Source organism: Gopherus flavomarginatus, chromosome 8 (genome assembly GCF_025201925.1).
Source record: "Gopherus flavomarginatus isolate rGopFla2 chromosome 8, rGopFla2.mat.asm, whole genome shotgun sequence".
Taxonomy (NCBI): Eukaryota; Metazoa; Chordata; order Testudines; family Testudinidae; genus Gopherus; species Gopherus flavomarginatus.
The window spans coordinates 89510950-89756240 of NC_066624.1; the positions used below are offsets into that span (position 1 = coordinate 89510950).

Consider the following 245291-nt stretch of genomic DNA (forward strand, 5'->3'; position numbering starts at 1 on the left):
GGACACAAAGCCCAAGTCCAGTCTTTTCTCCATCTTCACAAGATGGAAACGACAACAACAGTTGGGCTCTTTTTCTTTGCCTTCAGGGTGTACTTGGATTATGTTGTCAGGTATTTTTCTGCAGCCATGAGGGCTAGAAACTTCCTTTTTTAAAATAGAAGCTGAGATTCACACACAGTCAGCTGCTTCCAAGAGCAGGGCTCTAACAGAAACAAGTCTAATGAGACCTACTACAAACTAATAAGAGCTAGTGACACTACTCCAGGGCACCAAGCACTGTAGTATTCAGGCACAAAGTACATTCTTAAGGTAAGCATAAAAAACCTCCAGACAGATTTTGATTTTGTCATTCAAAGGTCCAATCATTTGCACTTGCACTTTTCTCCCTTTCCTCATTGTTACAGGTAACTGTGTAAAAAGTAAAAAGTGGCCCCAGTGCTATAAACTGGCAGACTAAAGCCATGTCTATACTAGAAAGTTTCATTGGTAGCAATTTATCAGCATACCACTGCTGACATTGTAATGTCACTAAAATGTGGCTGCATGTCCTCACTCCTAGAGGTGCTAGAGGAAAATGACACACTGCACTTTGGGTAGACAACCCAGCGTTCCCTATGTCACTATCATCAACATTGCCTTGTGAGGTATTTTAAAAGTCCACTGTGGGATGCCAATACTCCTCTTCAGGAATAGTGAGGGTTTGAGGTCAACTCCCCATAATTCCTTCAACTCCATCCCACAATTTCTGTAGTGTTTTTTAAAATCCCCACAGTTCACTCATAAGGATAATTCAAATCTTTGCCAGGAGGGTGTCCCACAGGCTAGGACCCAACATCAAGAAAGCCTCACTTCTGGCTCCCATAATTGTCACACTATATTGGGACACGGAGACTAGAAATAAGTAAAGCTGTCTTGGTGGGTCACAAATGGACAGTAGTTAATGGATTACTCTTAGATTAGCCTAGTTTTCCCTCTACTGTATGTGATCAGTTAAATCGAATAGACAAATAAACTAGGGTTGGGCTGTTACCTGAACAGCATTCACGCTTCTGAACTACATTTTATCTCTCTGCTTTGCAAGAATATACATCAGTACAACAAATTTCATAACCAGTCAGTTTAGATAGAACAATCATGGGCACAATATTACCCCTACATCTGCTTTTCTTGGATCTAGCAGATAATTTCCAATACACAAAGTTTTCCTTCATCAGCTAGATGACGTTTAGACAGAAATAACTTGATGTGCTGTATATCAGAATGTACTTTAAATTATTATAAAAACAACAAGGAGTCTAGTGGCACCTTTAAAACTAACAGATTTATTTGGGCATAAGCTTTCATGGGTAAAGAAAACACTTCTTCAGATCCAAATAAATCTGTTAGTCTTTAAGGTGCCACCGTCGGACTCCTTGTTGCTTTTGTGGATACAGACTAACACAGCTACCCCTCTGATACTTTAAATTACTATGGCATTGAGTCCACCAGATGGCAACTAAGGTTTCAATTCCAAATCAGCAAAATCAGAATGTTGGTTAAATACAGATGTTAGATTTCTTAGATTACAGATTTCTTAGATTTCAGCAGGTAGCAGAGTAATTATTTTTTTAGAAACATACAGTGGATTGGCAAAATAAATCTGAATTACAAAAAAGTAATTACCATTTCTTTACACAAATAGGAATAAATTATTTAAAAATCAGGAATATTTTCTCATCACAGCTACTTGGACTTGATTCTCCTCCCTTGAATTATAAATCCTACAAATGCAGAATAAGGCTGCAGGTGTATTTTGAAAGGCTAATTGATCTCTCTCACTCTCTCTCTCTCTCTCTCTCTCTCTCTCTGTGTTCTCACATACACTCACTCTTGTACAGCAGAGAGATTTGTGCTTCTCCAACATTTGAGGAATGCTTCATGACCCCCAACTTTTCCATTCCCCAGATGGTCTCTCACAAAAAATAACAAAAGGATACTGAGCCCTATTGAAACACCCAAACTCACTAGTCGCTTTTGAAAATGTAGGCATATTACACCCACTGAGCTGTCCAAATACTGCATATGTCTTCTTTTCTACCATAAACTGCTTTTACTTAGGCCCAAGCCTTCAAGTACATTCACATACATTTTCTTGTATTCTCCAAGCTCTCTAAACCGTGCTCTGCACTCACAACAGTTCTAAAACCTCCTAGCTCCAGGAAACTTTCTGTTTATGTATATATTTTATCTCTTAGCCAAAGAGGCAGCAACCTCCGGCAGAAATGTAGACATCTTCTGTGGAACTTGGCCCTGAATATGCATTCCTGGGGCAAAAAAATCACCTATTATATTTAGTCTTATTTTATTCTGCTTTTAAAATATAATATCAACAAAATATTGAAGGTTAACCTTACTAGCACCAGAGGTTATGGATAGAGATGAGAAGTGATTTGACTTTCAGCCTCTCAGCAAGCAGATGGATTTATTAGCTCCAACTCAGAAATAAAAGCTGGGTCGTCTTCTGCAAGACCTTAGCTACTCACAAACTTGCACTAGTTTAAACAAACTGATTTAGTTCAACTGGTGCGATCCCCTACGTGGACACTCTTATTTTGGTTTCAGAAATGTTTACATATCTCTTTATCTTAAATTTGTTTCTAACTGACTTAAACTAAACTGAAATAAAATGGAGTTAACCTGAAATAAGAGAGTCCACCCAACCTTTTCATTAATTTAAGATCACACCTTAAGTAAAATGGTTACAGCTCTGCACATAGACAAGCCCTGAGGCAGAGGGAACTAGGGGGAGGACAGAGGAAGATCCTACCTTATGAACCGCCCAATTCAGGCAAAATTTCAGATGGAGGTTTACATTAGTAAGTGAGAGCATGTGTGTGTGTATATATGTAAGAAATCTACCTGTTTACACTAATGTTTAAATTAACATACTAGTAAAATATCATTAGTACATATCCTTAAGTGCCTGTTTTGGGAACTGACACCAGAACTGCTCTAACTCTTTTTTAATTTTTGTTCTTTTCTTTTTTCTTTTTTTTTCTGAGCACTGACTTCCATTAGCAATTTTAGACACATCCTTATCCAGTCTTGTAACCTGCCTTTTTCCTGACTGAAAGTTTTAAATGGTGGTGACTGGAACAATTTTTGAAGTCAAAATATTCCATCAGGTAAAGCAGGCAATTACAAGTGTCACCAACTGTCAAGAACAGTTTAAAAGAAATTCAAACCCCCAGATGAAGCAGAAATTCTCTCATTCTTTTCTCTCCAGAGGATTTTGGCTTGTTGCTTATTAATTCAGGTATGTCCTTTGAATAGTGATATTTGAATCTATTTTGCAACAATTACTCATCTAAAATACTAAATTAGATTTGTACATTCCATTTAAAAGGTCTATACATTGTGATGATAATTGCAATGTGTCTTTTTACATAGAGATATAGATATGGGGCAAATTCAGTAGTCTATTTAATTTCAAAATATTCTCTAAGATGAGATGATTTTTTATTCTGTTAGCTATTTCTGAACTAGAAGCCCTCAAAGTTCAAATGCTGCCAAATGCCAAGGGATGTTTTCTTCTAGATGAATACTAATTAAATTAGTAATGTATGTAATTATGCTGATTTTAATGCTGTATGTAGTATGTGAGGCTAAAACAGAGACAGAATTTGCATGCACTGTCAAATATGACTACATCTTTATCATTTAGCACTGAAATATTAACACAGATCTGTTAAGAGTGACACGTTGGCAAATTAATGCTCTATAGTGCATAACTTGTTAATGACTCTTTCTGTAGCATTAGCCAGCTACTTTGCTTTTGGAACATTAAATGCAAAATTCAGACCAGTTTCTAGTGCCTCTATGGGAGACTGTTGGCCAAATCCTGCACCAATGTATTGTACATTCTTTGCATCCCCACTGGGACCAATGAGATTGCAGGCTGTATAAATCAGCGCAGGATGTGGCACTCTGTGTGTGTGTGTGTTCTAAAGAAACGTAAGTGAATTTAATGCTCATTAATGGCACGTCTTTGAGACTGATCCCTATTTATAAATAGAGCAGGTATAGCATGAGCAGCAGCTGTGCAGGCTTCCATGACCCCCACCCCATACCAATGTGCTCATTTCAAATATGCTACTGAACAGCCATCATATGGTAACAACACTCAGTCACTGCTTAGCTGGGCTGGATTTGAAGCAATGAGGAGTGAACATTTCCATTTGTTTTCATCAAGTTCCTGGGCCAACATGGTAATTCAAACCTCCTCACTGTTTGTATTGAGCTGATTATCAATCAGGTGCACCCCTTCAATTTTGTGCATTAAAACTAGTTGCCTCACAAATTCCTGGCCTATATTTTAGTTGACCTCTTAACTCCTGTAGTGTAGTTATTGCAGTGAACTGGTTCATTCACTACTGCTGCTGCCTCCTGTTGCACCTCATTGATTTCAATGGGACTACTCCCAAAGCATAAAGTTAAGCATTTGCATAAGACTTTAAAAGATCAGAGCTTTGGTCTGTTAACTCCATACCCCAAAATGGAGACAGCAAGATGAGGTTTGCCTTGCAAAAGAACTGAGTGTGAAGTGTTGGACTTTAGAATCTCATTTGAGCTGTCTTTAACCCTCTGGAGAGTACTGCAGAAAAGTCACTTACATACAACTTCAGTCTAAGTGCCGTCACCAGCATCTGCCATCTCCTCTTTAGTTAATTTATTATCTACAGAATATTTTAAAATGCATCTTAATGTTATATGTGGGGAAAGCTGCTGTTAAAATGAAAAATTTGGAAAACTATCTCCCAGCTAGTAAATAATAGATTAGAAAAAAGCTATGTTCAGAATTTTTGAATAACTTTTGCAAATACTGTAGGAGGGCTCATCTTTTAAACATGACTTTTTGAATATTCTACAGCAAATTAGTTATTTTCCCCTCTTTTGGCTGGAGAGAGCAGCTCTCTAGTCATATATCTGGGTATGTACATTGTCCTTATGGCAACAGTTTCTGAGCACAGTGCAACATTATAGAAGTAACAAAACCCAACAGGGGTTACAGGACTCTCTTTAGTTCTCCTTCTGTCTCTCCTCAGAATGTCTTCATTTTCTTGGTCGTTGCTATGATCACGCTCTTCCTATTAGATAGCTCTGCTGTGTTCTAAAATGGCACTTAATGTGAAAATAGATTTGTTCATGGTGAAATTGTGGCTCTTATAATATCTTTTTTCCATATTGGATACCTCTGAACATATATTATATTAACTATCAACTTTAAATACTGAAAAACTCCAACTCAAAAATACAACTAGTCTATTGTCTGAATCTTTAATTTTAGAACTATCAGCCAAATTCCAAGATGCATCTAATTTCAAAGGCATAGGGTGCCCAGATGTCCCATTGTTACAGGGACAGTCCCATTTTTGGGGACTTTTTCTTAGATAGGTGCCTAATACCCTCCACCCTCATCCCGTTTTTTCACAGTTGCTATCTGGTAACTCTATAAAGGTATCAAAGGGAATCTGTTGTTGTAATTTATTTAACTTACACCTTTTTCCAGCTCCCTTAGTTCAACTTTAAATTTTCCAGCAATTCATTAAATCACTTTAGTTCCAAGACACAAATGAAGGAAGTTTAGAACACATATGCATTTTATACATATGATGTCATTTCTGTAATGTTAAAGTCACTGATATGCAAACCACATGGAAATACATAGAGGACAAGAACTGAAGCCCCATGAAATCAGTGAGTGTCTTTCTATGACTTCAGATACAGGTTTGCACCAGTGGATTATATATTGTTCTACTGAGATCTGTTTAAAATAATATTTTAAACCAAAAATAAAGTCAGTCTTCTCCCAATAAGAACAAAACTTAATGTAAATTAAGTACATCAAACACATTTCATGTTTTATATATTTGAGGTTTTCATATCAGAGTAATTTCATTATCTATCTTCACAGAGAGAAGGCTGGTTCAGTATACACCAGGCACAAAGGAAACAGCATAACTCTGGTGTACAACCTGAGTACAGTACAGCTCATCATGGGGAGCTTTGTATCTCAGGGAAGCACAATCCACTCCAGAGTGGCCTGGAATATGGAGGGACTGTTCCACGAGGCATGACTGCCTTGTTGTATGGGCCAGCATAGACTAGAGGATACAGGAACATTAAGAGCTTCACCAGAGCAAATATTCCTACCAATTGCAGCTCTCAAATAAATGAAAACAAATGATCTCATCAGACGTGAGTCATTTTTAAACAGTGCACCGTGAACTGCATTTACTCAAATTTAGCAAGATAATATTAGCAAATTCCTGGTATTGTATTTATCCCAGTTTAAAAGGCTTAAGATATTATAGTCTCATCTCCTTGTATAAACCAATTCAAGTTACATAACGCATGTGGATTTGCTACCGACTGTATTCTAGATGGTAATATACTACTAAGCCAAAGCTATGCAATAGCAATTTGGCAGAAAACAGGTCATTACTTTATTATATGTCAAACCTCTCAAACTGGTCTGAACATTTCAAATTAAAAACGCAAATAGAAAATAATCTCTGTGTTGGGTAGGTTTTATTGAATTACTTCACTCGTGAATTTATAGCATGATTATTTTACCAATTCTTTTGCTATTTTCCGTCACCTCTAGGTGGGTTTCCATGTCTTTATGTCAATGTAGGGGCATATTGTGACTAGCAATGTATGAGTGCACAAAGGCTGGGCAGGGGGGCAAAAGGAGCCCTCCCCAAAACATAAAGGACACAGAGACAAGACACAGAATGGCTCCATCCTAGCACTAGTCCCAAGAATTTGTAATTCATAAGCACAGAAAATGGTGCAACAGAACTAAGGGTAACGGGAAGCTTTTCAAAAGCAGCCTGCTGCACGCAAGAAGAATGCAAGAAAAATCCTGGGACCACCCCTTCACATGGATTTTGTCACATTTTACCGTGAGAAGATCTGAATACCTTTGTGACACAAGAGATATGTTTTTGCTACTAATGAGCTGGGGGTCGGGGATAGGGGGTGATTGCATGGGCCTCTTGTTACTAAAGCCAGCTCCATAAAGGAGAATCTTAATTTCAACCAGCCAAAGAAAGTCTGTTTATTTTTTCCCTTTTCCCTGCCAAGACAGCCTTGAAATATAAACTGATGTGAATAAGACATTGTAAACTGATAGGTTGGACTGAGAGGAGCTGGGCAGCCTCTCTGCAGCAGGAAGCCAAGTGGCATATAATTAACCCCCTTCTCATACACACACTTTTTCTGTACAGTGCAGTAATCAAGTTTCGGGGTGCATCCGAAAGAATCATCTGTATACCCCTTCCCAAAGTCCTCATGCCAGGCCTGTGCAGCATGGCAGAGAGGAATCACTTATACCTGGTAGGAAGGGGGAACTGTTTTCAGGCCCATTTAAAACTGCTAATGCCAGGACATTCCCTAAGGAAATGCTGGAAATAAAGATACATAAAATGAAAGCTTTAGAAACATTTAATTAAAATCATGCTTCTGTACACTGTGTTCTGATGGCTTCTCTCTTAACTGTGGTCCTGAATACCACAGAGTATAGATTTTCACATCGATCTGTATGTAAAATACATAATAAAGGGCCCAAATTCATTAACAAACTCCAGCACACAGCAAAGTTTATGAGATAGTGAATTGTTCTCAAATGAGCAGTGTAACGAGAAATGCAAAGGGCCTAATTCACCACTGTGTATTGCTCCAGTTTTATGCTGGTGTAACGCCACGGAAATCTTTAAGATACTGTCGGCAGTCATTCGGATGAATAACCCAGGATTCAGAGTGGTATCCGAGTTGGATGCTGAGCCTTCAGTATTTACTCTGTATCATCCACAGTGTAGATCCTCTGTAGTAGTCACCCCGTTATACATAATACAATTCAAAACTACTGCACAATGAGGGTCCTGCCTCTCTCTCTTCTCCCAGAAAGAGTGGCAGAAGGGTGGTAGGAGGGAGTAGTCCCTGAAGGGCAAGGATTGATATGGTGATCTGTTCCTACATGGGAGGAATACGGCCCAATCTGTCCCTAAGATGTTTTTGTTCAGTATTTCCAACAAAGCCTGCACTGTACAATGGGCCAGGTTCATCAGTGCTGTAACTACACAGCAGGGCTTTGGGGTGGAGCCCAAAGCAGGAGCGTGGAGCAGCTCCAGAGCAGCAGAGCTGCAGGTTTTTGCCTGGAGCTGGAGCAGAGCTGGAGCACAGCTCCAAGGCCCTGCTACACAGAAATCAACAGAGCCTGTATGTGTTACCCTCAAACTCACCAAAAATATCAAAAGTATTAAAGGCCAAATAATCCTTCCATTAACACTAGTGCAAAGCCACTGACTGCACTGGGGCTGTGTGAATGGCTCTCAATCTCTTTTGGCATTACTACCTCCCAGATTTCTCTCTCTCATTACATTATCACTAATACTGACTTGTTTTTCCCCCAGAGAAATTGCCTTGATTTTTCCAGTTTCAATCTCATTTATCTATTTCGCGTCCCAGGTTTATAATTTCTTTACATCTCTTGGTATGATTTCTCTGTTCTAACATGCTCTGTGAATTTCATTAGCCAGCTGTTAACCCCCGCTTCCAGATCATTGGAGGAGGAGATGTCAGAACCAGTGCCAGTCACTCCAGCTCCCCAGAGTAAACTATTAACATATAGTACAAAGGGGATAGATGAGCAGTGTTAATCTTTTACATTAATCAGTATGTTTGGTGCTTTTTCTGTGTTATATTCGGGGAAACAGTTCCATAAAATGACTGGGGATCTAAAGCTCTTAGAATACCTTTAATCCAACTATATATTTCTAAACCTTTCATCTCTACTACAGCATGTAAAATATTTAAGTCCACAGAAATACAGCTACTAATTTCATTATTTTGGGAACTACTTCAAAATTATTAATGGTTTAAATAGATAGGCAATGGGAGCAGGTCTTCCCTGAGGTAACTCTACTGATTTCAGTCTATCATGCTGCAAAGTATTATGATAATTAAGTATGAGTCTGAGTTTACATGCCAGCTTCCTTGGATAAAACTAATTATCTCATTGCCCTTAGTCACATCAAAAAGGTTGCAGCAACAGCTATCACTGTCAAATTAAACAAGGAAAAGAAATGTGGCGGGGTCATATGCAGAAGGAAGGTCCACGATGTGGCTATTTTACATTCCATGGCTTGAATTAAAATACCCCCTGTATTATTGCCTCAGTAAACAGTATCTTAAGCACAACTAATCGGATACAGTAATGGACATTTCATATACACGGTAGATGGTCCAGAATAAAGATTCTTTACTTTCCTATTAAATCTGTTTCACAACTTTTTTTATTGAATCACACTTAACATCCTACTGTCTTGAGTGCCCCATTCTCACATTTTTTGGCTCTGTCTTCTATACATTGCTTTTCTCACTGGACTATTCTCTGACAGTTACATTCCCTTGGACTTCCTTACGCTCTGAGCTGGTCTGTGCTACACATAATTTTGAAGAATTGAGCTAACTGATGCGATGCTGACCACAGCTTTCTGGTTAGTGTAGACAAAGACAATCATGAAAGCTAATAAGGATTAAACTTCAGGCCCCCGAAGCTTAATCCTAACTATTTGACATCATACTGAGCTCAATTTGTCCTGTGCTGCACTGATTGCAAAACTATGGGCAGCATAATTCCAGCTCATTCAGTTTTCCACAGCCATGTTGAAAAAAACTCAGTGGGCCAAAAATTCAAGAGCGATGTGCAGGAAGTAGATGAGCAGGGTGGGTATGTTAACCAGTCAAACAGACAGTAGTGGTCACATGCTCCTCCTATCCAGTGAAGCCCAGGGAGGGAAGGATTATACCTCTTGAGGTACAACCACCCAGAGCTTTCTGCAGGCAGTGCATCTCTCCATCATCTCCAACTCACACCAGTGGCCAAATGCCACGGTCTGAGTTTAAGTAACTATAAAGAACTCTAAATCAGTCATAAGGGCATATAGAGGAAGTGTAAACTGATGCAATGAACCACAGGCTCAGACTTTTGTTTTTGCTAGTGTGTGCTCCTCTCCATCCCTTCCCCCATGTGTGAGTGGCAGGTGGGGCCTCCGGGGGCAGGAAGAGGAAGAGTAGGTGTGGGGTCTCGAGGCAGAGCACGAGAGCAGGGCTACAGTCTGGGCGCTGGGTTCCACAAAAGATTAATCTGACCCCCTTTATTTGTTGGTGGGTGCTTGAGACCTGGAGCACCCCCAAAGTCAATGCTTACATAATGAACACATCACAGGGTTACAAGGAGATGTATATTAGACTTAGAGAAGAGTCACCACTCAGTGTCTCCTGCTATTGCTTATTATTCTAATGCATTTGTTGTTCTGCCCGTCTAATTCCATGACAGAAAACAGTAAAAAGGACAAAAAGCTAAAGCAATCTAACTCCCGAATGGATTAATTGAAAAGGAAATACAGTGCAACACAACAGATTGCCATAGACTATTAAAGCAATTGTCAGCTCAATCTTTACGATCCCACTGAACTTCAAAATGGCACTGCCGCTGTTTAAGTTCTGTGGATGACAAACTTCACACGCTAAAATATGCTAAAGGCATCAGAACTGAAATCAAAAGTAGCTGCTTGGGTGCAACTGATAAGCAATCAACCCTCAAGACCCATTCCCTTTTGTATAAACAGACTTCACTGCCTTCACTGCTCCATGGCCTAGACACACACACCAAAGGAGAAAGAGTGACCGCTGGGCAAAGGTTATAAAAATAATCTCTTGGGCAAGGTGTTTCATTTAAGAGGCTCAGTGAAGACCTGAAAATTCCTCTAATATCTCATAAGGCAAGGAAGGGAGATGATGGTCCAGTTGATTGACTGCAGCTTAAATATTATGTTTACATCTATTCCCACTGCAGAGAAAAGGAGCAAGAACTTGGGAACCAGGAAGAGGTTGATCTCAATCTCTCTCTCTACCTAATTAGTATTGATACTGCCAGGCATGAAAGGTCAGCACACCAGGAGGAAGAGGAAGAAAAAGCACACAGCTAGGCAATGTAGGCAAAAGAAAAAAATCTTACGTTAGCAAGGTAAATATTTGTAGTAGATGCATCAACAAGGATCTGAACAGATATGTTAGCTGGGTAAAATTATGCAAAAGTGAAGCAGAAAGTTGTTCAATGGAGGCCATTAAAGCCACTAAAACTTCCTGGATAACAGTAAATCTAACTTAGAAAATAGATCTCCATTCCAAAAACAGGATAAATATTGTGCTAAAATTCTATATAGCTAGAATATGGCACATTATTTGTGCAACCATTCTTATGTGAGCTAATTCATTTTGTTATAGCAATCTGTTGGTGCACGTGTAACCCACACATCTTCTGGGTGTGGTGTTCTGTCCCATCTAGTGGCACCAAGACCACAGAAAGAGAGAGAGAGAGAGAAAATGAGTCTGCACAAGGAATTGCTATGGAATTGCATCCCATGGCACCAGACTTTTGGTGAGACAGGGTATAGAATTTTGTCTGATTTGAGGAATGCTCACACTCAAGTAGTGATCTACATGGAGATGAATGGAGGACAACTTTTTAAATTTTATTTTTGCATTAGTTAGGCACTATTGCCACAAATCAATGTCCCAAAACTCCAAGTTGTGGTGTAAACAATATCTGTGTTTTTGAACTGGACGTAGGTCTGTACTGCTTTTATGAGCAATGCTATTAGCTCCACTGCAAAGATATCTATGGTCAGACTACTTTCATCGCCAGACCAGCGTGAGGGGTGAATGCATGGCTACATTTTCAGTGCAGCACCCCAAGTAAGTACCTGGGCAAATAAGTGTGGAAACAGCAAAAAGATTCCTTCCCACAGCCTGTAAAGAGTTTTGTGCAGCAGTCCAATGCAATTGCCTCTACATCCTTTTACCAGTCCTTCCACCAGCCCTCCTGAGGATAATGAGAAAAACTGCAAATCCTCCAGCCCCACTTCAATTCCACATGTGCCATGGTCACATCAATGACCTTCGTGGTGCACATAGGAACGCTGCACAGAATTGTGTGCTGTGCTCCATGGGGCGGACACACCCACTGTGCAGCCACCTCCTTTTTACACAGTCTAATTACAATAGCCATGCTCCTGGGGGGACCTCTGCAGCCTCCTATGAGATGGCTAATTTGTTAAGTGCTTAAAGTGCATAAGTGCTGCACTGTTTGTGTCACAAATACATGTTAGAGAATAGTTGTTGTTTTAGTCTGAATAAATCTTGTATTCCCCTGCTACTATATCTCAAAGTTTGTGGAACAAAATACATGAAACATGAAGGCAAATGCTGGGGAAGTGAAATATTCCCTGTAATTTAATAATGCAGTGAAATGTGGTGCAGGCAACCACTCAAGGGATTAACTAAAATCAATTAACAGAGCTGATCTTCTGATAAAGGTGGACTACAGCTATACTCAGTATTTCTGGGACTGTCTCTTAAGACACAAGAATGCCTAATACAGACAGTCTCTTGTACAAATTCCACTGTACTTAGCTCACACAACCTCTTCTTTTAAAAAAAGAAGAGAAGGTGCCTGGCACAGCATAAATCCTACCACTATAATGCCAATTTAATCATAGAAGGTTAGAGAGATGATAGCCCAGATCATCTGCTCCACCTGCCACAGACCTATGCAATGTTCTCTTAACAAAAAGCAGCTTCCTTTCCTCATTCTACTACTCCAGAAACATTCACAGAATTGAGTAGCTATTTAAGACTCAAGAAGTGGTGCAGTTGCTTTTAAAGTAAAATGATCAATAAACATAGTTTCAGCCTCCAAATACCTTTCCTTTCAGCTGAGCAAGGATCCTTTTATAGTTTTCCTAAGGCTGACCTTTCACTCTCCAGGTCACCTGATTCAAACATACTCTATATTGCAAACAAAAGACAAAAAAAAAAAAAACCTCTCTCTTTTCTTTCATCAGTAACGCTCATTTCCAAGTACAGACACTCTAGACATTTGTTTTAAAAATAAGTTACTGGGTTTTTTGGGAAAAGTTCAAGTGTTCACCCTAGCTCCACCTCCATGCCTTAACTGCTGCCAGTCTCATACTATAAAAGCAGTGGCGGAGAGAGTTGCTTTTTTTAAGTGTCAATTCTTGTTTACAAGATAAGTTAGACTTATGCTGACTTGTTTAAATTTATTCCACAGAAGCTTATGCCCCAAAGCATATTTTACATACATCCCTCAGTTTCTCTGTTCAAGCTCTTGGAAAGTTAAAAGAATATTTGAACCTGATTTAAAGAGAAAAGGGGCAAAAAGACACAAAGGTCTGAGCCAGCTCCAAATAGGTATCGCCAAACAAAGGCACATTGCCTTTATAGGGGCACTCAGTGACAAAACACATTCAGGTTTCACATATAACCCAGCTTACTTTAACTCAGTGATCTTTAAAAGGTTTAGAACTTTCAGGTGATGTACATGCTGCCTTTACAGCAGTGGTGGGCAACCTGTGGCCAGGCCACACACAGCCTATCAAGGTAATCTGCTAGCAGGCTGCCAGACAGTTTGTTTACATTTGCAGGGCTGCCCACAGCTCCCAATGGCTGCAGTTCACTATTCCTGTCCAATGGGAGCTGTGGGAAGTGGTGTGGGCAATTCCCTTATTCCTTGGTTTTGTACTCAAGACATTACTCACTTTTGAATCTGCCATGTGGTTCTTCCAAACTCGATAGAATATGTCTTCTGGCAAAAGAACAGGCAACAGCTAAGTAAGCAAAATCAGGTAGAAATAATACAGGGTGCATTGTGTTGTTTTTTTTTAAAAAAAAAACCTCTGGATCATGAAGATATAACTGTCACAGCAATACACAGCTTACATGGGTTCGTACAGAAGTAAATAGGAACAAATTTGGAGAGAAACTGCTAAAATCCATAAACAAAGTTGTTAAAATTAAAGGCTCATTAATTGTTTTGAAATGAACAAGACTGAAAAATAATGATTCCTTATGCGCAACTAACATATCTCTTTAAATATGTGCAAATAACAGCATTTAACTAAACCTAACCCAATCTTTTCACTATGCTATGAGCCGGCCAGGTATCTGAGCACTAAACTGAAGTAAATTTGCTCTATGGAAGGGGGCTGGGTTTGCTGGCAGGGCAGGCTGGGTGTGATCTCCCGGATCTGATTATGAAATGCTGTCTTCCAATGACCTTAGGGGGGGTTTATGTCTCTAGTTGGCAGTCTGTTATTGTTGCTGTTTGATACTACTACACCCTGCCATGATGCTGTCACAGCTAAAATTGAAGTTGCCAGATCTCATGATATTTCGTGTTTTTTAAAGCCCCAGCTCCTGGAGTCATGAGAATTTTTGCATTCATTACTTTAAAAAAGATAAGTTTCTAGCCCTCATGATTGCAGAGAAAAGCTGAAAAACATGTACTGAGGATAACCCTACAGGGATTTAACCCCAAGGCTAAATCTTGGAGTTGGCAATACTGCTGTTTGGAATACCCAGCATGGGCTCCCTTCCACTACATATGCTAGCTCCAGCAGGAGCCATCCAAGTACATGACATGTCCCTTCCTCCATAGCCCAGCAATGGGGATGGGTTACATGCACAAACTTTAATAGGTTATAAAGGCTACTTGGACTGAAAAAAGATATTATTTTGCTCCATTGATACAAAATTATATGGCTGACTAAAACCGCACAGCTGATGTCCACAACATCACACTTACTCTGGAATCATTTACTATCAACAGGTGTCCAGGGAACCTGCACCAATAGTGGTGCTGTCTGCACACTAGTTTTTTGCCTATTTTCAAATTAGCCAAATTATCTGGAAGCCTGGCATCTGAGTCCCCCCCTCAAGCTAATCACAAAGGAGCTTCCCTTTTCAGGAACACTAGTTTCTTCACAAAGTCAGTGCTATTCAACTTTTCCGCTTGATTGGACTAAAAAATTAAATCCAACTGGTGGGGAGGGGGAAGTGTGCATAAATTAAAGACCTAATCTTGAAAATACATTTTGAGCACTTCAATGAAACCAGCACTGGATGTTGTGAACTCCTCATTAGGTTGAGTTAACAGAAAATTAGACACCTCTGTCATGTTGAGATATAAAACTTATTGCAACTTACTCCAAGACAAATGAGATTTTGTTTTATTTTTTAAAAGAGCAGAATGTGAAGCAAAAAGTTATTTTGTCAGATTTTTTTTTTTACAATAAAAAACAAAATCCAGTAAGGCACAAATCCCCCTTCTCCCCCAAACACACACACCAAGCAGAGTAGTTGGGCTTGGGGCAAGGGAGTTCCGCTGGAGTTTGGATGGAAGAATCTTCCACCCATTAGGGAGCAGCAGTGAAGCTGCTCTGATGGTCAACGGCTAGCAAACGGACTGAACCTGTCTTCCGTCCTTCCCCAGCCTTCTTCCATGCTGCACTGCAAGGACATGATGGAAACCTCATAAAACTGGGCTCTGTGGCATGCTGGAAGTATGGGCCTTAACTGCATTCCACAAATCTTCCAAACTCGTGAAGTACAACTGCGTCAGTCCTGAGGCTTCTGGGACCCTCTGCAATCACTGAGGATTTTTAATTAGCTAATTCCTTTGCATATTTGATACACAGTACTGGTTAAAACCACCAAAAGTAACATCCTATTACTGAATACTGACTGATTACTCAAAGAGAATGTAGGACTCTGCAAAACATAGTGAATGCTTTGGCATACGAGTCCGCTTCTCAAAAAGCAATATTAGATATGCAGGAAAAGGTATGTCAAATTTTGACAGCATAATAAATTGGCCAGGGCAAGCAGCAACATATGCTTGGATTGGCATTAAGAAATACCATACGGCCAGGGTTGTGTCACAAGATAAACAACACATTAAAGATTCAATAAAGAGTTTTTATCTCAGACACAATAGTCCTCTCAAGATGTTTGCCAGCCGAAGAGAAATACAGCCAGGGAATTTATTAATCTAATGGCATTATGCTAAAATTACATGAGTTACTGAATAATATTTTACAGTTCAATAGTCCTTTTCATGGCAAAGCATTCCAAAACAACTCCCACACAGTACCACTGAATCACACCCATCTCTGCAGTGGCAGGGTGGCAGACAAGGGAGAAAACAGCACATAGAAAGTGGAGGTGAAATTTGGCAAGATGTTGACACTAGGACAAACCATGCAATTTCACTGATTCTAGTTTTTGAAAAATGGAGCTCCGAAAGCTGCCCCTCCAAAGAAAATACAGTATTTGTCTTCTATACAGATTAGGGCCCTTCCCACTGAAGTCAAAGGAGCTATGCCAATTTATAACAGTTAAGGATCTGCTCACCTTGTTTCCATAACTAAGCTTTCCAAGCTCCCTTCACATTTGTGTTTTCTTCCTCCTTACCTAAAGAAGACTTTATGCAAGGACCCCACATTGGTTCAACCCTCATGCACCATGAAGTAGCTGGGCCAGAGGCAGGAGAACTGACAAGGCTTCTCAGACCCGCACGGAGAAGCCAGTGTGATTTAGAACAGCCTGAGATTGTATTAACATAGGTTACATCCCTACCTCCACTGTGGGGAGGAAAGATGCCACAGAGAGCGGGCACCTGCATTCAGGGGAGCCCCCTGAAGCCACACTTCGGCCCTCAGAATCTTTGGCATCTTTTCATGGAGCAAGAATACACAATATTAAGAATAAACAGAACAAAGCAGTGACAGCAAAATCACTGTTTTTCATTAGGCTGCTCTGTTCAGAGACCCTCAGAGTATTCAATATCCAGTTCACATTTTATTTGCTATTCTTTTCAATAGGGCGGTTGGCTATTATTAGTACTATTTATTATTTATATGGTGGTAGCATCCAGAAGTTTCAAAGAGAATTGGAGCCCCACTGTGCTAACACAGGAAGATGCAGTTCTGGCCGCAAAGAACTTCAATATAAGGCCAGAATCTTGTCTTCAGTTACTTCAGTGGGGCTCAACCCTATTGGTCTCTGCAGTAAAATCAGTGGCCCGGCTCCACAGTAGCACAGCAGTCTGCCTGCATAGCTCAGAATACAAGATCAGAGCCTGGTGTAAGACAAGATGCAGTAAATAAACATGTCAAACAACAGGAGAGAAGGGAGGATGAAAGATGTCAGTAAGAAGTTCATATAGTTACATCAGAATTAAAGTCCATGTTGCCAGTGAGCTAGAATCTTGACATTTCCACCAGAAGTCACTTAAGAATGATCATCATTTTTTCTTGTTGCATTTCAAATGTTCAAATGCCCTTTTCAGCTAGAATTTTTAATTAGATTCCTTATGGGCTTGGTTATACTGTGGGGGGGAGAGAAGGGAGGCATGGGGACAGCCTCAAATTTGAACTTTGACCTTTGCATCAGAGGTCACCCCCAGACAAGTTAGTCTAACAATTTACAGTCATTGTATTAATTTCTTCAGTGACTTTGGGCATAAGGCCTCTAATCTGGAGACAATAAGGTAACCTGAGGTCATAGTTTCTGTTTAGGAGATTTTAGTCACAAACAACTGAAGATGAAGATTTCTCAGAAGACATGGACTGTGATAGTCACATATATGCAAAAGGTCAGTGGCTGGCACCTAAAATATAGTCCTGGGGCTCTACGCTTAGATTTTGGTTTGTGAATTGACTTAGTACTGGAGGACATTCTTAGCTATTATCCATCCTTACATTTCTGTCTTTCATCTCTGAGCAAGCAACAAATTAACAATAGTTTAATTATTAAGCTTAATGGAAGGTGTATTTGTAGGACATTGAATCCCATTTCTCATAAGTGGAAGTATCGAGAGATTCACATTAAAACTATGAATAGATTCTGTAAATATCATACACCTGCTTCTGCTGTCAAACTGATTCTATTCTACTGCCAATTATTTCCCAGTGTTGCCTTTGAGTATATGTGAATCTCATTTGTATACAAAAAAGAAGCAGATGGGTTTGACAGCATCAGCAGATTATTTCACCACAATGGCAGGAAAGTAATAATTGTATCAATGTTTGACTATGTCGGTTTAAAAATAATTTAGTTCTCTTTTTTATGATTATGGTTGACATGCCTTGAGACCTGCTGCAGATTTCTTAACTAACTTTTCCTGACTAGATGGGAACAATTTATAAACAACAGGGAACTTTCAATGCATAAACAATATTATTCATGGTACACGAGCCAAAATCCTTAATATGGCAAATCTTGCCAACTGACATACAGCAAAACACATCAGTCTCAAAAGATATCATTCATCCAGATCACATGCCACTAATGGAGTGATTGCCAAAAGGAATATGTTCTCTTCCAGATGTTTTAGTCTCCCGTGTTCATATATTGTAGTACCTCCAATCATCCAATGTGCATGACATTTTTAAAAAAAGACTATTTACAAGTGCTGAACTCGTATGTGCTAGAGGGCTTTTTAATATGCTACTGAGGTACCTGTGGTTATATATACTGGCAGTAAAAGAAAGCAGAGAAGTTATTGGGGGGCTACCTTGCTACTCCTTAAGCATCTGATTGTAATGTGTGAAAAAAAAATTGTGTTTTTATGGGCACTTCAATTTGGGAGATGTACGCTGGAGGGTCCACGCACAGTAGCAAGATATCATTAGATACCTAAAAATAATAGATAAGTTTGTAACACAAAATGTATTCCAACCAGCACATGGTAACTATTTTGGAGCTCATGGATAAACATAAATTAATCACTGGACTGGAAGTTGGTGGTTGCCTAGGGACCAGTGATTATGGCCCGATTACATTCAATAAGGGCAAACAAAGGACAGTCCCAACCACATACATATACATAACTGGTGCTTCAAAAGGGCTAATTTCCAAGAGACGAAGGAAATCATGAGCAAAATGACTATGAGAGAAAATTTAGACATAAAAATGTCTATGAAAATTTGCAATTTGTTAAGAAGAGTTTATTAGGTAACTAAAAAGCCATTATGCCAACAATCAAGAAACAGGACAACTTTGGCTAAAAGACCATCCTGGTTCAGTGGCAAAGTGAAGGCAGACATTAGAAAGAAAAAAGCTATATAACAAGTTAAAATGGGGACACAGATAACATCTAATTTATATTGATGGCTAAGTATAGAAAGTAGATAAGAGAAGCAAAAGACATCAGGGAAAATTTATGTCTGGTAGGACTAAGGATAATAGAGAGTTTTGTGAGTATATTAGAAACAAAAAAAGTAATGGTATTGACCCTTGACTGGAAGAAGTTGGTAAAATTTATATTAATGATGCAGAAAAGAAAGATGTGTGAGGCAAACTCAGAGCCAACCCAGGGCTGCTTGCTCAGATGCACTGTCTTAACTTTCCAACTCACATCCCATGTTTGCACATGGTAGAGAAGAATTAAGTTAGCTAATAAAATGTGGTCATTGTGGGCCAGGATAAATTTCGTTTGGCATCGGGTAAGATAATGTGATTTTCACAACTGCGTTCAGACATGGTCAAAACTGTAAGAGTGTCCACCGGCAATCAACTGTACAGGACAAAACTACAATAAAAAAAGTTTAAAAAATTAAAATCTCATTTTATCACCAACATACTAAATACTTGTATTCTGGCTCTAAGTTTTTCCATGAACAGCACAACATTTCTAAGAAGCCAGAACCCATTTTTTTATGTGTGGGGATTGTCAAAGCAATGATGCCATTTTGTGTCCTACCCCAAGTTCAACCCACAAACTCACTTCCAGCTAAGTTCCATGAAAATCTCAGCACAAACATAATGTCTGCTATTTGTGCTTAGAGCTCCTATTCAGTGTTTGCAGTTAATTTGTCTCCATGCAGCTTTTGAATATGTATGAGGGGAGGTGATTTATATGCGAAGGATGTGAAGCTAAGCAGATGGATTTGACAGCAATAGCATATTATTTCACAAAAATATGGCAGCATTACAAATAGAGATCTTGTAAAGCGGGGCGACTGTTAACATAACTGCTTGTTTACCAATATTTCATGGCATGTCAGACTTATTGGCAGTATCAGAGCTTTACTTGTCAAAAGCTGAACGTATTGTCAACTACTTTCTCCTGGACTTACGAAATCAACACAGACTTTGGGCAGGTTAGTTATTCATCTATTTTTAATATTTTAAGAGCCCAGATCAATATTTGGAGTCAAACAGATGAAGACAAGTGATCCAGGGTAGAATGGGCAAGGTGAGAGAATCTTTGAAGAGAATGAACAAGTTTCTTTAATTATCTTGAGAGAGAAAAGTATCAGCCTATTAAGTCTGTGACTTATTATCTATAGGAGGCAAGATTTTGATTAAAATAATCCAGTAGCCTCTAGTTCTCAAAACAGGAGCACATACTAGTTTTCAAAGACCCAATAAGCTGTAATCACTGGTAGGCATGATGTTAAAATGGGTTCTTCTTGACCTGCGCTGTATCTATTTTTAAGGGAACTAAGTTCAAGATATTCTAAAAATAACTTTTCAAAAGGCCTCAGAACATCCTCCACCTGGTCTTTTACTGGCCGGGTGTGTCCAAGCATAGTTTCTTTCAGATCATTCAGTTCTCCTCGAGCCTAGACTAGTCCATATCAGCTCTTTTGTGGCACTATTAGGTAAGAAAATCAAAGCCTTGCTCATTCCCTGGGCTGACCACTCAAGCTCTACACACACAGACATACATACAATGCACACATAATGCATATGTAAAAAAAATAAATTGCTTAAGTATTATAATGAAGTGGAGCCCTTGCTACAAAAATAAGTCAATTGCTTTTACTCTATTCAAAGACTGTGGACTACGGAAGAGATACACTGTCATATAGAAATTTGCACAGCTGATCTTGTGTTTAATGCTTTGTAATGCACGCTACCACTTGGCACACCATGTTTCAATTTCAGCTTAAAGAATGGTTCACATCCAGAGGAAACCATAAATGCTTTAATGGATTTACACAGTGAGTAATCCTGCTTAGTTCAATGTAATGTGATAAAAATATTGAGCTGTACTTTCTCTTATTATTTTTTTTTTACTATTTGCATACCAGCCTGTTGTACCACTTTCACAATAGAGATCTGCTGCCATAAACCAATGTGGGTCTTAAACAGAGAGATTCCTGAAGCAAAACTCCATCTCCCAACAGCCTTGCAATGTAGGAAAGTTCAGACGAGCTCTCTCATACTTTTCCATCACTACTTGTAAACAATTGGTGTTTCCTGTAACCACTTGAAAGGTGAAGTGCTTTCACAAAAGTGGTTAACTACACTAAAGCTCTATTCCTATTACTTTAGCAAACGCTGCATACAGATATAGAGCAAAACCCCTTCTTGCGACCAAAAAAAATACAGTGGAACTGTGACTGATTTGGAGCTGCCTGTAATAATTTATCACTACTGTATCGTGTCTGAGTTATTATGATGTTTATTACATGCAATATATTCAGTTAATTCAATAGCAGGACTGTCAGGAAATGCAACCAGGAAGGGGAGGTAGAACCAGTCACACTTCCCAGCAAACACTTAAGGGATAAAGCAAGAACCATACATTCTGATGCCCTAGCTTGGCCCCCTGCAAGACCTGCCAGGCTGACTTCCCCAGGAGGGACTTGGTCCCTGGGCTGGGGGGAAGAAAACAAAGGATCCACGAGTGTCAAAAGAGACACAGTCCCTCAAGGGAGAAGACAGGTCTGTGGAGACTGAGAACCCAGACCTGCTGTGTGGGGGTCAGGGTGAAATTAGATATACCCAGGTCTTCATCAGGAGGGTACTTAGCCTATAGGTAAGAGAGACCTGTGTACACCCTTTGTTATTTAAAAATCCTTTTTTTCCAGATGTCATGCTTTGTTCCAACTATTAAGATTAAACAATACTTTGGTTTGAGAAGGCTGTTTTGGATCACTGTAATTCAGTGGTCATAAGTTCCAGAAGGGAAGTACAGCAGGTGGGTTATTGTGTGTTGTCTTTGCTGGGACCATCAGTGGTGGAGGTCTAGACTCCCAGTGTTTCTCTTTGCTCGGTATCAATGGTGAAGCAGTAGCAGCTGGTACTGGAAATCTTTCATGCCTGAGAGTATTGTCGGTCCTTGGGAATCTGTGACCAGAGCGTGGTTATTCAGCTGACTTAGAGGGAGTCGGGGAGGGAGTCTTCCTCTTACAGGGGAACATGGAGAAAGACTTCTCTCTAGACTTTAGAAAGCACTTTCCCTGAGTAGAGGAATCCTTAATTCTACTCCTACTGCCCTGTATAGGAAGTTATGGTGCTACAAGGTGCACTTCTCAATGCTTCTGACTGCTATATTTGGGGAGGGAGGGGGTCTGCCTGGCCTGGGTCAGACTGAGGTCTCATTGCCTGCACCATAAGATGAGGGCACCCTAACTATGGTAACCAGATAATAGAGTTTAAGGGTGTAAGGTAAGTTATTTAACACGTATATTGTAGCAGTGCCCTGAGACCCCAATTAGGATGGTACTCCAGGGAGTAAGGCATTTTTCCAAATTCTTCAGGCACAGCTAGTACCCCAAAGAGCTTACAGTCCCAAAGATCACATTTTACATGTCAAGAGGGCAACAACAATGCATCCATTACTTCAAAATAGACCCAGTGAAGGCAAGATCCTGATCTCAGATTACCAGTATAGAGAAGGAATAACTCCATTGAAACAAATGAAATTACTACCAGTGTAAAACCTTAGGCCCAGAATTGGGTTGAACCTACTTCTGCAAGATACTACAGAGACATTCCGTACATTTGACATCAGGAACGAATTCTCTTTTCCCACTGCCCAGAGTTATCCTTCCTTTCAAAGTAGGACAAATACTAGAACATGTATCGTACAGAACTCTGGATCCTAAAGTGACATTTGGCAAGATAAGAAGTTGTTAATTTCTCCTTCAGCAAAAATAATTTTCTGAAATCAAAACTGGCTAAGAAAAGCCCAGCAAGATTAGTTCTAGGATTAGGAAATATTGTTAATTAATGCCGGAGTCTTCATTTTATGCAAATATTATGCAGAACTTAATTCTCAATTGTAAGAAAAATAAATGGGAGGGGAGTTAATTTAGCTGCTATTTATTTAAATTAATTGAAAACAGAGAGTGCACACACCCTCACCTCCGGGCAGACTGTGAATAATACAATCTAATTATAAAATGATTGGGAGGACACAAATTAATGGCATAGTCCCAAGATAAAATAAATACTAGGTCATTAATTACCTCCTCCCTTATTCAGCCTGCATCACTTCAAATTTAAGGACCCAATGTATGGCAAAGCATAAAAAAACAGAAACTTGAAGCATGTCTTTAAATCAAGTTGTTATCTCCAAAGTTATCAATACTTCTCTTTCAGCAAGTGCTAATTAGTAAGGTTCAAATTCTATTCTGTTACCCTGGTGTGCATTTGGAGTAAATATATTAACTTCAGTGGAGTTACTCCAGATTTACACTTGTCATAAACAGAGTGTTAAGGGTTAATGTCTCTTATACCTGTAAAGGGTTACAAGCAGGAAACTAGACACCTGACCAGAAGACCAATCAGAAGACGAGATACTTTTAAATTCGGGTGGAGGGAAGTTTGGGTGTGAGTTCTTTGTTCTTCTCTCGGGGGGTCTGAGAGAGACCAGACATTACTACAGGCTCTCTAAGTTTTTTTTTCATATAGTAAGTAAAACAGGCGGTTTAGGCTTTTTAATTGTTTTATTCTATTTGCATTTGTGGATCTGGCTGGTTAACTTTTATATGTGTAGTTGCTGGGAGTATTTTTGATTTGTATTGGTACTGGGGGGAAGGTCTCTTTCTGGTGTCTGTAAGCTATAGGACCCTGTAATAGTTACATCTTGAAGTTACAGAGATAATTCTTTACTTTTTCCTTTCTTTTATTAAAAGATTTCTTTTTAGAGAACCTGATTGATTGTTTTTTCTCTGTTTCCCTTGTTTTATCCCAGGGGATTGGGATAACTCACCAGGACGGGTGGGGAGACGGGAGGGGGAGAGATAAAATCTCTCTCTGTTTTCCTTGAATCTGTTTGCCTCTTTGTGGAAGGGAAGGGAGATGCTTCTCTGTATGGTGATTTAAGAGGTTAGATCAGTATCTCAGGATAGCCCAGGGAGGGAAGTTCTGAGAGGGGGAAGGTGGGGGAATGGTTTATTTCTCTTTGTTTTAAGAACCCAAGGGATCTGGGTTCTTGGGGTCCCTGGGGAAGGTTGGGGAGGTCAGAGTGCCCCAAAACACTATATTTTTGGGTGGTGGCAGCCTATCAGATCTAAACTGGTAATTAAGCTTAGGGAAATTCATGCTAGTATCTCATTCCTGGACTCTAAGGTTCAGATTTGAGAAAGAATGCTATGACAACACTGGTTTCAGGGAACATGATTTGACAGTTGGTATTCAATAGACCCTGATCCTGCTGAGCTCTGTCTGGCACAGGGATCCACTTGTGTGGAGCAGATTGTGGGATCAGGGCCTTAGTGTTTATCAAAAAAAAAATTATCAAAAGCACTAAAAATAAAAATCAAAGTAGCATGAATTACAGACATGCTGTGGTGTTTGTTTATTATACTTTCCTAGCATATCTTCTGCAGAATACCTCCGCTAAAGTTAATGGAATCGCTCTAGATGTATATTCACGTAACTGACACAGAATTTGGCTGTAAGTGACTGTAAGCAGGGAGCTTGTATATTGATCACCTTAAAAACATGTTTCCTTAGAAATGTTTCTTTTTTATTATTGTCCCCTAATGTGGGATCACACTAATACTGGTACAAAGATTTATTCAGAATCCAGCAGACTTAAGTTAACCTACCTACTAATGCCATAGTAGAATGCTGCACAAGACTCAAGAAAAACTAGTTTCAAGGACACAACCATTATTGTATTAAGACAAACTAAGTCTTTCCTGTTCAATACCTGGTCTCCAGTAGTGGCCAATGCAAGACACTTCATACAACTGTATAAAATCCCAGTAACATAAGAATATGCTCAATACTATTCCAATGGGGGAAATGTCTTCCTGAAGTCTTTTGGGGTGTCATGTTTAAAATGGCCACATATCCTGAACTCCCCATGCCATGATTAGACTTTACAGTTGGCATTTCCATTTTCAGTATAGTGAAATACTCCAAATATCACCATAAGAGCTAAAACTGAGGTTTATAGTGCTTTTTAATAGTACCCTGACTTGCATCCCATGCACCCATAAAACAAGACAGAATTTGGCTCTGTATGCAAGGCTTTAATAAAACAACTTTAAAAATTCAGCTACATGATCCAAAAGCTCAAATTTCCTGTAACATCACTTTCAGAGTTTCCCCATAGCCCATGTTTGCCTTTCATATAAGGTGCATGCAAATAAGCAAACTGAGGGATTAGCCAAAAGAAACCATTACGTGTAACTGCTACTTGCAGAAGAGATCTGGGGAGTTGATTCAAACAACTATAGAGAAGGAGATAGCTAGGTTCGAATTCTGAAAAATCATCCTTCTTTCCAGATTCTGGGACTGTTGGTTCTGGTTCAGACCTATCGCTAACATTCTGATATGCTTTATGGAGTATCAAAATATTATAATGTTTCCTTGTTTGGTTCTATACTGCAAACATGTTACTGGACATATAGTGATGACTTTATATATTGATTATTATGGTCCTGACTCTGCAAACAATTTGCACATGCTTAGTGGGACAACTCATTGGTATAAAGTTAAACATGTGCATAAGTGTTTGCAGGATCAGAAACTGAATGAGTCCCAGAGAACATGTATGTCTGCGTTCCATATTTGTGCTCAAAGTGTGGTGTGTTGGTGGAGTGGAAGACTACTACAGGAATAATAATAATTCATACAATGTCTGTATCTAGTGCTCTGAACTGTGCTGATTATATGACACTGCAGGTTTCTGTAGCTGTATGTAGACCTGACATATTTATATTCCTACTCTACTGTACAACAATTAACATATATAGCTTTTCGTAGTTGGTAATGTTGTCATGTAAACGAGTGTTACAGAATATTGGAAATGGGTCAATTTGAATGGAGTTTCATAATCTAATAATTTGCAATTTTGCTGTTTCCATATTTTTGCAAATCATAGGGGAAAGGTGAATGTTAAGTACAGAAAGTAAATTGGATGTATGATTGTGAGTACTGCTGAAGGATTATATAACAATCGTTAACTAGTATATCCTTTAATCATTAATTTCAAGATGTAGTCCTGAAGACAGTACGTAACTGTTTTTCTGTGGTACATGGACTGCGCTGAAATATCCTTCTATATTAACTCTTTAGCTAAGTTTCTTGTTTAGAACTAAATCTAAACAGGATGTTTTTCATGAGGCCATTAACAGATGAGTGGAGCTTCTTCGCAGTGGCCATGCAAAAATCCCTTTAATAGCATATTTTAACAGGAATGGTAGAATATACCCCTAAGTATAGTCATTTAACTACTGTTACTGCTTTCCAAGAAAAAGAGATTTGGTTATCAGGTTCATCCCTTCCACCCATTCAAAGCAGAACATAGACACTTGGCACTATCTCTATAATGGGAAACCATATTGAACATTCAGCTTCACACCAGAAATCTATGACTTAGGATCATCTCTATTTTTTATGCTGGATCTGGCCTGCAGTATCTTCTGTTCAGTCCACGGCCACACTAGATATCAAATTCATAGTACTAAGAAGAAGTTTAAATTTTAACCAGTTTGAAAAGTGGAAAACACTCTACTTGTTCCACTAAGTCACTGACTGTTCTTGTTTCTTATTCGTGTCTGCATCAACAAATCCTATTTAATTGTTCCTTCCAATTCTTGCATATCTGAGCGGATCTGTAATCAATATAATTATTTTGCTTCATTGTCTCATACATACCCAATAAGGGTCCTGGATTTTTTTCCCCACCATTTATATAATAACTGCATTAAAATGTTACCAAAACAAACATGATGAGCCAAGTTCAATTACCTAGTGAAGACAAGGGAGTTAGACCCAGAATGAAATTGACCCAATACACTTCCGGGGAATTCTCATTCCTAAAGTTATTTTGTCTTGTTTTGTATAAATGGAATCTTTTGTTGCTCTTCTGCAGCTTAATCTCACTTAAGATTAGAATTGCAAGTTAATAAATAAAATACCTTTGAGAATAACATTTTAGGATATAAAATACATTTCTGACTAAGAGGATTTATAGTCACACCCAAAAAAACCTATTTTCAGTCACAACTGCTGTTACCTGCCAGTGTATATTAAAATTTCTAGCAATGTTGTTTTTCCATAATATTACATGTACATGTTACACATAAATCCACATGAGGATAGAGAATGGACAAAATCAATGAGAGATTTGGATGAGAGGGTTGGTGTCAGATCACTTATTGAGGATGGTGGTGGAGGCAGGGACCAAATGGAGCTCCTGAGTGCCACAAAGTTCTCTGCTCCTTCTCACCATGCAGTGCTCATTGGCTTCACTGGTGCCAGGACAGTGGAATTAGAGCTCTCAGAGATCTCTTACTCCCAGCTTTGCAATGCATGCCATGAAGATTTCGAATCTTTTTGAAATTCCTAGGCAAAAATATTACTGAAAATGGAATTAAGACTGAATGTACGTATCAGTAAATTAAGGGTGAAAAATCCTGCAAGGTTGTTGTACTTATCAAAAAACCACTGGAAAAGTCAAAGATCAGAGTAAATTTAAAAGAAGCCCAAACATTTGAAAGTAGGGAATGTGATATACCTCTCAGAAACCCAGAGCCACAAATCAAAGCAAGACTTTCTGCATCCACTTAAATCACTATACAAAAATTCACATGAGCTTTGCCAGTTTCCTGCATAGTATAAAAGCATCCCACTTTAAAACCTCTTTTCACTGGATGAAATTCTACCCATCGCATGTCCAGAGATTTTCATCCATAAAGCAGGAACAATTAACTGCACTAGATACTTTTATTGGACCAACTTCTGTTAGTGAGAGAGAAAGATATTACCCAACCCACTTTGTCTCTCTCCTATCCTGGGACCAACAGGGCTACAACTACCCTGCATGCGCTAGGTATTGTGATATTTGGATTGAATGATTCTTCATTATGCCCAATAGTCCATCATAAAATACCAATTCCATATCTTTAAAAACTTGGTAATGGTCAGCAAAGAGATCAGTATTCCAAACACCATTTCCTTATGTTAAATGCCTGTTGGAAATAGTAACCAAGAAACTTGGATTTAAAGGTGGAGGTATAGAAAATATAGCAAACATTTTATAGAAAATAAAATATGTAAAGACCTCTGCAAAACATTTCTAAAAGTTGTTTTAAATGGCACTCATTTGGGATGGCCGACATAACTCATTCATTCTTTCAATGTTCATAATGCTAAATTTACACAATAAATCCTTTAATCCACACCATCATGCATTTTATGTCTGTATCTACAGATATCAGTACTACACATAAACACACGGTGCTTTGCATTCCTACCTGGAATTAGTTCATTGTTCCCTGTTTTAAACTGAATATGTACTAGTATTCTCTGTAATAGTTCTGTATTATTATTATTATTACTATTAAATAATAATACACGTGTGCCTTTCTTGGTTAATATTAAACTAAAACTATAAAAATAAAATTTACTTTTCCAGAAGAACATGTGGATTGCCTCTTTTTGGAAGTGCATTTTTATCACAGTACATTTTTCTACGTCCAGATTGTAGAATTTGAAATATCAGTAAAGATTGAAGAATTTGAAATATCAATAAAGAATATAAGTATAATATTTTATATTTGTTGCTAAAATCAGTGACTGCACCCTGTGCAATAAATAATCCAGTTGCAGTTGGAGACATTTTTGCTAACTACAATGAGACTATGAAGTATTGAAAGTAATATTACTCACTTATAGTTTTATTTTTATTACCTGTGCTCCACATATTCTAAAATAGATTGGTAATACCGTGCTCAAATTATGTGCTTTTTCATATAGTTAAAACGGTGTACTTTAGGCCTACTAACATGGCATGTGAACTGCTAGTCTTCATTGCCTATTCCATGCTTTGAGTTTAGCCAGGAGGCAACAAATGTATCCATAAAATGAGAAAAGGCCAAAACACCCTTCTGCATTCCTAACACATCTTTGTTTTAAATATCCTTTGCAAGACATAACAGAATGCCAGAGATCCTTAACAGAGAACACATTACATTGTTTATTCCAGCACTATTTTTGTCTACTTACATTTAGGAAGAGAAATAGCTGGACAGGGAATTTGGGGGGGGAAAGTCCACCTTTCAATTGCCATTAGTGGTACAGTCAACAGAACTCCAGTCTCCTTATCAAAGGGAGACACGAATCTCGGCAATAAGCGTATTTTCTTTCAAGACAGAAAGATCTTTAACAGAATAACATCTTTCTTTGTTTTTGTTTACTGCTGCTAGATGTCTGAGCCTCTGAAAGGTATGAATGAAATAACCAACAGACACAGTATAAGCCAAATCATCTTCAGTCCACTGGCTTCCCATTCTCATAAAGGTCACATATTCTTCTGTACAACTGATAAATATTGTCTTTTTCAAATCATACAGAATCTTAACAACTCAGTCAAGTTTCCTACTGTACTTTGTCTTTCATGAGATTCATTTATAGTTCCTTCCGTGGTGCTTGGCAAAAGAAACTTTGACCTTGATCCTGCAATGGATTGTGAAGTGGAACCACAAGAACAGTACCTGACCTTATTATTATTATTATTAATTATTATTATTAATAACTGTATTGCAGTATAATGAAGCAGCCCCAATCAGAGAGAAGAGCCCTACTGTACTAAGTACTATACGCACATATGATCCCTGCCCAAAAGAGCGTACATGTAATGTTACAGTCTCTGATTCAGCAAAGCCCTTAAGTATGTGGTCCCCTTTAAGAAGATGTTTAAGACCAGTGTACTTCAGTGGAATTTAAGAATGTGCTTAGCTGGTTCCTAAAAAACAAATTAGATGATGCTGCCCTTACAAGGGTCAAAGTATACAGTAAGAAAAAAATGGTATCTTTCCTGTAATGTACATTTGAATTGTAGTCTGTTTAAAATGTTTACATTCCATCTAAAACAATGCTGAGCTTGTTAAAACACATTGGTGACATTTAAAGAAATTCAGTATGTTTTTCCAGTTGAAATACTCAATTGGAAATGAACTGAGTGAATGAATAGGAATGACTATTGTGTTAAATTGTTTTAACAAATGAACCTCTGAACTGCATGTATGGTGTGTCCCACACAAATCCAGAAGAAAACTGACAAAAAGTTTTAATGAATGGGTTGTGTTCAGCAGGTGTTTGGATTTTTTTATTAATATCACTTTGTCAATTTTTATCTCTTTTATACATGCCCAATATAGTAAGTGATCTTGGCTCTTTGTAATTATTTCATTCCTACTGCTGCTATTCTGTATCATGTTATATTACTTTCACGTTTGATTTACTCTGATTTTCCAGCAATGTCTGCAGCATAAATCACAAATTCAAAATAAGTGGCATAGAATACAATTAAAATTGAAAGTCTCTGTCACATAAAACCTTCCCACCCAGGTGTGGTGGTGCTTTAAACTCAAACCAGCTGGCCTAGATGAAGGCGCATCTTAAAGTTTGGATGCTGCTTTTGCTTGGGCTGGTAACACACCCCCTTTGCAGTGCAGAGGCCAGCTAAATCACTCAAGTGCTTGGAGCCCTCCACTTCCTTGGTGTGCCCAGACAAGTTCACCCACAATTCCTTAGGAAAGAATCATAGAGCAGCTCAGCTTACTGCAGCCCAGAAAACCACAGGGTTTAGCGACACACATGGGGGAGTGCAGCACCAGGAGGACACACCATAACTCAGGTAGGGCTTTGCAGGTGGCTGCTCACACCCCAGCTAGGCCAACCCAGCTACTCAGACCAGCATGCTGATCACCTAATGTTAACTCTGAACTGAAGACATGCCCTTGGTTTTTAAAACTCCCCCTGCCCATCCCCAGGGGGAGAGAGAAAGAGTGCCTGTGCATGTGAGTATGCATGTGTGTGCACTTGTGTAAGGTGATTTTGGGCATGTATGTGCACACATGTAAGGTGGTTTTCTGCACCTCTCGCTCCAGAAACCAGCTGAGATCAGGTGGCAGAGATTTGTACAGTGTTGCCCAATACATGGAACTTTCAACTTCCCTCCAAAGCTAAACATTCTAGTCAATTAATGCTGTGCCCCCCTCCAGTTCCAGCCCCCAAGACCCCAATTCATTATCCACTCTCCAGCCCCCACATCTGTTCTCTCCCACCTCTGTCTCTGGCCCCTCAGCCTACCTCTGCTCCTCCTGCAGCTCCAGGGGCTCTTCCTCTGCTCCTGGGCCTGGGCAGGCTGCAGGAAGGCCCTCTTCTCCTTCCCAGGCCTAAGGCTGAGGGTAGCCCCACAGGCTCTTTACTGCCCCTCCTCAGGCCTGGCATTGCAGCAGGGAATAGGATGCAGGTGCAAAGTGGGGCAGGAGCACAGAGCAGGCTGGCCCATTTGTCACAGGAGAGGGGGAATGAGGCAGGTGCTGTGCTGGGTTCTTGCTCTCCGTTTCCCTCTTATGTGAATGCCATAAGTTGCTCTCTCCTACTCACACTCCCTTATCTCCTGACAGGGGGGTGACCAGATAGCCCGCGCCACCTGGAGCAGCGAACCACGGCCAGTGGGAGCCGCGATCGGCTGAACCTGCGGACGCGGCAGGTAAACAAACCGGCCCGGCCTGCCAGGGGCTCTCCATAAACAGGCAGCGTCCCAAGTTTGGGAAACACTGCCTTAGGTCCTTGCTATTTAAAAGGTCATCATTCAGAACCATTATGCATAAGGCTGAGCAATGGGGAAATCATCACTTATGCAAATAGATTATACAATGGAAAGGGAATGGAAGTTTAATCTGAGATTTCAAGCATCTTTGTCTGACACTTACAGAAAGGCTCCCAATCCTGCAACGCATTTATCCACGTTTAACTTTTAAGCACGGAAGTAGTCAAACTGACTTCTGTTAGACTAGACACATACTTAAAGTTCAACACCTGGTTAAGTGACTAGGGACCGAATGGCTAGGAAGCAGTTCTGCAGAAAAGGACTTAGGGGTTACAGTGGACGAGAAGCTGATATGAGTCAACAGTGTGCCCTTGTTGCCAAGAAGGGTAATGGCATTTTGGGTTGTATAAGTAGGGACATTGCCAGCAGATCGAGGGACATGATCATTCCCCTTATTCGACATTGGCGAGACCTCATCTGGAGTACTGGGTCCAGTTGTGGGCCGCCCAGAGGGGGGGGCAAGAGGGGCAATTTACCCCAGGCCTCGGGCCCCACAGGGGCCCTCATGAGTTTTTTGGAGTCCTGGAGCAGGGGTCCTTCACTCGCTGCAGGGGGCCTGGAAAACTCTTGCGGGGCCCAGGCCCCCGGAGCTTCTTCAGCTCCGAGCGGAAGGACCCCCCGCTGGTGAATTACCACCGAAGCGGGACCCACGGCCAAAGTGCAGCCGGGTCTTTGGCGGTAATTTGGCTGCGGGGGGAGGGGGCCTTTCTGTTCCGGGACCTGCCGCGGAAGTGCCCCGAAGACCCACGGCGGGGGCCCCCCGCCACTGAACTACTGCCGAAGACCCAGCTGCATTTCGGCGGCGGGTCCCACTTCGGTGGCAATTCGGCGGCAGGGGGTCCCGCCGCAGGTCTTCAGGGCACTTCCGTGGCAGGTCCCGGAATGGAAGGGCCCCCCGCCACCGAATTACAGCTGAAGCAGGGACCCCCCGCCAAAGACCCCAGGCCCTGCCCCACACTACAAGAAGGATGTGGAAAAATTGGAGAGAGTCCAGCGGAGGGCAACAATAAATGATTAGGGGGCTGGAGCACATGACTTATGAGGAGAGGCTGAGGGAACTGGGATTGTTCAGTCTGCAGAAGAGAAGAATGAGGGGGGATTTGATAGCTGCTTTTAGCTACCTGAAAGGGGGTTCCAAAGAAGATGGATCTAGACTGTTCTCAGTGGTAGCAGATGACAGAACAAGGAGTAATGGTCTCAAGTTTCAGTGGGAGGAGGTTTAGGTTGGATATTAGGAAAAACTTTTTCACTAGGAGGGTGGTGAAGCACTGGAATGAGTTACCTAGGGAGGTGGTAGAATCTCCTTCTTTAGAGGTTTTTAAGGTCAGGCTTGACGAAGCCTTAGCTGGGATGATTTAGTTGGGGATTGGTCCTGCTTTGAGCAGAGGGTTGGACTAGATGACCTCCTGAGGTCCCTTCCAACCCTGATATTCTATGATTCACAGGATCATGATCTATGTCAATGAAAAGTTTGAACTAGCAGAAAATGAGAATACAGGAAGGCCTTTGGAAATGCCCTTTACCTCCATTATCCACAAACATAACAACTTCATTAAGGGCCCAACCTTGCTAAACATTGAGGACCTCCTTCCAGAGGCTTAGCTCCCTCACTTCCTCCCAAATTAAAATGAATCAGATGGGACTCAGCCATCGGCAGAAGGACTGAGCCTAACAAAGGGGGATGTTTGTCATAATAATAAAATATTGAATTGGTTTCAGACACTCTAATAATTAATACTGTTTTCTTATCATGTATAGTATTTACTCTTATTATAGACCTATTCTTCCAAAATTTGTAGGGGAAAGGCACTATTCACTAAAGGGTCTGATCTGGGATTTTGGTTCAGACCCCGCTCTAATGCTAAGTATGTAAAGACTTGCTTCCATTCTTAAAAATGCCTTGAGGAAGTAACAAACATCTGTATCAAGGCCCTTTAGGATAGCTGGCTGTGCGGTATTGTACATTCAGGTAAGCTGAGGTGTGTCAGGCCATGGGGCTTGCAAATCCTGTTCGGGGAGGATAGCTTTGTCACGGATTTGTAGTTCTATGAATGTACTTCACTTTCAAGCAGCAAGTCTATTTCAATCCATTTCTGAAAGCACCATCTTTCCAGACTGAAGGCTTTCCTGACCTAAAAACCTCTCTCGCAGGGCACTGCTTGGTCAACTAGACCTAAAACAGTCTTTCTTGTCAGCTCCCTCCTCCCAGACTGCATAACACCAAACATTATTCAAGAACAGGAATTTATGATAGTGGATGTGTGTACTGCTTCCCTCCTCACCTGCCCTACATATTGTGACAAGACCTTTGAAGGCACAAAGCATTTAAGGGCAAAAAGCATTCAGACACTTATGGATTCTGGCACACAGAACTATTTTGTCATCAAAATGGAGGCTCTGTAACAGAGTTTCATTGCATCTCTCAGTGAGATTCCACGTAAACAGAAAAAACACTGAGCCAAGGAGCTCAGCCTGAGTCTACACTGCATATATCTTACCAGTAGGCATTCATTTCATTACCCAAATTGAGCTGCAATTACCACACGTTCACATAACTGAAGGACAGTTTCCCCATAAGTCTCTCCTCCCTGTATGTCCCCTGAATGAGTTAGGATCAGAAAGAGTTTTCAGGTCCTACTAATGAGGACAGGAAATAGTTTTGTGAGTGTTTGTGACACGTAATGCCAAAGGATACCCAATATGGCAGAGCAGCACACCATTTGTTCACCCTATCACTCGGTCAATGGTCACTTCAATAGTCAATATTGTTGCTTAAGCCACACAGTTAGTGTAACTTGAAAGCTGAAACTATTTCTCAGGAGGCACCAAGTCAGATTCTGCCACCTTTACTTATGCTGAGTAATACCTTGCTCGGCAAGCAGCCCAAAGGAAATTGTTGGGCCTGCTAATAGTATCAGGGTTAGCATCTATTGGTAGACTAGAGATGGGCAAAAGGCTTAGAGTTTTGATCTCTTCCCCAAAGTTAGGAAGTTTGGATCAATCAATCCAAAATGGATCTCTCTTACTAGGCCCAATCTCTGGATCTGGATCCAGGGGCTTCAGATCCCAGTGTATGATTTCAACTCCATTAGTGAAAGCATTCCATAGATAGAAAGAAGCCTGTTAACATTTCCCTTTATCTAAGTGAGCATGACTAAAGAACAATTCTGCAGTTAGAATAGCTGATTCGAAGTCACATATATCAATCACTTGGCTAGTGCAAGATTCCTGCCCTTGCTGCATTTGTAAAGACTGAAAGCGACTGTTAAGAACAAAACGAACAATAAAAAGGTGTCGATACATTGTATAATCACAGCAACATGTGTTTTTAATGCAAAAACAATGACAAAGAAAAACAAGTGACCTACTTAATCTCACAAAATAAACATTTTTTTTTCCCCAAGCAGTTGGCATAATTATGTACTATTCGGGGGCTTCCTGTTTTTCATTCACATATTTTGCACAAGTTCCAGAGTCGTCATATTCATGAATGCTTTGAAATAGCATATTTGTTCCCTAGGAACTCAGCACTGAAGTGAGACAATGTACATGAAGCTGCGTTATGCATTCACGCATTTATCTAGAGTGAGGGATCTGGACAAAATGTAAAACAACATCAGAATGAGCAGGCAGCAATATTGGTGCTTGGTGCATTAAAATCCTGCATTCATTGCAATCAGTGTTCTATAATCCTAGTTCACATTTTTGGACAATGCCTTGCATACATTCAAGAGGTTCTTCAACACAAACACTGTCTAGCTCCAATGGGAATGGCAGTAAAATACTGTCAGAGGAGAAAGAATAGGTCTCGAGGTGGTAGTGCAGAGCCTGAAGCCAAAGGGCAACATGTGCCATTGTTGTTTTTTCGCACTGAAGCACTTTAATGCTGCTACTCCCCCACCCCCAAAAGCCAGTCAATATTTGTTTTACATTCCTTGATTTTTTACTCTTTCCTCCCCCCACTCCCCAATTCCCCAGCTACCAGTATCTTCCTTCCCTTGCTTCTCTAGCTCCTTGCTTCCCTCTCCGTTCTCCTGCTTCTCTGGCTCCCTGTCCATTCACTCCTTTCATCCTTTTTTGGCCACCTATGGCCTGGGTGCAGGCCTGATCCAAGACCCACTGATTTTAATGGGTTTGGCTCAAGCCCTCAGAGGGGGTCCACAGTGCTCTGCTGTCCTGACAGCCTGATAGCTGAAAGAGTCATGACCTGAAGCAGCACGAGCGCACTCACCTTGCAATTGCAGCAGCCTGGTACCTTTGGGCTGGGGAACTAGCAGTATATGTACACTGCACAGTGAGCTAGATCCTACCCCAGGCAGACAGACTCATGCTAGCAGGGCTCGAGTTAGCATGCTAAATATAGCAGGGTGGCGGTTGTGGTTTGGGCAGCAACCCAGGCTCTCAAGCCCACCCAGCCCTAGGTCTGAGCTCAGATGGGTACCCTGAGTCTTCTTCACCAGAGCCGCAACCTCCACACTGCTATTTTTAGTGTACAAGCTCAAGCCCTGCTAGCACAACCCCGTCTACCCAGGCAGGGAGGCATGCTCCACCTGCAGTATAGATGTACCTTAAAAGCACTGGACAGGTGGACTGGAGGGGTCCCAATACTGTCACTGAACACAGCGATTTAGCAGCAGCTAATAGAGCTGGAGACTATATTCAACATGATTCCAGCCATATAGTTACTATTCCTGTGTGTGTGTTTTGATTTGATTTGCTCTAGCTGAGGGATACAGCACAAAATATTTTTGTCATGTTACTGGTTAAAAAAATAAACCAGGAGATCCAAAAAAAAATAGATCTATTAAAAATACACACTGTATCAGCTAACATTCAAAATCTACAAACGGGCATTTTGATGCAAAAAAGTAGGGACATTCCATTGAAAAATATTGGATTAGGAGAACCTTCTATAGGAAGAGAATAGACAAATGGTAAATATGGCACTGTCATTGCTAACTAGTAGTTATAGAAATACTCAGTAAATATGACTTCCTATCAGAATCATTTAGCAACACTGGATGCTTTTTTCCCTTTTAGAAAACAGAATGTTCTGACTTGTAAATTACTAGTTAGAAGTATGACCACCACCTGAAATAAGGTGTTTTTTCCATTAGAAGGGTTTATTGCAAATGCACAACAGGACAAATGTCTGCAGTCACTGACTGCCACAAGTTCAATAGTAATTGCATTTGCATTTGCTGTACCATCACTAAATATGCACCAGGTGCATAAAAATCTATTTTAATGATGTCTCCATGAATAATAATATCCTGTATTACAAAAGAAAAGAAATAAAAGGTCTATTACATATCATGAAAAATGTGTTCACATTGTCAGCAAATTATACCTTTAAACCCAAAATAAAGCTATCTTGCTCCCTTCAGGGAAGTTTTGTGTATTTTTGTAATTAACTCACTTCATTTTCAACATAATGCAGAAAAAGCCCTTTTCTCAAAACCATGTGGTGACGGAAGCCAAACTACTTAACCTGCTATGTATGCAGTACCACTATACTGACAATCAAAAATTTAGCATATAATTACAAACATAGAAAACATCTCTGCTACTGTATTCAAGTTACATATACAGGCAATATCAAAAATACATAACAAAATATTTGGAAAGCAAGATTTTCTTCCACTTGTTTAATGCTCATTTCAGGATGAGAGCAGGGTGAACAGGAATGCTGAAAGAAGTCTATGTATCAGAACATTCCTTTTCACCACACTCCCATCCAGAAACAAGCACTCAACAAGAGGAAGAAAAAGTTACCATACTATTTCATTTAAAGAGCGGAAGACGATCTACAAGTTACTTGCAAATTTGAATGAATCCCAATGCTGCAAATCTGTAGTTCATGTATGGAAAGGCTTAAAATCAACATTAACAAATGTAAATACAATTAAGATAGAAAACAGCTTTATGAATGAAGTATCTAATCCTGAAAACACTTATTATTGGTCATAGTGATTCCCACCGTCAATAGTCCCATTGACTACTGATGGCAGAAAGCATTATACTAAATAGCATTTCCAAGATGGGGTCCAAAAAGGTAGCCTCCTAAAATTCTCTCTGCAAGCAGCTAAAAGGTCTAGGAAAAAAAGCAATATATTTATTGCATTAATTGCTGAGCTCTGCTGATGTGCACAGATGTGCAGAACTCTATTGTTAAAATTTACATGCGTTACAAATACAGGACACTGTGAAAGTTCAGATCCGTTGCATGCAAATAATTCACTTTGTCATTTATGAATAAAAATACATACATCCATAAGAAAGGATCAAAGAATCTATTTACATAATCTTTGAGAGGAAACGGCACATTAAATCAAGACTGAAACATTAGCTTAAAATTGCATTTCTAAATAATTTAAAAGTCAAGGACTATACTTCTTGCTAAAAATCCTTCATTCACTGAAATAGTTTGTAAACACTGAACATATACATGTATAGAATTTACAGTCTCAGAAGGAAATAAATTTCTGGTTTATCATCACTACTTGGCTTCATCTGCAAAATGGAATCATCTGTACAAAACTGGTCATTGCATCCATAACGCAAAGCAGTACATGCGCCCTCTGGTACACCCCGACCTTCCGGATCCTCTCCACTGAAGTCATTCAGGTATCTTGCTATGTAAGAGCCAGTGGAATGCCTGTTGATAACGTGAGCTGATACTGATGGTTTGTTTCTTAGAACTACCCCTGCTATGCTGCTAGCATTAGAAAGTTTTTGCTTGTTGGCTTCTTGTCTTTCCTTGGCACGACTAGCAATGTTGCGTACTCTGCTTTGACTTCTGGATGACAGTTTTCTGACCAATGCCTTGGGGCAATCATCCTCATTCTGCTTAGAATACAAAGTTTGACAGTTGTCTTCCTGGTCAAAGGACACCAGTTTTCGCAATTGTTCTGTCAGAGTGTCTGTAGATTGTGGTCTCTTAGTTTTCATAGCTGCAACTTTCTTGTCTCTCATGCCAGATGTAATAAAGCTTCTACTTATGTATTTGTACTTGCTTTCAAAATTGCAGGCGATATCCTCTGATGTCAAGTCTCCCAGGCTCTTGGATTTGCAAGGACTAGGTTGTTTGACGGCTGCAGTAGGAGGGTAGGGCAAAGTGTTCTTGGGTGTAGGTGAATGCATATTAAGTCTGGATCTTTGGGAGACGTACAACAAATCATTTTGTGTATCTAAAGTTTGCAGATAATTATTATGCAAAAAGCCAACACTCTGAAATGCTGGGTAAGGAAAACTTTGATTTCTTGCAGTCCTAAAGTTATCTGAATTCTCCAGGGCAGCATTGTGAAGGTCCTCATTAATTAAATTATTCCCAGAGATTCTCTCACAGTAGCGTACTGAGTCCTGATTATGCTTCAGTTTCAGAGAAGCAGCAAGTTGGCTCATATCTTCTCTCTTGAATTCATATGCAGTTATCAGGAGGTCTTGGGAATCCCCATCAACCTCCATAAGACTGCTGCCTGCTGAGGTTATACAAGCAGGAGGGTCAACTATTGTATCCTCCAAAGTGTAGGAACTACAATCCTCAAGCGTTTCCCAATTTGTTCCACACTTCGTTTTGGGATTTGCTGTTAGCAAGCGGAGAGGGGAAGTGCAAGGAATGCTATTTTCCACACAGTCTGACTTCTTGCAAGCTCGTTCATCTCTTGGTTTACAGTCAGAGGCTGGTGAAAGAGATGCCTCATGGATAATTGTGTACACAGAATACTCTGTCGTCTCAGGGCTGGAAAACATAGCGGTATCTGGTGTTGAGAATAATGGTGATTCAACAGATTTTACATTAGTAAAGTTTTGTTTAAGGGGTGTACTTAGATCAACAGTAAACATGTGTGGACGTGCCGACACCACACTGAAGGTTTGGTTGCTGGTGCCAGGAAGACTTGAAACAACAGTCAGATTAGTTTGGTCATCTGTAACATCAAACTGTCCAATCAGTGCTGAGACAGAACTACTCATCTCGCTCTCGTTTGTTAAAGAAACCTCATCTATGAGACGAGAAACATCACTATCTTGCAGAGCTGCAGTCGAGTGTAAATCGTAGATGTCAGAACAGATGGTGGAAGATATATCAGTCAGTGAAAAAGTGGTTACAGTACTGCTCATAATGACATATTTATTATTGTCAAACTCCTGTTCCTTTGCAGAAACACAACTTTCTGCCAGTATTTTTTTCTCCTCTTTACACTCTCCAGTCTCTTCTTCTCTTTTTTCATCTGTGTAATTTGTATCTTGTATTTTTTCTGTACCAAGATCAAAAACTGAAACCTGCCTTATCTGAACAGGTTCATTGGAAAGGTGACTTTTCTGATATTCTGTGGAGTGATTTGTTTCAGCTATGCCACTTACAAAGTCAAAGCTTTCTGCATGTTCATGTACAGGTGATTCTGTAGAACTGCCAATTCTGGCGTCACTCTGGGAAGTAGCTTTTTTATGCAGAGATGCAGAATTTGAAGAAGGTGCAGCTTGCTCAGGGGATGAAAAGATATGTTCTTTCAAGTTTGTTTGGTTCACACTTGTACCATTGTTGCTATCTGCTAAATCAAATAGAAAGCACATTAGTTATACATGTTTTGTTTACTATCTGCTAACTACTATTTTGCCTTTAGACAGACAAATGGAGAATGTAAAATTAGTTACAATTGTGATAAGACTTAATTATGGAGTTGTGCAGGTTTAGTAAAAATTATTTGTGTGATATGAATAAATGGGAAAATATAGTTGTAGGCACTTCATTGAAGCTTCCTTTGAATGTCTATTACATCAGACATGTGATGTAATATTTGTCGTAAATAATGTCAATGAGGTACTGTATTTTGCACATGTGGCATTACCTTCAGTTGTGTTCCTATTCAGATTTGTACTATAAAGAAGCATGGCAATAAAGACAGAACAAAACAGCTCTGTTAAACAACATAATATATCTGGAAACAAGAGGCATGTTTATAAGAACTCTGAGTAAAACATCAGATAGTTGGACCCCATGCAGAATGTTTTTGGGAACAGTTTATGTACAATTTAAGATTTAATTTGTGAGCCTCTAGTAACTGTGCAACAGTTCCACTAGGTCTGAGAACCACAACCTTCTTAGCAAATTGAAGGTGATTAAAAAGGGAGAAGGGCCACAGTCATTCCAACCTTCTAAATCACTCTTCCTAGTACTGGAAGAAGGAGAAAGCGGAGAGAAGCTGGTTCAGTCATTTGTGTGCCAGAGAGTTTATTCTCAGTGACATTTAGTCTGGTTCCCTGGTGAAGAATAACCTCACCTTTGTGTTCTGGCTGAATGTGAATAGGTCTCTTCCGAGGTGGCCTAGCTCCCTGGACCATTCTGGGGCTATCTATCTGCTGATAACTTAGCTTACTCACTTTTGCGATGTGGCCCATTTATGAGGATCACACCAGATCACTGTGTCTCTAGCACGTGGTTGCCAGTAAGGCCTTCAGAACACTGAAGAAGCTTTGAAGTCCCTTCTAAGGGTATCTTCTATCTTGCTGCCTGCAGAGTCTTCAGGAATTACCACATCCTCTACCAGGGATGCCCATGTTGCAACAGCCTTCTGGCAGATGAAGATAGAACCTTTGAATTCTAGACCCCTGCAGAATCTCTAATGACTTATTTGAAGAAGGAATACAGGGCGATGGGGAACTTTGTTTTCATTTTGCTCACTGCTCCCCCAAAATCAGCTTTTAAAAGCTAGGGACCAGATTCTGTTTCTTCCAAGAATACAGAGAAGTAGGGCAAAGATGGCTTACAGCTATAGACTTTCCCCTGACACGGGCCTGGCTAAGCTTGCTCTAATTTAAGAGTGGCTGCAATAGCTCTGTAGGGTGCCAGTCCATAGCCAAAAATAACCAGAATACAGACACACGCTGGCCATGCCTCCTGCCACCGACATGTTCCCGGCATGCTTCCTGTATCAAGAATTGAAAAGGGGACAGTGGTAGAGCATTTCGGGCAGCTCTGCACTATCTAAGGAAACCCCTTATTCCCTGAGGGGCCATTTTTACTAGGTGAACAGCCCTTTTATATTACTGGAACAGCATGAAGGGGCCAATCTGACTTTCAGATTGCAGTGGGTAAAACAGGAGTGCTGAATTGCTGCTCTGCACTGCCAAAAGTACAGAACCTGGAGCAAGGGTGCTCCAGGTATGGCCAAGCTCTGCAGCCATGGAGATGTCTGAATGGAGTATTTGCAGAAAGAAAAGTGCCGCTCAGATGTTTCAGGGAGCTCTGGATCAGGAATGAAAATGTCTCAGACACCAATGCCACAAAATTACAGACTTTTTGGAACTATTCAGATACTCCTATGTGTCACCTGTTTGGCGCACTGAGCTGGGTCTGCATTTCATTTGCCCAGGTCTTACACCAAAGTCCACTGGATTCACCCCAGTGTATCAGATATCAAGCTCAGGCCCAGTGGATCTAAAATATTTTTGTTCTGAGTAACTTCAAGAATCAAAACATACTACATGTGAGCGTTTACATTTTAATCTAGGAATATAAAAAATAACTAAGATTCCAGCTTCACCCACCATTTTCCCCATATAATCCAGGTTTATAATGTTGTAAAGTTCCTTTTAAAGGACAATGTCAAGGTTCTTAGATTCAAAATTTGACCTACTTTTCCCCTTTTACATCTGTTTGCAAAGTCCATGTTTTTCTTTATATACATTGTTTCCAAAACAAATGCTTCCTGCTTTTTTTCCCTTGAAAAAAAACATTAAAAATACACAATGCTCATAGCTGTCATGCGTAACCTCACATTAACAAACCCAGAGCTTGAAAATGATTGAGGAAATAATTTTTGCAAGGATGTGGATTTCATCTTCAGGCTTCTAAAGGATACTTAAAAAATCAACTGCTAATAAACTAATGTTTTTAATTATGAAAAGAAACTTTACAAGTGTTCTATAAGAAAATCTGTGGAAAATACTCTAATCCATTTGCCTAGTCTGGGGAGAGGCAACTTTTCTTGGGTTTCAGAAAGAAGTTTAAAAATGCAAGTGACACTTTTATTGTGTATCACTTTAATAAGCGTAACAATCATTTTACATCCTATGGGGCTTGATCCTGCAGTCCTTATTCACGTGAGTTCAATGGAATTACTCACATGAGGATTGCAGCACGGAGCTTAATAATATGGTTTTAAAGCTACTGCACTAAAAGTCACTTTGGAAGCATCTTACCAGAGGTATTTTCATCTCTTTTGGTGTCTTTCATGGTTTCACATTCTGGTGAAGACAATCCCATCAGAAGGAATTTGTCAACTGGCATAGAAGCAGGACGTGCTTGCAAACTCCTCGTTGTACGCCTTATAACTCCTTCTGTGTCTTTCATATCTGTTGGCTCAGAGGTACCGTCTTTAATTTCTGTAGCTTCCTGAAAGCCCATTTTGCTCTTCTTCCTGCCTTTTGCCGGAGCACTTGCTGTGCGTCGGAGAATTCGATCACCAATTGATCGTTTCCGCACGTAATGCCCATTGTTTTCAGCAGAATTGTGTTTGGGATTCTTGTTAAACAACCCTTTGAGTCCTATCAGCTGCCTATTCTGAAAACAAGAAAACAACCACAGTCTTTAAGTTCAGCCTGTGTTTTAAACTGCTATTGAATACAGATTTGTGAATCATGAATGCAATATCACAAAACAAAACAAAAATTCACACCAAGTAATTCACACATATTCAGACCAGGAAACAATCAGCATAGGTCACCATGAGTTCGTGCATGTATGAATTCCCCCTCATTAGGAAGGCAGCCTGCCATAATTACTGTGGATCTTTACTAGAAGTTTCCTAATCAGAGCTGACAAGACTGTAAGAAATGCTCTGCAGTGACAGGCTGCCTATTAACTTAGAGTTTTATGACATGGGCCTCATCAAAGCAACATTTAAATATTTCAGAATCTTAATGAGGAATGAAGCGATATGGTAGTTATGGTACATAATGCGACTGGGAACTGTTTGATAAATCTGTGCCCAGCAAGTGAAAAGTGCATGCTAATGAAGACTACCTTAGTGGCTCCTAGAAAGTGCAATATAGTATAACTGGGATTGAGGATTAAAGGACTCCACTGAAAGGAAAACAAATGCAAACATATTTGGCTAACATTTTCAAGGTTGTGACACAAGCAAACAAGATAGTTGGTGTAAGTAATTCTCTATAGTTATTTAAAAGAGATTATTAATCTTACACCGATCTCAATCAGATAGACACTTCACTAGGCATTCTCAGTTATACAGGGTATGGAAAGTACCTCCAGGTTTTAAATATATCTTGTAAAAAAAACAACACAGTACATCATTAAAGTAAGCATTTGGTGGTGGGGCAAAATTTTATACAGAAGAGGTCAAGTCTCACAGGGTGTTTTTTAAATCCTCTCTTAGTGCTATCATTCAGTCCAATTATACTATGAAATTACATAGAAATTCAATGTTTTCCTGAACTCTGTCCTCTCTGAAGAGTATGCAAGCCAAATAGCAATCCCTGTTGAATGTCAATGACATGGGATTTCATTTCTATTCACTTGTGCTTCTGGATACCTACAGATCCTGGGAGCCCCTATACATTTTCTTTAGTCCTTTTAATTTTCTTTTAAGATGGATTTAGTGTTGGTGAAAGATGCCAGATTGAACACTTAGGAGACTGAAGATCTCTGTGTTTCCACAGAACAGATACAGACCAAGTGGTGTCAATGCAAGTTGCTCTGCAATGGCCTCCACCTTTTGTTGAAGGGACCACTTCCGGAGGTAAAAGCAAGTAATTCAGTTCCCAGGTGCATTCAGTCCCACTTACATGCTGAGACCAGGGTGCCAATTGTGGGGTAAACACCTGTACACATGAACCTGGACTGACATCCCCAACTCATTTAACATAGAACAGGATGTTCATGAAATGGTCACAAATTCAGTCACCGTTGAGCTGAACGGTGTTAAAACTGGTGACCTAGGCTCCATTTACACTGGCCTTCTCCCCTCAAATGTTTCCGCTGATACAGATCTACTCATTGGAGCAACTGTAGGTGCTTTAGAGCAGACAAAGTGTTGGTGATGTTGGTTTTAGATCCTGTTGTTTAGATCTGCTTTGAGCAGAGAGAAAGACTCTGAGCTACCTGATTCCTCTTTTCACACTCCTTAAAAAATAAATCTAAACATAGTCATTCAAATGAAAGTCCTTTTTATTCTTGGTACCCCTCTCTGTTTTAATTAACTTATCTATGCTGTTGACTTCTGGTAATCCTTTTAACCCCCTATTTATAGTAACTTGTACACCTCTTGTAAACTATTGAACAGAGGCAGTTAATGCTGAAATAATGAGTAATGCACTGAGCTTTCGCTTTCATTTTAAAACTTGAAGTTTAAAAATTTTTCAACTTTTGAAATATGGCAGAAAAGCAACAACACTTCACATGCTACAACTTAAATGGTTAAGAACTAAAATCGGAGTTTAAAATGTCTTCTCAAATACCCAGAAGTAATGGTGTGACTACAGCTCTTGACAATTACTTTTTAAAAATAAAGTAACTTAAAATGAGTCGATGGAGGTGTACTTACTGTACCTAGGTGAGGAATGAATATTAGGTGACAAAGAAAAGAGCATTCACAGTTATGCATGCTAGGATTATGGCAATGATATTGCTTTGAGGTTAAAGTGATTTTCTGCAAGGGTCAGGGGGAAAATTTTATATTATGGGCCTTATTCTCCATCCCCTTGTGCTTTGTGCAGTCATTTATATAAGGGCTAAGGGAGTGAAACTGCACTGGTGTAAATGACGACACAAGGTGCAGAGCACTGGAGAAGGTGACGACACAAGGTGCAGAGCCCTATGTCTCTTGTTGTTATTGCCGTTGTTCTGTATATTTTGCTTTTCTCTGAAGCGTTAGCTGTTAGCCCCTGCCGGACACAGAACTCTAGATTTGATACACCACTCGTCTGATCCAATATGAAAAATGCCATGTTCCAAAATTGTAGGAATCAGTCAAAGCCCCCATTCGTTCTGCGAGGTTATAGTGATGCATCTTAACCCATTGTTGCCAGCAGTATGACACAGAAACATTTGTAAAGTATTTATGTTCCTATGTATACCTACTTTTCCATACATTTCATTGATTGTTATATGGACAAATATGGATGCTTCAGTTAGTCCCTCTAAGTACACATGACGATAGCCTAATAAAATGAGAAAACAAAGTAACAAAGAATCAGCACTATGCATTTTATGTGCAGTTAGCAAGGCTGTCCATACAATGTCTTTTGCAATTATACATTTCATATACAGTAACTCTGAGCAATTGTTTATTAGTAATAATACAGTCCCCTTCCATAACATCTTCCGTCTGAGAACCTCAAACGGTCTCACAAACATTAATGAGTTTAGTCTTGCAACCCTCTAGTGAGGTAAATAAGTATTTCTCTCCATTTTACAGGTGAGGAGACAGATACAGAGGCTGAGACTTTCAAAAGCCCATGGAACTGGGCATCTAAATCCCTGAGGTAGCTTTGAGGATTCCCCGTCATAGCTATTAAGAAATTTCCCTAATGTCACCCAGGAGGTCTGTGGAAGAGCTGGGCACAGAACCCAGCTGTTCTGACTCTCCATTCTATGCTTCAACTACAAAACTATCCTTCCTCCTATTTTCAACTAAATATCAAAGTCAAGTCAATGAGTGGAACTAACCAGGCACAAGACTGCTGAAGGCCACAGTTCGTTGTCCAACAAAATCTCGACCAATGGGATCATGGTCCCAAACAAGAAATCGAACCAAAGCTATTTCAGGCATGTGGATGGTAAAAGTGAGAGTTTCCTCCCAAACAGGGTTAAATCCTATGGGACAAACAGAATAGAAAGTCAGGAAAATGCAGCAGCAGCAGCCAACATTGACATTATTATCTGTGAAACACCAGAGGTAAGGAATGCAGTCACCCAAACAGACCTGATGCACAAGTGACTGTATATTATTTCCCATGAACTATATATATATATATGTGTATATATATATATATAGAGAGAGAGAGAGAGATGAACTATATATATATATATATATATATATATATATGGAGATATACCTATCTCATAGAACTGGAAGGGACCCCAAAAGGTCATTGAGTCCAGCCCCCTGCCTTCACTAGCAGGACCAAGTACTGATTTTACCCCAGATCCCTAAGTGGCCCTCTCAAGGATTAAACTCATAACCCTCAGTTTAGCAGGCCAATGCTCAAACAACTAAGCTATCCCTCACAGTCACTAGCAGACAAATAAATGAAGACGCTGCAGCATAGCCATTTCCTTTCCCTAAGTGGGGCCTTTGCTTTCTGGCTGCTACCATAGGCTCCGACTCTGTGGGTGCTCCGGGGCTGGAGCACCCATGGGGAAAACTTGGTAGGTGCTCTGCACCCACTAGCAGCTCCCCGCCCCCCACCTCACCTCCGCTCTGCCTCCACCTCCTCCCCTGAGCGTGCCGCCAAGTCATGCTTCTCCCTCCCTCCCTCCCAACACTTGCACAGCGAAACAGCTGTTTCGTTCGGCAAGAAGTGGGTGGAGGGGGAGGAATGCGGCGCACTTGGGGAAGAGGCAGGGCTGGGGCGGGGATTTGGGGAGGGGTCCAATGGGGCAGGGAGGGGGTGGAGTTGGGGTGGAGGCGAGCACCCACCGGAGCCAAGGAAAGTTGGCACCCCTGGCTGCTACATGGGAGTTGAGCTGTATGTGTGGCAAGCCAAGAGGATGGAATGAAGAGAATAGCCACTAATGCAGTCTGTGTAAAGTACAATGCAAAATGCAGCACTATGATGTGCCTATGCAGCTGTCTGAAGAGATCCATATGCAGAAAAATTAGTGCTATCTCTCTGGCAGCTTTTATGAACAACAGAAAGGGTATGGATTGAGCATCTGGCAGAGAGTCTGCATGTGGCGGCATGGCAGGGCAGACTGCTGTGCTACTTGTCTGATAGGTCAAGCTCAGATAGGCCAAGATGCCCAGGAAGTATCCCTGTGTTTCTCCACGGGTCACTGCCATTCATGAGAACTGCATGAGAACATGCCACATCTCCCTGGCTGTTCCATTCTGTTGCTAGCCTAGTATCCCACAGGGGTTGATGTGGCAGAGAGGTTGTCTGTGGCATTGTTTGTTTTCATTTTGTTTCTCATTACTTATATATACCATGCATGCTGTATGATAGGTACTAGGGACTTCTACGTAAAGGAGACATATGCAGAGTCAAGGAAAAAGAGAGGGAGTGTGAGGAAGGCATTCTCCCTTCTCAACCTCTCCATTATCTTATTTATCCTACTCCTGCAATTTTGGCTAGCAAACAGAGTTTTAAAGCTCAAGATCCAAGGATATATCATTCATCAAAAGACACTCACTTTGATCAAGCTTTGCAGTCCAATACCGATGCAAAAAAAAATTAATACAGTATCTGACTGATATAGTTGACTGCAGACACAAGATTTTTCTTAACCATTTTGTTTTTCTTGATTCTGGTGTTGGTCATCATCTTACCTGCAGACAGCTTTTGTCATGTTGCTGTTTCCATGATTCTACCGTGAGAAGTTCAATTATTACTCAGACCTGCCCTCTTCCCAGGACTCTTGTTAAAAATTGAAGGGTTAGCCTTGTTTTCTTCTCTTCTCACTAGCTAGAGGATTCCAGCCCATTCTTTACTCTAGAGGGACTGCGGCTTGAGTATGTCAGAACTATGTTAACTGCCTAATTAAGGATCAGATCCTGTCACCCCTTTCACATGCTATGTAATAACTTACCCTGCAAATTGTCTCATCGTAATCACTATGGATACCTTCACCAGCGTTAGTGTTCATTGGGACTACCAGCATAGCAAGGTATTACTATAGTATTACATAACATGAGGTAAGGATGGTGGAATCTGTCCCTAAGAGTATAATTCAATAACCATTGGAGAGAGAATTACACATAGATGTAGCAGATAAGAATAGATCCCAAAAGATTAAAACATTCAGGGCCTGACTCTCATGTATGCCCTGTTGCCTTTATATAGCTTTGGTGGGGTAAAAGGGCCATAAAGGGGGAGAAAACAGCCTCAGGAAATGTCCTCTACACAAGGAGGTCCTCTGACAAGAGCAGAACTGGCAGAGTAGCTCTGCGCTAGCCTCCTCCATGTCCCCAGGTGCATGCCGGGAACAATTCAACAACAATTTATAGTCAAATACTCTCAAAAACTGCAGGCCCAGCTAAAAATCAGCAAGGAAACTTCACCCTCGTCACTCACTAGAAGGTAATTCTCAAACTCATCAGGGACATAGTAACATGGAGAAGAACCAGAATGTCACACAAGGACATTTGGACAATTTTGAAAACTGGAGTTATAGAAATGGGATGAAATTGAATGGTGAAAAGTGTAAGGTCATGCACGTAGGGACTAGTGACAAGAATTTTTGCTACAAACTTGGGATTTATTGGTTGGAAGTGACAGACGATGAGAAAGACCGGAGTATACTGGTCAACCATAGGAAGAGTATGAGCCGCCAGCGTGATGTGGCCATGAAAAAGGCAAATGCAATCCTAGGATGCATCAGGGAAAGTATTTCCAGTAGAGACAGGGAAGTGTTATTACCACTGTACAAGGCCCTGGTGAGACCTCATCTGGAAACTACATGCAGTTTTGGTCTCCCATATTTAAGAAAGTTTAATTAAAATAGGAACAGATGCAGAGAAAGGCTACTAGGACCAGAGGAATGGAGAACCTGCCTGACAAGAGGAGACTTGAGGAGCTTGACTTGTTTAGTCTAACAAAAGGAAGTCTATGGGAAGATATGATTGCTCTCTATGAATACATCAGAGGGGCAAACACCAGGGAGGGGGAGGAATTATTTAACTTAAGGACAAATGAATATAAACTGGCCTTCAACAAGTTTAGGCTTGAAATTAAACAAAGGTTTCTAATTATCAGAGGAGTTAAGTAACTGGGTCCCATAACACAATTGTTATTGGAATGTGGAAAATTCTGAGTCTAACCAGTTCTTACCTTGGTTTGGCTGGCCAATATGAACATGGCAAACCATGCCTGAATAACTGCATTATGTAGCAGCCTAGATTACAGAATAGTATGACCCTATTTGCATTGGTTGACCAAACCATATTAGCATGTCTAAGCATGGACATTTTTTACCCTTTTAAGAAATTTGGCCTAAACACAGTTTCTAACACTCTTTTGTCCAAACCATATCAGCAACGGCCAGCTGAAAGTGATTCTGCTGGAACTGATGTTAAACGCAATTTCTCAAAATGATGAAAAACCTTGTTTAGGTGGGGCTTAATGCAAATGAGAAAAAAGTCCATGCAACCCCTGAAGGATTATTAGTTCAGCAGTTGTCACCACAGCATTCCACAGCTATCCTCTGCATTGATCTAGCAATATGTTGTTTATTATTTGAAAATATGGTTGTACTTCATATTAAGGATACATTTATAAATAACTTATAAAAGGCTAATAAATGATTAATAGAAGTTATAAGCATATTATAGACATGAGGAATATGTTTTATTGATGGTTCTAAATACATCAGTAAAGGTTTTATAGATAGTTATATGCCCTTATTTTAAACAACTTTTTGACCTGTTTATTAACTATTTATAAACTATTGATAAATATTCTTTTAATATAAAGTGTGACCAAAAAATACTATGTTCATCACTCTTTGCATCTCTGGTAAATTATTCCAGTCATTCACAATTATTCAATAATTTACTATAGAAAAGAGAAAGTAGGGTATGTTATCTTACCATTGTCATCAACTACTCTGGTCTGGTCTTTACAGCAATCTACAGGTAACCCAATAATTTCCACCTCGACAAAAGGATCTATTATCTATTTTAAAAAACAAAAATTTAAAAGCAACTCGTTACATACAAAGGATAATTTTCCATTAAGCTCTCACATAAATGCACATTTGAATGCTAAAGCCACTGCTCAGTGTGATTTTGCTAGTCATGTGATTATGGGAAATGCCACAGTAGACTACAGGATGATGTAGGTTTCATCACTGCTGTTTTGTGACATTGGGACATGTGGCCAGGTGGAACAAACTTTCAGATCAGTGCTAACAGCTGAAGAAATACTAACCAGCAGAATATATAGAATGCAGGGATTGTGGGGAAAATCCAGATCTAATGTGCAAATCTTGAACATCTGAAAATTACTGGCATATTTTAATTTAGGAGAAAAGCTCTCATTAGGACAAATGCTGCCATGTCACTCCCAGGCATTCTATGACAGTTATAGTGAAAAAAAGTATTTAGTATCACTCAGACTACTTTACCTCCCCTCTGTCTCCTAATACTGAATCTGGAGGCTTGGGTAGTTGCTGTCCACTGATGACTTTGAGAATAAGATGCTTTTTAGGGTTGGCAGGAAGTGGATCACTGGAATAAGGGTTGAATGTACCTAGAGGTTTGCAGAGAATGAGAAAAAATAAAACCCTTAATATTAGAAATCCTATACAGGAGAAAAAAAAAAGAACTTCTACCCTCCCGAATGCATAGAATAAATAACATCATATAATCACATGCTTGACTGGGCCTCCTGTCTATATCTTAATTTCTACAAATGACATTCGCCCTGATACAGAAGGCTCATTCAAGGATCTCTAACTACATAGGCTCAGGCCCATTTTACGAGAATGATCCTACCAGTTCCAGTGTTAAACTGGTTCAAAGAACTAAGGTGATTTTAAAATGATGGTGGCAAAACCAAAACCCTAAAAAAATAGAAATGTGCTCACTGTATGAGCATGTGGATCACTGACTCCTGTTCCAGAAATACTAGGATGTCCATTGATTTCAGTGACAGATCAGGCTGCAAAAGCTGACTGCTATGGGGTGTTAAGCAACTTCACCTCCCAAGTTGCTCAGGCTGGTCTACACTTTGTAGGAGAGACCCAGAATATCACAAGACGGGGTGCTAATAACTTACCTAGATTAACTCTGAGAGATCATATCATGGTAATTGCATATTCAGAAAGCTTGCAGTCATTTTGTTAAGGTTTATAGCAAACACTGCAAATGTGCCTTTCATTAATCATTTAAAAAGTCAGATGCAAACCAAGCTAATTATTTTATATACGTGTCAAAAAGCTCCCACGCAAGTTCTTGTTTTAATTCCTTGTTTTATTCTAGATATTTAGCTCTAAATGCAAAATAATGGAAAACTGACTGCAAAAGTCATTTTCTAAAATAACTGCTATAATAATAATAATAATAATAATAATAATAATAATAAACGTGTGGTATGACATTACCTTTGCACATCTGCTGAGGTTTGAGGACATACCCACAGTTGCCATTCATCCTGAACTTTGCTTGATTAACCTGCATCATGCGCCCATCAGACTGGTAGTTTAATGCCACTGTTGAATTAAGAGATTTAGGAATCATTGATAAGTGTAACTGTAACTTGCATTTAATATAAAGCCCATGTGAAAACATTACATACATAAAACACCTACCCAGTTGGCAACCAGCATTCCAGTATGGTAAGGGGTTGAAATTGCTGGAGTCAATCCGATATGCAGATGGATAGATTCTGGTGAGCTGTTTCTGGTTGTAAAGTATAAATTGCTCAGACTTCTGCTGCACTATCTGGTGGGCCCTTGTTTCACTGAATGATAACACATTTCCCATAGTCCCTATGTGTTTTTAGTTAAAAAAAAAGAAAAGAAAAAGAAAACCAAGAATAACAACTGTGAGATAAATTGCTATATTTACAGGTCAATTACACTGGTGTATATCTAGAATAATTTGGACTCACATTAGTGGAGTTAGTCTAGATTCACAGACCATCATATCATGCTTGCTTTACTCTTACAGCTGGAGATCAAGTGGAAGAAATATACAATGTAATTGCTAATTCCCATTAGGCAATAGTCCTAAACTGTGTTGAGTTCAATAAAGCTGTTATATAATGAACTCTTTCCATACCTATGATTAGGTTCTCCCTCATCCTACCTCCATATACCCAGGACATCTTTCAGCTACCTCTTGACAGCCTGCAAATCCCCTTGGGCTTTGACAATCCTCTTCCACACTACCCTGGAAGGATAGATCACATAGACCTCAGAATAGCACTGCCTTGCTGTTATGCTCTTTCTGTAACCTTGCCCTACCTCACCTGCAAGTGTGTGCCACTACGTCTTTCCTCTATAGGGATTGGGGCAAGGGCTGGAATGGGACAGAATGGACCAACGCATCAACTTCCATTTGCAGGACTGTCCCTTGCTCGGCCTCCTGCTTTCCAGGCTTATGTGGAAAACCAGGCAGGAATCAATGCAAATTGAAAATGCATCGAATCCTGGAAAGCCTCAGCCAGAACTGTTGCTGAGAAGCTACAGGGGACTCAGACAATGACAGCATAGCTAAAATCTAGCTGAAGCCTTGTAGCAAGGGGGAGAGAGTAATCAGTTCAGCCCCACAGAAAGTCACCTCCTTCCTCTATGGGTCTCAGGATACCCTTCCCCGTGGATCCCCAAGATCCACGGGAGGAGAACTCCTGTGCAATCCACAGTCTCCTCCATTCATTCCACTAGAGGAAATATTTGCATGAAAGCTTGGGTTCTCATTTGGGGCCTAAAACATTACCCTGAGTCTCACTTTTCCCTAAGTCAGTAGGCATTGTCCTGCACTCTTATATAGCTTGTCTTTATGGCTGAAGTGCTTTTAAATGTAGGTTCATAATTCTCTGCACAGTACTTTTTTAAGCAGAAATAACCCTTGCACTTGAATTTGTTTTTTCTATCTTCCATATAGAGACAGCAGCGAAGAGTCCTGTGGCACCTTACAGACTACCAGACGTATTGGAGCATGAGCTTTCGTGGGTGAATACATGCATCCGACGAAGTGGGTATTCACCCACGAAAGCTCATGCTCCAATACGTCTATTAGTCTATAAGGTGCCACAGGACTCTCTGCTGCTTTTACAGATCCAGACTAACACGGCTACCCCTCTGATACTTGACAGATAGAGACAAATACTCTAATTAAACAGAGCCCCTGAGGAGTATCTTTCACTTTCAGATATTTAAAGCTGCTCCTTGGCATAATTAGTCTTTGCTTATATTACTATTCTGGGAGAGTTGAAAAAGGCAGTAAAAATTCCTACAGAAATCAAGAAATGTTTGCAGCTAATAGAAAAGCATTTATATTTTTTAAAAGAACAAGTGTTCACTTTCAGCACTTAGGAACTGAGGAACTGATCTGTAAAACTAGATCTGTGATCCACAGCTAGACCTCTGACAATGGCCAGTATCAGATACGTCAGAAGAAGGTGCCAAAAGCCTGTAGTAGCAATTGTTGGAATAATCTAGTCACAAGACAAGTTTCTTCCAAGCCCTATTAGTTAGTTGTTGTCTTGTGCCCTAAATCATGAAGGTTTAGTTCCCCTATAAAAATGTATAGCCTATTGTTGAAACTGTGCATGTTCTTATTACTCATATAAACATCTAATCCTAGTAAAAATGCTATTAAGCTCTTGGCCTCAATGACATCTTGCGGCAATGAGTTCCTCTAGTTTATTAGGCAATGTGTGAAGTATTTTCTTTAATCAGTCTTGTATCTATTGTCCTTCAGTTTCACCATATGTACTCAAGTCCTTGTTTTGTGTGAAAGGGTAAATTGCAGCACCCAGTCTCCCACCTCTATATCAATCACACCTCTGCTTATTCATCTTCTCTCTAAAGAGATCCAGTCTTTTCAATCTTTTTTTAATGTAGAAATCTTTCCTCTGAGCATTTTTGTCTTTTTCTGAGCTATAGTGACCAAGACTAAGCACAATATCCTAGGTGGAGATGCCCAACATGAGAAACTCTAAAGGGGCCTGATTTTCAGAAAACACTGAGCATTCAGCATCTGAATATCAGACCCAAAATTCACCCAAAACTACTAGTCACTTTTAGATTTCTGGGCCTGAGCTTCTCTGCGATGCCTTTATCCTCCTTAATTACTCCATTTACTCACTGGTAGTCCAAAAGCCCATATATTCCCATACAAGCTGACATAGAATTTCTTCTTTGTTTTTACATCTTTGGCTATCCGCTCTTCTAATTCCATCTTAGCCCTGTCAATTTCTATTTTTACCTTGTCTAGTAAAACAACAGTAAGCTCTTTGGGCCAGAGACCATGTGTACCTCTATACAGCACCTAGCATAATGACATCTTGATTCCAACTGGACCTCTGGGCATTACATAATATTAATATTAAATAATAGTAGCATACTGTTATGATAAAAGCTAAGATAAATTTCATAATACAGTAAGACCATACAAGCTTCTCCTGGAAGAGTCTGCCTTCCCAGAATCACACAGAGGGAGTATTACTAAATTATGAAACTCACAAGGAAACTGAAGAAATGTAGGAGGGCGCATTTCCCTGGGGAAGAAAAGGATGGTGTCATACCAGTGGTGCGTAACCTATAGTCTGTGGCCCATCAGGTAATCCACTGGTGGGCCGCAAGGCAGTTTGTTTACATTGATGGTCCGCAGACACGGCCACTCGAGGGTCTCAGTGGCCGTGGTTCACCGTTCCCGGCCAATGGGAGCTGTGGGAAGTGGCGTGGGCCACAGGGACGTGCTGGCCGCGGCTTATCACAGCTCCTATTGGCTGGAAAAGGTGAACCCCGGCCACTGGGAGCTGCAGGCGGCTGTGCCTGTGGATGGTCAATATAAACAAACTGTCTTGCAGCCCACCATCAGATTACCCTGATGGACTTCAGGTTGCACACCACTGTGTTATACTATCTTTCTTCATGGATTAAGATAGGTGATAACTGATGAGCGACCTGGTCAACTTTTATAAGTTCTCTGAAAATAGAGGAAACTTAAGACCACAGCTATGTGTCCCACCCAAATATATAATCAAGTGAAATAACACTTATATAAGTAAAATCTACATTCACAGTCTCACCATCATCTACTATATCTTGCGCTGCCACAGAGTTTGTGTACACCACTAAATCAGAAAGAGCACGGCACAGCTTCATGGTTTTTCTCCGGCGGCCCAACCTGTTGAGTAACATTATATATTAAAAACAAATCAGATTTTTATTTTTAAGGTTTACCAGTTCTTTAAATCTCTCCTCTGTAATTCTGTCCTTTTCAAAAAATTAATTCACAGCTGAGCACTGTTATATCCATTTATACTATATAACTATAGCTGTTTCCTAACTGAAAGACAAGTTTAAATAGCAAGAAATAAAGGAAAAACAACAGGCTTACTAAACAGGATTTGGGGCAATCTCTAAGATTATGGTTCATTCCAAACCCGTTTCTCTCTCTCTCTCTCTCTCTCTCTCTCTGTGTGTCTTTCTCTCACACAAACATATACATTCTAGATATTCTCTTATACTAACAAAAACAAGATGGGCAGCCAGCTTTAGAAAAAATATCAGCAAAAGAGACATTTTAAATGCAATAAATGCATACTTGAAAATGCATTTATTCCATTCTCAGCTGTAATGAACTGGGAGAGGCTGAGATGTGCTTTTATTCAGTCTATTTTCATGCAAAATTGATTCTGGCTTTTTTTCACTAGCAAGTATTGCTGCACCATTTCTATTCATTTTGAGAGTAATTATTATTTGTATTTCACTGAAACGCCATGTAACTCAGTGTTGGGATTTTAAGCAAATACATTTCAACAATGCAGGCGACACAACGGATTTGCTATTGAGAACTGAGATGGCATAAAGCACAATATGGACATTTAATGGCAAAATCTCTCTCTTTTTCAACGACGCCAAAAATTGTTGGGATTTCTGACCTGTACAACTGCCCAGTTTCTTTTCCAGAAGAATTTTGTTGACTTTCTTCATCATCAGATGTGCTATGAGATTTGGACCTTGATTTGACAGCTTTCTGTTGGGGAAATCAATGAATCCATCTGCCATGTAAATTCACAACACTTTACTGACATTAAATGGAGTTTAAGGTGCCTCAAAGGTGCACAAGGTGACCTGACTGGTATTTTATATATCTCATTTCTATGATTAAAAAAAATAACCGATCTGGGTTTGATTCACAATAGGCAAAGGCCATCGTCTTACTGTCTCAGTGTAATGTATCAGAGCACATGGTGCTACATTCTTGCTGGCAACTCTGCAAATACAGGATAAAAGATGGCCAAGGTGGGATCTGTGGGGTCAGCAATTGTGCCTTGATTTTTACTCTCAAAAAATCTAAGGTCTTCACGCCCCACAGGCGCTCCATGGATGAAACAGCAGTGCGGCAATCTGGGACAGGGTTTATAGACATCATCCACGTGAATCCCACCTCACCTTTGGACCCACTATCACGCTACACTCCTCCTTCACTTGCACGATACTTTTGGTACAAATAACCTGCACATGTGCTTTTTGCAAAGCCTAATGAGCGGACAGATTATAGGTGGGAGATAAAAATGAGGAGAGCCAACATTTGGCCTGTAATAAAACCAAAATCATAACTGCTGTTTCCACTAAACTTGTATTGGTCATATTGGATTTCTAATGTACCATAGTATACTTAATAACAGCAAAAGATCTTTAACAGACAGTAACACAAATACAAAATGAATTGCTTCCAGCTATGACTGTGCCATTTATAAGAGAAGATTAACAAATACATTCCCAAAGAATTGAACAAACAGTCTCTAAGCAAAATTTTCAAACATCTTAAAGTTTGTTTCTGTTTTATGAGCCATACAGTAGATGACAGGATCAAAAGATTCTAATTCCATACAACACACAGTACAATTTCTATCTACAATAAAAAGGCTAACATTTCAAAAGAATTCTCTTTTCATAAGCATCTCTCTTTTAAATAGCAATAATGATTGCCAACTGTAGATTTTGTGATGCCAACAAGTAGCCAGTTTACTGAAAATATCTTTTCTACAGTGTAGGCTCTCCAACCTTTGATTTCAACATTCTTACATATTCAGGGACATTATGACTGCAGTTCAAAGAGCTCTTTAATTTCCCCTCTCAGTATTAAGAGGCGGCTACTGCGAAGTGAGAAGTCCTTTTCCTTTCTCTCGCAGATTAATCCTACTACATTCCATCTGAACTTCACATATTTTATTTCATTTAATACGGTATACTAATAGAGACCATAACTGAGTTGATCCTGCTGTCCTCAGTGCTGAAATAGAATAATCAACCCTTTTGGAGATTATCTATGCTGTTTAGTTTTACATCGAGGGGCCTGGGAGTCTGGACTCCTGAATTCCACTTACAGTTCTGTCAATGACTCACTGAGTGAACCTGATGTAGTTACTTCACTCTGATTTCCAAAGTTCCAAAATTTCAAAGCATTTACATTTAATACACTTGAATAAGTATCCTGGTTTTCACAGGGGCTATGCACACACTGCTTCCAATTAGGCCATTTATTTAGGAGCCTAAATTTAGATTTAGGTGAGTAATTTTAGGTACTAATATTTAAAAATATTGACCTCAACCCCCTGTGCCTCAGTTTACCCTCTTTCACAGAGTATCCACTTAAAGTTATCCAGCATACTGTTTTGTTGTGAGAATTCATTAATGTCTGCTTAGCATTTTGAGAGTCTCATTTGGAGGTATCTGTATGTGTGAAGAATATTACTACTATATATCATACTAAGCATCCTTTTGGCTGCCAGCCTGGAAAATGACAGTGTTCTAAGGGTTAAGTTATTCTAAGTCTGTCTTGGTCTGTCTGCAATAGTCATTAAAAATATAATACTCTGTCTTATTATTTCAGCAAAAATTTGAAGTAAATGGGGCATCCAACTGGCTATATCCAATTAGAATAATTAGTTAAAGTGATTAAATTATTAAAATATTTTCCACTCAGTGTAGCCAGTAATTTCAGTTTTTTAGCAACTGATTTCTTTATCTGGCATCCCAGTACAGAGCATTTATTATCTCATTGGTGTATATGGGATTCCAATGCGTTAATGCCCATTTGTGTGTATGTTACTTGCAGAAATCACCTGTGTATTGAATGGATAGAATTTCTTATTGCTTACCTTTTAGATCCCTGAAAGACAAAGACTGTGAACATGTGCACTTAGCTAAAGCAACAACAACAAAAACCTACTAGTTTTAAACCAGTGCAGTTTGATGATCTAATTACAAATAGGAGGCTTGATTCTCTTCTCCATTATACCTCTTCCACACTAGCGTAACTTCACTGATTTCATTTGAATTAAACCAGCATGATTAAATGGAGTTATGCTGACATAAAACTGGTATAACAGATTAAAGAATCAGATCATGCAACTCCACAAAAATTCAGATATTATCTGAAATGCAATTAAAAGTCAGGAAAAATTACACTTTTACAAAACGGAAGTATAGGGCCTGGTTCTGCCAAGGTCTTGAGTAACCTTTTTTATTAACCCTTAGACAGACACAGATTTGAGACACTGCAGTTCCACCTACCTTGTATTTCCCAAAATTGCCCATTAATGAGCGGCTATGGGATTTCTTCCCACTTTCTTTTGTGTCTCGGTTCTGTACAAAGAAAAATGCACAATGAACATATTTTCAAGCCACCTTAGGAAGTGTCTTTCTTTTGTTATTTTTTTAAGTTTGCTACAATCTTTAAAAAGATTAGTTAAAAATTAGTTATTTTTCACACTAATATGCATTCTTGAATGTGACACTGCTATTAAGATAATATAATAATTATACAGGGGGAATAAGAGCGAAAGTGAGGCTGTTGAAGTCTAAACCCAAAATACTTAGCTTTGGATGTAAATTCAAATCTGCATCTGTAATACAGGATTTTTTTTGCTTCTTTATACTATTAATGACTTGGCAATGCGTGATGGTAGCGAAAATATTCAAGTAGTAACGCAGCAGCATTTTAAACCTAACTGAAGACCAGAAAACAAGAATAGAAGGAGAGTCTCTTTCCCATAAATGTATTTTGATAATGTGAAATCAGCAACATCATCTTTATTCAGGCTAGCTGAAGAAAAAAACGGTTACTCACCTTTTAGTAACTGTTGTTCTTCGAGAGGAGACCAGGAGCCCCTTCATCCTTTCTGCCACTGTGATGAAGAGCTGGGTTGAGCATCTGAATGGCTTGGTACGGTCTGTGTAAAAAGCCAAAGCCCTCCGGACATCCAGGGAGTGTAGCCTCCGCTCTTCACTGGAGGCATGTGGTTTCAGATAAAACACCGGGAGAAAGATATCTTGGCCCATGTGGAACTGTGAAACGACCTTGGGTAGGAAAGCCGGATGAGGTCTAAGTTGGACCTTGTCCTTGTAGAAGACTGTATACAGGGGCTCAGATGTTAACGCTCGAAGCTCCGACACCCGTCGGCCAAGGTTATCACCACTAGGAAGGCAGTCTTGTACGACAGGTACAGCAGGGAGCACAAAGCCAGAGGCTCGAAGGGAGACCCCGATAGGACGGAGAGGACCAGATTCAGGTCCCAAGCAGGGGTCAGCTGACGCACATGCGGGAAAAGCCTGTCCATACCCTTGAGGAAACGCCCAACCAGCGGGTTCGCAAACACTGAGGCACTGCCCTCTCCCGGATGAAAAGCGGATATGGCTGCCAAGTGAACACGAAAGGAGGAAAGGGAGAGGCCCAGTTGTCTTAGGTGAAGCAAATAGTCAAGGACAACTGGAATTGGTACCCCCAGCGGGTCGAGACCCCGCTGATCCGACCATATGAAGAAGCGCCTCCATTTAGCCAGGTAGGTGGCCCTAGTTGACAGCACACCACATCCCATCGGAGGGACCACTCATGACCCTGGAACGAGCGGCTGAGGGTGTCCGCCAAACCGTTCTGCTCCCTCGGAAGACAGAATGCCGTCAGGTGAGTGGCATTATGAACGCAGAAATCCCACAGTACGAGGGCTTCCCTGCAGAGGGGAGAGGAGCGTGCACCCCCCTGTTTGTTGATATAAAAGACTGCCGCCGTGTTGTCCGAAAGGACTGAAACACACCTGCCGGCCAGGTGAGACTGGAAGGTCAAACATGCCAGGTGGACTGCTCTCAGCTCCCTGACATTGATATGCAATTCGAGGTCCTCCAGCAACCACAAGCCCTGCATCCTGAGGCATCCCAGGTGCGCTCCCCAACCTCGATCCGAGGCGTCTGTCACCAGGGAGAGGGAGGGCTGCGGGGCAGCAAAGGGGACACCTATGCAGACTTCCCGTGGGTTGAGCCACCACCGTAGTGAGCTCAGCACCAAGTGGGGAACGGACACCACTGAGTCCAGAGGGTCCCTGCCCGGGCGATAAACTGTCGCCAACCAGGACTGCAGCAGGCGAAGCCGGAGTCTGGCATGGACCACCACATAGGTGCATGCCGCCATGTGGCCCAGCAGCCGGAGGCAAACTCGTGCCGAGGTGACCGGGGCATGGTGCAGTCCGAGGATGAGCTCGGAAATTGCATGGAACCTGGACTCTGGCAGATATGCTTTGGCGTGTGTGGAGTCCAGAACCACTCCTATGAATTCTATTCCTTGCGTCGGAGACAGGGTGGATTTGGCTTTGTTCAAGAGGAGGCCAAGATCGAGAAAGGTCCACCTGATGAAGCACACCTGGGTCTCTACCTGCTCCTTGGAGTGGCCCTTTATGAGCCAGTCGTCCAGGTAGGGGAATACCTGGATGCCGTGCCTCCGCAGGAAGGCCGCCACGACCGCCATGCACTTCGTGAAGACCCTGGGAGCAGCTGACAGGCCGAACAGGAGCACTGTGAACTGCAGATGGATGTCGGCCACGATGAACCTGAGATACCGACTGTGCCGTGGAATTATGGCATTGTGGAAATAGGCGTCCTTTAAGTCGAGGGCAGCATACCAAGCTCCTGGATCCAAGGAGGGGATAATCGAGGACAGGGAGACCATGCGGAACTTGAGTTTCCTCACAAACTTGTTCAGCCGACGCAAGTCTAGGATGGGTCTCAGGTCCCCTTTTGCCTTCGGTATGAGAAAATACTGGGAGTGGAAGCCTTTGTCCCTGAGCTCCCGAGGGACTTCCTCTACTGTCCCTGCCTCTGTGAGGGACTTTAATTCTTGAATTAGAAGTTGCTCGTGAGAAGGGCCCCTGAAGAGGGATGGGGAGGGAGGCTGGTGGGGTGGAAGGGAGGAGAACTGGATAGAATATCCCCTCTCTACCATGCGGAGCACCCATTTGTCCGACGTAATTCGGGACCAGGCATGGTAGAAGTGGGACAGACGTGACCCAAAGGTAGGGGTGGAAGGATCCAGAGTCTCGACTGATAGGTCACCTTCGACTGTACCAGATGGTCTAGGCCCAGATGGTGGTCTCGATTGGCCAGACGCCTGGCCGGAGGGGTGGCGCTTGTGACACCTCCTGCCATTTCTGCCCCGCCTGCGCCCCAGCTCCTGGCGAGTCTGTGGCTGGTATGGGCAACGGGCCGCCTGCGGCCTAAACTGTCTGTGCTGGGTCACGAGGGTATGCAAGCCCAGCGAGCGAAGCGTGGCCCTCGAGTCCTTTAAGCTATGGAGACATTTGTCCGTTTTCTCCGAAAACAGCGTCTGCCCTTCAAAGGAGAGGTCCTGAATCATCTGCTGGACCTCGTAGGGCAGGCCCAAGACCTGAAGCCAGGCTCCCCCTTTGGGGGGAGGGATAGCTCAGTGGTTTGAGCATTGGCCTGTTAAACCTAGGGTTGTGAGTTCAATCCTTGAGGGGGCCATTTAGGGATCGGGGCAAAAATCTGTTTGGGGATTGGCCCTGCTTTGAGCAGGGAGTTGGACTAGATGACCTCCTGAGGTCCCTTCCAGTGCTGATATTCTATGATTCTATGACCAGGCCTGTGGCCAGGGTGCGCGAGGCTGAGTCCGCCACATCTAAGGCAGCCTGGAGGGAGGCTCGAGAGATCACTTTGCCCTCCTCCACTAGAGCCAAAAACTTTGATCTCGAGTCCTGGGGAAGGAGCTCCGCAAACTTCAACATGGCCAAACACATGTTGTGGCCATATCGGCTTACTATTGCCTGTTGATTGGCAATGCGGACTTGGAGTCCCCCCGTGGAGTATACCTTTCTACCAAGGAGCTCAAGCCTTTTTGTGTCCCTGCTCTTCGGTGTTGACCCCTGAAACTCTTGACGCTCCCACTGGTTAGCCGCATCTACTACCAGGGAGTCCGGGGAAGGGTGGGTGTACAGGTGTTCATGCCCTTTAGAGGGGACGAAGTAGCGCCACTCCGTCCTCTTGGCGGTAGGGGCCAATGAGGCTTGTGTTTGCCATAGGGTGTGGGACGTATCAGCTATAGTCTTTATCAGCGGGAGGGCCACCCTTGGATGGCCCTGAGAGGGCCAGAATGTCCACTACAGGGTCCGCATCCACTTCAATCTCCTCCGCTTGGATTGTGAGGCTTTGAGCTGCTCACCGAAGCAACTGCTGGAGGATTCAAGTGTCCTCTAGGGCCAGTCCCGCAGCCGTGCTCGAGACCGCCTCGTCCAGGGAGGAGGATGAGGAGATTACATGGAGCAGCCCTTCCTTCGGTGCATGAGCCCCTCAGGGTCCTGCGGCACACGGTATTGAGGTTGCGGTGCCAGTTCCGAGTCTAAATGCGGCACCGCAGCTGGTACCGGGTTTGCCAGTGAGCAACTTGGTGTATCATGCGGTGCCGGCGGAGCCCGAACGAAAGCCGTTGCCGGTGCCGCTGCCTGGTTAGGGGGTGCTGAACTTGACGATGGCACAGCCCTGCCCGGCGATGGTGCCGGTGGGGGAGACAGCTGCGCTGGGGCCACCGATGTCGAGGACACCGAAGCCGACCGTGATCGAGGGCCAAACGCCTGGCCTACCGACTGATGGTAGGCCCAGGGAGTCCAAAACAGCCACTGCGCAGGCGGCTGCCATTGTCACTGCCACTGCAGGTAACGTTGGTGGCTCACCCCCGACACCAATCTCCTGCTCCGCGACCATCTGGAGCGATAGGAGTCTGCCTCTGAGTCTGAGGTCTCTGAGTATGAGGACCTGGGGGAAGCAGCACCCGGTGCCGAAGGAGAGCAGTGCCAAGGCGGCGGGGAGCCTCTCATCTAGTCCTGTGCCGCCTTCACAGCGCAGTGCTGGGAGGGAGGTGACAGCATGGCCAGCTTGCCTCTAGATTGCACTGGTGGACAGGCCACAGTAGGCAACTCCCTATGATGTGGGGAGGCTGGTGCCAGGAGACCCATTAGGCCTGAGGCCGCCTCGAACGCCTCCGGCGTTGACGGGGGGCGTATGTCTCCGCTGAGGTCCAGGGAATTAGGCTGGTCCAGACTCGACCGCCCTCTCTGCAGTGTGGGAGTCGACGGAACCGCCGAGGGCTGCAGCCCAGCCTGTCCGCTTACACCTGCGGACGGCGTCGGCCTCGGATCCTGGTGGGGTGACCGATCCCTCACCGGCTTCCTTCTCTTGGCGGGCACCGGTGAAGGTGAGCGGTGCCGCACTGAGGCTGACTTCCTATGACCCGACTCTGTCCGGTGCCAGGTTTTCGACGACTTGGGCTGGGCCCTAAGTCCTGATGCCGGTGCCTGGGCCCTTCGCACCGAGGGCGACGTGCTGGGCCCTGCCTCGGCCGGTTCTGGATCCGAGGGTGGTTGTAGGGCTGCCTCCATCAGGAGCACTCTAAGTCTTTCAGCCCTGCCCTTAAGAGCTTGCAGGCGGAAGCCTCTACAGATAGAGCACAGGTCCTTTTGGTGGCTCTCTCCGAGGCACCTCAAACACGCAGAGTGCGCGTCACTCTTGGGCATGAATTTCCCACAGTTCTCGCAGAGTTTGAACCTGAGGGACCCGGGCATGCCCCAGCGAGCGACGAAGACTCTGGGGGGGGGAACCCCCCAACTACGAAAACTATATACAAAGATCTATCTAACTAACTAAAAAAATAACTGAATAAACGGACTAAACGGTAATGGTAGGACACTGCCAAAATGCTACGCAAGAGAGGTTCCAGCTAGCCGTCACCGGTGGTAAGAAGGAACTGAGGGGTGGAGGATCGATGGGCCCCTTTATAGGGCGCCGTGGTGGCGCCACTCCAGGGGGCGCCCAGGCCGACCCTACGGACGCTGCTAGGGGAAAATCTTCCGACTGGCGTGTACGCGGCGCGCGCACACCTACTTTGAATGGACATGAACAACCACTCGAAGAAGAACCTCTTTTTACAGACTGAACGTGATAAACGCCATTTTAATGATTAAAATAGAAGAGATTCTAAATTTCTCTCTGCTTTTCTTTTAACAGACAAAAATATGCCTCTGTCCTCCACCTAATGCCATTTTCCTAATTATTGCTATCACTTCATCATCAATTGCTTGCTGTGAATAGATGAAGAATCACATAGAATTAGTGGATTCAGAAGGACACCATACAAATAGATGCTCCGAGTACAGAAGGCCACAGCATGATCTATAACAGTAGCAGGTCTTGGACCAAGAGAGACACTGACTTGCAAATCTTACAGTGATCGCTGAGATGAGTTTTACCCAAACAGCGTAGACAGTCCGTGTGCAGATCACTCACTGGCTTCGCGTGCCTACAAGTGTCGCACAACTTAAAACTCGGGGCGCAGGAAACGCCCTGGCCTGGGCACACTAGCTAAACTAAACTAAAACTAATCGAGTACTAACTACTGATCACATACACTGAATGAACACGAGTTCTGGGGACAAGCTACAGCAAAACTGAAGCAAAGCAGTTCTGAAGCACCTTCACTGGCAGCAAGAAGGAATTGAGGGTGGGGGGAGCGCACAGCACCCCTTATACTGCACCATGGAGGCACCACTCCAGGAATCACTAGGGCACTGCCCTACAGGTACTGCTTGGGGAAAAACTTCTGACACTGGTGTATGTGGTGAGCACACACACCTATTGTGGAATACACATGAGCAATCACTCGAAGAAGAAAATTAACTTGGTTGTCTCTGCTTTAGGGTTTCGCTACACTTGCAGCTGTACAGCGCTGGGAGGTAAAGCTGTCTTCGTACAGTTGTGTAGGAAAAGCGCTGCAGTGTGGCCACACTGACAGCTACCAGCGCTGCAGTGTGGCCACATTTGCAGCATTTGCAGCGGTGTTGGGAGTGGTGCATTATGGGCAGCTATCCCAGCATTCAAGTGGCTGCAATGTGCTTTTCAAAAGAGGGGGGTGGGGTGGGGTGTGACAGGGAGCGTGGGGGAGACAGAGAGAGTGGATTTTTGGAGCTGACACTGTGTCAGCTCCCTGCCTTGCAGGTTCCGACCCCTTCCCCCACCCCTCTCTCATTCACTAAATGCAAATAGCCTTCTTTGTTTTTTTCCTAACAGAGCAGATAAGCAGCTGCTCCGAAACGAACCCCCACTCCCCGCCCACGGTGCTGCTTCTCTCCTCAAGCAAACACTAGCTGTGGACATTCCAAAGGGATCCCCCTGCCTGCCTCTGCTCAAGCAAACAGTAGCTGTGTTTGTTTTTTAAATAAACAGCTCCTGGAGCCCGGAGTGCACAACAAAACAAAGAGAGGCATCACAACAAAACAAAGAGTGTTATCTTTACTTAAAAGCATTATGGGAAGGTTCTGGAGGTCGGTTACAGCGTAATAAGATTAATCACTGTTTACACTGGCACCCCGTGCTCTTCTCTTTATTCCTCTCATCGAGGTGGAGTACATGCAGTGCTGTAGCCAGGGAGATACAGCGCTGTATGTGCCTTGCCAGTGTGGACGGGGAGTAAGTTACAGCGCTGTAAAGCCACCACCAGTGCTGTAACTCTCAAGTGTAGCCAAGCCCTCAGCAGCTTGCGTCACCATATACACTTCTGCAAAGTGAACGAAAAGTGGGTTTAAAATCTTACCACCAGAGTAAGTGAGTGCATAATTCTGATATGGTACAATTTTACAGCCACAGTGCATGCACTTTGCACAGGTGTGCATGAAGATACAAGCTGCAAAGCACTGCAGAAATAGGTCCTATAAAGGAGATTAAAATCTGTCCTAACAGATTTTTAGATTTTTTGAGTTTTCCTAAATCACAAAGAATGTTCTTGATTTAGCAACTCCATAGTTATCAGTAAATTCAGAGGATTCTGACTGGTTAGGTAATTCATTACATAGTTAATTTTACTCAGGCTAACATGCTTGTGGACTGTCTTGTTTCTCAAGCAGCCTCTGAAACAATTATTACCCAGGTGAGCAGGCAACACATATGTTACATTATCTAGAGGCTAATGCTTTTTGAAGACCCCAGTAATGGGGCCATTTGCAAGCAATAGTTTCATGTTTTAATGAGGTAACAGCAGGGTTGTGGGGTCCCTTTAGCAAAAGGAAGAGATGAATCAGCAAGATGACTCAGGAGTCGAATTGGAATCATAAGGAATGGAATCCAGGTGGACCAAAAAAAAAAATCCTGCAGCATTTAAAAGTGTAGGTAAAGGACATATTAAAAGCTGAAAAAAAGGGACAGATGCAGTTTGTTAGGCCACCTGAGTTTCACTTGTATAGAAATATCCTCTGGGACATCAATTTGATGATCACTGGCAGTATTCAGTTTTGTGGTTGGAAAAACACATCCCTTCATCTGTCTGAAGAGCTGAAGAGAAACCTAAAGGTATTGAAAAATATTCCCCCAACATTTCACAATGTGAATCCAGATAGTTTCACCCACGAAAGCTCATGCTCCAATACGTCTATTAGTCTATTAGGTGCCACAGGACTCTTTACTGCTTTTACAGATCCAGGCTAACATGGCTACCCTTCTGATACAAATAGTTTCAGTTATTCAATCTGCAGTTACAGGTCGGGACATATTTTTAATTACCAAAATATTAGGGGCATCTGATATTTTTCTTGGCTCCAGGCAAAGTTGCTAATTGTATGCATCATTTTCATACATTTATTTCTAGCGTAAGTTGCAAGGCGTATGTAGAAGAAACTCTTAGCTGAGTTATTTTAGATAACAGTATAGCAGTGGACAGTGTCAAATCTGCAAAGTCAAAACTAGTAGTAGACCTAGTGTCAAAAGTCTTAGAGCTTCTGCTGATCTTCTCAATACTTTTTCCTCATTGTTAGTTGTCGATTCCATTTCCTAGCAGAAGTCATTACACTTATTGCCAGGTAACTGACATCTGTACAAATACACACATTATTTATGAGTTTTCTTTCCATTATTTTGTTTGAATGTGGCACTTTTAGAATTAAGGAACTAGTAGGACTGGCTAGATCCAGATAATAGTACGGGAGAGGGCTCTCAGGACAGCTTGGCCAATGCACTTCAGTCCTGCTGTGCAACACATAGGAATGTATGAAATGCCACAGTGGAACAGGTTTGTGGTCCACCTAGTCCAATATATGGTTTCCAGCAATGGCCAGTACCAGATATTTCAGAGGAAGGTATAAAACTCCTGAGACAGAAAACTGTGCACATACTTTTCTAACCACAGCAGTTAGTAGTTTCCATGATTGTTTACATATATCTTCTTTTTATACTATCCATGTCCTGAAACATGATTGTTTATATATCCCTTATTTTCACACTATCCAATGTACTTGTGGATGTTCTTGTTATTCAAATAAAGACTCATTTCTAATAATTTTGTTTTGTTTTTTGACTTCTACTAGTAGCCTTGTTTTCCAGTCCAAGGCCTTTCCTGAACAAGGACAAGCAAATGTTAAGGGCTTCTCTGATGCAAACAAATGTCCACTTGGGATCCTGGTGATCGTTTTCATTTGTGGCCTGAACAGGATTTGAACTCATATCTCCAAAACTAAAAGGATAGTGCGCAAAGCCACGGGGGGGGGGGGGGGGGGACCATGACAGTAAGCACAAGGAATCAGTGGTACTAGAAGGTAAGGACCACTTTTGTTGAAATCTTTCTGCTTTTATAGTTATGTTGTGGTTCCTATGCCAAAAATACAAATTCTGGAGTTTATACAGACTCAGTACAGCTAGTACTTTCCATTACAGTGGTTAGCCTTCATAAGTGACCAGCTGCCTCAGACTGCAATTAGACACACAGTTCAGTGTGTTCTTTCTTTCCAGTAAATTAACAGATTATGGCAACTCAAGGAAAAGTTTACAGAAAGTTGTGCCAGGCCAAAAAGAAAAGGTCAAAAGACCTCAGCTATTTTTCCTCTGGACAGACTATTTTTCATGTTCTAAGTCTATTTATACATAGTTTTTGAAGTAGATACAGATTCAACATAGGTTATTAATAACAATCCCTCATAATTCTGAAGCAAGTTGCAGCTAAGGATCTGCAAGAACTTTGCAAACATTAATGGATTAAGACTCATAAATCCCTTGTAGAATAAGGGGATGTTATTAAACACATTTTATAGACATGGAAATTTAACTTTTTAAAAATCTCACTTGACAGCATTTGATCTCTAAAGGACCTTTGACATAGCAGAGGGAAGATGAAAAAACAACAAAATGTAAGAAAACATGGTTGGAAAACCTCAAAAACTGAACTCAGAGACAAAAGCAATTTCTTGAACTGCTTTCAATTCATTTCTTAAAAAGTGACTAGACTTCAGGTTGATAGTATTTCTTTTAGTGGTTTGACTAACATTACACCATAAGGCCCTGTGTCTGACCTGCACCCCTTGAAAGGTGCAGCCTAGGAATGGCAGAGCAAAGGTGGCTGTCTGCCTGCCACCATTGTACCTCTGGCCTTCTGTGCTGAGCTGGGCATACCTGGACCCTGGCCTAAATTAGAGCACCTCAGAGGCTGCTCTAATTTATGACGGCTTTGAACAGCTCCCTGTGGGTCATCTACCATGCCAAAATTGTAGTGCATAAGTACAGTGGACGCCAGTCAGACCCCCTCTCTTTCCTGCCCTGTTCCTTTCTGCCTCATGCATGCCCCTACACTGTGTCCTGCAAGGTGGCAGGTGGTGCAGGACCATTACACTGGCTCTATGCCTCCCAAGAAATGCCTCTTTCCCATCACACCACTGTATTATTCCCTAAGGAGAGTTACACGAGTTTTGAGGTCCATTTTTCATATCTGACCACAGAATCAGGGCTTATGTTTTGTGGACTATCTAGGAATAGAATGTAGATTTCCTGACTGCTAGTTCTGTTATCTAACCATTACACCATGCTCCTCTTCTATTATGTGATATTAACTCGAGGACAAGGCATAAACTTGTGATGTAATGTACTCTGTTTTTGAAAACATGGTAATGCTATGGGGAAATGAGTGACACTTGGATAGCTGCAATTAAGGGGAATGAGATTTGTATAATAAAACAAAAGCAAATGGAAAAATCTTCTCAGTAGATACCTTTCAGGTACGACAATCAGATGAAAATGATTAGAAATTAGCTTTATAATGACAAACCCTTAAGTATAATGGAGCTAGCTAAAGAGTTACTGAATTACCAAAACATAAAAGTTTAATTCTTGTTTACAATTGTTTCTCTCCTATGCAGGTCAACATTTGATATCAGTTAAACCTCCAGATATTTTAGCTTGTTATTGCATTGCTGAGCTCTGAGCTGACAAAAGGACCAAAAATCACTCCTAAAAGCCATAGTCAAGCACCGCAAGGCTTCAGACAGGAATGGTAAGAGACAAATGGGTATCATTAGTGGCCACTTAAATTGTATCAGTTTAATGAATCAGCAAAAGTCTAGCCTCAGGGCTGGTCTACATTAAAGTTGTCAGTCGACCTATGTTCGTAAGTTACATAACTGAAGTCGACATAACTTAGGTCAACTTTCAGTGGTGTCTACACCACACTGTGTTGACGGGAGATGTTTTCCTGCCAATTTACCTTATGCTTCTCGGGGACGTGGGGTACAGACATTGACGGGAAAGCACTCTGCCATTGACTTAGCTTGTCTTCACCAGACTCGCTAAATTGACTGCAGCAATGCCGATTTACCCATAAGCATACACAAGCCTTCAAATTTGATACTGCTAGTTGACAGCATCACACCCAATGTCTGGACATAGCTACAATCATTGATATCTGCAACACACTCATCTTCACCAATTTTCTTGGCTCATATTTGTTAAATGTAACTGCTAAGCTCAGATGTCATTAATTTCTCCAAGGTGAAAGCCTCATGCCCAACATGACTCCCTCCTGGAGGAAATTACTCATTTTTGTAAATAATCAAAGTGATGACCTTTTGGTGACTTACGTGTTTGACTTCCTAATTTCAGATTTGGTTATTTTCCCTTGCAATCAGCAATTCGGTGTGTACCAAATAATGTACTAAGTGACAGGATTCTAGCTCAAAAGGGAACCTGCATGGTTGAAAACTAATCATAATTACTAATCCCATGAGAAAGACTGATGACTTCTGGTGACCTCTTGTAGAAAGACCAATGTTAAAATTTGTGAGAAGAGGGAGGGATCAGAGGGGAAGTCTTTAGCAGTCAAAGACATGACAAGGTGGGGCTTTGGTCTCACCAGTAAATTCACTTTCAACAAAAGAGACTATCAATCTGGAAATGGGCTCCTCCTCCTCATGGCCTCAGTTCAGGAGGCTCTGCCCCCTAGATTCTGCTACCCTCCCTCCTCCAATCAAAGCTTCCTTCCTTCTCAGAGAAGTAAGCAGGCTGGGCAGTATAAACCTGCCAGAATGATGCTCAGCTTTAGGCAGGCACTCCTTATCCAGTCTCCTGGTAGCAGAGGTCTGGGGAAAGATAATGGGATGCAGAGAGGGAGAGTCTGTGCTCAGCCTAAAGGATCTAGGGGGAAATCAATGGGCTGTGCAGGAGATAGCCAATTGGAGAGGACTATGAAGAGCAACCAAACAGGGTCCCTATAAGAAGAGCCGCAGGACAGAGGTCAGTCATTCCCTAGAGCTTGAGGAGAGTGGTAGACTGGCTGCCTTGCAGGCTCTAGGCAGCAAGCACCCTGGACATAGCAGTGCTGTAGGCTGGTGCTGCAGGCTGAGGCCCTGAAGTTAGGGCAAAGAGAGTGCTGGGGCTGAGGGGTAGTGGCCCGGAGAGATCCACAGAGGAGTCGGAGGGGATGCAGTAAGTGGCTGCTATTTATAGGGTCCCTGGGCCAGAACCTGGAGTAGCGGGCGGGCCCAGGTCTGTCCCCGCTGCTGCTCGCCACTGGGGCAGTAGCTAAACAGTAGACTGCACTTGGCACTGAAGGAAATGGCTGGACAGCAGACTGCAGTTCTCCTGGAAGGGGGGAGCACGGAGTGTGGCACATCCAGAGGGCAGTGTCATGAAAAGGATGCTGCGGTCCTGGGAGTGACATGGGTCCAGGAACAAAGATGACAGTGGGCGAGACACCACCAGCAGAGGGCGCAGCACTAATTCCCCGCAGTGGTGAGTCGCACCCCCATCATGTATGCTTGAACATTCAGACAATGCTTAAAATTCAGCGCAGAAATACATGGCATAACATTTACATGATCAAGTTCTCTTGATTCTGCTCCCATTGATTTCAGTGATTCAGAATTAAACCCTTTGAAATGTTTTTTACAATCTGCCCTACAGTACTAGAGGGAACATGGCTAAATGAAATGGAAGTAAGGACTCCAGAGATCTATTTCTCACCTCTGCCACTGACTTTCTGTCACTTTTAGCAACTCATCTAACCTCCCTGTTTTTCAGTTTACCTATGTATAAAATGGTTAGCTACTTACTTCACCTTGAGGTTTAATCAATTATTGTGGGTGAAGTACATTGAGATCTTCAGACTGAAGGAGCTATGGAAGTGGAAAGTGTTAGCATCATTTACTATAAGTTTCAAGCTACACTAAGCAAATAAAGACACAACCGTAAAACTACATTAATTTTGTAACTGTTTCTGTTTTATTTAGTTTATGAGCTCCCACTCTCTTATATTCCCAAAGTTTGGAAGAAAAAACTGATTAGACCAGTTACGCCTATGGTAATCCAGAATGCTGCCACTCACTTAAACAGAGTTACTCCAGATTTATACCCATGTAATCGGGATGAGAATCTTCTCTCAATGTGACACATACTAGTAAGAGCACATCTAAAGCTCCTGCTTCGCTCACATTCTGTCACCAGGCTTCACTTACCCTTATCTTTTCCCATACAGGACACAATTTATGCCAAAGGCCCTGATGATGTGATGGGACCCATTAGCATGGACTTTTTGACCCATGTGCAGTCTCAGTGACTAGTGAACTTTATCTAAGTATGAGTCCATGCTGACAAATCCCTTCCAGTGCCTATAGTTGCTGCAGTGTCTTTACTAATATTAATATATACCCTTCACATCTGACAGGTCCAGAATCCTCTCTTAACATTTTTTAAATAACTGTTCCAAGCTCTTATTTTAGATAAAATAATGTTTAAAGGGTTGTTTATAAAATATTACCATGAGCTTTTATTACATGCTGAATCTGCAATGAATATTGCTATTAATATTACTGCATTTGTCATAACACAAGGAAGGAAAAAGGATGCTCATACCTGTTTCAGGTTTACATTTAAGCCCTCATGTGTCGCCTTTAACAGCGCTTTCACAGTGAAACTGTCAGGGTCTTCTTTGTCCCGGATTTGAGATTCTTTTATCAGTGATTCAAGTTTCTTTCTTATAAAAGATTCCATCTGGTGTTCAGTTGTACCATTATTCTGAAATGAATAAACAAATCCTGTTAAAATACATTCAGACACGCCAATCCTATTTGAGTAACCCAAATAGAGCAGTAGGGATGCTTCCATCCAAGCAAACTGTTGAGGTTCTAAACATTTCCTCCTACCCTTTCCAAGTACAAGTAGGATGATGGAAAAAGCTTTAGTATGCATCTTCCTATTGGCTTCTTTCCCTGCCATGTTTTTCCCTTTAGTCCTTTGATGTGTAAGTTATGTTGACTTAGGTCACCATTTAGATCACCTCAGAATTTTGCACCTCTGCGTCAGTTTCCTCATATGGAAACAATCGTATCACTTACCTACCCTTTCTGAGATGCAGTGAGGACTATACAGCTGATGTGTTGCCACCGCCCTTTGAAAATGTAAAACTCTAAGTGCAATATTATAACTCTTTCTTGATGGAACACAGAGGAGGCATTTTTATTATTACTAATAGTCATTTGTATTGTGATAGCACCTATGGGCCTGATTGTGCTAGATACTTTACAAAAACAGAACAAAAAATGTTTAGCAGAACTTCTGATGTAACTAATAAGGGCCTCACATAGAGTGGAATTCACTCTTCATTCCTCTGCTGAGGGGGAGGGAGATTTCATCCCCATGGAAGAAAGTGAGGGCCTACCACCAACTCCTGCAGATGCTCCAGTTGTGTGGCAGACACAGGGCCACCCACAAGGAAGCCCTGTGCCTCCCTGTTGGGTCTAAGGGCACCCATTCCCTAGCAGTGCTGCTCTTGCCTCTAGTGTCTCCCTTTAAGATAATTCTATATGATGGAGGGGGGTACCCAGGGTAAGCTAGTATAGCCTCTGCCAGTCACTGAGAATGTTTCTGTTTGATGGTGTAGGTGCATGAATGGGGAGTTTAAGTGGTGGTCACCATTGGGTATCTAACCTTTGTGACGGGTTGGATCACAGAAACCCCCTTGGGAGCTGCCACCCAATGTGCCAAGACTACCTCTGCTCCTGCTTTCCCTGCCAGCTTGGGGCCCCAGCACCCTGTCTTGCTGAGCCAGATACTTCCGTCTGCCCCAACACAGACCTAGGGTCTGAATTACTTGCCCCAAAGCTGCAGGTTTACCTGAAAGCAGCTAACAGAAGTGTTCCTATCTTTAACACTCAGATGCCCAACTCCCAATGAGGTCTAAACCCAAATAAATCCGTTTTACCCTGTACAAAGCTTATACAGGGTAAACTCATAAATTGTTCGCTCTCTATAACACTGATATATGCACAGTTGTTTGCTCCCCCAAGTACTAATACATACTCTGAGTTAATTAATAAATAAAAAGTTATTTTATTAAATACAGAAAGTAGGATTTAAGTGGTTCCAAGTAGTAACAGACAGAACAAAGTAAGTCACCAAGCAAAATAAAATAAAATGTGCAAATCTATGTCTAATCAAACTGAATACAGATAATCTCAGCTTCAGAAATGCTTTAGTAAGTTTTTTCCTCAGACTGGACCCCTTCCATGCTTGGGCACAATTCTTTCCCCTGGTACAGCTCTTGTTCCAGCTCAGGTGGTAGCTAGGCGATTCTTCATGATGGTTCCTCTCCAACCTTTGTTCTGTTCCACCCCTTTCTATATCTTTTGCATAAGGCGGGAATCCTTTGTTCTTCTCTGGGTTCCCACCCCCTCCTTTTCAATGGAAAGACATGATGTTAAAGATGGATTCCAGTTCAGGTGACATGATCACATGTCACTGCAAGACTTCATTGCCCACTTGTCAGCACACACGTATACCGGAAGACTAACAGGTAAAACACATCCATCTGCAGACAATTGTCCTGGTTAATGGGACTCATCAAGATTCCAAACCACCATTAATGACCCACACTTTGCATAAGTACAATAGGCCCTCAGAGTTATATTTCATATTTTTAGTTTCAGATACAAATAGGATGATCACACTCAGTAGATTATAAGCTTTGTAATGAGACCTTACAAGAGACCTTTTGCATGAAGCAAGGTCCAGTTACATTATATTCACTCATTAGCATATTTTTATAAAATTATATAGACTGCAACATCACATGGTTATCTAACCTTACCTTGGGGTTATATTTATAGTTGTGTTCAATGGCATCTCTTTACTTCAACCCGATCCTGCAAAGATTTAGACAGGTGCTTAAAATTAAGCACAGCCTAAAGGCTTTGAGAATCGGGGGACCTAAATTGCATTTAGCAGCCTTCACTGTAGCTTAGTTTTTTGTTACTAAATATAAAAAAGTTCAAATCTGCAAGAAATACGGAGGGAATATAACTTCTTGGGTCACTGAACGAGTGGTCTTTGCCTCTTGCTTCATGGATCCAAATCAAAATTTATTTCTACATGAGGTTGTTTTGTAGACCATATGGCTCAAATAGCATCACATTACATTCTGACCACAAAGTAATTGGAAAGCCTAAGGCTTTGTAAAAATGAAATGAATCATATCTTCTCTCTCAATATTAAGTGTCACTGCATTTATCTGTCTTATGCAATGTACATGAATCCTAGAGAAGACTTTGCTGATTACTTGACATGTAGGTGGTGCCTGTACATAGAATTAAAGAAAAGAAGTGGCATGAACATCTGCTTTCTCTAATCTAGTTCAGAAGGGAATCTATAGTACCTCAATCTGCAAAGTGATTCCCAAGTCAGTCTGAGAAATGTTTAACTCCCAACAGCAGATGTAAATGATAAAGAAAAACAAAACAAAATCTGTTTAGAAAGCTATTGCAAAATATTTAATATAACTGAGAACTACATGGGGATGTGTGTCTGCATGAAAACATTAAATATGAATGAAAACTGTGTGTGTGTAATTAAAACAGTCAGTATAAATTAAAATGATAAGAGAGTCAGTGGGGATGTAATAAAAAATCAAGCTCACTGGGCCAAATTCAAACTTGAGATCAATGGAGTTACATCTGCTGATGCTACAACTGAATTTGGCCCCTTCTATTTGTACCATACTGTACAATATCTTCTTTCTTGTTCAAAGTTTTAAATTAGTGAACTGCGGTTGCTGCTGGGCTGAACACCTGTTGCATAGCATGCATCAGCACTGCACAACTATTTGTTAGGTAGCAACAAATATGGAAATGGCTCAAAATAAAATTAAAAGAAAATAGACTAGGGTTAAATATTTAAAAAGAGAGCAAGTAAAGAGTCCAGGGTTAAAGGCAACAAAAAAAGAAGAGAAAACAGACAAAAGGCTAAGAAATAATAAAAGAATGCTTTAGAACTATGAAATTCAGACCGCTTTGGTGCTTACATATGGATTCAGGTGTGTGACTTTAGGCATCCAAATTCAAAAATTTTAATCTATAAGTAATAATATTAAATGGGAGTCTGGGGTGTGCAAGGAACACAGGATTGGGAAAGCAAATTGTGCCATATAATTGTTATACACTTACATAACATAGCTTTAACTTGCAGTCATCTTCAATTTCATCAGCACTGTCTTCATCAGAAACCTCCCCTTCTTCAGCATCAGCTCCAAGGTTATATGGTAGCTTCTTTCCCTAAAAATTACCACAAAAATATGTATAATATATGTAGAAGTTGCTAGTGTTAGTTACTGGGGAGAAGGCAGGCTAAAATTCTTGTTCATGTTCCTAGTTCCAAATAAGGTCTGATGGGCAAATACATTATTTCAAATTGTGATCGTGAACATTTGGTTTCAGGATTTTTCATTTAGGCTTTGACAGATACTGCCCAGGGAACCAGTTTATCCTAAAGAAAATGACTGCTGGTTAATGGGACAGTATAAGCAAAGTATCTGCTTAATGGGATACAGTCAGACAATGCCAAAAGCATTTGCTCAGAGCAGGTCTAGATAGCATGGTACTTAAGATACTGGCAGCTTCCAGCACCATGTCTACACCAGAGCTGTCACTACTGATATCACAGGTGGAGGTGAAGTGGTAGGACATTTTAGAGAAATAACTCTAGTGTGGACAAGGCCTCAGAACCTTGCTAATAATAACAAACACAACGTTCAAACACAATTGTAGGCAGTGTGGTTCTGATCTCAGTTTGGACAGGTTCTTCATAATCATTGCCCTTCACAAGGGCCAGATCCTAAGCCCACTGAACTTAATAGGAGTCTTGCTATGGACATCAATGGATTTAGACTATGCCATGAGTCTAGACCAGTCTCTCCGTGCAACGGTAACAGGTACTAATTATATTGGGTGGGATTTTCAAAGCACCTAATGGAACTAGGTGCCAACTCCCCTTGAATTTTGAAAATCCTACCTATTTAATGTTTTGATGTTTCCTATTACCTTTCATTACACCATGCAGTTGCCAACTTGGATGCTATCATTGGAGTGATGTAAAAGAAATCTTTTAAAGTTAAGTCCCCCAGTACTGAATTGCTTAGCTGTAGGTTGTCTGTGATCTCTGGAGTCTTGGTAACATCACATCTCTATTCTTAAAGAAGTCTGAAATGCTAAAAAAATAAAAAGAATCCTTCCTAGCAGTAAGTTCAAATGAAAAAAGTGCTGCCATTTGTAATATGCAACATTTAAGATTTCCTCTTCAAGTAACTTGAGCAGCTCTACAGGCAAATCTGCCTCTTGTCTGCTTTTGACAGATGTACAATGAATATTGCTGCAACTCTTTTAAATGAATACCTTTAATCATTTAGACACTGAAGCATCATTATACTGCCAGTTAGCATAAATGTTGTGCAATGTGCTGGTCCAAACTCTAGCAGTAAAATGACTTTATGTAAGACAGTACATGTCCCATGAGTACTTTTAGATTCAGTTTATTGTTCAGTTATCATGTATTAAAAATAGTAGAGCCCAAACGTGTATTGTGCATTACTCAATTTTCTATTCTCCACTGATCAAGAGTAGTAATACTTGGCTCCATAGTTTACATGCTTAACTCTTAGAATGCAATATTTTCCAGCCATCAGAATACTTAGGATGAAATGAGCATGTAGACAGATAGCTATATGAGGCATCCAAAGGGCATAATTATAAAGATGCTGTGTTCTTAACCTCTAAGGCCCTCAGCTTTCTTAAGTTCAGTATGTCACGCTCAATTTCTGCAACAAGAGGTAATTGCCTCAAAGGTAGGGTTAACAAAACCCTCTGGAAAGTCTAATTTTTGACTGGCAGAATTCACTGTCAGCTGCAGGATTCAAAGAACTTTCTATATTGAAGTTTTCAAAAAAAACCTGGCCATTCTCCCATCTCTAGAGCAGCCTTTTTGTCAGAATGTCTTTGTATAACTAGACTCAGCTGTTTCATGCTCACCTGCAGCAGGCTGTTCTCTTATAAAAGCAGACACTAAGGCTGATGCTCTGCATCAGAAGCAGGGGAACTGCAGACACAAGGGAACTTGATTGCATTTGGCAGTTAGCGTGAGGGAAGCAGGAATGCCTATAGAAATATTGCATGTACAGTTCGGATCGTAGTCAGCAGGCTGAAATTAGTGGCTAATCCATTGCTGCAAGGCAACTTGCGTCAGGAAGGAATTTTCCCCAAGTTCATGTCTAGCTTTGAAGAGCTGGCTAGTGTGGTGGAATACGGATGCAGCATTCGTTGGCTACTTCTGGTGACAGGATACAAGGCTTGAAGGATCAATGGTAAACAGAACAATAAATCTTCCTGAATTTTCCTACGTGATCACTCACATTGCAAGTGCAGATCTGTAGATACCTAGCAGTATATTAATAGAAGGTCTGATGAGGAATGAAAATCAAGATGCCAGTTAATATCTAGGAAATTAAACTTGTATGCTGTGATGTGTGCTTATCTTCACCACTGATTAGGCTCTCTATATTTGTCAATGCCACATACCACCATAAATTAGATTGTTCTCCATGAGATTTATACCGCAAGATAAACAGGACATCGACACTGCATTTTTTTGAATGGATAGTACTATTCTGCAAGCCAGGGGGTCCAATTCACCTCTGACGTACACCTTTATAACTCCACTAAGAGTGGAGCCACTCCTGATTTACACTGACCTAAGGGCTTGTCTACTTGGACACTGTTTCAAAATGGGGTAGATCAAAGTGCACTTCAGAACTGTTAGTTCGCAACAGCAGGGTACATTGGATACTTAGCATGCAGCAGGCCAGCATGGGATAACTTTATATCCCAGCGTGCCACAAACTAGGTGTTTGTGTGGATACGCCCTAAGTGAAGGGAGAAGCAGGCTCAGTGTCTGAACAATCCAGTAACAGTACATGTTGTTCAGGGAGAAAGGATGAACAAATGCATAAATGGAGTACAAATAATGGCAGGGAGGTGTGGAACTGGCTTCTTACTTTCCCAAAGGCTGCTGATTCATAAGTAACAAAAGTTTGTGTTTTTTCAAGTGGCTGGCTGACATGAGTGATAGATGGGATAGCAGATACAGTATTTTGTGAAATCAGACAACAGTCTACAATGATGGTGAAAACAGCCTTTGTCACTTTGCAATGCTGGCCACTTCAACTCCATGCCTAGACAGCTAATTCTGTGCTTACAGAGAATGAAGTGTCCTCACCATGCTAAATTAAATTAAAAAGAGGCAGTCTGATAAGGTAAATACAGATTAATCATCCTCTCAAAGTACTATCGAGCTTTTTCATCTTTACGTCATTTTCATCTAGTTCCCTGAAATTCCTTCCAGAAAGGATCTGTTTATACTGAAAAGTTCAAATTATTCATCTCATACACAACACTGGCACTTTTCCCCTGTTGTTCTTTAGCTCTTCTCTGAAGCATTCTTCTCACTTACATAGCCACAACTGACGAACCATGAAAAAACGCTTTCATCTGATGAACCGTTGCTCTTAGCAGCAGGAAGGTGAGAAGAGAAGGGAAAGAATGTTTTTCTTCTCATAAATTTGAAATGATTTCTCACTCTTTTCTATATTGTGCCCAAATACACTGTAAGGAGAGAATGTGGACTGGTGCTTAGCACCACTGCAAAGACACCTTAGAAAAACCACAGATCAAATAGATTAGATAGAGGTTAGATCAGGAGAATGGGAATCAGGGATCTTGGATTCTATTCTTGACTTTGCCATTGATTCCTTGTTTGATCCTGGGTGCCTCATATTCCCAAGCTATAAATATGGGTATCATAAAATTGCTCCTACCTCATAGGGCTACTGTAAGGGTAAGTAATAAAAAGATGTAAAATGCTTTGAGATCTTCAGATGAGATAATACATAAGTACAAATTATTTATGTATTTTATAATAATAATAATAATAATAATAATAATAATAATAATAATTAATAATATTTAATATAGCCTGATAATATCACTTTACAAAAAGTATCTCAGGATACTTGCTAAGTCTGAAATAAAACCCGTTTTAATGTCTGTGTGAAAAGGAACACAAGATAAAAACCATGCTAATTATATGTGTTCTGATTCTTGTGTCATTGGTAATTGGGTTCTTAGGGCCTGAGGGGACAAGAGCTAAGATGATAAGTATAATATACTGACTATTACATTTTCTACATAATACTGGTAGCAAATTACCTTCACTAGGATTTTGCCTTTCAAACTTTGAGGGCTAGGAAGCTGCTTGGAATCTCCAGCGATTACAGACGACAAGTCCAGTTTGTCACTGAATATTTCCTTGAGGTACTGAGCAATCTTCTTTTGCTGCTGGATACTACAGTGATTCTCAATAGACAATATCACCGGAAACCTAAAACAAAAGCAAAACCCCTAGATGATATCATAAGAGCTTTACAAGATATATGACCAGACAGTCATAATGCAACTTAGAAAGTAGGTTGTTTTACATTCATCTTGCTCTTCCAGTCCCTGTAGCAGCCATTTTGTTTTTAAAATGGTGTTTTTCATCATATTATTACAATCATATCTCCTTGAAGAAAGCATGAAAACTGACTGATTGTGATGAGGTGTACAAACCTCACACTGGGCCCAATGGGGTTGAAAGGCAATACTGGGCCCAAGTAACTCTGCCCCTTCGGGACTGCAGGAGCAAGTTAAAAGGAGCTCAGAAGGCCAGGCAAATGATGGTGGATAGGCTGCAGGAGAGAGTTCTTCTCCAATAAGCCAGATGGAGGGTTGAGTCTGAGATAGGATCACAGAGTGGGTAAGGCCCTCAGGCAGAGCGTTTTCTAACCACCACATCCTCCAAGGCTCTGCTCCTTTGGACTCCGCTGTTAAAGGAGTGACTGTCTGGACTATAGGGGCCATACTTCAAACTGAAGGGACACATAGATAAGAAGTAGCCCAGAGCATTAGACTTGCTGCAGGGAGGATCCTGCCAGTGTTGCTTCCCACAGTGCCCTGTTCTGGGACCTCCTATTTCACCCTCCCCACTTCAGGGCCAAGCCCCAGGTGTGGGTAGAAAGCCGAAAATTCCTGGCTTAGGATCAGGAGCAGGCACCTCTACTGCTTTGACAAAGGGACAAGGGGCTGGAAGTTGGGTATGCTAACCACTCAGCTGCCCAGCTCTCTGAGCACCCTACCACACTAATGCAATAGTTTTCAGACTGTGCTCCGCAGACCCGTGGGGGTCCACAGACTATGTCTAACATTTCCAAAAGGGTCTACACCTCCATTCAAAAATGTTTAGGGGTCTGCAAATGAAAAAAGGTTTAAACTAATAAATAAACTCAGAGGAACACATAGTTTGGTTGAGCCCTACACTACCTGGACCAAATTCTGCATCTGGGTACAGTGATGCAAATCCAAAGTCATTCCACTGAAGTTAACAGTCACTCTGGATTTATACTGGTGTAACTGCAGGTAGAAAGTTGCCCTATATTTTTATCTCATTAATAAAGACAAAAAGAGCCAAATTCTGCCCTGACACACACCCTTTGCACCATGATTGAAGTCAACTGGGGTCTTAAGAGCTATAAGGCCAGGCCCTAATTTCTAAAAACAGCTCAGTGTAGATCCATGTTGTTTGTTTGTGGGTCAAGGTGCTCTAAAGAGTAAGAATCCCATGATACTCTTTGTAAGACCATGTGTGGGTGAAAATTTCCGCTCTCCCATTGTTTTTCAATGTGCATCAGTTATTTGATTGGCTTTAGCCTTCTGCCCTACAGACAGATGCACACACACAGTTCTCTGTGTGTATAGCTAGTTACCTTCCCTTCCTGAGTAAAACAGGTATGAAAGGAAAACCCATGTGGAAAACACTACCAACTTTCCAGCTCCATTTGTTGTGAGGGTAAAAATCAATATGATAGAATCATAAAAGATGAGGGTTGGAAGGGACCTTAAGAGGTAATCTAGTCCAACCCATGCTCAAAGGACTAATCCCCAAACAGATTTTTACTCCAGTTCCCAAAGTGCCCTGCTCAAAGATTGAACTCAAAACCCTGGGGTTTAGCAGGCCAATGCTCAAACCACTGAGCTATCCCTCCCCCCAGAATAGACATGGGAAGGTCTATAAAGCCAAGATCCACAGGAATACAGGCACAGATCTCAGACCCAATAGTCTGCCATCTCCTCTCTGAGGCCATTACACAGGCTCCCTGTTCTGTGTGGAGGAGGAGTTAGGAGATCAAGTGATCTACAGACCACATTCCCCTCTTAGGGCTCTGAAACTTAGCATGCAAAGCAATACTGTTGCCATGAACAGCCTAACTTCCCCTCTGCAGCTTTCAGAGCCCTCACAAGGGAAATAGGAGTCTGTGGTGGAGCAGGGATATGAACCTGGTTCTTCCAAGTTCTCAGCTAGTGCTGTAATCACTGGACCGGTCTTCTCTAATGGTCCTTCTCTAGTGCCCCGATCACTGGAGCAGCCTCTCACCGAGTATTTAAGGGAAGTATTTAAAAGCTCTATAGGTTCATCCCATGGAGTTCTCAATCTTCTCTGCCCCTCTTCCAAAGTTTTTATCTTGGTGGAAGGAATGATCTAACCTTCATTCTCAATGTATCATGTTGTGTTTACAGTAGGTGTGGTAGTATCATGGTTGATTTTAATAATATTGTATATTCCATAATCCTGAGGCACAATGGGATAAATAATGAGCAGAATGTTACCATCTTTACCCTGGAACTTTCTGGATTTTTTTACTACAAAGATTTTAGAAAAATTTGTCCTTTTTCAGGCAAATGTGTCACTGAAATTGAGGACACTTGTCCCCGAAAGCAATGTTATGCCACTAATTTTTAAGCAGAATTCCCCACTGGAAATCAGTGAAAAATTCTTCTTAAAAGTGGATCAAAACAACTCTGAAATTGTATAGTTATGACTATATCCATATACCAAACAAAAAAACTATTGAGTTGGTGATTTATAAAAGATCCTCTGTAGCCTGGGTATTGATTAATGGGAAGATAAAATGTTCACACTGTTAAGAGATAAATCAAAGTTAACAATAGGGAAAATAATCAGATTCGCTATGTGTCTGAAGGAAGAAATTTACATTGAGATACAATATTTTCATATAAGATTTACTACACAAGAGAAGTATATTGCTCTACGCTCAGAACCTGCATTGCACTTACTCATTTTTGACAAAGGCATTTTTATTGATAGCTTCTACCACATCTCTGAAGAGTATTTTGGAAGTAAAGGTATAACCATGGTGCACTACTGGCTCTCCATCTGGACCATCCCAGCAGTCAACTGTCAAGACAAAAAAACTATCCATGAAAAAATATCCAGTGTCTTATACATTTTTTAAATTTTCTTCTGAAGGGGAGAGGAATGTTTTATCTGCTCATGTAAATCAGACATGAATCCTGAGTAATAAACTAATACTTTCATATTGTATTTTGTACTAACTATACAAAACACAATGGCAAACAACTGAAGACTGATCTCTATTATACCAACACTGTGATAAATTAATATTCCCTTCAAGTATAATTACAAGGATCTGCTGCCATCAGAACCAGAATAAAGCCTGCGTAAGAATATTCAGCCATAAGGGCCTGACCCTGCAAAAGCTAATTCACATCAATAGTCCTTATTTATGTGAGAAGTCCAGTGTACTCCTGCCAGTAAATTCCACTTAGCTCAATAGGACCACTGATGTGAATTAAGGCTGGGGAGAAAGGCTTTCTATATGCTATCAAAGATGGTTATTTTCTCAGTTATCTGCTCTCAGAATATGATTATTTTATTTGTGGGGAAATACAAATCAATTTTCACTCTGTTACTCCATATCATCTCCATACTGTATATGAATATGTGAAACATTTCTGACTACCAAAACATTCTGATTACCAAAGTGATGCTCAATCTACTATCACTCATGAATCACATTTCATTCATGAAAAGTATTTTAGATTAATTTATTTCAGAAATGAGACTAGAAAATGTAATAGCAAATCATACCCAAATTAGAAATAAGAAAATCGTAAGTAATTACTTAACTTAAGTTGCAAAAAGTTAATACAGTTACCATATACAGTACATGAGTGGGCAGGAAAACCAGTTTCATCATAAATGTATTTATAGATTGGTTTACCGATCCAGTCATGTGTAGAACAGCTCTATTAGGTCTTTGCAAATACAGCTTCACAACTGCAACTTACCAGATCTGTTCATGGGTCTCAATTATAATACACATTTTACAGGGCGGGGAGGTTGGTTTTTTTAATTCTGAGTATTAGCCTCATTATAATACAGAAAGATAAGCTTTTTGCCGAAAAGTTTGCCCAGCCTTGCATTAAAGGCTACTAAAGCTCTTAAAGGCAGTACTTCTTTATCTTAAAATATAGGGTGAGAATTGCTATTGTCGCACATATCCCAGTATCTTATACTTCCAAGTGCACATTATCAACTGCAGAGGTCAGGGAGGATTCATTACCTATCTGTACAGTGTTGCACAATTGTTTGTTTTTTTTCCCCACCTTCACAGGTCACTTCTGGAATTACAGTGCTCTGCATTAGCTGGACAAATGGTCTAATCAACTATTGCAGAGCCTATGTTCTCCCAGTGTTTGTTCTTAACACGTTCTAGTCTATCTGAGAATGTGTTACTAACTGATGAGTAAATCTGAACACCGAGTTTCTAGAATGACTGAGATTCTTATAATTAAACTCAGACGGCCAAATTTATCCCCGGAGTAACTCCAGTGATTTTGATGTTATTAATTTGAGTTTGACTTCAAACTCCACCAACTTAGTCTCAGAGATGTTTCATACAGAAACACCAGGTCATTGGGCTATGACAGATATTACTAAAAGCAACGGGAAGAAAGAGAACAATGGGGAAGACATGGAAAATGTTATTAGAGCCAATGTTAAGGTGAGCCATTTAATACAGGACCCCAGAGGAGAAACCAGCAGTGGCTATGCTGTGTCAGTATGAGACACTCATCTCAATGGCAAACATTACTTGTTAAGATTGCTAACAAATAAGACATACCAAAGCGGTGAAGAAGACAGTGAAGTAAAATATGAGCAAATTAATTTGCACATTCAGTGCCAAACTTAAAACTTAAGAGAAATGTCTGTCAGACTTTACAGAGCTTCACACCCACACAAATAACATTAAAAATACCTTCAATACATCGACAACCATCCTGCAACACCCGGGCATACATCTCCATTTTGGACTGAGATAGAAGTTGGTCTCCTGTCAGGTATGTATTGTGAGATGAAGCAATATAGTAGTTACAAAGGGGCTGATCCATATCCTGGTGAACTTCAGAATGCAACGGGTTAAATATATCACAAGCAGAACTGCGCATGAAGCTAGTGAAACCTTTGAACAAAAAGAAACAGTTTTTCAAGAGTGCAGTGTACCTGAACAGATTAACCTTACTAGAATACACAGGTTGATAAAATAGATACTATTTATGCTACAGACTATCAGTGTTAATCTGCCATCCAAGAACAGCTGTGTCATGTGAGATGACTCCACCATCCTGAGTATCTGAACTACCATCTTTGGTTTGTCTATTTCTTTTGCAAGCTCCTTTGGGCAAGGGCATAGACCAAATTCATTGCTAGCTCCAACAGGAGTTACACCTGCTAAAGCCAATGGCGCTCTGACCATTTATGCCAGACAAGTCCATCATTTTCTCCTAGTCTCTACAGTGTCACATGCACTGTTGATTCTCAAAAAATATTAAACAAATTACAAAACAGAACAATGTAGTAATTGGTTTACAAATCCATGCCTACCAAAACCAGCAGCATTTGGACAGCAATGGCACTGAGCTAAAGGATTCATAAGAAATCTATTAACAAAGAATAGCAGGGGCAGAAATTTGGATTCAAGTGGTAAAATATGAAAGCTTAAATAATGAATGGCAGCAACATGGCAAGACCGAGAAAAGCATAGATCTGCAATCCGATTATCAAGTCTGTGTGTTCACATCATATGTTTCCTTCATGCCCTTAAGGAGCATATGATGGAAATCTGTGTGTAAACATTCTTTGAAATCCTGGCGAGTTTCCCTGGGCCAAATCTGATACACACACTTAGGCAAGTGCTGCATGCTAACACTGTCTCTTGCAGTTCAAACAAAAACATTCCAATAATAAAAAGAACAAAACAGCTTATCATTGTTTCCATTAGAATTTACAAAACTTCCTTTCTTCAAATTATTTGATAAGATTAAAAATTATTTATCTTAATCTAAATACCACTGCAAACAATCAGGTACTTTGTACCCAAACAATGACTCGCTGTCATTAAAAACTGCCCTGGACAGATGTGACCCTCAGCAAGCTGATATTTCCTGACTCCTTGGGATCTGTTGTGCAGTGGGGGAAGGGATGTCAGTTGCCTCTGCAGCCACATCCCTCTTTCCAAAGACCCAGGAGAGTATTCTTGCAGGTGAGGGATCCGTTTGGAGGAATAGGGAAATGACCGGCTTGGTGTAAGGGAGGGAACGGGAGCCTCGTGTTGGGGGTGTGAGGCATCGAGCGGATGCACATTGTCTTTCTACTGGCCCAAGATTATAGACCAAGAGTGATATATCCTGGGTGTCATAGGAAGGTCATCGCCTGGAAATGAAACCAATCCAGCGCACCTTGTGCCCAAACAAGTGTTCCCACTTAGGGTAATTAAGAGCCATGGCAGCACCTGGGCCATGTAAATAGGAAGACAGCTGGTGAGTCAGGCCTGCTTGAGTGCACAGACTTGAGGAGCAAAAGACAGGGGTGAGACAGGCATGAGAGCTGCTTGACAGAGACAGTCTGCAGGGAGTGGAAAACTTTGCAGGCCCTCACTGGGCAGAGAGGCTAGTGCACTGACGGTCCTGAGCTCGAAAGGCTGAAAGGGCTGAGAGTTAGGAAGCCAGCGGAGGGGCTAGCTGCTGGCCCTTGCTGAACCACAGAGCCATAGCTGGAGAGGGCTGAAGGCTAAGAGCAGGAGGGGGTGATGCCGGCTGGCTCTCTGAGCCAGAAAGCTGAAGCTTGAGAGGCTGAGGCCTGGGAGTGTGGTGAGAGATGTCAAAGTTGCACTGGAGAGCTGGAGCACAGTGAGAGATCCCATGATGAGAGATGGTGAAGCCGTGCTTGGTGTGTAGCATGTACCGTCCGGACTATGCTGGGGAATTTGGGACTGTGCTTACGGGATTTGTTTTATAGTTTATTTGCACAGCATTTTCTATTACGATAAATTAAACTGCTACGGCTATTTTTATTTGGAAAGACTATTTGGGCTAGTCCTGGGGACTCTAAAGGAGAAAATGAGGCAGTGTGCCTGTTGTGCTGTAGCCTGCCACAGGAGGGCGCTCCAGGCAGGCAGGCAGCCCTATGATACTGGGATAACACTACCTCTTCCATGGAGCCTTCTTCACCAGTGGGATCCCTCTTTAAGTGAGATGTTGGGACAGCTGGAGCCACAGTAAATTCCTGGCAGCCGTTGGGAAAGAGGTATGGAGGCACTGGGCCTGCAAGGGGATAGGCCTGACCTCCTGGAGATCCCCCAGAATTTTGTATTGGTAATCATTTCCTTGTTGGAACCCACACTAAATGCAACACTGCGGAAATGTTCTAACAGGTCACAATAATGTGAAAATGACCTAAATCCAGTCCTAGCGTAAGTGGACACAACTCCCGTTTAAATTAATAAGAGAGCTATCACTTATGCCAGGGATGAATTTGGCTCCTAGGTCTCTACCATATCCTGACAAGGAATAAGAGGGCTTGATTCTGATATCAGACCACTGTGACTCCACTACATCAGTGGAGTTCCTGATTTACACCAGCGTAACTGAGATCATAATTGGGACTAGAGTTTAAATAGTGAACTTTATAATATGGAATTTAAAATATTTTAAAGGGACAGAGAAAACTATTAAGACCCTGAATGTAATTAAATGTGAGGAGAGTGTTACTAAACCTAATAGGAACAGAAGTGTTTTCAAATATTTAAAATACCACAGCTTGTTGCTCTGTTTTGTTTTCTTAATTCTAGCCTAAGTGAATTGCCCAGAGTAACAGAATTTATGGCAGAACTATGAGGGTAAATCCAGGTCTCCTGTTTCCTTGCTCTGCTTTAGCAAGAAGATGATTCTTGTCCCTACAGAATCCAACAAGCAAATTAATCTGCTCATGGATGTTACCTTCTGGACTAATTAACCGACCATAGCACTTAAATTATTTCAATCTAATTCTGAAAGATTTATTGATACATGCAGATCTGAATATGGTATTAAGTTGGTTTCAGAATTAATATACCACCTGCAGCCTTATTTTTGCAAATGAAAGGAGCAAGTTTCTAAATCTTGTAAGAAAATACTCTGGGCCTCACTGCGTTCCCTGCTGTTACTTACATGAGTGTAAATTAATGGACCACTGTAGAGTGGTTTTTCACTAGTGTAACAGCACAACTGGCCCATTTTTCTACATCAATAAAAACAGGTTATCTTATAAACAAACACAAATAAATAATTAGCAATAAGAACCCATACAAATTTGTATGCACTCTTGTTTTAAGATGATATTGGAATCACTTGCAGTACAATTGTGGCTGGTGGTACAATACTAGTCAGGTATTTCAACCTGTTGTTCTCCTATCTTTCAATCCATAGCTTATTAAAATACCCCCCAAACAATCATGTGGTTGAGCCTTCATATTAATCTGTTGTAGTCATCAGACATTAATAGCCACATCAAGGAAAATGTTGTTAGAACTCTTCCACTCTACTGCAATGGAAATAAATTGGGAATCAGATACTTTACCTTCTATCCCCAGAACATTTTGCTCTTTGTTTTCTTCTGAAACTTCAAACTTCCTTATGATGTCAAGGCAATATTCTGTGGTCACATTATTCATCTGCACAAAAATGACAGCATTGGTGTACATATTTTTTCTAGTATGTGACCAACATGTCAAAATATACTTCAGACCCCTGTGTCTGGCTGAAAATCTTGTGATCAAACACTGAACTCAGTCAACCATGAATAAGACTATCAGTAACACTATTCTAAAATGACCTTTTTTTTTTTCAGGGGGGAAGAGACGGTTGGTAACTCTCCACAAGCCTCATGCTCTTTATCTTTTAACTTTCAGGATGAACATGGTAGAGAATTGATAATCACAACTACACTGGTTGGTTTAAGAGCTGAAAATTTGCACGAGAAGAGTCTTTAACAGTTTGAGTTCCAATATTATACTAGTAAGTACAGAGAAAGGATTGATACTGACATTTAAATGCATTTTACTTTAAAAAAAATCTGACTTTTTCCTCACACCTGTTTTCTACAATTAACTTCATTGCTTTCAACAGTTATTTGTGATACACAGGAGATGTGACAGAAGAATCAGGTCCAAAGATAAAAGTCTGGCCCCACTGAAGTAAATGGACCCACTGAAGTCAGTGGGAGTTTTGTCAGGATTTTTTCCTAGTTATCTCTTTTCTATAATGACAAATAGCTTTTACCCTACACTTAACAGAAGGGAAGTGAAAAAATGGTTAGGTTAGTCATCTTTTTTTCACAAAGATGATACTATAATATTTCCATAAAGCTTCTCATTCTTCACCAAATTTGGTTCAAACACTGGCTTTGCACAACTTCAAATTAAGACATCACTCATACTTCAAGCGAAAAAATCCAGGAAGACTGATGTTTTCTTTCTCAAATTGTACCTAGTCTGTATTAAATATTATTGCTTCAGGCAAAGGCAACAAGGCGGATTGCTCAGTATTGTAGGTTACTTGCTATTCACAGTTCAGAGTCAAAGAAATGTTCCCTCGGTGGCTTGTTGCTCTTCCTTCTCAATGGCTGGAGGAATTTACTTTCTTTTGGCTGGCATTTCCAGTGACTTTACTACTTCTATAGCCTTGATTTGCTTTTCATCCTCCCTAACACTGTCTGTAGGTAAGAAGGCCCAAGTACCAACATTCACCTTTGTGTAGATCTTTTGAGGAAGGTTGAGATCCTTTAAGGGCCTAATTCTGCCAAGTGCTGAGCATCTCCCAAGAGATGGTGAAGGCCCTGACTCCCACTGACCACTTCTCTAGAAGCACTCAGCACCATACAGCATAGGACCAAAATGTGAAAGAAAGTGGAGTGGGGGAAAATCTTTATGTGCAAACAGTGCATCATAATGGGAGGAAAATAGACAGTGATATTAGTAGATATAAGATCGGCCATACTGGATCAAACCAAAGGACCATCTAGCCCAGTATCCTGTCTTCTGACAGTGGCCACTGCCAGGTGTCCCAGAGAGAAGGAACAGAACAGATAATCATCAAGTGATCCATTCCCTGTCTCCCATTCCCAGCTTCTGGCAAACAGAGGTTAGGGACACCAACTCAATATGGACAGAAGTGAATTATCCTAGCTAGTGAGAAGTTCAAAAATGTCACCAACTGAAGGAAGGTACAGAGTCTCATCTACTATCCCCAGACCTATGCGCACTATTTAAAATTAGCAGTAACTTGGGAAACATTCATGTCTGTAGCAGTAATGGAATCTGAAATATTGCTGGGCTGCACATGCAAAGGGGCAGGTCTGATATTCCATCCAGTAGAGGATTCCATCCAGTTAAGTATTGTAATGGTGACTTAACATTCTCATACATTAGAACAGTCCCAGGCCCTAATCCTGGAAAGACTTATTCATATGCTTAACTCTATGCACTGTGAGCAGTCCCCGTCAAGGAGTTACTCACAGTGCATAAACTTAAGCATGTGCATAAGTGTTTACAGGATCAGGACCAGAGAGAAGCCACATCTGATGTTTCTGCTGTCAGTTATAACAACTTTATGCTAGGAAAATCCATTAACTGCCATAAAGTTACTCAGTGACTGAAGTGAGAGCAGAATCACTGTCAATATTTGCCACTTCATCAATGACTGTAATACTAAAGTTCTTTCTGTTCAGAGTCAGGAAGGCCCTGCAGTTACAGCAGGTACCTAAGGATGTTGAGATTCTAGTGATACACAGAAAGAGATATTAATCCTGATGTTTGCTTTGACACTGTTTCTTTGGATCTCATTTGAAAAGAACCTTGGCTATTGAAATGCAAATTATCAACCAAAATGAGATGCCATTATCCGCGGGCCTGTCTCTCAGAGGTTTACATGTGTTCACTCAACCACAAAAAGTAGTTCTCTAATGAGGTTTTCTGGCAACTTTTTAATGCACACAAATGCAACTGCACAAAAGTTTTCCTGGCAGAATTTGATCTTTACTCTGCACCATGAATCATTTCATCTTACACTGCTATTTGTTGTTGTTTTTTTAAGTCCAAATAACAATGGGACAATGAGGTCTCCCATACAACACTGTCCATAAAGCCAAAAGGATCTGATATCATTCCAGCATGAGGACGTTGGAAAAGTTTGGCAAACTGGTCATCCAGATCTTCTCAGATGTCTTCATAAACCAGGATAGTTGGCTTTATCAAGAGCTTCTGCCGGGTTGATACAATCTATGTAAACATCTACACATTGTCCCTCGGTCTTCCCTGCAATTTTGGAGTAGACAAGGTCATGTTAATAGTGCCCTATTGTGATTGAAACCTACTTTGTGATTTTTTGAGTGTAGATGGTCTATGCCAGTGGTGGGCAACCCGCAGCCTCCGGGAGGCTGCATGCAACCCATCAGGGCAATCCACTGGCAGGCCGTGAGACAGTTTGTTTACACTGACTGTCCACAGGCACAGCTGCTTGCAGCTCCCAGTGGCTGTGGTTCACCGTTCCCGACCAATGGGACCTGACAGGCCGCATGCAGTCCATGGGCCGCAGGTTGCCCACCACTGGTCTATGCTCTGTGTATGTATCTATAACACTGAAGAGATACCACAGTCACTTTGAGCTCTTCTCCTCAGATACTAATGATATTGGTCTCTCTTTTAGCTATTATGATACTACTTCTGACTCCCAGGTATTGCACAGAAATTAGAGGGTGAGTCAGTGTATCACATCCCCACTTATAAAGGTCAGCAAATGTTCCTGGGCCTCCTGGATTTTTACAGATTTCATGGCTGCGATGGTTTTGCAAACATTTCCAAAAGCAGAAGTTATCCAGGGTCATTCTGCGCCATCCACTGTCTCACATGATACGTGATAAACCTGTGCTAAAAATTGATGGTAAAATGTTCACACCATTAATGCACGATGCATACCTTTGTCAATAAGGCTATAAGACACTTCTTCTAAGGACCACAAGCATTTGTGGCAAGCTGTACTGAGCCTAAAAGCACAGCTAGACCATCCAGAGTACCGCATGTCACTAGTAATGTCCCTATTTGCCAGTATTGGCTCCAATTCAAGAAAGCACTTAAGAATGTGCTTAAGTCCATACGCAAGACAATGCTTAAGCATACACTTGAGTTCTATTGATTGCTATGGGATTTAAGCCTATGATTTTGTGTTATGTGAATAACATATTTTCCTTAACGGGGACCATTGTTTGGGACTGCTAGATGCTACCGTAATACAATCAGAAATGTGGCACCATTGTGCCAGGTGCTGTTCAAACCAGTGTAAAAGACAGTCCATGCCCTGAAGAGTTTACAGTCTAAATGGACAAGAGAGACAGACAAAATGGACAGACCCAAACTAATATCAAGCAAAATATATGTAAAAACTGAAGCAGAAAACACAATTAGAATGTCAAATTATTAAAGTGAGGGAGACTTCTGCTGAAATTCTCTTTCTCGACCATCATCATCGTCAATTGAGTAGATGAGAAATTTATCAGCTTGCGCAGAAGACTGAGGCTGTCTGACCATGTATCTAAAGTCTATTCAGTCTCCCTTTGCACAGAGGTGCTTTCTACACCATTAGCAGGGTTTCAACATTCCTGTGTCTTTTCCTTTGCCTCTGCCAGTTTTGGGTGAGCACGCAGTACCCTAGAGGAAGCAGGCACATTTACCTTTGCTTTACTGGGGTGCGTAATGCAAGTTGTACAGCTAGATCAGTTACAAAATGAATCCAACTAGCAAATGTTTATCCAAATCTAAAAATTCCAAATACATGCTTGTTATTCAGCATTCATCTCTCCTTTGGTATTACACTTTTCTTTATTTTTTGGTTTGGTTCTTACCATAGAAAATCTTTTAATCTATTATATTTGATTTTTGTCCTTTAACAGAGCCTTTATAAATCAGCTCCACTGTAATATGATTACTTTATTAGCACCCTGCTTCACACATCACATCCATGAAGAACATTTAAATTTTAAAAAGCCAGGATGAGCTGATTGTCAAGCATGTTAAAAACTGGGGTTGTAGTAGAGGTGTCTAGAGGTTTTTTTTCTTCATCTTTTAATAAGCAGAGATGGAAACAATTATATTATCAACTGATTAAATTCTATACTGAGAGATGCATAAACTTTAATCTGCTATCTCTCTTGCTGTTTTTTTCGTAGTTATGTGACTAGAATAATTTCAGAATCGCTACATATCAAAGATTGTGTTTCTATAGTGCTGCATTTTTAATATATTGGATTAGCTCTAAGTACTATAACACAAGAAGAGTAAGATTTTGATGGCTATTCTCAAGGCACTTGTCTTGTTAAATATTTTAAAATTACCCTAAATGCACTGATGGTTCAACCTATAAAGAGTCTTACACGTAAAATACAAAAACTGAAATGTCTGAGATAGTAGGCATGATGACACAAAGGTTAATCCTGAGGTTAAAGGTGACACAAAGGTTAAATTGGTCCAACCTTGCACTGTAGTTATAATCTCTGTTCTGAGTTAATGAGATTCGTTTTGATGCTAGTGTCTATTTTTTCTCAGGGTCTTAAAAATATAATTTGCCAAACCTCAATACAAATACCGAACATTGCTAGTATACTGAAATAACTATACACTGTAGTCAAAGGACAGAAATGTCTGTCAGCTCATACCTCCAAATGTTAGAGAGAGCGCAGGGGATAGCTCAGTTTGCTTCTTAGAAAATTTTATTTATAACTTTAAGCTAAACCTGTACCATAAGAAGCCTACTAGAATTACACAGGATAATAGAAATGAGAACACTTTGCTGGAGAAAATAACTGATTATCCAAGCTCAAGTAGAGGTTGCTCTTTGATTGTAAAGGCTATTCCTAGCAGAGCCTTCTTCATCACAAGCTGTTGAGAATTACCTTTTTCATCATTTCCACTGGCTCCTTGATGTCTGTGTGGCAGTTGTTTGTGTGTGTAGTAGGAATGAAAATGTCTAATCTAGGCAAAGGCTACAGCTGTTAAGGGACAGGAGTCCCTTCACTTGTGCTATTTTAACTTTAACTTGAGAGAGATGACACAGACTCTCAATTCTAATTAAAATTTACTTTCATTAAATTGTAAAATGCCTTCTACATGAATGGTAATTTTTGAATATAGGCATATATGGATACATCAGTTACTGAATATGGCTAATTAATACTGGAACTTAAATCTTTTGAATGTAGGGATTTATACGCTGCTGATGAAAGACTGATTTTGATGCAGACATTTTTCCTTCAAAAACCAACCCTCTACAGGTTCAGCAAGATGTTGTTTTTGAGTGTGTGAACAAGTCATCTGTTGGCCTAAAATAAAATGTCACAAACTGGTGACACTATCACCTGGCTTGCAGAGGAGAGAGTGGAAGGAGGATGTCACAGTTCCTCTGTGAAGGATGTTAGAAAACTCCACTATCCAACAATCAGATGTTGGCAAAGCAGCAGTAGAGTGATAAGTAAGGCTCCATGTTTGTCACGGAGGTCACGGATTCTGTGACCTTCCATGACTACTGCAGCAGCCCATGCGGCTGGCCCGGGAGCCACCTGAGCAGCTCGGGCAGCCCGTGGGCCAGTCGCATCTGCTGTTACTGGGGCAGTCTCAGACCCACCAACCCCCCCAGCTGCAGGAGTTTGGTTAGGGGGGGAACTCAGGGCTGGGGATTGGGGTGCAAGGCAGTGCTTACTGGGTGGGGGACCTCCCTGGAAGGGCAATAGGAACTCCCCTCCCTCAGCTCCTAGCTCCACTTGCTGCCTCCACCCGCAGCTCCCATTGGCCATGCTTCCCAGGGTACGTCTACACTACCCACCCGATTGGGAAGTAGTGATCAATCAATCGAGGATTGATTTATCGCGTCTAGTGTAGATGCGATAAAATCAATCCCCGATCACTCTGCCATCGACTCCGGAACTCCACCGTGGTGAGAGGTGGAAGCGGAGTCGATGGGGGAGTGGCAGCGGTTGACTCGCCGCCATCCTTACGGCCAGGTAAATCGACCTAAGATACGCCAACTTCAGCTACACTATTCGCGTAGCTGAAGTTGCCGTATCTTAGGTCAACCCGCCCCCAGTGTAGACCTAGCCCCAATCAATGGGACCTGCAGAACTGAGGCTTGGGGAGGAGTGGAGGCAGCACGTAGAATTAGGAGCTGGAGGTCGCTGCTTCCCAGGAGCTGGGTAGGTAACCTGCCTCAGCCCCACCAACCCCTCCCTCCCCAGCACCCATGGCGTACACACTTCCGCCACCTGCAGCACCCCCAGGGCTGCCCTCAAGTTTTAGTCAGGACAGGTCACGGGCCGGGAATTTTTGTTTAGTGCCCATGACCTGTCCATGACTTTTACTAAAAATACCCTGGACTAAAACGTAGCCTTAGTGATGAGATGTAGGATGACCGAAAAGGGCCATGTGGAAATCAGGAAGAGCTCTCGCATGTAACATTCCCATCACTCATCAATAAGCCCCTCATAGGGAAGAGGGAATAAGATAACAGGAAGGGCAGTAGAGGAGCAAAGAAGTTGGGGAAAGGAATGCAACACCAAGAGTGTCCATCCTGCTGGTGGATATCAGCTGGTGGGTTTGTTACAAAAGAGCAATGATGAGGTAGGCTTTGCTTTCTCTCAAGAACTAATTCTCAGAATGCAGAATCGAAACACTAGATTAAATCAAGCAAAAGATATACCTTACAATTAAGCAACACAAATAATCACTACAAAATGTCAAGTAAACAGAGGACACATACTTATCCCAGGTGGGGATTTTTTTTTTAAATGAAGTCTGTTCTGCTACCCACCCCCAAGAATCTCTACAGTTGCGTAATAGTGAGACAGAGGCCCAGCATGTTATAACTGAAAATCAAACTAACTGGGCATTAAAAAATAATGACAAAGCGAAGCAGTCAGTGTACAATCACTGGTATTACAGTGAATAAAGCATAGCCACAACAGCAGTCACACCCAGCATGATTGGCCTCTGTCAGCAGCAGCATATCTGCGCAGCCTATGGCAAGTTATGAAAGTCACAAATTGGGCACTACAGCTGTAAATGGATATAAAGACCATAAACACATGCTATTTAGTAACAAAGAGACAACTAACTTCAACCATCACTGCTGCATAAGTCATATTAAAGCCACTCAAAATTCTTCATCAAAATATTACTTGGCAAAAAAAAATGGCTGTAGCTAAAATATAAAAATATTTTATTGAAACTTTCCAGTTTTGAGAGACAAAAGTTTTCAGCAGAAATGTTTGATATTTTTCAATAATTTTTTTATGTTTAATGGCTTGTTCATTCCCTTGGAAAAAACAAAAACAATTTCTGGGAAATTTAGAACACACACACACAAAAATGTAAACTTCCTGATAAAATACAGATATTACTACCTGTGATTATGTTGCCCTCTAGTTCTAGGCTACAAAGGACATTATTATTATTTATTTGTATTCTGGCATTGCCCACAACATGCTAGGGTGCTGTCCGCACACTAACGATAACTTTCATCCACAAACATCTTAATTTATTATATGTATGAGTGTAGCCCTTAGGACTCCTAGCCGTGGATTAGGACCTCACTGTGCTAGATGCTGTGCAAACAAAGAACCAAAAGACAGCCTTTGTCCCAGAGAGCTTACAATCTATCCATATTTAAACATGTAAGTAAAAGTAACCTGATTTTCAGAGGTGCTGAGCACCTGCAGCTCTTAAAGTCTTCACTCTGAGTTGCTGGTACTCAGCAACTCTGACAATCAAGCCGCCTTTTAACTAAATGCCTAAATGTGGATTTCGGTGCCTACATTCAAGCAATTCTGTGATAGTCTCTGACCTGAAGAGCTCAAATACAGAGATTTGTACATGTTTTATAGCTTATCTCTAATAATTTTTTTAATGAAAAGATACTAGTGCCCTACCTGGTAAAGGCAATGAAAACATAGCCTGTTACAAGAAGAGAACTGCTGAGTACTAAACCAAAATTTACACTCAAAGAAAAGCCTTGTAAGTACCAAACCAAATCAAATTTCTCAAAACTGTGGATATCTCTTCAAAAATCTTTTAAAAAAAGAAGCCTTGTACAAAGAACATGGATTTATAACAGAAAAAGTTGATAAAGATTTATATTTCTAGGCACACTGCCTAACCCCACTTTCACATAGTCAAGTCAGAATTCAGAATAGGAGATTGTCATAATATTAATATTGATATATTGCTCATCACTTCACTTTAGGGATGAACAAAAGATTATATTTAAACCGCAATAAACACTAATCAATTGTCAGTAGTGATAGCTTGAAGTGAGTCCACTTTATTAAAATCTCCTGTACAAGTAGCTTGAACATTGTAATTTTGTTATTAATATGTCAATACTTAAGTCCTGCTTTTTAAAGAAATAGTAGATATTATTTATGTTTTTAAAGTGACCTAGAGGCTCCTAGGTTGAGGATAAAATTAAAGAAACATATGGAATTTAAGTTTAAATGAAAAAATGTTGCATCAAAAACTAATTTTAACACAAATTATTGAACTAAATCTAGACAGGCAAATCAAATGTGGAAAGTCATAGACTTCAGCTTTTTCTTCATCCTACTTTATTTTGTTAAAAACCAAGTAATTGTTTCTACTTTAAAATGTAATTTGTATTGTCCTCACTCACTTTCTAACATGCTTTTCAAACCTTTTATTTATTAAAGGTCATATTCTGCCACCCTTACTCATATTGCACACTTCTTTCAATATAAACAAACTTCTTAAAGGCAAGAAAAGTTATAAGATACAACATTACAGCACTAAAATACATTGCTTGTTGGATTACTAACATTAAATGTAAACTTGTTATCTGGAAGTCAGTATAAGCCAGTGTGGATATTTACCTAATATGCCACATTTTCCCCCTAGAGGATCAAAAAGATCCTGCTTTCCAGAAGCATTTGGTTGTACTACAGTATTTAATCAGATTCATTTTGTCTCAGCATCTCCATTACAAATCCTTCATTTTCAGCATTCACTAGTGTTTACAGCCTGGACAAAGTAGGAGCTAACGTTGGTCGCACACTTTTGTTGTGTGTTAAAAAAAGACCATCAGCTACATTTATTATTCTCATACCTTTTGTTCCATCTTCAGAAACTGAGCAAATTCTTCAACGGTGAGATGATCTTTCTTATCGCTGTAGCTCAAAAGCAACAAGTAGAGATCACGTCGTAATGACATCATCTTGTAAAACACAGAGAATTCTTCAAATGTTAGGGTTCCCTGATTCTCATCTGTGTCAGCTTCCTGAGGAGCAAGAAGATGCAAGTAAGTGTGCTGGGTAGTTGTATAATGAATTCAGGGAATGAAGCAGAATAGAACATACATATAAGATACACTTTCAATGCACTTCAAGCCACATGACTCCACTCATCCTCAACAACACTAGCAAGCACTTTCTAATGTTACAACAAAATTAAAAGGATTCTTACTGGATTTCTTGGCAGAAATTCAATTGTTAAAGTAAAATGACAAAATCTCAGTGAAAAGGCAAATTCTGTCTTTAGATTTCATTGTATTAAGTTATTTCATGAGAAGGACTCACATTGGGGCAGATTTTGATCTCAGTTACTCTGGTGTACATCTAGAGTGATATATTGATTCAGTGGAGTCACACTGGATAGCATCAGAATCTCACCCACTGACTTCATCGAAAGGTAGAATCTGACATTTATAAATGTTCTGTATAATATTACAATGCTAAATGGATGTCAACATGCTAAATTGCAACAATCATTTAATCCCATTGCCAGCACAGCGTACGCGAACAGGATTAAGTCTGCAATAACAGCAGCGTTCCACACAGAAAAATATCTCCACAGTCTTGATTGCTGTTTTAGTTTGTCCTCAGAGCTATTGTTAGAGAAGAAAACAGTACTTACTGTATGTTATTACTGCTTTTTACTTTGAGCATCTGCCTAAAAGGATTTGCTTTGGATTTACAAAACATTTGACAGCAGTTTTATCATTTATTTAGTCTTTGATGTAGGTCTCTATAGTAACTCAAACTCAAGAGAGACTTTTCTCTGCTGAGTTTTAGATTGTAAGCAGCACAAGAAAGAAAAAGTGAAAGGAAGTTTTAACATTATAGGTGGTTCGGTGTCCTATGTATATCCATGAATAACACCTCTCATTCACAGCAGTGCATACTGTTTTTCTTTATGCACTTTCTTTACATTTCAGTTAATCAAGACCTTATGCCCTGATCCTGCATCAAGATCTACAAATGAAGATGCCTGCAGCCAGGCAGAGTCCTATTAAAGAAAGTGCCTCCTTAACTTCTCTGGACAGGGCTCTCCTTTCTGTAAAGAGCTCTTCTTAATGTTGATTTGCCCTTAATTCCCTCAGAGTGGGTTTCTCTGTCCAACAGTTTACCCAATAAAATGTGAACACAAATTCTCACTACAGCCTGCATCTCACCGAGGGTTGCCAATTCTGGCTGGATATATTCCTGGAGGTTTCATCACATGACATAATATTTAATTGAATATTAATCTTTAATTCCTGGAAACTCCAGGACAATCCTGGAGGTTGGCAATCCTAATCTCATTGCCGATTCTTTTTATTCTGAGGTTAGCTTTTCCTTCCTCCACCCACTCTCATACTTGCCAGAGTGAAGCTGCTGATCAGCCAGCCTGGAACTACAGAGAACAGCATCCCCAGTCATCCATTTTGGAACTACACCTTCCATTTTCACTTTCCCTTTGAACAAAGCATTCAATTTACCACTTGTTTTAAACACATTTCTAGGATATGAATATCATTGTACTCTATATAAGTAAATACCAACATTAAAAATACAGCCTCATAATTCCATGGCTCTACACCACTCTTTCCGTACAGACCAGTTGTCTCTTGGATGCTCTTGCTCTGCAATATATAATCCTCCATATTCAGTGGTGCTGGGAAAAGGAAACTGTACTAGGGTTAACTTTCCCAGACCCATGTCTGATGGCAAATTTGAAATCTTCTAGTCAGGATATTAGTCAATTCCCTGTAGTCAGCTTCTGGTGTCCTCACTCATGACTGCCTTGTGGCAAGATTTACCTGGATCACATACATCTAATATTTCCTGGATTCTGGATAGCAGTTATCTATCTGGCATAGCTTTATTATTTAAGCCTACATAATCAAAACAAAGGTGCACATCTTCAGGGTGCAAGTGAAAACTGGGAACAGGTGGCACAGAGCCCAACTCTGTCAAGAGGAATCATTTAGGACAGATTTCTAGCTGCTTTGTATCACTTGAGCAGCACAAAGCTGCCTGATCCAGGACTGAGAATTTGGCACAGTGTCTATCCTTTATCATGCATAAATCTGGTGATACTGGAAGTCCACTGGCCCCCTTGTATGAGTAAGGATGATTCGAGAAATAAGGGCTATACACCTGGTCCCCAAGCCAGTCTAACAACAGGATAATCTTTCAAAACTTCATTCTTTCTTCAACAGTAAAGGAGTCTAACCATTTCTGCAAGGTCTATGATATGAACCCAGATATAGGCTGCCAGCAACAAAGGAAAAAAATTCAACCTGTTTTTGTCAAATCATAATGATAGATGGCTCTGGATTATAAAAAGGTTGCCTGTTAATGAGTTCATGTTACATCCCTAGATATTTCTTTTCCATTTGAAAGTGAACTAAAAGGCTTTTGCCTGTCAATACGTGACTTCACTATTCTCTCTTTCTCTTGCAGCTGCAGCATTAGTGATACCTAAGGAATCACAGGGAGCTGCATTCATTACACCAGTGGTTCTCAAACTGTGGGTCAGGACTCCAAAGTGGGTCACAACCCCATTTTAATGGCATTGCCAGGGTTGGCTGAGGGTTTGGCTACACTTGCAGCTGTACAGCGCTGGGAGGTAAAGCTGTCTTCGTACAGCTGTGTAGGGAAAGCGCTGCAGTGTGGCCACATTTGCAGCATTTGCAGCGGTGTTGGAAGTGGTGCATTATGGGCAGCTATCCCAGCGTTCAAGTGGCTGCAACGTGCTTTTCAAAAGAGCAGGGTGGGGTGGAGTGTGACAGGAAGCGTGGGGGAGACAGAGAGAGTGGATTTTTGGAGCTGACACTGTCAAGTGCTAAGGACTTGAAGATACACAGCACCAACCTTCAATCATTTTAAAAGTTTCGACCCCTTTTCCCATCGCACTCTCATTCACTAAATGCAAATAGCCTTCAGACCAGATAAGCAGCTGCTCCAAAATGGACCCCCCTCCCCCACTCCGGGCTGCTTCTCTCCTCAAGCAAACACTAGCTGTGGACATTCATCCCCCTTCCTGCCTCTGCTCGAGCAAACAGTAGCTGTGTTTGTTTTTTAGATAAGCAGCTCTGGCAGCCCTTAGTTCACAACAAAACAAAGAGAGGCATCACAACAAAACAAAGAGTGTTATCTTTACTTTAAAAGCATTATGGGAAGGTTCTGGAGGTCAGTTACAATGTAGTAAGATTAATCACTGTTTACACTGGCACCCCAGCACTGCAAGAGCAGCCCTGTTCTCTTTATTCCTCCAGTCGAGGTGGAGTACAGCCAGCGCTGTAGCCAGGGAGATACAGCGCTGTATGCGCCCTGCCAGTGTGGACGGGCAGTAAGTTACAGCGCTATAAAGCCACCACCAGCGCTGTAACTCTCAAGTGTAGCCAAGTCCTTAGACTTGCTGGGGCTCACGGCCAGTGATGTGCCAAAATCTTAACAACTAGTTCCCTACCGGGTCTTCGGTGGCACATCAGCAGTGGGTCCTTCACTTGCTCCGGGTTTTCGGCGACACTTCGGAGGCGGGTCCTTCAGTGCCACCGAAGAACCGGAGTGAGTGAAGAACCCCATGTCAAAGTGCCACCGAGGACTCGGAGCACTGCCCAGTGAGTACGAGCCCCATGTGTTTTTTTAGTCATCTCTGCCGGGGCCCCGCTGAAACTGTTCGAATTGGGCCCTGCACTTCCTAAAGCCAGCCCTGCATATCGAGGTTCCAAAATTGTATCGGGGCCAGGTAGGGAAGGCTGTGCCTCCCAAAACAGCCTGTCTCTCCCCATCCGACCCCCACCCATGTCCTGCCCCCGACTGCCCCCCTCAGAACCTGCAACCCATCAACCGCTCTGCTCCTTGTCCCCTGATCCCCCCCACCCTAACTTCCCCCCAGGACCCCTCCCCAAGCCCTACCCAACTCACCCCGCTCCCTGTCCCCTGACCCCATCCACCACCACCCCAACAGACCCTCGGAACTCATGCCTAACCGAACCCCCCTATCCCCTGACCACTCCCACACTAGAACCTCCACCATCTCCAACCGCTCCCTGCCCAACCCCTACCCCTTATCCAACCCCTCCTCCCACCCCCCTTACCATGCTGCTCAGAGCAGCGTGTATGGATGCTGCATGGCCTGCTGGAGCTCGCAGCCCCACCCCCTTACCATGTCGCTCAAAGTGGCAGGAGCTGCCGAGCTGCCCAGGAGTGGTCCAGAGCGCTGGCACCGGCGGGGTGGCACGCTGAGGCTCTGCAAAAGAGGGGAAGGCGGGGGAGGGGCCAGGGGAACCTCCCAGCCAGGAGTTCAGGTGGGCCGGATAGGACGGTCCTGCGGGCCGCTGGGGTTTGCCCACCCATTTAACAACCGGTTCTAAACTGGCTTCTAAATTTAACAACCGGTTCGCATGAACTGGTGCAAACCGGCTCCAGCTCACCACAGCTCAGGGCCCAAGCCAAAGCCGGAGGGATTGAGCCCTGGATGGCAGGGATCAAGTTATATGCCCCCTGGCTGGAGCGGAAGCCATTGGGCTTCGGTTTTGATCCCTTCCGCACCCAAGGTGGTGGGGCTTTGGCTTTGGCCCCCCACACCAGGGGCGGAGCTCAGGCAGGCTCAGGGGTCATGTAGTAATTTTTGTTGTCAGAAGGAGGGTTGCAGTGCAATGACATTTGAGAATCCCTGTATTATACTATGTTAGGAGTTAGTGTTGCTGCCATCTAAATCCATAAACTCAGATCTTAGCACAGAAGTGGAGAAGGAAATGAATTTTATATTTTTACAAGGTAACAAATAGGATTTGTTTGCTTATTTTAAAGTCTACACATACCCAAAGGAGATTTATGATTTGGGGGCACAATTCAGTCTAAATTTTCTCTACATCTGCTAGCTAGGCCATAAGTTTCCCAGGCTTTGCACAGCCGTGGAGCATACTCTGCATTCCAAGGCTTACAGCTGTGCAATGCTGATTGTACCCCAGAAGATCAGGCATGTTTTTGCATGTAAAGGGTTCTAAGATCTTAAAGAACTTCTGTTTTGTGCAGTGGTCTGGATTTTGGCCGATAATCTTGGGTTTTACATTTTGTTTTGCTCTTGCTGTACCCAATACATCTTTAGCATCTTTCATTTCCCATGGTGTAAATATTTGGGATGGTCAAACAATGGTGCCCAAAACTGTGTGTTCTTTCTACTATTTGTGTGTGCTGGGCCCTTCATCATGAGATATGTATATCTATATGAAGTTAAAAGTGATACAGTGCAAGCAACATGCGCCAAAAGAAATTCTGTGGGCTACAAGAGAGGACAGGGAACTTAGAAGTTCCAACTCCTGGATTCTATTTCTGGCTTCCCAGTGGAAGCTCCATGCTGCCTCCTAATCATTCTAGTATCCGATGGATTCACTTACTGATCCTGGGCAAATTACTTCACCTCTCAGCACCTTATTTTGTCTGTCTGTAAAATGCAAATAATATTTACCTACCTCACAGGTGTTTGTGAGGCCACTTAATTCATTAAGGGCTAGATAAATCCTCTAATTCAAACAGCAATCCAGGGAAGTCCTGTGTTATACAGGAGGTCAGACTAGATGACCACAATGGCCCTGCACAAAGTGTGCTGGGACTTACGCATTGGGGAGATTGTGCCTTAGGCAGGCAAAATCTCTGGTTGGGCTCCTCTGCGCATGTGTGTTGAATGCAATCTGCTCCATGCATTAGAATGGAGCAGACTGTTCTCCCTGCACCATGATCCCACCTCCTCCTTGTCTCTTTCAACTCCCTTTTCAGCCTCTTGCTCCCCTTACTCATTACACATGGGTTTTCTCTTACTGTTAATGAGATACTGTTTTTTGGAAGACAAGCGAGAGGGTGCACTAATGTTGAAAACCTAACTGAACACTTCATTCTGCCACCCCTAGTCACATTCAGAAGTACTTTATTACATAAGTAGGACCATTAATTTCAAATAAACTACTTATCGAATGGCATACGGTGAGGGACATGTACCTCAAAATAATACTACTTTTCTATCAAGACTGGAATTAATCAGCTGTGAAAATTCCTGGCATGGGGGCTTTTGCCCAATATCAACAACCTAGCTAGAGCTAAAGGGTGAAATCACATAGCATGATATTCTCTCCTTCTCTTCACTTATATAACAACAGTGAAATGGAACGGTTTGCTCATTAATCTTTAAAAATGCCCACTTTTGTCAGTAACCTCAGGCTTTTCTCTGAGAAGGCAATATGCATTTACAACAAAATATTGTACTGTGTGAAAAGTACACTGACCTGGAACATCTGTCGCACTTTTCTGCGGGGCAGATTGACATTCAGTTTATGCATCAACTGGTGGATCTCTTCAATATTCAACAAGCCATCTCCATTCTTATCAGCTTCCTCAAAGGTCTGTTTCACCCAGGTGCAAATATTGTTAAGGAAAGATTAAACTACTAAAAATGAATGTTTTTATCTTGGAGAATGACAAAGGACCAGGTTCTGCCAGCCTTGCCAAATTTGACATATGCCAGTCAGACCCACAATATAAGTACTGGTGGCAAAATTTGTCCCGAAGTGACAGAATATGGCCCATAGTTTGCATCAAAACTATGTCCACTTCAACACTCTGGGATAAATTCACCCCTAGTGTAATTTCTCTGGAGTCAATAGACCAGATGCTGACCTCACAGCATTAGTGTACACATAAATGTAACTCTCTTGATTTCCACAGAGTTATTCCAGATTTGGTGTAACTGGGATCAGAATTATGTCATTGGAGCCACTCCAGGGATGTATTTGACTCATGTATTTGACTACTACCAGGAGTCTTGCTCAATGGACATGTGTATCAATGACAAAATTCATTTAGTGCTAGAGTATGGAATAAAAATGACACACGGTAAAATTAGTCTAAGCAGATAACTACAAGACTGAAATTTCAATAAGACCCTTATTAAAAAATTAACAGCTCTTGTTTTTCCATCCTCTCTCTCCCGTAAGTTTAAGCTTTAGTTTCTTCATGCTGCTATTTCACCTTTATATTTTCAATTCTTCCTTCTTCTGAAAGCTTCTTCTCCATTCCACCATCACATTCTTAACCGTAAACCCATCTCCTTAGGTCTCCTCTCCCCTCTAATCATGTTTCCTTCACCCTCTACATATTTCTTTTCTCTTTCAATCCCACCCTTTCCTCGCCAACCCACCCCACCGTCACTGCAGAGCACAGACAGAGTCAGACATACTTGCGGGAAATAAGCTGCACCATCCTATGTCCACACGTAATCTATATCTGCTGAGGAGTTCAGGGAGCGAGGGTGCTCCCTGATACACAATCCCTCTCTCAGTGCTACTCTAGACTTGTGTGGAGCATTCTAGCCCTTACAGTCTAGTGTCTAGCAGGCACAATTTGGTCATCAATCTAGGTATTAGGTTGGAGGCAAGTGCAGTCTACTTTAGCAGATACACAGGGCAGATGTATTCTCTGACTGCAGCACTAGGCAAGAGTGTTTCATGAGGCAGAATTACATAAATAACATTCTGATCACTAAAATGGCTCTTCATAATTACAGCACGAGCTTCAAAGAAAACACTGCCTATATACATGCATAAAGTTAGTCATGTGCTTAAGTGTTTCCCCGAATTGGGGGCGTTGTGATCACAGCTTATATACTTGCATAAGTCGAAAACACTTAAGTCTAAAACATAAAAGTCTGATTCAAAGCTCTTTGAAGTCAAAGGGAGTCTTCTTATTGACTTTAAGAGGCTTTGGATCAGACCCTACATCCTCACTTCTTTCTAGTAGACTTTCACCACTACCACGCACTCCTGCTCTCATGCCTCACCTTATTATCTTCTTTTATAACCAATTTAAAAATTAATAATATGAGATAAAAACCCCTGGAGCTAGCAAATGCATGTCACACTGAAGCAACCCCGCTTGCATTACTTTCAACGTTAGACTGTCAAGTTTCTGAGGCAGGGACTTGTTTTACAACATGTCTGTGACGAGCCATGGAGACCAATGGCACTACACAAATAATAAATTATAATAATATTCATATGAGTAGCCAAGCAGGATTAGACCTTTAGTCCTTCCTTTGTTTATCCAACTTACTCCTATAAACAAAGTGCAAAGCAAACAAGGAATGCTGGTCAAAACTAGAGATGCGGGGGCGAGGTTTCCAATTAAAACCAAACAAACAAACACAATGAAGTGATTGTTTTACAAATTTTTGAAAACATTTTCATTTTGGAGAAGGAGATAGCACAATAAAATAATGAGACTGTGTGAAGAAAAAAAATTCTAACTTTTCAATGTTTTTTCCCACTGGAAAAAAAGTCCAAGTGTTACTTTGCATAATTTTCTCTCACTGAGAGTAAGTGTTACTTTTAAAAGTGAAGGTTACTTTCTTTCACTTTTTAACTTTTTAAAAAAGTTTCCCTCAATTTTTCTAGAGGAAAAGGAGAGAGGGAAAGTATAAAACTAAGAGGTAGGCATTTTCCACATGAAAAAAAAATTAAAAATGTTGTGTTTTTTCCTCAAACATTTGTTGTTTTGAAATATTTTTGGAAAACTGAAAGATTTTTTAGCCAGTGAAGTCACTTTTTTAACAAGAAAACTCCCCAAAATTAATCCAAAACTTCTAGAAACAGCTCCACTATGACTATGAACCTTCAAATAGAGGGTAATGAAGTCAGCTATGTAAATTTTACCATCACCTGTATATTTCTGTCTTATAGGTTAGTTATTTGAATGCAGTTTTCTGTGATTTATCATCAACAACTGACTCTTCCACTCCTCATCTGTTTCCCTCCATCCTTCCCCAGCTGGTAGCCTCAATCTCCACAATCTCCTAGATGGCTCATTGTGATTTAAAGTTAACATGATCTTTCCCCTAAAATGAAACTCTCTCCATTCCTGTAAGATGTGATCATCTGCTGAGACGTGCTGAGCACCCTCTGTGCAGACTGATCATGTTGAGCACCTCTCAAGAGTTTCAATCAGTCCTTAACTTTGTACAAAGATGAAAATAAAGATCAGTTTTCATGGTGTCAATTCCAACTGCTGATTTTAGGAAATGAAAAACTTTTCAAAAATTATTATACAAATTTAAAAATATTCTTAATTTGTAACAATAATTTTACAAACCAGTGACCTGATTTGTTCCCACTGCAATCAGTGGCAAAACTTCAGTTGTCTCGAGTTGGAGGTGGAGTATACCCATAACACCAAACCACATAAAACAAACCAGATATACCAAAATGAAAGCCAGAGCTAATGTCCTTGAAAGGATATTGATCATGAGTTCTTTGTCGTTTAGCAAGAGAATCTTCATCACTTATTCCAGCCATCAAATACTTAAGTCCTGTGATCCAGGTGCGAGCCTCCTCTGGATTAGAGGTGATCAGATCTAGTGACTCCATGTGGTTACCATGGTAAATGGTAAAGCAGCAACTTGGGTCAAAGTTCCCCTCGGTATGGCGATGGAATATTTCAGACTGTCGGCCTTCTGTCACTTTGTAAATTGAATCAATTATAACTGCAAGGAAAAGGGGAACAGAAAAATTAAGCTGCTTGGATGTTCATCCAGTTTCTTTGCATTTTCACATTCTTCTATATTTTTCAAAGTAAGTGGTTTTAAATAAAGGTAAACTCATAAGCCTTCACACTGGAAAGGGCACTTTGGGTCACCAGCTGGCCCTTGCACAGATGCAGGGGTGTGTGTGCAAGAAGCTTCCCCCTGACTTGCATTCCTGAACAGCAAAACTGACAGTGCCAGTGATCTCCTAAGTATAGGATCCATTTCCTGAAATGCCCATGGAGTGCAATTCACTGCAGAAGGGGGAGGGAATAGATGTAGCATTGCCACCCTCCACCACCATACTGTTTTCCACCAGCCAGCAGACATGAACAGTCACAAAAGGGAGTCTGCACAGTATACCATCCTAAGAGAGATAAAAGCAGCTGTGCTTCTCAGCAGTGGCATAGCGCTCGTGGAGATATCCTAGTGTTCCTGTAGGGGAAGTATTGCTTCACACACTTCCAGAAACTGGACAATACTTAACTATCACAAACTGGTCCTCTGATATGAAAACTCCAAAAGTGTTATTACCTGTAACATTTCTGTTTTTTTACTAACTATCAAGTTTTAGTGGCAACACCAGACCTAATTACTTACCTTTTACTAAGTAAAACACTAGTTCCAGTAGGCACAATTTAGGTTCCCTATTTTTGTTTAGAAGGGATGGAACAGGATAATTGTTTAAATCAATAACAAACTTCGTGTAATAATTGAAAAATAAATAATTTTTATAGAAACAGAAAACATCACTATGTTCAAATTCGAAGCAGTTACAAAAGACCTAGATTTCATTTGGTATCTGGCAAAGAAATTAAGCAGGCTTTTCTCTGTCATCCCTCCTCCAGCGTCCCACAGAACAATCCAAATTAGTAATGCTAGCTTGCATCAAAAGTAACCAGCCCTTCCTAAAGAAGAGCAGCCAGAGAAGAAGTTTTTAAAGTAGGCAGGTTCCTTTCTACTAAACTAGATTGGGAATATCATTCCCAGATAACACCTAAGATATCTACACCCTGTCACTCAGACTCCAGGCTCTTCACTGTCCACCTTACTTGAACACTTCATCAGCAGCTCCTAATCTGTACAGTAATGATGCGAGAGTAAATCATAAAAAGGTAATTTCAATACATTGACAGGTACTATTACTTTAATGACAGGGGTCATTTTTGCAATTTCAAGGAACAGCTGCATTCTTCATAATTCTGCTACTTTCCTACAATTATACAGTTGGACAAACAGTGCAGGCAGTCCATTATTTCAGATATTTGTTACGCAGGGACAGATCAAAGAATACAGAGCATCATTTTAAATGGACTGTCTTTCTCTAACTGACTGTAGAGTCTTGTAATATTCAAATAAAATAGTGATGGCTGTACTTTGGCATCTAACCAAGTCATACATGCTCCCATGAGTTTATTTATGATTCATGCAAATTTGGGTCAGCATTTTCACATCAGCCTGAATTGTGTTCTCTGTTTAATTAAAGAAGCTGTGTTTCCTTTTAACTGCAATACTTGGAAAATTATAGACAAAATACAGCAATGACTGTGCACAACGAGGTCAATGGAGCTCCCCAGGGTGAAGTCAGTGCTTAGTTTGGTGTGCTAGACTTAAAAAAAAATTTTTGACTATTACCTACATGTATAAGATGCCCGTCTCCATAGTCTGCCTAGCGCACTTTGCATCATTTAGATCAACAGAAGCAAAATTGGAAGTGAATACTTCTCAGCATCTTGCAGCAGCCGAATTAACTCCCTTGAAAGGACTAAGGATGGCAGACTACCAGCCAGGGGACTCAACTGTACCTACAAAGCTTGAGCATAAAGATTTACAACACCTCACACTGCAGAAGAGCTCTGGTTCATATTTTTGGTGGGAACACATTCCAGAGCGTCATCCTACCACCAGTTAATGTGAGCTCTACTTTTGGGGTCAGATAGGCAAAGCGTCCCTTCTGTAAGTAGATGCTGTGATGAGGCATGAGGAATAGCTGATCTCTGAGATACCTGGGAGATTGACATATGGCTTTCATGATGACAAGTGAATGACACACAAGACTGATGTAATATGGTCTAAGCGGTTTGTCCCTCACATAAAGCAGGCATGACACATTCTGCACTAGCTGAAACTTCCATGTGACTCCCAAGCATAGCAAATTAGCATAGCCCTGAGGTGAAGAACGTCCTGAGTGTCATGACACGGTCTATCTTCGAAAGGAAAGGATGCAGTCTCTTGACAAATTGTAGATAACAGAAGGTGTTTCTGGCCACTGTTGCTATATGGGAACCAAGAAGCAAGGAGCAATGAGTCCAGTAAAACTCCTTGACTGAGAACCATTTTGAGAATAAGTGAGCAGATCAGCTCAACTGAGTTCCTAAAAACACTTTCTCTTGCCAAACACCTCCATCTTAGCTGAAATGAGCCTTAGCCAATTGGTTTCACCTGGGTCCCTGTTTAGAGACATTTGTAATAATACCTTATTGACAAAGGGTCTTGACAAAGAGCAGGAGAGAAACAAAATGGATTAGGGAGGCATTTTAAAATAGTATGTGCTTTTATGTTTATGAAATCATTTAAAAAATATTATCTTTTAATACTTATCAGGGCTCTTTCCCACCCAAAGACCTCGTTGATGCCTCACAGGAGGATGAAGGCAACATGAATGCCAGTCCATGTGTGAATCAGTCAGGGCTATTTTCCAATGTTGCTAGAGACACTTGAAGCCCTGCCATAGGAAAAGACGGTTACTCACCTTTGTAACTGTTGTTCTTCGAGATGTGTTGTTCATATCCGTTCCAGTTAGGTGTGTGCGCTCCACGTGCACGTTTGTCAGAGATTTTTATCCTAGCAACACTCGGTGGGCCGGCAGGGCGCCCTCTGGAGTGGCGCCACTATGGCGCCTGATATATACCCCTGCCGGCCCATCCACTCCTCAGTTCCTTCTTGCCCGCTACTCCGACAGTGGGGAAGGAGGGCGGGTGTGGAATGGATATGAGCAACACATCTCGAAGAACAACAGTTACAAAGGTGAGTAACCGTCTTTTCTTCTTCGAGTGCTTGCTCATATCCATTCCAGTTAGGTGATTCCCAAGCCTTACCTAGGCGGTGGGGTCGGAGCGAGACATTGCAGAATGTAAGACCGCTGAGCCGAAGGCGGCATTGTCTCTGGACTATTGGACCAATGCATAGTGTGATGCAAAAGTGTGGATGGAAGACCAGGTGGCCATGCGGCAGATTTCCTGTATGGGAACATGGGCCAAGAACGCGGCAGAGGAGGCTTGAGCCCGAGTAGAGTGGGCGGTGAGATGGCCAGTCGGAATGTGAGCCAAGTCATAGCATGCCCGAATACAGGATGTCACCCAAGATGCAATCCGTTGGGAAGAGATTGCCATGCCCTTCATACATTCTGCCACTGCTACAAATAGCTGAGGTGAACGCCGGAAGGGTTTGGTCCTCTCGATACAAAAGGCGAGAGCCCTGTGGACATCCAGAGTATGCAGCTGCTGTTCCCGTCGTGATGAGTGCGGCTTTGGAAAAAAGACTGGCAGGAAGATGTCCTGATGAACATGAAAGGCAGAGACGACCTTAGGGAGGAACGCCGGGTGTGGTCACAGCTGTACCTTGTCCTTATGGAACACCGTATACGGAGGATCCACAGTCAAAGCTCGAAGTTCTGAGACTCGTCTAGCCAAGGTGACAGCGACCAGGAATGCTGTCTTCCAGGACAGGTACACCAGCGAGCATGTGGCTAAAGGCTCAAAGAGGGGCCCCATGAGCCTGGTTAAGACGAGGTTCAGGTCCCAGGTAGGGGCTGGGCGTTTGACCTGGGGATAGAGTCGCTCCAAGCCCTTGAAGAATCTGGAAACTATAGGGTGGGAAAAAATGGAACTGCCAGCCTCCTCAGGATGGGAGGTGGAAATAGCTGCAAGGTGCACTCTTAGAGAAGAGATCGCTAGACTTGCTCTTTGAGAGACCATAAATAGTCCAAGATAGTGGGGACTAATACAGACTGCAGAGAAAGGTCCTGCTGGGCGCACCAGTGACAGAAGCACTTTAGCGAGTTAAGTTGATCGCGTGGAGGGCTTTCTGCTTCCCAGCAGCACCTGCTGCACAGCAGCGGAACAACGCAACTCCGATTGGCTCAACCAGCCAGCAGCCATGCAGTCAGATGAAGGGACTGCAGGTCCGGGTGGTGCAGCCTGCCGAAGTCCTGCGTGATCAGGTCCGGGCAGAGTGGCAGGGGAATCGGGTCTGACAGAGACAGGTCGAGCAGCATGGTGTACCAATGCTGCCTCGGCCAAGCCGGAGCGATCAAGATAAGGCGGGCTTTGTCCCTGCAGAGCTTGAGTAGAACTCGATGGACAAGAGGAAACGGTGGGAAGGCATAACAGAGGTGGTCCGTCCACAGAATGAGAAATGCGTCTGACAGGGAGCCCAGGGAGCGACCTTGTAGGGAGCAGAACACCTAGCATTTCCTGTTCTCCCAGGAGGCAAAGAGGTCTATGTGGGGAAAGCCCCACCTCCAGAAAACTGAATGGAGAATGTCCGGATGGATGGACCACTCGTGCGCCAGGAAGGACCTGCTCAGATGATCTGCGAGCGTGTTACGGACTCCTAGGAGGAAGGAGGCTACTGGGTCTATGGAGTGGGCTATGCAGAAGTCCCACAGTTGGATCGCTTCCTGACACGAGGGGGAGGACTGTGTCCCTCCCTGTTTGTTTATATAATACATGGCTGTTGTGCTGTCCGTGAATACTGCAACATAACGGCCCTGCAGATGGCGCTGGAACGCTGGGCACGCCAGCCGGACCGCTCTCAGCTCCCGGACATTGATGTGTAGCGTCAACTCCTGGGATGACCAAAGGCCGTGGGTGCGCAGGTGCCCTAGGTGAGCACCCCAGCCCAGAGAGGATGCGTCCGTTGTTAGGGACGTGGAGGGCTGGGGAGGATGGAACAGCAGACCTGCACACACCCAGGACAACGTTCGCCACCAGTTGAGGGAGCCGAGAACACTCGGCGGAACTGTCAGAATGATGTCTATGGCGTCTCTGCCCGGCTGATAGACGGAGGCGAGCCAGATTTGGAGAGGACGCATTCGCAGCCTGGCGTGCGTTGTGATGAATGTGCATGCAGCCATGTGACCGAGGAGACCAAAGCAAGTGCGAGCAGAGGTTGTTGGAAAACTTTGAAGACTTTGGACAAGGGAGACTATGGCCTGAAACTGGTGTGGGGGGTGGTAAACTGGCCAGGTTGGAGTCCAGCATTGCCCCGATAAACTCTATCCTCTGCGTAGGCACCAGTGTGGACTTGTCTAGATTGAGGAACAGGCCTAGACACATAAACAGGTCCTTGATAATGGTCACATGGCTGATGACTTGTGCCTCCGAGGCCCCTCGGATAAGCCAGTCATCGAGGTAAGGGAAGACATGTATTCGACGATGGCGTAGGGAAGCAGCGACGACCGCCATACACTTCGTGAAGACACGAGGGGCCGAGGAGAGGCCAAAGGGGAGGACAGTAAACTGGTAGTGTCGATTATTTACCACAAAGCGCAGATACCTCCTGTGCGGGGGATAAATTGCAATGTGGAAATATGCATCCTGCATGTCGAGAGTGGCGTACCAATCTCCGGGATCCAGGGAAGGAATAATGGTTCCGAGGGATACCATGCGGAACTTGAACTTTTTGATGAATTTGTTCAGTCCTCGCAGGTCTACAATAGGCCGGAGGCCCCCTTTCGCCTTGGGAATTAGGAAATATCGGGAATAAAACCCCTTGCCCCTTAACGCCTCCGGTACCTCCTCTATAGCTCCGATTGAGAGGAGCCTGCGGACCTCCTGGATGAGGAGCTGCTCATGAGAGGGGTCCCTGAAGAGGGACGAGGAGGGGGGGTGAGAGGTACGGGGTGAAACAAACTGAAGATGGTATCCAAGCTCCACCGTACGTAGGACCCAATGATCTGACATCAACTGGGACCACACAGGGAGGAACGGGGAAAGGCGGTTGTAGAACTGAAAGGGATCCGGGGAGGCAATTGGTACACTGCTCTCGGGCGCACCCTCAAAAGTTTGATTTGGGTCCCGGTGTTGGTTTGGTGGGACCAGAATTGTTACTCCCTTGAGGTCCAGACTGACATCTGAGATTGGCATGACCTCGTCTTCTAGCAAAGTCTTGCCTTGGCCGAGGTAGGGGGTAAGGGCACTGAGGTTGGGAGTGGAAGGACCGTCTTTGAGTCTGAGGCGTATGCATTCCCAACGAACGCATAATTACTCGGTTGTCCTTTAGACTCTGCAGTCTGGGGTCCGTCTTTTGTGAGAACAAGCCTTGTCCATCAAACGGCAAGTCTTGTATGGTATGTTGCAACTCAGGTGGCAGGCCGGACACTTGCAACCATGACATACAGCGCATGGCTATGCCAGAGGTGACCGTTCTAGCCGCCGAATCAGCAGCATCTAGCGAGGCTTGTAAGGAGGTCCTCGCGACCCTCTTCCCCTCCTCCAGGAGTGCTGCAAATTCCTGGTGGGAATCCTGCGGGACCAACTCGGCAAACTTCCCGACCGCCTCCCAGGTATTGTAATTGTATCTACCCAGGAGGGCTTGTTGGTTCCCTATGCGGAGTTGGAGGCCTCCTACAGAATAGATTTTCTGTCCCAACAAATCCATGCGCCAGGCCTCCCTAGATTTAGGCGCGGGGGCTTGTTGGCCGTGGCGCTCCCGTTCGTTGATGGACTGTACCACCAATGAACAGGGAGCGGGGTGCACGTAGAGGTACTCATACCCCTTGGAAGGCACCATGTACTTCCATTCGACCCCCTTGGCTGTGGGTGGGATGGAAGCCGGGGATTGCCAGATAGTGTCTGCTCTAGCCTGGATCGAACAGATAAAAGGGAGAGCCACTCTGGTGAGTGTCTCTGTGGACAAGATGCTAATTACCGGGTCCTCCACCTCTGGAACCTCCTCTACTGGCAGGTTGATATTCTGGGCGACACGCCGCAGAAGGTTCTGGTGTGACCAGAGGTCAATCGGAGGTGGCCCCGATGATGACGTCCCCGCTACTGCCTCATCTGGGGAAGAGGAGGATGACAGCCCCGGGACGAGTGGGTCCTGCACTGACGCCTGGTCCGGGAGGACCTCCGTCTCCAGAAGATCATGCGGGTTTGGTGCATGTGCACTGGTTTCCTCTGTACCAGCGGGGGAAGGTCGACTGACGGTGGCCTTGGGCACACGTGGCTCTGAGTGACCAGAGCGTGATGGGCCAGTCGGTTCGCCTTGGGCTTGATGATACGCCCAAGGTGTCCAAAAGGACCACTGATGAGGTCCGTGGTCCGGGCCATGGGCATGCATATCCGAGTCCCCGTAGGAGGCACTGTCTGCATGGGAGGAGACGGATGGATGATGCGAAGGCCATGGACGAGCCGAAGTCGATTGGACCAGGTCTCTGCGTCCATTGGACTCCTGTCTGTGTGGTACCGGAGAACGGTACTGAGAGTCGTACCGGTGCCGGGAGTGGGACTGGGACCTGCGACCAGCTCGGTGCCAGGAGGTCGACCAGTGCCTCTCGTCTCCATGCCGAGATCGGCTGCAAGAGGTAGGCCGGGGCCGGGATCTGGACCGGTGCCGAGAGTACCGCGATGGAGACTGGGACCTCGAGCAGTGCCGCAAGTATGACCGGTACCGGGATGGAGAGCAGCGCTGGGATCAGGAGAGAGGCAGGACCGAGAGCGTCCGTGGGACCTGGATTGTGACCGGGGCATTCTGCAGTGCCCAGCGAAGATGGCCTCATCATGGCGGGCTTGCCCAATGACTGAACAACCCGCACCGGCGATGCCGGGGGTTGGGGCAGCTCAGGCTCCGTCAGAGCAATCAGTTCCCGAGCTGTGGAGAAGGTCTCCCGTGTCGAGGGCACAACGAGCTCGACCACAGCGTTCGCTGGGGAGCTGGTAGGCACCAGACTCGACGGCTCCTGAGAGACCGGAATCAACGGTGCGGAGGCAAGCAGTGCTGCAGCAGTTGATGGTGCCGGGCAGTCCGCCTTGGATGCATGCTCTGACTGTGGCGTAGATACAGGTGCCGCAGGAGCCTTATGCCTCTTGCTCCTCGGGGAGAGGGATCGGTGCCGGCCAGAAGGTTGAGCCGGTGAAGGCTGGTGCCGAGGAGCCTTTACTGGAACCGTGCGCTCCGGTGCGGAGGGAACACTCGTCCCCGGTGCCAGAGTCGGTGCTGAGGATGGAGGAGTTAGAGCTGCCTCCATCAAAAGTTGCTTGAGGCGAATGTCCCACTCTTTCTTCATCCGGTACTTGAAAGCCTTGCAGATTCGGCACTTGTCCGCAAGGTGGGATTCGCCCAGGCACTTTAAACAGGAGTCGTGCGGGTCTCCTGTGGGCATCGGCCGCTGACAGGTCGTGCAGGGTTTGAAGCCTAGTGAACTGGGCATGGGCCCTGGTACCGGGTGAGGAGAAGGGGCTAGCCCCTAATCCCCTCTAACTATATACACAACTACTATAAGAACTACTAATATAAATGCTAACTAGAACTATAGAAAACGAACTATGTACACAATAACTATATAAATGAGCGAAGAGCTAGGGAGGTGGAGATCAGCTAAGCCGTGCTCCTCTGTTCCAACGACCAACACGGGCGGTAAGAAGGAACTGAGGAGCGGATGGGCCAGCAGGCGTATATATCAGGCGCCATAGCGGCACCACTCCAGAGGGCGACCTGCCGGCCCACCGAGTGTTGCTAGGGTAAAAATCTCCGACGAACGTGCATGCAGCGTGTGCACACCTAACTGGAATGGATATGAGCAAGCACTCGAAGAAGAACTTGAAGCATCTTTTTTCAAATATACTCAGCTGTCATCACCCAGCCCTACAGCATGTTTCTACACTGAAAAGATGGCTATGTAAAATTGGCATCTTTTCCCACAACAGATCTGCTCCTTTTGCGTCTTCATTCATAGCTGTTGAGCGACAAAAAAAAAGTTGTTTATTGGTTTTTACTCCTGCTGGCCCTGTAGAGCAAACACAGTTAACAGAAGACAAGCTGGATTCTATTTCTTCCTGTGCATTGTCAACAGATAATTCACTAAATTCCAATTACTTACACCTAGGCAAATACATAGGCATCACCAAATAAATAATCTGAAAACAATGGGAATACATGGGTATATTTGATTTAACGTAGCCTGCCAAATTGTTAGTGGCGATGATGTGCAAAATGGAATAACCCAGACTGACATTCCATTTAAACTGAATTTGCAGGGCTGGCAATTGAAATGACACATAATTTCACTTGGAAACTTAGTGCATTTTAAATAGCACTCAAGGAGAGACAATATACGTGGAACCCCTCAGTACCACTTTTATAGTCACTTTTCAGGGCAGAACTGTGCTTTACGGTTCAATAATGCCAAATTCGCTTGTCCCTTCTGTTCTTATATAACAACAAAAACATGCTGTAGGCATGTCACCTGATGCTGTCAGATTCAATCTGGCCCACAAGCAAGCTGTCACGAAACCTTAAGCCAGCAGAAATATTTCCAGGATGTTTTTTCCAAACTCCAGTTGAAGCAGTGTTTATTAACACACAGAGTGCAGGGACTGGATATCTGCTTGGCTCTTACATGCATCACACTCCTTACACCTAGAGTAACCAGACAGCAAATGTGAAAAATCAGGACAAGGGATGGGGTGTAATAGGAGCCTATATAAGAAAACGACCCCAAAATTGGGACTCTCCCTATAAAATCGGGGCATCTGGTCACCCTACTTATACCTTCTACTCACAGTGTGCACCAGCATAAGGTCTAGGTGGAATCTGGCTCTAAATAAATGTGCTAGTCACTAAATGTGTTAATAAGAATAAGGATTTCTATAAATTAGCTTAACATTTCTGGTCGCTTTTCTTTTAAATCTGGAGTTGGATCAGGGTATAAGATATTATATAGATGTAAGCTAGTATCTGGACTATTTTAGAAGATGTATTTACTTGTAGGTTGTTATCTTCCCATGTGAGGACAATGTAACTAAGGCCAACAGTCTTCTCCTCCTGGTCAGTTTATGCCAGGTCTATCCTATAATGTAATTTGTTGGAAAATATTACTACATGGTTAGACTAGCCTTTGTACTGTACAGTGCATGCATGCCGACATGCTACTAAATTGCTACTATTAACAGAAATAAGTTATTGTTTTCTGGCAATAACATAGTGCCTTTCACAATGTACTTATCATGCAAAAATGGTCAATAAGTATACAAGTACATCACATTTACAAGTATCACTAATAAAGAGTTTATAAACTGAAAGATACACACTGCAAAGTACAGTTTTTCTCTATAAACCATGTGAATTCATATTCTGGTGCACAATTGTTCAAGCAATTAAAAGAAATATTAAGAGAATTTACTTTTAGCCTTTTCACTTTTTCTGGACGGTCTCCATCTGATGCAAGTCCTGTGTTCATCCAGGTAAAAGAGACGTACTAGCCCTTTTGTTCCACTCTTCAGCTTAATCATCTGAGTCCCAGACTGCATTACACTCATACATCTTTCAACTGAAAAGAAGATTAGAACAAATTCAACTAAAGGTCTATTTTGTCACACTAGTAAAAAGGACTTACCAACTTTTAAATATCTAGCTACCATGTAAAACCTTTGATTTGCACTTTTTATGACAGGAATTAAACATTAATCTAAGAAAATAAAATTGGAAATGGAGTAGTTTTTAGAAGGATTTGTAAAATCTGATCAAATACAAGCATGAGAACTGAATCTATCACTTTAGAATACAAAATAATTATTAATATATAGATAGATGGTATTTGGTTCTACAAGAGAGCCATGTATTCCTGTTCAAAGAAAGAATAATGTTTAGCTTCTTTAAATATTTGGGAGTCTGCTTCCATCACCAGAAATCCAAATGTCATGTACAGGTTTTCAAGTCCAGAAACAATGAGCACCAAAGACATCTTATTGCTTTCACATCTGTAATTCCAGTCACATCTGTAATTCCTAGCATACAGACATGATATAAAATAGCAGTTCAATAGGTTATACTCATTCAGCACTAATATTTTTAGGTTGGGATTTATCAAAAATTAAGGTTGGAATATTATCTATTGACACCAACAATGAATATATTCATAACAGCATTGCAAAAGACAAGCTGTAGTATTTCGTACTATGGAGGGAATCACCATGTCATGATTATGCATATGTGCATATTTTATTTTAACAGAGTGGGAGGATGGTTGTGTATTTTAAAAAGGAAGCAGCAAATATCCAAATGTAAAACATACACTACCAAGATACTGCTACCTGTAATTTGATCTCTAAACTTGAATTGTTGATATTTTGTTACATTAAAGACCTGATTCTGATCTTAAAGCAGTTTTACTCCTGTATAACTGTGTAGTAATTGTGGAGTTACTAACAATTCACACTACTCCAGTGAGATGAGAATCAGGTCCCAAAGCTCTTTTATACTTTTTCATTACCCTGCCATTGCTTCTCCATGAAAACAGGGACATTTCAGCTATACTACAAGTGTTTCATCTCTACAAATAATCAATCCATAGCAACCCAAAGAACCCATCAAACATTGTAGGATTATCCTTATTTGCTTTTCAAACTGAGTCATCTACCAGTATTCATCCATCAAACCAATATTCTTGTGTTAGGGCACAAATGTCACAAAATACCTGACCACTACAGCACACAAGTCTGCACTTAAAAAATATTACACAAAAAAAGGCAGAGTTGGACACAATGTCTCATCGAAATTGTATATGTGACTACTGCAAAAGATCATCTTCAAGTTTCTCATACAAACCATTTTTTTTGTTTTTCTGCAAGACAATAAATTCCAAGCATGCCTCTTCCTTATCTTTGTAATCACAAATGAGCACTAAGGGGATCCCATTATTTTCTGAAATGCTGCTTCGATTATGCTAATGGAAAGCCTTTCTGAAAACGGAACATTACAAACAAGTCATTTTTCTTTCAACAAGTTCCCACTGCATTAACTTGGGTATTTACCCAAGAAGCAGAAGACAAAGTAGCACAATCTACTCACAAAACAGCACAGGACGTAGGACCTGATTCTCAGCTCCAGATGAGCTGTGCTCAGCACAGGATCCAAAGTATGGGATGCAAGCTGGCTTTACAACTCCTTTGTGCTCTTCTAACACCAGCGGACAGTTTCATACCCAGAGCAAATTAAAGAAGTCTCAGGCTTGGTCTACACTACAATTTTAGGCCCAATTTAGCAGCGTTACCTCAATTTAAGCCTGGACCCGTCCACATGAAGAAGCCCTTTTTTTCGATTTAAAGGGCTCTTTAAATCGATTTCTTTACTCCACCTCCGACAAGGGGATTAGTGCTGAAATTGGCCTTGCCAGGTTGAATTTGGGGGAGTGTGGATGCAATTCGACAGTATTGACCTCCGGGAGCTATTCCAGAGTGCTCCATTGCGACCGCTCTGGACAGTGCTCTCAACTCAGATGCACTGGCCAGCTGGACAGGAAAAGGCCCGCAAACTTTTGAATCTCATTTCCTGTTTGGCCAGTGTGGCAAGGTGCAGGTGAGTGCAGATCTCATCAGCGGAGGTGACCATGATGGAGTCCCAGGATCGCAAAAGAGCTCTAGCATGGACCGAATGGGAGGTATGGGATCTGCTCGCCATATGGGGAGACAAATCTGTGCTAGATGAACTCCGTTCCAGTAAACGAAATGCCAAAAATTAGAAAAAGTCTCAAAGGGCATGAAGGACAGAGTTCATAACGGAAGCACAGCAGTGCCAAGTGAAAATTAAGGAGCTACGGCAAGCCTACCAAAAAACAGAGAGGCAAACGGCTGCTCCAGATCAGAGCCCCAAACATGCCACTTCTATGATGAGCAGCATGCCATGCTGGGGGTGCAGCCAATACTACCCCAACCCTGTGCTTTGACTCCATCAATGGAGAATCACGCAACACGGAAGTGGGTTTTGGGGACGAGGAAGATGATGATGAAGAGATTGAAGATAGCTCACAGCAAGGAAGTGGAAAAACCGGTTTCATCAACAGCCAAGATATGTTTTTTACCCTGGACCTGGAGCCAGTAACCCCCAAACCCACCCAAGGCGTGCTACCAGACCCTGAAGGTGGAGAAGGGACCTCTGGTGAGTATACCTTTGTAAATATTATACATGGTTTAAAAGCAAGTGTGTTTAATGATTAATTTGCCGTGGCATTCGTAGCTAGTACAGCTACTGGAAAAGTCTGTTAATGTGTATGGGGATGGAGCGGAAATCCTCCAGGGACATCTCCATAAAGCTCTCCAGGATGTACTCCCAAAGCCATTGCAAAAGGTTTCTGGGGAGGGCGGCCTTATTCCATCCACAATAGTAGGACACTTTAAACACACCAGGCCAGTAGCACGTAGTTGGGAATCACTGCATAACAAAACATGGCCGCGTATGGTGCCGGTGTTTGCTGGCATTCAAACAACATCCGTTCTTTATCTCACTGTGTTATCCTCAGGAGAGTGATATCATTCACGGTCACCTGGTTGAAATAGGGTGCTTTTATTAACGGGATATTCAGAACTGCCCGTTCCTGCTCGGCTGTTTGGCTGTGGCTGAACAGAAATGTTCCCTGCTGTTAGCCACGTGGTGGGAGGAGGGGTGAAGCGTGAGTGATCTCTCACACCAAACCGGCAGGCCCTCAATACAAGAGGCAACATGCGACCTTGTAACGAAAGCACATGTGCTGTGTAATGTGAACAGCAAGGTTTAATGTGAAAGAGTCTACCCATTTTTCTCTAAAATGTGTCTTTTTAACTATCACTCTCCCTTTTCCTCCACCAGCTACAAATGTTTCTCCTTTGCAGAGGCTAGTGAAAATTAGAAGGCGAAAGAAAATGCACTTGGGATGAAATGTTCTCTGAGCTCCTGCTGTCCTGCCACACTGACAGAGCACAGCAGAATGCGTGGAGGCAGACAATGTCAGAGTGTAAGAAAGCACAATATGAACGCCAGGAAAGGTGGTGGGCTGAAGAGAGTAAGTGGCGGGCTGAAGATGCCAGGTGGCGTCAGCTTGCTGACACAAGGCAAGAGTCAATGCTCAGGCTGCTGGAAGATCAAACTCATATGCTCCAGTGTATGGTTGAGCTGCAGGAAAGGAGCACAGAACACCACTACAGCCCCTGTGTAACCAACAGCCCTCCTCCTCAAGTTCCATTGCCTCTGCACCCAGATGCCAAAGAACACTGGGGTGGCCACCCAGCCACTCCACCCCAGAGGATTGCCCAAGCAACAGAAGGCTGGCCTTCAATAAGTTTTAAAGTTTTAAAGTGCAGTATGGCCTTGTCCTTCCTTCCTCCCCAACCCCACTCGGTACTTCCCTCCTCCCCTACCCCTCCTGGGATACCTTGGCAGTTATCTCCCTATTTGTGTGATGAATTAATAAAGAATGCATGAATGTGAAGCAACAATGACTCTATTGCCTCTGCAAGCAGTGATCAAAGGGGGGGGATGGGAGGGTAGCTCGCTTACAGGGAAGTAGAGTGAACCAAGGGGGGGAGGGGTTCATCAAGGAGAAACAAACAGAACTTTCACACCGTAGCCTGGCCAGTCATGAAACTGGTTTTCAAAGCTTCTCTGATGCGCACCACACCCTCCTGTACTCTTCTAACTGGTGGTGTCTGGCTGCGCATAATCAGTGGCAAGGTGATTTACCTCAACCCCCATCCCACCATAAATGTCTCCCCCTTACTCTCACAGATATTGTGGGGCACACAGCAAGCACTAATAACAATGGGAATATTGGTTTCGCTGAGGTCTATCCGAGTTAGTAAACTGCGCCAGTGAGCTTTTAAATGTCCAAATGCACATTCTACCATCATTCTGCACTTGCTCAGCCTATAGTTGAACCACTCCTGACTACTGTCCAGGCTGCCTGTGTATGGCTTCATGAGCCAAGGCATTAAGGGGTAGGCTGGGTCCCCAAGGATAACTAGGCATTTCAACATCCCCAACAGTTATTTTCTAATCTGGGAAGAAAGTCCCTTCCTGAAGCTTTTGAAACAGACCAGAGTTCCTGAAGACGCGAGTGTCATGTACTTTTCCTGGCCATCCCATGCTGATGTTTGTGAAACGTCCCTTGTGATTCACCAGTGCTTGCAGCAGCATTGAAAAGTACCCCTTGCGGTTTATGTACTCGCGGGCTTGGTGCGAGATATTGGTTCCGTCTATCGTCCCACCACAATTAGGGAATCCCATTGCAGCAAAGCCATCCACTATGACCTGCACATTTCTCAGAGTCACTACCCTTGATATCAGCAGCTCTTTGATTGCCTTGGCTACTTGGATCACAGCAGCCCTCACAGTAGATTTGCACACTCCAAACTGATGCCCGACTGACCGGTAGCTGTCTGGCGTTGCAGGCTTCCACAGGGCTATCGCCACTCACTTGTGAACTGTGAGGGCTGCTCTCATCTTGGTATTCTGGTGCTTCAGGGCAGGGGAAAGCAAGTCACAAAGTTCCATGAAAGTGCCCTTATGCATGCAAAAGTTTCACAGTCACTGGGAATTGTCCCAGACCTGCAACACTATGCAGTCTCACCAGTCTGTGCTTGTTTCCCGGGCCCAGAAGCGGCGTTCCATAGCATGAACCTGCCCCATTAACACCATGATGCGCACACTGCTGGGGCCCATACTTTGCGAGAAGTCTATGTCCATGTCTATCACTCTCGTCACCACGCTGCCATCACCTCCTCGCCTGGCTTTGCTTTGGTAGGCTCTGGTTCTGCATATACTCCAGGATAATGCATGTGGTATTTACAAGCAGCAAAGAATCCTGTGGCACCTATAGACTAACAGACGTTTTGGAGCATGAGCTTTCGTGGGTGAATACCCACTTCCTCAGATGCATGTAATGGAAATTTCCAGGGGCAGGTATATATATGCTAGCAAGCAAGCTAGAGATAAAGAGGTCAGTTCAATCAGGCAGGATGAGGCCCTGTTCTAGCACTTCAGTGTGTGAAAACCAAGAGAGAAATTTAACACCATCAGCTCAGGATTGAACAAAGACTGTGAATGGCTTCTTTCTCCTCTCTTGGTTTTCACACCTCAACTGCTAGAACAGGGCCTCATCCTCCCTGATTGAACTGACCTCGTTATCTCTAGCTTGCTTGCTAGCATATATATACCTGCCCCTGGAAATTTCCATTACATGCATCTGAGGAAGTGGGTATTCACCCACGAAAGCTCATGCTCCAAAACGTCTTTTAGTCTATAAGGTGCCACAGGATTCTTTGCTGCTTTTACAGATCCAGACTAACACGGCTACCCCTCTGATACGTGGTATTTACAGTGCTCAGAATTGCCACAGTGATCTGAGCAGGCTCCATGATCCCAGTGCTATGGCATCTGGACTAAAAAAAGGCATGAAATGATTGTCTACCCTGACAGAGGGAGGGGCGACTGACGACACGGCTTACAGGGAATTAAAGTCCACAAAGGGGGTGGACTTGCAACAGGGAGAAACACAAACAACTATCACACAGAATGGCCCCCTCAAGGATTGAACTCAAAACCTTGGGTTTAGCAGGCCGTTGATTTCACAGAGGGAGGGAGGGAGGAAGCAAATGAATACAAAACAAATCGGGTCTATTTCTTGTTTTGATCCACTCCATCTATCTTTTACATCTTTAGGGTGGCAGCAGACAGTGCAGTTCGACTGCTAGCCATCGTCACCTCCTGGGTGCTCAGCAGAAGATGCTGCATTATAACGACTGCTAGCCATCATCATCTCCTGACCGCTCAGCAGAAGATGGGAATGACCTAGTGAGTCACTCCCATGTCTGCCCAGGCGCCCCGACTGACCTCACTGAGGTCGGTTAAAAGAGCATCCAGGAATACGATAACAACAGCTACCAGTCATAACGCACCGTCTGCTGCCAAAAGGCAATGAACTGCTGCTGTGCAGCAATGCAGGCCCACGTCTGCTAGCACCCAGGAGACTTAAGGTGACGGGTCAGCTGTGCGGGCTCCAGGCTTGCCGCAGTATGGCGTCTGCACAGGTAAACCAGAAAAAAAGGCGCAAAATGATTGTCTGTCATTGCTTTCACGGAGGGAGGGATGGAGAGAGAGAGGGGGGCCTGACAGCATGTACCCACAATCACCCGCAACACTGTTTTTGCCCCATCAGGCACTGGAATCTCAAACCAGAAATCCAGTGGGCAGCGGAGACTGTGGGAACTGTGAGATAGCTACCCACAGCGCAACGCTCCAGGAGTTGACGCTAGCCTCGGTAGTGTGGACACAGCCCGCCAACTTAATGCACTTAGAGCATTTTTTGTGGGGACACACACAATCGACTGCATAAAAACGATTTCTGAAAAACTGACTTCTATATATTTGACCTAATTTTGTAGTGTAGACATACCCTCAGTCTAAGGAAAAACTACCAGAAACATGGGGTCTGATTTTCCACTGCCTGGCACTTTGGGCTCTGTCATCTGCTTCTCCCAATGTGCACTGAGAGTAACTATGCAGGAGAGACCACAAAGATCCATTTGTGGCTCCAAGATCCTGGATGATTCTGGCTGGATATGCCCCCAAGACAGCAGCATGCTAATGCTCTAGCCTCGCTCCCTTCCTCCCAGCCACCTACATCAGGGGCCATGAGGCGTGGTGGAACAGAGATGGGTAAGTCAGCTCTATGCCCTTCCAGTTAGAGTAGGTTTAAAGTATGAAGTACAGTGAGCCAATGACACTCAGTTATGTCATGATATTATTATGAATCTTGAGGCGGCAGTATCCAGCTGAGAATGGGACCTCCATGGGGGCTGGCTTGCTGAAATTCATTTCAGATAAGACTGAGGCCTGGTCTACACTATGTGTTTAAACCGATTTTAGCAGCGTTAAACCGATTTATCGCTGTACTCGTCCACACTACGAGGCCCTTTATATCGATATAAAGGGCTCTTTATATAGGTTTCTGTAGTCCTCCCCAACGAGAGGAGTAGTGCTAAAATCGGTATTACCATATCGGATTAGGGTTAGTGTGGCCGCAAATCGACGGTATTGGCCTCCGGGCGGTATACCATTCTGGACAGCAATCTCAGCTCGGATGCACTGGTCAGGTAAACAGGAAAAACCCCGTGAAATTTTGATTTTCATTTCCTGTTTGCCCAGCGTGGAGCTCTGATCAGCACGGGTGGCAATGCAGTCCCAAATCCAAAAAGAGCTCCAGCATGGACCGTACGGGAGATACTGAATCTGATCGCTGTATGGGGAGACAAATCTGTTCTACCTGAGCTCCATTACAGAAGATGAAATGCCAAAGCATTTGAAAAAAAAAATCTACAGGCTACACCGTGCTGCGTGACAAGCGTAACGGGAAGCCAGAGACTCAAACGGACGCTCATGGAGGGAGGGAAGGGGTACTGAGGACTCCAGCTATCTCACAGTCCCCAGCAGTCTCCGAAAAGTATTTGCATTCTTGGCTGAGCTCCCAATGCCTGTAGGGTCAAACACATTGTCCGGCGTGGTTCAGGGAATAGCTCAATTTACTCCCTCCCCCCCACACGTGAAAGAAAAGGGAAATAAATCGTTTCTTGACTTTTCTTGACTCTCCCCTCCCTGGTGGCAGACGGTACAATATGACTGATATCCGTCGTCACCATCAGCCCGTGTGTGCTCCTGGCTTGCCTCAGGTGAGTTCGGCTGGGGGCGCCTGGGTAAAAATGGGAATGATTCCTGGTCATTCTCAGTAGATGGGACAGAACGGCTGGTAACCCTCCTCATCATAGCAACTGGGGGCTGAGCTCCATCAGCCCCCTCCCTTTCCTGTGTAAAGAAAAGATTCTGTACTGCCTGGACTGTCATAGCAGTGGCATGCTGGGCTCCTCCCCTCCGCACTGCTTAATGCCCTGCCTGGACTGTCATAGCACCGGGAGGCTGCCTCCCCCTCATTTTATCTCACTAACAAGTCACTGTTTCTTATTCCTACATTCTTTATAACTTCATGACACAAATGGGGGGGACACTGCCACGGTAGCCCAGGAAGGTTGGGAGAGGAGAGAAGCAACGGGTGGGGTTGTTGCAGGGGCACCCTCCGTGAATTGCATGTAGCTCATCATTTCTGCGGGATCTGACATGGAGCAGCTGTACTCTCTGATACACTGCTTCTCTAGTACACTTGCCCCAAATTCTAGGCAGGACTGACTCTATTTTTAGAAACCATAAAGGAGGGATTGACTCGGGGAGTCATTCCCAGTTTTGCTTTTGCACCCCCGGCCGACCTCAGCCAGGGGCACCCATGATAGCAGCAGACAGCACAGATAACCGTCATCTCATTGCCAAATTACCCTGGCAGCAGACGGTACAGAATGACTGGTAACCATCTCTGCTATCATGCAAAAGCAAATGAATGCTGCTTGTAGCGCTGGAGTATCGCCTCTGTCCGCGGCATCCAGTACACATATGGTGACTGCAAAAAAAAAAAAAGCTGAACGGGCTCCATGGTTGCCATGCTATGGCATCTGCCAGGACAATCCAGGGAAAAAGGGCGCGAAATGATTGTCTGCCGTTGCTTTCCCAGAGCAAGGAATGACTGACGACATTTACCCAGAACCACCCGCGACAATGATTTTTGCCCCATCAGCCACTGGGCTCTCAACCCAGAATTCTAAGGGGCAGGGGAGATTACGGGAACTATGGGATAGCTACGGAATAGCTACCCACAGTGCAACGCTCCGGAAATCGACGCTAGCCTCGGACCATGGATGCACACCGCCGAAATAATGTGCTTAGTGTGGCCGCGTGCACTCGAGTTTATACAATGTTTTATAAAACCGGTTTATGTAAAATCGGAATTATCCTGTAGTGCAAACGTACCCTGAGTGGTAATGGAGGGATAGAGGAAATTGTTTCCTTGTACTCCCCCTCTCCAAATCCACCTGTTGTCTCTTGTCTTTCAATTCTAGACAGATAGAGGGAACACTGACATTTTAGCAATCTAGCTGACTTGTCTATAGCGTCAATGTAAAATTCAACAAAGGACTTTGGAAAAGAGAAGAAATTATTTGGCGTTTCCTCATTCGGATTCATGTATATTAATTCAGTTTTATGTATATTAATTCAGTTTCATGTATATTAATCAATCATCTCCTCACCTTCCACTTTTTTGACTGGAGTACTCTACAATGTACTCTACCTACACATCTGTAACTGCTGCCCTGGGTGAAGAATAAAAAGGACCCATTCTAACTCTTGTAGTCTCCATTCTGCAAGGTTGCATAGTTTCCTCTCCTAGAAGCAAACAAATGTGTGCATTATCCAGTACAGGGTTTTAATGCTGTATATGAAAAGTGCAATTTGGAAAAAGATTTCTCGGAATTCACAGATGTGACCTCACTGGGCCTCTGCAATTCATGTGGGTGACAGTGTATCTGTCAGCAATGGGAATCTTCTGACAGGAATAACAATGGCCTAAAAGAGAAAGGAGGGTGCCATTCAAAGGCAGTGAAACACAGGGCTGAATATGAATTTTTTTCTGGCTAGCTTCTCCCCACAGAACAATAAAATTCAGCCGTCAAAATGTCAAGCACTTTTGACTTCACAACAAGTGAGGAGAGGGAAAAGTTAATAAAACAACAGTATAGTGAAGGAAAATATATTTTAATTTACTGTTGTTCCACAAACATTTTCTGTAAATTAGATTTTATTTTCAGATCCATGTTATCATTCACAATATTAGCAGTAGAGGTGGTGGTGATGGTACATAAAAAAATTGAATCTAACAGCAAATTTTCAGTGACAAAGCAATAGCTCCAGGATTGTGTTCTAATGGGCACGCAAACCCTTCTAGCTTACCTCTTCTGGTTCTTGGTCCCACTAGAACCCTGAGTGGAATTATGAACATGTAATCTTTCCTTTTCCCCTTACACACTTACCCTTATTAGACACGGTCACTTTTCTCTTTATAATAGTTCTAAATTTCATCCTTTCTCCTCTATTCCTACTGCCAAAACTCTAGTACCTGCTCTGATAGTTTTCATCTACTCCAGCCAAGTATCATGGCTATTTCTACAGCGATGATTTTTTGCCTTGATAACCGTAGCTTCCTCTTTTCTACCCTGTTCTCATGCCTCCCTTCCTCAGCTTGTATAATGCAGTGATCAAGACTGCCTTCCTCTCTGCTTGCTCTGACTACATTACCATCTTCTTAAATCACTTTGCTCCCTCATCTATAATTAAACCAAGCGTCTCCTTTTCCTCATAGTTAAAGCACTCTAGCTTCATCTTCCAGTTACCTCTAGGAACTTGCTTCCTTCTACAGTCTGCCTGGTTCCAGAGCTGCACCTGAGCTTCTCTCCTTACTGCTCCCTCTATCCTCCTTCTTCCACTCCTTGCTCCAACATTCTCAATACAGCAGCAAGGATTAATGCACACTTCTGCTCCTCTTCCTGCGACATTAGCGATTTCTTTTCTCTGTGAGTCAAATCGTGAAATGTCCTAAGAACCTAAGGACGGGCTTAAAGCAGCTTACAAGTTGTGGTTTTCCAGTGGCAGCGGAGACGCCAGGAAGCAGGGTGACCAGACAGCAAGTGTGAAAAATCGGGAAGGGGATGGGGGGTAATAGGAGCCTATATAAGAAAAAGACCCAAAAATCGGGACTGTCCCTATAAAATCGGGACATCTGGTCACCCTACCAGGAAGGAAGATTCCATAACACATTGGCACACCCAAGTTCTCCAAGGTGGGGATTTGCAACTCAGCACAAAGGTGTAAATGTGGCCTGTGTGTCCCCACAGCACAGATCCACATGGTCACAAATTCATGAGTAAAGGTGGACAAGTTCATTGCTCCTTCTGTGACAGGGCATCTGCCCTGGACTGGCTCTCATAAGGTTAAAACCTAGCCTGGAGTGCTGAAAGGAAACAGCCAGTTAGGGCAGTGGCTGCAGCCAATTAGGATGGTGGCTGGACGAGCCAATCAGGGCCCAGATGGCCCCTATAAAAGGAAGCTGCAAGCCAGAACAAGCAAGCGTGCTGCAGGAAGCCCAAGGGAGGGGACTGGCTTCCTAGAGGGCTACAGAGACGAGCATCATAAACAGGGCTGCTAGGGATTGCAGGCCCAAGGCCCTGAAAAGAGGGTGAAGGAGCCAGAGGCAGGAGCCAAAGGTGCCGGGGCTGTGGGGAAATGGCCCAGGGGGTTGAGACAGACTGGTGGAGAAAGAAAGGAGGGGCAGTGAGAAGCTGTTGTTTACTGGGTCCCTGGGCTGGGTCCCAGAGAAGTGGGCGGGCCTGGTTTTCTCCCCCCACTTGCCACTGAAGAAGTGGCCAGGCTATGGACTGCCAAGCTGCTGCAAAGAGCGGCTAGACTGGTGCGGAAGGAGTCCCCCGGAAGAGGGGAGCCCAGATTGTGACACAGCCAGAGGGCTGTGCCACGAAGCAGAGGCAGTGAGACTGGAATTGCAGTGGGTCTGCAGGCGGAGATGAGGATGGGAGAACCATCCCCACCAGAGGGCACACCTGCTGACCACAGCTAATTCCTGAAACGGCCAGCAGGAGGTGCCAGTGTGGTGAGTGACACCTTCCCAAAGCAAATATCAGCTGGCCATGGTCAGGATGGTGTCCCAGGTTGTACTTCTAGCATAGAAGTGAAAAGTCCATCCTCCCCAGCTCTCCCACTGCTCCCACATACAAAGCCCTTTGCTCGTGAGTCCAGTGTCAGCTGAATCTGAAGTAGTATGTTTCTGTTGACTGTACTGTCTTGGTGGAGGAGGGGACTCGGTGTGAGCCGCACAGAAATGCAGAAGCATGCTGGCAGTGGGCTCCACTTTTAAAAACATTTATTTTCCCTTCTCTTCTGGGAGACAAGTCTCGTGAACGGTAAACAACACAGTACCCTACATTCAGATTTTGAACTCCAAACCCTATTACCTTAAGGCTTTCCGACATGGGAGATTTTTAGAGTTATACCTATATAATTATACCAGTGTAGTTAACCTATGTAGACACTTTTGCAGGGTATGCCTACACTGCAATCAGGTCTGTGAGTGCAGAACATATAGACATACAAGCGAGCTTTGATTTAGCTAGCTTGAAAACAATAGCAGTGAAGTTGTGGCAGCGTGGGCGGCAGCACAGGTTAGCTGTTGGAGTACAAACACGTCCAGACCTTGGTTACATACTTCAGCTTCTAGCCCTTGCTGCCAACCCTGCTGTTTCACTGCTATTGTTACTCAAGCTAGCTAGATCAAAGCTAGCTCAGGTATGTCTATGCATGCTGCAGATACCTCTAATCACTCCCTCTGGAATAAAAGTGGCTTCCACTTCCAAAGCAACATAAGCTAAACTGGAAAAGGGTCATTTTCTACCTTAATAAGGGTACATCCAGACTACCCGCCGGATCAGCAGGTAGGGATCGATCTATCGGGGACCGATATATCGCGTCTCATCTAGACACGATATATCGATCCCCAAACGCACTCCCATCGACTCCACCAAGGCGAGCGGCAGAACTGGAGTTGACGGGGGAGCCGCGGTCGTCGATCCTGCGCCATGAGGATGAGAGGTAAGTCAAAATAAGATACGTCGACTTCAGTTGTGCTTTTCCCATAGCTGAAGTTGCATATCTTACATTGACCCCCTCGCCCCCACTGTAGACCAGGCCTAAGAGTGTCCACTTAGGGAGTTATACAGGTATAACTATAGTGGTTTAATTCACATCCTTCCTTGTACTGGTACAACTTTCCTGTGCAGACAAGCCCTTAGAAGCTGGAAGAAGAGACAAATCAATAAAGAGGAGACATGATCTGTAACAGGAATAGGCCACTGTATACTAAAAAATAATACATTTGTTTTGCATAAATGATTAGGCAATTATTAAGCAAAGGACAATCCTTGAGGTCTGATTCTCTTTACACCAGTGATGGGCCTGAACTCACTCTTTGGAATTGAATTCAGATCCAATCTTCCCCAGTGTTCAAGATTGTCTGAGCTCAGGTTCATGCCTACTAAATGTACACACAGAATTTTGCACAGGTGGCGATTCCCTCTTAGGGTTTATCTGCTTGAGAAAGTTGCATCACTGTAACTTAAGGTGTGAATTTAAACAGAAATAATTTAATCAGTGCAAAAGACTGTGTTGACACTCTGATTTCAAGTGGCTTATTGCAGTTTAGCTTTAACCTAGGAGCAGGCTTACCTAATCACAACAAGACAAGCTTGGACTTAAATACAACTGTCCACACTGCCTTTTCCAAAGGTTGATATATCAGTTTAAAAAACTATTTGTTACACCAGTGAGGACCTAATGTCCTAATGAAAAACGAGCAGAAAAAAGTTTTGAGGACTTTATACATCAAAAAGGTAGAAAAAGGGTGCAGAGATGAGACAACATTGTTTTTTGCTTTGTAGTTCATCTTCAAGGTTACCACTGCCTTAACGGTTGTACAATATCACTCTTCCAATTGACAGCCACGGTAAACTGTCATATTTCCAGAGAGATTTCAGAACTGAATTAGACCCATAAAGAATCTAATCCAACCACTCCTACCCACATGAATAATTCTTACTCACACACTGTGATGGGGTGTCCACCCCACACGTGCCCTAACGGGGTTCATGGAGACCAGATGGGCCATTAAGCTATTAAGCAGCAAACCAGGGAGATATAGGCTGGGTGACAAGCCTTGCTTACAAGGAAGCCACTCACCTGAGCAGAGTGGGCTGGGCTAGTATAAACCCAGGAAGCTGGCAGCAGCAAGGGATCCAGGAAGAAGTTTGCAGTCACTCTCTGCTTAGTAGAGAGGGAAGGAGAGAACAGGGAAAAGAGTAGGACCCTGGGAGCCTGGCCTAGAGGCAGGGTGTACCTGGTAGAGAGCAGGGTGGAGAAGAGAGCCTATGGAATGTGGGGTAGGAAGCAACCCAAAAAGTAAGCAGCAAGGTTGGGGACTGAGCAGACCTTGCAGGGTCCTTGGGCTGGAACCCGGAGTAGAGGGTTCCAGCCCAGGTTCCCCTACCCACCACTGAGGAAATGGCACTGGGGGGGCAGAGAACTGGAAGATGGCCTGGGTGCTCCCGTAACTAAATAGGCTATTTGGGAAAGGATCTACTACTCTAGAAGAGCAACTGATTTTAGAAAAGGAATGCTGCTTTAAGGAAACAAACTTTTCTGTGGTGACTATACTGTTCTAGATAATCAAGTGTTTTTTGAGTGGTAGGCTACTCTAGATAAACTACCAGTTCTGGAATGGGTGTGCTACTTTTGCTATATAGCAATCCTAGAAGAAAGGATAAAATTACTCTCCAATGAAGAGGTGTGCTAAATTTTAAGAAAGTAAAGACATTTTTCCATTATAGAAAAAAAATTCTAGGGGATGAGAAAGGGCTAGGAATGCATTTTTATGATGTTTGAAAATGGATTCTCAATTATAACAATTTCTGTATTGCTGAGAAAGGATTTAATGTTATCAGTGGAAGATGATACAGTTATTGTATCTGGAAATGCAAATAAAACATTAATATAATGTGTTGCACACAAGCTATCAAGTTTTAATTTCAAATTAAAAGGAAGCAAAGAAAAAATGATAACTGTAAGAACCCCTATTGGTTTAAAAGGTTTTGAGAACTTGCTTTTGATAGTCTACTAATCAGAAAGTAAAAAAGATTCCTTATAACCAGACTATGATCATCATTAGATTACTGTGTTAAGTGTTAACAAAAAATCAATCATTGTGCAAAGTTAACGGAGAGTGAATAATTTCAGAACTTTAATCTTTACAGTCAAAACTACACACACACACACACAATATTCAGGTACTATATTGACTGGCGCTTAACTGTTTACTCAGGTTCAGCACAAGAAGTCTTACAATTACATGCAGACCTATGTTTTGTTTTCTGAACAGCATGAACAAACCAGTAGCTCCAAGGCTTATACAAAAGCAGAACCAAGACTTAATAGTCACTCACCATCAGGATTCAAGAAGGCAAGTCAAGTACATTAAGCTGTAATCTAGCTGTGCCTTGCAAATATTCCTCGTTTACAAATGGTTTTCAACTTTAGAAAAATCAGCTATAGGCTATTTAAACCTGGAACTGAATGAACATTTTAAAAAATCCAGTAACATAAAATCTTGTTACTTTTTCTCTGAAACTACCACATACATACAAAAATGTACCCCCTTTCACTCATGATGTAACAAAGATCTTGCATGAAGATCAAAAATAAATATCAAAGACCACATCTTTTATAAAAGTAGAATGAGAATATTTATATAGTAATTGAACATAGTAATTTTGAATGCAAAGAATTTCTGAAAAGAGGAAATATTGAAATTTAAACAATGAATAATGCAAAAACATCTGTTAATATTTAGAAGACAACTGGGATTTTATTTGCCATTTAAATTACATCTATTTCATTTCTATACCCAAACTGATCATACAACATTATGTCTTTTTTCAAATAATTTCATAAAACAAAATAGATCAGAGCATCGGCAACATCTGTTACAGTAATTAGCACAGCTGCAACCATCACTCTCAACAATATGCACATCCTCTAATTCTTTTCAAAGGTAATTCAGGTATTAAACTCTAAACCAGGTACAAACCCATTTGTGCCAGCCGGCATCTCTGTGAAGTAGCTACACTTCCTACCACATGGTACATCTCAGATGCCAGGAGGGAAGCCATCGGAGCACCACAGGAGTCCAGATGTTACTTGAAAGCTTGTTCATAGGCTGATGATATTTATTCCACCTGACAAACACTGCTTCCCTCTGCTGAATAAATCAGAGCTGCCGAACTGGGAACACTCAGCTGAAACTCTGAGCACTAGCTATACGCGGCCTTATGTTCAAAAAGCATTCTAATCCATCCCACATCAGCCGACACTGCCTTCCATATAACCCAGTTCTAATTTATCCCTTCAGCAAATCAGACCTTTAATAAACTACGAATAGTTTAGCATTAAGCCCTATACTGAGTCACTCAGATAAAGTAACTGTTATAGTTACTGATCATCAGCCCTTTCTAATATAAACCCTGTTTTCCAGCAGTTCATAAGTCATCTGATTTAACAAGCTCAACATACATGTCTGCCATTATGTGTTTTGTTTCAAAATTATTTAAATTACACAGGAACTTTTTAGTTGATGTGGTTCAAAAATACTGGGATTTTAAAATGCTTTTCCTACCCACTCAATCTTTTTAAAAACATTTATTTTATTCTGACTTATAAAGTGCATTGGTGCCCATGGCACTTTACATCAGGTAAAGAAAGAGCCCCTGTCTCGAAGAGCTTGTTTATTTAAAATGAAATATGGCAGCCACTTCATACTTAGAGCAGATAGGCTCCTTCCATAAAAAGCAGTAACAGCTGAACACTGGATATGACTGCTTCTTACTACCAACCTGCAGAAGCTACTTCCTATAACACCCCCATCTGCTGCATGCTACAACCAACATTGAAATCATGTTTTCTGGGTTTCCCTCCGTCTTAAAAACTCGCAGCCTCACCTCAGCTTCATTTTCTACGCCATGCACTGAAAGCCTCTCTTAACCTTTAACTTAATCTAAAGTAATCCTAAAGTAAACAATTTAAGCTGCATTTTTTTTTTTAAATTTCCAGTGACTGATTCCTTCCCCCAGCCCTTTGGGGTGAAGCCATCTGTTGCCGAAGTGTTAAGTAAAATCTTGGGAAAAACCCTGGGTTTTACCAGTGTTGGTGCCTTTTCAGCCTGATTTCTTTTTCACATCTCATTTTAAAACACATTCCTCTCTTTTGCCTAGAAAGGATCATTTAGTAGCATAGGGAGAGGAAAGTGATTTATTACTTAGCTCTGTACCTCCAAGGGCCCAGATCCTGCTTCTATTTAAAAGACGAGTCTTGCTCCCACTGAAGGCAATAGGAATTCTGCCATTAACTTCAGTGGGAACAAGATCAAGGACTAATGGTAAAATTTTAAAAGAGCCTAAGTGACTTAGGATGTATGACCCATTTCAAAAGGCATGTAAGTCCCACTGACTTTCAAAGACACTTTGGCTCCTAAGTGCCTAAATCACTTGAAATGGAACTTAATCTCCCAAGTGACCTAGGTGCTTTTGAAACTTTTTCCCTAACTCACTGGGAATTTTGCCATTGGCTTCAATGGGTGCAGGATCAAGCCCTAAACCTGCCTTTTTGGCCTTGTCCCATGAGGATCCACTCCATGCAGAGCACAGAGGATTGTCCTTCCAATAAGGAGAACATGGGTATAGGTGGCTGCTGCGCTCTACCCTAAACTTATATTGAACTGGTGGCCAACTTTCCTAGACTCCTGCTTCTAGGCTTATTGTAGCCAGTAGGAGAAAGTGGAGGAGGGGCGGTAGTGCTACCCTGGAACATCACGCTTCCCCAGGGAAGCCCCTGTGGCCCTAGAGAAGCCTCTGTGCCCCCAGGATTGCAAGGACAATAACAATAATTGGCCCATATGTCAAGCACATCCCTCCCATCTCTGTAGCCACGTGAGGGCTAATCACAATGTGGCCTTAAATTAACATTCTGCCCTATGCAGCATTACATAAAGAGAAACATTTTCACTGTAAATTTTTTATAAAGGATCTTATATTGCATAATATTCAAATTAACTTAAAACAATTTCCTAGGTCATATGTAACCAAGTCTTATGAAACAACAACAAAACTCAGTTTTGCTCCAGTTCTAATGAAATAAACCTTCCTGACATCACGAGTGAAATGTTAAGATAAGCACCTGTGCTGTGGACTTCCCTTTGACTCCTATTGTGTAACTGTAGGTTGCACACAGCAGGTACGAATGTTGAGTAACACTGTGGAGAACTTACTGAAAACACAGGGTTCCTTGTGCTACTCTCCTGTCGCCACCATCCTCTGCCGCAGCACACTGCAAGAGCACAAAACATCAAACAAGGGCCCAAAATGTTTCTGTTCTACAGTCCCTTTCCTATGTAAGTGAATGGGAACATCACGTGAGCAAGGTCAGCAGGACAGAGCACGGTTTTTGGGAGGACCATCTTTAGGCATGATTATTCAACTATAACCAGACTCTTATCATTGCTACTATACACTGATTTAGAACACAGTATAATAATGGGAATAGTATGAAATTTAAAATGAAATCCAGATTTAGGATATTAGGGCTACATAGATCATAAGGACCTGATTCTGCCATTCTTTAGTTACCCATATGACTATGCCAAACACTAAAAATTCATTAGTCAGGCCCCGCAAAATTTAGAGATTGACTTAATCATGAGATTTAAAGAATAATAAATGTTCGGTTCATATTATTTATCTGATTTTTTTTTGGCCTTTAGGATTCGTTTTCAAGCTTTCCTGTTCAACCATGAAGATTAGAAATGTACTTTTTCTTTCTTAATAAAAACTGAGATTCTCATGTAATCACATGACTCCTGGAGGTAGGGATTTAAGGAAAACACCAAATACCCCAGAACTCTAAATAAAATTCAGAGATTTGGCAACACTACCATTGAATAGTGCCTTACTCCTCTAATAGCTCCAGTGACCTCAGTGGAACTATTCATGGAATAATGAACTACTCAATGTGAGTAGGGGTGGCATAGTATCTGGCTCTTAAATAATGAGCTATTCAGCTCAATTTCAGTGCTGCTGTTAAGGCCAATTTGTTTCCAAAGGCTGAATTTGTGCAATCGTTGCTCACCAATGTGTCACATTTGGACAATTAACCCTAAAGTGGTCCTTGAAAATCAAATGCAGTAAGATTTATGCATTCTTAAAGTTGATAAATGTACACACAGCTCTTCTATTAGCTTCAGTGCTGCAATCTAGTATTTATCAGTGATTACCTCTCCAATAACACTGGTCTACAATTTTTGAGAAGTCGTCTGCTTCAGAGATAAAATGTGATATTTATTATGTATTTTGATGTGCTGAATTCAAATATGACAATTAAAACAACTGATTGGCTGCTGTTTCTAAGATATTTAAGTTTTTACATTTTATGTCTATGTATATTGTGTAGATAGTAGAGTTTGAATCATAAATTGTAAACCTAGGTCTTTTCATGTGTTTATGGTTGCTTTACATGATAATATTTCACCTGTCCTGTTTATGTAACACTTTAAAAATCAGCAAAAGGGTTATGTAAATAAAATTGATTATGAAACAAAAGGCAAAAAACTATTATGTACATAGTTTAGTCCTATTCAGTGTCTACTCGGCGCTTCTTGGCTTGTCTCTTGCATTCATTAAATGGAGCATCTCTTGTCACTGTCCAGCAATAGTCTGCAAGCGTTAATGGGCTCCATTTGCCCTGATAGCCTGCCAGGAGATTCCACTGCTGTAGTCTGGAGCCCAACAGCTCTGCCTTACTCTTGGGGAGTTCCAAATCCCTGACAAGGTCATTCACTTCACCTTGTGTTATGAGGTGTGGTTCAGAGGAGGAGGATGGGAGAAAATGTGGGTCCTGTGACATTGATGGTTCAGGACCAGAAGTTTCATCCTCTTCCTCTTCCTCATCTGACTCAAGTGAGAATGATTCTGGTGCATCAGGAACCGGCAGTCCTTCTCCGTGGGGTACTGGGCGTATAGCTGATGGAATGTTTGGATAATGCACAGTCCACTTTTTCTTCTTTGACACACCTTTCCCAACTGGAGGCACCATGCAGAAGTAACAATTGCTGGTATGATCTGTTGGCTCTCTCCAAATCATTGGCACTGCAAAAGGCATAGATTTCCTTTTCCTGTTCAACCACTGGTGAAGATTTGTTTCACAAGTGTTGCAGCATATGTGTGGGGCCCACCTCTTGTCCTGATCTCCAATTTTGCAGCCAAAAGAAAGGTGATAGGCTTTCTTAACCATAGTGGTTATACTGCGCTTTTGTGATGCAAAAGTCACTTCACCACAAACACAGCAGAAGTTATCTGCACTGTTCACACAAGTACGAGGCATCTCTGCTCACTTTGGCTAAACAGAAATGTGTCCCTTTGCAAAATCAAATACTGACAAATAAGAGAGCACGACACTGTATGATTTCTAGAGCTGATATAGGGCAATTTGTCCAGCAGAGTGATGTAAGCTTCGTTATGATTGCATCATCCATGACTTCTAGGAGTAACATGATGCAATTCATATCATGTATGACGCAATACCAGCTTCAGATTGCATCATTCATTGTTTTGCCTAAAAAGCAAGTGCTGTCCAAACCCAGTCATAGATTTATTCATAGATCCAGTCAAAGATGTATTTTAGTCATTTCTGGTTTAAATTGAGATCCCTTCCCTTTATAACTTACTTATCCTCCGCCATTCCCAAGTCAAGGGTCATATATACTGACCCAATAGCATATCTTGAAAACTAGAGCCAATCAACAATTTTAAGCATCATTTTCATTCTCAGTGATCCAGAATTAGTAAAGTTGGACTACATTTATTTCAGAAGCATTTTGGCTATAGAGCAGTGTAATTAAGAACACACATTTACTTTATACTATATTGACCACAAAACTGCTTTTTCTTGGGGGGGGAGGAGGGTCCATGAATGAATTTAAGTTTCTTTAAAAACAACAACAACATTTAAAATCACAGTCCATGGCTTACTGTCATGCCTAGTTGTTATGGAATTATTAATGTTACAATTGTCTGATGGAACAAAAGATTAGGCGAGCTATAAAGAGCACTACCCAACAATGGGAAGTATAATTATGAAAAAGAATATAAAACTGTATTTCTAAATGAAAAGTAGAAAACCCCATTAATGCAAGATTAGAGCTGTGAAGTTAAAACCACAAACAGTCACAAAATGCAGAAATTACATTTCTGATAGCAACATCAGCTCTGCTCTACTCCGCTTTACTTTTGTATGTCCTGGTTTTTGGGGCTGCGGGCATATGTCAACATTGTCAGGCTTCAGTATTTATTTTCCAAACGACGTTTCTTTTTCTTTAAAAAAACCAAGAATGAGAAATATCCTGTTTACTCATATTAATATTGAAATTGTCCCAGTTAGGGCCTCTTGATGGGCATGTCTTTACTGCAGAGCTAACCCAATGTGATTGGCACAGGAGTCTGAGCACTTGGCTTGTGCTAGTGCTAGGAGTGAGCAGCCACATTGCAAAGTCCTGCCTGAGTTAGTGTCTTCACTACTGCTGCACTCACCGGCCTGCTCTACATTGGGGGGGGATCAATCTAAGATATGCAACTTCAGCTACGAGAATAGAGTAGCTGAAGTCGACATATCTTAGATCGACTAGAATCAATTACTTTGCATCCTCGCAGCGCGGGATCAACGGCCACCACTCTCCCATCAATTCTGCTTCTGCCTCTCACTGAGCAGTCAACGGGAGAGCGATCGGGGATCGATTTATCGCGTCTACACTATACGCAATAAATCAATCCCTGATAGATTGATCGCTATCCGCCGATCCAGTGGGTAGTGTAGACATACCCAACCATGTGTGTGGATTTCATGTCCCATGGTCCATTGCGCTGCAGCAAGCTGAACTGCTCTATATGGCTCTTCCCCAGTGAATTGTAGGAGAACTTGTCTGTTCTTTTGGGTGCCCAGGGGAAATTGTGGGAAGATACTGTAGGACTATCAGCACTGGAGTAGTTTAGCCTGTGTCCTCACTGCAAAGTGGGTGTGTTACCGGCATGAGGTAAAGCATCACTCAAGCTTTTGCCTATATTCCAAGACTGCTCAGTTACCCATGGCTGAACGCAACTCTAACACTCAGATGAGAGGTTTTTGTGTGTGGACAGAAGCAGGGTTACCACTGAATAAGAGCCCAGGTTAACTCTGCAGTGATGACATACCTCAATGAAGCCTGGTCTACACTTAAGTTTTACCTATATAACTCCGTCAGTTAGGGTTGTGATGTTTTGCTGACATAGCTATACGGGTAAAAGTCCTAGTGTACATGCACTTATATTAGTATTAAGGTGTCTTACACTGGTATTGCTTATTTTGATTTCCAAATTGGAATAAGCTATACCAATACGAACTGCATCCATACTGTGGGGGAGGTTTTGTTTGTTGATTGTTTTTCTCCTTTAGCTGTATTGGCAGTCAGAGCAGCATTTTACATATAGATAAACCCTTAGAGAAATTTGCACCAGTGTAACTACACCAATGTGGCTACACCAGTGCAAACTCCTAGTGTAGATGCACTGCACTGATGAATAGCAGGGTGATTAAGACATCCTCAGTTTAACCCCAGTTTACATTTATGCAGCACATCCACATTAGAGGTTTGTATCATTCCAACTACATCTTACATTAGTGCAAATTTCTCTAACGTTAACAGGGCCCTAGACCTTGACATTCACACCTCCTTCTGGTAAATTGTATGGGGAAGAGATACATTTCCCACCATTCCCGACCATCTACCCAGGCTAGGCAGAAGAAGGCATAGTGACAGCATTAGATTCTTCTAAAATGAATCACAGCAGAGCCCGCTTCTATTTGTAGATTGTTTTTAACCCAAACCAAGCAAAGGGCCAAATTAATCCCTGATATTTTTGAATCTGGATCATGCCATTTTTCAAATTTCAAGTATGTTCTTATTGTTTGTATAACAGTAGCACTTCAAATAAGGGCCCCATTGTGTTAGGCCTTAAAATGTTGTTTGTATAACAGTAGCATGTAAAATCAGAGATCAGGGCCCCATTGTGTTAGGGTGTGGTGCAGCGGGGCTAAGACAGGCTCCCTGCCTGCCCTTGCCCCACGCCACTCCCGGAAGTGGCCAGCACCGCATCCCTGCAGTCCCTGCAGTCCCCTGCAGGGAGGGTCAGAAGGCTCCGTGCGCTGCCCTCGCCTGCAGGCACCGCCCCCCACAGCACCCATTGGCCAGGAACGGAGAATCCTGACAGGCGCAGAGCCCCCTACCCCACACCCCTGGGGCCGCGGGACGTCGTGCTGGCTGCTTCTGGGAGCAGCGCGGGGCAAGGGCAGGCAGGGAGCCTGTCTTCACCCCACTGCATGCCACTGTCACCCCAGAGCTGCTCAAGGTAAGCGGCACCGGGCTGGAGTCCGCATCTCAAACCCCTCCTGAACCCCGCACCCCAACCCCCTGCCTTGAGCCCCCTGCCACATCCCGTACCCCTCCCTGCACCTCAAGCCCCTGCCCTGAGCTCCCAACCCCCTTCCCTGAGCATCCTCCCACACTCCACACCCCCTCCTTCACCCCAACCCCGTCCTGAGACTCGAGCCCCATCCTGCACCCCAGCCCCTTGCCCTGAGCCCCCTCCCGCACTCCACACCCCCTCCTGCACTCCACACCCCTCCCTGCACCTCAAGCCCCTGCCCTGAGCTCCCAACCCCCTTCCCTGAGCCTCGTCCCACACTCCACACCCCCTCCTTCACCCCAACCCCCTGTCCTGAGCCCCAAGCCCCATCCTGCACCCCAGCCCCTTGCCCTGAGCCGCCTCCTGCACTCCACTCCCCCTCCTGCACCCCAACCCCTCCCCTGAGCCCCCTCCTGTACCCCGCCTGCACCGCAACCTCCTGCCCTGAGCTCCTCCTGCACCCCGCACCCCTCCTGCACCGCAACCCCCTGCCCTGAGCCCACTCCTGCACCCCGTGCCCCTCCTTGCACCCTGCACCCCGCCTGCACCGCAACCCCCTGCCCTGAGCTCCTCCTGCACCCCACACCCCTCCTGCACCGCAACCTCCTGCCCTGAGCCCACTCCTGCACCCCACGCCCCTCCTGCACCCCAACCCCCTGCCCTGAGCTCCTCCTGCACCCCGTGCCCCTCCTGCACTCCGCACCCCGCCTGCACCGCAACCCCCTGCCCTGAGCTCCTCCTGCACCCCGCACCCCTCCTGCACCCCAACCCCTTGCCCTGAGCCCCTTCCTGCACACCATACCCCCTCCCACACCCTCCACTCCCTCCCACACTCCAACCCCCTATCCCAGCCCTACATTCATGGCCCTGCATGCAATTTCCCCACTCAGTTGTGGTCCTTGGGCCAAAAAGTTTGCCCACCCCTGTGTTAGGCACTGTACACATGGTAAGACACAGACAAAGGACTTGCAATCTAAATGGACAAGATAGACAAAGGTAATTATTAATATCATCCCCTGTTACTCTCAGGGGACTGAGGCATAGAGAAGTTAAGAGACTTGCCCAAAGCCACAGAGCCAGTAACTGTGTCCAGATCCGCAGAATCTCAGAGCAGTGCCTTGTGCACACAGACACTTTTCCAGTCCCTTGTTTTTAAAAACATCAGATTCGAATTTTTTTAACCTTTGAAACATCGTGTTTTGTTTTATCTTCTCAACTCCCAAATGGCTGAAGGTCATTTTGCTCAAAACTTTAAACCAAAAAACAACCTTGAGCAATGACTAAGAAGGGGGAATGTTATCCCAAACGGGAATGTTTTGGGAAGCGATTAGCATATGAAAAGTAGGGATTATATGTAAACTGTTTTCCAGCATCAGCAACAGCCAAGCCCATTACAGCTTTGCATCCACTATCATGGGCACTATAGAAATTTGTAAATAAGGGCTTGGCTACACTCGAAACTTCAAAGTGCTGCCGCAGCAGCGCTTTGAAGTGTAAGTGTGGTTGCAGCGCCAGCGCTGGGAGAGAGCTCTCCCAGCGCTGCAGCTACTCCCCCTCCTCATGGGGATTAGCTTGCAGCGCTGAGAGCCTCGCTCCCAGCGCTGCGGCACTGTTTACACTGGGGCTTTACAGCGCTGTATCTTGCAGCGCTCGGGGTGTGTTTTTTTCACACCTCTGAGCAAGAAAGTTGCAGCGCTGTAAAGCGCCAGTGTAGCCAAGGCCTTAAAAGCAAAGCTTCCTCTGCTTTCATGGGGAGCCATTATGAAACTCAGCTCCACATTGCAAACAATCAGACATTGTGGCTGTCACTGCAAAAACATTCACTTGATAAAGAAACTTCTGTCCATTTTTTTTTGTTATATGCGCATCATACTATTTTGCAGCTATATCTGCACTGCCAGTATGCTCTAACTTTGCACTTACCGCAGTCCCATTAAATGCCATTTGCTACTCTTCCTCCAAAGAGCACATTTTATCTAAATCCCATAGAACAGCACTAATATCTAGAACATAATGCAGCTTACTACTGATATCATCAAATTGTTTGTTGATTGTTATCCCTGTCTCTTGTTGATTATATAACGGAAAACCAAGACCTCAGAGACAGTCCCAAGGGAATTTCACTGGTAACCTTATCTGTGCAGGACTAGTTTTCAATGATAACTACATTTCATGTTTCCTAACAGTTCTTCTTAATTCATTCTGCAACAATTCTTGCAATCCTTTGTACAATCTTCCATTAAGCCTATTCTATTGGATTTAATCAAACCTGTTTAGAAGTCCATGAATACAAGATAGACAAGAACTCACATTTTTGTAAAATTCATAAAATCTTCATTAAAGCTGGGCAAATGTCCTAAGTTAGTAATCACGTGTATCCATGCTGGAAACATTTGCAAGGCCCACCTGAAAGCAGTCTGAGGGTGTTTCATTCATTGAGGAAGCAGAAAAAGTACAAAATGACTGAGTCCACTAGCAACTTAGGAAGAGAATACCCTCAAGCGGGTAAGCAGGGAGGGTGCTGGGGCTATTTTTGAAGTGCCAGAGCTTAGATCTATCCTGTATATGAGGTGCTTGAGCAATGCTCTGGACTGCTCTGGCAGCACTACATTGTGGCAGAGACAGACTGGGGTTGGGGGGAGACTAAGCCGCCCACTGACACCCACCACCTATGCATGGGCCTGAATCTCCTTTCACCACCATCAATATTCCTTATTTATACCAGTGCAAGAGTTGGGGAGACTCCGGCTTCTGGTCTCTGCCTGGAAGACCTACACTCATTTACATGACTCATCAGGATCTGAACCAAATATTTTAGAGAAAATTGGTAATTTCCCCCTTCTTCAGATTTGCCTCACTGTTAAGATGGGTTTGCCATTGGGATACATCCATCACTGCTCCACCCACAAAAGCGAGACTATACAGCCAAATTAAAGCAAGATACATGTAACTGCATCCCATATCACAGCTGTTCAACTAACAGCGTAGCTTGTGTAAGGAGGATCCAGGCTGAGGCAGCTTCCCTCATTTTCCAGACATGTTCCAGTAGGAGGCTCCTGTATGTGACTTTACAGGAAGATGACCATGCTTCATTGAACAAAAAGCAGCCATTGGGGAGGACTGAGAGGCTTTCAAAACTACTCTTAAATAATGAGCATGCCAGATCTGTAAGCGCCACCTTGTTCCTGAGCTAAACATGCCCAGGTATTATTATTTTATATATAATTGAATATCAGCATTTTCATGGGACTAGGGGGCATTCAGATCTCACATACAGCAGGGTAAATCCAGAATTGTGCCACCAGAGTTAATGGAATGATCCTGAACTTACTCTAATGTAACTAAGATCCAGTCTGGTCCTTTTTATTGGAGATCAGTGCATAAGATGTTTCACTCAAGGACATCTTAACTGTTCAGTTTACAATGTCTCACATGGAATTCGGACCTAAAGAGGCCCCTATGTGAACACATACCAAACCCCTAATCATGAAGATTGCTTGTGCTCTAACTAACATAACACCAACCACTATTTCACAGTGTATTTCCTAATTCTGTCTCTTCAATCAAATATTTATAATTCAGTGGAAAACTAGGATGTGTAAATAGATTTACCTAAAATATAATATTGGAGCTAACTTCTGTGATCAAAATGTATCAAACGTTTGATTTGCCATCCTTCGGTTTTGAAAATATTACATGATGTTTTTGCTGTGTACAATTACAGTCCTTTATAAATGCCTCCTATTAATAAACTCAATGGCAGTTATGTAGCTAAAGCCGTAGTTCTCAAACTTTTGTACTGGTGACCCCTTTCACATAGCAAGCCTCTGAGTGTGACCCCCCCTTATAAATTAAAAACACTTTTTAATATATTTAACATCATTAAAAATGCTGGAGGCAAAGTGGGGCTTGGGGTGGAGACTAGCAGCTCGTGACCCCCCATGTAATACCCTCGCGTCCCCCTGAGGGGTCCCAACCCCAGTTTGAGAAGCCCTGAGCTAAAGCCTTTTTACAATTGCAGAGGATAATGTTGAGATACAACCTAAAATTAGGGTTGCCAATTTGGTAATATTTAAAAACCGGACACTCCAAAGAGAGTGCCAGAACCTCCCCTGCCCTACTTCTTCCCCCAAAGCCCCACTCTGCCCCACCTCTCCCCCTGAGGCCCCGCTCCATCCACTTTTCTTCCTGTCTCCCCCCCTCTCCCCTACAGTCGCTTGCTGCTTTTTCCCCTCCCACCTTCACCACCTGCCCAGGTCAGGAGAGATTCACCTGCAGAGCTGGGGCTGGGAGCTGCAGCCACCATATGCAGGTAGGAGGCGGACCCATCTGAGTAGGGGCTGGTGTGGGTGAAGACCCAGCGCCTCCCCACTTCCCTCACCTGCAGTAACTGGACTTTGGGTTTGCGGTCAGTATATCTGACCAGACACCATCAGGTCCCCCTTTTCAACTAGACTTTCCGGTTGAAAACTAGGCACCTGGCCACCCTACCTAAAATACCCATCTAAATTTACATTTTGTAATAATAATTCTTTGCAGTTCTGCAGCACCTTTACTGCAAGGTTTTCAAAGTGCACACACTTAATTAATGAACTCTAAGTATTAAGTACTACAGACACAAAGCAAGTCAATAGCAGAATTAGGATTGGAACCCAGGAACACCTCACTCTGAACCTACACTCATTCCTTGAGACTGGCTATCCCTCAACTATGATTATGCTATTTTACAGTTGAGTCCACTGAGAAGTTAAGGGATTTGCCCAATGCACACATAGCAAGTCAGTAGTAGAGAGAAGAAGACCAGAGCACAGAAATCCTGACTTTCAGTATCACGTTCTAATTGTTAGACAATGCTTCCATCCCAAGGAAAATGAATGACCTGATTTCCAGAAGTGCTAAGCACCCATCTGTCCTACTGACTTCAAATGCAGTGATAATGCTTGAACACTTCTGCAAATCAGAGCCAAGTAGCTTAACTGCCCTCAAAGTTTATGAGTGCAACCATTTGTACACACAAAAACTCAAATGTGTGTGTGAATCAAATGGGTAACCGCATAAAGAAATCAGCCTTTTTTTTTCCATAATTTTACATATATTCAAAAATGTTGATTCTGAGAGACCTGACAAAACTATGGTGGTAAAGGTTCAAAGAGCACCAACTAATCTGTGCTGATGTACAGAATTAGATCTGAAATTATCATTTTTTTAAAATTATTTAATTCTTTAAGTTTGATCACTTGTACAGTTTTATATGATTGCTTTATTTGCAAATTATGGCATTTAGCATTTTCACCATGCTGTGAAAATGCTGGTCTGTAAAACTGACCAGCTATGCTCATAGCTATCCACAGGACAATCAACTATACTGTGGCAAAAAAAGATTTACCCTTTTTTTTTTAAGCAGACTATAATTGCCAACATTGGTATTTGGCCAGGACATTGAGGCTAATACCGCTACAGTTGCCCAAAAATTGCCATAGGATCTTTAATGGCCACAAATAATCAGGACTCTGTTTTACATTTCATCCAAAAAGAAGCATCTCCAGCAGCTGGATGCTTTCTAACATAATGCTGGGGAACTGATTACCAGTTTACAGGGGAGACTGCCACTTTTACAGAATAATCCCCATCACTTCCCAAAGCACACTGTGTTTTCTTAAAGCTCTCGCCTTCAGGAACTGACCAGGTCAGCACAGCCTCAGTTTGTGGGATCTGATGTGTTTACAGCCTGATGTGGTATGGCTCCAGATTAGCAAACCTTTTATCATGGCTGCAGACCTAGTAAACCTTTTATCTAGTGTAGAAAGACACAACCATTTAATTGCATGCATGGCCAGCTCCCAAAACCCATTGCAACACATTGTCATATCATTATTGCAAGCAAAGATTGCACACACAGTTAAGAAGTTTACACAGCTTAATCATCTTCATTGCAAGGGGAACAGACCAGCAGCCTTAGAACAGATGGAAGCTTTTACATAGCCATTTGACTACGTGTTTCCCCATGTTCCCTCACTGGTGCTCAGGGTCACATGTTCTCTCCTATACCATGTAATGCTAGACGTTTCTGATTTTCAAAATGGGTGAGGACTGGATCTTGGGCTGCTCAGTGTCAACCAGGGGCTGGGGAATGAGTCCCAAGAGTGGGGAAGGAGGGGTGAATGGTCAGGTACTCTGTCAGCCAGAGGAATGGGCCTCAGGAGGGGGCTGGAGAGTGGCAGGGGAGTGTCAGCCAGGAGAGTGGGCCCCAAGGTGGGTTGGTGGTGACTGGATATGGTGCCAGCTGGGAAGCAGGTCCTGGGCATGGTCACCTCTGGCATACAAAAAAAAAAAAGACATCCGGGAGGATACTGAGCTCATAAAACTGCACAGCTGGCAGTATGTAGTGAGCACCCTTGCAGATTTTGCAGGCTAGCTGCCTCAAAAAAGGGGATCATCTTGGGAGAACCTGGACAGGTGGCTGGGTATGGGATCAGCTAGGGAGTGGGGCCCTTGCATGGAGTAGGGGTTTCAGTGTCAGCCAGAGAGGTGAGCCCTAGGGGTGACAGGTGGCCAGATAAGGTGTTGGCCAAGACACTGGAGTCTCTCTCCCCATGACTGCCAGGTCAGCCCTGGCAGTGTGGTGGCTCCATGCAGTGGAAGCATTTAACCCCCTTGGATGGGCCCTATGTTGCTCTGATAAATTAGTGCTTTGGTCATTTTTCTTTATTTAGTTGTTTACTTAAAGTGTTAAAACATTCTCACTTCAGTCTGGTCACCTTTGGCGTTTTAGTGTGCCATGTTGTACTGCAAATACAGTGCATCTACACAGTTCTAGCAACACAGCAGAGAGTTAGTTCAGAGTAAGAAGACTTCAAAAAAAAGTAAAGTTTTTAGCTTCCCCAAGGACAAAAATGTAGTGCTCTGTAGCCCACTCAGCACAAAAAAAAATCAGCAGAAATGTTGGTCACAAGCAGCTTTCTTGGAATCTGAATCACACTCCCATTCCTTGGCTCCGGTTGGGAATTCTATACTCAGTCCTTACTTGGACAAACTCCCACCAAAGTACTTTGCCTGAGAACTGGATAAGGACTGTAGGTTTAGGTGCTTTGTCACAAGCCTTCCACTGAAGCAGATTTGCTTAGTCACTGGCAAACAGTCCTCAACAATGCCAATGGCAGTTGCACCTCCTTTGAGGCACTATTAGAACCGGAGGAACGGATTCTGGAGTGCATCCACGAAGGAAACAGTTGCTCAGTGCAGAGGTCACAGTGTGAAAAGGTTAAAAAAACCTACCCGAAGCGGAAAGCAGTCTACCTGTCCCAGGATCCATGTTCAACAGGCTGTCCTGCTTTACAGCCAAAAAGACCTGACATGGACACACCACAAACAACGACTCGTAATTCAGGAAGAAATCTTACTAATGCATCCAATACAATGAGCAATGGCCCATATTCATTTCTACTTTTGCCAGTGTCCCAGGCCTGGCCAGTTTAGCCAGAGGAAGGGCACAGGATTGGATGCCAGCTTTCCTTGAATTCTAATTCTGGATCTATGTAATAAGCATTAATTACTTTGTTTGCTTGATGAAGAGAAGCAACCACAGCAAAGCATCTGCAATAACTATACAAGACAATGTCAAGCTAAAGGAAGTCATATTACACAACTGTCCCTTATTGTTTGAACATGATGTGTCCAAAAGTTTCTCATTTAATTTGTTTATAACTCCAAGCAATAATGATTCATGCAACATTTTTAACCCATAGTGGAGAAGGACCTTAATTAGCATTGCATGCAGTCTATTTTTCTTTGAAGTTTTATAAATGAGTCATTTAAAACATTATGAAATCCAGGATCTGGAACTTACATATGTGGGCCCAATCTCACAGCCCTTATTCTCACAACCAAACCCACGGATTCAGTGGAATCACTGGGATCACGTGTGTGAGTCAGAGCAATGGGCAATAAAGGGCTTGGTCTTGACCTCATTTAAGTCAAAGACAAAACTCCCTTTGATTTCAGTGGAGAGAAGTCAGGCCAAATAAGTGTGCCAGAGATGTGGGATTTGGACAGTGAGTGAATGGTTCATCACTGCAGCCATTATTTGCACTCACTAGTGGCTACTGAATCCCCACAATGTTGGATAAAGCTCCAGAAGCTCTAGGGCCCAACCACCCTGGCAGATGAGTACACACAATCCTATTGAATTCACTGGATGATCAGATTCAGGCCTGAGATGCTTCTTTAAACCAGTGGCGGTTCCTGGCTTTCAGCAGAATCCTACCTTTCCATCTACCTGTCCTACAGGCCTATAACAGCCACAGCCAACCCTCCCTGAACAAAATCCACGGTTTATGACACCACACACCCTCCTCCATTTTAGTGAAAGAGTTGTAGGCCTGCCACCTAACTGCTGGCCTTGATCTCGTTTCTTTTTTTCAAATGTGCCATCTATTTGGGGCTTCCTGAAAACGTTAACAGGGACAGCCCAGCCGAAACATGAGAAAATGGCCCAGGTCCAGCACAAAGACTGGAGGTCTGCTGCCTGCAATTCTTTCAGCAGCGGCAAGAAGTCATCATATACTTGGAATGAATGTGAGGAATCTACATGCCGGACCGGGAGTGGGAATGAGTTACAGACCTAGATTAGGGAGCATACATTTCTAATGGTGAGACATCTGTGGATAAATAATGAATTTACAGAGTCAAAGACCTCAAAGTAATCTTGTTAATGCAAATAAACAAAATAAAGTCATGTTGTGCATCTGAGTGTTAGTGCAGAACAATGCTTCTACAGTGCAGCGAAAACATCTGAAGATGTATCCAATTCAAAGCCTAACAGGCAGTACCACATGCCTGTTACTGTCCTGATTTATTTACTGACTATTGATACACACCTCTACCCCGATATAACACGGTCCTCAGGGGCCAAAAAATCTTACCGCGATATAGGTGAAACCGCGTTATATCAAACTTGCTTTGATCCACTGGAGTGCCCAGTCCCACTCCCCCAGAGCACTGCTTTACCACGTTATATCCAAATTATTGTTATATCGGGTCGCGTTATATCGAGGTAGAGGTGTACAAGTGATTCACATCCTCTATATTGAAATCTTGACATACAAAGGAAGAAGCTTCCTAATTTTCAACCAGCTTTCTAGACCCAACAAAACAAGCTTCTGTGTTTCCCAGTTTAACTTCTGTTATTTGACAGTCTAACCAATCCAAGACTAATGTTTGTGCACTAATAAGGCTGTTTCCAATTTCTGAGTCCTGAGTAATTACTTTAAAACAGAAAATAAAGAGGAGAAATACACACACACACGTTCTCTCTGTAACCTAATAAGAGAGGAGAATCAATGCTGCAAACAGGAGTAGGGAACATGTTTTTTCTCTGTGGGCTAAATTCACCCAGGATCTTCTCTATTTCCAGCTAATGCAGACCCAGCCATAGCTCCTTTAGCAGCAAAAGTCCACGCACAAGTGAGTAACAGTGAAACCAGTTATTGAGAAGATCTGTAGATGATGAATGAACCTTTTTTTTATATTCTTGTTCACCATCCAAACAAACTGGAGCCTGAAATTCTCGTCTGCTTAGACAGAAGCAATATGGAGGAAAAGGCACGAAAGCAGCATCACGCCAACAAGTAATTAAACTTTGGGCTAGTCTACACTGGCAACACTAAAGCGCTGCCATGGCAGCGGTTTAACGTGCCTTATGTGGTCGCAGCGCAGGGAGAGAGCTCTCGCAGCAGAGATCTCTAAAAAACCCACCTCAATGAGGAGCGCAGCTCCCAGTGCTGGACAGCGCTGGGGCACTGTTTACACTGGTGCTTTACAGCGCTGCAACTTGCTGCGCTCCGAGGGTGTTTTTTCACACCCCTGAGCAAGAAAGTTGCAGCGCTGTTAATTGCCAGTGTAGACAGGCCCTTAGTTTATGTTAGTCTCGGTTATGCTTGCAAGTAAGATAGTTACAACCCTTCTGGCCTTCACTGGTACAGAGAATATAGCAAAAGAAAGTCAAAACATCAAGTTTTCTTTGTTACTTTTCTATAAAGCATCTGAATTTACAGAATAAAAAGTCAGTTTCACATGAAACAAGGTAATGGACACAGTAACATAACAAAGACCTTACTGCCCGTTTCCACATTTGTTTATATACTATATGTGCCTCTCTTTATCCCCCATCTAAACTACCGTATATACTAGCCCATTCGTTTATAAATCGACCCCCCAAAATGGATAGGTAAAAATAGCAAAAAATGTATGACCCTTTCATCAGCCGACCCTATATTTCAGGGATTGGAAAACTTTGGCTCCCGGCCCACCAGGGTAAGCCGCTCAAGAGTCAGGACCTTTTGTTTATTTGGAGCGTCTGCAGGCATGGAGCCCCTCAGCTCCCTGTGGCCGCCATTCGCTGTTCCCAGCCAATGATTTAAATAGAGTTTAAAATCATCAAATTTTGGTATAGACTCGTTTATAAGCTGACCCCCACTCTTCGATGCGTTACTTTTTTACCAAAAATATTTGGCTTATGAACGAGTATATACGGTAGTTATACTACAGACCATAGTCACAGACAATAGGGCTGGTAAAGCCTTTCTGGTACAGTCCCCTGGATAAAGCACTTTCCTTTTCACTAATCTCTCATGTGTCCTACCTTGCCCTCTCTCAAACACCTCTTTCGTTTCATACGGCATTTTGCAATCCATGCATGGAAGACACAATATCATGGGCAAAATATTAATATTGTGTCTTCAAACTGTACATGTTAAACTCCCTTTACCTCACCTCAGAAGTTGTATCTCCTAATCATTTTACTCCTGAATGTGATGTATCTCATGAAAATAAGAGAGTTCCTCATCAACATTTGTACCTAGCAGTCTGAGTAAAGAGAATATCAGAAGAAATGCTGTCCTTACAGAATGCAGATTTTATATTGGCAGGCTCTGGCCACCTCTACCCACAGCAACTTCCTTTCCATGACTCCTCTTCCATTTTCTTTGACAGCAAGGGGAGTGAACCTGCAGTTTTGGAGCCATATGTGTCTCAGTAGCTAAAATGTTGTGGCTCTCCTCATCACCACCTGGATACAAGCCTGTAGCTCTGGTACTCTGAAATACCAGATGTGATTCCTTCCATTTTCCTTCATGTACCCCCCTTCCCCAGATTTCTGCTAGGGTTTATATGTCCTGCCCTGAACCCTCCTGCATACCACCAGACCCTTTAAATCAGAGGTTTTCAAACTGTGGGGTGCACACACCCGCCAAGGGGGCATGGAGGAATGTTTGGGGGGGAGGCTCCAGGAGCCACCTCCACCTCCTGACTCACCTCTATTTGTATGAGCCCCCTAGCTCCACAGAGAAAGGCTGTCAGGGCCCACAAACAAATGCTAAACTTCACAGAGATTGTCCATGATTCATTTCTTGATAGCTAGGGATGGTAACGCATGAACAGGCCAAACACTGTATTCCCATGTTGTCAGCTATGAAATATCATCAAAACTAATTTACTTGCTGTTACTCCCAGTGTACCACTTTGCCATCAGAGCCTTCATCAGAACTGTGAAATCACCACTTGAACAATTTTAAATTAGTGGCTCATCATTTCAGATAGACACTAAATTTCTTCACAGCATATTCCAAATGCCTATTCTCTGCCAAGAGAGGGGTAAATGCTGAGAGGTTGTTGAAAATGGGTTTCTTAACTCACCAGGATGAAACACACCCGTGCATCTTCTCTCACACCATGCTCAACAGCCTCTATTTACATTAGACCTTTAAAGGCTGCCCTGTGACCCTGCTTTTACTCATGCTGCTTAGCAATTACTCACAAGAGTAGTCACGTTGACTTTGAGCCTCAAACAGATATGCAGACTAGGGGCCTGATCCTGTAACACTTAGTGATAAGCGTGAGTCAATGGAACTATGTAATGTTGGGTCCTACAGGGGATCACTTCATCCAACACTAAAAGGGAAGCACTTTTACAAGTATTAAAAGGGCCCTGGCTGTGCCATCCTTACCAGTTCATACGCTCCCTTGAACACAGAGCCTGCAGCCACTCCTGATTCTTATGTGGACTGCACAAAGATGGGGCCAGGCTCCTTCCTTCCTCCCATCCCCATTGCACCCTATGGAAGGTCCAGGCATAATCTAGACTCAAATGAGAACCAACTGGGGATTAAGGCTATGTTGACAAGATAACAGAAAATTTTTATATAACACATTTATTTCACACATTTAAAAATCTAACTGACACATTTTCCCCTGAGGTTGTCTGTAAAGTATTGGTCAAACAGCATTAACATCATTAAGCTATTATATGAACTATAAACCCAGGGGGCCCAGTTTACTCTTAACTGCACCAACGCAACTTTATTGAAGTAAATGGAGTTGCACAAATGTAACTGAGAGGAGAACATGGACCTTCTTTTGTTAAAATGGAGCGAGGCAAACTTGAACTGCATAAATCAAATATGCAAGGGGGGATTGGGTTGTATTGTATTTATATTTATTTTTACTCTTTGTCCTTGAGCTGTCTTCTCCCACAAAGAGAAATGACAATGTTACAAACTGAAAAGGATTAAACAAAATGTACATTAGACAGTTAACGTTATTTTTAGCAGGAGGAAAAGTAGCTACCAAATGGCCTTTGAAAGAACTAAAACATAAATTAAATATTTCAGTCTGAAATGTGCCTATCTGTAGATGCACACTTTGAAATAAGCTCTGTTACACAAAGGAACTTATAAGAGCTGAAAAGCTAAACCAATGAAGTCTTATTTATCTCTACCACTTTTAAGGGCTTTAGCAAAACTCCCTTTTAAAAAGCTAATTCTTGTATCCCTTACCTCCTTTGCTTCCTAAAACAGATGGAGTGGCACTTTGTCCTCTTTACTTCATCATATACATAAACTTAATCTAGAGCTTTGTGTAACGAAAATAGAAACCTCCAAACTATAAATACAGTTCTTGGAACAGTAATATACTAAATCCTCAATACATGTGTCCATTCTCCTAGAGGATAGACCAACAAATCTCATCCCAGCACCTTATTTATTGATTAGAGAAGACCAGTGTCCATTCAGATAGCATCAGATATTGGTAACGGTTAGAAAATATTTGTCATAATAAATTACACATGGTAAATACAAATTGCCATGAAGAAAGTTAGTATCTGAACTTTGAAGTAATACTCTTTAAAAAATCATTAAACACAAGTTTGTTAGTGTTAAAAAAATATTTGAGACAAATGTCACAAAGCTATTTTGGGAATATTTCAGAATAAAAAATATTGCTGCAAAATGTTTTCTGAACTTAGTTAGAGAAACCAATCCCTTGCCAAATTTATCCAAACATTTCTAATATTTTTAATATTTTAGTGTATTTAAATATTTTTATTTTAGTGTTGATGTTGATCTATTATAACTTTTTCTTTAAAAGCACACTACCTAAAACCATTACTAATGACAGGCAGCATACAAAAAATATAACATATTTAATGGATAGGATCATGATTTCTTCCTCTATTTCACTATATCAATTATTTTCATCCCATTTACAGGCTTAAGCTAATTACGATTTTCCACCCACCACTTACTTTAGTTGAACAATATTAGGCATCATTATTGCAAATTACTGAAGAAAGTTGTTAAGATCTTCTTTATTATATAATGCTTATATACTCCTTGGTAGAACATATACAAGTCAACTGATATTGTTTGATCAGAACTTTACACACAATTTGCCTAGATACACACTATTTGTAAGTGCTACTCAGGAACAATAGGTAAGGTTCTCATGCAAACCTGTATATCACAGCAAAATGACTTGTAGATTAAATGGTCAGAAATGTTTATATTGGCAAGTAATTTGTATTAATTTTAAATGACACAGAAGTGCAGTTTGTCAGTCTGATTAAAGTGATAGCTTATAAAAGCCTATATTTTCACGGGGACACGTACTTTTGAATGAATGAAAAAAAATCAGCTTTTCCACTCAGAATACACAGTAATATCTACCACAATTATTTCATGTTATCAATGTCCAAATAAACATAAAATGCAACTTACCGTTGATAAAGTATAAAATATACATGATCTTTCCTATAAACACTTCCAGAAATGTACATGATCTTTCTATAGTATTTCCAAAACCAAAAAATCCTTACCTTTTTCTGGACTTAAATTTTTATATACTTCAAGGTCTGCCATTAAATTTGTTATTGTTATGCATTATTGACAGACACAATGGAGTATCTCCCTGAAGGAAAGCCTCAATTCAGTCTTCACGTCTACAGAGATAAAACATTTGGAAAGCAATCCTTAGAACTAGATGAGAATTCTGCCAGTGCTGTCATTTATGAGCCATAATGAGGTCCTTGTGATCCATAAGACAGAGACAGGAAAATATAAATCCATGAGATATTATACAACTTTGTTCAAAGCTGAAAAGCACAGCCTGACAGGAAAACTGGAAGCATTTGCGTCGTGTGGCTGCTATTGTGGGAATGCAGGAGCTATGACTACTTTTGGTCTGAGACATGCACGCATAGTATAAAGATGAAGACCCTCCAGGCACTAAATGTGCATAATGCCTGTGAAGAGCAGGTCTCTAAGTGTCCAGGAAATCCTTCCCACACTGATGGTCGGTCAGAAACTGATTAGCATACTTCAGTTTAAGAATGGGTGAGTGGCGCAGCCTGAATGCTAAAGATGAAAACAAAACAGAATCTCACTCAAAAGTAAGTCTCAGCATCTGCAGCCGAGGGAATCCATGAAGTGGAAGAAGCAGTCGTTTTGTCCTTTCCCAATTTTCATTTTAGTGATGAAGACATTTTTTAAAGTTTTCTTCACATCATATGCATTAAAAAGAATGCACCACAGAAAAGGCTGCAGTGCTTCCATGTAACTTAGGGTGTGATCCTGCGAGGTGCTGAGCACAGGAATGTCACTCATCAGGGCCCTACCAAATTCACGGTCCATTTTGGTCAATTTCACAGTCATGGGATTTTTAAAATAGTAATTTTCATGACGTCAGCTACTTAAATCTGGAATTTCACAGTGTTGTAATTGAAGGGGTCCTGACCTGAAAAGGAGTTGTGGGAGGGTCGCAAGGTTATTGTAGAGGAGTTTGTGGTACTGCTACCCTTACCTCTGCACTGCCACTGGCAGCAGCACTGCATTCAGAACCGGGCAGCTGGAGAGTGGCGGCTGCTGGCTGGGTGCCCAGCTATGAAGGCAGACCCACCACCACCAGCAGCACAGATGTAAGGATGGCTTGGTATGGTATTTCCACCCTTACATCTGCACTGCTGTTGGCATGGTGCTACCTTCAGAGCTGGGCACCAGGCCAACAGCTGCCACTCTCCAGCCCCCCACCTCTGAAGGCAGCACAGAAGTAAGGTTGGCAATACCACAATCCCCCTAAAATAACCTTGCGGACCCTTCTCCTCCCCCCCTCAACTCCCTTTTGGATTAGGACCTCCAGTTTGAGAAATGTTGGTCTGGCCTGCAGAATCTGTATAGTATAGGGTAAAAGCACACAAAAGACCAGATTTCACAGGGCGGGGACCAGATTCCACGGTCCGTGATGCATTTTTCATGGCCGTGAATTTGATAGGGTCTTACTCATTTGAGAACAACTCCAATAATTCCGACTCCCAGTCCCCTGACCACTGAACAACACTTCCTGACTCAAGGACTTGTTAAATAGCTACAACTCATACAGGTGTTTCATAAAATGAATCAAATCCATTCAGCATGAATAAAAGATTGTAGCCCCATTCTGACTGTAACTAACACCCAGAAACATATGCACTTGATTGTGGAAGGGGTGTGTAGATTGGTTTGCAAGGCAGAGGAAGACAGATGCTCATTGCCCCTGATCATGGTGAACACTACGTCATTCACCAAGATGGGCTTCCATTGTGCTCCTTCCTGAGCACTGGGGAACACGGGAGCCACGGGAAGTGTGAGCAAGCTTGTGCAGAAGGTAGAGGATCTGTCTTTAGGGCTCTATTGAAAATAGGAGCCAAGCAGAAGACAGAATAGAAGTAGATTTGATATATGTTTCAGATTCAGAGTTTACTACCTGTCATGTCATGTTGATGACACAAATAGCAGAGTTCACTGCAATCAACATATATTCATGATGGACTGTATACCGGCAGCATACCAGGAACTCTCTCTGGAGATATTTAAGAGTAGGTTAGATAAATGTCTATGAGGGATGGTCTAGACAGTATTTGGTCCTGCCATGAGGGCAGAGGACTGGACTCGATGACCTCTCAAGGTCCCTTCCAGTCCTAGAATCTATGAACAGGCATGCAGAATACCCAGCAAGTGCAAAAACTGTAAAATAATTCTAAAACTCACCTTTGCATCGCCATTAATAATAGTCATACTTTGTGCTTCTACTAAATCTTTCAACTACATGCAACATGATTTACAAAATAATTAAGCCTCATACAAACTTATGAGATAGCTAAGTAGTATCATCCTCATTTTACAGATGGGGAAACTGAGGCACAGAGCCACTATGTGATTTTCCCACCACTACAATTGCTATTGGAGCCAGAATTAGAATTCAGAGCTCCTGACTCCTAGCCCAATACTCAAACCAGTAGACAGCACTTCTACTTCATAGTAACTATGGGCACTCCATATGTTGTACCTTTGCTGAAGCCAATGGCAGCTTAATACAAGGCAAGCTTGCAGATATTGGGTCCTATACAAACTCGTCTACATTTATACCATTCAGCTTTTCTGAGATGTTTTAGAGAAAAAACTCCTGAGGGATTTCAATGGCTCACCAACTGAATATGAGAAAAGGTTTTGCTCACACTTAATATATCACCCTCTCACAAGAGGAAACAGCAAACAAACAACAGATGAAGAGTCTTTTATATTGACCCCCAAAAACAACAGTAGAAGCCTAAATCCAATATGCTGTCTTCCCCCAGCATTTCAGGAGAGCTATATAGTATAGACTACATGTGCTGAAATACCTGGCTATCAGTGTGCAAGATGGCTTTCACTGGATAGAAGCACCACAGTGTTGGTGTCACTAGGCATAAATCTAGGCCTCAGTGAACCAAAGCTCCTCCATGTTGAACTCTACTTGATCTAGAAAGCTAGCAGCTGTGAAATTAAATGTGTAACAGTAAGTTATCAGTTGCAGCACAGCTCAAACCGGTCTAAAGCAGTAGTGATAAGGCCTGTGCACCTCCAGCAGAAGGACAAGATAACTTGCAGAAGGAAAACTTACTAATGAGCTGCCGCGGCCAAGATTACTTAATGCACCTGCGCTTACGTAACTGCTACAGGGGGAGGAAGGAGGAGGAGGGGGAGGGGGAAGAAAGAAGAAAGAGAAAAAAACTTATAAAAAGGGAAAAGCCGCTTGTGTAGGTGTGCTTGATTTGAGGCATCAGTCTCCTTGCACCGCTTTGAGATCTCAAATAAACTTTGTTTGCTTCTGCACCCTGGTGTGTTTATTGGCGTGAAGTACACTGGGCAACGAACCCCGCTGTTGCCCCCCTTGGGCACTTTGTGTCGGCAACAGTTCTTGGCGCCCAACGTGGGGCTCGAGGCTAAAATTAGCCTTGCTCAGATCCCTCCTGGTGGTCGACAAATTGCAGTGACGACCGACGCCCAGCGCGCATCAGTGACTCCACTGGGGGCCTCGGCAGAGACACAGTTCGACCGACCCCGGAGGGCACAACGGTGCAACACGCTCGAGTAGTGGAGAAGCAGTTGTGGGCAATGGTGAGGAACCGGTCCCTTGGATAAGGTAGGAACAGTCCAGTGGTCTGGACTTTGGCCCAGGGAGGGTCCCTTGGATAAGGTAGGAACAGTCCAGTGGTGTGGACTTTTGCCCGAGGCTGGGGACGCCCAGTCGTCGTAATTCGAGGCTGGGGACGCCCAGTCGTTGTAATTCCCATTAGACGATAGAGCGTCATATAATGGGTCAAGGGCATGGTATGGGGTGCCAGGTACGGTGTACACCCTTAGAATGCATTCTGGTGAATTGGAAAGTGTTTGGATCGGATCCGATGACTAAGAATAAACTGAAAAAGTTCAAAAAAAAAAAAAGCAAGATCAGATGCAGAATGGTACTGGGGGCCAGTGTGAGTGACTGTTACCGGAAGACGCCCAGAGTACCCTGTGAAGCAAAAGCTCGTGACCATGACTACTCTAAGGCAATCCTGGTAACTAGTGGATCTTTAGGAGGTCCGACCGATGGTGGGCTGACTTGGCCTGGCATCGTCCGGTGAGGAAGCTACCCAGGTCTAGGAGTGTGTTTACCCATCTTCCCTTCCCCTTTCCTTTCCGTGTGGGCTACTGACAGTCTGATCATCTCACTGGATGCAATCAGAGTAAGCGGTGCCATCTTCCAGAGACTAGCCAACGCTCTTTGCTGAAGGGAGGTGTAGGAGGGTCGTGGCCATCCTCGTTAGCCTCTCCTGTGTGAGTACCCTGTAGGGAAAAATCCTTAGTTTATGAGCCGCTAGCGCGGACAGGGCACCCTCCCTGTGTGTGTAAGTGGAAAATGGGTGGGGGACAGTCTAAACATTCCACCTCACCCCCTAAGGGTACCCCAGCATATTACATGTACGTACATTATGGTTCATCAACCTGCAGGTATTTAGAGAATTGTAATATTTACATGCGTGAAAATCCATCTAGACAATGCCCACTAGAAGGTACTTCAATCTAGATAAGATCATACATCTAAGAGGAGCATTTAATCACCAAAAAGCCCTGACACAGCATGAGCAAATTTGTCTATTGAGGAAAGGAACGGGTTAATTTGAAATTCATCTTGGCCTAGGGATAAAAAGAAAGTTGCTCTGCGTTCAAAGTCAAGAATCAACGCAGACTATGCTAAGTACAAAGAAAAACTGCTTTCGGCCCCAGCTGGCTGTGAAGAAAAAAAAATATAGATAGAGGCGAACCAAAGGCAATACAAGTTACAGAACTGAGATTACATTTGCAAAGCTTAACTGTCCAGTAAGATCCAACAGTGTGCCTTTGTGACCACGGAATCGGTGTGGCTTGGAATCTCTGAAAGACACGCCGCAGGAGATTCCAGGGTCTAAAAGAACAGCCCTCCCAAGAGTGGAAGCATGTTGGAAATTCTGCACAAGCTGTATACATGATAATCTCCTGTCCACCTCTCCCCCTTCTCTGAACATTATACACAGAAGTGGCCAGTCTGGACGTACGTGTGTGAGTATGAAAGGGGCTTAGGGCCTGGGGCATTAATGTCTTCCTGAGTGATGTGGGAGCATTCCCAACACCCTCCGTTGTTCTATGATTTTATCAATGAAGCTTTAAAATTCAGTTATATGGTGTGTTTTCTTTATCTTCCCCCAACGATCCTGTAGTGTCAGCCTGATCACCTGACACGAGGGATAGATTGGTAACAGAAATTTGTCACAGTTTGGTGAGCAATTGAAAAGGGAGGAGCCCTGCAGAATTTACACCATCTATTTGTTTTACCCTTGTTATTTTATGTTTGCTTTGCTTGGTACTGTTGGTGTTATATGTTGAGAACTGCATGATTATAAGTGAGCCCTAATAGGATAAGGAAACGCTATCTGGTTCTGGTTCTGTTCTGTTTAACCGGTTACTGTTGTTTTTCTGCTCTGTTCATTTGAGCGTTAGGAGTGTGGGCGGAACTGAACCTCTTGTTTGTAATTCCTCGGAGTGGAAGCCACGCGTGCAATGAAGCTCTGAGGTCGAATGGAGATCCTTCTGTCCCGTCCCCTGTAGCGGTCAGTGTATAGAAGTGGGAAAACCTGGCTTAGACTGTAATTCCCTCTGCTCTCTGTGTAATTCTCTTTTCTGTTTAAGTGTCAGAAGACAGATGGGTGGGTCTCTGGGTAAACCCTCTAAAGGGGATTGGTATCATAACCTTAGTTCCACATTTGGACCTTAGCGTCCAAAATATGGGGGTTAGCATGAAAACCTCCAAGCTTAGTTACCAGCTTGGACCTGGTACCTGCTGCCACCACCCAAAAAATTAGAGTGTTTTGGGGCACTCTGGTCCCCCTGAAAAACCTTCCCTGGGACCCCAAGACCCAAATCCCTTGAGTCTCACAACAAAGGGAAATAATCCTTTTTCCCTTCCCCCCTCCAGGTGCTCCTGGAGAGATACACAGACACAAGCTCTGTGAATCCAAACAGAGTGAATCTCCCTCTCTGTTCCCAATCCTGGAAACAAAAAGTACTTTCCTATTCCCCCAGAGGGAATGCAAAATCAGGCTAGCAATCCAACACACAGATCTCCCCGATTCCTTCCTCCCACCAATTCCCTGGTGAGTACAGACTCAATTTCCCTGAAGTAAAGAAAAACTTCAACAGGTCTTAAAAGAAAGCTTTATATAAAAAGAAAGAAAAATACATACAAATGTTCTCTCTGTATTAAGATGATACAACACAGGGTCAATTGCTTAAAAGAATATTGAATAAACAGCCTTATTCAAAAAGAATACAAATCAAAGCACTCCAGCACTTATATTCATGCAAATACCAAAGAAAAGAAACCATAGAACTTACTATCTGATCTCTTTGTCCTTACACTTAGAAACAGAAGACTAGAAAGTAGAAAGTACTTCTCCAAAGCTCAGAGAAAGCAGGCAGGCAGACAAAAGACTCAGACACACACTTCCCTCCACCCAAAGTTGAAAAAATCCGGTTTCCTGATTGGTCCTCTGGTCAGGTGCTTCAGGTGAAAGAGACATTAACCCTTAGCTATCTGTTTATGACACGCCCCCCAAATTGCAGACAGTGGGGAAGCTCACTGGCGGCGATTTCCTTCTAGAACTTGAAAATAAACAGATTAATACAACACATACACCTTTACATATACTCCTAAGTATATAACTAACAGACTTCTACATTTTAAGAACACTTTTTAACTACTGAATTTTGGGAAACTCTCACGGGAGAGTGCATCAGCAACTTTATTAGAAGCTCCTGTGATGTGTTGAATTTCAAAATCAAAATGTTGGAGAGCTAAACTCCAACGAAGAAGTTTCTTGTTGTTCCCCTTGTCAGTATGAAGCCACTTTAGTGCAGCATGGTCAGTTTGTAGTTGGAACCGCCGTCCCCAAACATATGGGCGTAGCTTTTCCAGGGCGTACACAATGGCATAGCATTCCTTTTCACTGACTGACCAGTGACTTTCCCTCTCAGACAGTTTCTTGCTGAGAAACACGACAGGATGGAAGTTGTGATCTGTTGCTTCCTGCATGAGCACTGCTCCTATACCACGCTCAGATGCATCTGTGGTTACTAGGAATGGCTTGTGAAAATTCGGGGCCCTGAGCACAGGGTCAGACATGAGCGTCGCCTTAAGCTGGGTAAAGGCCTTTTGACACTCATCAGTCCACTTAACGGCATTTGGCTGGGTCTTTTTGGTCAGGTTGGTTAGTGGGGCAGCGATTTGGCTGTAGTGTGGTACAAATCGCCTGTAGTATCCGGCCAAGCCTAAGAAGGATTGGACCTGCTTCTTGGACCGTGGGACAGGCCACTTTTGGATAGCATCCACCTTGGCCTGTAGGGGGTTTATGGTTCCTCGACCCACCTGGTGCCCCAGGTAAGTCACTCTGTTTTGGCCTATTTGACACTTTTTGGCCTTAACAGTTAGTCCTGCCTGCCTGATGCGCTCAAAGACCTTTTCCAGGTGTAGTAGGTGTTTGGGCCAGGAGTGTGAAAAAATGGCCACATCATCGAGGTAGGCAACTGCAAATTGTCCCAGTTCAGCTAGTAGACCATTTACCAGCCTCTGGAAGGTGGCGGGTGCATTTCGAAGGCCGAAAGGAAGGACATTGAATTCATACACCCCCGTTGCAAAGTCCACTAAAGTTAGTACGTACTGCTTTCCTTTGGGCGTTTTTTTTGGGAAAGGGCCCAGAATATCCACAGCTACTCGCTGAAATGGGACCTCAATTATGGGGAGTGGCTGGAGAGCGGCCTTGACCTGGTCTTGAGGCTTTCCCACTCTTTGGCATACCTCACAAGACCGGACATACTTGGCAACGTCCTTGCCCATCCCCTCCCAGTGGAAGGACTTCCCCAACCAGTCCTTGGTTCTGTTCACCCCAGCATGGCCACTGGGATGATCATGGGCTAAGCTTAAGAGCTTCCCCCGGTACTTAGTTGGAACCACCAACTGTTTTTGCGGCTGCCATTCTTCCCGGTGTCCACCAGAAAGAATTTCCTTGTATAAAAGTCCTTGGTCTATAACAAACCGGGATCGATTAGAAGAGCTGAGAGGCGGTGGGGTGTTCCGTGCCGCCGCCCAAGCTTTCTGAAGGCTGTCATCTGCTTCCCGCTCAGTCTGGAACTGTTCCCTTGAGGCTGGGGTCACCAGTTCTTCCTCAGACTGTGGACTTGGGCTTGGTCCCTCTGGAAGCGATGTAGGTGATGGGGTTGTTTCCATTGCTGGTGAACCGCTCTTTGCTGGTGCACCTGAGGGTATTTCAGGCTCTGGCTGAGCCTTTTGGGTATGGCTATCTGTTGCTTCTGCCAGTTGTGGCTCGCTGGCGCCCACTGGCGTTGAGTTTGAAGATGGGGTTGCAATCGCTGGTGCTGGTTGCTGTTCCAGTTCCGGGCCTGGGACTGGAGGTGCTGTGGCTGTTTCAGTGGTTGGCATGGAATCCGGGTCCACTACCTCTGTCTGGGTCTCTGGTAACACAGACGGGGCCTCTGTGGACGGCTCAGGAACAGGAATGGGTCTGGAAGCTTGCCTGGTTTGGCTACGTGTAACCATTCCCACTCTCTTGGCCCGCCTCACCTGGTTGGCCAAGTCTTCCCCCAGTAGCATGGGGATAGGATAATTGTCATAGACTGCAAAAGTCCACATTCCTGACCAGCCTTTGTACTGGACAGGCAGTTGAGCTGTAGGCAAGTCTACAGCTTGTGACATGAAGGGGTAAATTGTAACTTTGGCCTTTGGGTTGATGAATTTGGGGTCAACGAAGGATTGGTGGATAGCTGACACTTGTGCCCCCGTGTCTCTCCACGCAGTAACCTTCTTTCCGCCCACTCTCAAATTTTTCCTTCGCTCTAAGGGTATTTGAGAGGCATCCGGGCCTGGGGATCTTTGGTGTGATGGTGGTGTAATGAATTGCACTCGCATGGTGTTCTTGGGACACTTGGCCTTGATATGTCCCAGTTCATTACACTTAAAGCATCTTCCATCTGATGGGTCATTGGGCCGAGGTGAGTTACTGGAGACTGGTGAGGTTGAAGGGTAGGGTATCTGTGGCTTTACTTGGGTGGTATGTGGGGTCTTTGGCTGTCCTCGGTTGTAGGGTTTATGGTCTGTGTGCCCCCTGGGGTAATCGTTCCCCTTGACAGTAGCTTTCTTGCTTTCTGCCAGTTCCATCCATTTGGCTCCAATCTCCCCCGCCTCAGCGATATCTTTGGGATTTCCATCTTGTATGTACCGTGTGATGTCTTCAGGAACACCATCCAAGAACTGCTCCATTTGTATGAGGAGGTTCAGTTCTTCCAAGGTTTGAATGTTGTTTCCTGTTATCCAGGCCTCATAGTTTTTTGCAATGTAGTAGGCGTGTTTGGGAAATGACACCTCGGGTTTCCACTTTTGGGTTCTGAAGCACCGACGGGCATGATCTGGGGTTATCCCCATTCGGTATCTGGCCTTGGTTTGAAAAAGTTTATAGTCATTCATTTGCAGCTTAGGCATTTCAGCTGCCACCTCTGCTAAAGGTCCACTGAGCTGTGACCTCAATTCTACCATGTACTGGTCTTCGGGGATGTTGTACCCAAGACAGGCTCTTTCAAAATTTTTCAAGAAGGCCTCGGTGTCATCACCTGCCTTGTAGGTGGGAAATTTCCTGTGCTGTGGAGCAATATTTGGCGCCGGGTTGTTAGGGTTGGCTGGCACAGGCAGCCCAGCTTTTGCCAACTCCAGTTCATGTTTTCTCTGTTTTTCCTTCTCTTCATTCTCTTTTTGTTGTTTTTCCAGTTCTCGGTGGTGGGCCGCCTCCTCTTCTTCTTGCTTCCTTCTGTGGGCCAACTCTTCTTCTGCTTGTTTCCTTCGGTAGGCTACCTCTTCTTCTTCTAGTTTTCTTTTGTGTGCTGCCTCTTGGGCTGCTTGTTCTCTTTGGTAGGCTGCCTGTTCTCTTTGGTAGGCTGCCTCTTTGATCTGTTCTTCTCTTTCTTTCATCTCCATCTCTTTTTGTTTTATTTCCAGTTGTCGCCTGTGTTCAGCTTCTTTGATTTGTTCTTCGGCCTCAATTTTTGCCTTAGAAGTCATGATTCCTGTTTTCTTGTGTTGGGGTGCCCTCCGGTGTTTATCTTCTGCACTGCAGGTTCTCTGTTGCCTCCTGAAGTCTGCCTAGCAACAGTGCCTTTAGCTAATTTTCCTTTTCTCTCTCTAGCTAATGTTTAATGAAGGGAAACCAGAAAAACCACTTTATTTGCATGCATATAAGTGCTGGTACTTGCCTCCTAATGGGAGGGCTATTGCATGACAAAAGACCCTCAACAGTTTGGTAATGGCTTCTCGCTTAACATGCAAGCCACAAACTGCCAGAGAGAGCAGAAAAAAAAAATTCTCTCTGGTTCCCTTTTAAAACCAACTGTTTCTCTCTGCTAAAAAGCCCTTAGCAGAGAAGAGAAAAATATAATATTCCTACTGGCTTCTGGATTCTGTCTATATCCCACCACTGCCACCATATCATAACCTTAGTTCCACATTTGGACCTTAGCGTCCAAAATATGGGGGTTAGCATGAAAACCTCCAAGCTTAGTTACCAGCTTGGACCTGGTACCTGCTGCCACCACCCAAAAAATTAGAGTGTTTTGGGGCACTCTGGTCCCCCTGAAAAACCTTCCCTGGGACCCCAAGACCCAAATCCCTTGAGTCTCACAACAAAGGGAAATAATCCTTTTTCCCTTCCCCCCTCCAGGTGCTCCTGGAGAGATACACAGACACAAGCTCTGTGAATCCAAACAGAGTGAATCTCCCTCTCTGTTCCCAATCCTGGAAACAAAAAGTACTTTCCTATTCCCCCAGAAGGAATGCAAAATCAGGCTAGCAATCCAACACACAGATCTCCCCGATTCCTTCCTCCCACCAATTCCCTGGTGAGTACAGACTCAATTTCCCTGAAGTAAAGAAAAACTTCAACAGGTCTTAAAAGAAAGCTTTATATAAAAAGAAAGAAAAATACATACAAATGTTCTCTCTGTATTAAGATGATACAACACAGGGTCAATTGCTTAAAAGAATATTGAATAAACAGCCTTATTCAAAAAGAATACAAATCAAAGCACTCCAGCACTTATATTCATGCAAATACCAAAGAAAAGAAACCATAGAACTTACTATCTGATCTCTTTGTCCTTACACTTAGAAACAGAAGACTAGAAAGTAGAAAGTACTTCTCCAAAGCTCAGAGAAAGCAGGCAGGCAGACAAAAGACTCAGACACAAACTCCCTCCACCCAAAGTTGAAAAAATCCGGTTTCCTGATTGGTCCTCTGGTCAGGTGCTTCAGGTGAAAGAGACATTAACCCTTAGCTATCTGTTTATGACAATTGGAGTATATGTTAAGTAAATGGCCTTTACCCGATGGGCCATGCATTTTTGTCCAGGTGGCAAGCCTCACGAGGGAGGACTCGGGTAGTCTTGTGAGTAAAAATGTTTAAGGGAAGAGACCAGGAGGGGTGGGGGCTAGTTGAGAAGCCCACCCTCCTAGCTAAACTGATAGTGGAACAAGTTGGTGCCCATGGAAGGGACGGTTCAGCAAGAAAAGCAGGATCGGGCCCAGGCGGGCAGGCGACAGAGAGATTGGAGAACGGGTTGGAAAACTTTGAGGGTGTAGTGGAAGGAAGGAGTCAGTAAGTGTAAGCAAAGTGTAAGCATGAGGATTTCAAATACCCAGGACTTACTTGGAATGGTGAGTTAAGTTGATAAAAGTGGCTGTTGGGAGACAAGCAAGTGATTTAAGGGAGAGTGAGAAGTTAACTCTGTAGTTGCTGGAGGGAACAGCAGTTGAACTTTGTAAAAATGCTGAAGAGGAAAGTTCTTGGTGTCTTTGAAATGTTTGTAAATAAATTCTGGTAAAATTAATCATGTCCCTTTTAAGGTAAAAATCTTTAAGCTGTGAATAGCTTTGGATCCAAAAGCAAGCCAGAAAGCATCTGTATTAATGCAAATTATCTAACTGATAAGGTAGGAGCCACTGAAACCTGGGCTGCCTATGAAACACATACAAGAAAATATGGGGTAATTCCTCTGCTTTGCCTGAAATCAACAAGGGTATTTGCATATTTTAAGCCATGATTGACTGCCCAGGAGGATAGACCTCTGTTTTTTTCTGTCTTTCAGATAATCAGAGAAAACTGATGCCAGCTGAATAGCATTCAACGTACCATGCATTTACTGGCACAATAGGAATTATGTTTTGTGTTCTATGTTCTGTCTTGTGGTGTTTGTCTTGCGGCCGGAATTGTTGTGTTTAGTGTTTTCATAAAATGGTCTGGTTTGCAATCAGGCGGAAAGATTAAATTGGAATGCAGATATTTGTTTTGTTCAACTTAAAATAAAAAGTATTTGGATAAATCAGGAGAATGTGATATACTAAAGTCCAATACATTTCCTTAAGTAAGAAAAAGAATCTTCATTGGCGAAATCTTTTAATTGAAAATTGTTATTAAAATTTGCGTACCAACAGTCTTTGAAAGCAAAGACATAAAAAGTTAACCCACTCCCCATATTGTACATGGAATCCTTCTGGCTACCTCAGATTTCTAGCCAGAGGGCTGGGAATGGTGGGAAGCTATTGGACTAGAAGTTGTATTGAGTAAACTCCTCACAGTGGGTGTGCTTGTCCTGGCTTGTTGCTCCAAAGCTCTGTAATAAGGTTATTTTAGTGGAAGGGTACATGTGGCATATATTAAATAATAAGACTGATGTACTGTATAATGACAATGTTTATGCGTTCATTGTTGGGAAAAAGGTGTATGAGTAAAGAGTGGAAGTTTCCTTTGTAGGTTGAAAAGAAGCCAAGAAGGGAAGAAGGACAAAGAACAGAATGAGTTAACTGGGAAAAAAAAATAGCTAGCAAGCTCAGGCTATAGATAAGACACTGACTCCACTCAAGAATACTGCTCACAGTCGAGACTTGGCTGACAACCAGGAAAAGGAGGGCTTGAATATGCCCACACAGCTATGAGATCTGCAAAACACTGACAGGCACTAATGAAATGTGTTAGGTTTCTTTTCTCACAGGTAAAGAAGCGCTACCCAAAGACCCTAGCAGCCCTGCCGCTCCTTGGAACCTGGAAACTGGATTGATGTAAAGGTCCACCAACGAAAGACTGCTTTGGCTCCATGCTGAAAAGGCCCTTATTAAGCCCTGCTGACTACCAACACTGCTGTGAAGTGCCAAAGGCTGACTGCTTGGACCCATGATTCTCACTGCAAAAAGACCCCTTCTCCTCGGGAGAATTCTCCTATTGATGCTTAGCCTATTTCTCCTTCTAGCTCCACTGTGCCTTCTGGACAGCAGGGGAAAAGTACAAGGTGAAGCGCTAGTAACTTCTCCCTTGTCCACTGACATGTCTACTGTGCCTTTGAATTTTTCTGGGAGAATCAAAACGATTATAGGGTGATGTGCTGGTAACCTCTCCCCTGTAGGATGCTGCACCACGACTGTTTTGGGAAAGAAGAAGGAACACTCACTCCACTGAAATTGCCAAAGTCCAGGAATTCCTGACTAGAAAGGACATTAAGAACTAACCCTGGTAAAGAAACAAAGAATTATACACTGGCAGGAGGACATCTGTGGGACCCATGCTTGGGAATGTGGTATTGATTGGATTTTGGGATTTATTCTACAGGCTGCGCCCTGTGTTCTGGAGAGTGACTAATAATGTAACCCCCTCCTATGCTATTAATGTCGATGCCTTTTGAAAGTACCTGAAAATAGTTAAATAACAGATGTAATATAGTACTACACCAAGGAAAGATGGTATTGAATATAACTGAGGCTGGAAAGGCATTGCAGTGGGATCTAGTATGTTTAGGAATTCAGGATTTCCTGAATGACCAGCTGATGGCCATTCGGAGTGATCTTGATTACCAGACTTGGCCCACTGCCCTTACAGACGCATCAGAAATACCATCTGATCTGTGATCATGGAGACATACTTGGACACTTTCTGGGTGGAAGTCTGGCTTCACAGGGCAGGGTGTGCGCCCTTATAGGGGATGAATGCTGTGCTTATGTCCCAGAAAACGCACAGGATATTAACAAGCACATCCTGTCAGCTGAACAGGCTTTTGAACAGTGGAAGGCCCAGGAAAAGGAACCCACTATTTCTGATTCCCTCTGAGGCTGGTTACCCAACCTGGGGAAACTAGGGGAAGGCATTGTTCGCCTCCTGCACACTGGTGTGGTGTTGTGTATCATTACTCTCGTCTTGCTTGCTTGCTGTAAAGCACTCCAGCTCCCTAGAGCTTAATCGCTTTTTGTCCTCAAAGTATGAGAAAAATCAGCCAAAAGTTTGTTGAGTATTCTCAAAGGAGGGAGCTGTTGGTGTCACTAGGCATAAATCTAGGCCTCAGTGAACCAAAGCTCCTCCATGTTGAACTCTACTTGACCTATAAAGCTAGCAGCTGTGAAATTAAATGTGTAACAGTAAGTTATCAGTTGCAGCACAGCTCAAACTGGTCTAAAGCAGTAGTGATAAGGCCTGTGCACTTTTAGCAGGACAAGATAACTTGCAGAAGGAAAACTTACTAACGAGCTGCTGCGGCCTAGATTACTTAATGCACCTGCACTTACGTAACTGCTACAGGGGAGGAGGGAGGGGGTGGGGAGAAAGAAGAAAGAGAAAAAAAACTTGTAAAAAGGGAAAAGCCGCTTGTGTAGGTGTGCTTGATTTGAGGCATCAGTCTCCTTGCACCGCTTTGAGATCTCAAATAAGCTTTGTTTGCTTCTCCACCCTGGTGTGTTTATTGGCGTGAAGTACACCGGGCAACGAACCCCGCTGTTGTCCCCCTTGGCACTTTGTGTCGGCAACAACAGTGAGGTTGTTAGTTATAATCTGAGCTGCAGAGATTTACATTCCAAGGTAGTGATCTGTTATACATGCAAAACATATTAAAATAAACTGCTTCACTGAATTCCAATTGTAAATTCTTGATATAATCAGACTGCACTCAATCACATATTATTAGGTACTAATTACTGCACATTCTTTAATGATTTAGTACCCAGAAACAATCTCAGCTCCATGATAACCATAATTTTGTTATATTCCATAACATCATCTATACAATGCATCCTTTAACTTGACAGTTCCTCTGGAAGAACGTCTGCCTCGTGATTTATTGATCCATCCCTTGATGTTTTGGCTTTAAAATATTACTTCTCTTTTCATAAGGCATAACGGCTTAAAAGACATGCCATTTTAAAATTTAGAGCATGGGGTACGAATTAGCAAGAATGTCACAATAAAGATATAAACATAATTCAAACTATCTATGCAATCCTACATGAGAAATGCTTGTAGCTATATTTAGCTTGAAATATCAACACAACAACTCAGCAGTGACATATCAGATTTATGTCAAATCCCTAGCACTGTCGTTCAGAGAGGGATCTGAAGTTGATGTACACATGAAGAAAGTCTCTAGATTACGGTTAGGCTGTCTGGAAAGGGAAAAGTCAAAGGCAACAAACTCATCTTGCACCACCTGACCCAGTATCCAGGTCTTACTTAAATACTAGCTGAATTAACCTCATACTGTTCCAGTTTTCCTACTTTCAGCTCAAACCACTATAAATAATAGTGAAAATAACCAGCAACTTAACGGTAGGAATAGCAATGCACATGAGATCCTCTAACAGTTTTGAAGGTGAAACACTGAAAACAAAATTCTACCTTGAACATTCAATTTTGTATCAAAATATCACAATTTCAGCATAAAATGGTGGTGACAAATATGTTCAGGATAAGAATTTGGCAGTATAATATTAGTTTCTGCTACCTGCATCAAATAAACATTAATATTCATGATAGATAACAATACAGTTTTCCAAGGCCAATACTGTATCCAGAAGACTGGAAAAGGGTAAATATAGTGCTCATCTATAAAAATGGAAATAAGGACAACCCGGGGAATTACAGACCACTCAGCTTAACTTCTGTACCCGGAAAGATAATGAAGCAAATAATTAAGCAATCAATTTGCAAACACCTAGAAGATAATAAGATGATCAATAACAGTCAGCATGGATTTGTCAAGAACAAATCGTGTCAAACCAAGCTGATAGCTTTCTTTGACAGGGTAACAAGCCTTGTGGACGGCGGGGAAGCGGTAGATTTAGTATATCTTGACTTTAGTAAGGCTTTTGATACTGTCTTTCATGATCTTCTCATAAATAAACTAGGGAAATGCAACCTAGATGGAGCTACTATAAGGGTGCATAACTGGTTGGAAAATCATTCCCAGAGAGTAGTTATCAGTGGCTGACAGTCATGCTGGAAGGGCATAATGAGTGGGATACCGCAGGGATCGGTTCTGGGTCTGGTTCTGTTCAATATTTTCTTAAAAGATTTAAATGATGGCATAGAGAGTACATTTATAAAGTTCGCGGACAATACCAAGCTGGGAGGGGTTGCAAGTGCTTTGGAGGATAGGATTAAAATTCAAAATGATCTGGACAAACTGGAGAAATGGTCTGATGTAAGTAGGATGAAATTCAATAAGGACAAATGCAAAGTACTCCACTTAGGAAGGAACAATCAGTTGCACACATACAAAATGGGAAATGACTGCCTAGGAAGGAGTACTGCAGAAAGGGATCTCGGGGTCATAGTGGATCACAAGCTAAATATGAGTCAACAGTGTAACTCTGTTGCAAAAAAAGCAAACATCATTCTGGGATGTATTAGCAGGATTATTGTAAGCAAGACATGAGAAGTAATTCTTCTGCTCTACTCAGAGCTGATTAGGCCTCAACTGGAGTATTGTGTCCAGTTCTGGGGGCGACATTTCAGGAAAGATGTGGACAAACTGCAGAAAGTCCAGAGAAGAGCAACAAAAATGATTAAAGATCTAGAAACTACAACCTACAAGGGAAGATTGAAAAAACTGGGTTTGTTTAGTCTGGAGAAGAGAAGACTGAGGGGGGACATGATAACAGTTTTCAAGTATATCAAAGGTTGTTACAAGGAGGAGGGAGAAAAATTATTCTCCTTAACCTCTGAGGATAGGGCAGGAAGCAATGGCCTACACTGCAGCAAAGGCGGTTTAGGTTGGACATTAGGAAAAACTTTCTGTCAGAGTGGTTAAGCGCTGGAATAAATTGCCTAGGGAGGTTGTGGAATCTCCATCACTGTGGATTTTTAAGAGCAGGCTGGCCAAACACTTGTCAGAGATGGTCTAGATAATGCTTAGTCCTGCCTTGAGTGCAGAGGACTGGGCTAGATGACCTCTCGATGTCCCTTCCAGTTCTATGATTACACAAGATGCACATTTATTCAAATACTTGTCTTGAAATTAAATATTCATATTTAATCCTCTCTCCATCTACTCTTATTTGTTATTCAACTCTATCATTCTATTATTTTAACTCTGTAAAGCATTTTGAGATACCGTCTGTAAGTAAACTGAGATGCAAAACAGCTAGAGTGGGGCCTAAGTGCGATGCCTGGTCATGTTTGCAGGGTAAGCACATAAAAACTGTATTATATTTTCTGCAAATTATGGTTTTAAATATATAAAAACCATATTCATATTATATATAATTTATAAATAAAATGTAACTCTCTGAAAGGATTTAGAATGCAAAGAAACTGAAGACCAGTATAATCGGTACTGAACTGTATTATATTATTCAGCCACTAGGTGGCACTGTTTATCACATGCCTTGTAAAGCTAACCTCAGCCCCATACCTGACAGCGCATTCAAGGCCCTTACAGTGAACACATCTAGTCTGTATCTCTCTGCGAAGGAAGCTCGGTGGCCAGTCCATATCTGGTACAGCAGCCCTGCAATCTACCATGTGCATGAACTGCATGACATAAACCTTCTTAGTGAAAATGGTACCTAATACTAGAAGGCTGTTATCTAGCAGACAAATGCATAACAAGATCCAGTGACAGGATCCTGAGGCTACAAAAATTCAAACCAGTAATGAGGCAAACAGCGAGAGTAATTAACCATTGGAAGAGGCTATCAGGGGATGTGGTGGAGTCTCTATAATTTGATGTCTTCAGGACTAGATGTGGTTGAACTAGAGTATATCTTTTAGAAAACAAGTTATCAGACTCAGCTTAGAAGATACTGGGAGAAATGCTGTGGCCTGCATTGTGCAGGAAATCAGAACTGATGATTCTAATGATCCTTTCTGGCCTTAAAATCTCTGGCTGAGAAACTCTCCCTACTTTTTACCCAATATAGTGGGTAAAAAGGCAGGAGTAGCCTCAAAGAATGAAAAGGGGCTCTAAACATCCTGATTCCTGCTGAGAAAGGACTCTTTAGCACAGGCACTGCAGGAGCCATCCTTAGGGCTGCTCACTGAGGGCTGCATAAGTCCTGCTGTAGAGGGTATGCCAGGAGCAGGGTGGCAAGAGGGCAAAGATTTTAGGCAGTACTGCAGCCCAGTGGGCAACACCAAGAGACTGACTTAATTTAAACAGGCCCCACAGGACTATTTAAATTATGCCGAGACCTCTCCAACCATCACAGCAGCCTAGGATTGGTAGCTGCAAAGGATTCTTTAGAAAGAGTTGCCTTTCACACCCACCCCTGGGCTATAAGTTGTCAATCTATAAAACTAAATAAATATTTCAGAAGCGTAAATGCTACACCTACTTCCTGCTCTATGGTCATCAAAGGCCCTGAACATACTGGAACTGGTGCAATTCTGGTAAGGTGGGTAATGTGCTGCAGGAAGCCCCTACAGGGTTTCTGTACCACAGAACTCTGCTGTGTTGGGGGCTCCCTCCATCTCAGCACACAAAGGGATAGATATAAGAGGTGAGTAGGCCCGATAGGATTTACTAGCTGAACATCTATCCATTCCTATGCAAAAGACGGGCACAGCAGTAGCGCAGACTACTGCAGAATCTGAGGCTACAGCAGCATCTGCTGCATGACCCAATACCATTCCACAGACTGAGGGGGGCATTTCCTTGCCCTCCCTAAGACCTGTGGGATTACGATTTGCCCCTTTGTGCCTGGACATATGAAAATACCACATTCTGTTGTATATTTAGTATAAGAATATTAATTTTCATTGCCAAAAACTATTGCTTCTTGACAGGCAAGGTTTTTAAGCACCAAAAAGACATTTGAACCAGAGTATGCACAAGAAAAAGACAAAAAGATGGTCACACTCTACAGCAAAGTATTCATTTACCAATAAATGAGATTGGGGCTTAATTATTAGATCTTGAAATTACAACATCACAAGAATTTTAATTTTCTGCTTCACCAATTCTTCTCTTTCTCTGTCAAAGTAGCTGGAAACTATTGCAAAGACTAATTTTGCTAACGAGCATGGAGAGCAGATATACAGAACTTTTCTCTCCTACAATAAATAATGAAATAAGAAAACAATAATATTTTAGCGCTTCATCTAAATTTAATCTAATTTTGACCTGAATTGTAATACAATTTCTTCTAGCAATGAATAAAACTTCTTATTATCTGCATCAGAAACCTGCCATCTTTATCAGATTAAAGATTTATATTGATTTACTACTCTATATGTGACAAGTGAAGAGGATGGTCTTTGGAAAGATGGCAAATACATGCAGAAGGGAATAGAGATATACACAGGAACAGAACTGAACAGTCTGGTGCATTTTTGGAAACCTCTTATGCAAGAGAGATCCCAGAAGCAGTGAAATGTCCTGCCTTCATCCAGAGATATACTAGTGATATTCACAGACGTCTAAAAGGTGTGCATGTGTTTGATTGCAGATGGGGAGGCAGCTAATTCATAAGTTTGATATACATTGTTTATATTTATGGATTTAAAATTGCATATTTAATTGCTATTTTCCCATAAATTTGTTTACCTCAATTATAATTGACTCTCTAAAAGGCGGATGAATGAATGAGCTCTCTACATGTTTCTATAGTGAGATTGTAAATTCAAGCACAAATTATTGCATTAGATCTTTGTTTCATTCCCTCTCAAGTGTCTTTATAATTTGAAATTGATTAAGAATGTGAATTCTGCAATCTGTATCAGGCACCTATGGCACTATAGCCTCAAGTTCAACCTTGAACAAGGCTTCAACGGAGCTCATTATATAGCACTGCCCATCAGCAAAATGAAGTCTAACATTTAAAATATGTGCTATTTTGAAAATAATTTAATAATGTAGTAGTAAAGTTCTTGTGCTCTAGGAACTAGGCAAGATTTTTACTGGTAAAAATATGAAAAATAATCAGCATTTCCATAAATATAGCCTGAAGTATTGTGTTATGTTACTGTTCCTTGAGTACAAAAATCCAAGACCATTGGAGCAAAAAATCTTATAAGAAGTTGCACAATGGCTAGAAGAAATAAAAAAAAAATACATAAGTTTTGTCTTAAGCAATCTCTCAAGAAATTTTCCAAGACTGGCTGCTTAACAAAAGTAGGTGTTTATCGAATAAAGATGGAGCAGAACTGTACTCATTACATTTGGGGAATCTTTGCCCAATCTTTGAAGGAGGTTGCACTGTACGAATTTAACTGTAGTTATATTTAAATTATGCAGTCTAGTTGTAGCTGTGTCAGTCCGAGGATATTAGAGAGAGAAGGTGGATGAGGTGATATCTTTAACTGAACCAACTTCTCTATCACCAACAAAAATTAGTTCAATAAGTGAGGAATTTGGAGTAAATTGGGGGGGGGGTCGTTGAATCAAGTGCTCCTGAGAGATAATAGCAAAGGCTGGAGTCATACATCCTATAGACCAGCACTGATCAACCCTGCTGCCTGCGGCTGGATGGGTGGGCAGCCTGGTGCTCTCTCTATTGGGCAGAAAGGTCACTGCACAGCATCAGTTAGTAAGTTTTGGTCCCCTCATTACAGAAGGGATGTGGACAAATTGGAGAGTCCAGTGTAGGACAATGTAAATGATTTAGGGGGCTGAGGTACATGACTTACAAAGAGAGGCTGAGAGAACTGAGGTTATTTAGTCTGCAGAAGAGAAGAGTGAGGGGGGATTGATTGCAGCCTTCAACTACCTGAAGAGGGGTTCCAAAGAGGATGGAGCTTGGCTGTTCTCAGTGGTGGCAGATGACAGAACAAGGAGCAATGGTCTCAAGTTGCAGTGGGGGAGGTCTAGGTTGGATATTAGGAAACACTATTTCACTAGGAGGGTGGTGAAGCACTGGAATGGGTTACCTAGGGAGGTGGTGGAATCTCCATCCTTAGAGGCTTTTAAGGCCCAGCTTGACAAAGCCCTGGCTGGGATGATTTAGTTGGGGTTGGTCCTGCTTTGCACAGGAGATTGGACTAGATGACCTCCTGAGGTCTTTTCCAACCCTAATATTCTATGATTCTAAGTATTAGGTTTCAAAGTTATTTGTTTAGCACCAACATTGTACTGTGCGCTTTAATAAATAGGCCTGAGGACACTGCCCCTGTCTCAAGGGGCACTGGAGTCTAAGGCCCCAATTCAGAAAATATCCATATCAGGACAGCACTTAAGCAAATGCTTTAATGCTTTCCTGAACAAGGCCTTGCCTCGGTATTAAAGAGCAGAATAGTACAGCTCTCATTCTACCTTCTCATCTCTCCACAATGCTCTCTGTTCCTGCTGGCTCAGGGAGTTAAGGACAAAGCACAGTACCCGATCTGCTCCAGGATACACAAAAACAATGGAGTAGCAATCAAAGTCATCTCCAGTCATATGCAGCAGGTTATATACATTTGCGGTGCCCGAGCACCAGGAATATTCAGGGCCGGGTGCCCTGCTCCAGCAATATTTGGAGCTGGGTTTCTCCCCTGGCCCTGCCTGGATCGGGCCCCGGCCCCTGCGGGTCATCCCCGTGCTGCCATGTCTCTTCCTGGAGTGGGTCCGGGCCCCCACCTGCGTGTTCCCCCCCCCCCCCGGCCGCATCTCTGCCTGCTCCTGCTGCCGGAGTGGAACGGCTCCCCGCAGAATTGCTGTCTGCTGGCCCAGGGTCCTAGTGCCTGCCATCCACTAATGGCAGGACAGGCCGCCCTTACCCTGCCCTTCCGCCCTAGCCCTGAGCCCTTCCAACGCCCCAAACCCCTCATCTCCAGCCACAGCCCTCATCCCCGCCGCACCCTAATCCTCTGCCCCAGCCCTGAGGCCTCCCCGCAGCATGAACCCCTCATCCTCAGCCACAATCCTCATTCCTTCACACCAAGATCCTCTGCCCCAGCCCTGAGCCCCCCCCCGCCCGCAGCACGAACTCCTCATTCTCAGCCCCAACCCTCATCTCTCCACACCCTGATCCTCTGCCCCATCTCTGAGCCCCCCCGCAGCATGAACCCCTCATTCTCAGCCCCAACCCTCATCCCTCCACACCCTGATCCTCTGCCCCAGCCCTGAGCCCCCCAGCATCATGAACCCCTCATCCTCAGCCCCAACCCTCATTCCCCTGCACCCTGATCCTCTACCCCAGCTCTGAGCCCCCCTCCGCAGCATGAACCCCTCATCCTCAGCCACACAGCCCTCACCCCACAGCCCAACCCTCTTCCCTAGCCCTGAGCCCACCTACATCATGAAACTCTCATCCTCAGCCCCACAACCTTCACACCTGCACTCCCTCCTATCCCCAAACTCCCTCCCAGAGCGTGCACCACCTCCCCCTTCCTACACCCCCACCCCCAGCCCAGAGCCTGCACCCAAACTCCGTCCTAAAGCCTGCACCCCTCACCTCCTCCTGCACACCCATCCCCTGCCCCAGCACGGAGCCTGCACCCAGCACCCAAACTCCATCCCAAAGCCTGCACCTCTCCTGCACCCTAATCCCCAGCCTAGGACCTGCACTCCAGACCTCCCTCCCGAAACCCAGCCCAGAGCCTTAGGCAGGTGGGGGCGGGTTCTGGGCACCACCAAAATTTCTACAAACTTGCCACTCATGTCTCCAGTTGCTAAGGTTGAACTCTTTAAACCTTCACGTTAAATGATCAGTTTTCATCTGCTGGTGTGATCACATATATTAACATGAACTAACTGGCCACCTGCAAGGTTCAGGGGGTATGGGGAAGGTGTTTGTTTGAAATCAGGTTTATAACATGGGCTGGTCAGCTTGACACTAGCAAGTGAAAAATCATTTATGGGCATCTCTGCTCCAGGAACTATGAGCAACTACTTCTGTCCTAATTCCTTTGCCTGCCCAGCAGCACCACTAGGGGTAAGCAAGAGGCAATTCATCTACCCACCACTCCCCTCCCTGCAGCAGCTGCTTCTCTTGGCAGAAAACTAAACCTGTGTGTCTGACACACACCCCTACCCCCCAATCCCTTTGAACAGAAACTCCACCTCTGTTTGTGGAGACCCGCTCCCAAACCTGCCAGCTGTCATGGAGATGCTCTCTCCTGCACCCAAAAGCCTTGGGGGCCTCCCCTGTTCCCCACATACCAATAACCTGGGAGGACTCCCAAATCCTCCACCCATCCATCTGTGCTACACACACAGCCTTCAGAAACCCCAACTTCCCTTCACAAACACACACACAGCCTTTTGAGAAACTAGCCTTCCTCCAGTCCCTCCTCCCCGCCCCCCGCCCCCCCCCCCCCACTCCTGGCTAGTGATTTTCAAATATATCAAGTGGCTTCTGACTTTAAATTTTGAGCCTTGTTTTATCCTCCTAAAGAGAGACTGAGCCAAAATTTGACAAACAATGTCCCAGGCCAGCAAACAAAACAGTTATCCATTTTATACTATAGAAACCCAGATAAAATTTTCTTGTGTTGCCTTGTACAAGTTTCCGCAGCCTGGAGACTGGAGGTACTTTGTGTCTGTTGGCTCACATCCGTTTAGACTGGAGGGGGAGGGGGGAGAATTAGGTTCATCCCGTCCTGAAGAGAGTTATTACAAACATTAGAATTATTTAACCTATTTTTCATATTGGAGCCAGGTTTTGTAATGGGAAACTACTAAAACATCTGTTTCTAACTAGCTTGAGCCCAGCTGTGTTTCTAATTTGTTATTCTCCACACATATGTACTATTGTATCTCTCTTTTAGTGAAGAAAACTGACATTGTTGCTTCAGGGCCTGCAGAGATTCCCTGGAGTACAAGATATATCAGCAACAGGCTCCACTTCTGTGACCAGAAATTTCAGACATCAGCTGACAAGAATTTTAATATCATGCAAATACAGTTAGTAACAGCTTTTCCTAATAAAATTAGAGAAATATAAGAAATCCTGTGGCAATATAGACATGTTACATGCTTGAGTGAATATGCATGGAATGTTCAGCTACTACTTAAACAAAGCTTGTTAGACCGACCTGGAAGGGACACAATTAGGGCTACTCCTGGCCTGCAAAATAACACACACATATATGCAGATACCTACAGACAGTATTATAATATGATAATGAGCTGTCTCATGTATTTGTGTACCAGTTGCTCTCTTCTGAAGGGACTCAAGAAATGCCAAGATGTTTGTTCTTTAAGAATTAGTAGAGATCTCCTTTTAGTTCAAGTGTGCTTTTGAAACAGGGGCATCTGAGTTATATCCCTGATGTCACCAGGATGTTCAGAGTGTAGCCAATGACGTGGAGCAAAATAGCAACTGTGAAGTTCCTCAGTGGCCATATTGCTAATGAAATGTGAGAAAGGTAGAGTCACTGTTCATTAGGAAGATATTTATACTTACAGAATGAAACATCCAAATGAGGCGCAGTGATGTAAGTTGTTACTATGAAAGCAAATCAGCTAAATTACTCCAGTTAAATGCCAGGTCTCAGAGCTCTTGTTTATAAAGTTGACACACAAACTTCACATTTAAATATGCTCTGTTGAAATCATATTTTCAAATACTTCAGTAAAGTTGTTTATGTTCCACAGAAGGCAGAAAAAAATGTCATAAAAAGGCAAAGGAGGCAAATTCTAAACTGTACATCTTCTGAGACGGTTCCAGTCCTGGAGTCTCCAAGGAGAAAGATGACACTAAACTTTAAAAGCAGTTAATTGATGGGGTGACTTTTCAAACATGTTGAGTTCAGTGCACATGAAATGCAACAGTTTCTCCAGATTAGAAGTCCAGTCACGAATAATAATAATCATGGCATAATGTGAAAATTATAGACAGCTCTATACAATTGAATTAATGCATTGCACTGAGTGAGAGGGCACTAGCTAGGATAATTTGAGCAAGACTGATTGAACATGACAGCCTCCCAACAACAGTCAAATCACTATTGATATTGAAGTCTGAAAGTATAGAGAAGAAGCTGACAAAAGGACAGATTAGAGACTAAAAAGGAGAATTAATGACAATTATGGAAATGAAGTTTAGACAAAAGGCTGAAGTTTCTGAGAAGTCAGAGGAAATAATTGTCTTAAGTAAACAGCTCTAATGTGATAAAAATGAAAAGCTGTTTTCAGACCTGTTGAGAGAAAATTCACGTTTGTTAAACATAGTGTGTCTTCTTTCTACTTAGGCAATTACAGAATATTAAAATTCCTAAATCTAGAAGAATAAGCTAATCAGAAGCACTCTGTGCCAAGACTCTAGATGTCAGAACATGAAGTTCTAATGAAAAAAAATACTGCAGAAGAGATGCTTCAATGAGCAATATACATGTTGGCCTGCACAACACAAACACTTAACTTCCAGAAAATCACTTGGGGCCAGACCCTGACACCTTTGCTCTTACTGAGGATCGCTTTACTCCATGAGTAGTCCCTTCACCAGATTTTTCCCTTAAAATTTACCATAGTGCAGTTACTCTACTGCAAGCAACAGGGGGAATCCTGGTAAAGACAGGCCACCAGCTTTCTAACCACTACTGTTTTCTAACCATGCTGCTAGTGAAACACAGCCTCAGTCAAGAGATAAGAAATCCCAATTCAGCTGTTATTTGGCTATTCTCTTAGCTGTGTGCCCCATGGAAAACTCAACTTCAATATTCAATCCCAGTGAGAAAAGATTAAAGAGGCTAGGACTCTTCAGCTTGGAAAAGAGGAGACTAAGGGGGGATATGATAGAGGTATATCTGTATAGAGAAAGTGGATAAGGAAAAGTTATTTACTTATTCCTATAATACAAGAACTAGGGGTCACCAAATGAAATTAATAGGTAGCAGGTTTAAAACAAATAAAAGGAAGTTCTTCTTCACACAGTGCACAGTCAACTTGTGGAACTCCTCACCTGAGGAGGTTGTGAAGGCTGGGACTATGACAATGTTTAAAAGGGAACTGGATAAATTCATGGTGGCTAAGTCCATAAATGGCTATTAGCCAGGAAGGGTAAAGAATGGTGTCCCTAGCCTCTGTTCATCAGAGGATGGAGATGGATGGCAGGAGAGAGATCACTTGATCATTGTCTGTTAGCTTCACTCTCTCTGGGGCACCTGGCATTGGCCACTGTCGGTAGACAGATACTGGGCTAGATGGACCTTTGGTCTGACCCGGCATGGCCGTTCTTATGTTCTTATGTGTCCTCTGAGGCTGGCAAGGACTGACAGAACTCCAGAAGCAACACACTAATTCCCTGTAGACAGGCTGTCTTGTCCAGTCAGTAGCAGCTCCTTTGTCCAATTGCAAAGTGGCACTGACAGTGTCCAAAGGGAATTGCAGTCCCATCCAGACTTCCAAAACTAAAGGGATAGTAGCCGTGCCTCTGCAGCTTCTAGTGCAGGCATGAGGAGTGTTTAAAGTAGAGACAAACAGGAGGACCCCTGGGGGAGAATGATGATTAACTCTGTCTGGTCACAAACACAAGCCAAATAAATTAGGCAAAAGAATCTTTCTGTCTGTCTTCTACTTTAGCTGATTATCACCTTTGCAGACTGATCGCTTTAACGGCTGTTGAAGGATTAGTGGAGTTTGTGCTAATAGGTCATTCTTGAGAGTTCTCACTATCAGTAGTATTAAAATGTTTTATTGTTGTACTACAAATTACCAGTGCAAGGTTCAGGTGGAGGATCAGGCCTCGTCTACACTGCCACCGAACACCCCCGTGAGTGATGCAAGTTTCAGTCCTGCAAAGTGGCAGTGTAGACAGTGCTACAGCACTGAGAGCCACGCTCTCAGCAGTGGTAGCTACTCCCCTTGCAGAGGTGGATTTATTACAGCGCTGGGAGAGCTCTCTCATCCAGCACTGGAGCCAGGACCACACAGCCACATTAAAGCGCTGCCACTGTGTAGACATACCCTCAGATTCTGCTCTCCGTTACACCAGGAGAATGAAGAGTCCAGTGGCACTTTAAAGACTAACAAATTTATTTGGGCATAAGCTTTTGTGGGTAAAAAAATAGACTCCTCATTGTTTTTGTAGATACAGACTAACCCAGCTACCCCTCTGATACTTGACACCAAGAGAATGGTAACCTGATTGGCTTCAGTGGAACTACTTCTGGTTAATATTGGTATCAGAGATCTGATATTTGCTTGGAGAGAAGTTTTATAAGAAGCCATTCTATAAAATGCTACAATGGTCAAATTCACTCCACGTGGAGCTGAATAGAAGATACTTTGGGCCAAATTCTGTCTCCCTGACCCACAGTGAGATGTACTTCACTATGCAAGCAATGCCACTGAAATTATCAGGACAATTCACACAGTAATACAGACCTCACCATGATTAAAAGTAGTGGAACTGGGCCTTCACAAGGAAAGAAAAGACTTTATTCTGATTGTTTACTGTTATTAATTATTATTATTATTATTCATTGAGCATATTCTTATTGTGTATCTCAATTAATGCCAATCAAAACTTCTAACTAGTCAATACAGAGAAAATACACAAAAAGAATAGAGAGCACACTGAAATACTACATAATACTATAAAGAAACTGTGATTACTTAAAATATACAAACTTAAGAATTTACCTAATAATTGTCTGAATGTCTATATGCACATATGCAATGTCTACATTGAGCCATAGAAGTAAAATCAAACCATATCTTTACTGGGACATACTTGTCCCTGATTACTCCCTGAACAAGCCTCCTGATGTCAGTGGTACCACACAGAATACATTCTGGCAGAATTTGTAATCTATAATTTAAAAATGTCCATGTGGATCCATGTGTTGTCCATCCCTGTTCTGTGCTCTTATCTTTACATATGGGATGCTGGTACATTTATGTGAGTGATATATAGATTTGCATTTTCACACCTGCTGAGATGCTCACTGTGCTTTATCTTCCAGATGTCATGACCTCAGTATCAGCTAATCTAACCTTCTGAAGCCAAATGCTGATGAAATATAGCTCTTCGTAAGTTTTCCTAACATGGCATCTATTGCTCCATCTCTTTCTGGAGTTTACTTTAGTTGATTATTCTGTTATAATACTTTCTAAGTAGAGATGGGCCAAAACCAAAATTCATGAACCAAACACCTCTAGATGTTTGGAGATGTTTGAAATCCAGGCCCAGTTCTTATCTAATCTCTCCATCAATCTGGGTCTCTCTCACAGGCCCAGCACGACCCTATCTAACAAGAGAAGGATCCAAATCTCCTGAACCAAAACCCTAGATCTAAATTAACACATTCCCACTAACTCTTGAGGGCTCATAATCGAGGTCTGGAACTGAATCTCAGAGTTTGAAACTATCATCTCTATTCATGAGGTTTATGATATGGAATAAAACTCAATTCTGAGGATTTTCTTTTAAGACTCACCTTCAGGGAAAACCTGGATTTGTCATTTTATCATCTAGAGAAACAGCCTTCCCATAGTTTTGTTGCCAGGATCCCGACATTCTGATCTGCCTGAGTCCTCCTGGCTGGATCATAGTAGTAAATTCATTATTTGCTGGTTTTGAATCTTTTTCTTAATGGGTGTGTGTAGCACATACAAAACTGTGTTAAGATGCTCACTGGTACTAAAATCTCAAGCATATTATTTCTAAGCCTTAGCACATGCAGAAGAGCTGACTTCAGAATTCCCCATAGACTCGCTCTTTCCTGTCTTTTTGAACTAATTTTCCCGGCAAGCCTTGGTGTATTTTTCATTCAGGCTCTGAAATTGTATTGTGTGTTAGGCCTGGTCCACACTACACAGTTAAATCGATTTAAACAGCGTTAAATCGATTTAACGCTTTACCCGTCCACACTACAAGGCACTTTAAATCGATTTTAAGGGCTCTTAAAATCGATTTCTGTACTCCTCCCCAACGAGAGGAGTAACCCTAAAATCGATATTACTATATCGATTTAGGGTTAGTGTGGACGGAAATCGAAGTTATTGGTCTCATTCTTTTACTGTGGCTACCCAGAGTGCACTGCTCCAGAAATCGATGGTAGCCTAGGACCATGGACGCACACCACCGAATTAATGTGCCCTAGTGTGGAAGCATAATATCGATTTTATAATATTGGTTTTATAAAACCGGTTTTAGTAATTTCGATTTTATGCTGTAGTGTAGACGTAGCCTTACTCAGATTAGTGCTGTTTTATTTGGTCGGGGGTGCTCTGCTCATTTTGCACCTTCTTTATGGAACGCATCTCCCCGTCAGATATTCAGATTTTGGGGGCAAATTTTCATTCAGTCTTAATCTGCCTCAAACTCTGCATTTGTATAGGCCAATCAGATGGCAACCTAGTTTCCTGGCTTATAAGAGGAATGCTTTCTTGTACATACAAGTTAAGTGGCTGATGGAGATAATTCACCCCTGGAGACCACAGATAATTTCAATAATACAGTAACTCCTCACTTAAAGTCATCCTGGTTAATGTTGTTTCGTTGCTGATCAATTAGAGAACATGCTCGTTTAAAGTTGTGCAATGCTCCCTTATAACATTGTTTGGCAGCCGCCTGCTTTGTCCATTGCTTGCTGGAAGAGCATCCCGTTGCAGCTAGCTGGTGGGGGCTTGGAACCTGGGTGGACCAGCAGCTCCCTATTCCCCTAAGTTTCCTGTGCAGCAGCAGCCTAGCAGGCTATCAATTGCTGGCAGTTCAGCTGTCCCTCCCCCAACTGCCATGTGCTACTCCTGCCCTCTGCCTTGGAGGTGCTCCGGGAGTCTCCTGCTTGCTTGTGCGGCCGGGGGGGTGGGGGGGGAGATAATGTCAAGGTGCCCCCCATCCCCTACTCCTGCCCCCCCGCTTGCCCCTTCTCCTATAGAGCAGAATGGGGACAGGACAGGCCTCAGGACGGAGAAAGCTTGCTGCTGGCTCAACTTCCTGATCTTTTTAAAGGCAATGTACTTAGAGTGGAATCAGCATACTGAAAGGGGCAATGTGCATCTCTCTCACACACACATACACACACAGGGTGTGTGTCTCTGTTTGCCATGCGGTCTCCCCTCTCTCCATTCGTGCTGCCTTGTAGAGTGTGAGGCTTCATTAACAACAATGTGTTAACCCTTGAGGGCTCAGCTGAATGCTAGCTCATCATTTAGCAGTAAGGCATTCCCTGGGAAATATCCCACCCTCTTCCACCCTCTGACTTCACTACCTCAACCAAGCTTCACAATCATCATTGCATGTACCAGTATTAAATTGTTTGTTTAAAACGTATGCTGTGTGTATATATATAATATAGTTTTTTTCTCTGGTGAAAAAAATTCCTGGAACCTAACCCTCCCACCCCTTTACATTAATTCTTATGGGGAAATTGGATTCACTTAATGTCTTTTCACTTAAAGTCGCATTTTTCAGGAACATAACTACAATGTTAAGCGAGGAGTTACTGTACTCTTATCTTTATGCTCTTCTCATTCAAACCCCTCCTTGATAGTCACTTCTTCCATAAATCCTACCAAGAATATGCCAGCCAAGAAAAAATAGTTTCATACACCTATCTAATAAAAATCCCTCAAATCCTTGGTCCACACCAATACAGAACCATGCTCTAGGTCAGTGGTTCCCAACCTTTTCGTCTGGCGGGCGCCAGACGAAGGACCGTGGCGACGGTGGAGCATTCGCCGAAATGCCGCAGAAGTTCGGCGGCGACACCTCTCTATGACGCCGCTTTCTGCTGACAAGCAACGTCATCAAGAGGCGTTGCTGCCGAAATGCCACAGAAATTTGGCGGCATTTTGGCGAATGCTCCACCGCCGGCCAGGATGCGGGCGCATTTAGATGCCCCCCATACCACATGGCCCCTTGGGGGAAGGGGGGGCCCAAGTGGAGCTGGGACATGGAGGATGGGGGTTGCACCACCTGCAATCTGTGGAAAGGGGAGGCGGTCTCAGGCTGGAATGGAGGAGAGTTGGGAGCATAACAGGGAAGGGACCACAGGATTCAAACTTCCAATTAACCAAAACATCTGATAAAGGGGAATGAAGAGGTATCCAATTGCAGGTCACTGGGTGGACTAGTAGTTGTTAAGATGCTGCATTGCCATTGGTGCACAGTCGGGCCATTGGTTTGATGCAAGAAAATCATCCCCCAACTCCCACTTACTTACCTGCACAAAACATACTGATTCCTGGTTTTGGGCAGCGAATTTCCCCCTTTGTATCTAAATTGTTACAAACTTAACAATGGCCATACTAGGTCAGACCAATGGTCCACCTAGCCCAGTATCCTGTCTTCCAACAATGGCTGGCACTAGATGCTTCTGAGGGAATGAACAGAACAGGGCAATTATCAAATAATCCATCCCCTGTTGTCCAGACCCAGTATTTGGCGGTCAAAGGGTAGGGACACCCAGAGTACAGGGGGTTGCATCCCTGACCATCTTGGCTGATTGCCATTGATGGACCAATCTTCCATGAACTTATCTAATTCTTTTTTAAACCCCGTTATAGTTTTGGCCTTCACAACATCCCCTGGCAATGAGTTCCAGAGGTTGGCTGTGTGTTTTGTCTGTCTATTTAAATTGTAAACTTCTAGGAGCAGGGACTGTGTCTTTCACTGTGTTTTGTACAACACGAAGAGCGCCGTCAGCACTCAGTAAATAACACATAGGAATAGTACTCTGATTGCATCCTCGATGGCATTTTTATTTGATGATACCTTTCTAAATTGAATTCAGTTTGCATGTTTATTTTCATTTGATTTATGAAGAGATTGGAGATTATCAGAACAGAAGAATGACCATACTGGATCATACCAAAGGTCCATCTAGCCCAGTATCTTGTCTTCTGACAGCGGCCAATGCCAGGTGCTTCAGAGGGAATTAACAGAACAGGTAATCATCAAGTGATCCATCCCTGCTGTTGCCCATTTCCAGCTTCTGGCACGCAGAAGCTAAGGGCGACACCATCAGATGAGGTACACTGTACACAATGACTGAACTCCTTACATCTAAATAAGTCAGAGACATAAAAAATTAAGCACCATATTTATCCATTCTCTGCTTTCTTTTCCATGATTCAGTCTTCACTTCTATCATTGCCCTGCAGGGCTTATTTATGCATTTAGGTGAGACTGCTCACACATCAAAACTTTGCTCTTCTAGATTTGCTGTGATTACCTTAGGAAATGTCTTTGTAAAAACGGAATAAATCTTTCCTACAATGTTGGTATTAATTGTAATACACAGCTGAATAAATATTATAATGTGGATGGCTGAGATGCTGTTTTACAAGAAAGTTATTAATATTCATCAACTAGAACTAGTAGCACCTAAAAGCAAGAAAACCAAAAGTGATGTTACCTTTGAATCGGCTTTTATTAAAGAGATGCATACAAGTTAGCAAATGTTTAATCCACACACCAAAACTAAAACATTAATTTCAGTAAACATTGGCACTGCTGAAGTGACAAAAAATAGTTATGCAAGGGATTATATAACTGTTCAGTGAATTGCGAACATTTCTAGCTCTGATCACAGACATGGAGATCTCATGATAATTGGCAACTCTAGAAAATTTGGGTCCTCCAGACCAAAAGTATATTGAATTTCTAAATTAATAAGGATTTCAATAAATTAATCTGAATTGTAATTCAACCTTTAGAACAATAGTGGCTATTTGCTTTTAGTCCTTTCAAAAAAGTTTATAGTCAAATGTATTATAACATCTACTACAAAGAAAGGTGGAAAATAAATATGAACACACAGGAATCTAGTCCTCCAACAATGCAAGACAATAACGTAAATTTGTGGGAGATCATAGGGCTGAGTTGCACTTTTAAAGTACAGGCCTGTGATGAAAATGGTGCTGAGCCCCATTATCTAGCCCAGGGGAAACTATACGATGGCACTTTTCTTCAACAAACTTCCTCTCCACTTCAGTATTCATATAATATATTCACATGACTTACGGGACTTACATAAGCCACCTCAGGCAAGCATTCACTATACCTGGGGCTAGGTGTTAGTGGACTTGGGAGGAAAAGGCAAAAGCTTTTCTTGCTAGACACTGCTATAATAGTTACACAAGCCTTGCTTCATAGTCTCATCACTGGCCCCATGCACGAGGACCTCCAAGTCTTGCTGACTGCAGCTTTTTGGCTGCAAGACTTTTCATGCTTCTAATACAAAAGTAATTTTCTTTTATATGAATAAATGCTTTTTTTTGCTCTTTAGATGCCTGATGAAAACCCACTGAATGATCCCTATTGACTTCAGTAGCCTTTTGATCACGCCCTATAAGAGTGAAAGCATTTGATTAACCCTTCCCCTTCTTTCCTTTATTTTGGACATTATTTCTCCTCTGTATCTGTACTGGGCTATGCCTTAATATACAGATAGAAATCCAGGATGTTCTTTTAAATACTTGCATGAAAAGCAATGTGTTTACATTATTATTATTATTGTGCCAAATTCTTTACTCCCTATTCAGGCCAGGTCTACATTCCAGACTGATATCAGTATAACTATGTCACTCAGGGGTATGAAAAATCCATACACCTAAGCAATATAGTTACATCAGCCTAATCCCCCATATAGACAGCACTATGTCGACGGCAAAGCTTCTCCCGCTGACATAGCTACCGCCTCTCTGGCAAATGGAGAAGCTCTCCCTTCAACATAGGAGCATCTTCACTGACAATCTACAGTGCCGCAGCTGCATCAGTGCAGGATTTTAAGTGTTGATCTGCCCTCAGTCCCTTGGGAGCCCTGGTGGGGCTCAGGTTACAGGCTCCCTGTCTGGGGTCGAAGCCCTTGGGCTTGGGCTTTGACCCCTTCCCCTTCCTCTGGCTTTGGCCCCCCTCACCTGGGTGGTGGGACTTGGGCAAATTCAGGCTTCAGTCCCCCCTCCTGGCGTCGTGTAGTAATTTTTGTTGTCAGAAGGGGATCGCAATGCAATGAAGTTTGAGAACCCCTGCTCTAGCCAAATGCTCACTAAATCAAATCCTTTCCTTGGTTACAGTTACAAAGGACAGTAAGTGTCAGGAAATTTAGATCTTCTAGAACCCCATTCTATTTACACCCCAGTTCAAGCTCCATTTACTTTACATATTCTTCATACACTACAGGCATTGTGATTGCATGGGATATATGTCAGGGGCGAATTTTGCCCAGGCGAATTTTGCCTGTATAAAGACTCTGTAGGGACTCAAGGAGTTGGACTATAGTGGAATTTTTTATGTATGAAATGAAATTAAAGAACATATTTTAAAAACTACTATCTGGGTGTCCTCGGTTATTATAGGCCACCTGTAATGATATTGTGGAAGAAAATAATGTCCTCACTCTCAGTTTGAAGCAACAAGCCAAAGGCAGCTTTATTACAAGCAATTGCAATATGCATGGGAGAGTACACACGGGTAGGGTTCCCCCCCCCCCCGCCCCAGGGAGGTCTCAGTTAGATAAACAATTAGGGCAAGCATTTATACCTTTTGTTACAGACAATAATGATCAACAACCGCATCTTGTTTATACATATTCCTTCTGATATCTCACTTTTCTCAGCAGTTCCTGCTACAGTCTATATTCCATTCTTTTCTAACACAAGGTCGAAAAACAGTATCTCTTACAGCTTTTTCCCACTCACTTTCCACTTGCCCAAGCCCTGCCTTGAAATCTCGCGTTATTAGAGCTAGTATTAGCCTCTTACTTTATTCCTAAAAACTAAAATATCTGCGTTCATATTCCCTTTATCTTTTTTTCTACTTCCACAATATTAATTAATCCAATTAGTTCATACATTGTATTAACTCAAGATGCATCCTACTCAGTAGCCAAGGGTTAAAGGCTCTAAAACTAGATATACCATGTTATATACACAAATGCTATTCAGTTCCATATATTAATAAAGAATTTAGGCTAAAGCAAATAACATCAGTATAAAATTGCTGCCGTTACAGAATATGGAAGCCTGTTCCTGAGGCCTGGCTGATGATAAAAGAGTTAAACACAGGACAATGTTGCAAAATAGTGCACAATGAGCTCTACAGTACGTCCAAGGATGTTAGTAGAGGTGTCTTTGGCAAACTTGACACCTGTGCTGTGGAGTGCTCAAAATAGACCACTCAGGCCATTGCAGGAGAGTACTGAGAGGACTACTTTCATCAATCGGGTTATTACACCAGTGCTTGCAGTCCATAGTGCAACAGTGCTAGTGCAACAGTCAGCAGCTGTGCTCAAAACAACTCTACTCCAAACGATTGTGTGATCATCTGTGCACCACTGGGAGCTCTTGTGTGTGAGAATGCAAAGTGCATTCCAGGTGTGCCAGGAGGAGCCAAATTTCTCAATGGACTGTTTAAATATCCTTTTCGTGACTCAACAATTCTATTTGAGAAAACCTAGCCAGAGACTGGGGTTCAACTCTGCCCTGCTACAGACTTCATCTGTAACCACAGGCAAGTCACTTGAAGAAAAAAGGTGAGTTCTTAACTCAAGTTAGTTTACAATGAAAAGAGGAGCTTTTTCCCCCTCTGCAGGAAACACTGTAATTTACATTTATGGCAGAATCTCAAAGTTCCTTTTAAAAAAAAATAATTATTATCTTTTGAGTAGTCTCCACTATATAAAGAGTTTCTTTAGATTTGTATGGAGTAATTACAGTTACATTGTCTCTCATTTAGAAACTGGAAATTGAAATGCTTATTTGATATCCAAAAAACTTTTTTAATGACTGTGTTAATAGTTGCATAATTCTGATTCACTTTGCTAACTGTAAGCTTTCGAGTACTTATTATTTCCAAAAACACGCTTCATTGTTTAAAGATGTACAATCTTTTAGATACTTTGTAGGTTTAAATTTATTAAAAGAATGCAACTTTATATTAAGTCCTATACTGCCCCCTTGTGTACCTGTCTAACATTTAAACAGCTAAAGCTGCCAAAGAAATATATACTATACAGTAAGGCCTGGTCTACACTGGGGGGGATGAGGAAGGAAGGGATCGATCTAAGTTATGCAATGTTCTAATGTTATTCACGTTGCTGAAGTCAATGTACTTAGATCGTGGTGCCTTCATCACAGTGAGTCAACTGCTGTCGCTCCCCCATTGACTCTGCTTGCGCCTCTCGCGGTGGTGGAGTACAGGAGTCGATGGGACAGCGCTCAGGAATCGATTTATCGTGTCTAGACTAGATGCAATAAATCGACCCCTGCTGGATCAGTCACTGCCCACCGATCCGGCAGGTAGTGTAGACATATCCTTAGAGGCAGTGACACTAGCAAAACGTTGTACAGTGTTTCAAGCCAAATCCTGCATTAAGTGACATATGTGCAAACTCAAGTAACTCAACACAAAACTTAGCACTGTAAATTTTAGCACAAATGTTATTTTAGCACATTCACTACACATAGTTCCACAAAAACCCTTGTGAACTTCCTGCACTACATAGATACCATGGGAGAAATCCTGGCCACATTAAAGTCAGTAGGAGTTTTGCCACTGACTTTAACAGGGCAAGGATTTCATGAGTACAGATACAGAAGGTGACAGTAATAACTCTTGAATCTCTCTGCTTTGGATGGTTTAAGTTAGATCCTTGTATTAAATATAAGTTTTACTATGATCATAATAAGCAGGATCAATTTTATGACTGGCAGCAACTGGGCCCCAAGCAACAACAGGAGCCCAAACTGCTGGAGAGAAGGGATCAGGTTATGAGTTATCTCCCATCCATATCTGGCTTCAGAAGAGCCAGCTCATGAATCACAAAGCTTGCACAAAACCCAAAATGGCAGGGCCCTAATCAATCACCTACTTCACTTGTTCGAATAGCTAGCCCTGAAAGAAACATCCATCACTTTCACCAGTGTTAAAAAAGAAGAGGGATACACAGGGATTTCCCTGTCCCTGATGGAGTTCATCCCTGTCCTCTTGATGTACAAAACTGTAACTCCAGAGATAACTTTCTGAGTCCGAGGTAAAAGTTAATTCTGAAGGGTGGAGGTTTTGCTTTGGAATCCACCAAATTCCATCAAATTACGTGCTTTCAAATATTTTCCTAGGGAGAATAACCTTGGACCCCTCTGTAAGGAACTGGTTACCCTGTGCCCCTTTTATAAGAGGAAAACACTCCCTCACCTAGTTTAGTCCTGCAGCACTTAGTGATTAAAATAGCATATCTAATTTTAAAAAACCACATAGACTCCAGTTTTCCACAGAAATTGCCTAGATGACTGCAGAGTCACTGCTGTAAGATTATGGGTCTTATTGTTGCCTAAATTACACTGATTTTACACTAGCATAAATCACTGGGCCTGATTCTCCACTGTGATCCCCAAGGACACTACTCTGGTGGGGTACAGGGATTGGAAAGCTGATGGACACTGCCTTTGGGGAACACCCTTAAGAGAGAGGGCCTCCTCTGCCTAGTATACAGTAAACATAAGGACCCTGCTTCACTCCCCTTCCCAGCCTCTGCCATAGGGGATATGTAAGGGGGAAGGAGGTGATGGGAGGAGATGTTCCAGGGAGAGAGGTACGCATGGCCAGTGTTCTGTGAGCCAGAGTTTCTGTTTCCTATGGCCCTCATTTAATATAAACCATGGGGAACGCAAGAAGGGTTGGGGCTTTTATGGCCCAGCAACAATGACACTCAGAATCAGAACCACTGATTCAAGTAGAATTACTCCTGTTTTGCCCAACTGTAAGTGAGAGGAGAATCAGGCCTTACATCTTATTATAAATATATTGCAGTGTGTTAGACCATCATCACAGGGGTGGTATGAGTCCACACTAGGTATGTTGTATCATGTACTGGGGCAATATTCAGCCATTAGCTACACCTGTCCAACCCCAGTGATGTCAATGGCGCTGCAGAGATGAAATAGAGCAGTGACTATGGCTCACTTTGAACATATCACAAAAACATGTTTTACTACTGTTAGGTGGTGAACAGCCTTGAGCATGATCCCGACTATGGCCCTGTCTGTACTACCAGTACAGTGCTTTTGTAACTAGTTCATGGCACTCACCTAACATAGTTACAAAATATACAACTGAGTTGTATCTACACAGAAACCTTATTTGTAGCACAGCCATGTGCGTGCATTCACACTGACCACTATGTTCAACTGTTTGTATTGGTGCATTCTGGAAAAAATTGGGCAGCTATCTCCAGTGTCTCAGCAGGGGAATATAGTACCTGGAGTACACGAACACAGAGTGGCACCAGCATCACCTGGGTTCAATGCACTCTGGGATACACAGACAGCTGGAAGGAAGAACAACTGGCCTGGGTGGCCTGGGTGGTGGTGTGGGTATCATGGATATAATATACAAAAGCCGCATGGCAAACCAGTTACAGGAGGACAACTATATGTCAGCCTAGTCTCTGAAAAGGGTGACCTAGTGTTAACTTCCATGATTACTGAGTATTAACTATATGTTGTGCGTAGATACAGCCATGTCACTAACTACTGTAGTTACAAACTTAGTTAAGAATTACAGCATAGGCAGGACCTTAGGCAGCCACTATCCCTCCTGTAGCTGAGCTCTATGTATTCAGGAACCCGCTGCACCTCATTCATTCAGGCACTTGCTGGCCATACTGAGAGACAAATGGGAAAATGCAAGATGAACTGGGGAAAATATTGACATTAACAAAAAGACTTAAATGAAAGGTTTGGTTATTGCTTTAAAAAACTCCGGACTGTATATTCAGCTAGTCAAAGCAGTTATCTTGAAAGTCTCCAATACTCATTAAAATATACAGTCATATGAACTGACAAGAAATTAAAAACATAATATTCAAAACAGGGATGCTCACAAGCCTCTTGGCCAGACACAAAGCTGCCTACCTAAGGGACACGGCTTTAATCTAGACCTGGTCAGCTACACCAACCAAAAATCCTCCTCCCACATCCCACACAGCTCTCTTTCAGCACAAATGGAAACTACATCTCCACGAGGGACTGACAGAAGTACTGCCTGCTGACCTGCCACTTTACCAGAGAGGTTGCAGTTTGATAGTGCTTAAGTCAGGAGTTCTCAAACTGGGGGTCGGGACCCCCTCAGGAGGTCGCGAGGTTATTACATGAGGAGTCACGAGCTGTCAGCCTCCACCCCAAAGCCTGCTTTGCCGACAGCATTTATAATGATGTTAAATATATAAAAAAGTGTTTTTAATGCATAAGGGGGGGTCGCACTCGGAGGCTTGATGTGTGAAAGGGGTCACCAGTACAAAAGTCTGAGAACCCCTGGCTTAAGTGATCTTGAAGATTTTGGCCCAAATTCAACCCTGATATAACAGGGTGCAACACCATGAACGTCAATGGAAACACATCAGTACTGAATATGACTGTTTGTCTTAAACATAAAAGACACAGAACATGACTGTGCCCAAAGCAAGGGAAAAATTGTAAATTGCAGGATTTTCTCAAGTATTTCTGGCCATCATCAGTGGTATAAAAACAGAACTTTCCCGATATGTTTACATGATACCCCTGACCTACACCATCAATCAATACATTTTTATTATAGAAAATTGTAATTAAAGTCTTATATCAGTATGCCTCAATAAGCACTTCCATAACAAACTAATATGCCCTGTTATCTTGCCAAGTAAAAACTGTAACTCCAAAACATTAAAAAGTGTTACTAATGTCTGTTACAGCTATCCCCCTGCTGCATTCCTTTTTCCCCTCTCCTTTCTGTTTGTCCTGTGTGGCCGCCCCTCCCAGTCATTGTGCTAACTAAAGTCACAACCCTATTCATAGGAATGGCTTGTACAGACTAACTGGAGCCATTGCTCTGCCTAGGGAGGGGGCTTCTTGCTTCTTTGTTTGGCTCCTTTGTTCAGACCCAGGCTCGGTGTGGGGGGCGCTGCCCAGAAATGCAAGACCTGAAGTGGCCAACTGTCATAAACAGATAAGAAAGAGTTAATAGAACAAAGCTGCTTCATATCTCTTTTGCCGGGAAAGGGTTAACAAGAACAGTGAGCCTGGCTGTCACCTGACCCGAGGACCAATCAGAGGACAGGATACTTTCAAATCTTGAGACAGGGAAGTTTTTGTGCTGTGCTGTTAGTTTTGTTGTTGTTCACTCTGGGGGCTCAGAGGGAGCAGATGTGCAACCAGGTTTCTTTCCAATCTCTCCAATACAGGCTCTTATAAGTTCAGACTAGTGAGTACTAGGTAGATAAAGCGAGTTAGGCTTATGGTTGTTTTCTTTATTTGCAAATGTGTATTTGGCTGGAAGGAGTTCAAATTGGTATTTTGCTGAAAAGATTTTAATTTGTACTTGTATACTTAGGCTGGGAGGGTGTTCCCAGTGTCTATAGCTGAAAGACCCTGTACCTATTCCATTTTTTTAAATTTACAAAGATAATTTTTACTGTTTTTTCTTTCTTTAATTAAAAGCTTTTCTTGTTTAAGAACCTGATTGTTTTTTTATTCTGGTGAGACCCCAGGGGACTGGGTCTGGATCCATCAGGGAATTGATGGGGAGAAAGGAGGGAAGGGAGAGAGAGAGGCTAAATTCTCTCTGTGTTAGGATTACTGTCTCTCTCAGGGAAAATCTGGGAGGGGGAGAGAGAAGGAGGGGTGGAGGTGCATTTTCCTCTCTGTTTCAGGATTCAAGGAGTTTGAATCAGTGATCTTCCAGGGTAACCCAGGGAGGGGAAGTCTGGGAGAGGCAACGGTGAGGGAAAGGGTTTACTTTCCTTGTGTTAAAATCCAGAGGGTCTGGGTCTTGGGGGTCCCCGGGCCAGGTTTTGTGGGGACCAGAATGTATCAGGCACTGGAATTCCTGGTTGGTGGCAGCGCTACAGGTTGTAAGCTGGTGATTGAGCTTAGAGGAATTCATGCTGGTACCCCATCTTTTGGACGCTAAGGTTCAGAGTGGGGAATTGTACCATGACACCAACTAATTAAGCATATGAGTCATACCTGTGGCTCAGAACATGCCCAGGCATGCCTATGCTTACCTGCAGCCTTTCCCTGCCTTCTCTCCTCCCCTGTATCAAGAGGAGCCAATCAAAAGTACTGGTGGGAAACTGCCTGAGTTTGCCTTTAAAGCCGGACATATTCTGATCAGACCTCGGAGAAGGTCCTTGCTTTGCCACCTGGTCTGATCAGCTAGGGGTCTTTGGGGGGCCCTCTCCCCGCTCTTGTTTGTTTTTGAGCATACCCCCGTTTTTAAACTCCCCTCCCACGAACAACGAATTTGTGCCTGGAGATCTCCTGATTATTGTAAGTGAATCGAGTCCTCTCTCCATCCTCCAATGCTACTGCTGTTCCTGCCTCTGTGCTTGCTGCTGTCCTGGGGATTGGTAAGAACTCCCTCTTGCAGACTCCCCCTGTCCTAGCTGCTGGCCTTGTTTCCCCAGCAGACAGACCCAAGCTAACTCCTTGGTCTGTATCTGTAATCTGTTTCTTGCTCCGCAGCGCCTTTGCTGCTAAAAACAAGTCTGTGCCGCTGCTAAGCTGTGCCTTCCTGGACTGTATCCTGGGCCGCCGGCTTGCAGCCGCCCCACTGCTGCAGCCACCACCACCACCCCCGGGGGCTGTACCCTGGGCACACACCACTCTGCCCTCTGGAACTGCTCCCCCTCCCGATCAAAGAATCGGCATAGTGTAAGGTGCACCTATTAGAATCAGGTTCTTAGTCTAGATAAGTTGTAATTTCATTTTGCATAGCTGTGATTAAGTTAGGTTTAAATAATTGTTTGTATTGTGCTCTGTAAGTTAGGTTTAAAAAAGAATTGTTGCATTGTGTTCTGTTACTTGCTAATTTGTGTAGTCTTGGTTAAGTTAGATCATAAATAAGATTTTGCTGTGTTCTGTATAATTGTGGTTAAGTCTGTCTTCCCGCTGCCCTAACCCCCCCACCCCCAAGCTTGCCTGTGTCTCCCCCCGAGCTCCCCAGTCACTCGTTGCAGTCTCTCTGCTGTTTAAACTTGCAGCCTGTCTGCTCTCTGTGTCTCCCTGAGTTTAAATCTCCCTCTGCAGCGCCTCTGCCTTTGGTCTCTGCTCCACCACGTGCTCCTCTTCCCCCATCCCCCAACCTCATTCCTCTACCACTGCCTTTCTCTCTCTCTCTCTCTTTTAATACCTTCCCCCATGTGTTCACACTGCTCCCACTGCTGCCAAACCTCAATTGTATTACTGAAGTCTAGCATAAAACCCCATTGGTTACCCTTTTTCTCTCTGACACACCTCACATTTTACATTTACACCACTGTGACACATTTTTACCTAGAGTTGTTGGTTATTTAACACATTTTACCCATAACTGTTAGTTGGTTATATGCTGCTGTGACACACCCTTTACATAGAAATTGTTAGCTACCTGTTACATTTATACTTCAGTGCTAATTGGTAACCAACTGTATTGTACCCCACTGTATTGTACCCCACTATTGAAACCCCCTATACTATTTACTAAAAGAAACCCCTTCCCAATTGTCTACCTTAACAAACCCCACACCCCTAACTATTGAATTTTCCCTGTTTTTGCATTTTCTTAATAAAGTTTATTTTGCACCCCACCAGTGCAGTAGTTGTCCCCCAAGATCCCCTACCTGCTGGCAGGGTCAACTAAATCTACTTTTTATCTACAAGAAGATAATTATTGCCTAGTTATGTGCCACTATAAAATCTCAGTTGCATCTGAGTGAAGTAAGAAATGAAAAGAAAACATGCAGCTTACCATGAAATACGCCATTGTCCACTAAAAAATGTCTGCAGTACTGCAGACAACTTTTCTTATCCAGGCTCCAATAACTCATTGTAACAAGACTTCTTGCTCAGCATCAAAGACAATTACCCTGCAGAATGAAACAGAATACAATTATAGATAATACACAACTTATCCCTCTATTAAACAAAGAGAAAGACATATATAATTATTATAGTTGTAATAAAGGTATGTTTATTGGCATTCTTTATGCAAAATAGCCCAATAGCTTTACTCAAAATGCTACAGTGACTATTGTCTGTTGTCTGTCACTCTCAGGATTTCTAATGTGCCCATCTCCAAGATATCTAGGCACCAAGGAACCTATTGCAGCACACAACATCCACAGTTTAACCCTCCAGAGTATATTAATTCACACGTCAATTTCTTGTCTGCTGTGCAGCCGGGATTCCAGCTCCCCGAAGCAGCTTGATTGGGGTGAGGAAGAAGATTAATCTTTGAGCCACTTGTCCCTTTTCACCTACTCTTTGACTGACCTCTGGAAAAAAGTAGTCAGTCAGGGTGACTCCAAAAACTTCAGGCCATGGCCCCTTTACAGTGGCTCCCCAGCTGACTGACATTCTGGCAGCTGGAAAAATACCCACTCACGTTAGGACTGAGGGTCCAATCCTGCTCCAGTTGAAGCCAGTGTGTGTTTTCAAGAGCGGCAGGAGCAAGCCTATCAAGGGACTCTTCAAGGGGAATTTACGACAGAATGCTAGCAGTGATAACCCTCAGAACAGACAATAACCTTTCTTATAACAGGCCCCAGAAATTTCTCAGAACTTAATAGCTCCAGCAGCCAATTTTGCTTAATCATCCTATTAATATTTATGAGGCAATTAAAATGAAATTGACTAATCAGATTTTAAACAAAGACAAGCTAAGTGAAAAACATGTGTAGCTGAGAAAAAAATCAGCCCTTCAATGCTTGTGTTCCATTGCTACAAGAGAAGACAGTGTAAACAGTTGTAACTATTATTTTCAGGGATCAGAGGCCATGTCTACACTACCATTTATGTCAGCAAAACTTACGTCGCTCTGAGGTGCCGAAAAAACACTCCCCTGAGCAACATAAGTTTCATTTGCATAAGTGGTGGTGTGCATAGCTGTCAGCGGGAGAGCTTCGCTAGTTGCCATAGCTATCGCTGCTGGTTGAAGTGGTTTTATTATGTTGACAAGAGAGTATAGAGCAGCTACATGAGTGATCTTACAGCAGCGAGTTTCATCCGTACAGCTGTGCCGCTGCAAAATCACTAGTGCAGACATGGGCAGAGAAGATAAAATGTAACTCTTAAAAAGCCAGTGGATATATCTCAAAACAAGGCTTTATTTATTCAAACCATTTTACTAAATTTATTTTTGAAGAATTCCAACCTTTTGTTAATTAGAAATGGGCCTTGCAAAATCCATCCCATCATAGCAGGGCCTGTTAGTACAGACTTGGTTAAGGCTCAGCCTGTCAAATAAAGGGGTTTATAGATCTGTCATGAATATTCCCTTCACAATGAGGTTTGTTACTTATGACACTAAAGATCAGATTTCCAAAAGAGCTCAGCACCCCTGTTAGGATCACATTTTCAAAAGAGGTCAGCATCCATTTAGGCATCAAATAAGCAGCCAGATTTTCCAAAGTACCCCCCAAGATGAATATGGGGGCTGGATGCTAAACACTTTTGATGTAGTCCTGGTCCATGACTAGGGCTACTAGGCACTGTAGTAATAATAAAATCTGACCAATTATTTTGGTGCCTGAAGGGGACTGTAGCTCTTTTGAAAATTTGGCCTCGGTTGTGGTTGCTCAGCATTTGAAAATCTGGCACCTTGTAGCCAGCATTCACTCTCTTGTCAATTAGCATTAGCATGAGCCAGCAGCAGGCAAACCCAAGAATTTTTGACTGACCTGCCTCCAGCTTCCTCACTAAGACACTTACTATGGTGTTGGGGACCATATAACTGAGCTCCATACAATCTTTAATGTACCTTCCTCATCAGACCTCTGAGGCAGAGCAGTGCTGTTACCCCATTTTACAGAGGGGCACTGAGGCACAGAGAGACTAAGTGGCTTACCTATGGTCACACAGGACATCTGTGGCAAAGCAGGGAACATAACCAAGGTGTCGCAAGTCCCAGGTGTCTCAAGTCCTAGGATAGTGCCCTAACCACTGGACCACCCTACCTCTCTAACACTAGATGCTGCAGCCTGCATTTTCTGTACACCTCTTCTGTACTCCTGAATGGAGCAATGTCCTAAGGCAGGCAAGGCCATTGAATTGGCCATATGGCACTAGCGGTCTCTCCATCTCTCCCACCTCCTCCTCCTTTCCCCACTGGGGTACAGTAAGGAGTCATAATCCAGGCAGGTGCTAGGAAAGGGGAACAGCAGTGGAAGGAGTAATCTTAGCAGTGCAGCATCCTCCCCAGTGTCCAGCAGAGCAGTCCCCTTTGCAGGGGAGGAGCCTGCAGTATGCTCTGCAGCTGCACTGAGTTCCTGCCCCTTTGGATGAGGTCTCTGCTCATCTCATCCCCAGGATGGTGGGTGCCTCCTCTCCTCACCCCCATGTGGCCTTAGGAGAAAACTGCACATAGCGGCAAGCCAGAGACTCCAGCTGGTAGGAGCAGGTGCAGGGAAAGCAGGGACCTCGGCACATTCAAAGAACTTTCTACCGTTTTAGGTGGACTTTCTCTGCCCTGAGCTGTCTGGCTGTTTGCTCCACTCCTCGCACCCTCGGTCTCTTCAGTCAGCTTCACTCCTCACCTGCCCACCTTATCCTCCTCTCCCGCTCACTTCCTTCCCTCCTAAGTAAACCCATCTCCCACTCACCCCCCGCAAATATGTAACTGCCATCACAAAGTTCACTCTGCTTCTGTGTTCCACCTCTTCCCCTACCATGTGTCTGTCTGGTCTTTTTAGATTGTAAACTCTTTGGGGCAGGGAGCGCCTATGACTCTCTGTACAGCACCTAGCACAACAGGGCACCACTCTTGGTTGGCCCTTTGGCACTACTGTAATAAACATGATTAATACAAACAATAATAAAATGAGCTGCTGAATGCTCATGTCTAGGGAAGGAAAGGGGCTGAGAGGGAAAGGTTCAGTCTGCCAGAAGGAAGAAGTCCCCTTCTCCCCATTTGCTGTGCTTGCATTTTGTGTTTGTTCCAGGTTGAATTTTCCTCCACATGCACAAATGAATATAAATGCTCTTCTCTGATTCAGACAAAATGCTGCTGCTAAAATAATCTCTTTAGATTATTGCTCTGCAATCCCCCAGTCCTTCCACTGGCTTCTAGTTTCCCATCATATCAAGTACAAGCTTCCTGTCTTTACCCTCTTCCCCCTTCCTGTAAACTTGCTCTTGTCACCTAGTTATCACCCTCCCGCCTCCACTCTTCCAGTGCTGCCTGCTTCAGCTACCTTCTTCTCTGCTCCTCCTGCAAACACCTCCATCCTTTCTTCCACGCTGCCTCTTATCCTGAAACACTCTGAACTGATCTGTAAGGCTGCTCTCCCTTCTCTGTCAAATCTCTTCTAGAGACACACTTCTGCCACAGATCCTACAAGAAATCAGTCACCATTTCATAGCTAGACTGAGGGGCTGCTGGGGGAGCTGACTGAGGGACAGTTGCTGTCTTTTACTTAGGTAATTACAAAATTGAAAAAACAAATGAAATTTATATATACATTTTTATATATATTTAATTGTTTTCCCATCCCCAACCCTTCACACTGTGTCCATCTTCCACCTAGACTATAAGCTCTTCAAGGCAGGGATCTACCACCCTGCTTGTAGAGCATCTACCACAACAGGACCCATTCCTGATCTTAGTGCTACCATGAGATACACAAATAATTAAAAAGATGAAGGTTTCCATAAAAAGTGTGAAAATTAAAAGTCTCTCCAAAACAGCAATTTTAAAAAATCTTGTGATCTTTAAGCCAATAACATAATTTAAGCCAATTTCATGTTTTTGAAGCCTTGGGGTTGACAACACTGCATATCCCCTAGTAGGAGAATAGGGCCCCAGATTTGATTTGATTTTTTATTTTTTTAACCTGAACACACCCTATAGTCTCCAGACCTGAGTCATAAACCTCTTTGAAATGACCACAGACAAAAGGATTCATGTGTGGAAAAGACTGTACTAGCTTGGCTAAAAAGTCACTCCTCCTCTCAGAAAAGCTCTGCATGGCTGCCTGGAAGAGCCATCCACTGTCTCACAACAGCATCCATGGCATGATTAGTTGTAAAAAGCAAATTAAGCAGAAAGCACCTCCGCAGCTCTACAAACATTTTAGACCTCACAAAGAGTTTTATATTTTCTACTTACACGTTGAAGGTGTTAAAGATTTTGATGGGTTTTCTTTCAGTGCAGGGGACAATCCTGGAGGGTGTTTACACACTATCAGAATTAGAAAACAGATTGTTTGGGAAAAGTAAGGAAGAAAACCATGCATAATATTTAGGGAGAAAGAAAAGAGAGAGAGCAGAAAGCATTGTCTGTGCATAAAATGATGTTAATTTTTCTTTATTTTTATTATGTGAAGTTTTTGACCCCAATTTTTAAAGGGGTGTTTTGCACATTCCTCTTGGGCATACAAACTTTTAAAAATTTTGAGTCATTGCTACTTCTGGGTTTTTCATCTCATTATCAGCCCAAGTTTTTTGTAGCTCATTTGATGAATTTTCTGTCTACTTTTTATGATGGAGGAGTCACGACCCTGGACCCAATCCTGCTATTATTGAAGTCAACAGGATTTTTGCCACTGATTTCATGAACTAGATACAGTACATTTTCATTCCGGGGAGGGGAGCAGTTAGTGTGTGTTTGTAAAAAGTTTCTTTCTGTGGAGCTCAGGATGTTACTCTGAAGCTGCTGGGTAGGTTGGTATGGGAAAAGTGGTCTTTGTGTACTGTTGATTAAAAAGTCAGAGAATTAGCACTGAATAGGTGATAATACACTTTTTATGCACGCTTCTGTTGTAGTTTTTGTTAGTTAGCCATTCTGTTGCACAAGTGTACTTTGTTCTCTCCCTGGGGGTTTAGTTAGGCAGGTATGTTAGGCCTCTTTACTTATCTTTCAAAGTTTGTCTTTACTCTGAAATTGAGTTTTGCTGCCTCTGGGAAATTCTGTGACCAACAGTGATCATTGAAAAACAAAGAGGTGTCCTTGTAGCACCTTAGAGACTAACAAATTTATTTGGGCATAAGCGTTAGCCCACGAAAGCTTATGCCCAAATAAATTTGTTAGTCTCTAAGGTGCCACAAGGACTCCTCGTTGTTTTTGCTGATATAGACAGCACGGCTAGCACTCTGAAACCAGTGATAATTTAAGTAACTTTCCTTTTGATTGCTGTCAAATACTGCATCCGACTAAGTGGGTCTTCACCCACAAAAGCTCATGCTCCAATTCGTCTGTTAGTCTATAAGGTGCCACAGGACTATTTGCTGCTTTTACAGATCCAGACTAACACGGCTACCCCTCTGATACTTGTCATATACTGGTGTGTTCTGATGCGGTCTCTTTCTATTTTATCCCAAAGTAATAGGTATAAAAGTCTCCCTCGGGAATGTACTAGGGAGGTTAGTAGCCTACACTAATATGTGGTTAATTACACTTAAAATTAAATCTATTAAGATTGTATGGGGTACTAAGCAACAATACCTGTGACTTCTGCTGGTGGTTGTGTTCTTCTATATGTCTTCGGTTTTTGCCCTTATCACACAAGAATTTTCATTAAAACTGCTGAAGTAAAATCACTCTCCTAGTTATAATTAATAAGGAGCCCAAGCTGGGAAATTCCAATCCAGGTTTTCCCAAAGTTTGGGGCTGATACAGACCATACTTATTCATGTTACACCAGATTAAAATTGTAGGCTAATGATCAAGTAATGAGAAAAAGATAAAACTAAGTCATGTTTTAAGAAATTAAGAAAGTACATTTTATTTATCAATCCTTCATCACTAAGATTATGTGAGAAAGAAAAGATATTTTCTTAGCCTCTTCCAGCACCCACAGAGTTCACATTGCCTGGGGATTTGTAACAAAAATATTATTTCCAATATACATTTAGTCTCTTTCAAAGAAATGCTTCAGCCTAGCTCTTATTTTGTGTCCCACGCTGATACAATATCCCCTTTTGTTCTTAGCACAAAGGATTCTCCCACACCACAGGAAACTCTTACAAAAAAAAAAAAAAAAAAAAGGTGCTCTTTGCAACATTAGAGATGAAGACAGAATTATAAGGGAAATCCAACTACTTCACATTTGAGAAAATCTTCTAAAAAGTACTTTCATTTTCATCTATACTATTGTTTATATTATGGCAGCTCTGAGAAGACCCAGTCAGGATTAGGGCCCGGGTACTGTACACTGTACAAACAAAGGCACAATAAATGCGCCTCACCCCCTATGATGGCTTTGCTCTGCTGCTGTAATGTGAAGGCAAGAAGATATCTATGCTCACAACTGATCGTTCCTTCCCATAGTGGGCACAGTGCATGCTAGCTAGCCAGGTGCAATGACTGTGAATACAACTAACAATGGAGGTTACTGGTTCCCACTCCTCTTCCCCTAACCTCGCCTTCATGTGCATGGGACAACTCAGAATCTAATTCTTCATTAATGTGTTATATACCTTGCAATAAAATATATAAGCACTTGATTCAGTACACTCCATTTGAGTGTATGTTATTTACTGGTGTCATTAAAATGTGGACTAGTTTCAGAAGAGAATGAGCATCTGGCATGATTTTAAGAGACATTAAAAACTCATTAAAAATGACCCTGAGTTAAACAAGAACAAGAAAGGTCAAATGGGAACTGCTGCACCTAATAAGCCATAACCCTAGCAAATGGCATCAGAATTCAACACAATTAAGCTACAGATTTCACTGTGGGGTTTGCTTCTTGTTAGTTTCAGTTCATGTAATAAAATAATAATCAAAATAATTAGAATAGATCCACATTTATCCCAGTGAAATGGGGGATAAAGAATTTATCTGGATAATTAGCGACTTTTTAATGTAAATAATTCATATCAAGGGACATATAGCAATTGAAATAATAGGGGTTTACAACTAGATGAGTAGATAAATTAGTTTCTGCTGACTTCAGACCACTTTCTTTTTCTCATATATACACATACACTTTAGAAATGACAAGTGTGACAAAACAAGTAAAATATTTTCCTCCATTCTCCTCAAATTTAAAGGCCTGATTTTTTTAATAAATTGAGCATACGCAATTACTCTGATTGTGTGTATATATCTATTTGCTTATGCAAATATTCGATTCATATGTGCAATCCCACAGTTAAGCACACAATTGTGCAAGTAACTTTTTAAATATCAGATATTTAATACTGAATGGCATGGAATACTTATAAAAGTAATTTCTCTTTAATCTAAGTACTTTAATGTGATTACTGGACACCCATATGTGAAGATCTTATGCTAACCCAGCCCTTTTTCTAGTTGAAAGGTCAGGGAGAAGCACAACCAGATTCATATCAACCCAAATATCCACTCTCTTAATAAAAGTCTAATGTTAAGCACAGTCTGTAACATATGCCATTGAACTTGATTTGGCAAAAAGTAGGGCTGTCAAGTGATTAAAAAAATTTATTGTAATTAATCATGCAATTAAAAAAAATAATCATGATTTAATTGCACTGTTAAAGAATAACAGAATATCATTTATTTAAATATTTTGGATGTTTTCTACATTTTCAAATATATTGATTTCAATTACCACACAGAATACAAAGTATACAGAGCTCACATTATTATATTTTATTACAAATATGTGCACAGTAAAAAACAAAAGAAATGGTATTTTTCAATCCACCTAATACAAATAATATAGTACAATTTTTTATCACGAAAGTCAAACTTACAAATGTATGGTGGCAGGCCATATTCTGTGCTGATTTTTACCTGGTGCAGCCCCACCAATGTGTGTAATGTGTTTCTCTCAACTGCCCCAGAATACACAAAGACAGAGATAACGAAAATACTTTGCACTTGTACAGCACCTGCACCTTCCATTGGAGAACCTCAAAGTGTCTGAGAAATTTACATGTCTGTGTAATTGGTATTATTGGTCTCCTTTTATAGATGGGGAAACTAAGGCACAGAGAGGTTAAATGACTTATCCAGAGTATGACTGGAAATCTCTGGCAAAGTCAGAAATGGAACCAGTGTTTCTCAACTGATACTCCTGTACTTAGACCATATGCATGCAGTAGGAGGGACCATGTTAGCCAGAACCATGTTTTTATTAATACTCTTTTCGTACAGTTTGCTTGACTGTGTAAATTAGATTTCACACTAGGGACCTAGTACTACATCCTCTTACTCATGTGAATACAGCATTTTCAGGATCAAGCCCTACATTTCTAAAGCCTGTTATCTTTATTTCTTTTATCTTTCTTTCTGTTATCTTTGTTCATGGTGGACTGGGAGTCTATTTTAGATGAGTATGGGGTGCAGAATCTGGCTCTAAATGAACAGAGAAAATGCTTGGTAAAGCCAAAACAGAGGAACACAGGACAGCATGGCACTTTTACTCTCATATCCTAGAATGTGCAGTGTTGCTGTAGCCGTGTCAGTCCCAGCATATTAGAGAGACAAGGTGAGTGAGATAATATATTTTATTGGACCAACCTCTGTTGGTAAGAGAGCTTAGAGACAGAAGAGCAAGCTCTTCTTCAGCTCTCTGCAGCTCGAAAGCTTGTTTCTCTCATCAAAAGAAGTTGATCCAATAAAAGATATTACCTCACCCATCTTATCTCTCTAATATTCTAGAATATGCTGTCACACAATCCAAAGATTGGGGCTATTCAAATTTCTTCTGCATTTTATAACAACAATATTTGCTGAGAGAATCATAAGTGAGAAGAGGGCTGGTCTTACATGAGGTGAACTGAGGCGGCCACCTCAGGTGCCAGACTATAGGGGGGTGCCATTAGGACCCAGAGTGTAGAAAAGTGTGTCTGCAAATGGTGCATATGTATTCTCTCTGCTCTAGATGCACAGAGATGGTGGAGTGCTGTGCTGGAGGAAGGAGGGCACAAGACACATAACAGGAGGAGAAAAGGTGAGAGGAAATAACAGAAAGCAGCAGGAGCTGCAGGGAGAGAGAGGACGAGGAGCCTCTTATGTACCTCTCTAGCACCCCCAGGAGACTGGACTGATTAACACCAGCTTCTCAGGGAGCTTCCTGTTTCCTGCTGTTTCCCTGAACCCACTTGAGGAGAACAGGCAGTCAACTGACGTAGTAGGAGCCAGTTAGGCCCTTAAGACACTGATCTCTTCCCTCACTCAGGCCCTGCTACCAGACTCCTTATTTGTCCCCTTCAGTTGAGTGTTGACAGCCACTGTAGCTGGCACAGAACAGCAGTCATGAGTGAAAGAAGAAAATGCCCGTCTGGGGCAGCATTCAGAAAAAGCAAGCAAGCAAAGGAAGCGTTTCTATCTAAGCAGGAAGGAGCTCTCCTGAGAAACATAGACAAAAATGTTCACGGTGAGCCTTCCAGCCCCAGTGAGGATGAGTGGTGAGGAGATGCCTGATATTCCACTTAGAGTGCAGGTGACCTGGCAGCTGCTGCAGCATCCATATCTCCATCTCAAATGGATGTAACCATGCACATTCCTGAAGAAAAGTGTATATCAGAGAAGAGTGGGGTGGAGGTACAAGAAACTGCTGCTGCAGAGTTTAGTTCCTTAAATCTAGATGATCCAAGACTGTGGACCCACTTGAGCAGTAGCCTGAGGGACTTCCTTGTACTGCATGGGCCGCAGCAAGTGAAAAACTTCATGTTCCCCAAAGACAATGAAAATAGAAGTTTCCATCCAACACATTACTGGTGTGAAATCCCCAATGGTGGCAAAGTGCACAGACCATGGCTTATGTATTCAAAAACCCAGAATGCTGCATACTGTTTTTGTTGCAAACTCTTCCAGTCTAATGGTCCAGCCACATTGGGTTCTACAGAACGAAGGACTGGAAAAATCTGGCTAGAAATCTGGCATGCCATGAGAAGGCAGCAAATTACCAGAGAGCATTCCATAGGTGAAAGGAGCTTGAGATGAGACTAAAGTTAAAGGCCACCATAGATGATCAGCATCAAGAAAAGATTGCATCAGAGTCTCTTCACTGGTAAAATGTTCTGAAAAAGTTCATTGCCATTGTGAGAATGCTTGCTAACCAAAACCAAGCACTGAGTGGCACTTCAGATCAGCTGTATGTGCCAAACAACGGAAACTTCCTTAAAACTGTGGAGCTGATGTCTGAGTTTGATGCTGTACTCCAGGAGCATCTAAGAAGAGTCACCACCCAAGAAATTTACACACACCACTACCTTGGAAAAACAATTCAAAATGAGATCATACAGTTATGGCAACAAAAGTTAAATAGAAGATTGTGGCAGATCTGAAATCAGCAAAATATTTACTCTGTTATTCTGGACTGCACACCTGACATCAGCCATATGGAACAAATGACTTTAATGGTGTGTTTTCTAACAACAACAAAACCTAGTGAAAATGTCCTTGCAATGGTGACTGTCAGAGACCATTTTCTAGAATTTACAGACACTGATGATACTATAGGAGCTGGTATGACAAATGTGGTTCTTAAAAAGCCGGAAGATACGGGAATTGCGACAACTGACATGAGAGGTCAGGGCTACGATAATGGTGGCAACATGAGAGGAAAGAACAGAGGAGTGCAGACACAGATCCAAGAGTTAAACCCTCGAGCTTTTTTTGTCCCATGCAGATCTCATTCATTGAACTTGGTGTTCAGTGATGCAGCATCAGCTTCTAGTGAGGCTGCTGAACTTTTTAATGTAATTCAAAACATCTATGTATTTTTATCTGCATCAACTCATCGATGGCAAATTTTGAAGCAACATCTGGGAACATCCTCTCTGACACTGAAACCACTGAGTGCCATAGAATCAGAAAGTCAAGTGGAGGCGATAAAGCCTATCAAACACCAAATTGGGGAGATAGATGATGACACAGTTGCCATTATGGAGTATAATGCTATGACAGGAACTGCTCATGGGAGAACAGTGGCAGAGGAAAATGGAATCACCAGAAACATATGTAACTTCAAATTTCTATGTGGCTTAGTGTTGTGGCATGACATACTGTCTGAAATAAATGTTGTAAGCAAGAAACTCCAAGGTGTTGACCTTGATATATCTGGAGCAATAGAACAACTAGACAAAGTCATACCTACACTCTTACTGGTCAGATGAGGGATTTCAAAATGTTCTGAAGAGTGCACAGAAGTTGGCAGAGGAACTTCACACTGAAGCTATTTTCCCACCCATTCAAGAATACAAGAGTCACCGAAGGAGACATTTTGATTACGAGGCATGGGATAATCCCATAAGAGACCCCAAACAACAATTCAAAGTTGAATTCTTTAACCAGGTACTAGATCGTGCAATACAGTCAGCTGAAGAACGTTTCATGCAGCTCAAGGAACACAGCAGTATATTTGGGATGTTGTCAGGGGCGGCTCTATGTATTTTGCCGCCCCGAGCATGGCAGTCAGGTGGCTTTCGGCAGCGCACCTGTGGGAGGTCCACTGGTCCTGCACCTTTGGCGTACCTGCCTCCTAATTGCCGCCGAACCACAGGACTGGTGGACCTCCTGCAGAAACGCTGTCAAAGGCTGCCTGACTGCCACCCTCATGGCGACCAGCAGGCAGCCTCCTGTGGCTTGCGCGCCCCAGGCACGCACTTTGTGCGCAGGTGCCTGGAGCAGCCCCTGGATGTTGTATGAGATTCCAAAACTCCTCACTATACCTGAAGACGACCTACACCAACAATGCAGGGCATGATTACGTGCACGATATTGATGCGAGAGATTTAGATGATGAACTAAAAGTCCTTTCAATATATATTTCAGCAGGATCAACTCCAATGGCTGTTCTGGAATATATGTGCTCAAATAAGATGACCATCCTCTTTCTAAATGCTTTTGTTGCTCTGCGCATACCTCAAACACTTCCTGTAACAGTTGCCAGTGGAGAACGCAGCTTCTCCAAGCTGAAGTTAATAAAATCACATCTACACTCAACAGTGACACAGGACAGGCTGCTTGATCTTGAAACCATCTCAATAGAGCATGAGCTGGCCCAGACTGTGGCCCTTCAGGAAACAGTTCAAATCTTTGCAACCAAGAAGGCATGAAAAGCACCACTTTGATTATTCAAACAGAAAAAATGCCAGTGTTTACTATGCAGACAAGAAAAGTTACATTTGCTGTTCAGGCATTTGAAAGTTAAGCGTTACTTAAAATTTTTGAGCAAGGTATTTTAAGTTGTTAATTCTCCTTTATTGGGGTAGGTAGCAGAGCAGTACCATGAGAGGAGTAGAACAGGAAGAAGGCAGAATTGAGACCTTTCAAAGTTTTGGCCCAAGCGAGGGGGCATGGGGGCATCATTTGAGCTCCCCACCCCAGTGCCAAAATGTTGTGGGCCCTGAGTGAGAGGGAAGACATTACTTGCACAAGACTGCTAAACAGTGACACCCAGTTACACTCTCACCTTGCTTTGTTACCTAGTGGCAAATTACAGTATATTTAACATGTTGCTCCTTGCATTAAAATTTATAATCACCCATAGACCTGAGATCCAATCTGCCTTATTATGAAATGCAAGAAAAGGATCTGTCATTTCTAGCCCATGTTTTTACTAACCAGTGTATTTAATTAATAAATCACACAGCTGCTTCTGGTAAAACAACCTTCAAACCTTTGCAAGAAGACCAGCTGTTGCACTGAGCAGATTATAAGTAGTATTTTTTTTTCACTATATCTACAAGACGTAGTAACCACCATATCAGCTGAAAAAGCTTGCTGTAGTTGCCCTGGAAGGTAGATATCTAAATTTGAATGGAAAATAACTAAAAAAGACTGAGACATAAAAACTGAATGTTGCTTACAAATACAGGACTTTTCATTGTCCTTGAACATGTTTTTAGTGAAACCTAGTCTGGAGTAACTATTAAGTTGATGGTGAATACCCAAGATGCCAGTTATTGCTGACTATGGTGGTGGCTTTTGTTATGTACCCATCTGTCCCACTAAAATATGAATAAGGGCCACTTACTTACTTCACTTAGGCCTCCAGACACCTACTAGATGGTGACAAGTTTTGCTCATTATTTAACTGGGCTGAATTTGAACCAGCAATGTATAATTTGATGGGCTCCATATATTTTCTGTGCAAAACTACCCTCTGATCAGCACTATGGATTTGTGGAATATATTCTGCACTCATTTAACATTCAGAACACACATGATATAGACATCAATGAAGTTATGCATGTAGGACAAATGCAGAATATGTAAGAGATCTATTCTGTAGTGCAAAAGAGAAACACAATGCCTGGGTGCTGAAACAGTTTGTATAGTGGGGGTGCTGAGAGCCATTGAACCAAACTGTAAACACTTTCAAGCCAAGAGGTGCGGTAGCACCCCTAGTTCCAGCATCTATGCAACAAAGCATATAGGAGTAGATAATTTGACTCTATGGTTTTACAAGAAAATCAGTTTTGTAGCTGTAATAATTTAGTCAGCAATAAACGGTGCCGGTGACTATACAATGGAAGTTGTTTGTTTTACAATGAGGATATTAATAACATTTGGGAATTTAAAATCTTGCTTTCGTATAAACAAAGAGAAAAGAGAAACATGTCCAGCATATTATTCTCTCTTCTCTTTAAGTTACAGTGACAGGAATTATGCTCTGTAAACGAACTTCATCTCTGGAAAAAATGACAAAGAACATTTTATGGCCAAGATTGAATGGTAGAAGTGAGAAACACTTAGGGCCTCATCCTATTTACAATGAAATCAATTGATTTCAATGGGAGCAGTAGGAAGCCCTTCACAGTCAAGCCTAAGGAAGTTTAGCTTTAGGATTTATTTGGGTGCATTTACATGCCATTTGGCAGTGCACGTTTATCTGACAGGTGGAGACAAAGTGACTTTTTTTTTCCCCTTTCTACTGATGCTTTTGCCTTTTTTTTTTTTAAATGGCGTCAAATACTATTCTTAACCATAGGGTTGGAGCTCCAGAAATGTAGGAATGAATGTGAGGTCTTATGTTTATGTCAATACGGATTCTTCATTCATACAGTTGCAGCAAATGACGGCAACCATAATAAATGGAAAGGCAGGCCAACTACACAGCAGGTCCCAGAATGTTCAAAAGGTCACTTTCCCAATTGTAGTTTTCAGTTTGTTTATTTCAGACAAGAAACTGGCGAACTGAAATAGCTAAATTGTGATCACGTTGCCTTCCCCTATTTCCCTGACCATCTGTCACATCATAGTGCTATCCAATTTCCTCCGATCTCTTGCCACACTGTAAACCCTCCCTCAGAAGCACTTGGGCAAAGTTGCCCACTTTTCCCAGCCCAGGGCATCCTTAGGAAATTGCTTGGGGGGTCTAAAAAGGAGAAAATCACAGTTGTGGTCATCTATAATATAGAGCAGTGGTTCCCAAACTTGGGACGCCACTTGTGTAGGGAAAGCCCCTGGCGAGTCGGGCCAGTTTGTTTACCTGCCCCGCCGCAGATCTGGCCGATCACAGCTCCCATTGGCTGCGGTTCACTGCTCTAGGCCAATGGGAGCTGCTGGAAGCGGCGCAGGTCGAGGGACATACTGGCCACCGCTTCCAGCAGCTCCCATTGGCCCGGAGCAGCGATCCGCAGCCAGTGGCAACCGCGATCGGCCGAACCTGCGGACACAGCAGGTAAACAAACCTACCTGGCCCGCCAGAGGCTTTCCTTGCACAAGAGGCATCCCAAGTTTGGGAAACACTGATATAGAGGAATGGCCCCCAAACACTACAGGTGCCAGTATGGGATAGTCTATCCCATTCCTAATAGCCTCTATTGAGGATCAACATGGAAAACTGTATATTGCAGCCAACATTCTCCATAGGTTACAGTCGTGTATCAAAAACCAGGGCAGGCACCAGCTGCGCTGCAGAACTCCATGGGCCACATCTGGCTCCTGGGCTGCCCTTGCTCCCTCTGTATTCCTCAGTGATTCCCCTCTCTGGAGCAGGTTGGAAGGCCAGTGAAGCTGTATGAGAGCATTTAGCAAAGGTAATGGTCATTTTTTCTACCTGAGGTTAACAAATGGCAACCTTTAAGAGGGTTTTACTTTATTTTAATTCATTTATTTAATGGAACTGTTGTTCTCAGTTACTTCTCTGCCTGCTTCTGGGAGTCCATAAAAAGCATTTGTCAGCACATATTGTTGCTGAGGAAGGAGTTAGGAAGAATTTACACTGACTCCCCTGGCAACAGAATCGGAAAGGAATTAGCAGTTACTCCCCAGTCTTCAACAAGCCTAATGGGAGTTTGTTTCTCTCCTGCTATTTCCGTGCAATATTTCCAAGACGACACCCCTCTGCCCCCTTACTCAGCAGGCCCTGCTCCATAGGAGACCTGACTTGCTCTTGCTGCTTTCTTCAGTTCAGCGGAGTAATTGTCCCACCAGACACTCATTGCTAATTAAAGGTAAATTTGTTGTGGGATTTTCCCTTGTTTCTCTTAGCATTTTCCAGTTCTTTGTATATTTTTCAGTTCTTCTGATCCATCTCTGCAGACTGTGGAAAATTCATCTGATAATCCAGTTTGTTCATTTGTTTTATTTAAAAAAAACAACAGCTTGCAGTCTCTCTGAAAATCAATATTAAAAGCTCAATGACAAAGTGTTTCTAATCTATATCGAGGTTTTCAGCATACACATATGGTAAGAATCCCCCCTACCAGCATTGGTCAACCACCTCATTTCTTCATTCATGATCTGTGTTAACTCTTTGGTGTCTGTGGTCTTTTAAGTGTCCACCCAGTTCTTCAAATAGAGAAATGCAGTTTTCCTCTTCAGAAAAGGCAGAGGGCTGGGCACCCAAAATCTGTGGATTTCAGGAGAGCTGACAGCGCCGAGGATCATCACTGCAGAGGTTTTGTGCATCTTCACTGTTGCCTCCCCACCCTTTGTCTGACTAGGATGTGTGCAAAGGATTCTCTGACCAACCTGAGTCTACCCTCCATCAGGAGAAACTACACAAATTAATGCTGACTTGGTCACATCGTAATACCTCACACTATATCTTGATGGCAGCAGGAGAGAGTCTGATAGAGAACAGCTGATCTCCCAGCCACCTCCCATTTTGTCCTCTTCTTATCCACAGAATTTGAACTCCCTTGAAAGGCTTTCAGTGGGTCATAATAGAAGGGGAGGATGCTGTGGAGCCCGCTCTTCCCTCTCCCAGGCCCTCCTTAGTGGAATCTGGGAGCCAGGCTTCCTTCTGCTCACACAGAAGGTAACATTTGGCCCTTCATTATTATTAATTGATATTGCACCATTTGTGAATGAAGCTTTACAAGCAAGTAAAATGACTACTGCCTGCCCTGAGAAGTTGCCATCTTAATTAGAAAAGATACCCAGGACAAGAGCACTTCAAAAGCGCTGTGTCAGATAAAAGACAAGACAGTGGTGAATTTCTGTATGGAAAAGTATAGGAGAGAATATTACCACCCTCAACCTGTAAAGGCACCATAAGAAGTGTCAGTCTCTCAAGTCCAGTATCCTATCTCTAACAGTGTTCAAACGTGATGCTGCAGAGGAAGGCAAAAAATCCCCACAGTCAAACAATGGTAACAGTACTGCAAAAGCTACTAATTTTTCCCAAAATAATTAGTTATAGTTTATACCATATTCTCCAATAATATTGAGTTTTTCTAAGGCAATGAGCAAATTTTAAGAGCCACCCCTGATGTCAAATATTTAATGCTACAACATGGTGCAGAGGGGGAATGGAAGACCCTAGACAGCCAGAAACACAACATTTAGAGTAGAGCTACAAAAAATATTCAACCCACACAAAGTCAAATTGACAACATTTACTTTTTTGCAGATTATTATGGGATTAAAAATAAGCATTTCTTCCCCACCCTCACTATCCTTTTGGGGACTGAAGTTGTTTTTTTAAAGGTGCTTTAGTAGATAATTGTAGAGTCTGCTGGTCTGTATAAGAGGTTCCCAACAGTCCAGATTCTGTACTGATCTAGTGTGGGTAACTTTGAAATGATGGATGGCCAGCACAGTCAGCAAGCAGTGTTGTTAGTGCCCACTGATAGACCCCATGTGTGGCTGTGAGGCTGCCATATGAGATCTTTTAATTATTTGGGGTGATATTTTAAATTTTGCACTCGCAACATTTTCCAAAAACTTGCTGATTTTGAAACTCAACCTGACAACGTACTCAGCTCTGCGCAGCATGTGGGAAGATCAGCAGAGGTCTCCCTTCTCCATGCAACAAGAAGCTGAGCACTTGCATTACAGGAGATTTGGAGGCAGGTTATTTTTTGCTCCCTTCATCCACACATCTAATGCAAGGGATTTTTTATTAATTATTATTATTAATAATTATTTGTACTGTGGTAGCACCTAGAAGCCCTACCAGGACCCGACTGTGCTAGGCACTGTACAAATGGAACAAAAAGATGGTCTCTACCCCAAAGAACTTACTGTCATATCCACTAAGACTGCTGTGAGGGAAATCCAAGCCTCTGTTCTCTGGACCCGCCCCCCCCCCCCCCCCCCCCCCAGTTGCTTCAAGCTCTTGGAGCCTGAACAGAGTCCAGCCACTGTCCCAATCTAGGGGACCCTAGACACATTCTCAGGGTACAAACCTATCCAGCATCCTCCTCTGAGTGTTGGAACTGTGAAAGTAGAATGAATTATATTGTTAAAATAGAAAGGATTAAAGAAATGCTGTCTGTACCTTTAAGCAAAATTGTTGGAATGCTGCAATCCAGGTTTCAGGAATACAGACATTAACATAGAACAATTGCACCGTTTAAGGGCAATTGGTGAAGTATTAGCCTTAGATCGATAAGAGTTAGTAAGGAAGTAGGATATGCATGCTGTGCCCCAGGTGAATTTTACTGTTTTGCTTTCCTTGTCCTTTTGTGTAATTCCCGCTCTTTTATCTGTATGAATAAGATAGTTTGTGTCTTGCATGGTACTCACATTATCTGGATGTTATTAGCAGACCGCTGTGCTAATAAAACAGAGTGGTCTGACAAATTGTCCTGAGTCTAACTTTGACAATTTGGAGGTCCCACCGAGATGGCAACCGTCTTCACTGAGGCTGTGTGATTCCTGACCGTTTTTGTAGGATGACCGTGGCAGCCGGCACCTGGGCATTTGGCCAGAGCGGTTCTCCACTAGAGCGGAAAGGCGCACAGTGAGGTCTACGCCATCGAACCTGTTGGTTCCCACTCTGTTCTGGTAGGGATCCCGGGATCTGGCATCAGGAATCTGGTCAGGTAATTATTTCTGTGTTTTGTCCGGACTGAGAACTGTCCTGTCTCTGTGTCTATCCGTCCTCTTGTGGAGTGTTTGAGTCTGGGTGCCGTCTCCGTCCGGGGATAGGCCAAGGGGTTCCTGTCCCCGCGATCTGAGTAGTGGAATCTGCACAATCGCAGCCGCACCGCACTTTGGATAAAACCCCTGGTGTGAAAGCAAGGGCGATTGAAGCAGTAGCCTGTGGGCTCCTTTTGTGTGTTGCACTGGGCATCACTCTGACGAACCTGAATTTCCTTCTTGTGTGATTGGTGTGTGAAGTCCTCCTGTATTGGTAACCAGACGTCAAAGTCGGGACCGTTCCCTAAATGAATGCCGGCTCATTTTATGTATTTAGGATGGGTCCAGACTCTTGTAAAAAGGGTCCAGACTCCCGTAAATTTCTGGAAAAATGGTCTAGGCTAACTCAGGGGGAATCCCAAAACTCAGTGGCCACTGTTAAAATCTTGGAACAAAGACTGAGTGGACGTCTTAAAGGACAAACTCGGCCAAGCTAAAACTAAATTGGCTAAAGGAGAGGTTAATTGTTTCATGCAGTGGTGGCAAGAGGCAAATCATAGGTGGACAAAATCAAAACTTGCCTCTCTCAATTATTCAAATAATAAGTTAAAAGCTTTATTAAAAGCCTTCTCTCCCACCACCAGACCGAGCGCTCCTCTTTACCCCGTTCTTCAAACTCCAGATCGATCCAACCCCCTTCATACTCCTATCTCATTGTAAAAAGGACAAAAAGCCCCTTGTTCTGTTCCCCTTTGTTGTCTGCCTCAAAAAATGAGGCCATGGCTACACTAGAGAGTTGCAGCGCTGGTGAGGGGGTTACAGCGCTGCAACTTAGGATGTGGCCACACTTGCAAAGCACGGCCAGCGCTGCAACTCCCTCATTGCAGCGCTGGCTGTACACCGGTCGAGCCTCGGGTGTAGCGATTCCAGCGCTGCTGATCCAGCGCTGGTCAGCAAGTGTGGACCCCACCAGCGCTTTTATTGACCTCCGGGGTATAAGGAGGTATCCCAGAATTCCTGTCCACAACAAACCGGAAGAAAGGGGGAGCTCGGAGTTCAGCCAAACTGCTTATTTAAAAAACAAACACAGCTCCTGTTTGCTGAGTGAGCAGAGGCAGGCAGGGGAATTACTTTGGAATGTTCACAGCTGTTTGCTTGAAGAGAGAAACAGCACGCTCACACGGCAGAGGGGGAGGGGGAAGTCCATGTTGAGCAGATGCTTATCTGGTCTGACCGCTATTTAGGAGTGCATAATTTGCATTTAGTGAATGAGAGAGGGGTGAGGGAAGGGGTCAGAACTTTTAAAATGATTGAAGGTAGGCACTGTGTGTCTTCCAGTCCTTAGAACTTGCAAGGCAGGGAGCTGATGACAGTGTCAGCTCCAAAAATCCAATCTCTGTCTCTCCCACGCTCCCCGTCACATTCCACCCCACTCTCCTCTTTTGAAAAGCACGTTGCAGCCACTTGAATGCTGGGATAGCTGCCCACAATGCACCACTCCCAACAGCGCTGCAAATACTGCAAATGTGGCCACACTGCAGCGCTGGTAGCTGTCAGTGTGGCCACACTGCAGCGCTGGTAGCTGTCAGTGTGGCCACACTGCAGCTCTGGCCCTACACAGCTGTACGAACACAGCTGTAACTACCAGCGCTGCAGAACTGTAAGTGTAGCCCTGGCCTGAGATTCTTTAGTGTTCCACTACCAATTCAGCAAGGAGGGTGGGCTCCTCAACTAGCCCCCACCCTTCCTGGTCCCTTTCCTTGAACATTTCTTTCAAAACTGTGAAATGACCACAATATCACTCACAAATGGTTCATTGGAAAAAGCAGGATCGGGCCCAGGCAAGCAACAGATAAACAAACTGAAAACAGGTTGAAAGCCCTAAGGGAATAGTGTCAGGAGTAAGAAAAGCAGTAAGTGCAGGCATGAACCCCTGGAACAATGCTAAAATGGTGAAATCCGAGGTGATAAAGGTGTCATTTTGAGACATAAACAAGTGATTTAAGGAAAGAGAGTGAAAAGTTAACTCTACAGAGGCTGAAGAGAATTAAGCAGTTAAACTTTGTGGAAAATGTTAAAAAGGACCATGTTAAAGAGAAAAAATTCTTGGTTTCTTTGCAGCCATTCTGAAGGGAAAATGGGCCCTTTTTCCAGAAGAATGCCTGTAAATAATCCATATATATATACAGCTGTGTAAAAACAAAGCAGTGTAAAGAAATGCTAAGGAAAAGAAAATGTGTATGTATCTATTTGTCTGTGAAAATATGTAACGTTCTAAGAATGTAAACCAACACATCTGGTTTGTAAAACTCCTGTTTTCTAGGTGTGAGATAAATTGGTTTTGTTTTTGTTTTTAATGCCACTAAAAATTCATTTGACTCTTTAATTCAAAGTTGCAAAACTGACAGACCTTTTTGCAAGACACAGGTAATTAGTGCTGTTTGGTAACTTGATTCTGTACAAAAATTAAAATGTTTTTAAATAAAGACCAAGTCATGGCTGCAATAGCGCAGTCAAAATCAGGAGACTAGGTAGAGATTCTGGAGTCTTTTTGTTTGGTTGGTTGTTTTTTTTTTTTTGTAACAATAGCAGATAAGAGCTGTAATGAAAAAATAAGAAATTAACAGTGACCCTCTGAAGCAACACCAGAGGTGAGGTGCACAAAACAAAAAGAAGCAATGTTAAAAACACTGAGCCTTAAAATGGCTCTGTGTAATCAGACTGTCACTTTGATAAGGGTACATAAAAACTCTGTAAGAACAAAACAAACAGTTACACCTTATGTAAAAATGGATATGGCTAATGTTTTTAAAAAGTTATATAGAAAAAATGTGCATTTTCCCTAGGACATGTGCAGTGTATATTGTAAAAAGGGGTAAAAAAAATGCAAATGAAACATGCTGCTGAATTAAAATCCTATTAGGGCTCCAAAAAGAGCTGCAATAGGCTGTGTTTTCTTTTTCAGATCCCTGTGTGTTAAGACAGAGTCTCTGAGTTCTGCTGATGGCTTTGAATCCAAAAGCCAAGCCTGTGTTAATGCAAATTACCTAACTGATAAAGAAAGATGAGAATTGCCAGCACAAAAAAAGCTGCAAATAAAGAACATACTTGGTCAGCAAACAAACTGCCTACATAAAAGGCATGGTATAACAAGATACCTTTAATAGATTTGATGCTAATGTTATTGTTAATATTAAACATTAAAATAAATTTAATGTTAGTAAGTACCCCTGTAACAACTTATAGTGTGTATGATTTTTGGAAAAATCCTTTAAAGTAATATGGTAATGATGCTTCTCAGCTATTACTTGTGAATAAACTTAAAGCTTAACACAGCAGGAAAAACATTACAAACTTGGTCTGCTATATAAGAGGAAAAACTTGAGGTACACCACCTCATGAATTTAATAACTAAACAGTGGAGTAATTTCCGCATAACCCTTAAAAAGTAGAAGCCATTAAACCTGGCCTGCCTATAAAACAAACAACAACCAAAAAAAACCCACAAGAAAATATGGAGGTAATTCCTCTGTTTTGCCTGCAATCAGCAAAGGTATTTGTAAAAGAAAGGAATCTTTTAAGTAATAATCAATGCCACTCCAAAAGGGGTAGAAAAATGGTTTTTTTTTTTTGTCTTTCAGATAATCCAAAGTACTGTATAATGGGCTATGTGTATGTGTTAATTCTTGGGGAAAAGTGTTTAAAAAGTATTAGCAAGCAACCAGAAGACAACTGTAAATGTAATGTAAGTACAGTGTTTACCAATAATCACATTTACTATTTGCCACAACGACAACAAAAGAGACTCAGCTTACGGTAAGCACTGATTTAGCTGAGTTCTCTATCAATCTTGGCATTAAATGGCAAACAGTTACCAATTATCTGTTAAAAGGTAAAAAGGTAACATAGTTCCTAGAAAAAGAAAAATGTGGAAAACTGGACCATTCATATTATACACGCAAATGGGGACATGTTAAAAATTGCCACTGCAAAAAAACATAACAGCTTACCATTGGTATAACATATTTTCTGGATGGTCTCCCACAACTACTGGCATACTAATGTTACTACCCCTAATTGTCTTTTTGGTTTTAAATTGTATGTGTTTACTTAAAATGTTTCAAATGTGCTGGTAAATAAAACAAATGTGTGCAAAGCTAAAGCCACAGGCCCAAATCACCTCCCAGTATTTTCTATTACGTGGACTAAATAAGAACTGACACTGGCGATTAATAATCTTAGTGTCAAAAGGGGGATATGTAGGAGCAGGATTTTATACTGTCCCATAAGAATTAAAGTATAATTTGATTTCATCCTGTTAGCCACCTTTTTTAGCAGAAAAAAATAACCCCCTGGGACTATAAGATTCTGTTTTCCCATATGCATTACAAATTGGGCTCTCTCTTAACTCTTTCTTTTGTTTTAAGATTTAGGTAGTAAGAGACAGGATTCTCTATTGTGTCTATGTTAAGTAAATTAGAGAAACATTGAAGGCCTGGGTCTCAATGTAAATTGTCTTGGTTATTAATTATAAAACTTAGCAAGGTTTAATTTGCAATGCTTTTTTGCTCGATATAAAATACTACTGTTTGTATTCTCAATCTATTTGTGTAAATAAGGAATGTATGCATCAGGAAAAGATAAAGGTGTGAAGGCCATTGTTATAGCCAGAGTCAAGGAAGAAGTAGTACAAAGACTTAAAGAACATCAAAGAATCACCAGGCAGTGCTTACTACCCCGACGGCTGTTAAACTGTCTGGCATCTCAGAGTGGATACATGCTTCGCCGTGTAAAAATGCACCATCCCCAGTGAACCAATCATCCCCTCAGGACCACGCAGAGTCAATTGTGACTCCAGAAGAAGACGTAGAGGAACAGCCTGCAATACCTTACAATCTACGTTCTCATAAGGGTTGCCAGAAGCAGACGACAACCTAAAGCAAGGCCCAAGAAGAAGCAGTAGTGAGCCTAGCACCTGCTGCCTGGTGGACATAAAACTGTGACTGCGGTTTCCTCAGTTGAGGTTGTCAGAACCAGAAGGGCCCTGCCTCCAACATGCGCCTCCAGTGGCGCCTGTTCCTCGACTGCTGGTGTCTTAAGGTCTGGGGAGTCCACAATGACAATTCTTTTATCCAGCAGCAAGTGTGGCTAGCTCAGACCCTTATTATTTCTAAATTCTGGGTCTGCAGCCACATCCCAGCCCACTCTCAAACTGGTGTTCCTGTCCTGGCTATCCCACTCAATTCCCCAGACCTCACTGGAGGACCTTGTCTGTTTAACACAATATGGAACAGTAATGACACCTGGGAAGAGGCTATTGGCAGTTCCTTTATCCCACTTGGGGAGTAATACACCAGGCAAAAAGGCTCCTGAGGTTACAAGCAGTAGTTAAAATAATAGCAAATAAAACCGGAGAAAGTTTAAAAACCCTGGCCAAAGAAACAGGGGCGATCCGACAGGTGGCCCTCCAAAACCGTCAGGCATTAGACATAGTGCTGGCGGCCAAAGGAGGGACCTGTGCTCCCATTAGAAAAGAATGTTGTGTGTTTATACCTGACAATACCAATGAGGTAATAGATTGCGCTAGCCACTTAAAACAAATCGCATATCTTCTCCATGAAGAGCCGAGTTCTTTATGGAAGTGGCCAAGTAACCTGTTCAATTTCTCTGGCATAGAAAACTGGTTGTTTCAGGGAGCCCTAACTATCCTGTTTGGATTCTTAGTAATTTTTGTATGCTTTCAGTTAATCTCCTGTTGTATCCAGAATTGTGTCACCCAGATGACTGCCCCAAAACAGAGTGCTAATATGCTCATTTTAAATATCACTGATGAACAAAGAGATAAGGAACGGTTAATTTGTGAAACCCAGTAATTGTTGGTCATGGCGTGCGCTTGACCAAAAGGAGGGATTGTGAAAGTAGAATGAATTATATTGTGAAAATAGAAAGGATTAAAGAAATGCTGTCTGTACCTTTAAGTAAAACTGTTGGAATGCTGCAATCCAGGTGTCAGGAATACAGATATTAACATAGAACAACTGCACCGTTTAAGGGCAATTAGTGAAGTATTAGCCTTAGATCGATAAGAGTTAATAAGGAAGTAGGATATGCATGCTGTGCCCCAGGTGAATATTACTGTTTTGCTTTCTTTGTCCCTTTGTCTAATTCCTGCTCTTTTATCTGTATGAATAAGATAGTTTGTGTCTTGCATGGTGCTCACATTATCTGGATGTTATTAGCAGAGAGCTGTGCTAATAAAACAGAGTGGTATGATAAACTGTGAGTCCTGAGTCTAACTTTGACAGAACCCACTGTCCAGCCACCTATTCCCACTCGGCACAGCACTGACCCTTCAAACTCCCCCGTACTCAAACACACCTGTCTTCCAAAACTCCACCCCAAAGATGTGAAGTTTTTAATTTACAGTTTAACTCCCTCAGGGGCATGCAGTAGTTGTGAAGCAGTCGACTCACACACACATTGTCCAGTCTAACATCTTTATATCTGATCATGTAAAGAACAAGAGAGTATATATAGATCATACACAAGAATCAAACATACTAAACATAATGTCCCTCACTAGCTCACCCTTCCTTTGGGAGATCACCTGTGTTCTGGCAGGCAGGATCCAGGTTCCTCCACTCCATTGCCTGCCCCTCCCCCCACCCCCCAGCAGCCTTGGAAGCCTCCCTCATCCTAATCTGGCACAAAATGGCTCTCTCTGTTCCCCACACCCCCCAAGTCCCTGTGCTGGGTCAACTACTTCTTTTGTTCTGCTTTTTGGCAATTTTCCAGTGCTGTCAAACCCCACCGCCCACCCTCCCAAATTTAGACAAGGGGAGAAAGTGTCTTCTCCCAGCCGGAACAAACCATTGTCTAAAGGTGTTTTACTCTGCATAGACAATCCATTGATCGTTGAGTGCCGAGATTACTTCCCATTGTCTTTGGTCTGGCAGAGACATAAATGACACAACCCTACTAACTCATAGTGGATCCACATACATATAAACTTTCCAAAACACCGTAATTTCATGACACAATTTCATAAAACTATCCACAATTCAGAAATGATACGGACAGAACCTCCAATTCATTAGAGCTACAATCTTTCTGTAAGACAAGAGACAACAGGTGGAGACAGACAGACAGACGGGGCACAAGGTACCCTGGATGGTGAAAAAAAGAGTCTGAAACACTGAATAGGGAGAAATAAAAAATTTATTTCAAGGCTTCAGAATGTACAATAAATAATAAGAGGAAATTTTAGCAAAACAGACCATTGTTTCTTAAGGTTAATAAACTTTCCTCAGTGAACATGCAATGTAAAAGTTTGGAGATGTAAAAAAAAAAGAAAATGCAAGGATGTCGATCAATAATTCTAAATCATATCAGAGCAATAAAAATTATATTGCTAACAGCTGTATTTCCTCTTATTTTGTAATAAGCTACATTATAGAATGTTTATCCTAGGGTACTAATATTTAATTCTAACACTCATTACCTGTACTACAAATAAAAGGAATTCAGGAGAGGGCTGCCAAATTGTTTTACCAGGGCCTAGTCAGTGTTACTGAATCAACAGTATCTTGAATGAAGGGGATGGTGACCCACACTTTTCCCATGAGGGGTCATTAGGAAATAGTCCCACAGTTGGGAATATTAAGCTCCCTCAGATGCCAATTTAGGAGTTCCTGATAATTCCCAATAATTGGGATAATTGAGGTCTTCAGCTCCCTCAGTGAAGACTGAAGCAAGAGGAAACAACTTCAGGTTTACTCTTCATGCTTGAGAAGAACAATATCCAAGTTTTCTGGTGAATGATTCCATCATGCCAAGGACAGAAAATTTTTATTCTGCTCCTGGAGAAAACAGTTCCACTGTCTAAAGATGTCAGCAAAGTGGACTATGCAGGCCATCAACATTGAATCATTGAAGGTGTGAGCAACAGGAGGTTGCTATCCTTCAAGAAAACATGCAACTCTGGTCTTAAGTGCATTGTTAGCACTTTATCTATATGAAAGCCACCTCACTTTAGTGTGAAACAGCAAATGCTGGTGAAAGAAACCAATGTTCTCACAGAGTGATCCAAGAACATCAAGAATCCATTCAACAACTGTTAATGACAGTCACATCTTTAATAGCTTCATGAAGTACCTGGCACAGATTTTAAGGCCTTTTCCTAATAACAAGAGCATAGCAGTGTGTGAAACAATGACACTATGGAGCAATAGGCACAGTGATTCGGAATGGTAACAAGGCTACATTGTGCTTGTAAATTTTTGTCTGTTTCCAGAAATGCCTTGAGTAAACATTCCCGTGTTCTAGGATAGCTTTAGAAAAAAAACCCGCCTCTTCATCAGCACGAGAGGCACACCTTGCAAAAGCCAGGAGCTGTGCAGCACCAGAGACTTTCCAACTTCCTAAGTAGTCACGCTTCCTGAGTTTTGAAAGCAGATGCTCTCAGATGTCCTCAGCCACATCACTAATATGGCATGAAGCCGTTGTTATTTGAGAAGCCCAATGTTTACAACTTGATAGCTGCTTCATGCCTTGTAACTTTTGAAACCACTGCTTGCAGAAGGGTAAGATTTTCTGGAATAACACCCATCTCAAATGGCTGTGTGATTCATAGGGTGAACCATTAAATGCCTGAGTGGGGTTCATGCTGATATTGCCAGTTTGGGTTATCATGTCCTGTTGATTTTTTTTTATTTGTTTTTTAATATTCTCAGATTTGTCTTTCACAGACTGAAGTTTGGTTTCTAAATATTGTGTCAACTCTGAAGATTTCTTGTTCTCAGCTGCAATCACTTTCCATCATATCACACACTGTTGTTTTGCATCAATCAATACAGAAACCACACGTTTTTGCCATCGTATTTCCTCATTTTCTTTTTTCGCCATGACTTGAACAGCATGCCATGCAATGATCAATCTTTCTGAATCACCTCCAGCCACATCTGAGCCTAAACAAAGAGTGAATGATGTATGCAACATGGTCACAGGAGGCTCAGCAGTGCTTTTGGTCCTTAGCAATTACAGTTGACACATCTGGTATTCCAAAGCAGTGATACACTTGGACATGGTCTGTGTGCATGGCTACTTGCACTTTGAGTCATACCTAGTAAACAGTGTTTGTAATGGGACTTTTCCTGTTTTGTGTAAAATAAATTCAAACACACACACACGTTCACTAGCAGAGGCTATAGCAGCCTTCTACACACTCACCTCTTGAAATGGTCTACAGTAAACAACCAGCTGGTATTTTCAATGGACAAGTAAATTGAATACCCTTACAAGGATAGATCATGACAGGGCTTACAGTGGGTATTTACTTTTATTATTTTATATTTATTGATTTTTTTCCCAAAAAAAGTTTATATTATTTGATGACTGACCTCAGCCTTCATGGATCTCTCCAGGCCTCCTCTGCGTCTTTGACCCATAGTTTGGGAAACACAGATTAAGAATTTTGCTTTTTTAAAGGGAAACAATAGAATCATAGATTAATAGAAATGGAGGACTGGAAGGAACCTCAACAGGTCATCTAATCCAGTCCTCTGCACAGAACCAGGACTAAGTAATAGCTAGACCAGGGGTAGTCAAGCATTTTTTGTCAAAGTCCAAATTTCTTGGTCAAGATATAGTCAAGGTCCAGACTCCAGAGAAACATTTTTCACACCGCAATAACAATAATGATAATAATAACTAAATAATAAGATTTTGGGGTCTGTTCAAAAGCGTCTGGCAGTCCAGATTTCGCCTGTGGTCTGCCTGTTGACTGCCCCTGATCTAGACCATTCCTGACAGGTTTATCTAACCTGTTCTTAAAAACCTCCAATGACAGAGATTCCACAATCTTCCCAGGTAATTTGGTCTAATGATTAACTAATCCTGCCGTTAAGTATAACCTAAATCTCCCTTGCTGCTATTTAAACCCATTACTTCTTGTCCTATCCTTAGTGGATAAGGAGAACAATTCATCACCATCCTCTTTATAACAACGTTTTACATACTTGACTAAACAAACCCAGTTTTTTCAATCTTTCCTTGTAGGTCATGTTGATCTTTTTTGTTGCTTTCCTCTGGACTTTCTACAGTTTGTCCACATCTTTAGCTCCATCAGTTGCCCGGAACTGGACACAATACTCCAGCTGAGGCCTTATCAGTGCTGAGCAGAGCAGAAGAATTACTTCTCATCTCTTGCTTACAACACTCCTGCCTTTCTAATTTTGTCCCTACATGCTTGTGTTGTTTTGTTAATATTCATCCTTCATAATAATAATCTGAACTAATACAGAGAATCATATATCAATACTAAAACTCTAATTTAAGAAAGCAAATGTCACTTTAATAGGTCATCATAGCTTGACTGCTGAAGATGCTGCCTATTAACAAAACCATTTTGACACAGACAGCTATACTATCCCATTAAAACACAAACAAAATGATCAGTCATCTCTAACCAAACAAATCTACTTTTTACTGCTGAACCAAACAATACTCCTTTAGTGACAGTCTGCCAGCTAGGAGTTAATGGTTCCCCTAGAAAAAGTATGTGGATGCATTCTAAACTCAGTATGTAACTCAAAGCTTAAATGGAAATCCATACACCAATCAGAGATGCTTGCTTCATGTGCCTATATCCTACATGCCATACAGATGGTGTGATCTGTAGTACTAGTGACTATCTATTGACATGCAAAAGGTAATTAATTTTCATTGACTCTTATAAAGGTTGCCCAGAAAAACAGACCTAATTCTTTTAAAGGCAAAAAAAGGCTATTTTAAATTAGCTCCCACCAAATAGTACAAATGAAAATTTGTGACTAACTAACTACAAATGAAATAATTATATAAAGTATGAATCACAATCACATATTTATTATTTTCTGAGTGCCAACAATATGTTCAGCACTGTACAATACAGAGAGGAAGACACAATAAGACTGCTCTGCATTTTTGAAGCACCTTCGTTCCAAATATCTTCATGTACTTTACAAGCTCTAATGAACTGAGCCTCAGCATAAGTCTGTAAAGTAGGTAAGTGTTATCAACCCCATTTTACTGAAGAAGAAATTGAGGCATAGACAGACTGTGCTGCCCAAACTTACACAGAAAGTCTGTAACAGAGCGGCAAAGACATCCCTAACTGTAAGATGAGCTATAGTTACAACCTGATCTTAATGGCAAAACTACTTTTGGCTTCAATTGTAGCATGAGTAGATCCTTAGGTGATATCACCATTAAACACTACTCAGGCTATGTCTACACTGCCGCTTTCCACGCTAAAACTTTTGTCATTCAGGGGTGTGAAAAAACACCCCCCTGAGCGACAAAACTTTTTGTGCTGAAAAGCACCAGTATAGACACCAGTCAGGCTCCCGGCGATAAAGCTACCAACACTCGTTAAGGGTGGGTCTTTTTATAGCCAGGAGAGCTCTCCGCCAGCAATAAAGGGTGTCTACACTGCCAATGTCACAGTGCTGCTGCACCAGTGCTGCCACGGTCACGCTGTAACGTGTAAAGTATTCATTAAAAGACAGGCTTCTTTTTATGTAAGCAGTGTAGTTGTAGCTGTACTGGTCCCAGGATATTAAATAGACAGGGTGGGTGAGATATCTTTTACTGGATCAACTTCTGTTGGTGAGAGAGGCAAGCTTTCATGCTACATGAGCTCTTCTTCAGGTCTGGGAAAGATACTCAGGGTATGGCTACACTTACAGCTGTATAGCGCTGGGAGTTACAGCGGTCTTCGTACAGCTGTGTAGGGAAAGCGTTGCAGTGTGGCCACACTGACAGCTACCAGCACTGCAGTGTGGCCACATTTGCAGCATTTGCAGTGCTGTTGGGAGTGGTGCATTGTGGACAGCTATCCCAGCGTTCAAGTGGCTGCAACGTGCTTTTCAAAAGAGGGGGCTGAGGGGGAACGTGGGAGAGAGAGAGAGTGGATTTTTGGATCTGTCAGCTCCCTGCCTTGCAAGTTCTAAGGACTGGAACATACAAATCACCAACCTGCAATCAATTTAAAAGTTTCGAGCCCTTCCCCCACCCCTCTCTTATTCACTAAATGCAAATTATGCACTCCTAAATAGCCTTCAGACCACATAAGCAGCTGCTCAACATGGACTCCCTCCCCCCGCCGTGTGACTTCTCTCTTCAAGCAAACAGCTGTGAACCTTCCAAAGCAATTCCCCTGCCTGCCTCCGCTCGCTCGCTCCAGCAAACAGGAGCTGTGTTTGTTTTTTAGATAAGCAGCTCGGGGGAGCTCGGAGTTCAGCCATTCTTCTGGTTTGTTGTGAGCAGGCATTCTGGGATACCTCCTAATACCCTGGAGGCCAATAACAGCGCTTTTGGTGGCCACACTTGATGAGCAGCGCTGCATCACCAGCGCTGCAATCGTTACGCCCCAAGCAGACCAGGTGTACAGCCAGCGCTGCAGCCAGGGAGTTGCAGCGCTGGATGTACCTTGTGGGTGTGGACAGTTACTAAGTTATAGCACTGTAAACCCACCACCAGCGCTGCAACTCTCCAGTGTAGCCAAGCCCTCAGAATGTCACAGCTAAATGCAAGGTTGAAGAGATTGATTACCATAAGTAGTTAGCACATATTCTAAGGGACCATTCAAGATGTTAACAAGCCACTCTACCTGGAATGGTCCCTTGGAATATGTGCTCACTACTTATGATGCTAAACAATCTGTTCCACCTTGCATTTGGCTGTGATGCTAGCTAGGAGTACCTTTCCCAGACCTGAGAGCTCTGTGTGGCTCAGAAGCTTGCCTCTCTCACCAACAGAAGTTCATCCAATAAAAATTTTATTAAGATGATGTTTTAAAAAAAAGTGAATGGTACAGAGTTTAAGCATAGAAGTTTCTGGTTATCAGGGAATAACAGACGAACAGGGGTGCGAATTTCGGTTTAAGATCCAGTGGCATAAGGAATACATAATCTGCAATATCCTCAACTGGGGGTAAAAGGTTGATGGGTCAAAGTGCAGACATTGAGATATGAGGGTATGTTGTTCACACAATGGCTATGTTTGGGTGTGGAGTATAATGAGTGGATACGATTATTACCTTATGCACCTTGTCTCAATAAGGTTATGTCTACACTAGAGAGCTTACAGTGGCACAACTGTACTGATGCAGCTGCGCCAGCCACTCTAAGGGTATGGCTACATTTGGAATTTCAAAGCGCTGCCGCGGCAGCGCTTTGAAGTGTGAGTGTAGTCAGAGCGGCAGTGCTGGGAGCGAGCTCTCCCAGCGCTGCATGTAAACCACATCCCTTACGGGAGTAGCTTTACAGCGCTGTATCTTGCAGCGCTCAGGGGGGTGTATTTTCACACCCCAGTTGCAGCGCTGTAAAGTGTGAGTGTAGCCAAGCCCAAAGATGTCTCATGTAGCTGCTCTATGCTGACAGGAGAGAGCTCTCTCTTTGACCTAATTAAACCACCTCCAACAAGTGGCGATAGATATTTTGGAGAGAGAAGCTCTCCCACCGACACAGCACTGTGCACACAACCACTTACGCTGGCGAAACTTATGTTGCTTTGGGGTTCACACCACTGAGCAACATACGTTTTGCCGACATAAGTGGTAGTGCAGACAGGGCCTAAGCTTCTTTGTAATAACAGAAAGATTCTCCCCTCAGATCCACATGGTAATACTCAACTACAGTACTAGCACTCCCTAACATCACAGGAAAAGTGACACAGAGGTCAGAGAAACACTAAATACTGAAGCTGAGTACTAATGTAGAGACCTGAAATGAGAATTTTCCCCTGTATTTTGAGGATAAACCCATTTTGATGTCTATAGTATTTTTTGATAACACATCAGTGCAAAAGCACTCCTGCTTATTGCCGGGCTTGGGATCTACTAGCAGCAATTCAATAGTGGATAACTTCACCTTCAACTCATAAAGAGAGAGATTTTTTTTTCCCTTTAAAATATTGACGGGCTTGTCCCCAGAGTCATCTGGGAACACAAGCCTTAAAGGGTGAAAGACAGAATTGTTAACTCAATTCCCTAGGCAACATCCCAAGCTGAGCTGGTATTGTTACAATAATGAGTTCCGCTCCACCTGATCCAAAAGCACCAGCTGATCCCTATTTTACAGGCTTTTTAAATGAGAAAATGCTTTTCAGCCAGTGCCATAAATCTTTTAATGAATCATTGATAGTCAGATGATAAATCATAATATTCTTTTGCTGTACAACCTAACCTTTTATCCAGAAACTGACTCCTTCACAGGCTATATAGAAGGTATAAATATCTGTTCACTCTATTGGGATTACTCCAGGAGCTGTTGCTCAACAGTACAGGAAGATTTCAACAGCGTATACACTGCAGTGCAGTAGTTTCATAGATTTTTTTTCTTTTGTATAGAACCTGCAACCCTCATACCAATGAGTAATCTATTTATTTTAGTAGGTCTGTTGGGACTACTCGTGTTAGTAAGTCTTGCAGGATTGGGCCCAGACTTCTTTTAAGTACTGTTATGGTGGGCATTTTTTGGCTATAGTAATTATATTTACATTTAATAGCTTCTGAAGCTTTGTGAAATATGGGTTATGAACCTTAAGAACAAGTATATAAACAGAGTTTATGTAAAGGACACAAGCGCTGTACTTTATAACACAGCAGGTATCTCTTGAACAAAGAAGCCCTGAATAGTACATTTGATACAATTGATACAGTCTTACATTTGTCTTGGTAACTTAAGAATTATGCATGATTCTTTTGGGAGGTCTCTTCATTTCTTTTGCTCTCCAGAATTATGTGCCGTACTTTCTAGCAACTTATCTAAACCTATTAATTACAACAGACACACAGCTGTGAGCCATACCACAAAGGATGAAGATCAATTAGTGAAATAATGTTTGGGGGAGAGGTTGTTTTTTTTGGGGGGGGGGCAGCGGTTTGTTGGTTTGTTTTCTTAATTTTTTACTTTAGGGCTAAAACTGTTTTTTAAAGTCTTAATTAGATGTTTGTAAAGTGCTTTCAGAAAGGGCCCAATCCTACCAGGTGCTAAGGTTAAGTCAATGGCCTAGAGTGCTCAGCATCTTACAGGATTGGACCAAAAAGTGCTACATATAGATGCTAAGAATACACTCAGGGTGAAATTCTCATCACTTTGAAGTCAATAGCAAAACTCCCATCGACTTCAATGCCTTAGTTCCTTCAACAGAGCTGCAAACAGAATCCAGCTCTCCAGACTCTCAGTCCTTTTTCCTAACCACAAGACCTCTGTAACTGTAAGATGAACTACAACTGTTAGGGTCTCTTATCTGAATGGCAAAATTCCCATTTACTTCAATGGGACCAGGATTTCACCTCTAAATATTCCTAAGCAAACTGAGGGCCTAATGCTGAGAAATGTTGAGCACCTGCAGCTTCCTGAAAGCCGTAGCCTCCTGAATCTCACAACCTTATTGTTCAACAAGACAAAAATAAACTTTTGCACATGAGGGTCTAAATGAACAATAGGAATTCTATTTCGTATTTTCTCTTTGAACTGAAAAAATGAATACAATTTAATGTAATTCCTGAAACAGACCTTGGAAGAGATACACAGTTCTTTATGACTTATCTTCATATCAACTGTATCTTGAATATCAAATAATGCCTATGAAGCATTGAATTAATGTTAAAAGCAACAAAGAGTCCTGTGGCACCTTATAGACTAACAGATATATTGGAGCCTAAGCTTTCATGGGTGAATACCCACTTCGTCAGACACAAGCTAAGGCTCCAATACATCTGTTAGTCTATAAGGTGCCACAGGACTCTTTGTTGCTTTTTACAGATCCAGACTAACACGACTACCCCTCTGATACTTGAATTAATGTTGTAATTGCCAACAAAATTTCTCTCTCCAGGCTCAATATTTCTTCCAAAGTTATTCATATGAACAAGACATGAGCTTCTTATAGTCAGATATATGTAATAAAGATGGTACTTATTGAGGGCTTCACTGGAACTAAGATAAAAGACATGGTTTCTTTATAGCCTCAGCATATTGATGTACTGTAGAACTTTATAGCATCTCATCAACCAGAAGAAAATTCTAACTGAAAATAGATGGCAGATACTGTAGATAGGGATGGCAGAATTCAATTTTTTAAATAATGGCCATGGATAATATCAATGTTTATTTTAAGCATTTTTCCCTATTTTTATTTAAATTTTCACAGTTGTGCAGAAATATGGATTTGAGCTTTTTTGTTGATTTTTATTACACTCTCACACTTGTGGGAAATTATAAGGGGTAATTATTACAGATAATTATTTAAGGACAGTAGATGTTGAGATTCAAAAAGTTCAAGCTTTATAACTGTTAAAATACAAATTGTCAACATCACATCCAAGTATACAAAATAAAAACTCTAATAAGTTCAAAAGCAGCAGTTTTCTTAATATGCCTATCTGTAAATTTTGATTATCATCAATGCACCTTTTTTGTCAGTTTGTATGCATAAGGTGAAATTGACATTTACCAATAAAATAAATTCTTCCAAGCCTAACTATACATATTTATTTTAAATACTTTGGCGATAAACATTTAAGAAGCTGATGATCAAATCAGAAATTCTTTCAACAGTCCAAGTTTTAAAAAAATCCTGGCCCAAATTACTCAACCTATTGTTCTTTCAAAACTAATTTTGCCTGGCTATAAATCCAGACTGCACCGAACCCCTCTCCCTTTGTTTCAGCCCCATCTCCCCCCCTCCCCTCGATTTTTCTAACTAATTATCTGACTCCCTGCTAACATTGCTCTTTGCAATTTACCTCCAGGAACCAATAGGAACACATGTCATTGGGAATTAGGGAATTGCAGGATACAAACCAGCAAACAGGATCATAAACTACCCAAATGTCAAAACTTTCTTTAACCCTTAAATCTGAGGGCAACACACCACATTTTATTCCATTCACTAATACAATGTAAGAGAACTAGTCTTACAAAGCAGAAAAATGATTATTTAATTCAGATGTCTTTGTTGTCCTGGAGACCAAGTGCTTAATAGCCCTATTATACGGCAACATACTGCATTTCATTCCATACAATCAAAAAGTAAGGCCCTAGTCTTTTAATTCATTCTACAGGGCAAGGTGATCAATTCCAACTACAGCTAAAGAATTCCCTAACTCCGTTTAGGAATCCATGTTTCTTGTTTGTGGCAATAACTGCTAGAAAAAGCTCATCAGCTCTTTCATCTCTGCTGCTTACCATACATCAGCTAAATAACCACACTGAGTTACTGAGAGGAGCTGGAAGGACAAAAGCAATGCTGAACCACCTAAAATATAAGCCTGTTGACATAATAATCTAAGAAATATGTACATGTACCAAATTTAACGCTCCTGGTAAACAAACTCCGTTAACATTCCCTGAGAATACTGTTTAAGAATAAGGAAATATGCTTTCCAAAGAACACGAGACTCTGTATTGGCTATCTTAACTTTTATGGCTCTGGTGAGTCAGTCAAACGGCAAAAGACGGGTACAGAAAATGAGATGGGAGACCCACAAGAAAAGCAATTAACCTTTCTTCAAAGGCTAACCTTTTGCTCTCTCTTTCACCTACATCTCTGAACTCATCTGCTTAATACAAATGTATTACAAAGACGGAAATATTAAATCAAAAAGACTTTACTTGACTGGAGGTGAATCAAATCCATCACTGTTTCCACAACTACTTTTTATTCTTAATTAATGTTATCTAAAATCAAAACATACAAGGCAAAGGAGTTCTGTCTCTCTCAAGCGCCCACTTTGGGGCACACAGCAGGTGGCAAAGTGGAAAAGTACAAACCAGCCACAGAACAGAAGACTTCTCCTTAAAAAGTATCTGTCGCACCCATTATGTTCGGTTAGTTTAGAGAAAACAGATGAATGAAAAAGATGTACCAATTTCAAGAGGGATCCTCACCCCACTGTTCCGGCTTTCCAGCTCCCAGCCGAAGGAAGGCACATCCGAAGCTGTTAAAAATCATTGAGACGCTTGTATGTGGTTATTGTCTATCTAGTAACTGGATATCAGTCATTTCTTCTGCTTGCGCTCCTCGCCTCTCTTTGCCTTCTGTCCCCCTTCCATTAAATGCAAATGATTCACGCCATTTGAGACTAGTGTGAGCTCCTCATTTCCATGGCATTAAACGGAGTGCTTAACATGCCTCCCCAAAGGGGCTGTAGCAGACACAATGACCTCTCCCTGGCTCCCTGGGGCCAAGACACTTGGAGAGGCCATTACGTCTACTCCAAGGAAGCGAACAAAACCTGCCTCCCTTTGGCTGCACCTCGAGTCGGTACCAGCCCGTGGGGGGAGGCTGGTGGCTCCAAGGCGTCTGTCCCGGCCCAGCGGGTGACAGCAGACAGCTCCTAACCATCTCCCGAGCATGTTACCCCCCCCCGATGAAACCGGCGGCCCGGGGGGCTGCGCCACACAACTTACTGGGATGCAGCCACCGCCTGCCACGGGAAAGTTCACGAGAACTTGGTGCCTGTCGTTAGCCCTGCACCCCAGTGCCCACCGGGCAAGCCCGTACCTCTGAGCGGCTCCCTCTCGCTAGGGCATGTCCCCCCGCAGCGGGTGCAGAGCGGGTCTTCCCCAGCCCCGCAGCAGGAGCAACCGGCAGAGAAGGCGCCAGCACCAGCTCTGCTGCCGCCACAACCTGCGTCCTCATTCAAACACACACAGCAATGCCCCCCAGCCGCGCGGCGACAGCAGGAGAAACCCGGAGCGGGAGCCGCCCGGACCGGAGCGCCCCGCGCCGCCTGCCCCGGGCACGCAGCAGTCGCTGCCAGGCCCTTTCCCCAGGGAAGGGCGGGTGGAGGGTGCCAGCTGCGGGGCCGGATCCTGCTCCCGCTGGAGTCACTGTAGGGTCACGATCCTGGCAAGTCAATTCCCCGCTGGGGGGGCTGTGCTGACTGCAGCAGAGTTGCCCCAGCATGCTGGGTGCTGTTGGTTATTCTGCCATTTCCATACTATCAGGATAGTTGCAGACACTTGGGAGGGGTGTCTTTTTGATAGTCTGGCCTAGCTTCTTCAGTCCTTCCTCGGGCAAAACTCTATCTGAAGTCAATGGGAGTTCAGCTTCATGAACAGGGAGAGGAGGATTGGGTCCTCACCCCACCCTGGGAAAGCATGAGTAAATGGGAACTACAGCAGCTGGTGGTGGGAGAATTAAATCCATTACCAACCTGTGGGCAGCTGCTCTGCAGCCCCTCCTCCACTGCACCTATCTACCTCACCTGTATTACCTGAGTCCCTAGGGTGGACCCCTGCATAGGAGTCGGGGTTGTGGCCACAGGACTGGCCCTAGGCCTCTGTTTCTCTCCTAACCTGCTATAAAACCTCCTCTCTGCCACGGTTTATGTGGAGGTGGTGCAGAGCCTACTTCAGTCAGTCAGGAGAGGCAAGTTAGCTCTTTTCCACTTCTGCTCCTCAAGCATCTTCCCTCAAATGCCCCCCACACACATACCAGACACAGAGAGCAGAACTACTGTGATTATGTTGCATTGGAAGAGGCCTTCCATCCCATGGTCCCTCCATGCCCGGGTGAATTGCACTTTCTGCAAAAAAGCGAAGCAAGCTGCCGCATCTTATTTGTGTGTCCACCCTGAACACTTAAAATGCGCGAACTTGGTTTCTGTTTTCTAACAGGAGATGAATTTAGCTAAAGGATTCTGAAGTGGTGTGATCCAGCACCAGGTATTCCAGCATTTCTTGTCTCCGCTTCTATTCAGCGTGCTCCTATTGTTCGCTAGTTCAAAGTCTGCTGGGAGTACTAAGCAGCTTTTCATTCACCTTCTATTTCAAAGTTTCCTCCAATAAGAAGGCTCCAAGAAAGTATGGGTCACATTGTGCGAGTCATGTTTATATTTCACTTTACACAGAGAAGCAGTAACGATGTTACTGACCGTTCAAAATGCAAGAAAACACTCTTCTTTTTGTAAAGATCTAAAAAATTAGAGATGGAAAAGCCCTATCAGAGGATCCCATCTATCCTCTGCAAGTGCAGGGAATCATTATATAATTCCTTTCACAGAGGATGCATCAAATAGATTAATATCATAGCCACTGTCAAAAAAAGCCAAGAAGAAGTGATCAAGTTTTAGTTTTTGTCCTGTTCTCAAACTGAAAGATATGCCATGGTTTTCCTGGGCTTTACAGATTGTGAGAACATTATTGCCAGTCCAGTTTGTCAGACTAGGAGACAGATCTGCGATGGGGAGCTGCAGAGGGAGTAATGTGACCTCTTGGAGCAGCATCTTAAATTTCACCTTTTCATCTCTGTCCAGCAACTGATTGGCTGATACCATAGAAACAATCCATTGTTGTCATTCAATTCAGCACGGGCTATTGCAATTGCACTGCAAAGTATCATGGGCTAAACGGAAGAAACTTTATCCTCAAAGTAATTGCATGTGAAACGTGAGTTAGGCACCGTTAAAAGGGGGCGAGGGGGAGCTTCACCTCTGAATATATATATCTTATCCCTCAGTATTACATCTGGTAGCTGTTTTTCGTTGTTGTTGTTTTGTTTTTGTTTTTTTTAAACGAAGAGCCTTCACAATATACAAGCTCTTTAAGCAAAAAAAGGGGAAAGCAACTGTCTAAAATTTCTCTCCCTGAGTCACCACAAACCGACTCTGTAGTTTTGGAAGTTCAGGAGTTTTCCTTACAGAATTCCTTCATTTTAGGAGTTCAAATTCATTCATTCTCCTTTGACCTTCATCATAGCACCTAAAAGCACTTTTCAGGAAGTCACTGATTCTGATGTCTTTCACTCCTAACATGTTCCTGAGCTGCTCATTCATACCTTTAGGGATTGCTCCAAGTGTTCCAATAATCACTGGGATCATCTCTGTTCTAGTTTTCCACAGTCGTTCCAGCTTGAGGCAGAGTTCTTAATACATCGCTATCTTCTCTAGTGGTTTTTTGTTTTTCTGTTTGTTGGTATGGCAATATCAATTAGCATGATCTTATTTATCTTCTTTTCTACAGCAACTATGTCTGGCATGTTTGCCTGTCCCGTTTGCTCTGTGACAATTACCAGAGCCCATAAAAATCTTAGGACTCTTCCTCCTCTAGACTAGAGCACTCCACAGAGGTTCCAATGCAAACATTTGGCAACCTCATTGTCTCTGTTCATATATTCTCTCCCAGCCAGGCTGCTGAAGGTGCTCAACACATGCTCCATCTCTTCCTTTTTGGAATACATTCTGCAGTTAGGGAAGCAGTTCTGTCAATCAATTTTATTTTGAATGTAATTAAGCTTTAAGGACTGCTCTTGTGTACTCATAATGAGGTATCTTTCTACAAACCATGAGTTTGTTAATCTTCAGCTACTAATGGATTCAATCTCTCTTCACCACTCTGTAAATTTTTCAAGCCTTTCTTTGGCAATTTGCTTTCTCCTTTCTTTTATGCTTTCTAGGGCTGAGATGTGCACTCAGCTCTCACTTGTTATCACAATTAGATGATCTTTTACTGTGGCCAACTTCTCTTAGGTTATATTTTTCAATGTCAATTGCTTCCTCCACAGATAGCAGACCTTTCCTCCATCACATCATTGAATGTACATCCTGTTCATGTCTTGATAGCTACTCACTTCTCTATGGATCACCAGAAACTTTCTTGTTTGGATGTCAGTTTTTTCTTTTCCTTCATTCCACTTGATCACTTTGCAAGTGTATTGTACTACTGGCATCATACATATATTAATAGGGTGGATTGAATTCTTCAGGTTGAGTTTCATCCTTAGTAGTTATTTGTCTGTAATATTCTTTCCTCACTATTACTTTGACTTATGTTGTAACTCCAATAGTTCCCTGAATCCAAGGTATTTATAGGAGCTAGGCCGAGAGAAATCTTGGATAGTATCTTCTTTAACTTGTATGTCATGTGATTGTACCAGTTTGCCCCTTTTTACACACGCTGACACATATTTAGCCAAGCCAAGCTTTATATCTTGACTAAACTTTTCTACACATCAATTTTTATATCTCCTTTTGCGACCATTCATATAGTTTAAGATCCTCCATACATAACAAATGATTAACTAGTTTTTACTCTTTGCTGATAAGATTAACACAATTTCTCTCCTGCGTCATCCATGTCAGTGGCAACATCACTACTGTGAACAGCATTGGTGATAAGGGATTTCCTTAAAATATTTCTCTTTTAATTTGGACCTCATCAACAAGAGTTCCTTCGAGGTAGTTGAGTGTTCCAGTTAACCACAGATTGCTGCAGGAAGGAAATAATCTTTGGGTGAACCCTGAGCATTTTGATCAACAAATGTAGGAGGGACACCATTATATGCCTTTTGCTAGTCTATCCAAGCAATCTTAATTTTTTTTCATTTTTATATTTTTGTTTATTTTGCATCTTCTGTGATCCTCCTGTTTATCATGAGGTGGATATCCTTGTCCCTTTCGTGTTTACTATCCAGTCTTTTTGCTCAGGAGTGCTTCATTCCACTGCGTGCTAGCATGATCTGGATCTCATCTTTGCCAGAATTGTCATTAGCAGTTTCCACGTCATTGGTAAACGTGTGACTGGTCTATAATTCATAGGATCATTGTGGCCTTTTTTATTTTATTTTTTTTTTGGTATGAGAACGGTTCTTCCTGTCCATCTTGGACATTTGTTCTTCAAACATTTATTAAGTTGTTCAAGTAAATAGTCATGGAGAGCTAAGCATTTCAGCCAGAATCTATATACCCTATCTGATCCAGGTGCTTTACAATTTTTTGTTCCTCTCAATATCTTATCTCCTTTTTTCTTTGATATTCCTGCATATTCTTCTATTCTGTGGTTTTTAATTTTCTCTCTCACATTTTTAATCCAATCTGCTATCTAATTATGTTGTACACCCTTAGAACAGATTTTCTTCCAGTAGTGCTGAAACACTTCCACATTCTTTATTGAATCTCTATTTCTTCCTATTCTGTTTTTAACACTGATCTGATCAAAGAATATCCTAGGGCAGGGGTCCCCAACACGGTGCCCACAGGCGCCATCGCACCTGCGGGGGCATCTAAATGCGCCCATGTCCTGGCCAGCGGTTGAGCATTCACCGAAATGCCGCCGAAATTCAGTGATGATGCCTCTCAATGACGCCGCTTGCCGCTGACAAGCGGCGTCATCAAGAGGTGTCGCTGCCGAAATTCGGCGGCATTTCGGTAGATGCTCGACCGTCGCAATGGTCCTTCGTTTGGCACCTGCCAGATGAAAAGGTTGGGGACCACTGTCCTAGGGTCTCTGTCATAACATTAGATTATGTGACATGTTTATCTTCTTATTAGCCTGTAATCCAGCTAAACTCTTATTTTTTATTATATTATATTAATTATTATTATTATTAAAAAGATGGCATGTGGCTTGAAAACAAATGCAGGTTCCTCTGCACTGGGAGTTCCTCTCTCCATCAGCAGGCAGTGCCTATAATTGTCTTCCTGATCAGCTACACCTGTGTTGTTGGAATTTTGGTAACTAAGCCTGCTGTAGATGTGTTGGTGCCATGGTTTAATAAGATGAAGTGTCTCCCTTATGAATTAAAAGGGGAAAACTGTGTGAACAAGATCAGTTGCATTTTTTAAATAATCTCTTAAAATAATCTTTAGAGCTGTCCTTAAAATGCAGGTTAGTTTAGAAAAATGAAATAAAAGCTACAATGTTGTTACTTTAATTAAGTTGTATTATTTCTATCTTTTTCCCTTTCTCTTCATAATTTCTCTATCCATTTCATTTTTTGTCTCCACTTTTTGTCTTTTCCCTTTCTCTTGCTCTCTTAATTATTTTATTCTATTTCTCTCTTCTTGTGGACTTGCACACTGGACCTGATTCTCAGGTTTTTCTCGTCTAACTCCATTGAAACTATATAGACCCAAAACTGGTCTCACAGTGGAGAATCAGGCCCTTTGCCTTTCACCCTCTCTTCTCAACCTCTTCCTTTTTCTCTCCATCCTAATCCATGGGCAAAATTCTGCTCTTGATTACACTGCTGCTAATCGTAACTACTGAAGTCAGTGTGCCACAAAAGGGTAAAACTGGATTGAGTGCAGAATCAAGCCCCAAGAATCTTCCTTTCTCCATCTCACTCGTTATTTTCACTCTCTCCCCCTGCACTCATTCAAACTCATGTTTACACTACCTGTTTTGAGGATGTTTTCAGGACACCAACCAGGCCCACAAGTTACCATACGAACCTAGCAAAGCTGACAACCACTGCTAAGTCCAGAGTTAAGATCCAAGGAACAGATTTATTCAGCATAGGTACAGAAAGCCACATCTCAGTGATCATTTAAGGCATGTCAGGCCAATGATCTGGCTGAGTATATACAACAAGGTTATATATAAAAAAAGGCAAAGACATGTCTCCATGCACTCTTTTATGCCCAAGATGACACACTGCTTTCTATCAACACCCCTCATCTCTGACCTGTTACATAATAATGATTAACAATATCTATGACCAAATATAAGATTCCACATAACATTAGATTATGTAACATATTTATCTACTTATTAGCCATAAAAACTATTAATCTTAATATTTCACAGGATCTTTGGGGACTTTCCTTGTTTATCCTGATTATACTTGGTTGGGTCATCATGACCGTCAATTAACTTAATCCTTGTCCTGTATCCAAAATGAAGGACAATTCAAGAATTGAATAACAGAATAGATAGTCAAGTATCAGAGGGGTAGCCGTGTTAGTCTGGATCTGTAAAAGCAGGAAAGAGTCCTGTGGCACCTCATAGACTAACAGACGTTTTGGAGCATGAGCTTTCGTGGGTGAATACATGCATCCGACGAAGTGGGTATTCACCCACGAAAGCTCATGCTCCAAAACGTCTGGTAGTCTATAAGGTGCCACAGGACTCTCTGCTGCCTTTACAGAATAGATAGTACGTCAAATCTTAATTAGCCAAACAGCTTTGTTTTGCATACCCTCCCAAAAATGTTATTCAAAGGCCACCCTACAAACTAGTGCTCCCATTAGTTATACTGGTTATGCACTTGCTTATAATATTACTAGCTATTTTTTAATATATATGTACATATATGATCCATTAAATACATTATTAAATATACTTAGTCCTTATAATTTTACATGAGGTAAGTTCACCTACTCACTCTTTCACCTCCTTACATCTGTACTTACACTGCACTCACACATTCTATTCTCACACACCCTTCATTCACTAACATTATTCACCATACATAAACTTACTACTCACCAGTGGTGCTGGAACAAGGGGTAGTGGGGGTGCTTCTGCACCCCCTGGCTTGAAGTAGTAATAACAAACATCAAATACATGGTTTCCATCTTCAGCACCCCCAAAATTATTCCAGCACTTCTGCTATTCACCCATTCTGTGTCTACCTGCCATTAACACTGGCAGCCAACTAGCACCTCTCCTCTCTTGTGCTTTATACTGACTTATGACTATCTTATACATGTAGCAGACACAGGAGTGAAGGGGCTCCCTGTGCACTCTTATCTCCAGTCCATTCACACAAGAGTACTCATAATATGGCCCATAATTTACAACTAGTTAAACAAGTCCAAGTAAATCCCAGAACAGGAACCAAGTTAGGCAAGAGGGGAGGGGAAATAAAAAGAATAAAATAAATCAAGTGTAGCCCTGGAGAATTTAATGGGAGAATTCCACCATCACAATCCCTTGCTGGAAAGACCCTGCCTCCTGTTGTCTCAAGACAGTACAATGCAACGGTTAAGGTTCCAGAGCTCTCTGAATAAATACAAAACATTAATTTGTTTTCTATAACCCCTTTTGAATATTTGATCCAGCAGTAGATGTCAAATGCCTCATCTGGCCCACTTAACATATTTATGTGACCTGCATGATATATTCACGAAGAATCTATTTAATTTATTTCTTTAATGGAGTTTTCAATCCTCAGCAATGGCTCTGACCATGATAGATTCTCCTGCCCACCCCATTAATCTCACTGGAGCATTAATACAAAAGTCCAGCGGTGACACTTTAACTGTCACCATGAACAATTTGATTGCTGATCATTCTAGCAGATGGTCTGAGGAAGGGGCTGGGAGTGAAGTCTACCATAAAGGAGGACTTGAGAGTAGTTGCACAGTGGAAAATTCAAAGAGAAGAAAGACACATACGACTCATCTACATTCACCGGTGGACAATAATTAAAATGGAATTTGGTCCTGTCCCCAGAATGAATTTGACACCCCTCCAATACAAAATATCTATGACCTTTCAAAAGCCTTTTGAGTTTCCCTCTGGCTCAGAGAGCTCAGGACATCACCCCCATGATGAAAGAAGTGGAAATCTAACAAAACTCTATTTTCAGTATAGTAATTTTTCCTTTATATTTAAAGATCTACACAGTGGGTGTAGAGAGTTTTACATAAGGGAATCTGCATGATCTCTAGCTAGCCAGGTGTGGGAAAGGAATGAAATACTTTTGTTTTTATCAACTTTCTTTTCATATGACTCTTGTGTAGGTGGAATTTTTCTTGCTCTTTCTTTCTCTCCTGCCTTCAACGAGTTCACTATTGGGTGTGCGCAGTAAACGGCATAGCATTTACAATGCTGAATTCTCTGACCACTGATAATCATTGCTATATGCTCAGTGAAGCCCTCCCTCTACTTCATAGGCAGGACTCAATCCACAACTTAAACTTTATTATTAGTCCAAAAGGAAGGATTTTAAAAAGACTATGACTCAAAATTTGCTGACAAACTTCTTAGAGAGGTGGCTATGGCCACCAGGAAGAGTTATTTATGACAACCATTTGTCTTTAACATCCCCTATCGCAGTAAAGGGGATATGCAAACCTGACCATTTTTATTTTACAGGCCATTTGGAGGCATTGTCTCTCACTTACACCACCCCTATTAAGAGGTTTGTTTATAATGTATACAGAATTTCAGAAACTGAGCTGCCCAGGCCACGTAGTTT

At 42.4% G+C, this 245291-nt stretch overlaps 1 protein-coding gene across 1 annotated transcript; it reads right to left on the reverse strand.

The window, feature by feature from the left end:
• Positions 1–35153: 35153 nt before the first annotated feature.
• On the reverse strand, positions 35154–236977 carry PLCH1 (phospholipase C eta 1). The gene is made up of 25 exons (XM_050966208.1): positions 236868–236977; positions 236230–236301; positions 199875–199992; positions 119129–119275; positions 108441–108684; positions 105437–105566; positions 98996–99166; positions 89418–89511; positions 85780–85983; positions 83774–83894; positions 80813–80984; positions 76724–76831; positions 73140–73301; positions 59223–59294; positions 56582–56676; positions 55727–55824; positions 52278–52457; positions 52071–52178; positions 51093–51217; positions 50557–50641; positions 46476–46622; positions 45888–45967; positions 43812–43871; positions 42989–43349; positions 35154–40338 (listed from the first exon to the last, which is right to left on the reverse strand). The coding sequence occupies exons 3-25, from the start codon at positions 199951–199953 to the stop codon at positions 38246–38248; spliced, it is 5136 nt and encodes a 1711-aa protein (XP_050822165.1). The 5' UTR covers positions 199954–199992; positions 236230–236301; positions 236868–236977; the 3' UTR covers positions 35154–38245.
• Between the last annotated feature and the right edge of the window lie 8314 nt (positions 236978–245291).

What these genes read in the sequence shown, in the direction of transcription:
- PLCH1 (XM_050966208.1), bottom strand. Translation starts at nt 199,953, where the DNA reads ATGAGTTATTGGAGCCTGGATAAGAAAAGTTGTCTGCAGTACTGCAGA. An exon ending in GAAACTGGGCAGTTGTACAG is followed by an intron (nt 55,825 to 56,581) that starts GTCAGAAATCCC and finishes GTTACTCAACAG; the next exon opens with GTTGGGCCGCCGGAGAAAAA. An exon ending in CAGAGTAGTTGATGACAATG is followed by an intron (nt 46,623 to 50,556) that starts GTAAGATAACAT and finishes TTTGTCCCATAG; the next exon opens with GATTTAACCCTGTTTGGGAG.